General features: G+C 39.4%; 6 protein-coding genes and 1 long non-coding RNA gene across 29 annotated transcripts in view; 2 read left to right on the forward strand and 5 right to left on the reverse strand.

The window, feature by feature from the left end:
- Positions 1-10,762: 10,762 nt before the first annotated feature.
- Positions 10,763-14,638, reverse strand: MRPL44 (mitochondrial ribosomal protein L44). Its single transcript, XM_083849449.1, has 4 exons — positions 14,387-14,638; positions 13,762-14,230; positions 12,597-12,775; positions 10,763-11,444 (listed from the first exon to the last, which is right to left on the reverse strand). Exons 1-4 carry the CDS (start codon positions 14,557-14,559, stop codon positions 11,273-11,275), a joined length of 993 nt encoding a protein of 330 aa, XP_083705575.1. The 5' UTR covers positions 14,560-14,638; the 3' UTR covers positions 10,763-11,272.
- A 1,614-nt stretch (positions 14,639-16,252) lies between these two features.
- On the reverse strand, positions 16,253-39,005 carry MFF (mitochondrial fission factor). Of its 12 annotated transcripts, none has more exons than XM_083849437.1 (10): positions 38,761-38,997; positions 34,961-35,178; positions 33,890-34,062; positions 32,946-33,034; positions 28,886-28,960; positions 25,785-25,943; positions 23,538-23,555; positions 19,834-19,896; positions 17,482-17,566; positions 16,253-17,103 (listed from the first exon to the last, which is right to left on the reverse strand). In XM_083849437.1, the coding sequence occupies exons 2-10, from the start codon at positions 35,175-35,177 to the stop codon at positions 16,972-16,974; spliced, it is 1,011 nt and encodes a 336-aa protein (XP_083705563.1). In that variant the 5' UTR covers position 35,178; positions 38,761-38,997; the 3' UTR covers positions 16,253-16,971. The 12 variants fall into 12 exon arrangements, with proteins under 12 accessions (XP_083705563.1, XP_083705567.1, XP_083705569.1 ...); XM_083849441.1 differs by lacking the exon at positions 38,761-38,997 and adding an exon at positions 38,016-38,452; XM_083849443.1 differs by lacking the exon at positions 28,886-28,960.
- Positions 39,006-40,846: 1,841 nt separating this feature from the next.
- On the reverse strand, positions 40,847-104,372 carry COL4A3 (collagen type IV alpha 3 chain). Of its 3 annotated transcripts, XR_014588433.1 has the most exons (53): positions 104,239-104,372; positions 91,141-91,197; positions 88,159-88,248; positions 86,321-86,365; positions 85,759-85,803; positions 85,400-85,462; positions 84,626-84,679; positions 83,757-83,783; positions 83,053-83,130; positions 82,086-82,148; positions 81,571-81,606; positions 81,426-81,467; positions 80,028-80,105; positions 79,036-79,098; positions 78,756-78,812; positions 76,801-76,845; positions 75,298-75,351; positions 74,854-74,895; positions 73,442-73,529; positions 71,818-71,853; positions 71,284-71,448; positions 70,097-70,189; positions 68,873-68,968; positions 68,435-68,505; positions 67,147-67,335; positions 66,017-66,185; positions 64,779-64,871; positions 64,325-64,429; positions 63,712-63,809; positions 62,325-62,475; positions 62,072-62,185; positions 61,436-61,603; positions 60,253-60,342; positions 59,569-59,703; positions 58,331-58,429; positions 57,318-57,407; positions 56,586-56,725; positions 55,479-55,605; positions 55,103-55,183; positions 54,007-54,105; positions 52,993-53,043; positions 51,797-51,982; positions 51,094-51,224; positions 50,637-50,709; positions 49,623-49,694; positions 49,381-49,500; positions 48,710-48,808; positions 47,911-48,123; positions 47,068-47,245; positions 45,967-46,081; positions 44,306-44,478; positions 43,821-44,043; positions 40,847-42,455 (listed from the first exon to the last, which is right to left on the reverse strand). XR_014588433.1 is itself a non-coding variant. In XM_083849424.1 (52 exons), exons 1-52 carry the CDS (start codon positions 104,347-104,349, stop codon positions 43,959-43,961), a joined length of 5,043 nt encoding a protein of 1,680 aa, XP_083705550.1. In that variant the 5' UTR covers positions 104,350-104,372; the 3' UTR covers positions 40,847-43,958. The 3 variants fall into 3 exon arrangements, 2 of the variants coding, with proteins under 2 accessions (XP_083705550.1, XP_083705551.1); XM_083849424.1 differs by having other exon boundaries at positions 40,847-44,043; XM_083849425.1 differs by lacking the exons at positions 88,159-88,248; positions 91,141-91,197; positions 104,239-104,372 and adding an exon at positions 86,669-86,943 and having other exon boundaries at positions 40,847-44,043.
- Positions 104,373-104,467: 95 nt separating this feature from the next.
- Positions 104,468-171,490, forward strand: COL4A4 (collagen type IV alpha 4 chain). Of its 4 annotated transcripts, none has more exons than XM_083849420.1 (48): positions 104,468-104,603; positions 108,241-108,423; positions 110,893-110,932; positions 112,807-112,884; positions 121,389-121,523; positions 122,399-122,443; positions 124,074-124,190; positions 126,968-127,036; positions 127,268-127,303; positions 128,101-128,163; positions 128,636-128,671; positions 128,853-128,894; positions 129,620-129,700; positions 130,832-130,885; positions 132,100-132,159; positions 132,803-132,847; positions 133,867-133,920; positions 136,044-136,113; positions 138,324-138,428; positions 139,062-139,226; positions 139,810-139,902; positions 140,239-140,402; positions 142,479-142,551; positions 143,826-143,932; positions 144,368-144,551; positions 145,333-145,401; positions 146,546-146,650; positions 147,149-147,367; positions 148,075-148,236; positions 148,882-149,052; positions 150,028-150,171; positions 150,860-150,967; positions 151,232-151,410; positions 152,412-152,475; positions 153,817-153,891; positions 154,295-154,402; positions 154,742-154,849; positions 159,056-159,127; positions 159,904-160,032; positions 161,445-161,552; positions 162,387-162,542; positions 163,213-163,311; positions 163,629-163,637; positions 164,521-164,652; positions 166,046-166,162; positions 167,088-167,276; positions 168,961-169,247; positions 169,974-171,490. In XM_083849420.1, exons 2-48 carry the CDS (start codon positions 108,368-108,370, stop codon positions 170,235-170,237), a joined length of 5,046 nt encoding a protein of 1,681 aa, XP_083705546.1. In that variant the 5' UTR covers positions 104,468-104,603; positions 108,241-108,367; the 3' UTR covers positions 170,238-171,490. The 4 variants fall into 4 exon arrangements, with proteins under 4 accessions (XP_083705546.1, XP_083705548.1, XP_083705547.1 ...); XM_083849422.1 differs by having other exon boundaries at positions 121,389-121,479; XM_083849421.1 differs by lacking the exon at positions 163,629-163,637.
- Positions 156,998-167,196, reverse strand: LOC310904543. The gene is made up of 2 exons (XR_014588434.1): positions 167,066-167,196; positions 156,998-159,145 (listed from the first exon to the last, which is right to left on the reverse strand). It is a non-coding gene; the product is annotated as an uncharacterized lncRNA (long non-coding RNA).
- A 7,906-nt stretch (positions 171,491-179,396) lies between the features above and the next one.
- RHBDD1 (rhomboid domain containing 1) lies at positions 179,397-218,453 on the reverse strand. 7 transcript variants are annotated; one of them, XM_083849451.1, is made up of 8 exons: positions 213,467-213,920; positions 212,785-212,987; positions 211,673-212,190; positions 208,324-208,456; positions 201,125-201,213; positions 199,610-199,669; positions 196,220-196,345; positions 179,397-181,944 (listed from the first exon to the last, which is right to left on the reverse strand). In XM_083849451.1, the coding sequence occupies exons 3-8, from the start codon at positions 212,103-212,105 to the stop codon at positions 181,826-181,828; spliced, it is 960 nt and encodes a 319-aa protein (XP_083705577.1). In that variant the 5' UTR covers positions 212,106-212,190; positions 212,785-212,987; positions 213,467-213,920; the 3' UTR covers positions 179,397-181,825. The 7 variants fall into 7 exon arrangements, with proteins under 7 accessions (XP_083705577.1, XP_083705578.1, XP_083705582.1 ...); XM_083849452.1 differs by having other exon boundaries at positions 213,780-213,916; XM_083849456.1 differs by lacking the exons at positions 212,785-212,987; positions 213,467-213,920 and adding an exon at positions 218,307-218,453.
- A 4,562-nt stretch (positions 218,454-223,015) lies between these two features.
- IRS1 (insulin receptor substrate 1) overlaps positions 223,016-281,316 on the forward strand; it is a 71,581-nt gene continuing 13,280 nt past the window's right edge. Inside the window, 4 exon segments of the mRNA XM_083847815.1 lie at positions 223,016-223,380; positions 243,712-244,133; positions 244,136-244,202; positions 244,204-247,296. Of these exon segments, the coding sequence (XP_083703941.1) occupies positions 223,367-223,380; positions 243,712-244,133; positions 244,136-244,202; positions 244,204-247,273 (3,573 nt within the window). The 5' untranslated portion in view covers positions 223,016-223,366 and the 3' untranslated portion in view covers positions 247,274-247,296.

Consider the following 281,316-nt stretch of genomic DNA (forward strand, 5'->3'; position numbering starts at 1 on the left):
GAAGAACAGATTTATTATTATTTCTTTTTCCAGTGGGGATTTTTTGAGTGCAGGATTGTCCGACCTCATAGTGCAATCCAGTCTGGTTCAGCAGGAGGTTTTCAAAGCCAGGGAGGCCGTTTCAGCTGACTGACCTGTTCCCTTTTCCATGGATTTTTCCATTTTCTTAATTTTAATGAGAAATTTTGTTAGCTCAGGAGTTAGCTCTTCCCGTTTCCTACCTTGGTCAGTGATGTTGAAAGGTTATCAATCAGGCATTCAACCTTGCCCCTTTATTTGACACAGTTCTTGAATTTCCATCATGCCTTAAGAGTACAAGATCATATTCCAGTTTGTAATCACAGACTAGGTAGTGGAAAGAACATGCCTATATACAGTTGCAGTGAAGGCAAAACATCTGTCACAGGGATATCTTGTATGTGAGGTGGTTGTATTTTATTTTTAAATTCATCCTTATAGTAAAGGTTCCTTATTTTTAGGGTGTAGTCAATGCTTCTGTTGCTGATTCTGATTTGTATTTTTTTATCATTATTCTGTAAGTTCCTGTAGTTGATCAATGCTTTATGAACTGCACCATAGGTCACAGGACTGCTTGAAAAAGGCTTTTTTTCATGATATGGCCTTTCAGAGAAAAATCCCAGAGGAGAGTGGAACCCTTTAAACTGAAAGGGGAGTATGTTCACACGTGACAATAGAAAATTCATAAGCAGCAATAGAAAAGTAATGGTGAGCCATACCAGAGCTTCCATTTACTGGGGCTGCCCATGGGAATGTTAGCAGTACATAAGGCAGCCTAGAGCCCGTCGGTAGAAGAGAGGTTGTGAAAATGATATCAATAAAGCTAGAAAGAGGCAAATGAATAAACTAGGAAAGAAAGAGCTGAAAGGCAGGCCTAGGAGATGGAAAAATATTTGGTTCTAAATTAGAAGAGGAAGAGAGATATTTATGTTCTGTCTAAACCACCAACAATTTCTTTATTATTCAGCTACCTAAATTACTAAATCGGGCAATATTCTCCCAGCTCTCTGAACAGGAACAACTTAATTTTCACATTAATCTTCATATAACATAGCTTATTTCTTGAGCTATGAATGATATATTTAAAGCCCAGTGTATTTTCAGACTCAGTTCTTTAGTACCTCCTCTACTTGATGATGAGCATTTCCTGCCTGTTTTCTGTAAAACCCCCACGGGAGTGAAGAGAGGCCTTTGTTCCTCTCCACTAATGAATCTAAATTATTGATTAGTCAGTCTAATTTGTGGAAACTTCTACCAGTTAGTGCTGTCTTAGAACTACCTTAGATTTGGTAAAAAGAATTAGAGGTAGTTTGACAAACATCTTCACAGGAGGACATGCAAAGTTAGAACAGAGACGAGTGACATTTTCAACCGCTTTTCTCTCATTTCCCTGTGCTTTACAAAATGCACATGTTCTGCTGCAGACTTCCCTAGAATTTTAGTTCTATTAATAAATATCACTTGAAGGTTAATTTGTAGAACAGAATTTACTGTTGTGAGCAGACATCCTTTGGTGCTTGTGTTAATCCTGAAACAGTTTCTACAACTGTAATCTACATACAGAAAACAGGACAAAATTCTGTAATTCTCTGAGTCTTGCATTATTGTAGCAATGTAGGCCCGTGATGTTGAGAGAAAGGAGAACACTAAGTCAATCTGAATATATATAGAGAATGAGCTGAGTCTGAAATGCCAAGTCAAGCCATGAAATACTTATCATGCACTGAGAAACACTAAGGAGGTAAATACGTGACTCCAGTGTAGCAGTGTTTTAGTTTTTATAAAAACAGGTGAACAAATGCAGTGAACAAATCAATCAGCATAAATATCAGAAAGACTAAAAGTCCTGGAAATATCAATTTGGATTTGAAGTGAGAAAAAAAGAACAATATCTTAGTGTAAATAATGATGGTGGACATGAAATAGGAAAATTTGGGAAACAGAGCTTTCAGATGCCAGATATTCAAATAGAAGAACAAAAGAAAATAAGCCACATAACATGAATATGGGAAAGCTCAGTTCTTTGATCACCCAGTTTCTGAAAAAAAATATTTAGAAGTGGACTGACAAAGGGAAACCTGATGCTTCAAATTTAGTTTAATTTTTCTCATTACTGTAATTTTTAAGTCTGAGATACTATCAAGATATTTTTTTTTCCATGAATCCCTGAGACTTTGTCATGGGCAAACTGCAGTTCTGTTATTCAAGGAGGACAAGAGAAAAGGGCTTTGTCACTGGCAGCATTAACGTGTTAGAAAAGCACTAACAAGATGCACAACAAACAAAAATCCCCTGGAGAACACAGTAAAGGTTAATGCAGTTGGAGTGAATAGATGTGGATAATCCTTGGTAACTGCAAATATCCTCTTAAGGGAGGTTTTCTGGAGGAGAGACCTAATCTCAACCCATACATGGGAAGAATACTGCTAAGACTAGTAATATTTTAGCACTTTCTATGCTATTTAGTTTGGAAGTAAGGGGCAAACCCTCTAATTGTTGTTTAGAATAATTAACTGAACATGAAAAGTAAATCCCCTCACATGTGGGTCTCCTGTACAGTCTGCTGTATGGCAAGAGCACCTTCAGTTCCTCTCCTTGAGCTGACTTTTCAATACTGCAAGTCATAGCTGCAGGTACAAAGAGATTAAAAAAAAAAAAAAGAAGAAAAAAAAAAAGGTTTCTTTCAAGAATGTAGTCTGATTACATGGCAATGACAAGTATGCCCACTCTTTGTAAAAACGTATGTGAATTTCAATTAAGAAGGCAGATTTTGAAAGTATTTGAAATAGAAAAACTCTTTCCTAACCAAAAGGAAAAAGAGAAATGCTTATCAGTGTCCGGCTTAACTAAAAAGACTTCACATGAAAAAGAAGCTGTCTTGATGACATAAAAATATTTAAAATGTAATGCTTACCTGCTTAAATAAATTAAAAAACAAAACAAAGCAATTAAAGCATGGTGGGCACAATAGTAAATAGTATTCTTTTCCAGTTTGGGACTGGAAAATAATAAGTGTTCAGAACAAAACCTAGTTTTTGTTTGTTTTTTTCTTTTTTTCAGTTTGGTTTGTGGACAAGGTATTTAACTGAAGAGATAGAACAAATACTCTGAAACAGCACACTGAAAATTTGGGGATAATGTCCATTCAGACCAATAGTTATTAAAGAGCAGTGCCTTACTGACACAGACACAGAAATTTTAGAAATACAGCCACCGACATACAAGAGATTTTTAAGCAAAAGAAAAAAAATGTTTCTCCATGGATGAAGAAAATAGGCAGTAAAGAGGAACCTGACAGTTAATAAATCATCACAAATATGGCAACAAAAGTATTTCAGAAGCTATTAGCCAGTATAGTATTTCTTACAGCTTAGGTCTTTTAATCAAGTATCTCAGAACCGTTAGGAGTTGTGACACTGTCTGTATAGCTTCCCCAGAGCGAAGTTCACGTTGACCTTCCTAAGTTATCGAGATCCCATTTCTGAATACACAAGTTTTTTGCATCCTGCTCCTCTATGTGTAGGGTTGTTTCTGACCTCAGTATTTGCTACTTAAGTTCCAGCTGGCCACTTTTTCAGATTCAACGTATTCTTGACCAGTTTATAAATATTGCCGTGATAGCACAGCTACCCTCCAGCTTAAATTTTCCCTCCCTGCATGTACTTGTGTGCAGGCAGATAAAGGCCTAGCTGAAATGTGCACGCATGTGGGCAGAAGATAGAGCAGGCGTGTGCCCAGCGGGGCCGATCAGCTGTGGCTCAGCACCCCGCCGTTAGCTCTACCTGCAGGGCCCAGCCCGCCTCTTTCCCGATTCTGTGGGGATTATGAGCATAACCATGCTAAAAAAAAAAAAAGGAAAAACAAACTGAAAAAACACCACACCAAAGCAATTTAAGCTCACTAATGATTAACAGAGAAAGGTTTCATGGTAGTTATTGAAGTTTCAGGTTTTACAGCTCAAAAAATCAATATGAGCTGACCTAGACGTTAACCAGGGTAAAGTCTTGTTTTACGCTCCTTCTCTTTCCATCACTGACCGCTGCACAAACCCACCCGTCAGAGGGTTTAGTTCTTTCTAGTTCATCCTCATTACAGACCAAGAGTCGATGAATGTTCAGAGCACTGTCCTCAGTCCCAGCTGTGCTCCAGAGCGCCCCATGTTTTCTGCCTTCAGGGAGAGCCCCTCAGCAGTGCAGGCAATGCCCGTAACTGCCCTCGGTCCTCTCTGCAGGGAGTTTTATCCCCTTGTGTAGCGAAATCAAAATAACTCCTTGTCAGCATAAACTCTTTGGAATGACATCTTCGTGTTGAAACGATGTATTGATATGCTTCGAAAAAATCAACATGCTGTTGCAGTGTGAAAAGAGTGCTTTGCAGGCTCCAAAAGCAGCCTGGTAAGAGTCAGCAGAACGCAGCAGTGGATTCTGTCACTAAAACCAAATCCCTTCTGTGATCGGGGGGATTCTTCTTTAAAGGAAAGTTTTGAAGCTTATCCCAAATTTTATCATACTTAAAAAAAAATATTTTTACCTAGTTCCTGACCTAGTTTTGGTTTACTGGAAAGTGATGATTATAGTAATCCAGTCAAGAAAAAAGCTCAAACTTATTTTAAATTGCCTGTTTTTTTCTCTCTTGGAGTAAGGAGATCAACCAAATTCAGTTCGGCCCATGATCATCTCCTAAATACTTGATCTTAAAGCCAACCTTGCAGCAGGGAGTTGAAATACCCAACCAAGAACCGACAAACAGAAAGAATCTTTCAAAGAAATAAACCATAAAATAGTTTACCTACCTCTGAAACCAGGGAACAGCCAATGGTTTTGCTACTGGTCCAGACTTCCATGAAGTTTATCGGCCCGCCTCTATTAACGCTGCACACAGGCTGAGTCGGGAACCTTGTCCGCAGTCACAGGGCACCGCGTCGCTGTGCCGGTTCCCAGCGGCTGGGAGAACAAAACAGGCAGTGCCAAGGGCCTGGATGTGAAACTGTGGGTGGGGGCATCTCACGAGTGTTCTTCCTAAAGCAGTAAAAGCAGCAATAGGAGCAATAATGACTTCTCCTGACCTACGTGTGGATCCACTAGCTGTCGATGGGAATGTCATCGTCCCCCCAAATGCTGTCTCCTTGGCTGGGCAATGCAGGGTGTTGAACATGCCTGCCTGGTTGAAAACATGCTGAAAAAACATCTCACAATATCTGGGGGAGAAATGAAACATTTAACAAATATTTCCATTGCAAAAGAAACATAAAAGCAAAACTGAACTGTACTCTGGTATAATAAATAGAAAATGATGCTTAAATCACTCCATTCAAAAGCCATCAGTCCCCTAGTGAGGAGAGGCTGAGGAAATTATCCCAGTGGCTGTGTTGAGCTCACTGCCACAGCTGTGGCTTGAGGCGGGAGGTCTGCGAAATGGCAGAAGCAGCCGTCAGCTACACAGATTTAGATTAGGCAACAATTTTATTTCTGGTGGGACTATAAATAATGTTATTTTGTAAACATTCTCAGCTCCTATCTCTTGATATTAAAGAGAATAATCATCATTAGCATTCAACTAGCATTCAACAAATGAAGCCATTTTCTCCAGACTTTTCATCCTTAAAAATTTCTGATGTTGGAGTTATTTCTACAAATTTTTCTGTTACTGTCACCCTAAACATTGATCTTTTTGCCCTCTAGTGGTGGGAATGCTTCTCCAGGTCAGTCTTGCCACTAATCCCACACTAATTTTGAAACACCTGTTCAGTTTCATTAGGATTTTCTTAGCTACATAGGTAGTACTGCCTCCATGGGGGAGATGAACCACAAGAAGAGATTGCAGAATTATGTCTTTGAGCCCTAAATCTCTGATATTTCACTGGACGTTTAGGTCTAACGTAGGACAGTGGTGCTCCACTATTGTGCTTCCTTCAGCCTTAAAGAATGCGTAATGATTTTCATGTAGCTAGATTAATTATTTTTTTGATCTGGCAATATCCCCTGCTTTACCTCATAACCACGAATCTGGACATGTTTCCCCAAAATGCCATCTCAGTGTCACAGTGGAGCTGGTGTCAGCTAATGGTACTATGGAAGTGGTGGCATCATTCTCTAGAAGTAGGCAAGTGAGCACAACATTTTTTAAAGCTTCCAAACCTAGAACATTTGCACACTCACCTCCCACACTGGCCAAAAGTGCTTCTTTTCTCTACAACGTGGAAATTTGCCAATGGCACTCTTTTCCCCTCCACCTAAGTATACCAGCCATAGGCTACAGAATGAGACAAGTCCACCACCAACCGAAGATGGGATTCAATGGGTATTTAAATGTGTGTGGATCATGAAACTACAGAATCTGCAGACAGAGCAGGGAATTATAGCCAACTACCATCTCCCTACTGAAACATCTTGTACTAAATAGTGTTAAAAGCTTTTTTGAAGTTGGATATCAAAACATTCTTTCAGGATTTTTTTTTTGGTGACACATGCAAGTTTTTAGGGTTAGAAATGCTACAAAAAATTGGCCAAGTTATTTGAATGACTATCGAGAATACCATTTTTTAAACACACACACCTACCTATTGATGCGATTAATCTTGGTGGCCTACATAGAGTACCAAAATTAAGTACTTTAAATGGAAATCATGCCTTCAGGACAAAGAACAATAAATGTGCGTGTTAGGTAATCATTAATCTCAAACATGTTAGTCAGGTTACCATAAAATAAATGTTGCTCTCATTTACATAAGCATCCCAGTCTAATTAGGGGAAGACATAGGACTGCAGAGCTACTGGGATGCCATGTAAGAGGAAACTTGCAAGCATGTCCAAAACTGTATGAAACTATGATCTCACTGGAATTAAATACAAATTCTGCCAGCACCAATAAAAATCAGGATTTCTTCTGATAAAAAACAGTGGTATCAGAACAAGTGAGCACAACTGGCAATGAACACTTACAGAGGTAAGGCTTCATTTTTAATTTCCATATCAGAACAGTCAGGTTCTGTGATTGTTTCCAGCTGAAGCAGTAGGAGCAAAAGACCTAACGACTTTTAATCTGGAGCACCATCTGTTTAGGAAAAGGATCATTAAACTTAGCTATGATGGCAGTAGGTTGTCTCGATGACTCAGGAGGTCCTTTATAATCGTACAATACCTGCAGATACCATACTTGAACATAAAAATAAAAGTTCAGTGACCAAAAAAAAAGTGTAGTCAAAGCATAAGCACCACAGACTGGCAGAAGCATTATATTTATTACACAAAAGTAGAAAGGATGATAATGTTTTACTTTCTCCCAACAGCTACCTTTTTTCCAGGGAAGCGCAACCCATTTTCAGGTGCACCACAATGAGCTGCAATGCTGCATCCTCCAGGATTTAGGAACAACAGCCAGCCTTCCATGCTCTGATTCCGTCACACAGATTAACTTGTTCCCCCTACACAACTGTGCTCTACAACAGTTGGCTATTTACTGACCAACTGGTGACCATTTTATTTTCCTAATTTATCCACAATTTCTTAGAGAAGCTGAAATGGTAAACACACAGAACCGCTGCCATTGAATCAGTGGAATCAATTTGAAAAGATAAAAACAATCTGTCCTTGGATGCTCCCTCCTCTACAATTAATGCGTCTCTGAATATTAAACTTCAAAGCCCAGAAGTACTTTAGAACAGCAACTGAATAGTTTTGAGCCTGTTTAAAGTTTACCACAGTACTTAGTGACGTTGAGGACAAGAAAATGTAGGGCTTTTCTAACATTTCTGCACTGCAGCATCCGCCCTCCCAAAAAAAGAAAAACACATCTTTTGATGTTTTGAATTCTTTTTGGCTTTTTATAGCACCAGAGTGCCAGAGCAACTTATCCTCATTTCTGATCTCTCATAAAAAGCAAAAGAGTTTGGTGTTAATTTCAATAAAGCTTTAACTTTTCACTGACAATTTCAAACTTCAAATTAAAATACAATCACTTTACAGGTATCTCCCTGTTAATGTCCAGTATTGAAGTCACTGTGACTGTTAAAATACAAGAATTATTTCTGGACATTTTTAGAGAAAATTACAAAAAAAAAACCTGGTTATTGTAACCAGCAGAAGCTGCAGCTGTGAACAAGGAGATGCACAGAGCATTCAGTTGTGCTACTGAACAGCTCAAAACAGCAGCAAAAGCACATACTGAGAACAAGAAGTAACTTAATAAAAGAACATGAATGCACATTAAGAAGTTTTTCTTCTATTTGCTTAGCTGGCACCGATACAGTAGAAATTCTCTTAACTTTCTTTAAAGAAAGACAGTTTTAAAACTCTTTCAAGAAAAAGACAGAATCTTGATGATGGAGGGAGAAGAGTAACCTAAGGCCATTCACACATGTAGTTTGTTCAATATTTGGGTAAAACCAAGTCTAGACCAAACTCAGCAACAAAACTGCCATTGCCTTTGATGGATTAACAACTAGCAGTCCATTTATTATTATTATTTTAAAGTCTACTTATGTGTAAGCATATTTGCATCCTTATGCTAATTATTACAAAGATCAAGAGAGAAATTGAAGAAAAATGAAAAATGGTTAGCATTATAGTACTGCACTTTTGTTAAAATGTAGCTGTTACCACACCCGTGACTTTTAAGTTAGCCCAGAAAGACTGGTATTTGTCTTCTGGTTTACTTTCAGTTAAGAAAAGATCTTCATTAGGAGATATGGTTTGAATGGGTTAAAGCATAAATGCAATTACAGTAACAAATACCTGTATCAGATAAAGTTAGTGTAGCACCCAGAAAGGCATAATCAGGGTTGACTCGAGATCATGTTAACCTATTACAAAATTCCATAAATGCCAGAGAACATGGCCGTTTCTACTGCTAAGTCAGTTTAAGAATATAATTGTAAAAATCATTGGTAAAACAAGTTGTTCAAAGGGTTGCAAGAATAAACTGATTCTTTTTAATTGGTTGATTATCATCATGATGCTTGGTTTATTTTCCCTGAAAGACAAAATGGGATTTGAGGAAGGAAGGATCATTGGGAGATACAAATGCACTTGGGTCAGACCTCAATGCCTGGGTGAGAACCAACACAAGTAGCTTATAAAGTACTTTTCAGACCACAAAACTACCAGGGAATTCCATCAACAAACCTTGTAGCAGAAGAAAAGCTACCACTTTCACTGTCTACTTTTGAAGATACTTAATTCCGTAAATCTAACCGATCTTTTAACATCAGTGAGTTAGTGATACACACTTAGATGCCAGGACCTGAAGCACAGATACCGCATCAAATGCTTTTCTGACCTTTAGAAGATTGAAAACGGGACACGTTTTCTTGTATAAACTCCTTATTTTCCACTCACACCTCTATAACAAAAAAAAAGTCAACCTTTCTTTCCATGTCCCCAAACTGTCTTTCTCTTTGAACTCGAAACATTGAGTTTTGAGTAACCATACATATGTTACACAATAAATTGATTTATCTTACACTAAGCAGTTTCCTTCCAGCAAGGAAGGACTCAGTAATCCACTTCTCCTAGGATTTATTCTCGTATTCCAAACTGTGAAGCAACAGTAAGCAGATGCTAAATATTCTTTTAAGGTAAACTGACAGAATGCTGTTTATTCCTCTCTTAAAATACATAAATATATACATTTAAAATAGTAGGCAGATCAAACTTTGGATAAAAAAAAAAAAACAACACTACTGTCCTTTTAAAATAGGTAAAGGTAAGAGAAATACCTCATCTGAAAAACTAAAAATAGCCTAAGTAATTTCAGATTCAGCTATTATTCCCCTGAAATATAGTGACCTTACTGGCTATGGTTACGTAAGTGATAATAGATCACCCAGGTGTATTTTTTTTCATTTAAACACTAGCAATTTAATGCAAAATTTATGTTAGACTGATCTTTCTGCTCTCCTTTTTACATTTTAACTATCACCCATGGAATTTACCATGCCAGAATCTAAACAACAGATTTCACTGTGATCTAGCCACACTAAGTGTTGTATACGTGCTTCAGATGTATGGCACGACAAATAATAGTGAATGGCAGGCAGGTGTTGGTTGGTTTTTTTTCCCCAGTCAAGTAGAAGAGAGCCAGATCTCATTCTCACTCCAGGGGCAGCAGGGAATGCAGCACCTGCAGTGTGCCAGAGCTGCTCAGCAGCCACAACCGCAGCCTGGGACCTTTCACTGCTAAGCAGCCTTCACGTAAACACAAAATAAAACTGGTGTTTACAACGGGATAAGGCAGGAAACACTTCTTTAACCACTGTCCCACACTCAACTTTTTCCTTTCCCCCTCTGAGGGCTCCGTTGCAATTTGCAATGTCATCTCACTAAATTTTAAAGGAAACAATTCCAAGAGAGCCACACAGTCCTCATGTATCTGTCTCTCTACATGTTGTTTTCTGGTACACGTACTGAGTTCCTATTTAACAAGAACATTATGAAGGTACCCGAGTTGTTCCTCAGCAGGTTTTCAATCACTTGAGTTACACTGGAACAGATGCGGATGGTGCAAACAAACCAAGCACCAATTTCACTGAATCCAATACCTTAGTCCTATGACCACTTAAACTTGGATCATCTAGTAGCCTAATATTACACAACGTTCTCCAATTTCTTTGAGTACAAGCCTTCATGATCCTTATTTTCCTTTCTACAAATTTTAAAATAAAAAATACATCCTCCCAGAGCCTACTTGAACAACAGAAGCCAATGTGTACGGCAAATAAATGTTGCAAGCAGTAAGACCTCAAAAGTGCCATTTCCTTTTTTAATTGGACCACCAGTGTTAATACCACTGACATCACATTTTACATTTTCACAAGGTGAGAGACAAATAAATCCAGATAGAACCCAAAGACCAATGCTGCATATTTAATTCAACTCATCTTATTAACAATACCCTCAATCAAAGCCCCAAGAAAGCTCACATAAAAACCTTTTTCTACGTATTGAAGTTCCTCAAGAGCAAGGACTTCGTCACATTATTAAACTTCCTTAAGAACAGTCTCCCATGTTGTATGGAAAAACTTCTCAGACAGAATGCATACATTCAGAAAAAATGTACTTTTGTTGTTCAGGAAAATGACTGAATATTAAGCTTTACGTAAAAGGGAAAGATTACATTTATTTTAAAACTGTATTTAATTTGAAAATTGCATACACTTAAGATCAAAAAATTAAACCGAATTTTGCTTTCTGAAATGCATCTGTATTTGCATGAAAGCCACTAATTCTTGAGAGAAACTTGAAGCGGCCTGTATTATCTAGTTACTGCTGATAGCCTTTTCAGCTGTCCACCCTTGTTTGGGTTTCGAGTAATCCCAAGGTCTCCTGTTCTCTGTATACCCATACAGCTTCCGCAGCGCCACGCGGGCAGCTTCTTCCTCTGCCGCGAGCAGCGTTTCACCAGGGCCTTCAGCGATAATCTTCTTATCACTTGAAAAAAAACAAACAAAACATTTTCACATTTTCATCAAAATCCTGAGCACTACTGTACATCATGAATAAGAGCTGCTAGATATTTTTTTCTCCACTGTCAGTGACTACTGAAGGTAATTTCTATGTACACACACGAGTGTCAACATTTCCGTTGGCCTTTCCTGCACAGATAAGCGATTGGATATTCAGCAGTGGAAACTCCAATCAAAAGACATCCTCTTCCTGGAAGAACACTACTTTGTTCATTTAGACTCCTAACACATTACTGATTGTTTACAGTGTTCAATTTCTGCTAGCCCTGCTAAAAATATGCAAATTTGTTGTTTTGGTCAGCTTAAACAAACATTCTTTTCTCCTCCCCTGGTAAGAAAGCATTTTAGGAATTCTTCCGAAGGATTCACAGAGAAGTTCTCTGTGTTAGGAGTTACGTATTCAGCTCTGTTTAATCAACATCTATAGGCACTGAATAGGAGCATTTCGTGGAGGGACAAGAGATTCCAGGAAAAAATGCAAAGTTCTTTTTTTTATATATATATATATATATATATTTATTTATATATCTTAGAAAACATATGAACTGAAGCGCGGTAATTCAGAACAGGTTAAGGCAATCTTCCCAAGTGCTCATCTGTAGCTCATGTAGCAAAGCAACACTGTGGGCTAGGAGGCAGGAGGTCCTACCCTGCTCCAGAGGAACGATGTTTCCACCAGGCAACACACCTGGGCAGGCCCTGACCACGCTCACCAGGGATACCTGGCACGTACGTTTTGTCTGGGCAGAGACACTCTTCTTGCTTGGTTTCTAATGCCACGATTTGACCTCTGTGTAAAAAGCTCTAGAATGTAACGTTAGCGTCTGTTCAGCCCCTCCGGCCTTGGTATCTCTTCACCTTGACAGTCTTCTATCTTGACTCTCGGGTGCATCTCGTTTAGACTTCAAGGCCCTTTAGTCCGAGACAGTTTTGTTTTTTACTACAGCAAGGCACTAACAATGTGTAAGTGGTTGATTTTAGATGGAAGTCACTGCATGGTTTCTTTTCTCTAATAACTTGGCCAAAGAACACAAGTAAAAAAGTAAAAAGACCATCTTCCCTCCTTCCCTCTCCCTAAGCTTAACTCCATTTCACTTTGCATTAGTATTGTACTAACCAGTACAGCCCAACGAAGTACAGCGGAAGAACTGTGGTGACTCCCAGCTGCCTGGTAATTCTTGGCTCTGGAGAAGAGATATTCCTCTTGGTCAACTCTTCCACTAGTAAGCCCATAGGATTTACAACTTCCCAGATCTCAAACAGGTCTTTTCCAATCAGATGGGGAATTAAAAAATCCTAAACAAAAAAAAGAATTAGAAGTTACAATCAGTGGGAAACGGAACAAAGGCTTTAGCTTCTACAGTCTGCTAATAAAAATCCAATATGAAGAGGCACTAATGCACTCGACAGTGAAGAGCTGAAAGGAATGATCAAACCCCTCAGCTCCACGCCACAGCCAGGCAGAGCCATCTGCGTTACTGAGCTCAGCAGCACTGGTTCTGCTTCGGCCTTGCACTGCACGCACGCAAAGAGACCCACTCACATGTAAGGAAGGAGCAGCACTGGCCTGGGAGGGGCTGACAACACCCCCGTGCAGCTCTGACCACCAGACGTGCTATTCAGCACGTTTAGTACAGACAAACCCCAAGCTGTACTTCTGGAGGGCTCTGCAAAGAGGCTGGAGGCACCATGCAGCCCCAGAGGATGTGCTCTTGATCTGATCACTGCTCCTACACAGCCCCTGGACTCTTGTGCCAGAAATAAGATTCTCACAAACATTCCTCCATTGCAAAACCAGAAATAAGTGAAAAGGACACCTGAAAGGGCAGCAGCTCCTGAAACTACCTTGTTATGCTGCATTTTCGTTGAACTTTCTTGTATGAAAAGATTTTTAGTGTTTGCAGCAGCAGCTTTATATTAAATATAAATGAAGATTGAAAGCTATAAAATATTCTTTAAAACTGAAGGTGTACGTGACTTGAGGTGGAGTAGTTTCATTATTTGGTAGGGTAGCATAGCGCACGGAGGATAACACTTTCCTCTAGCAAGTGGCAGCAAGTATTATAATACCACCCTTATAAACCATCATAAATACATCATTTTATGCATCCGACCAACCATTTTTTTTTGAAAAAAAAAAAAAAAAAAACCAAACCTCTCTGAATCTCTGCCATCACAGTATAGACCAACATAATTTTTGCCTTTTTTCCTGTCACTTTTGAGGCCCTTAGACGTTACTAGGATTTTTATCAGTGAAAAAATAACCACAGGCGATGACTTACCCTGACGAAGATGCCCGTTTTCTCAGGCCCGCTGCTGTCGAGCAGCGCTCCTACGACAGCGAAGAACGTCCTGTGCAGCACGTCTGGTGGGACGGGGAACTGTGCGCAGAGCGTCAGGTCCTGCACTGACAGGTTCTGAGCCACGTAAGAAACGAGCTCCTGGCCGGTAAGGAAATCAACGAGCGCTCCTATGCCCTGGGCCGGTAACGCCGGATGGGCGCCTCCAAAGCAGCGCGCCAGGTAAGAGCGCGAGAAGGACTGCCCCTGCTCGGAGAGCTGCCTGTTATCGCGGAGGTTAAGGGCAACCGTTTCTTTGGCTACCCCGAGCTCTCGGCGCTTCGCCTCTTCGCTTTCGATGTAACACGAATTTACAAACGCGGTTTTGAGAAGATCCAAAGAAAAATTTTCCTGGAGCCGGTGGCTGAAGGCTTGTACCTCTGCGTGGTAATCCCAGCCGGGCTTCTCGGACCTGCGGGCACAAGAGATCAAATTTAGAAACAGAAAAAGCTACCAAAAGCAAAGGCAAGCCGGGCTTATTTCTGAAGATCGCGACCACCGTTTAAGACCCCCGGGACTCCCGTTCGCGAGCGGGCCCGGCCCCCTCGGAGCGCCCGCCGCCCCTCACCGCCGCTGCGGGGGCGCCTCCAGCCGCTGCTGCTCCAGGTAGGCGCGGAGCCACCGCTTCTTGGCGCGGGGCGGAGCGGGGCCGTGCGCGGCCCGAACGGCCCCGGCCCCGGCCCCGGCCGCAGCCAGCAGCCGCCGCGACGCCCTGCTGCAAGCCCCCAGCCCGGCGGCCATGATGGGGCGGAGGAAGGAGGCGGCCCGGCGGGGAAAGGCGCCCGGCCCTGCCCGCTGCCTGCTGGAACGGGTCCGGGCGCAAACGGGCCGGGCCCGCGGCGGGAAGGCTGAGGGGCCGCTGACAGGGCTGAGGGGGGTGGGGGGAATAGTGCTGTCCCCACCTCCCCCTGTGTTAGGAACTCATTTGCAAGACAAAGTTTTTTTTTTTTTTTTTTTTTAATTCCCGTTATTTATTTATTTTTCCTGTTACCCTACATGTCTTAGTAAAAAGCAGTAGTTCAAATAGCACAGCTCTAGCTTAAAGGCGGTGGTATAAAATTAATGAAAGTACCAAGGAAGTGCAAAGCAGGCCTTTCCCCTTGTCTTTCACAAAGGCGTTCATGCTATGAAAAAGCACAGCAACTACCCTACAGAGCCAAGGGAGGCATGTAGTACAAGATGAATAAAGCTAAAAAAAAATAAATACAGGGAACAGCCAAATTTAGATGACACACAAGGAAGGAGGCACAGCAACCTACACAAAGACAGTGCAAAAGCCACGTAATAGCAGATACCGTGCCCTGCTTTACTTGTGGTAGCACATGAAATGTGTGAGCGCAGCCTTCCTCAGCCAGGCTCTCACAGGCTACATATCAAAGTGCCCAGATCTTCTCGTGCTCAGCAACCTGTCCCAGTGGCCATCTTTCAGCAGAGAAAATCTTCTCAGCAGCTTGTGCCATCCAAACATTTGTATCTTGGGCTCCCAGCTCATACGCGCTCTCAGATAAATACTGTGCAAAACAGCAGTCAGTCATAAGCAAAGTCAGATACCACGCAGCTGCATAAAGGATTTTGATATGCCCATCTTTGGTTTACCATCTTTGCAGTCTTCCAGGATGACATCCCATTCACCACAGCAGAGAAGAGCAGGAATGGGCTCCTCAGTCACTTTATGTCCCAACGTACCGCCACCCTAGTTCTGCGAGCTGCCAGGCAAGTGGAAGGAGAGAGGTGCTGCCCCACCAAACCATACAGCTGGCAGCTGCACAGACTTGCGAGGCACCTTCCCAGCCCATGGGGCAGTGCTCCATGCGGCTGCAGGGTGAGCCAAGGACAGCGCTCAAAGGGGCCCCGTGTCATTCACTTCTGCAGCTGCTGTGCATCATTCTCCCTCACCAGTCTGTGTACTTGTAGAGCCTAGAAATGGTCCTGCAGAGTGGTCCAGCTGTTCCAGGAAAGGTCCCCTTTGAAGCATCTTTTTGATGTCACTGCACTTTCTCCCATGCAGTGGCGCTGTTAGGAGGCTTCACACACACCCAGGAAAGGGGCTGTGACTGCTATAGCATTGCACAGAAGCAGCAGCCCTACATTGCTGGAAACACCAACACACAGGTCCCCCTCAGCAGCACCATGCACCATACTCCCTCGGAGTAGCCTGGCAGGTACCAAAAAGGCAGTGGATCGCGTGACTGAACCAGGGATGTCTGAACTGACTGGTACATGGGGACACCAGGCTAGCTTCTCATACCTATGTACTCACCACACACACACCAAAAACAGTCTCTCAACATGCAGGACCTGGTAGCACTGCAGCAGGCTGTATGGTGCCCTCCTGTTCCTTTTGAATTGTTCAGACCATCACTGCCACTTACTCTAATGCCTGCTAGTTTAGATAATCCCCTAAATAAACTCTTAAAATGACATTAAACAATGCTTTTTGTTTGTTTGTTTTATTAAATACACTACATTGGTATCTTGTACTCAATCTTTTGTTCACTCACAGACTGACTTGCTTAAAAATGTATTTTATAGAAAAACATCTGTAAAATTAAAGCTAAAATAAAAAATACATATTACACACCTCTGGACAGTCTGCATGTTAGCAAAGACCACCTTTTATTATTTGACCTGAACATGTGCTTAAACAAGGAACACTCTCATGAAACAGGACACACTCCTTGAATATGGCACACCTCTGAAACTAGGCAGACTAAAGGAAAACTAGTGCAATAATGTTTAATTGCATCTAACAACAGAACAATAAAAACTACTTTTTATTCCTTTGTTTTGATTTTTTTCCCCCCAAACCCATTCCATTTCTTCTCTTCCCACCACAAGAAAACATCCAGTGATTATTCCTGTAGGTCACTGTCCTTACATTGCATGAAACAAACTTCATCTCAAAATCAGCTGATCCATATTTACATTGAAGCATGCAAAGGAGGATACTGCAAGTATCTGCAATGCAAATCTATTAAATACAGTATAACTGAACAACAAGGTGTCCCTTTAACACTGCAATTCTACAGCCTTTTTCTGTGGTGGTAGTTTCCAGTGTATGAATTATAAAACAGCATACAATTCAGAAACAGAAACAAAGAATTTTGCAAATTTTGTTTGTATTTTCAACTAAGTTTTCTGGGAGAGCTGCGTCTAGCGCCGAAACCAAAGCCAGCTATTGAGTAGCCAGAAAGCTACAGTAATTGAGTACATAATCATTTCCCTCTTAGCACGCTCTTTGTTTTCTTCTTCCAGAAGTTGTAGACGCCGATTAAGTTTGATTATCTAGAAATAAATAAAAGCTTTTAATACTTTAAAGTTGCCAGGCTTTCTAGAAGCTTCTGAATACACATCTAATATTAGTATCATAATTGGATGGATTTTAAACAATTGACAATGTGACTTTATCTTCAACTACTAGTGACCAGACCTTGCTGTCCCTAATAAGTAAGGGGGTCAACAAAATTGGGCTCTCCAGATTGCGAGACCAATACAGATTTGTGAAGGCAGTCCAGCAGGGCTACAGAGAGGATTCCTCATCATACTTGTTACATGGCTACCCTACCTTTGCAGCCATACCATTATATTACAAAAGACAACCTACTTCCCCATTTTACCATTACAGATTTTTCTTAATATTATCAACGACTATGCTTTACATACCTGTCTTCTTAAGGAAGCAGCATCTACAACAGTCATGTCATCTGGTGTTCCCTCAAGCGTTGTATCCACGTTGGAAAGACCATATCTATCAGGTTAAAGAGATTGCTTAGTCCATAATAAGATTATCAAGTACTGTATTTTATGAACATTCTAGTTGATATACTTTTTGCTGGTGATAGGCAGAACTATAAAACTTTTTAGCTTTTACAGAGTTGTATAATTCAATTGGATCCTAAATGAATAAAGCACAAAGACATATGAAATGGGTACTTGACTGAACCTGAGTGTATTGTTCTCCACATTTAAATATTTTTGAAGATTCTCCACATTGAGACAGACTTCTTGCTGTCACTTGGTGTCTCCAAATACTACTTCTAGTTATTCAACTGAGTAGTGAATGCTGAAAATTGCCCAAGCTAAAATACCAAAGTTGCAATGGATTTGAACCAACCAAATGAAGATTTGGCAAGGACAGTGTGTCTTATGCTCAGTACCTCTTCAAATATCCCACAAGAACACCTACAGGGATTAATGATCTCAGTCACTATAACCTTAGCATTTTAGGTGAAAGACAGAGAACCTTGCAAATGAAGAATTAGGTAGTGCTTGCTGAACTCAGCATACATCAGAATGAAGGCTGTTCTCAGAACACCTCTCAATTTTCTTCATGCAGTGATTCAGAGAAAGCATTATTCTAACTCCAGGGGCAAGTTATTTCAATACAGCACATTTATTGGTTGGGAGGGGGCAAAAAATCTACATAAAGTATGTGTTTTGACCATCCAAATTCTACATCTTACCTAGATTTTTTTCCAACAACGAACAGATAAACTCCTGATGCCATACCTACCACTGAGTTTCTCTCTTCCTATCTTAAAGTCCCTGTTTCCAACATTAACTCCCCTTGACTTAACCTGCTTTCTCATCAGGACATATGAACACCTGCTGCAACAGCTGAGGATATTGAACAAAATACATGTCAAAGCTACCAAATTAAAAACAATACACCTAAAAGAACATTTACCATTTAATGACACAGATATTGGTTAACTTTGACTAACATTTGAATACAAGCAGAATTCCTTAAGCTCACAGAACGCACTTAAATTCAGATCCTATTTTTGTACCACATGTTCTTCCATCATTTTAGCAGGTGTCTACAGAATGCCCTTAGCTCATGCATGATCTCTCCCGCCCCCCCCATCTGTCAAAAGTTTTCCTGCCCCATTGTTCAGTAATATATTGCTTCTGAGTAAGAGTCGTTGTTTCTAGATGACAATTGCATTAGTCTGGACTTAAGAAACAACGAGATCCTTGAGCAACACTGCATAGAGGAAATTAGTTTTTAATCTGTGTTTTTTGGGGGTTGAAGGTTAAACAGGTAAAGGGAACACTTCTCTAGGTAAAATCAGGATAAAAACAGGTTTTAGTAAAGAAATATTTCATTAAGCAACAGTCTGTCAAAGTCAAAACTGTTTTAAAAACATGATATGAGACAAAAGTTTTGGTAACTATGTTAGAAAAAAATTCTCATTAAGGCTATTTTTTAAATATTCTAAGGAGACTAAACATTCATTTCAATATAGTTTACTACTTATCATTCTTTCAGTTTAGGCACTATTAAGAAGACTGAAACTTGTTATTTGCTTAGTTCTGTAAAGCTCACATTGCTATTAACAAGTTATTTTAAAATAAACTTAAGTTCTTGATAAAACAATACAAACATTCCTACTCTTAAAAAAAGCGTAAAGCTGTGCACAAAAAAAAAAACAAGTTTCATTTTCTACCATGGGTTTTTCAAATCCAAAGAATTTTCTGAGGATGGTCTTTCATAGCTTTTTTTTTTTTTTAAACTTGTAGAAGGTAAAAAAAAGAAAGAAATTAGAAGATCCCACCCACAGCATAGCTGTCCCCCAGCATCTCTCAGGAAAAAGAGAAGAGGCTCATGATTTCAATAGATGAGCATGTCTCCCTCCCAGGTCACAAAAATTTAATATAAAGTCACAGAACATCACTGCTGCTCTACCAATTTTCAAACAATTCCAAATGAAACTCAACCACTACTAATTAGGAAATACTCAAAGGATACTGCTAATGAAATTTAAAAGCCTCCAATTACACATGCATTTGAGTCTGAAATTCAGCAGCACATTGTATCCACTATTAAGTGAGGTCTTGCAAGTGACTTGGATAGGTAAGGAACAAGGGCCTGAAATACCTCAAGAGCTGAGGGGGAGGATATAAAATGAGCATTATTTATAAAACCATAGGAACACTCAGAAATAGGGGAATGGAAATCTGAATTTTAAAATCTAAACTAGTGGGTCATGACTAACAAAAAATACTCTTTACCTGGTGTTGTCATGATGAGGGTTAGAGGAAGTGGTAGCAGCTGACCCACCACGTAACACTGGCCTACAGCAGGTTTTTGTAGATAGAAAGCACGAGATGGAAACAGGAAACGACGAACAGAGATAAGAGGTAAAACACACAGAACAAAAGAACATCAAAATACTTCCACTTATATCGTATAATACTTCACCACAATGTAATACCTGTATATTTTATTGTGAATTGCACTTCCATATTTCTTTCATTCAGATTTAATTAACACTAGAAGTGTATGCAGCTAGGATCTATAGGTAAGTTTTTGAAGGTACAGTTTCATTTGTGGAAGATTGGAACAGAGGTTTGGGAGGAGGTTATCAACCTTGTAAAAGTAACAGTGGAAGACTTCATATTTAAAAAAGTCTCCCCAAAAATACAAAATCCCAGGAAAAAAGTTATCTACACACTTATAGAACAGAATAGCTCGGTTGGGACCTACAGATTTTGAGTTCAACCGCCTGACCACTTCAGGCTGACCAGAAGTTAAAGCATATTGCTGAGGGCACTATCCAAATGCCTCAAACACTGGCAGGCCTGGGGTATCAGCCTCCTCACTAGGAAGCCTGTTCCGGTGTTAGGCCACGCTCAGCAACCGTCCCTAGTGCCCACCTGGACGTGCCCTGACACAGCTTTGTGCCTTGCCACATGTCCTGTCTGTGGTGACAGGGAGCAGAGACTTGCACGTCCCCCTCCAGTCCCCCTCCTCAGGGGAAGGCAGAGAGCAGTGAGATGGCCTCTCGGCCTTCCTCTCTCAAAACCAGAATAGCCAGGAGTCCTCAGCCTCTCCTCATAGCACATGCCTTCCAGGCTTATAAAAGCTTTTTTAGTCATCCTCTCCTCTCTCTAAGAGAAGTTTGTCTTTTCTTTATTCATCTATGCTAAATATAATTCAGAAAACCTGGGCTAGTAGCCTAAGGACCATTTATAAAGGAGAGGCAGATCGCTCCAGGAAGAAGTGACTAAAAGCTTCAAGTAGATGCTATGTCTTCCCTTTAAGTACCGCTCTTTCAATTTTTCCCTCCTCCTTTTCTCTCTTCAGCAGAGAAGAAAAGGTTAGAGCTTTTTAAGTTGCTACAACTATATAAGCACCAGCTTGTCAGGAAGAAGTTGCCATGTCCCAGTGTACAGAGCACACGAACACCAGCAGTACCTTCCGACAAAGACAACACCGTGCATTTCAGTGCCTCTGGTAAGGAGGCATTAGTGTTCCACAGCTATGCTGGGTAACAAACTGAAAAAAAGATTTCAGGCTGTTGAACAATTTCTCCCATGTTCCCAATGCCAACACAGGTATTTGTGCTGTGCACTGAACCCACATATACTCCAGCCTCTAAAATTAAAGACAACAAAAAGACTCTAGAGATGAAGGCTTTTATGGGTTGGAGGCAGAAGCTTGGTGCTGAGGTGGCTGGGAGAGCACTGTGGCCTGACCTGAAAACAAGCAAGCACTGTGCAAAAATACCACAACCACTTGTTTCACTTAACGATTCAGGGTCTAGGAACCTTAGCAAACTCTGCTACCCAGTGCAAGACATACTGGGACGAGGTCCTGCTTTAAAGAGCAAAGCATTCCAGTTACAGAAGATGTATATACATCTGTGAAGTTAAAAACAAAGTCCCTTTGCATACCATCATGTTTTCCTGTCTAGCACAGAAGCCAGCACGATATATTTCACAAAACAAAAAAACATTCCCAACACACACAATAAAAGAATATTCTTACCCAAACAAATAAGGTCTTTCAAAAAAAATTATCAAAATTGGTATTCTTATTTTCTAATCAGAGAAATAACTCAGCTAGTTTGAAGTCCTGTCTGTCAGAGGTTGTAACTTAATACTTGGAGACAACACAAGGAATTCAGAAAAAAGCATCTATGGAACAGGTCACAGAGTTTCTCTGTGACCAGAGCCGCCTGTAATTGGCAGATAGGCCAACAGCAGCTTGTCAGCATATCCCATGCTATCTAACACAGGACAGCAACATTTGAACTTTGTGTCATGAGAACAACAGATCTTAAATGTTCTCTCAGCTCTTAGCCTCTGTGGTAAACTTTAGGTTTCAGAGATGTTGTAGAACAAATTGATACTAACCAACCTACGCTGTCTTTACCAAAAAAAGCCACAGGTCTGGAGGTGGCTGAGTGCTGCAGCAAAGAACAAAACTAGGGTGCTGCAGGTTCTGTCCAAATCGGAAACTTGATCTAAACTAAATACAAGCCTCTAATTACACTTCCCAACACAGCCAGGCTCAGTTAAGCAGCTGCACATGGCTTCCCCCTTTTCTCTGCAGTTCACATTTTTATTTCTTTACAGGTGCACCCAAAAGGTTCACCAGAATATTCTCCTGCCTCACCCACCCTTTCTACTTGCTCAGTTTCAAATATCAACAAAAAATTTACTATCTAGATAACAGTGACCTCTTAACTGAGATCGCCTTAGCCCAAAATCAGCAGCAAGTTTTTAGGTAAATACAGTATGCACAAATATAGTCAAGCTATTAAACACATGACCTTCTGAAAAGGAATATATTAAAACTTCGTTTTCTGGCTACTTCTGTCCATTCCATCCTAAACATTACACATGATCAGAAGCAGCCTTAACCCATGTATACTCAGCACTTAACTATTTAACTGCAAATATAATTGCAGCCTAAAACATGAACGGAATGAACAGTAATGCACTTTAATAACAGTGGGAGATCAGGCAATAACACAATGACCAAATGAATCTGGTTTATCGTCCTCTGCTTAGAGCAGAGTATGCAGCGGAAATACCTCGGGAACGATGCAATCAGAAACGGGTCTGGGAGGAAAACAAGAGGTGTGGATAATCTAGGTACCTGTGTCCAACTTACATCACTTGCACACGTGAGACTGAGGCCAGCACATTCTTTGTTCAGTAGGGGCAGCAGCTATGTTGACTGCTCACTGTACGTTTCAACTTCTCTGGAAATCTCAGAATGACCGTAAGAACAGGCCCTAGGACTTTATGGATGCGATCCAGATGTGAACTGGGTAAGAAGCTCAGCTTCTGAAGTACAGAATGGATTTGGGCACAGTGCAATCAGTGACTAGGTAAAACTGCTCTCCCTGCTTGCCTCAGCACTACAATTACCTAACAAAGCAATAGCTTTGTGTTTCTCCCAGGCTCCTTCACATCTGCAGATCATTTCATTTGCTTCTGAACTACATTACCCTCATCCAAAGTCACATATAATAACTTCTATGGTCTTAACTCACATCTTATTTTACTTCTGCCACGAAAAACGCCATTAACACCCTCAATGTCAAACATGATCTTGCAACACCTCAGGAAATGATTATGTGGGTGAAGCTTAGCACTTAAGAAGGGTTGTGGCTTTTTAGGAAGGACTATCCTGAAGAAAGGGGACAGCAATGAACTTCCATACTTTTTTCTTCTTAATAAAAAGTTATTGGTCTAAGAGGTAAAAAATAGTTCAGATAAAGTACAGATATTAAGACAACTTTATTCTCATACGAAAATGTCTTTTTACCTGCATTTAAGACATTACAAAAATCCTTAAATACAGTTTTTATTCATTGCTTAAAGCATGTAAGATCAGTCTTTTAAAGACCAGTGTTTGGCCCTACAGTCATTTGATAGAAATTGAAATGGAAAGAGGGTTAGAACTGGGAAGCAAAACTGACCTATTGTCCTTGTCCAAGCTGAAGGAAATGCAAGAGTAAACAGATAGCATAAACAGCGATCATTAGGTTGTTGCCCATTTGATTAGCCTATCATGCCAGCAATGCCAATGAAACCAGGCATAATTCATCATCTGCAGCAGAATAACCAGCACCTACCGTTAGCAGTTTTAGTAGATTTGAAGCTAATTTTGAAAGTTTTTTGAAAAAAGCAAGCCATGAAACAAGTGAAAACTGTGTCTAGTGAATAATACAAGTCAGATCTTGCTCATTTTAATAAAAAGATCTCTTCTAGTAATAACCATAACATTTAAAATAGATAACGTTTTGAGATAGAAAGCACATTATATAGAGCAAAACAACAGAGTGCAGTTTCAAACAATTTAAAATGAACAATATTTTGCAACCATGCAAGTGGATCATCCAAATTTCACATTCCTACGCCAGCTATAGAATAACGGTGGGTATCTAAACACCCCACACAAAGAATACACTTTTACCTTATTGATTAGTTCATTATTTTGGCAACATTAGTTCATAGGTGAATAGCACCAGTTTCCTGTTTCTTCTAGGAAGTTTAGTAAGTATACATCAAAAATGACCCCAAACCCAGAAGAATAATGCAGCTTTTGAAGTATTCAGAACCCTAGAATTTTTCTGGTAACTAAGGTAAGATGAAAGGCTATGTATGAATATGTGTATCCAAGAAAATGTGGGCAAGAACATGCCCAATGGAAGCCAGGAATAAATCCCACTAGCTTCACTGCAGACTGGAGAAAGGGCTAGAATTTCAGTCAATTTTAACAAGGATTTTTGGCACAATATACAGTACTGTTATTCAACAACAGTTGAATCCCTCCTTATCTAGGAGCTTTAATTTTGTAAAAATAAAAATAAAAAACTTATTATTCCATCTGATCTTTTAATATTGATGGTTAAAAAAACAAGATTATCCAACTGTGGACAGTACTACAGCTTGCTTTCATAGAAATATGAGGGGGTTAAGCACCCAAGTCAAGTTCAAGGAGAACTAAGCATTTCTTTTGGGTGGTTTTTTTTTTTTTGGATATATAGATATATTATTTTTAATTTCTTTAAGTCCCAGATTAAGGGTATAAAGGCCAGCAAGGCTGGAGTTCTGCATGATTTGATAACGTCAATATGGGACACTGTCACGTCAGCAGGTGTGGTGAGCTACATGAGGTGCCAGTTTGGAAAGTGACTGCTAAAACTTCTCAATAAGATTGGCTTGATAGTTACACTTTCTTACTAAAAGAACTGGAAAACAAACCCTTTAACTTCACATCACCAAATATTAGGAGTGCTGCTGGTATGTTAGCAACCAGAGGCAGACCAGGAATTAGAAAGAACTTCCTAGCACAGGCCACAATGAAGGACTGCAGGAGGAACGAGCAGCTCCTTCCAACCCTTCTTCATGTCCACCTCTCAGCAAGAACTACAGACTGTGTGCAGTTCTTTCCTGAACCTCTGTGTTAGCATGCTACTGAAACGAAAATTGCTTTTCATAAATTAACCTTATTTTCACTCTTTATAAATGCTTCTGCAGTGATAAAAATGACATTCTCCTAATGCTCACAACAAGGCTTGTTTTGGCTCATTACCTCTCAAAGTATCAGCTTACCCATAAGAACAAAGACAATTAATCAGAGGAGCAAGTATATATTGCCTTTTTTGCTCGCAACATTGGGTGAAGTGGTCACCATCAGTCACATATCAACAAGAGGTACTATTCACTAAACTGACACAGTCTAATGTCTTGACATGTTATTACAAGCAGCACCTACAATGTCTTGCGTAATATTCTATCTAGTTTCTGCACATTTCTTTTAACGATTTATGGCAACATCACCCCAATCTTATTGATTTGCACCATTACTCACCAACAGAAAAGCAGTAGGCAAGGCTAATAAACGTGCAGTTTTAGGATCAAGTATTAATTGCAGCAAATGCTGACAATCTGGGAACAGCAAAATCTCTTGCACTCACAAATTAACATTTCCTATTTTGATTTTTACTTGGAAGGAAATCTTAATGTTTATTTGACTGAAACGGAAGCATTTTGAAATGTGAATTTTGGACAATTAAATTGCTTATGAATAGTGAAAGCAAAGGAAAGCAAAAGCAAATAATTTCATCTCATTGTTTTATGAACAGAAACCACACTCCACTAAAAAGAAGGAAAAAAAAAAGAAGCAGCAGAAGCTGGCAGAATCAGTGACAACCAATCACCTGCGATTTTCATCCAGCACATCCAAGACCTGCTGGTAAGCCCTACGAGTGGAAGACTGGATAAACGACAAAATGCCACGAGCAGAGTAAAGATTAGTTCCATCTTCAGGTAACATATTGGGAGGACAGACACGAGCCTGTTGCAGTGATGGTGTCACACTGTTCATACAAGCATAGTAAATGAAGAGAGAAATACTACAGTCAGATTTTTAATCAAAAAACTTTTCAGATAGTCCCCATTCCAAAACATTTATCGCTTGTTTTTGGTTTACCCTTCTCCCATTATAAGCTGACATCCCCAAATCCAGTAGCACAGGATCATGAGCTATGTTTATATCAGCAGTTTAAAACTGTTATACAGGGTAGTTGTATGAAGTCCTTGCCCAGGTAAGTCTGTACCTGTCGAAGTCCGTACTGAAGTCCTCATTGACATCAATGAGAAAAGTTTTTAAAAGCACAGGCATTTTAAAAAAATCCTACCTATAATCTCTTTTCAAAACACAAGCTTTTTCAATAAGGAGAATCTCACACAGAATTCAACGATTTTTTTTTCTTTGTGCTGTGAGTAAAGATAGAATTTTGATTTACATGTGAACAGTTTAAAGGCAACTGCTGGATATCGATAAAAAAGGGGCATAGAATTCATATCCCAGTGATAACAACTTACATGATCTGAGGTTTTGGCCATGATGAATAACAATACTTAAAAAAAATAAAAATACAAAGGATTGAAATACAAGCATGAGCATTTTGGTTTACAGGATTACACAAACCTAACAGAAATAAATGAATTTTGATAAACTGCATTTGATGTGCTCATTTTCTACCTGACATTATCCACACTGTCCTTCACACATCAAGGTTTTTTTTTTTAAATCCGGAGTTCTTAATTTAAAATGAGATTCTTAAAGAGGAAGTCATTTGTTAGCTTAATCATTAATATTAACATATAAATGCAAGACAAAGCATGAATTCACTGTACCCTTTAAATCTTGGGATAGTTTTTATTCCAAGATTAGCACCCTTAATTCAACATAATCCCTTTAGCCTTGCCACTTGTACTTTGCCCCGACAGTTTATAGAGTTGTAATGCCCATCTTTCCACTCTTGTTTGCATTTTTATGAAATTAAGCATTACCAGCAGAGTACCTGGAAGTAGACTTGATATGTGGATAATTTCTAGATAGGTCATAGCTCTACAGATACTCTGTTTTGAATAGGGCTGCTTTGCAACTGGCTGGCACCACAATCTGAACCGAGTAAGAAAGAAAATTCAATGGAAAAGACAGATTCAAAACGTGTTACACAGATGTCACTTCAACCACAAAGGAGTCAGAGCTATCTTAAGCTTCAAGAGACATACAAAGACAGAAGTGGCTGGTGCTTGACTGATATTGGTCATTATTAGTCAGTTAAAACACAAATATCTTTTCTTGTTGCTGTAGAGTAAGCTTGACCAAAAGAAAAAGAGGAGAATGAGAAATCAATAAGCATCTACTTCACTTCTTTACATATTTCATATTTCCTGTAAGAATTGCGGAATTTATTTTTTTATATTTAAAATGACTTATTTTGCCATCAATAGTAGCGGTCACAGCCACAAGTTTTACTCTTCAATTGCATTGGAAATTCCAATATTCCCTAGAAAAATCTCCTGAAGTATGGAAATTCTGCCACTAAAGTGAATTAATGAGACTTTCTATTCACGTATGGATTTGCTAGCTTGAGGAAAGGAGGAAAGAGCTGAAGGCTTGAGTTCATATTATGTTTTTATATTACAGTATTTTTTCTTGTTCATCATCTCAGATATTAGGCTGAATAACATCTTAAAAATATTGCAAAATAAGATACCGTAGAATTCCTGTTGTCCAGAATGCTATTACTGTGAATAACCACAGCAATGGCATTCATAAAGTTTGTGTAGATATTGAAAAATAAACAAAAAACACCTATTGAACTAGAACTGCACAAAATTCTCTACAAGAAAGTTACATGTGGTAAACATTATTATTATAATCTCATAATTATAAGAATAATTATATGAAGGGCTCAAACCTCAGGATTAGGGAATATGGGGGGAAAAAAAATAAAGAGGCCAAATTCTTCTATGTTTCTTTTTCAGGATTCAAAATTGTTCATCTGTAAGCATATGGTAGTCCTTTGAACTACATCAGAGACCATGGAGAAGCAACGTTATGAAGCAAATACCTGATATACAAGTCAGCCAAGATAACGTAAGAATAATTCTCTAACATTTAACATGACTACTTATCATTAGAGATTGTAGCTATCCCCCTCCTCTCTTTCATTGATAGCCAAATGATCTTAGTCTCCAATAGCATTTTGTTCAAGTTTTCTGAAAATAATTCTTATTTGCAGCTACAGCTGGTTATTGTCTCAACACTTTCTGGCTTAAAAAAATAGAATTTGTAACTAAAACAACTTAGAGTTACAGAACTTACTATGGAGGAGCTCAGTAACATCCTACTACATGCAGAGTTTCTAGCTTCGCAGGAATCTCCCCAAAGCTTTCTCAAAATATTTGAGATATATGCAGGGTTTATTTCAGAATTTCTCAAACTATGAAATCCAACACTCTAGGGAGAAAGAGCTTCCCCTTTCTCTAAGGGAAAGGCAGTAGAAGAGAAAAAATTACCTGTTCTCCCCTTTTTAATGCAGTCTTGGTGGTTTTGACTTCTGATTCAAAGTAGAATCTTTACATCCAACATCGGCTAACAATGTTGTAACAATCGGCTGACCAACTAAAAGCTTAATTTCTCCAGCTAATCATAAACAGCCAAAGAACAAAGAATCAAACAGACTAAAGCTTTTTTTTTTTTTTTAAATAATTCAGTTGTTAATTGAAGCTCTCCCTTTCCTTCTACCACCGTTTACTTTTTCCTATGTTTCTTACACAGGGAAATGATTTGGCAAAGTTTGAGGAAGCCTGCAACAAAATTAGAAACCACACATTCAGTGTAGCAAAGCCTGTTTCAAATTTTATATTCTAAATTAATCTTAGTCAGAAAATTAGTAATGCAGAGAACTACATGATTAAACACACTCTTGATTTTCTTATACCAGGTAACATGTAGGCTTACGTGCAATCCTTAGTCGAAAGAGGTGACTGGAACCGTGGCATTTTATTTCTTGGGACAGTATCTGATCTGTGACACCTTGAATAATAATTGTAATCTCTTAAGTAAGCATCCTTTATAAATAGAGGGAATAAAATTTAGAGAGACATTATTATTGCTACACATGTAGATAGTTATTGTTCAAGCAGGTGCCTACTTGTTAGTCTCATTTTTTTAAAAAAACATTTGAGAATTACTATCTCTAACTCCCAACAAATTCTTGGAAGAGTCTCTGCATGCAAATGGATGACAACAGGCAAAAAAACAAAAACAGAAAAACCTATCTGTACCATGTGGAGAACACAAGGATAAGTAGCCCAGCCAACTTCTTTGCTTCAGTCTGACAAGCTAATATAAAACATTGTCATTTTTAAGGTCGGACACTGGAATTTCACAGAGTACATCTGAACATTTTGTCTGAGAACAGCAACGTCCTAGATTAAAACTGGAGTATTATACTCCTATTCAGATAAAGGTTTTAAGTGATAGTACTCCATATGCCTTTTCAATGGGAACCTCACCACAGCATCTTAATAGCCTATCATGTCTAACAGAAATTTGAATCAAGGAGGTAATAAAAACAAGCAACTTTTTTTTAATAGAAATTAAATATTTGAAGTAATTTGAAATTGGCTGTAAAATGTGAACTGTTCTTCCTATGAAGCTGTGAATCAGACTCAAACATTGGAATAAAGAGATAATCTTTCTCAAATTAGATCACCATAATATTCATTATTGTAGAAATAACCTACCTGGATATGACATGAACTTACAAGTCAAGCTAGTTTTGATGATACAGCATTGTACCACCATGACAACTAGAACAAAGCTAATGCTTTCAGCCAACACCACTCAAAATAAGAACTGCAGGAGCAGCTGGTTTCTTGCACATTTGTAAAACAGTAAAAAAAACATTTCTCGGGGATATGACAAATTTTGAAGTGATATGAATGAGATATAATAGTTGCACACGTAAGTTTTCTGCAGTGCAAACAATACATTTGTAGTATAATTTCTCTATTTCAATGGTCTAATTTATCAACAAGGGAATTCATCTTAGAATAAATGCATCGTATTTACCAGGAACCTCTAGAAAAAATAGCAGTCTACAAACTAAGTGATAATCACTACCATCTGAGGTAGCATTTGTACCAGCCAGGTTGGTTTGCTTGTATTTCTTATTTTGAACCACTCAGTAGCATTTCCACACCGGCAGCTTCTCCAAGCAGCTTCTACAGCTAAAACTGAATGCTACATTATTAGTTTTGTTTCTAGAGTCACCACTACTATTTCATTTCCAATAAGCTTGCCTTTTTTTTTTTTTAAATCTTAGATTTGCAATATATGCCTTCTGGACCTACATTGTGAAGAACCAAGAATCAAGAAATACCTTTCTCACCAAGTACAAAAGACTTGTATGGCTCACACAACTGCAGGAAAACCAAAGTTTCACCTTGAGCATTGTAGTTTCATAATATGCATTCACAGAATATTCTCCTGAGGATTAACCAGGTTAAAAGGTATGTTCTCCACCTGGAGACTGACTCAGCCCAGGTGAGAGAGAAATATCAAACTCAGCATCACTGAGAATGCCACAGCACGTTCAAAGTGATTTCTTTTTCTGGATCACACTGAGTCCAAAGAAGCAATGATGACAGAAAAAGAAGCAATCGCTAGGAATCAGTGATTTCAAAGCAGATGATCTACACAGGAGGCACAGCATAACTTTTGTCTTAAGAAAAGAAGTGCCTGAGAGGATGAGAGACAAATGAAGTTCTACAAATATAAATTATCTGCAGGCTGGCAAGTGTGGAATGCCACAGTAAAGAAATACAGATTCTTCCACATTGCCAGTAGAGAGCACAGATACGGGAGGCTCAATATTAGTTGTTATTCTTCATACAAACAAATAGAAGAGATTCTGGATCAATCTCAAGCTTATATAATTTTCCTAAAAGAATGGAAATGCTTTCAGGACTTGTACTTGACAGATATTATGCAGGCACAAGCATGAGCATTGAGAGAGGGAAAACTCATCTCCAGATGTGTCAGAATTTCCTAGCTTTTGTATAAACTGATATGATTTTTTGATAAACTGAGTAATGCCAAGTAGAAGTTACTTAGTTCACTGATCACATCATTTTTATATTTACAGAATTCCATGTTTGTATTGCATTGCTAAGCCTCTTTGAAGGACTGCTAATAGATTAAGCAATTGTGACAGCAAATAGCATTTAGACAGCTTTAAACCAGCAATTCTACATATAGCAAAGCACACAGGTGAACTTTGCAGGTTTAGAGAACTTTTGGATTTGAGAAACTCAAATGTGAGAAATCTCACAGTGACTGGATACATGCATTCAGAGCTGATCCTGCCAGCTTTTCAGATCACAGCCCGGGACTTTCAGAAGAGTAAACAAACAGAGCAAGAATAAAGTGATTTCAAGAAACTGCAACAATTCATACGCCATCTGTTTGTCCTTCAACAGCAATACATCAAAGACTGAAAAAGCAAAGCTGGTAGCATCAAAGTGGTAAATTTTTTCACACGCAGCTTCCACCACATGAAGACTGTCTATTCCTGCCTGCATTGTGTGCAGACTATCACATAGGCATTCCTGCAGAGTAATTACAAGTACATCCAGCCCAACGTATTTTAACCGGATGACCGATATCAAAGTGAACTTGGGCACTTAGTAGACTTCTGTAACATCTGCAGACTGAGATGATCAAGGAGCTTATGGATGTGAATTTCATTTTGCCAGTTCAGTGAACATATATAATTCAGTAGACTTGAACACCTAGATATGTGCAATAAGCTTGTATCAACTCAAAGACTGATTAAGTAAGAGAAGAAAGATATGCAACAATATTTCCATGAAGATCTGGAGGAAGAAAAAGAAAGTTATAACCTCTGAAATAAGCATTAGAGTACATTTCACCAGTTTTAGACAAACTAACTCACAGGTAGATAGATACATGTACATTTAGTACTTCCTAGTAACCCTGCTGTAAATAGAAGAAAACAGGCATTTCTAGGACATAAGTCACCTGATCTGTTTTACGCTAAAAATAAACAGATCCTAAGTAGGTCTTGCACTTACTTCCCTCAATTTCCTGCAAATTAAATTTCGTGTGATTTAATAATACTGTGTTACACAGTCTACATTTGTCCAGTGTTGATGAATCCCATTGTTTGGTCTTACTTCTCATATCCTTTCAACAAGAGAAAAAGTATTCTTTATGGTAGCTGTATTAGGAATTGTTCTGATCAATATACGAAGTTTAAGTGTTACATTGTGAAAACAATTACTGGCAGGTGGAAGAATGCCATCACTCAGAACATAGTGATTAATCAAGTGACTATCATGTCTAATCAGAATATACAGACACGTATGTCTTCAGAAAGCACTGTAAGAACTGCTACCTCTGATGGTATCAGAAGATGAAGTTTCCGACTTTAAATGCTACTTGCCATTTTGGTCTTAAAAGATTATGATATATATTCACAGATTCCAATGCAGTAAGTATATAGACACCAAAGAAAATTGACTTGTTCTAATATTTATGAGAAAAACTGGAGATACCCATATTCCTTTGCCTATGAATTAAAACCATTATGTAATACCAGTGGGAACAGGGAACATTTTACTGCACAAAGAACTCAACTTTTTTGAGCAGATAACCTGAAAATCCAGGAAAAAAAAACCCTACACCACTTCATAAAGTGAAAAAAAAATAAAACTCCTGAAGTAGCAATTCAGAGTAACTGGTGAAACAATGGCAAGCCCAGAAACACTCTCACCCACACACTCTAGGAATATGCTTCCCAAATACCTTACTGAATGTCACCTTAGTGAACGAAACGCAAAGAAATTAAGAAAAATGCTAGCCTACTACTGTTAAAAATTAAGTGTTTGCTACAACATTTAAAACGTTAGGAAAACAAATGCACAGAGATAAGGCACAAAAGAAATACGTAACAAAGCTGTAGTGCATCCCAGCACCCCATTGCTCTACTCACAGGGAGTCATTTCGGGCCAGCTGGCCATTCTGCCGAGTGGCGTTTTCGCTCATGGAGCGTTCTCTTTTCAGTCTTCCTACTGAGCGAACCTGTGTACGAGGGGAGGAAGATGGAGATAAAAGACAGGGAATTCCAGCAGAGACTTAATAACTTAGCACTGGAGGATTAGCACTGGAGATTTCCATTAGATCTGTCCTCAGATACAAAGCCATATTTTCACGGGGTTCCCAGAGATTACGAGAAAGACATCAGACGAGAGGATCTGATGCAGGTACATGTAAAACCAACTTCCAAACTTGTTGCCACCCTTTGATATGTAGATTTGAATTTGTAAGAAAGCAATCTGTTACACTTAATATTACTTCCTTTCACCAGAGGCAAATACTTTTCTACTTTGTTTTCCAAGTAGACAGAATATGCAACTTCATAAATATTTCTCAGTTCTTCAGATGTCAATTACATGCCATCCACCTGGATGCCAATACCATACAATTCTTTGCAGTACTTTTTCAAAGTTTTGTTAAAACTCACTAATTCTATGTGCTGCAATATCATATATCAATGAATACCAAAGATTAATAATACACGTCAAAACAACCTCAGTGTGTTTCTGATAACCTGCAAATTAAAAAAAACTCACAGCTTTCTCTTTAATCAAAAGGGTTATTTCGTTAAAAGTACTTTGAGCAGTTCTAATTATGACTTCATTTTATAAGTGCTGTGTAAGCTTACTGAGACTGCCAACCCCTAGTCATCTGTCAGTGAAATATGGAACTTAAAAGGCACAGTTTAGAACAAATGCAGTGCTTATAAAAATATTATGTATTTTCCCAGCTTATGTTTGTACCAAATACGTCTGCACTACTATGGAGCAGTCACCGGTTCTTTCACTTTGCTTTAGAAGAAAGTTTCTCAACCAGGGAAAGAGCAAAATAAGTACTAGCCTCTTCGTTCTGAGGTGTCTGCTGTGGAGGTTTTTCTAGGTCCAAAAAATCTAGTGGCCGATCACTAAGAGAAATAACACGGGGAGGAGTTTTCAATGCCAGTGGTTTGAATGGAGTAGACTGAAGAAGGTCAAGGTCTGGTGGTCTGGAAAGTGGAATGTCTTCACTGTTACCTGCAAGAACATCAGTCGTCAATAGAAAGATTTCTGTGGCCTAAGGGCTGATTTTCTCAGACTATGCCAAATAGTGAAGAATATTTCTTTTTAAGAATCTTGCTTGTTAAAAACTACGTTTAAAGCTTTCTTAGCTAGCACGTTAACTGACACTTATTTGAGCAGTATGCCTGAGAACAATGGTCCTGAGTAATCCTGAGCAACATCAACCGTTATTAATGTGAGGGCACTTTTAATCTCTAGACATAGACCTATTAAAGCATATCTGTAGACAAATACAACTAACTGGTGATTTGAACATTTCCTTCTTCCAAAGCATAAAATACACACTTCACACATTTAGCAAATTGTAAGGCCTTCAGCAGTTCCAGGTCTCTCGCTGTAAAGCCCACAGCCATAAATACTAGAGAACTCTTGACAGAGTGCACCCAATAATAAACAGAACCTTAACATGACGGGCATTCCAATTATAATAAAAAAACATTTTGAATAAGAAGTGTCTCATATATAGTACATGCCCCAAACTTCTAACAGGAATTTTTAGCTTAATAATTAAAAAAAATCAGGTATAAATCAATAACCATTAAATCTTCTTGCCCATAATCCAGAGGTGGTTTAGTAAGATGAGATGTCAGCAGTTCAACTTTCTGTTCCTAACTCCTTCATTAACCGTCTCTGCTATGTTACACCAAAATTATTCACGAAGCATTTTCAGAGACTGAGATGCTCATTAACTTTGACTTAAGTAATAACTGTCTGAAAGTTGGAAAAGCATTACACAGCTTTTTCTTTATAATATATATATATATATATATATAATGTGTGTGCGTCCTATAAGAAATTTGAGGAATTAAATTAAATGTTTGCTTATTTTTCTTATATTGAGATGCAGACATACCTGCCACTACAATCCGCTCTGGAACCTGCATCGTTACACTGGCATTTGGGAATCCTTCTGGGATGTCCTTCTCAAGGTCAGCATTTGGAGGAGCTACTTTGAGTTTTTCTGGGACCCTCATGCGCTGGCTGATTCCTTCAGTGTACTCCATTTCGTACTGAAGGCGATTAATCTCTGCCATCTCGGCAGCTGGCGATGGGAACGCAGCCCCACTCATTCTGACAAAAGAAAACCAAAAGCTCTAACAGCAATACATGAAACCAACAGAAAGCAACTAAAGGAATCTCTCTGCTGTGATTCCTGGGCACATGTTAAAAGATCCTGAGTAGACTTTTTTAGAGAAAAACTACACAATAAAATATGTAGAAACTTCAGTCCCAAGGGGCTGAGCACAGCAGGCAATGAGCTGGGAACAAAGCGGTGCTGCATGCAGCACCGAAAGCTGCACGAGGGTCCTCAACTGGAGTTGTACACAGCATGTGGAACTCCTCGTGGGTCGTGCTTGTTTGCTTTTCTAAATCACTATTCCTGCACTGGCTGGCAGAAGAAGAAAAAACATTGGTAAGCTCTTCAGGATTGGTAAGGACACAGTTTCTTATCAACAACCTGTCAAGTTGGCTAGAAGACCAAGCATGTTCATAACCTGCTGCCAATTACATGCAATTAGGTAAACATTTCCCTTCTGAGTTTTCTGTAAATGAACATCTTACAAGGGTTTACCAATACTTTTATTTACGCAAACATTTTCTTAGAAAGCAAAGGGATTTCATAGGAAGCAGCGGAGGAATTCACTAGAAACTGGGCTGTGATGGTTATTGATAGGGCAATTGCTGGAGAGCTGTATTGAAGACACAGACCGAGATAACTTTTTTTTAAAATGCGTGCAGGGTATTCAGTTTAAGATTGGGAGGAAAAGAAATCCTAGAGCTACACTTGAAGAGGGGCTGGAAAGGGACCACTGATGGAAACTAAAGGCTAGAAAGAAGAACCACATGGCTGAGAGAAATTTTTCTTTAAGGCAGTGGTTAGCAGACCTTGTCAATGGCTCATAATCACTCAGATTATGGCGATGGCTTGGGTTAAGACAAAGAAAACCTGGAGCTGCAGTTAGAGCAAGGCTGGGAATTGGCTTCAGCAGAAGCTGAGCTGCAAGGAATACTCAGATGTGAGACACTTGTCATCCAGGCAGCAGCTGGGGGGCCCTGTCCATAGCTCAGCCTGAGGTTACGGTTACTTTTACTGGTAGGGTTAAGAGAATTATATATTTCTACACATATATGCACACATACAAGATGCAAATACAGTTACCATGGGAAATCCACCCAAAGAATACAAAGCTTGCCTTAGCAAGAAATCTTTTGCTGGTACTGCTTGGAGTAGCTCCCTAAATGAAGCAATCGATTCTGGCGAAAGAGCATTTTTTTGCCACTATAATTGCAACTGCATTCTTTTACTATTTTGGGCAGCAAGGCCACGTCTGTTGCTGTGCACACACTCTAACAAGCCAAGCACGCACAACTTGGCCAACAAAACATTGCAGGGCAGATCTTCTGCGTGGCAGGCGAGACAGCACACAAGCCCCGCTGCCCACCACCCAGCCTGCAACCACAAAAAAACACCTCCTGCGTGAGAGCCGCACACCTTCGTCAGCCTGCCGCCACGAGCTAACTCATACAACGTGCCCTTCTTCCTCCCTCAGGCCTTCACCTTGGGACCCACCCAAGGAAAGTCAGCCCCTGTGACCCTGTTTTTTGGTGTCAGTGTTAAGGTTGCAATCATGACGTACAAGGGCAGATTTTGCATGTTTTTCAATATAGGTAGTGCGCTTCCTACGGAAGCGAACCAAGCCAGCTACCCTTAGTCCCATCAGCCTTCCTGGGCACAGAATGAATACAGCATCTCCAATAGTTTATAGTTTCATGAATTATAATGTAATTTCATGTAATTATAATTAGACTAATGCTTGGCCTCGTCACACAGAAACAGTACTTTCCCTATTTATCAATCAAACCCCAAATCAATAGTAATCTGCAGACAACAGAAATAAGCACACAGAAAGATATGGTCGCCGTCAGACTGTATTAAATGCACAAATTCAATATATTAAAAGTGTGATCCACTTGGCAATCCATCCTGGGACCCTCGGTGCTATTCTCAAGACTCCCAATCACCACAGATGAAATGAAATAATCTCTCTCATCTCAAAGCCTCACTCACTCCAGCACACGAAGAGAACTGGGGCTCACAGAGGAGGTCTCCATTCCGCATAAACTTTAAAAAAAGCACTACCACAAAAAGACAAAAAAATACCTGAAATTATGCACTGATTTAATCCATTTGTATTAATTCTTACTGTTTGTATGTAGCAAACGACAGGAATTTGAACAACCCTTTTCACTAGCAATAAACACTCCAAAATACATGTCCTTTGTAGTAGCTCAAGAGGTGCACAAGCAGCTCTGTCACTTTGTAACTCGTAGATTTCACATTTTTTTCTTGTTGTTGCTGCCCTTTGGTCTTGCAAGCTATGTTCACCTCTCTTGTGAGAGGTCAGCCCCGTCAGCCAGCGACATGAAAAAAGACCACAGTCTTCAGCAATTCTGCTTGCCAAAAATATGCCTTTCCTTTCCAAAGAGAGTCTATGATCAATAAAGCATTTCCAGATCAATAGTAGTAAAAAAAAGTATTAAAAATCATAACATTAGTATCAGTAATGAATTTCAAGACCTTAAAGTACCCAGGATGTCTACTGGCAGCAGCATACAAAATAGTTACCACTCACAAGACTTAACTAAAGGTCTTTGACAGCTTGTTTGCTTTCTTACTCTGAAACACCCACACAGCTCTAACGTTTGTTCTCAAGCATCACCACAGTGCTTACTGCACACCACAGCTTCCCTAAAGTTTGGCATCACCTTAGTATATAAGTCAGCATGACAACTGCCTTCCAGCTGTAAGATAAAATACACAAAAACAGACAGCACCATAGAATCATCCCATAAATGACTTATGAATAAAATATTACTGTTCAGGCTCAGCTGTACCCGGTACTTGCCAAGGACTGAGTAACAACTCCATGTCTCCCTACTCCTGCCTCTCTCCTGTACTTCTTGCCATTGAAAATTGTTTTCTTTCTCCACATCGATCTCAACTTCTAACCCTTCTTGCAAGGGAACAGCAAAGCAAACAGCACTGAGATTGCTGCAAGAAAAAACTGATGATAATTGAGTGGGGCTTGTTAATAAAAATTTAATTGTTTAAAGGGAGCATAAACAGAAGTCATGCAGTTTTCTGGGACAGTGTCAGTAATATATTCTGAAAAATAAAAGATCACAGAGAAAGAGAGCTGTAAAGTTGATGTTTATGGAATTAAACAACTCTGAAGAGGAATGAGAACAGAAGAGTCCTAAGAACGAAGAGATAAAAGCACAAGAGCCTGTAAGACCGACAAAATGAAAAATGACGAAATAAAACCACGGTCTGAGAGCAGGACACGGGAAGGGCAGACACAGCTGAGCACAGAGGAGCTCGGGCAGCATCTCACGAAAACGCGAGGAGACAAAGCGGGGCGGGCACGGGAGGCCGCCCAGGCCCTCAGCGGCCGCGCGGGTAGGCTGCGGGTGCCTGGCGGGGGTCCCCCCATCTCCCCCCGTTACCCCCCCGCATCCCCCCGTCCCCCCCGGGGCTGGCAGGAGCCAGAGCCCCTGGCGAGGCCGGGCCGGGCGGGCCGCAGCCGGTCAGGGCTCCCGGCCCCGTCTCCGTGCGGGCTGAGGCCGCAGGGGGAGCCGGGCCGCACTCACCCCCACGCGGCCCGGTCCCGCGGCGGGGCGTCAAGCGGCGCGCGGCGCCCTCAGCCCAGCGGCAGGTAAGAGGCGCAGCCCGGCAGGATTGACCCCATCGGGCTCCCGTAAGGGTTGCCGGGCCGGGCGCCGCGCGTCACGTGGTTAAAAAAAGGGCGGAAGCGTTTCCCGCTGAGGCCTCACGCGCGGGGCGGTCCGACGGCGTCCATTTTGAGTGAGGGCGGCGCGGAGGCGTCAGGGGGAGCCGGTTCTGCGGGGCGCCTGCAGCGTTACTAATAAGGGCTAATTAACGTGCTGCCGTAATGTGGGGGCACGAGGCCCTAATTAGGTGCTCGGTGCTGGAACGTGTGGCTCAGAGCGCGATGCAGCTGGCGCCCTCACACGCGGAGGCGCGAGGCCAGCCGCTTCGGGGCATGGCTGCTGGGGGAGAGGCGGCCGGCCGGCTGGCGGCCACGCGCCACGCGCCTCCCCAGCTCCTGCCCCTGGCCCAGCCTCGCGCGGGCGGCCCTGCCGTTTCATGTAATCAGCAGCACACAGAATTGCTCAGCAACAGCAGCGGGTGCAGTACTTGTGCAGCAAGCACGTGGCCCCGTGCCCAAAACACCTGAACCCTCCTCGCACCCCGCCGGGACCACGGCAGCGCCCTGCCCTCACCACCTCGCCGTACCAGCAGTCCGGGGGCCGCAGTCGGTGCCCCTGCCTGAGACTGGCTCGCACTCAACAGAACCTGCCTAAACACAGCTCTTCTCCTCTTTCCTTAGCAATTTTCCAAATCCATCCAGAAAGATAAAATAAAGAATACTATTATATAAAGCAGAGTTATTTATTTATTTTTAAATGGGATAAAAAAGCTTCTGCTTTTCATTATATTTTGACTAATGGTCACAATTATATTTTAGAGGTCAAAATGAGCCTCAATGCCAGAAGTACTGAAGTGTCTATTGATCCGTGGTCTGCAGCTTGCTAATTCAGTTCTTATAAATGCCAAAAGCACTGTTTCACAGAGGCAAGTGATCTGAAATACGATCCCTTTTTAGATAAAAATAAAAGTGGTATAACATTGAAAGTTACATGCTATATGTCTCCGGATACATGATTTAACATGTATCCTCCTTAAAACACAAATCGTTGGCCTGAGCAGGTGTTAACAGGAAATCTACATTGGTCCTTGCTTTTACCACTTTTCCCAGTCTTTATCCGATTTACAGATTATCAATAAGGATTTTGTCTTATAAAAAAGGAAAAAATAAAAATAAAACCCCTTGAAGCACACTTGAAAAGCAGTCCTTCACCTGTGACCCTACATGTCAACCTACAGGAGGGCTCGGGCAAGGCCCAGGGCCTTGGGCTGGAGTGAGTGGCCCAGTGCCTGAGCACCAAGGGCCCTACCAGTCTTCTTCATTGTCCTGACTTTTCCCTAATGTCCTCACAACCCTTTCTCCTATGCTATTGTCAACATCAACTTGCCACCCATGTTCTGTGCTTCTTGAGTATGAGTCCATTAGAGAATAAGACCGGAACAGGCTCCCCAGGGATGTAGTCATGGCACCAAGCCCGTCGGAGTTTAAGAAGCGTTTGGACTGTGCACTTAGCCATATGATCTGAATTTTGGGGTAGACTTTGAATCTGAATTTTTGGGGTAGGTTGTGTGGAGCCAGGAGTTGGACTTGATGATCCTTATGGGCCCCTTCCGACTTAGGATATTCAATGATTCCAGGATTCTATGAACGTGAGCAGTAGAAGAACATGGCTCAGATGTTCCAGATTAAAACCACTGTGACCAGCCCATCACCATATCCCTTGCAGAAATATGCCTAAGATGAAAGGGTGGGCACGCAGCAATACAGCTGCATATCTACACTAAAATGCTAGACATCTAATATCTAATAGCTAGACGTCTAGGGTAGTCTACACAGGATAGAGAGAGGTGGTCTTCCTGAGGACAAAAGCCATGTCTTTCATTCAGATGACACTAATATATTTAATATTATGCATAGGTAGAGGAAAAGATCATTAGCACTGAGAAACTTTAAAACAAACAAACAAACAAAAAAAACAACACCAAAACAAGTGAAATAGTTCTTTTGCTTAGTCAAAATATTTTTATTTGGTTGTATTTAGCAGAAGGTTTCTTTTCCTCCTTTTTTTTTTTTCTATTGTTTTCTCATTATTTCTGATTTCTTATGCTTCCATTCTTTCAGTACAATATATTAACACTTTGCACCTCTTCAGCACTTTCCAGTTAAGGCTCTCAATTTATTTACAGACAGGAGTTAAGTAATTCTCACAACAATCATTAACAATAGAGAAATAAAATGATCTGCACCTGCAGTGAGAAATAAAGATAAACTTTTTTCAAGTTTTTATTTGATTTTCACTGTCCAGCTTGTATTATGCTGGGCTTGATATATATCCCTGCAGTTCTGAGTGTTTCGTGTTTGGGAAAGAAAACCAAAGTATGAGCACTCGAAATCTAAAGCTATTTACGGAAGTTTTTATTTAGTAACTTGTTGAAGGCCATGCGATATGTGAGCAGCAGAATTCAAAACTGGGAGCAAGACATAACTGCCAGTTATCTGGAGTACTGTGTTCAGTTCTGGGACTCCCACCATAAGAAAGACATGGACCTGTTCAAGTGGGTCCAGAGATGGGCCACAAAAATGCAGAGGGCTGGAGCACCATTCCTACAAATTCATGCAGATAGATTTGGGGTTGTTTAGCCCAACTGAAGAGAAGATAAGGCTCCCAGGAGACCTTGCAGTGGCCTTCCAGTACTTAAAGGGGGCCTAAAGGAAAAATGGGGAGGGAGTCTTTATAAAGGAGTATAGCAAAAAGACAAGGATTAATGGTTTTAAACTAGAAGAAAGCAAATTTTGATTAGGTATTAGGAAGAAATTCATTACTACAAGGGCGGTGAGGCACTGGAACAGGTTGCCCAGAGAAATTATGGATAACCCATCTCTGGAAGTGTTCAAGGCCAGGCTGGATGGGGCTTTGAGCAATCTGCTCTCATGGAAGGTGTCCCTATGCATGTCAGGGGACTTGGAACGAGATGATCTTCAAGGTCCCTTCCAACACAAACCATTCTATGATTCTGTGCTATACTATGAGACATGGTTCTTTGTAACTTACCTTTGACTTTAAGGCCACAATCCATTCCCTTCTCCTCATACATTATCCTCTACTGAACATTTCTAGCAGTCTTCAATGTCAGTTACTTTCTGCATTTTAGTAAGTTTTACATAAGCATCTACACAGCCATTAATTGTATACAGTATACAATGTGTTTGTGTGACTGCAGTGAGCTTTAATGAAAAAAAAATAAAATCTTAACAAGCAACGGATATAGGTTTTATCTTTGAGTACTTAAATAAACTTCAGAGCTCATGGAAAAAATCTATCAAGTGATTGTCGTACAGAAAACACCTCCATCCCCAAATCTTGTTTAAATGGAAGATTGAATATTATCTTGACATTAATACCTTCTTATCAATAGTGCATCTGCATAGAGATTCTTCATAAAAACCTGCGAATTCACAATTATACCTTGCAAACAGAAGTACTGTAACTGTTCAGGCTAACAATACTTTTAAAATATTCATTCAGTTCATGTAGTAAACGGTATCTTCAAGTTACCTCCATCAGAAGATACTGACATGAAACACAGATGAAACCGTTTCATAGTTAGGTTAACACTGAAAATTCAAACAGACAAACATAATGCAAGTATTTTAACAGAAACAATATAAAATATCAGTGGCTTAAAAAAGATCTAAATGAGAAATCTTGGTTATTTCAATGAATTGCTAGACCCTACATTTAAAATTATAGATTTACAGAACTCTTCAGATGAATTAGGCTTCTTCTATAACACTAAATACTGGAATTCTGATAATTTGTGCAAGTATTAAAAATATTAACATCTTAAATGTTAACATTACAATTTTAAATAGCCTTGCAAGTGCAATGTTACAAATATTAAAAACAAATCAGAGCTGCAATTTTACATAATTTATATGAGTAAATGAAAGTGCTTTTCAAGTATTTATGTTCATTTACAGCTGGATTCTCATGTTAAGTCAGTGCTCACTGGTACAATTTAAATATCAGTCTTATTTCCATTTTGGATGCATGAATTTAGCTGGATGGAATAAAAGAAATTTGAGGAAATGTTTGTGATACATATTTAAAAATGAAATACCATTTCTGATAAATATGTAAATGGAATTTTAATGGAATATTAAAAAAATGAATTACAGATTACCTCCTGGAGGTTGTCAGATAACCTGATAATGCCATGGGAGCTCTTTAACCATACAGTAATTGTAAATTACATCAATTTCTTAAATTATGATATGTTAAATAGTTGTTCTTTACTAGAGACAAAAACCACATGATCATAATAAAGGCCCAATACTGTCAACTTCCGAGAACTTTAAAAGATCTCATAATCTGTCAAAAGCATGGATTCTAAAGAACATTTTCCTACACTTACAATTAGAGCTTAGCTGATGTCACCCTGGAGAACACAGCTAGTACACGTCAGCTCTCTACTGTCTATCCAGTGCTCAGTTTAGCTCCCTTTCTGGATAGTCAAAATCCACTATTATTGCAGTTATACAAAAAGACTGCATTCCTGTTTCCCAGCCCAAGGAAGGGTGAGCTAAGTGGGGAAATACTTCTTTATTAGACAAGAAACCCAAACCAAAACAACCCTAAATTAAGCAATATGTATTTAAAAGTGCACTGAAAATATTTCCTATCCCACCCTATCTCTCCTAAGTGCCAGATTTTTATCTTAAATTATACCTACTTTGAACACTGAACATCTGTAAGCTGATACTACAGCATTTTGTTTGTCTTGCGGTTTGAAAAGCACATGACACAAGGCAGCATTAATGTCTTTCATTAAAGATCTGGCAATGCCACAGATTTTGTTGTGAAGATGCAGCATAGAGATGACACAGTTCTGGAGAAGACCATGCAGACTGCCATTACAAGCTTACTTCAACAAAGTGCTTTGTCATTTGCCAAAGACAAAAGTCAAACTGTTGCCCTACCTCACCACAGCGCTGCACTGGCAATTTAAAGTTTTCTTTCCAGATGCAGTTGGACTTCAATAAATTATAGCTCTTCAAAGTTAGGCAATTCTTTGCAATAAAAGCAGAGTTTCACGTTCCATCAAGAGAGGCCATTGTTTACACTGGTCTCTTCATGCAGACCTGACAACGACTGATGATGTTTTCTAGTTCTCCTGCTTTCAGTGTCTGTGGCAGAGGTTTCCTAAAAGAAAACAAACATTACTTTTTTGTTAAAAAACAGGAAGAGGTGATAAAACTTTGGATATGACATTACTGACACCGACATCTAAATTTTTGGCTCGCTTAAGGTCTCTTTGTGCTACAGAATGACCACAAACCTGACAAAGGGGGACATCTAATCTGACAGGAATTAGTAGGGGAGCCCCCGCATTTAGGGACTTCTCAGTCACCTGCAGCATGGATGCTGGAAACAGCGGTGGGACAGCTAAGAAAGTACAATTTACCTGAACATTCTTTGTGGATTTAGTGATGCCAACCAGAAACTGTAGGAGTTTGTGTAGTAGTTGCACGTGCCCCTGCCATGGCACTCTATGAATGGGATGGCTCGAAATTCTTCCAAGCAAGATCCAGGAGATGCCAGCGCTTGACCAGAAGCTTCTGAGCCTGCACTTGTATACTGTAACCACCAATACATTTTTTATGAGAACATGTACATCAGTATTTAGCAATCTGCTGGCAAAAAAAAATAATCTCTAAAACATACCATATTTTCTGTGCTGTTTCTTGAACAAAACAAAAATCAGCATAGATTGGTTTTAATCAGACTTATAATGAAGCACAGAAGCCTCATGAAAATTCAAGCAGTTATGCTATTTCTGAGTTCTTGCAAAGTCCTTTTTGTGCTATATGAGAAGGCATGAAAATGTAACCAGTACAAAGACTAGAAAGTAGCTGGCTTCTGTCCATTTGAGGGCTACAGTAACCAAATTACAAATAAGCCAAATCCCGTATTTTGTGGGTGTGTGCACGTTTGTGTTCATACTTTTTATTGCATTAATTGCTTTTCCAAACACAAACAGCAAAGAATGCATTTTCGATCTCTGATGTTGGTAAATGCTTGTAGAAATAGCTCTAAAATAATTTATGACAGAAGAAATTTCACTAGAAAAATACCATTTTAATTTGCTGATGTTTAAAAAGGCAACGATTTTAGCTCGATGCTGCAAAAAAAAATCTCTCCTTTCCAAGATGTTTATTATTACTTAGGGCCAAATCCCAGGAGAGACAACAAATTTCACATTAGACCTAAAAGAACTTTCCATCAAGCAGAAGAAATGCAGACCTACAAGAGAGGTTTTCGGTTCTTTCATCCTCATTTGCTGGCATTCCTATGGCATGCCACAGGCACGGATAACAAAGCTGAAGGGTTACATCCCCTCGTACAGATACACCCTTATTCCCATACTCAGTTCTCACTTTACAAGCACATTATGAAATTTCTTCAGTCATATTTCATTATGGCATCAAAATTGCTGAGGCAGTCCTCTATAGAGAATGTACTGCACCAGTTTTGATTTTAGCTTTCTATAGGGTTTGGTCCTAAGAGCTGATTTATAAAAGAAGAGCTGGGTATAGCAGTGGGTAGCGTATTATTGCATATCTGTGGTCAGGACTGCTTTAATCACCTAGCTCCCCAAACCTGCGCTTCCTAGAGTTTAGTGTAATGCGTAAGAGTATGCAGTTATTTTTGACACACTAGAATCCTGTGGTTTTCCTTTCATCTCCCCTTTTCCTTCTGCCACCTATTTTTGAGGACAGATCAGAATAGTTGTTCCTATTTTTGAACAGGCTGCCCAGGGAAGTAGTTGAGTCACCATCCCTGGAGGCATTCAAGACATGGAGATGTGTTCTTTAGGGACATGGTTTAGTGGTAGATTGGCATTGTTAGATTAATGGCTGGACTTCATCTTAGAGGTCTTTTCCAATCTAGAAGATTCTCTGCTTCTATGCTTTGACATTAAATAAGAGTTAATAGAATTATTGTCTAATTATAGGCAAAGAAAAAATAATAATCATTAATACACAAATGCACTAAAAGCAGATGAAAATGCTATTGAAAGTGAGAGGAGAGAAGATAAGTATTTCCAATCTTTTTTATCCTTACCATAACAAAAGAAAAACCCTTCCAGAGAGATATCCAGCCTTCTGGACATGCAGGAACTACAGTTGTTTGGCTGTGAACTGCTATTACCATTGCAGGTCCTTCACAGACAATGCATCTGTAAGAAGCGCACATGCATTCAGTGCAGAGTTGAGGGAAAACATGTAAGCAGACAAAGAAAAAAAAAATCTGCTGGGATACTAGTTACCTAACGGCAGGGCTTACTACAGATGTCACCACTTGCACACATTCTCTCTGTTTAATAAGGAGATAAGTAAATTGAAGGTAACCTAAATACCTGCTTTGACGTCTCTACTAAACAAAAACTGGTGAAAGATGGGAATTAATCCCAGAACATTTGACCCTCCTAATACTGCCTTTACCAAAGTAACAAGCTAAATTTTGCCTTCTTCATGTGCTCATTACTTATGTTGCTATGGTTTAGATCAAAGTTCTGTACCTTTATTTGCTAAAATTATTCTTCATTATTTCCAAAATGAAGAAACGATAAAGCTAGATTACAATAAGTGTGTAGAGCAGGCTAGAAGGAAGAGTGCAAAGCTTGCCTTCCCATTTTTGATATTGCTACTCTTGGTCTTTTGTACTTTTAGAGCTTTCCCTCTTAAGAGGCTTTTCATCCTTCTCAACTAACTTAAAGCAACTAGAAAGGCCCACATTTTCACAAGGGTGTTTCATAGCAGAGAACCTTTAGCCCCAATTTACAATATTCTTCATCAGCTACAGTAAATATATTACATGTAATTGGAAGCAGAATTTAATTTGTACTATTTATCTAAATATTGAAGCTGTTATGCCATTTTAGCCTGCCTCTACCATGTATGGCAATAGTTTAAAAAAATCTATTGATCATTGCAATCAGTAATGTGTGCCCTTTTCTCTTGTCAGCTGTGCAGATTAAGCCTGTGGTAGTACCTTAACTTTTCCTAGGGTATCACTGAATATCTGACATACTTGGGTGAGAAAATCAGGCAATTAAAAGCAGTGATTGTACTTACTGAGATGGGCAGGTCTTGGTCTAAGGTTTGCTGTTCAAAACAAATGCATGGTTGCAGGCCAGAAGAACTAAAGTTCTTATACTCTTACCTGCTTATATGGGGCTCTAGTGCTCTGCCAGAAATCGGTGCCATGTCTACTGGCATTGCTGTTGCAGTTGACAGCCAGTATGAATAGTCGTTGCGAGAAGCAAAGCTACAAACATCATTGGTGTTACAGAATAAGAATGGCATGGTGGTAAATCTCTGCAAGCAGCTACCAGCTGTTCCTAAAAGACACAAGAGGAAAATTTGTGACAAATGAGATTATATACAGCACAGTAAAGAGAAGAGACCCATGATGGGATCGTCTACTACAGTAAGAATTAAAAAAAATGATAACTATAAAGAGAGAAGCATCTATACAGTGAAATTATAGGAAAACAAAATACTTATGGCATATATATATATAAATTTTTATTTAAAATATTAGGGCTAAGAATTAAATTTGTTAAAAGTATTATCTTATTGAGTGATATCAGTCCTTGGCACAGTGGCAGGGAGTCAGCTACCTAAACACAAGCTTCTAATGCCATTTTTGACACCCTAGGGCATTCAGTTTGGCCTCTAAAAACAAGATTCTCTCCCAGACCCTGTAACATTACTGTCAACCCTACATAGATATTGTGGACATTTACGTTAGACATCTATCCATAAATAACTGAATTCCTCCTGAAAAATGTGTAGGGAGAGCGAAAAGGAATACAAGAGTGCAGGAAGAAAAGATCTCTTTCAAACCATGATTACTGAATTGTCTCAGAGCAGCAGACTGCTCTGTAGACTGATGGTTGAAACCAATGTTCATCTCAGACACAATGTGAGTTTGTTTTCTTGAAAACAACTTGGATTATTGCACTCTACTGAAGGTGATATGAATGTTTTACTAATACAGTACCAAGGTCTTGTCCATGCGCTCGTTCGTTTCCTTGAACAAAAAGCAGCGAAAAGCCAACATAGATCTGTGATGTCCCTGGCGGACACGAAGGAATCTTTGTCGTTTGACTATGCCGGGTAAAGATAAAACCTCTTCTTGTTGGACCAGTGATGATAGTACCTGGTGATCCAGGTAACCCCTGTAGACCAGGAAAGCCAATCAGTCCAGGTTGCCCTGTGGAGGGGAAGAAAAACATGACTGCAAATATTGTTATTTTGTTTGAGTTCCTACTTTACTTAAATTAGGGGAACAACTTGAAAGTAAACCAAAAATTTGAAACTTCAAAATGGGTAGTGTTTGTTGCTAGATGTATTAATTCCTTCAGACCCAGCTCAGGCAGCTTTACTATTGCTCTAAATGATGCAATGTGAGATATTTCAAAGAATCATAGCCATTTTTACAAAAAAAAGTTATGAAGTAAAATCGTTTTATGGTGATTCGCTAAAAATATTCAGTTCCATTTTGATGCCACGTAAAGACACACTGATACTTAGGGATTTGAATGAATTTTCAAGCGGATATGTAAGTGTGATTAATAACAGAGGAGCACAGTCAAGGCACACTTTTGTAAATTATTATTTCAGTTGTGAAAATGCATCTGTTAAAAACTAAGCAACTGCTTGCATATGTTGATGGCCCTAAACCTGCTGCAAATGTTACAGAATTTCACTATATACAAAAGGAAGGCTTTAAAGAAATTGGGAATACAGCCTATCTATAGATTCAGTGGTAGCAGTCAGTGATGTCTGCTTTCCTGTACCTCTTTCTCCTGGAAATCCCCGGTCTCCTTTTGGACCAGGCAGTCCTGGTTGACCTGGACGACCAAAGCTTCCTGGTAGACCTTTTACTCCTTTAGGTCCTAAAATGGTAATAAAGAAAAAACAGATTAATATAGCAATAGTTATTCTAGATATTAATAACTGCCAATCAGTAAAGTTAAAATCCCTACATGAACATAGCTGTGTTAGAATAAAAACACCAGCACAAATTTTGTAAATTTTGAGACTGTCTGTAGTGTTACTGTCACCATATTTCACATCAGGAAGATGACAAGGAAATACTGAATGTATTGCAGAAGAATATTATTCTTACAAAGAACATTTACATAAGTCAAAGCAAATAGCTTTTTCTTTTAGCCTGTTATATAATAAGAATATTAAAATAATAATAATGGGCCATAATAATCTTTTTCAGTTCATAATTCCATAAATAACATAGCTACTTTATAAAATAAATTTAAGAAAAGTGTAAAAGAAAAGTATTGTTTTCAACAAAGTATTGTTGGCAAGGCACCAATAGCTATTTTTAAATGCTGAGAAGTGTTTTTAAAAACATGTCAATTTTCAATGCAGAAGTATTTTTGCCTACCAAACCAAAGTGTTCCATCAAGCAAGACACACAAACAAGTACAGAGATAAAAATATAAACCACCTTGTAGCCCAGGAATCCCTTGAATTCCTTGATCTCCTGGTGTTCCTGGGACTCCCGGCAGTCCAGGAGGCCCCTTGCTTCCTGGGACAGAGAATATTCTCCCAGGGACTCCAGGTGGACCTAGCAGCAAAAATATAATGAAGAGCCAGATACTTTACATTAAAAAAAATAATAATAAAATAATAACAAAAAATCAAGATAAGTTAGCTGTTATTAGAATGAGAAGAGTTATAACAAGTTACCACGTTGGCCCTTTGGTCCCCTTGGCCCTTCTGCACCTTGTGGTCCAGGGGGTCCTTGATTACCCTTTTCTCCTAAAAAGGGAGATTGAAGACATGTCTTTCTGGTTTGAAATGTCAAAACAATTGTCAGAACTTTAAGTGTCTTGCGGTCAGTAGATTAATTTGAAATATGGGTGTGTACTTCTACATAGCTTTTGTTACTCTATAGTTTATAGGCCAAGTGCAGTCAGTTTACAAGAATTTGTTTTGATGTTTATCTCCCTATAGAGCAGTTCAACTCCCTTCAAACCCCATCAGATATGCTGATGACTGTTAGGAAGGTTGTAAATTTTTTCAAATGTTTGAAATCTAATAAGCAATTATTTTTACAGTGTAAAATATAGTTATTCTCATCCATGTTATTCTCTTGACAGCTCTGATGGAAAAAAATAAATAAATAGAATTTTTATTAAGTCAGGAGATTTGACTATGTGAAGAAATGAGGGCTTTTGCTTAAGAAAATAGAATTACTGTCTGTACAGTGACTTTTCAAACTAGAACCACAAATTTAAAGTACACAATTTGCATGGAACTCAAAGCACTGGGTTAAACCAGTAATGACAATTTTGTATCATTGTAAATTATGTAACTGAAAATGAACATACTGGAGCAATGCAAACCTATATCAGATTTAAATCACTCAAAAAAAGTATCAAAAGGATTTTTAGCCAGCTAAAACTAAAATCCACTAAATCCAACTAACCCTTAGGAATATGAAATTTATAAAGCCAGTAAATTTTACAAATGGTCTACCAATAAGCTGGTGAATGAGATCATAACTGAGTCTATTCTTCTGGCAAGCAGATGACTCAGTGCTTTGTCTTTTAAATGCTCTTGAGTTCTATAACTAAGATGTTGCCAAAAATCACATCTTCTAGTAGTGGTGTGGCACTTCTAATTATCATACCTTTACAATACAACATGTAAGTTACTGTATTTGGCACATAGAAGTGTACGTAGTAAATATATGAATACCTTTTACACCTGGAAATCCAAGAAAACCAGGGTCCCCTCTAGCACCAGGATAACCTGGTCGACCTTCTATTCCCTGCAAATCATATAACATCAATAATAAACAAGAAGCAGCATAGGCACTCTATGAAGTATACTTCCTTTTTGTTCAGAATATTTAAAGCGTTGTGTCCACAGAATATGCTGCAACTAAAATTATTTGCTCCATTATGAGCATGTTAGATATAGTCATATTACTGTTAACATTGTTCTGTAATACAAAATGGCCAAGGAAACAACATATCAGAAATACCCAATAATTTCTTTTTGGTACATTTAAGTCTACAAAAACTATATTTTTGTATCTGTTTTAATATCTTTCCCCTATCATGCATTTATTTGTTTTCCTCTGGGTGTTATTTTCATGGCAAGACTGAAGTTAACAGTTGAGTAAGAAACAAGTAGCATTTCTTTCACTGACTTTTGGACCTGGAGGACCACTGTTGCCAGTTGGACCTGTTGGCCCTGGTATGCCATCTGCCCCTCTAACACCTTTGTTTCCTTTCATGCTGGGAGTGGGAAGACCAGGCAACCCTTGAAAACCAGGAGCACCTGTATAGAAACAGAATACCTAAAGATCACTGCCAACAGCATTTCACATACATTACCTAAAACACAGTACAACATTCAGCAACTCTGTAATGGTACTTCATGTTTACTGTCTCTGCAATTCCGAAGGAAATAGATCAATTATAAAACAGCAACAACAACAAAAAAACCACTAATTTTTCTGTAGACTATTAATTTAGTCTGAGAACAGAGCTGAGTTCTTGCAATCCGTAATAGCACTACATTTTTTAATATCCTTCCATTGCAGTTATGCTTGGAATAACACACAATATTTCACTTCTTTAAGCTGGATTTCAGCTGTCCTACAGATTGCAGCAGAGGGCAGCAAAACTGGGTGAACTGAAAAAACTTAGCATTATTTTAATTTACATCATACTGTACAGCCCATCCTGCTGTTTGCAATGATAACATTGCATCAATTGGTAAAGGAACTACTTGTTCAATTATGAAGATGTCTGGGGAAGAATCCCCTTCAATTTTGAGTTTTAGACAGACTGAATTCAGCTTTCAATTATCAGTATATCTTTTCAGATAAAGGAGTTATAACAACACACCTGGTCTTCCATCTGCACCAGCAAGGCCTCTATTCCCTTTTGGGCCAGTAATTGCCATGCCTGTTGCACCTTGAAATCCAGGTAACCCCATTAAGCCAGGAGGTCCAATGGGTCCTTGATCACCCTGACGACCTTTCACACCTGGTGGCCCAGGAAAACCAGGCAGCCCCATGTCCCCTTTGATTCCTGCAGAGTATAAGTAATATATTTGAGGAGAGCTGTCATGATGGTGAGATGCCATGATAGCTTTTAGAAACAGGACTACAGAGAGTATGTGTGTCTACTCTAACACAAAGGTGGAATGCAGCCTTTGTTTTTAGTACGGCTAAATCCCCAAAGCCACCTTGCTACTCTAAAGCAAAATGGTTGTGAGAAGATGTGACTCACTGCAAGGAAGTGTACACACCACTTCTTTTAAAACTCCACTTCAGAGTTTGCGCATACAATGGAAGAAATTTGAAAGAAGAGTAGAAAGACCAGAGTTGGGGATATTGCTTGATGCTACAGTCAAGAAATGCTAGTTTGAACATCAGAACTGGCAAATCCTATTAAACTAAATTCCAGACAAAATCATCAGTATGAGTACAGGAAAATAAGAGACTATTCCAAACGGATTTTTTAAGGTCAACCTTAAGAGCACAGGGCCTATATATGGAGGGAGAAATATTATTAATTTTTCTTTTTTAAGTAAAGGAGATCAATGGATTTGTATCAGTACTGTAAGCACGATGTGAAACCTAAAATATGGAAAGAGTGCCCCCCTCAAGTCAACCATTCTCCTTGTGACTGCATCAACAAAAAAGAGGAAGTGAAGTAAATTAAAATGCACCATCATAGCTTTCCTACAGACTATGCTTGGTGTTCAGCAACATCATCTGTTTTCATAAAAACATACACTGTTAATCAAATATGTATTTCAAATGTTTCAAAAGCTCTAGAAACTGTATATTGCCTTCTCAAAACCACAGAATTTAGTTCCTTTATTTTCCTTTTACAATAGTCTTAACTTTGCAAGCAAGAATTCTTGATATTTAACATATAATCCAAATAATTGATCATAAGCACAGAATCACTCTTTATTTCCTCTGACACTAAATGCCAATTTAAATAGCCAAAAGCAGGAGGTGTTTTAAAGATGCAATTAATGATTCTGGTATTTAAAAACAATACTTCTGCTTTCCGAAAAGACAACTTACCTCTACGACCAGGAACACCTCGAAGGCCAGGGATACCTCTCCCTGGTGCCCCTACAAAATGTTAGGTCATATTATACTCAATAGTCCTGAATAATTGCTAGAAAACATCATAGTTATCTAATGTTTCATACATTTCTTCAAAAGTCACTGAATCAAAACATAGGTTTTAGTTATATATGTAATATCAGTTATTGGTTATTTTCCATTGGTTCTATCCAGAAATAGAAATGATATTTGTAAGTTTTTCTTTAAACTGGGAACTCTTATTTACCAGTTGTATTTGAGGTACAACCTATAATAATAAGATTTGCCTTTTTTTTTCCAGAGGGAAAAAGCAGGATAAAAATCTGTATTTAAGTTAGTTACTAAGAAAAATAAAAGAAAAAACATACATACCTATAATTTCAACAATGATTACTCAAAACTTAATATGGAAAGACTTGTTAAATACTATAAATGCTTTTCCAATATATTTTTTGTAAATACTAATATACAAAAACATTCTCATTGTAAAACATGAAAACATTTTCTGTCAGAATTCAGCAGAGGACTGTATGTATGGATACTGATGACATCAGGAATGATATTTAAGTGAAAGATTTTACAACTCAAGGGCCATTCACTGTTCGTGTGAGTAAACACTGATTTGTTTCATCCTATTTCCACATAAGAGCTGAGACTTCTTTAAAAAGATTTTGGTTCTCTTAATTATTTTGAGATGGAACACATAAGAACCACACGATACTTATGCTTTCGCAGACATTAATATTTTAAGGGAAATTATGACAAATCATATGCATAATAGAGGAGTGACATACATTTGTGTTGTTAACAGCATGTACGATTACGTAGAAAAACAGTGAATTAAGTGCAATTTAAAAGCCTTCTACTTATTAACACATCTTTGGCTCCACAAAAGCTCCTTATTAATACTTCCCAAAAAATCCTTATCAGTTAAGCTAGGGAAAAAAAAAGTAATTTTAAAACAGAATGAAAATATTTCACTGCTGTTACCTGGTTCTCCCTTTACTCCTGGGGGACCAGGCATACCATCCCGACCCTGACTGCCTCTTTCACCAACAAGTCCATTTTCTCCAGGGTATCCAACAGCACCTGTGAATTATAAAGGACCACAGTATAATTTTCATTTCTATTATTTTACACAAAGAGAGAAGATATGAATCCCCTTTTTAAAGATTTTATTAGTGCAAGTGCAGCTACTTCAAGGATAGAAGCAACTATCTTGGTATATAAGCATTTGTAAAGAGCAGAATATAACTTTTATTGAGTCCACTGAACTTCAAGAAATTTAGCACTCCCACTATTTTCACAGGCATTAACTTCCTGTCTTTCAAAGACATTTTAGGACTCTGCCTTTGATTTAATCCATGCTGGTGGGAATCTATACAGGTAGTATGGTTCCTCTCCATAAAAATTCAACTTTCCTGTAAACAGGGAGTAGATTCTGATCTTTGCTGACTCTCTTGCTATGTCTGTGTAAGTTCACTAATATGAACTACAAAACTGCAATGTAATTTAGACGAGGATCTGCATAACAGAACATTCAATAAGCTTTTTGAAGATAATGACTGTCACCAACATTAATGAAGTCTACACTGCATACCTTTGTTGCTGCATATTTACACACTCCCCCTTACGTTTTCTTAAATGGTTTAATCTTTTCGTTTGTTCTAATAGATGACTGCAACTCTGCCTTTCCCCTCTTTCAACTCTAATTTATTCTTCCTCCTTGTCTAGCTACATCTGAGTTTATTATTCCCTTTAAGGAGGTAAAACAAGCCATTCCTACGATATATGTGGATATTGCATCTTGAGAACTCTAAACTGAGAAAAAGAAGAGCAGTAAGTTCTACAACAGTGAAACAAAATTAAAATCCCTTGCCTCAGCTGAACTGACAACATTGAGAACAGGCTGTTAAAGACCTTAGCTTGAACTGGAGAAGGTAAACAGAGCCTCCTACCAACATAAACAGAGACTGCAACTATATCAGGTAAATTCTAAAAAGCTCAGAAGGATATCTACTGCCTCATCACAGAGAAAATAACAAGCCAGAGGGCAGTGATTTGGGAGAGATGCTATATACCATACCAGGAGGGCCTATAATGCCCTGTTGTCCTGGGTGACCCTGCTGTCCTTTAACACCAACACCTCCAGGAGGTCCAGGTTTCCCTGTAAGAAGAAAGAATTTGGGGGAGGAAAACTGGCATTATCACTTGGAATTCAGTTCAGCACTAGGCCCAGACACAGTCTGCTAACACTGCTATTGTTTCTACTTCAGCCAGCTGGGACAGATCTCTAGCTAAGATAAGCCAGCCTGGCTGTGCTGACTACAAAGGAGCTGTTTACATTTACAACATTTTAATATAAATGTTCCACCCCACAGGCACCCTGCATAGTTTATTGAGAAATTCTCTTCTTCTAGAAGCATGTCAGCATCTCAACACTCCTCCAAAGCAAAACATACCTGGGATTCCTGCAACTCCTGTTTCTCCTCTGATCCCATGTTGCCCTGGTACTCCTTTATGTCCTGGCTGACCTTGGGACCCTTTTTCTCCTTTGCTGCCCAAAAGTCCAGGAGCACCTGAATCTCCCTAAGAAACAGCAGTTGCACACAAACAGGTAAAGAATCACATTGCATTAAATACATTACATGTATATGAACAATAGAAAAATAGATAATTTTAATGTTTAAGTTTAATCATGGTTCATTATGATTTTCAGATAAAAATCAAAGAAGACTAATATGAAGTCTTCTCATAACACCACTGATCCTTTAGACATATCTAACGAGCAATCTCTACCTTTAATCTGTACAAACCAAGTTCAGTCTTAAGATATTTTCATAGACTTTTCTCCAATTTTATTCTAATAGCTCCTCTTTTGAACCAAAAATACATTCCTTACATAATACGCAGCCATACAAAATATCAAAACACACATTTTTCATTGAATTCCTACAAATTTGCACAACAGCAATCCCTTTTTGGATACACAGCTAATAAAGAAACTAACAGATTATTTGGACAAATTACAGGAGTTACTGTACAGTTTACAGCCAGCAACGTATTTTAAATTATCTCATATGTAAAGATTCACAGTTCTTCAACAACCAGGATACGTGGAGTAAAATTTTCTAACTTACTTTTTATATTATATATTCCTAAGAAAAAAATGCTATTAATAGACTTTCAAAAACCAACAAAACAATTTTAGATCACACCACTTTATTACTAAGATAATTTTTCTGAAATTCTTGATGTACAAGTATTTCTACTATTGACTATTTAGGTACAAATCATTGTTCTTAGCAAATTAGTAACTTTTACAGAAACAACGCTATTTCCAAGACACTCCATTTTTACAAATAAGAAATTCTTGCATTGCAAGAAAAATGAAATACAATGAACTCAACATGTTCTCCTAAATACTGATGTAACAGGATTTCCATATGTATCATCACTAAGATATCATCTACCAGTCTCCTGCAAACTCTGCAACTCTTGCTTACATGTTATTCTGTTTCTGTTGTCAAAGGCTCTGCTTATTGCTTAATATGACATGGCCTTTATACCTTTGGACCAGGTTCTCCTGGGGGCCCAGGAGATGGGTGCCCAGGGTCTCCTTTTTCACCTGGAAAGCCACCATAGCCTGTTGGACCAGGGTCACCTGATGGTCCTGGAAAGCCTGGAGATCCTTTCTGCCCTTTTGAACCTGGAGAAACACAGATAGCAATAGCATTCTTAAAAGGATCATCATCAAATATTACATCTCATGCTTTGTTAACTACTGCTTGTATTTTCATACTCACTTTTTCCATCAGAGAGAGAATAATTTTTGTGCACTCAGTGACTTTTACTCTAAACACATTCAAAATAGGTTCTTACATTTAGCAATATATAAATTAATTATATGTAATTTATTATCTGCAATTTCAATGGTCAAAGCTTATAAAAATAAAGACCCATGATCACTGGGCAGACATTTGGTTACAAAGTCAGACAGAACCACTATATGTCACCATATCCTAACTAATTAACGCCCTGAAGTTATTATTCGGAAAGTTACTATAAGCTATACACTAAGATGGCCAGCTGCAATACATTAGTAATGTCATGCTCCAAAACTAGACAGAGGGAGAACTCCATTCTGCAATTCAAGCAAATGCTGGGGTGATGAGAAGTTTACAGGCACTTCAGAGAATAAATCCCAGTCTGAGTTAAGTATTGTGTAGTGTGCTTACAGAAACTGCTCAGATCTGTGTAAAGGCTCTACCAATTTGCAACATGACTTAAGAGAAAATAACCTGGAATTCCCATGTTCCCTTTGTTTCCTGGTGCACCTGGGAATCCTTGCCCTCCAGGAATCCCTGGAAGACCCATAAATCCTTTGGCACCTGCAAGATGAAGAAATGAGTGTCATCTTCACGTGACAAGTTTAGACATTGGCTGGCTGGCAGAGTTGTGATGAATACAGAATCCTCTCTCTCACACACTGCCATGGTACTTTTTGATTTTATAAATCAACAAACAGTGGAGCGTAATTCTTCCTCTTGCTGTAGAAGCACATAGAATTATCATTACTGTTGTCAGGAAATCAAGTTAAAAAACAACTATCTTCTGTATGTATCAAAATATAGTATACAGAGAAGTAAAGATGTTTTCATTAATCTGAAAAAATAGATTCATTTTCTCACTCAAGATCAGCATGTATCATTATGTATGTGGGCATGGTGATGGCAGAGCAAAACCTTGTGAAATGGCTTAGGTAGGTCTATAATTACATTGGTTCTTTTTAAGACTGCTTTTCACTGAAGACCTGTTAACTTCCAAAATATAAGCCAAGTACGAAGGCTTTCAACAGGGAAATAGAATCAATCTTAAATACAAAAAGCTTCTGAAATATTTTTGTGCACAGCTGTGGTAAACTTAGAATTCCTACTACTTCTTGATGATATTAGGAATCAAACTTCTCTTAAATTTTATAAATACCAAGTTTTATTCATTGGCCTCATCAGCTTTTAGATTTTAAGGTTATTATTATTTTATATTATTTAAAGCTAGTATTATTTTCTATGTATCACCTCACATAATCATCCATATTTGGAAGGAAATAAAGAATCATTTAGATGTAGCTAGTATGACTTTGAAATAGCAGCTTTTGAAATTGCTTCATTTCAGAATTCTCAGAGGAGCTTCAGAGTTAATACAGAAAATACAGTGCTGCTTCTAGAGCTAAGTTTATGTGCTAGCATTGAAGTAATACTATCCTTGCTCTCCATTCTGTGATACAGTAATTTTCAATATACATACTCCATACCTGGTATACCAGGTACTCCTTCAGATCCAACAAGACCTGGGGGACCTTGTACACCTGCATCTCCTTTTTCTCCTCTTAGACCCATCCTTCCTTGGACTCCTAAAACAATTTCATTAAACAAACACACACACAACAGCATTTTATAAGATAAGTTTATATATAAGAGCTTAACATTTTATAACTCTTAAAACTAATGAAGCCGAAGTGGAACACAGGACTTTTACTTTGCAATAAACACAAGCAAGACACAAGCTCATGGTTAATGAGTTCTGCATTTCCTATATGGAGACGAAAGGAAATTTCTGAAACCTACCACACAAAATGTCTTCACAAAAAGCCAGATAGCATTAATTAAATATGTACAACGCATATACAGAGAGTCTGTATTAATACTACACACAAAATAATAATTCTGACAGTCAAATAGTTCTAAGCAGACTTCATTTCTTTGAAATCCAGCATCCAGTTGGTAAGCACAACCATTTCTGTGCTCATGGACTACTAAATCATAGAATCATTTAGGTTGGAAAAGGCCTCTAAATTATCAATTTTAACTTAGCACTGCCAAGTCTACCATTAAACCATGCCCCTAAGCACCACATCCACACGTCTTCTGAATACCTCCAGGGATGGTGACTTTACTTCCCTGGGCAACCTGTTCCAATGCCTCACAACTCTTTCAGTGAAGAAAATTTTTCCTAATATCCAACCTAAACCTCTCCTGGCACAACTTGAGGCCATTTCCTCTTGTCCTATTGCTTGGTGCCTGGGAGAAGAGATTGATCCCAACCCCGCTACAGCCTCCTTTGAGGTAGCTGTGGAAAGTGATAAGGTCTCCCCTGAGCCTCCTTTTCTTTAGGCTGAATAACCCCAGTTCCAGTTGGGTACAAAGCTGGCCAGAGCTGTGAGGTGCAGTAGGGAAGGTGGGTGAAGTGTGTAGAAACATGATTATATAGGATGCATATATATAAACTTACTACCAGCGACACTTTACTACTAATTTGACATTAAAATGAGAGGATTTTTAAGGAATATGGACTTGTTAAAATGGAAATAAATATTCAGTGTAACATCCAACTATCCCATAAAAGGCATTTATGGTGTTTGGCAAAAATTATTTCAAAACCAAAGGAATACTTTAAGTAGTTAAGCCAGTTTCTTCCATTTATTAGAGCCCACTGGAACTGCCACACAGACAACTCTACCTGGTTTTGCACGACAGAAAAATGAATATGTACCTTTTGGGCCTTGTTCTCCTTTATTTCCAATGCCAACCAAGGTCCCAGATGGTCCAGGAAAACCTTTATCACCTGGTTCACCTTTTGCTCCAAGAAACCCCTTTCTTCCTTTTAGTCCTGGGAAGCCAAAAGAACCTGCAAGAAAATACGACATTTTCTGAAGTAGCGTGTCTAGGTGATAGCACGTAAGGGAAGCAATTAAACTCCGTCTCTAAGGTCAACAACATATGTAAATACACATGCCAAATCAACAACTTAAACCAGCTTCTTAGTTACTCAAAACATCAATAAACATTTATGACCACAGATTATTATGAGAAATAGTTATTGTATCTTGGCATGAATATAATCTTATCGCTATTAAACAGATATAATATGTTGAACATGAATATCAGGGCAAAAAGCTCTCTTCTTTGTTTAGAAAATCGCCAACCATTTTCACACATACCTGTGAAATGGAAAAGGTGGCAATTCAATACTGCTAAAAGAAAATGTCATTCAGCCTGTAGACTGCACAGGTACAGAAGTCAAATATTTACCAAAGCGCAAAGAAGTTCTGGTCATCAATTGACCAACACATACTCAGGAGTGATAACATACATCAAGATTGATCACAAGTCTTCTTTAGCATGACAGTTCCTATATTCTTAAGGAATAACAAAAACAGATACTATGGTCACTTACCTCTGACACCCGGGTTGCCTGGACTTCCAATCATGCCTGGGGGCCCAGGAATTCCTAATGGCCCCATTATACCTGGCTCTCCCCTAGGGCCTGTGGAAAGGAAACAATAGGAATTTATTTAATCAGTGAAACCTCAGAAAGGCATGCATGTACCTGTCAGATAGTTAATCAATTCTTTTAACATTTTCTGCCCTTCTATAACATATCGTAGAAGCAAGTTTTCCAGCTTTTAACTACATGAACAGCACTTACGTACAGACTAATGTGGGTAGTTTGAGTTACTAACAGCTGCAACAGCTTCAATCAATGAACGAAACAACTGAGAGTGATTAATGTATCTGAGATAGCCACACTAGGCTGGGAGATCCATATCCATCACAAGATGTATGGGAAAGACATTCCTTTCTGGCTCAGGAGCTGGAAGCCAGCTGAGACATGACAGCTCATCCCAAATGGCATTAGAAGCCTAGGTTTGGCCTACACCTTCATCATTAGTTTTACAGGTTGTATTATATAAAAAGGTATCTACCATCTCCTTGCAACAGAATAATGCAGGATTTGAGAATAATTAAAAATCTTTTTTAGAGATAAGCAGCATTACATACCTGATTTTTTGTATTCTACAAATCAAGTTTGAACACATTTAAAAAAAAACAACAAAAAACCCTATGGGGACTACTTACTTTAAGTAAAGTCAGCTCTGGTTAACATGACAGAGTCTGATCTGAGTCACAACTCTCATAGACTGAAGATCTTGTTGTTTTTTTTTTTTTGTTTGTTTGTTTTCCAGAAAAAGAGAAAGCATTAAAAAGCCATCTGCTTCAAAAGGGATGCTGAGTAAGATCTTACACTTTCATTATGCTGAGAAGCAGCTTTGAACTAGTTAGTGTCCTGTTGCAAGAACATTGCAGTACAGAAAACAATGGGAAGTAGTTTTCTATTCTAAGTGGAGTGCTGTATAAAATTCAATACTGTGTCATCACAGCTTCAAGATACGCTAGTCATTCAGGGAATGATGACTGACTTGTTTTCCATATAGATCATATAAATGTATATATGAAAGCTGCTAATGGAAAAATACTTTTGCATCCTCAATTTACAGTCGATGGCATGTTAGCATGACTACTTTTTGTAGAGAATGCCTAATTTCCTATGTCAAAACAGGCATTTGGGGAATCCTTACCTGGCACACCATCAATTCCTGGTCTTCCAGACTGTCCCTTGAGACCAGGTAATCCTGTGTTTCCCTGAAGACCAATTAAGCCAGGTTCCCCCGGTTTTCCATAGATCCCTGGGATACCCAAGCCAGGAGGACCAAGTTTTCCTTTTGAACCTAATGAACCTCTTCCTCCTAAGAAAAATGCATGACAGTACATGTAGGATACTTCTTGCTGGAAACCTTCATCTCTGTCTTGCCATCATGAGTACCAAGCTCTTCTTGAGCCTGTTTGAGGGCTACACAGTAAATTTATACAAGGTAATATACACATTCAGGAGATCTTGAAGAGATTTAAAAGAAAAAAAAAGACAGTAGAGGCAAAAATAAAACAAAACAAACACCCCACCAATTCTGCATTCATCCTCCAAACACTCCAGAGTATGCATTTTCATTCCCCCACACGATGAAAAAATCTTATTCCATTTTAGTTAGTACATGCGTTTTCCTCCAATCCACAGACAATGCATCTTTTAAATGTGATGTTGCACAGTAACCTATAACCAATACCCATAAACAACTTCAGGTCCCTCAGGATGTTTAAAGGCAGAAATATAACCCAGTCACCCAGCCAAACAGCACATTTGATTTGGAAGGTCCTACCTGGTGGGCCTGTAGCTCCCTGGCCACCTGGCAAACCTGGCCGGCCAGTATGACACTCAGCAGGTTTCCCTGGAAAACCTGGATCCCCTGGAATTCCAGGTGAGCCAGGATCTCCTAAAAGAAAGGAGATTGGTTTCATAATGATTTAGATAGTAGTTTGAGGCTTTGTGTGAGCACTGTTTGACTTGGTTTCCCTTTCCTTAACACAGGGAGGTAACTTGCTGTGTATCTCGTGCTTGTTTGACCACAGTACCTCTTAGGCCATCATCACCATCATGTCCAGCACGTCCTGGTAGGCCTGGAAGTCCTGGAAATCCCCTATCACCTTTTGGACCAGGAATGCCACGACCTCCTGGTGAACCAAGTCTGCCTGGCTCTCCATGAATAATCATGCCTGGGTCCCCCTGCAACACAGAGATGTAAACAATACACATGTACTACGTTTTGCAAGTCTGCCAAAACATTCTTTCCACCCTGCAATCAACTAGCTTCTTTAATTAGGATTATCACCTCCATTCCCTGGGGATCTTTCACATTTGTAATGGCTCTAGTTCAGTAGATCACTGGATGTTCCTTATTGACCACATGCAGGTTCCACACCAGAAGATTAATTTGTCTAAATAGCTTTTGAACTGTCTCGTTGCTCTAAGAAATCGTTCCTGAGCATTACGAGACACCTCCCTCTCTTTGGCTGTTACTGCATTATGATGCTTGCTGTAAGTATGTAAGGTGTTGGACCTATATGTAAAAGTTTGTGCAAATACAATTTTTCCTTTATTTTACATGGTAGTTATATTTTCATCATAATATTTATTGAAATAATCAAAGTCAGCACCCAGATATGTCTCAGAATACTTAGTTATTGCATTTTTACCCCTGCCATTCTTCTGAACATTGTTTTCTATGAAGACTGTTTTTATGATAAATATCTGAAGTCTATTCCCTGAAAGGAAAAGTTGAAATGCTTTTTCTTATTGGCTGACCAAACTGCTTGTTGTTTTGGGTACTAGTTTTGAATACGAGCAAATCAATGCGTTCTTAAAACAGGCCAGTAGAGCTGAGATTATACCAGTCGTTGACTATATGGACCACAAAGGTCACTCCAAATCCAGCTGTTCTGTGGTTTCAAGCACAGAGTAAGTAATAATTACACTAAACAAAAATCCCCATACTTTGCCATATCAAAAAACACATACGAGAATGACATATGGGCATAAAAACAAAAAGGAATGCTCCCTTTTCAAAACAGTTAAGTGTTATTATTTTGTTCACCTTTGGATCCTAATTACAGAGTAGTCAAGAGTCCTACCTTTATATATTCCATCAGTAATTTCTGAACAGCCATCTCTTCAGAAACTGGCTTTAATTTTTTTGCTGTAAGCAATGCAATAGTTTTCTTATGCTCTGAAAATTGAAGTATCAAAACATCCCAACAACTTGGGAGTTCTGAAATCCTGTATCTCTAGTTAAAATTTGATTTGACAACCTCTTTCATAAAATATTTCATTTTATAGTTTGTGCATCACTGGTTAGCAAATACAGGAACTCTTATTTTCCATGCACTTATTAATTTATTTGCTCAATGACACAGTTAATGAATGGGACCTATGGAAAAGTCTGTGCTGTATTTCTAGTCAAACCTTTTCTCCTGGTTGTCCCAGATTTCCAGCTTGGCCTGGCTCTCCAATTTTTCCTTCACAACCTGGTAATCCTCTGCCTCCAGTAAGTCCCTTATCTCCTACAAAAAGAATTATATGGCAATACAAATGCTATATTTACCACCTTATTTTACAAAGGGGTATTTGTATGGATGTGGTTATGGACTTCTGCACTATTGTAGGTTAGAAGAGCTGAAAACGAAATCCTGATACACATTTGACACATTGCATCTTCCCTCAACACTCATTGTAACACTGCTCAGTTACTTGCTTCAAAAACATCCTGCATTAAGTAACCAATCTGGGCTGAACCCCTTCTGATGCCAGTTCCTCACTGTTCTCTTCAAAAAACTACATTGTAGTAGTTGTAGTATTCTATTTCTCTGAAATACTTCAAAATATTTCAAAAACAAAGAAAACCACAAAACCCCCTCAAAGGCAGTAAATTACAAGAGTGCTAAAAACCATCTGATTAATGCTCATTCATTATTTTTTTTTTTTTTTAAAGATGATTGTTGTCAATCCATATTTAAAAAAAAAAGTAGAAAAGGTGTTTTTTTTTTTTTTTTAAAGAATATCAAAAAGTGTGTTTTACCTTTTGGACCTGGGTTTCCAGGAAACCCAAGCCCTGGAAAGCCTGTGTCACCTGTTGGCCCTGGATGTCCTGGATCACCTGGCTGACCATTTGTTCCGACCCTACCTGTTCAAAGAAAATAAGTAAATTGCAGTCTATCTTACCACAGAACTTCAACACGTAATGACGGGGTGTTTTCCAGCTTATCATTATTGATTAGGACATCAGTGTAGATGACATCATTAGAACTTAGACACTGTTTTTCCTCCACAGTAGTTAAAATGCTAATTGTGATCCTTGTGTTCTCAGTATCAAAGCATACACGAGTCTGTTAAGTCTTTATGCAATCTGCCCTTGGTATGAAATCCTTCATAGAGTTCTCTCAAAATAACCCAACAGTTTTATCTGGCCAGAATTGGTAGAGAAATCCCAATCAGGTCATCTCTAACTTTGTCCTTAGAGCAAACATACTCACCAGGCACCCCTGGGGGTCCAGGTAAACCATATGGTCCCTGAGGTCCTGGCAATGCAGGCAACGGAGTTATCCTACTGGTCTCTCCTTTCAGACCTTCAGCAAATACATTATCAAAGTCTCATGGTTTGGAAATAGACAATTTTAAAATACATAATTTACAATTTAAAAATATTAATGAGCAAGCTAGTCAGCTAAAAATCTGGTCTGCTATTGTTTCCATCTTTCTGAAGCTCCGACAGATTTTGAAAATCCTTTAAACCCTGACTTCATAAAGCAAAAGAATTTTATTGACACCCAGACCACCTCAAGCCCTTCTCTCAGCCCTCCTACAGTCTAACAGAAACCCAGAGAGCACAAAATGATTTTAGGTAGGGAATATGAGTTATTGTCAACATCAGGTCGAAGACCCTCAGAACAGACTAAACAAAAAACCAAAAACAAAACTCACAATTAGCAAGGCCTCCAACAGAGATTCAGGTGCATTTCCTGATACAATGTGACAACCCCAGAAAGTGACAAAGACTCAGATTGACACACTAAAAATTTCATCCCTTTGGATAACAAATTCACATCTTGTATCAGCCAATAGCACAAGCATGGGTATATTGTGCCCAACATATCACTGCAGTTATAAGCACTAATCCCCAGAATCCCCTGGATTTAAAATTCAAAAATTCTCTTAAAAAGCGACTCGATTATATCTCTCCTGCCCAGCTTCGAGTTCTTCCAGATTATATTTGCCTATAAATAAATACACTGGTATGTTTCCGGCACTCCAAAGTGATCAAGTCCTTCATATTTTCCTCTGATGACTTAGCTCACACTAAGGACTAATGATGAGAAATGGATCTATAGTCAAAGAACCTTTTTTTCATGATGAGGATAGTCAAGCACTGAAACAGGTTGCCCAGAATTTCTGGGCAGTCTTTGTCCTTGAAGGTTTTAAAGTATTATTCAGTCAAGACTTGAAGTAAACTGCTCTAATCTCATAGCTAACCCTGCTCTGAGCAGGAGTTTGGACTGAAGACCTCATAGGGTCCCTTCCAATCTCAATTATCTTATGACCCTAAGACTTTTGCTATTATCTCTAGTGAAACCAAAGATGGAACAACGCTTTGGAAATCTCATCCCAAGAAAAAACTTCCTACATTTCATAATTTATGTCTTTGTCTTCAATCTCTCTCTGCAGTTTAAAACTTTAACATAGGTAAAGAACAGTAAAATAGGAAGTTACAAACCAGCTTCTCCAGGCAATCCAGGAGGACCAGGTACTCCTTTAGAGCCTTTGAAACCTCTTATTCCTTGTGGTCCATATCCTGGTGGTCCAGGAAGCCCCATCTCTCCAGGGAGACCAGGATTACCAGGCAGTCCAGGTAGTCCTCTATCTCCTTTTGTACCAGACAATCCCTATTAACGATATATATGTCTGTATACCAAACATTACTTGCTCTCCATGCCAGCTTTCACAACAAAATGCCTGATTCTCTGTACGACTATGATCTCGTACTATTTTAGCAGCAGAGTAGCTCTGCTGATTGAACAGGACTTTTTCAACCCATTTACTTGTGATGAAAAAAATAAGAATTTTAATATCAATGCTTGTAAACTGTAGGGCATTCATCCAGCCTTTCTATTAAAATTGAAAAAGTACAAAAACAGCTTGATTTTCAATTACCATGGCATTATATTGTATGATTTTTTTAATTTTTCAAAACACATTAGGGAAAAAAACAATTTCAGCACTGATTTGCCTTAAGTACTAGGGGGTCAGGTTTAAAAATAGCAATATCTGAATCACTTTTACAGTTTCTCAGCCAACACAGTGCAACAACAATTGCTAGTTTTTTGTTTCTGCTGATCCAAGAGCTCTGCTCTAAGAAAGCTAGTCTTAAAGTAGTTCTCGCAGTTTTTGTGGTTTCTCTCAGCCCTGACTGGAGATTAATTCCTAAAGACCAAACTGGTATTATTTGTACTATTATTTCACTTTAAGCATTACGACTAGACAGAAAAACAATTTTTATTTGTTTGGTTTTGGTCCGTGTCTTATTCATCACAGCAATCCAAGATAACACTCCAATACAAATGTCCAAACTAACAGCACAATAAACTAATAAACTGCTGAGGCTTTGCAGCAGCATGCATCCATACTAGCCTCATCTCTCCCTGGTATTACATAAGAATATTTATTCTAATTCTTTTGTTTCCACTTACGTGTATTGGTTGCTATAGTTGAGCACAGAACCTCTAAGTCAGGCAGATGATATTCAGTTAAAATACTGGACTAGGTAGAACAGAGTGTCATACAAGATACAACCACTGACTTAGCTTCTCATGAATTCTATGTTAATTGTAAACAGTGCAGACCTACCTCTTCACCTTTAGAACCCTTGTAGCCCTTTGGGCCAGGTCTTCCCAGAAATCCACTTGAACCTTTTCTTCCTTTGTCTCCCCTGGGCCCTGGATCTCCTTGCTCACCTTTTGGCCCTTCTGGATACACGTATCCTGGCTCACCTTTTGATCCTTTATGTCCTTGATCTCCTTTAAAACCTGGAGGTCCCTGGAACAAAGAAAATTTCAGTGCTAAACATGTCAACCATTTTCATGTTTTCTTTTTCAAATTAAATACCTAAGAATGGTTCTCCTTATTTGTATCTTTATTCACTGTAACTGCCCACTCCAACTACTGGCATAAGCAGAAGGACAAGAAAAAAAACTTAAAATCTGATTAGAGAGGATATGGGAGAGGACATTGTTCTCTATGTGGGAAGATCTCCCTAGGGATACTATAGCCACCACAGCTGTCTGTCTGTAGCTAACTTCTGTGCTCTTTTCTTAACCCCTCAGAGTACAATGTGGAACTGAAAGCACACAAGCACACGGGGCTCTAGTGATCTTGGGCTCACAAATTCTTGGGAGTTTTCTGGAAAAACTTGCTAGCAGGGTCTTTCAATTATGCATCTGTATGGCAGCCACCACAATATGTTCTTGTGCATGACAGTTTTGTTTTGGACAGTGTTTTCTGTAATCTCCCAAGAATTGTTACTACTACAGGCACAAGTTAGAAAAAACAAGTAGTATGTCTGTGGCAGGTGCTTGCCTTCCCACTTCAGCAAGTTTCCCAAATGCCTCTTGAACACTTACAGACACGGGGAATCAACCACCTCACTGGGAAGCCTGTCCCAGCATTTGATCACCCTCACAGTAAAGAGCTTCTTCCTAACATTCAGGCAGAACCCCTTCCCTGGCACAGCTCTGTGCTGTTCCCTCATTCCCTCGCATCCTATCACTGGTTACCGGGGTGAAGAGATCAGCACCTCTCTCTCCATTTCCCCTACTCAAGAAGTTGTAGAGAGCAATGAGTTTGCTTCTTAGCCTTCTTTCATCCAAACTAGACAAACCAAGTGTCCTCAGCCTCTCCTCATAGGACATGCCCTCCAGCCTTTTTTATACCAACTTTGTTGTCTTCCTCTGGAAGCTTTCAAGTTTCTTAATATCCTTTCTACATTGTGGAGCCCAGAACTGTACACAATATTCAAGGTGAGGCTGCAACAGAGAACTGACATCACCTAGTACGACACTTCGTTTAACGCTGGCCATGACATTTCTATGAAATTCTTGTGGGATCTGAAAAATAATTTGAAAAATGCAAGTCTTACTTGAGCTCCTGGAAAACCTGGTGCTCCTGGAGAACCTGGAGCTCCTTTGGGACCTTGTGTTCCTTCCCTACCTGCAAAAGAACAAACATATTTTGTAAATAAAATAGAAAATAAGGAAATGGATTTTGACAAGCTCTGATAATCACATGCAGCACTGTATGTTACTCCCATTCACACTCACTGCATGAGCATAGACTGACCTGGCTTCAGGCTGCACCTAAGCCCATTAGCATTTAGCCTTCAACTCTTTTAGGGCTTGTGCTCACATCAGCGGATGGAGCTGCATTATGCTATCACACTCATCACAATCTCAGGGCTATTTCTGGGATCTGGAATATTGCATGATGCAGACATGCTCATACCCGTCCTGATTCTCATGCTAAAAGCAAAAGCAGTGGCATTTCCTACCATCCTGTTAGAAATACTGAGATAATTTACCAGGGATGCCATCCTGGCCATGTGGCCCAGGCGAACCAGGAAGACCAGGTGTTCCCGGAACATAGCTACAATCAGTACACACGTAAGCTTCATCACCTAGAAGGAATATAATTCATTAGTTGTTCCACACAAAATAAGTCCCAAGCTGAACTAATGTGTCAATTTATTTTTTTTATAGAGGGTGGTCAACAGCTCTTGGTCAAACAGCAGTAGGCATGTGACCTGAATTTTGATGGAAGATCACCTCCAACACAATACAAGATCACCTGTGGTCAGACAGTGAATCAGAACTGATTACATTTAATTCAAAACATAGGGACACCCAGTTTAAATCTCTTGTGGTTTTGTTTTTGGTTTTTTTTTTTTTTTTTTTCAAGTCTGGTTTCAGTAAGCTATTTGGATACAGTCACTCTATCGATAGGCCAAATTGTCTCAAAAGAAGAAAGGCACACAGGCTTTGAACTAACATGGCTTCATAACAGCCTGAGTGACTTTAAAGACTGGCAGGTGGCATTTAGCCAAAAAAAATTAGCAGCTCCTGCGGTGATATTTACAGAATGAACCTTCTCTCAAAGAACAATCGTTAGTGCTGACATAACAACACGGGAATACAAAAACCCCACCAACCTGTAATAAGCACTGTCCAGAGAAGACCTACACCCTGGCTGCAGTGCTTTACAACTGGTGCTTGGCACTGGCACAGGCACTGTTCTTAGCCACTGTTTACTTTAAGGGGAGGACATCTTGCTATCCCTAATGAATTTTTTAAAAATCTCTGAACTCATCAAATAGCTTCAGAGGTCAATTAATTTCAAAATTTCATGAGGATCTATGAAGATAAATGGATTGTACCGTCAACTTCTAAGAGGTAGCTTTCAGAAAGGAAGTAGAAATGGAAAAAGTAATTTTTCAGCTCTGCATCTTGGTTTTCAGGTGAAAAGGCCAGTAACTGTCAATAACGATACGTTCCTGACCTCATTCAGAGAAAACACTCCCACACAAAAAATGTGGTACATGAAAGCGAAATGTTCAAAACCCTGTACTGAGAATGAACATGATTTTTTTCCACTGTTTTAATTTCTCCTAATTTATACACACTCTCTTGAACATGGAAGGGCTTGCTCCAAAACTGTAGGATTCCCTGACATTTTTGATATCTTGTTATCCCCTGTTGAGTGAACACTATGTCAATCCTTCAAACAGTCTATAAACACAGTAACTGACCTTTCATGCCAACATCTCCTGGAGGTCCTGGAGGTCCTGCACACCCTGGCTCTCCAGGACGTCCTGGTGGGCCTGTTCTAAATATTACTCTACCTGGAAATGAAATGAGCATGGCACCATTACATTTACAGATTATTCAGACATCCTCTATTTGCTAAGGCAGAAAAAAGGTGCAAGGATGATCTGGAGACAGTATTCATTTGAAAGAGAACTACCTGGACAAAACCGAAACTCCTTTAACTGGAATTACTTGAGGAAAAATATGGTGATTCTAAAGTAAATTTCAGCAGACTGCTGGACTGCTGTCTAGCCAGGGGGCTGCCTTTAAAAAGCACAGTTCCTCCTTTGGGAAATATTTACACTCTAACAGAAACATAGTTCTTTCTTTTCCAGCTTTGGAAGGAAAACTTTTATTTGTAAATTATTAATCCTGCTCAAGTATCTTTATCAGAATTATTCAGCTGTATTTACTATTACTCTGGGAAAAAACAGATGACATATTGAGCTCTTCCTATGGCAATCATTTGGAGGACAGATTTTTTTATTTTAAGAGAGGAAAGATAAGCATTACCTCGGTATTATTTCTGAAAAGAACTTGCTTTGGCCATACCACATATAAAGGAAATATGATGCTGTTTGTACTCCTAGTTAAAGAGGTACTCCTGGTTAATACACTTTCTAAAAGTTGTATGAACTGGAACTACTCAGCTAGTTCAAAGCTGCTACTGCTTTGTTTTCATGATGCCAGTACTTCAAGCCTGCTCTAAGGTCCTAGGAAGGCATGCAAGTGATTTCTCTAACTTTTAGATTAGCCCTTTCTGAGTTTAGTTTTACAGATGAACTGCAATTTTTGGAACGGTTAATCTTAAGAACAGATTTTTTTTCCTCATTAGTCCTTCCTGTTTTTAAGTAGTATATTTTTAGTCACAGTTAAAAAAAAAAGCGAGAAATCTTTATACTGGAAAGTCATTGTACCTTCCCCACAGAATCTCATTAGAAATGGAGCATAGACAATTGCTACACATACTTTTTCGTGAATATTCTAAAGTGAAATTTACAAAAAAAATCTATTCAACCACTTTACTCAAGATATACTCCATAAATCATATATTTATATAATCTCATACATCAGCAATTGAGATAACTGGATTTGTTTCTGTATTATATATACAATAATGAAATGTCACCTGGTTCTCCTGGAGGACCTGGTAATCCAACAGAACCAGGTCTGCCAGTAATCCCAGGTAGTCCTGGAGGGCCTACAATGCACAAGCCCGTTTGTCCTTTTTCTCCTTTTGTTCCTTTTGGGCCAGGAAATCCTGGGGGACCTCTCAGACCAGGTCTTGACACACCTAACCAAAGAGGAGAAAATACAAAAATGAAGTTAAAATAAAAAAAAAAAGGAACTTCAAAGCAAAGTAAGCAAGTACTCAGCAGGATGAGTGAGAGACAAACACAGACTTTCAAAGTTCATACCATGAATCTTTTTTACATTGTGATATATTAAATAATCACAGTGAGAATGTAAAGATATTTTAAAATGTTCTTTAATCTCTCTTTACATGCTTGGCTCATCAAAACTTGTGGCTGACATTTTTTATTTTTATTTTATTGCTATGTAGAGATATGTTCACAGACATCCAAAATTAAGATTTCACAACAGTGATTTGGTATAACTGGCAGGAAGAACAATTTTTGTGGTACTGGTGCATTACACATACCTGGTCTACCAGCACCTCCAGGAGGACCCTGTGGCCCTGCAAAAGCAACATGTTTAGAACTGGAGTTAAACCATTGTATCCTCAGCAAAGTCACTACTCAGTAACACTGACTGCAATCTTTGCGCTTCTGCATTCTATGCTTATTTTATCTTTTAAGAATTTGGTTTTACCTCAGTAGTCGTATACCATTTACGCAACTGTTGCACACTGCCAATTCTCACTGAAATCTGGCAAGATATGGGTGTTTACAAGAGGTAGGAAGAGGACCCACCACATTTATCCTCAGGTGGGGATGCACCAGTTACTTAAGAGGGGCTTACAGGCCTGCGAACTTCCTTCTTTTTTGCCACTATTATTTGCTGTAATAGAGATACCGCTTCTTAAAAATGCATTATCTTTGCAAGGCTCAACTCTGCTCTTGTCATCCCTTGGAAGCACGTAAGTAGATTTATTAAAACAGAGGGTATTCACGGGATGCAATGTGATCACTTGCACACATGAATATTCATAAAAACAGAACACCAAAATACAGTAGGCAAGCATTTGCTGGGTGAGTATGAGGTACAGCTCACAACATGCTGCCTTAGAGTTCAGCCCACAAGTTATTATTACATTGTGATACAGCTCAAATAATAAATCAAGACATTTTAATTTTACAGCATGGCCAAACTAAACAAAAACAACAAAAAATATTATTTGGGGATGATAGGCAATAAAAATGGCATAAGAAACTCTGAAAGCTACAAAAATAGTATGACCTTTAACAGGAGACTTAAAGCTCCGGCGTTTTGTCTATGGCATACATAAGTAACACTGATGCAGGAATCCACTGAGGTCATTATATAGGATGTGAGTGAGCTTAGGTGCTCAACTCAATTATGTGCACAAAGAAGTATGCCAGCTTCATCATTTTAGAGAAATCTTACTACATATCTCAGGACAAATTTGATGGGAGTAATTTGGAAATACTCTTGGAAAGGCAGAAGCAGGTTGCTGTGTGCTCAGAAACCTAGCCTGGAACAAGCCCTTTGAATAAACAGCCCCCGTGTCCTGGCTTCTTCTGAGATAGAGTTAATTTTCTTCATAGAGGCTGGTATGTGCTGTGCTTTGAATTTAGGAGAAATGTAATACTGACAACACACTAATGTTTTAGTTGTTGCAGAGTAGTACTTACACAGAGCCAAGGACTTTTCAGCTTCTCACATCACCCTGCCAGTGAGCAGGCTGGGGGTGCACAAGAAGCTGGGAGGGGACACAACAGGGAGAGCTGACCCAAAAGGGATATTCCATGGCAGCAATAAGAGCTGGGGTGGTTGGCTGGGAGAGGGGCCACTGCTCAGGGACTGGCTGGGCACTGGTTGGCGGGTGGTGAGCAATTGCATTGGGCACCACTTTTTTTGTATATATCATTATTATTATCATTATTCTTTTCCATTCCTTTCTGTCCTATTAAACTGTATTTATCTCAATCCACAAGTTTTACCTTTTCATTTTTTTTTAATTTTATTTTCTCCCCCATCCCACTCGGCAAGGGAGTGAGTGAACAGCTGTGGGGTGCTTAGCTGCCTGTGGGGTTACACCACAACATCATGCTAAAAGATTGTAGTCTTGATATGCTACTCACCAGGCATACCACGTTGACCTTTTGGTCCTGGAGGTCCAGGGGGTCCTTTATCTCCCTTATCACCAACTACATTATCATAATACTCTGTCTTAATAGAAAGATTGTGAGAAAAGCACAGTGCCTCATACTGACCATTTGGTTAGTACAATGTTATGACCTTATTCATCCTTCCAAAGCTGTGACACCATGAGAGCTTCCTAACCACATGCTAATTACTCACAAGGAGTCAGAAATTAAATTACAATTGTTACACACAGATAATGCCAAAAGACCTGTACAAATAGAGGGGGCTGGGATTTTCAGCCCAGTTCCTTACTTCCCAAAGAATTCCTCTGCCTGTGGATGCAATTATACAGGCAGATTGGGATTTAGAGACCCAATCAGGAATATTACAGTAGCATAAGTTAGAAAATATTCTTGACAGAAACCTCTAGGAATTATAAAGTCTATTCTACTGCTTCAAATCAGATTCAGCTATACAGAAACTACTCTTTTAAGTAATCATACATAAAAACAGACAAAAATCAACTAGTTAAATCACAAATGCATACAAAATTAATTCCTATGAAATTAATATTCTCAATTTATTATAGTTTAATATGATGACATTTCGAAATTTATATAAATGACAGGCAGAATCAAAATGCTATTAACTATAGCTCTACTTTTTTCTAACTACAAATTTTTGCTCTTTTCTGGATTATTCTGAATGGGCACCTTTACCTGAAAATAAGATTATGGTAAGAGTTGTGCCTTGACACATAAACATCACACTAAAATTTAAATGGACTACTAAAACACCAATTTTAAAAGGCATAAAAAACTGCTTAAAATATACAATTTCTATTCTTGTTCTATTGATTTTTTGAAAAGCAGTGGTTTTTAGTGCTGTCAATATCACAATTCATTAGTTTATTTAAAGTTATTTCTTTTTGGACAACTTGAGCAGAAAGTTTCCATTAGATGCACACAGGTCCTTTAAGAAGGACATTGGAGAGACAGCATAACTAGACAAAGAAATTGTACTCATAGTATCTGTTAGTTTGATGTTTTTTTATTTTTTATTTTTTTTAATAAAGAACCTTGGGATTTTCAAATTAAAAACACCTGTTCTGGAACTGATTAGTTTGGTTTTAAAAAAATCAGCTCCAGCAATGTTTGTAACCGTTCTGTGATAGTCCAGTCTCCTGCCAAAACTGCTGGAAATGAGTGAAATCTAACCAGGTGTTGATCTTTCATCCAGTTCTACATGAAGGGAGATGCCATGCCTTAGAGATGTCCAGCAATAACAGTACTTTGAGAATGACATACCCCAATTAGAGCATCATGGCATCCATTATTGCTACATACAGTCAGTTTGACTTATTTTAATGGTTTACACAAATGACATGATGAAGATAATTTACACTTACTCGACCACAAGCTCCAGGTGGACCAGTGTTGCCTTTTATCCCCTTAATTAGAGGACAGAAATGGGTTAAATTCGTTTATTAAAAAGAATACATGACATGACATTTGATATCCACTGTCATTTCAGTACATAGCTTACAACATTAAAGGACTTCTACTCCTGACCAGTCCTTCAGCACCCTGTCCTCTGTTCCTGCCACAACTGCTCAGCCACATGCTCCAAAAACTACAGGAGTACACCAGCAAGCAAAGATGGACACCAGTTCATGCACATCATCTATTTCAGCTGACCAATTCCCCATTCCACAATATCATTACTTGTCATCTTGTACACATATTGTCTATGTACAAACATCTTGTACTGACAGTGATAAAAAAGAATATATAATAACCCCCAAACATACCTTATCCTCATCCTCAAAAACAACAAAAGCATTAGACAATACCTTAGCTCCTTGTCTGCCAGCCACTCCTGGTTTGCCCTGTTCACCCTTTTGTCCCTGCAGATGACAGTATACAATTTTATGAGAAAAAATCTTTTAGCACTGTCATCAATCAAATTTAAAATTGAAAGCTTTGATCTTTCAGGGCAATGGCAATGCAAATATGACTTGCTCAGAGGAAGAAATTCCAGGGAGAGACTCAGTATGGGGCAAAGTTCCATGTCTGCAGGCAATACCACAGGTCTCATATCCAAACCTGCCTTTATAATGGCACATTCTACCAATCCCAAGATGAAGCCACTCCAGATAACACAAGTGTAAGCGGCTCTGGTTTGTCCTCCCTCTGTAAACTGCTGTTCCTGAAAGGGGAGAAACTGAACACAATGTGATATTCTCATATTCATCAACTCCATCTTGCAGACCTTGTCCAGCTAGTGTCTACTGAAGGGTGTCAGCAAGACCAGGAGGGAAAATAGCCTTAACAGTGGTCTGCACTACCTGCAAGCGTACATATGTTAAAAAAAAAAAAGGATTCTGCAGAGGTTTATGGAGCTGAATGCACCCCTAGTTGGTAAAAGGCAGAAATGGGAACAGAACAATGACATGTCTTTGTCATGACAGAAGGTTTTTTTTCTGTTAGCTGAGTAATAAGGCAGTAGAGTCTTGCAAACTGTCATTCCATGTTTTTTTTGACAGACTGGAATGTGTTTAGACTGGGTGCTAAGGTTGTTTTGACACAACGAGGGTGGCGTTTTAGTTAGATATTTATGAAATGGGTTATACCAACAATAAGAATTCTGCTAAGATTTTTGTAAGGTCACTGTGACCCTAATTATATCATTAAAGTGGAAGTGAATTAAATAGAGAAGAACTGATATTTAACCAATTGAATAAGCATTCCAAGGACAATTCAACAACTTGAGCTTTTGAACCAGTCTACAAATGAGATCATTTTGGGTATGAAATGATATATTTTACGAACTATATTTTGGTACTTCCTCCAAAATGATTATTTTAATATCTATCAGTCATCTCATTTTAGGCCAAGATAGTTGTGACATTGACTGTAGCTTCTCCTTTTAAAGGATGTCTTTGATTCTAGTGATTTAAATTATTCATTTTGCTTCTTGATTTCTGAAGTGAAGATATAGCTCTTTTGCAAACATTTCAGTGTGACTAACCAGAATGAAAATCGGTAATTTTGCATAATTAAGTGTTCATTTGACCTCCATCTCAAACTCATTTGATAGTCAGAAGCAAACAACAGGTCTTTTTGTTTTACACAGAAGCAACAAGATCTATGTAGCAAACCTCTCTCCCCTGCACACATCTATAGGTACACGGTATGTCCTTAGGCCAGTTTAGTGAAAAGTAATTTTTCACCACGTATGCAAATCAACGTTCCCAGACACATTCCACAATGTGAAGAAGCTGTGACAGAAACATATGACCACCAAAAAAAGATGACTGTTACTTAAAAGAACTTTTGAAGGCTTCCTTCATTACCGGTAAGCCAGGTGGACCTGGGGCACCTTCTTTTCCAGGTTTACCCTACAGAGGAAAATAATAATAAAAATAAAAAGAACTAAAGAAGTGTCATTGCATTCTAAGAGCATACAACTAAATGCTGTGCTTGTAACTGTACTTTAGGTTCTTACTAATTTGGAAAAGCTTTTAGGCTATTTACTAAATGTTCATTATTTCTAATCAGAATTAATGTTTAGAAAAACAGAGAAAGATATTCCCTGGACATTCCTTCTCCTGTGGAGAATTAGCTGAGGCAGACACTTCAACAGCACAAAGTGCCAGGGAAGTACACAAAGACTGGTGCAAAACAAGGTCCCTGCAGGAGCAAGACAAGCTATGACCAAACAATACAGCGGCTAATAGTCCTTCTAGCGATGAGCATGGAAAGATACCAAAGGGAAAAAGATACGAAAGACTTACAGGACTTGGGCTTAAGAGATGGCTTGAACAGAAACTATTTAATGAAGAAGAATCGGGACTGCACTTCAAAAGGTAAAGGAAGTAGGGCAGCAGATGGAAAAGTGAGAACAGGAGAAGGCAGCATGCCAGACATATCTGCTGTTTTCCACAGTGTACAGCACATTGTGGCAGCTTTCTGCTGGCATCCTGGCTTCTAGTGTGGCAACTATGCATGAAGTTAAACAACTTAAAAAACGAAAAAAAAAAAAGAAAATATTTTTGTTAAAAAAAAATAAGTGACAAGGGAAGGCAGAGGAGGGGGAAAAATGGAGAGCAAAACAGAAGTGACAAAATAATTATGGATACCTTAATTTGCCACCCTGAAGGCAGAAATCAGGAAAAGCTGGTTTGTTAAAATAGCAGGAAGGTAGTGACAAGATAAAGGGGGGTGAAAGATTATGAGTTCAGAACAACAGGAAGGGAAGTACATTTCAGAGATTTATTTTGCACAGAATAAGTCCAGGAAAATTAAAATAATTAAAAAAATAATAATAAGACCATGAATTATGATGTAAGCATCAGAAAAACCAGTAATACTGAGGAGATGGCAGAACTTAACCAAAGGTGATACTCTGGAAGAGAAGAGGGGGAGCTGGAAGTAGCAGTGATATCACTAGTGACTCAAACTTATTTGCACAAAATGATCCTTTTTTCTAGAACATGAAATTCACAGTTATTTGGTATATTGTAGTAATAATTTTGTTTTCTTTTTAGAATAGCTGGTCAGTCAATGTCTTAACACAGTTTGTATTTTCTTAGCATTTTTTAAGGTCAACAGGCAGAAAAGCAAGAGTGCTCTACTTCTTTCTCCAAAAAAGAGGACGTGAAAGGTCAATTAAGAAGAGTTCTAGTAAAGTTTTGCATACTGTTACCAGAATACAGAATACAGAAGATAGAAAAATGACAATACATCCTGGATAGCAAGAACCTTTGGTACTTTAAATTTTTGTCTGAGTTACTGCTTCAATTTTTCATAATGCATAGGAATAATAAAAATAAACGTTGGGCTGGTCTACAGCATCATCATTGTTAAAGTACCACACAAGTGAAGAAAGCGCAATCTATAGATAGTACAAGTCTTCCATTGTTACCCTTTCTTGCATAAGAAAATTTATTATAGCCACAATAAGTATGGAAAAGTTTAAAAATGTGTTTATATTAGACACTTCAGATAAGAGATATTTCTTAATATCGCTTTGAAAATTTATTTGAAATTGAGGAATTAGAATGTTTTGTTTAGAAAAATACCACAAAACATTATTATTTGAGTATTCTAGGGTTATCAATTTTATAGAAGGCTATAAATTTTTGATTATAAATTGGTACACTGTTAGAAATTCATACAGGTTTAGTTACTATGAGCAGGAACCTTTTGTTGAGAAGTTTTTATGTGAAAATTTGAAAGTCATTTCAATACCAAGTGGTACCTTCCTATTTAATTCTCTAACATACATATAAGTGCTTTTTCCACATACCTGTGCTCCGGGTTCTCCTCGGTCACCCTTTTCACTTTGAGAATCACCAACTGGCCCCTGTAACAAAAACACCATCAAAATATACATAATTGTGGTCACATTTTCCAAATTAAATATATTTTTTTATCATTTTTTTAATCTTTAAAAAAAGTACAAATATAATGTCATCAATAGGTATTTATATTTAAAAGTCAGAATAAATAGCATAAATATGGGACTCTATTTACTAGGTGATGCTGCCTGAATGTCTGGGTTTAAGGGATTTATTCTGGTCACTTACTGTAAACCCCACTGGTCCTGGAAGTCCTCTTGATCCTTTTTCCCCTTTCTCTCCTTTCAAGTCCTATTACACAGAAAGTCAAAATCTAGCATGGTCTCTGGGATGTTTCTGTGCTTACGAAAACATTTGTGTGTTACAAATAGGAAAGCCAAGCCTTACTAACAAGCTTACTTAAGCATGTATAGTTCTACTTAAATGACTAAAAGAAACAGAAACTTTGCATCAGCAAAGTTCCTCCCCGATATAATTTTGATGACAAAAATCACTTTTTATTTTAGCCCATAACAGAGAAGTTTTGAAAACTCCATGGATTAGATGTAGCTTAAATAAAGAAAACATTCAAAACCAGGTTGAAGAGTTGTTTCAGTTAACATGTGAACATATAAAACCAAGTATCAAGAACTGCTGTCTAAGTACTATAAAAGGCCAAAATGCAAGACTCTTAACGCACAAAACATTATTTAAAATTAAAGTTGATTCAGAGTATTTCCTTTCTCAAATACTCATTGTTTTTCCAACACTTTCTATGATTACTCACATTCCAGTAAAAATATGAGAAAAACTTTGAAATGTGTATGAACAACTTATAAGCTTTTGTGAAAATCAGTAGCTCGGAGTCCTAATATTTTCAGTGACAAGGCCCAGAGGTCATCACAGCTGTGGCTTTGATGGCCAGTCAAAAAACTTGTGTTGATTTGGTGAAGCTATAAGTGATTTACTTTTCATGTACTCGGAGATCCACAGCAGATGGGTTACTAATGAGCATTTAACATTCCACTGGAATCGTTCAGATGTGTGTATGAATATACAGGCCTCAGCTGAGCCGAATACACATGCTCTAAGAAGAGATTTGCATCTACCTAAATAAATCTGAAAAAAGTTAGGATGGATGAAAGGAAATGTAATCAGAACAATGAAGACAAAAATGTCCTGCACAAAGTAAAAAACAGTACTATGGCTTATCTAAATGTCATCTTTGACCATTTTATTACCGTCATGTTGTCTGGTCCACTTAATGTCACAATAACGGTTCCTGGTGGTCCAGGGGGTCCAGTTAATCCAGTGTCACCCTTAAAAGAAAGATAAAAATGAAGCAACTACAAGCTGTGTGTTTTTTGTCTTTATTTCAAATTACTACTGCTACGCTTTTGACATTGTAAAAACTTTTCAAGCCTTCTCCTAGGTAAGAAATCTAAAAATGCATATACTGACTTCTTTTAAAGTATCTAAAATTAGCTTAAAGAGTGTTTTTAATACAATTTTGTCTCTAAATTAATTAAAATTTCTCTGACAGTTAAAACAATTATCAGTTTTCTCCCAATTTGATTAAGTCAGATAACAAAAATATATGAATCATCTTCAGTGACATCCTCAGAATTGCAGTCTGTATACTATAAGTAGATGATTGTCACATGTTGCTGTCAGGTAAAACTAGCTTTCATGTACTCTTAACCTAAAATGGTATTACAGTGCACTTTTTCACTAAGGATCTTTTAGAACAGGGAAAGTCCTAAATATGATCTTTCCTGCAGAGCTCAACAAAACATTAGCCAAAATTTTAAGTGATTTTAAGCCAAGGGAATGTCTCTGCATGTACTAGCAGCATAACAGCAAAGAATGCATCACTTTTTTGTAAAGAAGCAAGATGTTACATGCTCACTTGAGCTAATGCTAATGAATAATAAGTTATGTTTCTAGAGATTTTGCCAGGAAACTTCTAGCATGTTTCTGGTAGTAATCAATTAAAATCAATCCCACTGTCAGATAGTGATGTTTCAGTCCACAACTGAATCTGTGCAGGTCAATTAGCTGAACTGTGAGATGCTCCAAGTTCTTGAACGGGTGCTATAAGGACACTCAGACTGTCTACACCGGCCTTCCAACAGCACCTTGAGGTCCTGAGAGACAATGTATTTATTCATAGCCATTTCTATGAATGTAAATTATGTAGATACAAAGTAAAACCATGAAAGACAAACCATTCAATTTTTCCTCAAAATCTGGGAGGTTTACTAGCATCGTGAGGGCTGACACCGAAGAGATGTTGGCCACAATAAGTCATGAGTCTATATGGTAAGTCATGATGCTATATATTTACCACTGTTTACATGCTTGGATAACTATTTAGGAATACTGTGAAAATTATATATAAATGAATGTAATGCTACGTATTAGTAAGTATTAACTGTTTCTACCCTTCTGTTAGGAAGCTTTTATCTTCAGCTCTTAGGTGAACACAGTTTGTCTTCAGACATTAACTGCCATGTTCCGATCTTCCAGTAAAATACTTCCATATATATATTGAAAATTTTTATTTCACAGTACTTCTCCAAGTGTTTCACCATAGTATATCAGAAATAAAAAATGTTTTAAGCATTTTATACATGCACCTTTCTTCCTTTGGTTCCTATTACTTTTATTCCCATAAGACCCTGAAAAAAGAAAAGAAAAGAAAAAGTGTTATTTTTATTTTAAATAGCATCCATAAAATGAGCTAGTAGCAAGCTTTCATTTTTATTATCAATCTGAGACTACCTTAGGTCCAGGAGGTCCTGGTCTCCCTGGCATTCCCTACAAAAAAATAAAATAATAAAAAAAAAATACTGTAAAAAATTACAATCTTCAGCACCAATATAGGAGTTTTGGTACCCAGTTTTCACCTGAGTTATATTACTTTTTAAAATTTCTTCTTCCACCATTACAACTGCAATTTATCGTCAGTGGAAGTGATAGCAGAATGTCTATATGGTCTGGTTTCAAACATATACCTCTGTTATAGTTATTTACATTAGTATTTAATGTGAATTTATGGGTAATTATTTGAAAATGAAAATTTAGCCCTATGTAGACAAGAACACTTCTGAAAACATGGAAATGATCGCGCATAATAAATAATCAAAAGAAAAAAAAAAGATGGGTGTAGAAAGGTATGGATTTCACATATCCATGTTTCTAAACATCAAGGAAGTCTGGGACAGTCAGGTAATTCTTTTGGTTACTTTGAAAATCAAAAGGTTAAAGTAACAAGTGAGACATAAATTCATACTCACTGAAGTTCCTGGAGGGCCCTGTGGTCCGTTTTCCCCAGGATATCCTTGAACACCCTGGGCACCCTGTATATTAAAAAAAAACAAAAGAAACAAACCACAACAGGAATAAATGTCCTGGCAAGATGATGAGTAAACCACAATGCAAAGTTCAATGAACTGAATAATGGAGGAGCAGCCCTGTCTCTTGATTTCCTCTTCATGTCTCAGGATAACACAGAAGTACAATTCTTCCCTGCTGCATCATCATTTGGTATATGTTTTGAAACACGCGAATACACACCTGTTCTAAAACTAAACTACTCTAAGGTGTAAGTCCTGTTTAACACAACTGACATCTTAATTATCCATTTAGTCCTATTGCTAGCCCTAGTGAGCCTACAGTCTTCAGAATATTCTATGAGATAAATTCTATCCTTTAAAGCTCCACTTTCAAATAAATGGAAAATGAAAAATGTTGACTTTCAGTTTAACTCAATGTCTTCCAATTATTTTAACAGTCAGAAGAAACATCTGTTCTGCCTCCTTCTATTAATCTCATTGAAAAAAATATGGCTCATACTGGTTTTTGTTAATGCTTCTCTAGAAGTAGGACCAATCTTACTTCCTGGGGAACTTTTCTCCATTTCTGAAATATTTTTGCTCATCTGCAACCTGACTTCCTCATCCTGCTTTACTAACTATTAACTTTACTGACTATTGGTTCTGATGACAAAATAATTACTACTGTCTTGGAGTACTTTGTCCTGATAAGTCAGAATAAATACTTTTAATACATTGCATTAATCATATTATAGATGTTTTCTGGTTTAGAAATGAATAATTGTAAGAATACTAAGAATATATAATATATAATTAATATATAATACATAAAATTATGCATTATATGTATATATGTGTATACATACACTTACATATATATATGCATTTATATCTCACATGAGATATAAATGAATTAATTCAGAATTACCTGAAGTCCAGGCATTCCTGGCAACCCAGGATCACCTTTTGCATCATATCCTTGGTTATATCCATCTGCAGGGCACCCCTAGACAATTAGATAAAAAGGAAGATAAAAAGTTATGCTGTAGAACGCTTTAGTGGATCTTAGGCTTCAATTGTTTTAATACAGTATGTAGGGATATAATCAGTATCAAAACTGCATGATGAAGGCAACTGTCTACTACAGGTAGTTCTACCGTCAAAAAAGATTTTATTAAACAGAATACACCATTTTTTGGCATTTTTAGACAGTTTTCTGTGTTAGAAGTAGTCTTAATTTCAGACCTATATACTTCTCTCACACAGTCTTGACCTTTTTCAATTTCTCTACACTTTTTTTTCCCCTTTGAACTACTCTCTAGTGCATTTGCAGATTTCCATATGAATTCATAACCTGTTTGAGGAGAGGCTTAATCCTTTGTGTGTTTGAAAGAGTTAATTCTTAACATGCAGCAACGGTAGTTAAGGGAAAGGAAACAAACAAATACACTTTTGTGACTTGGGGTGAGTTAACTAGTAGAGACCATGCATCAAAGTCAGTTGTTTCTTCTTATGGAAAGTAAATCTTCTGTTTTCCCTGAATGGAGATATCAAGCATTCCTTTCCATCATCAAGTATAAATACATAATATTACCAATACATACTTCACATAATATGATGTAAATAACTGACCTTCTCTCCTTTAATGCCAGTGACACCCTAGGAAGAAGAACAATCATATTATTAAAACAGAAAAGTAAGCAACAATGATGAAAGGACACTTTCTAAATACTCTCTAAGCTCAGTGCTCTTGAAGGGATTTATTTTCATGACCATGGTATATAGCCAGGTACATGTTTGCTGTGCCAGACTTCAATTGAGGAAGAAAGGACATATTGTGAAAAAGTAGTCCAATCTCACTGCTGCAATTCTACAAATGAATGTGGAACATTTTTGAGGCCTGACCTTAAAAAAATAAAAATAAAATAATCAAGAGAGCTGGTGCAATAAAGATCATGTTCAGAAATTATCAGATTTGAAGCCACAGGAACTTGACAGGTAGCATTCCTTTCCCCATTTGTTGTTTATAAGTTTCTTTTAAAATCACATTTCTACAGAGAAAAAAAACAAATCCTAGGGTTAAAGCAATGCAGCCATAATCAGAAGTTCCAGGTTTAATTCCTGGTTCTGTCGTTAACTTAATTAGGCCATGTCCTCAGTGATATTTACGCATGAACTGAAACTGGAATCTATTTAATACATATTGGACACCTTTAAAGATGCAAGTTAAATGTTGACAAGTATGCCTTGAGACACTGAAGAGCTAACATCAGTCAATGAACATGTGTGCATTCACACCTTAAGACGTTGAGGCCTAACACTCAGCAGATTAAGCATCACTTCTTTTTTCTCTTTACTGCACTGTTTTCATACTAATAAAATGGGAATACTTACATATTTCACCTGTTGTCAATATCAGCTAATCTGAGGCTTTACACTCCTTCACTGAGTGGCTCTACGCGGTAGAAATTCATACAATCACAAATTTCACAGACACTTACTGGAATGCCTGGAGCACCTCTTCTACCTGGAGGACCTGGAAAACCTTGATCGCCCTGCAAACAGTAAGAGCAACTGTTAATGCATATTATTGATTATTATTCTGAGTCGAGCAAATGCTACTACAAAAGAAGTTTTTTATATTATCATACTAAAATTATGAGTTGCATTACCACTATATTTACTAAAAGAGGCACAGCTTGACCTTAGGGATCTTTACTTCTATCACAAAGACCAGCCTCTATTAGTTATGTCAAACCAATTTACTGTTTCACTAGAAACGTATGATTTTCTGTAGTAGGCATTCTTCTGACTCCATCTTTCAGATTGTTTGAAGCTATGAGAAAAAAATGATTAAACCTGTAACATAATGTTAAACTTTTTCTATTAATTGCCTTCAGGATTTATGAATTGTCAGCTGCAAGCTATATACTGGTAAAATGAAATTAACTAATTCTCTCAGATGTAAACCATTTCAACAGAAGGACTGGTTAGAAAAAAAACTGATTAGGTCTTCCGGATTTTAAATTAAGAAAAAGGGTTTTCTGTCAAACAGAATACATGTTCAACATGTATTATTTCATTATCAATCTTACACATAAAGGCAGCATTTATCCTTCCTCTGGTGACTGTCATGTTTCAGATTTTTCCTAGTCAATAAAGTCACAAACCAAAACAAATCAAAATGATTGTATATTGGGAGAAAAATGAATGCTTTTTCATCATTCCCACTCACAGCCAAACATAATCCCCATGATATTCAGCTTGGTTTGTACCTTTGTGCCGTTGCATCCTGGAACACCCGAGCGTCCAGGAGGGCCAGCAGCTCCTGGTTCACCCTAAAAGGAAGTGCAAAATTGACACAAGCTTTGTTTTTGCACATTCATATTACCCTACAGCAACACTGAAACAGTTTATGTTGGAGCAGTGTTCCATAAGACTTGACAGATTACAATGTGTTCTGAAATCATTACAATGAGTAAGAAGTGCTGATGCTAAGATTGTTATCTCTAGGTTAACAGACAGAGACAACGCTGATGTTGACACTAGAGTGAGTACACTGGGTTGAGGGTAATTGTGTACTGAAGACTATATTAAGAGAGAAATCAGATAAATCAGTTTCAATTTTACTTACTGGAAGACCTGGGGGACCTGAAAATCCAGGTATTCCTGGGGCTCCCTAATGATATAAAAACAGAGGAAGAGTATTTCAAGTATTAAGAAAGAGCTTATAATGCAGTTTTCCTTTTTATCACATTCACAAGAATAATGAATGAAAGTATAGTTCTGTCAAACAGTCATGGTTTCATTACTTTATCTTCTTTAACCCTTCTGACTGTGCATCAAGTATAATGGTACCTTATGAACTGTTAAAACAGGCAGGTTTCCCCTGCCAAGAAAAACTCAAAATCAACTCTTTGGGGAATTCTAGTCTGACTTCTTCATCGCATATCCTAATACTAAATACATACAGCATTAAACTTGTGCATAAGCTATAGCAAAAAAGGTAAAATTCTAAAATACAGACAGTGCACGTACATACTCCATGTCATGATTTTAAAAATATTTTAAAATCATCTGTAATTTTTTATTTTTCACAAATTACTGATTGAACTATTGAACTACTGATCGAACTATTATTAGCTTTAAACAGAGTATTTAATACATAAAAGCTAGTTTAAAACAAAAATACTTACCCGTATACCTTTGGGTCCAACTAAGCCCGTAAGTCCTGGTGAACCCTAGACCAGAAATGGACAACAGCACATTGCAATATAATTGAGAAAACGCACATATATATCAACAGGACGTGCAATATTTTTAAATACCAGTACAACATATGCACACAAAACTATATGAATAAATACCAGATTTGTCCATTACAGACACTAAAAAAAACAAGCTTTTAATCCAACTTGTATAAATCTTGTCATCTTGCCCTCCCTTTCAGTGTTTACAGGGGATAAATCTCATCAGAGGCTAAAAAACAACATTCAGGGTACGTTAAGAAAGCAGTTGCTATGGGTCTGTTCAAACTGTGAGACCTGAAAGGGTTTCTCCATGAGGAAATAGCTGGAAGCCTCTCATCAGTATTCTGGAGAGTTTTTCAGCTCTCAGGAACGAGTGATGTCAATATAACAATCAGATACATACAGGCACCACTCTACCCTGCACTGTTTTACTTGGAAAGGAAACCCAGGAGCAGGCTGACAGGGAGCTAAGCAGGATGGGAGAGCAAGGCTGAACGGAAGACAGCTGAACACGCCACAGCACCATCTAGACAGAATCTGCTAAAATTACTTCAAGACACTTAGAGCTTTACTGAGAATAAGAAACAACTTTCGTTTCGCTCAGAAATGAAATGGGGAACGTACAGAAATGCACAGCTCCTTAAATCCTGGGTGACAGTTGCTAATAACACATAAGATAATGCATCAGATAATTGGAATAGGGAAAACTAACTGGAATACCCTGCAACATATGATATTCAAGCTAACAGAGATGTCCTTGCTAGGTAAATTATTCTTACTTTTTCCCATTCTTGCAGAAGTCATTATCAGCTATAACAGAGGAAATGCTCTACTGAACACTTTTCAATGAGTTTACATAAACACCTCATCAACATGTATGAGATCCACCATGAGTATCAGTTTAACGAAATATTGTAAAAATGAGACAGGACAAAATAGTACAGCAACACCTAAACAAATTGAAACTGCAAAGAAACATTTATTCAAAGGTGTGGATAAAGGCTGGAGTTACTTTAGTGCAGGTCCCAGATAATAATGTGACTGTGGCAGTACTGTCAGTCCTTCTTCCTGATTTATATTGTGGCTGAGTTTAGACCATACTTACAGATAGTTTGTTCATCAAAGAGTCATTTTATTAATGACAGCAGGAATGCTGTTCCTCAAGACAAATATAATTTATTTTTTTTTAAATGAGCAATACTTATTTTTTTTCCTGCTCATTCAGGAGTTACTGAAAATTCATATTCTGCCTGAGTTTTAGCCATATGGGAAAGAAAGCCCAACTCACCAAAGTCACTCTCCCCATACTGCAGGTAATTATGACATATGGTATTTCCTAGACAGAGCAAGATTTATCTTAAAAACCATCTCTCCTTCAACTTTTCTTAAATCTATTTTTAATTATTTGTCTCAGAAGTAGCTTGTTTCCTCTCTTTCTAGCAACAGAAGTCAGGGTACACTTAAGACAAAATTGTGGTTATGCTACTAAAGTCTATTTAGAGCCGTGTTTCTTGCCTTTGGAGGGGCAGTCCAGGTGCTTCAGAACTGATTCCTCGACAACTGACCACAAAAGCCCATGTTCATATTAACTACTTCCACTTTGTCTAAAATGAACATTGCAGCTATTGACCACACATCCCTTACCAAATGGAAGACTCTGAAACAGAGTTTTGTTGTTGTTGTTGCTTTTTGTTTTAAACAGAATTCTTTATCCAGTCAAAACTCACTTTCACAGTCAAGCACAGATGTAGTGTTGCTACCCCTGTGCCTCCATGGGAACATACCTTTGGCCCCTGTGGCCCTGGAGGCCCTTCTGGACCGGGAAAGCCTCTATGACCAGGTGGACCTGGGACACCAGGGAAACCTTTTTCACCCTGTAAACATTAAGAGAAAGAAGTCCTGAGAAAATCCTTGATTTTCGTTTTGATAACTTACTTTTAAGACATTTATTATTTTCAGTACTTCTTAACTTCTATGTTTGTGTCAACTACTGTGATGGATTATCCTTGCTCATACTGACCTGTTCTCCTGTGTGCTGCCTAGGCCACATCGTACCACTAAAGTAACAAGCTAATTATGAAGACACCAGAAGACATCAGTACTCAAGTTTTCACAGTGTACCGAAGTTAATTGGCAGCATGAAAAGTTTAAGAAATCAGCTGATACATATTTCTTCTTAATATTCTATACCATGCTTAGCCTCTACAAGAAACACAAATCCAAGTCCACTATAGTACTCCTAATTTGTAGCTGGTAAACTTAATAACTGCTGCTGTACAGTAAAGTCAGTTCCAAATCATCAATACCTCTCTCTCTTCATGCAAGCCATGGAAAGAAACAGTGGGAGTCAAATATAGCAAAACTGTTCAGATAGAACAAAAATAAGTTTGCTTTAAGTAACAACATTACAACATTATTCTGAGTCTCAAAGATTAAGCCACCCTATTACTTTTTTATATACTTTTTTTTTTTACAAGGTCGAGTTCAAATGAGCAAACCATGTGAAGGAAACAGAAAAGATTAAAGTTACACAAATGGAATAAAGGAGACTACGTTACAGTAGGAGAGGCATTTTCTTTTCTTTTTTCTTTTTTAATTAAATATAATGAACATGCAAGTTTTATCCTGGTTAAAATAAAGTGCTTCAAGCCTAAGAAACTCACAGAAAAGGTGTCTAACTCTTTAGATAGCAGCAGTTTAGCATGCTCAGTATTACATCAGTGAAGAGCTGTCTACTTAAGACAGTTTACAACACAGCATGAGATAGGAGAGAGAGGATGGGATTATTGATTCTCTTGGAGTCAATTTTCCTATTTATCAGAAGAGAGTTACAGAAAAAAAGCAATTGAAATTCTGCTGTGCACAAGTTATCTTGCTGGTATCTTAGTAGTCAACGTACAAGATAGGATCCAAAAGAAATCTTGAGCAGCTAAAATATTTTGGCTTGTCCCACCACCAATTCTCACCCCCCAAAATCTCCCAGCCTCACCAGATTTTAAATAATTTCTTAATTAAAAATAAAATAGATAAACACAGAAGATAATCCCAGAACATCTGAACACAACTGCAAGATGAGGATTGCATTATGAAGTGTCTATGTGATCTGTATCATAAACTGGCATAGCTTTTTATAACAAATCAGTTTTTTCATCCAGGGCCATGCCAAGAAAGGCAAAAAGAATAATGCCGTACCGAGATGTGCCACTGGAGGGGGTGTGGAACTAACTCACCGAAAAACGACACAAATCCTTGATTCCTGCTGAGCTTGCTAACCCTCACTGCAGCAAGCGGTGGGACGCACTCCAGCTGCAGAGCAGCCCCGTGCTCTTCTGACTGCTTTGCTCATCGCCACACAGCAGAGGCAGTTTTACCCACACTGTCTTCTTGACAGGTCAACAAGATCAGATAATTCTCAGGTTGGAGAATTTCTCAACATCGAACAATTATGAAAACTTACCGACGAATATAATCGTCCTTACTTTCCACAGCTGCATGAAAAACTAGATCAGTGTAAACAATGATTAAGTATTACCTATACATTTCTCAGTTGATTTTACTTGGAACTGAAGATGACAAGTTGCAGGTTTTCACTCACTAATATTTTTCTTTTAGTGGGCATCTTAAGTTATATTTTTCTTATTTTTCAGTTGGTCTCAATCTGTACGGGTTAGGACAAAGGTCAGACCGACTAAGAACATGAAAAACAACCACTGAGATTTTTTTTTAAAGACATGGGTATCCTCCTTTAACACATACAAATATGTTTTAGTAAAGAACATTTACTTTGAGATTATTTTTCTGCACCACTTTAGCTTTCTAAAGGCAAGACTAGTAGTGTTTACTGTGGTGCAATATGACATACTTTCTTGGCAATAAAAGTACAGCAGGGAAGTCAAAAGTAATTCTTTACCAACCAGTTGCATCAAGCTGTGGGACTAATCGTAACCGTCAGTCTATGTAGACACTACGGTGTGTGCGTATCTGAAATCTGTTGAAAAGGTTTAGTACAGCAATCACTGTGTCCACGGTTAGCCTGAACTACAACCATGACTTCTCTAATAATGCCCCTTTCATTTGTGAATCAGTTGTTTTTCCAACTACAAGAAAGAGTTTGAAAGAATTTTTGGCATTCGTGTAATTCAGGTTTGTCTAAAAGCCACACTGAGCCTCTGCCAAGCTACTGCTGGCAACAGGCAGAGCTGCAGCTCTGTTGCTTTCGGTAGACTTGACTGTTCCCCAGCTCCTGGCAAGGTGCTTGTGATTAGGACCCAGAAACTCGTCCTGTGTCTCGATCTGCGGGACATGCATTGTCTGTTGGATACCAATGCTTTTACCTTTCGTCCAAGAACCAGAAAATGCGCAGGGGTCCAGGGGTAGGAGGGAGATGGCAAGGTCCTAACATGGCTCTGCTGATGCCACTACAAAGTTTGTAACAGGAGAGCTGCTGGTAGTGATAACTGACAGCAGTTGTTAGGAGTTTGTAAAAAGTACCTAATGGTTTGGTGGTTTTTCTGTTGGTATCCTAACATCACGAAACACTGTAAACAAACTAATGCATTAAAAAAAAAAATAAAATTTATTAGTTAAACAGTGCGTCCAGAGTTATTTTAAAAGATTTTTTTGTAAGGTAACATATTGCTTTTACAAGTCTCCATAGACTTTGTTGACAGAATACCGTCACACAAAATACTCACTTGCTAGTTCATCTCAACTATTAACAATTTCCCAGTATAAACTAATCTTAGGAAAAATGTATTTGCTCTTACCTTATTACCTTTTGTGCCGTCACAAAAGCAAGGACTTTTACCTTTGCATACACAGCTCTGAAAAACAAAAAGACAAATTCTATAATAAAACAAATTTTCTCATCATGTTGCTTGGTGAAGGGCAAATGAAAGCCCAATGGTTTTAGTAAGGTAATTATTTTATAGATAATACAACTTAAAAAAATGTTTACAAAGCGTGGTAATTCTCAACAGAAGAAAATACCTCATAATTCCTCAGTGCTGTCTTTTGAGACAGGTAAGGTCACTGCTTCCCTTTAAAAGTTGGGGCAAAGGCCAAGAAGCTGTGCTCGACACAATCAGGGTTATAATATCAGTATGATGTGTGAAATTTAAGAGTTTGGGATCACAGCAGTAAACACTGATGATTCATTTAAAAACTTAATATAAACTTAAGTAAAAAAAAACAAACAACAACAAGGATTTTCAGAGTGTAACCGGATAGAAAGCATGACTAAATTATCTAGCTCATGTACTCAACAGTGGTTTTAGCAGTGAGCTCAGGCAGAGCTGCAAAACACATCTGAGATCCTCTGGTGAGCATGAGAAATGTTAACCCCCCATGCCCTGATCCTGCTACAGCTACCATGCACTCCATACCCGAGCCAGTCCAGTTGGGCTGGGTTAACTCTGCAAAGGACTTCTTTCTACGCTTATGTAGATATGTCCTATTTCGGTGGAGTGGAGGAGAAAAAGCATCAATATTAACATAAATATTGTACATACAAAAGTATTATTAAGGCTACTGAAGCAATATATTCCATACAGATATGGAGTAATGTGCATTTATTGTTCTTATTTATTTTTTTTTTCCATTTATTTTTGAAGCTATTGCTGAACGACTTTTTCAACTGTACCGCTATAGAAAGAAGGTTGTTTTTCAGTTTAGCTTCTCATTTCAGTCTATTTGTTTATCACAATTACTTATACTATGGTACAGCTCCAGACAATAGGAAAGGGACAAATATCCTACATTGGCTATGATGGTATTTTCCTGAGTTTCATAAAACTCAGAAAAGAGGGAGGAACTATATTTCCTACACGATCAAAGCCTTTAATATGGTACGACATGAAATTTCTATTCAGATGCTGAAGACAGAATTAATTAACCCCTACAGCTGTTCATAATACAACGGCAGCACTGTTCCAAATTTATAACTTTTCCAGTGGTGTTCTCAAAAAAACAGAAAGCAAAAGATAGAGAAAACGTTCTCCGTGACATTTTAAAAGGATGGTGTCAGATTGTCATTAAATTTGAATCTCTCTGTGGCAGTATGTTCAGGTAAAACATTTTACAGAATTGAAAAGCATCTTTTCTTCCCACAAGCTAGGATCGATTTCATCTATCTTTATCAGCCAAAACCAGGGTATCCGGTATCAGGTATCTGCCTTCCTTTCCTACACAGTTGATGGTGTCCGTCTCTTTCCCTTGACTCCACACAGGAACCTGACAGCTAGTTTGGAACAACTCATTCTGTCTTTTTAGGTGCCTCTTTTCGGATGAAGGAAGGATCCTGCAGGTATCTGCCGTTCTCTGGGGGCTAGACAGTTGCTGGCGGAAGCTGTCTTTTAGGTGGCTGAAGTTAGGTGAGAACTCCATCTAGTAGTTTAAAAACAGATGCAGGAAATATTCCTCAAGTGAACAGCTATTTACAAAATAAAGCATAAATTAGAATCCATCAGCCATGAAAAGCAAATCCCCCAAGAAATGTCTGTAGCAATGTGTTCCGTGGACAGATTAACAGGCAATTATGTGATGGTACAGGTGAGGTTTTTAGTGTTGCAAACTAATTCTTCAGCAGATTTAAGAAGACTTTCTTCCCTAGATCTGACAGCTAGAGTTTAAGTAGCACTGCATCAGAAATTTGGAAATCAATGTTGTCTTGTAAAACAGACGAGACGTGACTATGCTATCTTTGATATTATTTTAATCAGTACAATTTAATAACCAGAGGCACAAGAATAAACAGTATCTCAGAATTAACATCAAATATTATCCTGATTTCTTCTTGGTGAGGTCTGTAAGTTTGCCACTGGGTATTCTAAATTCACCAGTTGAATTATATGACAGGTATCTTAAGCCTTTAAGTATAAGCATAAAATGATAAAGTAATAGACATCTCAAAATAAATTGGGAATGGATTGTTTCCTACTCAATAACATTACCTTCCATCCCAAAGAATTCTCTACAAAATAGTACATTTTACTGACACATTTTTGGTACACGTCTGATAAACAGTATAAAAACAGTACCTGCTCATGTTGATGTGTTCATCACACAATAGGATAAAAGCAGTCTTCACTTGCAGACACCACACTTTTCTGCTGGTGAGTTACTCAAGCTATCACGTTTTTAAGGCTTGCATACGAAAATTGTAAATTAACTACAAGAGCTGGGAGACCCAGTTACTTTGCAAACTCAACTGCTAATACAAAGATTTAACTTACAGATTTAGTAGCCACCTCAGCCCAGGGAAGGTGCCGTTTACTAGGAAAGAATACTTGAAGTGGTCCAAATTCTCTGGATTTATTCAGAGTACCTGGGAGCACATCCTTGCTGAGCAGAGTGAGCTTTCCTCATAAATACTCACAGGCTTCTACATTGCTAGTATTTGCCATTGTAATTCTACAGACCTTAACGGAGTTGCGCCTTATTTCTAACTATAAAAGAAAAAAGCAGATTCTTTAAAGTGTTTGTATGCAAAGCACAATTTTGAGGACACGTAGAGAAATCACCAAGAGACATGACTCTTCCCTAGTAAGTATAATCTGCAGAAGCCCTGGTATGTACGGATACAGACGAAAATATTACTTTTAACTTATAATCACAGATTAATCCAACGTGAAGTTAAATGCATGAACATGTAAAAACTTATGATGCTACATAACTAATGAAGGTTATTAAACCATTTGAAGAAAGAGAGCCTTTGTTCTTCAAGAAGTCACAATGCTTCGAATGTGTTTAATTTGCCATTAGTTAGCTTTCAAATCAATTTAGATCTTTTTGTGAATGCATCTCACTTTAAACTAAACTGAAAAGACCAAAGACGATTCTACATTACACAGACAGTTAGTTGGATAACACTAAATGTTTTGGCATATGATTTTTACATAAGATTAGATTACGCCTTCTGTAAAGGAGCTTTGAACCAAAAAGTCATTGCTCACTTACACTACTGATGCTGCCTGGATGTTTCCACAGCCTTGCAAGATGCCTGCAGCTTCTTTATCAAACGATCATAATAAAGCAATAGTCTACTGCCAAGTTGTAAGATAGGGAAATTTAATATTAGCTATTAACAAATTATTCAAAATACTCACAATAACATCTCTGTAAGTTGCTGCGTGTTTTTCAGCTTTGTGATTTTTCTGATAATCACCTCGTTTTATTTCAAATAATCAGATAGGGAGATGGAACTAGATTTCTGATCCAAAAATCTAGGCTAATGAAGAAAGCCAAGTCCTTGTGTGGATAACAAGTCAAATAAATTAACCAATGAAGCAAAATTAAAAACAACAACCACCAAACAAACAAAAAAACCAACACTTTCTTAGAGTAACCTAGAAGACTTCCTTTCAGAGGAGTTTTGAGTGGTAGTGTAGTAGCACGTGCATTTTAAATAATTCCAGCAGTGTACACTGAAGCACCTATTCTGCAGCAGCACATCTTCTGCAGTTTTATTCACTGGGTGACTCCACTATAGGGCCTCCTGCAATGGTATGTGTAATGATGAGGTGCCCTTCCCACACTATGGGATTGGATTCTGTGAGGCTCTGACGTCTTCCTTCCCCCAATTCAGAGACTAATTTAAGTATCTGTTTAAAAAGTGAGTCCTCTCCCTTTACCGAATCCCTCAAAGAAACAACAATGAAAGAAGGAAGAAGAACCATACTAGGACTGCATTGTCACCTAAGCAAAGCTCGATGTGGGTTCAGGATGGCACCACGACTCCCTGCACTGCAGTCATAGTGGAGCATCAGGGAATGTCACCCAGCTCACGGCACCATGCTGACAGACCTAGCTATACGGAGGATGTCAGAGAATGTACTTAGGGATATTACCAAACCCTAATGACTCAAAAGAGATCACAAAGCATCAATGCAAGGAAAAAAAAGCAAACGATAGGCATTTCTACCAAAGGCACAGGCTTTGAGTTCTGTCACTCACATTTGGAGGGTAGTACAGTCACCTGGGGAGGGGGTTAACGGCAAGAAGATGGGGAACATATAAAATGAGCCAGAGAGGAGGACGTGCCAGTATTTCTCCAAGCATCGTTCCATAAAGACATCTATGATGACAGAGGAGACAGAGCATTTGCTTTTATTTCTAGATCTGGAGAAGAGTACAGTAGGTCAGCCATAATGGTCAGCTACAATTTAAAAATACATTATTTATATACTAAAAGACACAAACAAATAAACCTGTGCAAGGACAGAGATGACAAAGATCAGGTACCGTATTCCTTAAGCACGTTTCAGATGAAGCCTATATCAAAACCACCCAGGATGAGTAACAAAGACATTCAGATGAAAGGTGAGCTGAAATTAAATGTGTGCTGTAGGAACAAAGTAACCTGGGTGAGTCGGGGCTTAAATTCACACTTTTGGCCTGATTGGTCTTCAATTTCATGGGTGAATGCAACTGATTCCAGGGGTAAGTCCTGGTTAACATAAATGAAAGATGACTGCGCAACATGAGGAATTTTAACATGAATTAAGAGCAGCGCAAGTGATATTCATTAATTACAGCGGACAGTAAGAATAACCCAGGTGTCTTCTCTCAAGTGAGTGCTGAAGCTGTCACTTGCCTGCACTGCTGGTTCTGGACGCTGATCTGGCTCATTATTAACAATGCAAGTCTGATTTTTCATTTAAAGTTCATTTTTATTAGCATCTCACCCATCCTGTAATTAGGTCTTTATCTTCTAACTTCAAAGATCACTGAAGTAGAACTCCACTAAAACATGAAATAACTTTTGTTGGACAAGATCTACTTTTCTGTGGTAACACTTCTTTCACCCCACCTTTCTGCTTAATAATGGTATCATGAGCAGCCTAAAATTATGCATGTCATGACAACAGTCCTTTATAAGTAGCAGTAAGTTATCGGCTAATTTCCCATTTTCTGTAATTTCCCTTAAATTCCAATATTTATTAAAAATGATGTATCAGTGAGCCAATTCCTTTAAGAACCTTGACTGTATTTTCAGGGCTGCTGACACACGGAGATTTCTGAATTCTTCCTGAGCTGCCTCAGTGCAAAGCAATCACTTCACACATTCCAGCCACATCTACAAACCACAACTCAGACCAGAATAATATTGCTCAAATAGCTGATGGTCATATACTGTTTAAAACTACAAAACACCCATTTCTCTAATGTTCTCTACTGCGTGTTTTCTATTGCATCTAATAAAAATAGGTGTAAAATATTATCATAGCACCATAGAACGTCCTGAGTTGGAAGGGACCCACAAGGACCATCGAGTCCAACCCCTGACTCCACACAGGACCACCCCAAAACCAGGCCATGTGTCTGAGAGCGCTGCCCAAACGCTCCTTGAGCTCCAGCAGGCTGGGTGCTGTGACCACTGAGGAGCCAGTTCAGTGCCCGACCACCTCTGTGTGCAGAACCTTTCCCTAACACCCAGCCTGACCCTCCCCTGTCCCAGATCCATGCTGTTCCCTCAGGTCCTGTCCCTGTCCCCAGAGAGCAGAGCTCAGTGCCTGCCCCTCTGCTCCCCTCGTGAGGGAGTTGCAAGCCACCATAAAGAAAGTTAATCATAGAATCATAGAATATCCCAAGTTGGGACCCATAAGGATCATCGAGTCCAACTCCTGGCACCACACAGGTCTACCCCAAAATTCAAACCATGTAACTAAGAGCACAGTCTAAACGCTTCTTAAACTCTGACAGGCTTGGTGCTGTGACTACGTCCCAGAGGAGCCTGTCCCAGTGTGCGACCACCCTCTCAGTGAAGAACCATTTCCTGATGTCTAGCCTGAACCTCCCCTGCCACAGCTTGACACCATTCCCTCAGGTCCTATCACTGGTCACTAAAGACAATAGATCGGCGCCTGCCCCTCCACTCCCCCTCAAGGGAAGCTGTAGGCTGCGATGAGGTCTCCCCTCAGCCTCCTCCCTTCCAGGCTGAACAGGCCCAGTGACCTCAGCCGCTCCTCGTACATCATCCCCTCTAGGCCATTCATCATCTTTGTATCCCATGAAAAAAGTTCCTAGTGTGGAAAAAGTTATATAAAGAAAATATTTTTTTCTGAGTCTAAGATGCACTTGCATTAGGATACTTAGCTAGACAAGCACAGTTAGTAATTCTACCTAGACGCAGTTAGTAAATACGTGACCTCGGCAGCATTTTCCTCTTGTTGCACAACCGCAAGTCACTATGCAGCGTACAAGGTACTGGAGAATGAAGCTCCCTCACTCCAAAACATTGCTATCATAACAAAATACCACTCTCACAATCGCAATCTGTATACTAAAAGTTTTTCATGCATTCTAAGCATCAAACATGAATTCATTAAAATTATCAAAGACTATGAAGAACTTTGTGTTTTTTTAGTGATTGCTGGACCAGTACAACAAAACCAAATTATTAAGCCTTCAATAAGTATAGACAACATAGAGCAGAAATAGGAGATGATGAGACAAAGGAAAATATGTCAGTTCCCAAACCCTGAAACATTGTGTAGTCACTTGTGAACTGGAAGGCAGCCAGACATTCCTACCTTAGAAGACTCCTGTTAACAGCAACGAATGCTATCAGAATTCACAGCATTTTGCCTATCAGACGAATACCTTGCACCTGACACAAATTATTTCATTTTTACTTTCCATTACCAAGAAACACACCTGCAATTTTAACTAATAAATAACTCAGTCAATGTCTTATGCAGGGAGAACTGATCTCGGAGGCTGTGGAAGACAACTGTAATGCTCTAGCCACGGCTGTTGTTGAATAAGCTCCATTAAACACGTGTAATGGGAACCTTGCTCAGGGAATAGCTACTGAATCACTACCCCTCCCTGGTAACATGGCCCTTATATTACTGGATATGTGCTGCTTTCAGCATGAGGCATGGAAGAGAAGTTCTAAGCACTTATGATCTCTGGAAAAAATCTTCAGAACCTTTCACAGCAGCAGCATTGTGTGTCTAATTAACAAATCCACAATTTGTGATCAATGTGAACATACAACATATGCCTATCTGTGTTTGATAAGAACTTCCTTGCTTTCTGTCCTTAATTTAAAGCCTAGAGTTATTTTGAAAAGGATTGTTTTTAATGTAATAGGAAGATGTATTTATAATTGCATTTGCAAATCAACCAAAAATCAATGGTAAATGACTGATATGGACAAATGGGAGAAGCTGCTGTAGATGAACAGTTAGACAGCCTTCTACTATGTCACAGGTACATGGGTACAGAAACTGTTTTCACTTCATAAATTTAAACAGTTTTGAAATCCTGATCAGTTTTTAAAGTGAAAAAATATTGCATAAGAACTTCGCTTAATGACAATTTTGTTGTTAGTTAAGTCTCTTCATTAGTAGTATTCACATTTGTTACAAGAAACAAACCAACAACAAAAACCTGACACAGAACAGTGCAAAACAGAAACAAAATTTTTGTAAAACTTCTGGTATCTCTCGCAGCCTCTGTTCAAATGAGGTATATTATGCACTTGAAAAAAAAAAAAAGACTTAAAACACTCTGCAATTCTCCTTCTGTACTACATGTAACTGAACAGCATATCCTCTTTTGCTGTGAACGAACCCAGCTGTGTGCAAGTTCCAAGAAGCTCCCATAGCATCGCTGTTTATACTGTGGTGATGAAAGCATACCGCTCTGCCATCTTCCTCATAAGCTCCACGTCCAACTTCCACAGTGCCAGCCGCATTCTTGTCCAGGCAGATACAGTGCAATTAATTGCATGGCGCTACTCCCTTCTCCTCTCCAGCTCACCGATGGTAAAGAATTAGGGAGTGTGAGAACAGTAGGGCTTAGCAATCTTCATTGTGCCTGCACGTTGTCATCCTTATGTTTGGATAAAACAAGTAAAATGTTGTCATTTAGAAAAAAAACACCCCTGAGTTTTCCCCAACTGAAATTTGTGAGCTCAGTGACAACCGCCTTGGCCTGTGTTGTAGAAGCTGCCTAAAATTACTGTGTCTACGTAACTAAACCTGGCACGTTGTGGGCAGTTTTGGAAAACAATCAGTCGAAATTCAATTGAATCTGTTATTTTTTAAGATACAGAATTATGCCCTCTTTAAGCAGAGAGAATGATGGCTTGCTTTCTTCTGCTGGAACCCTGGAATTTCTGATGCAGTGACCACTGCCCTACTTTACAAGCAATCTCACTGGGGTGGAAGATACTGTGATGAGGGCTATCAGAAACTGGACCTAAATGTTCACAATACATTCAAACTGGTTCAATCTCCAAAGACAGTCCCATAAACACTATCTCTGTGTTTTCTTTTTTCTTTTTTTTTTTTCTCCTGACCTTGAACAGGACATTGGGACAACACAAATAAATATTCTTCCTATCCACGGGGAAAAAAAAGATTAGGCAATTCAGGCCACAGAATTTTTTGTGTAGCAAACTTAAGGGTGTTTAAGCAGCTTATTCATCCGTGCTCTTCCTTCCTAAGAGGAAGGCATCTTAAAAGAGCAACATAATAGCACAGAACACATATAATTTAACTAGTGAATTTTTGCCATCCTACCATAATATGATTAGCATTATATCACACCATTTCTTCCCAACTGTTGAGTGTGGGAATGGTATTCATTATAACTGTTGTCTCCTCAGGCCTGTATATTCGTATATTCATAAAATTCCTGGTGTGTATCTTCTGTTAAGTGGTGCAAATAGAAATGAAAGCAACAGTAGCTTGCTCAGAGAAAGCTTACTGCACATGCTTTGGTTTTTGCTTTTTGGAAAGGCTTTACGATTTTACAGATTTAAAAAAAAAGAAAAGCAAAACAACAACAAAAAAGGTTGCTTTTTCTTGCAGCTTCCTCTACAAATGGGAAAATGCAGCTTCAAGTCCCAATTACAAAGCCTTCACTGAACCAGGCCAAATGGAAAACCTGTAAACCTGTGAGACTTGTACCCTATCACAAAACTTCTACGTTAAAAAACAAGACAAAGAATGAAAATAAAACTAGAAATAGACTGTGTGACAAAACAGAACTTCAGCGTGCAAGAGAGACTGAGACTGTGAACAGTTAAGAAAAAAGCCTTTTTGTATTTCACTGTCCTCCTAAGCTTCTGTAACTCATGCCAGCATACTGAGCCTTCTAGTATTACTGTGTTAGGCAGCGGGGTGAGAATGTGACAGTAAAATAGATGACCGGACATCCCATACTAGTTGCACTTAATAGCAAAGTATTTTGTTTCAAAGACATGTTATGATAAACCAGCTCTAGGTACTGCAGAAGAGAGTGCTTGCACAGATCTCAAAATAAAATGGTGTTATTTCTATATGAAATGCAAGGCGATTAAGAAAGAACCAGTGTCTGCCTGCCTACTTTGATCATTTTAATATTATTCAGTCAGCAATATAACTTGAATTATATAGTTTTGGCTAAAAATATATTTACTTTGCAGATTTGTTAGAAAAAAACAACACATTAAGTGTTAACAGTTCAGTTTTCACAGGCATTTTATGAAGATCGCCTAAGGAGGTTCATCTTGTTTCAGCTGTATGCTGTGGCCTGCAGCTCTAAACAGAGCACTTAACTTTTCTGGGCCACCAGAGCAAGCTTCCATGCAGTGTAAGGGAGCTGAACTCCATCAATCGTGTGATGCACCAACATTAGGGCAATTCTACCAATTCATAGTAACTCTGATCATGGCTCAGTGGGAAAAACATTCTTCTGCAGTGCTCTGACATTGGCCTGTTTATGGAAATGATGGCTGCAACTAATTGCTGAGGCAATCAGGATCAGAACAATCTTGTATAAACTGGGGTCAATTATCAGAGTAACACCCCCACTGACTTCAGACTTGGGATCGTATTAACCAAATCAAAGAGAGCACTTCACAAAGAATTTCTTCTAACACGCTCAGTGAACTCTTTTGCATATTCAGGTGCATGTTGTCCCTTCTCAGTTGCCTCATGGGACAGAGCCTGGGTGTTTCCAAAGGCCGGCAGAGAAGGCCCATCCTCATTGTGCCACTAATTTGTCCCTCCAACATTTTGATTCCTAGTTCCACAAAGCCAGTCAGCCTGCATTCCATTCTTACAAGACCTGGAGGTGCTCATGGCTGAGCTAGAACACTGTGCTGTTCCCTTCCAGAGCCATGTGCTATGATCTATGGAACAGCAATATGGTTTGTATATAATTAGGGAAAAATATCAGTATTGCATAAAGAAGAGACTAGCTTACTTACAAGTATTTGCCTGTGAATTTTAAAATTCATGACAAAAAATAAAAAAATAAAAATTAATTGTGGAAAGTAAACACTTGCATCTAGTCACAGCCAGTAAACATAAGCGAGAAAGAGGATGGAAAAAAAGATCTTATCTAGTTTTGTAGTCACTGTTTTTGTATTTTTTGTATTTTATCTCCCCTCCTTTGCCATGATGAAAAAATGCAGAGTAATGATTGATGCAAATACAGGATACAGAGTATTTGACTTTATCCCGTGAGCTAATACAATATTGTAGTTGTATTACAATGAAAATTCAGCACTAGCAGTAATGTGAGGCAATGGACAACTAACTTGCAATTAAGTAATCTCGCCCAAGTAGAAGCCTTCTTTTATCCTGAACACGTCAACATGATGCTACCGTAAAAGTGATCAATGCTACTAAGGAGCAGTTACCGATAAACTGACCTATGTCTTTTTCTTATTGGTGTTATTTGAAACAACAAATTTCAGGAAGCTTTTTTAGGTTCACGTTTAACTTCAAGACATACATCACTGTAAACCAGAAAAGAAAAGCATGGATGATATTAAAGTCATGACACTCTCAGGAGAATTGGCTTGTATGTGCATATGAAGATAATACCAGCTCCAGATGCTGTTAAAGTAAATGAAAAGGAAAGCAATTTTTTTTTTTCTGAGAGGAAAAAAAATATGAGGAATGAGAAAGACTTCATTCCCTGAGGGGGAAAAAAAAAAAAAATATTTTGTATTATTCTAAGGTATTTAAATGAACAGTGGAAAAATCCAAGGGATTATAACATCAATATTTGGAGTGAAGGAATACATCAAGCAAGCTGAAAAGCCTTTGACATGGGAAGATGCTACTTCTGCTGAGTTTTCAGAAGATGTGATTAGAGCATGCCAGTGGCCAGGAATGCAGATAATAATACTCCCTAGCATGTGCCAGAAAGTTCAGGCTCCTAAGGACAGGGAAGTCACGACGGTGAAGGGCTGTGAGGACCAAAACTTGCTATATCAACAGCAGCAGGCAAAAATTAATAGTTTCATTTCTTGTCTTTTGGAATAAACTACTTATTAAGTGATTAAGAAACAAATCGAAAACTTTTCTATATTGAAACATCTTCTAACTTATTCATATAGCTGGTCAAATATCAATTAATTTTCATATGAAAATGTAGCGTGATTTTAAAACATAAATAATGACTATTTCCTTGCAATGGACAGTCCAGCTAAGATGCACTGACTTATTCAGTCAATTATTATAATAAATCACTTCATGCCAGTTAACATTAACCACTAACTAGGACGTCAAATTAAGCTTTTGGTTTTAAAGTTCCAATTTCCTCCATCATCTAGGAAAACATTCTTAGATTTTTTTCTTTAGAATATACCAGAAGAGCAGAAACTGACATCTGAATCTTAAACTGACCTCAGTTATCTGTTGTAAATCTCGTTTAAACTAATCTCAGACAACATTTGAAATCTGAACTTTCAGAGAACCACTGAATCACTACCTTGTATTCAAGCTTTGTTTAAACAGCAAGATTTCAGTAGAAATCTCGTAGAAGTGCAGACACTTCTCACTGTCCTATATCCTGTCTTTAAGACCTAAGCATAAACAAGGATCTAGTAATGACAACATTTTAGAAAACCGGTACCTTGGAACTTTGTGATTTACCCTTAGCAAAAAGGCTGCTAATGAACTGAGGTACCTGAGTCTGCAAGACCGGCAAATACTCCAGGATCCTACCGAGCACGCTAGAAAGTGCTTTACTGGGACATATGTGGTCTCCTGTCAATACACCTCCTTCTCCCTTCCCTTGTAGTTAAAAAACCAACATGATGAGATCAACGTAGGCAGAACAGAAGCCTAGAGAAAGCGTGTGTGCGCTGGGGAAGGCGTTCCCGGTGCACAGCCCGTGCTTGTGAACAGCCATCCAGAAGCGCACACTGCGATGTCTGCGTCCTAGGAGCAAGGAGGGCGATGAGGATGCCCGCAGAGGAGGAGGAATGGAATTAAGAACAACCTGGCAGAAGAGGGAGACAGGACTTACTACAGGTTATTCGTGTGGCTTTCTACGCAGAGCCTGAAACAACTTTGCAGAAAATTAGTAATTTACTGGAATGGCAAATAGGTCTGGTCCCTCTGTTCTACTTAAGAACCAGGAGGTGCTTTAACTCATTCATAAATAAAGCAGTTAGATTTTTATTAAACGACTAAACGTTACTGCAGGTTAGTCACAGAGTGCCAGGAAAGAACATGATGGGTGAGGTGCTTGGTCTGTTTCTGGACACAGAACTAGCAAACGAAAGAGGTGCAGTATTTTACAAGACACATTATTATTAATTAGTTTGTTTCAGACAATCTGTACAGCAGAAGCAGCATTTGGCTCCGTTTAACAGCGGCAAAGTAGACGGTCAGTTTCCTCATAACGGTGACCGGCGAGGTGTTTTAACAGGCTGCGAAGCAACCGCACACGCGGAGAAATTAACACCTTGCTGCCGCGGGAGGAACACAACCGGGGGGGGGACGGCGCGCACCCGGCCCTGACGGGGCGGCGGCACCTGAGGGCGCGGCGCGGCTGGGGCAGGCGAGGCCTGAGGCGCGGCCCCGCTCCCTCCTCACGGCTCCGAGCGCGCTCCCGTCCCCCGCACTCACCTCAGCCGCCGCGGCGCGGCCCGGCCGGAGCAGGGCGAGCAGTACCAGCAGTACCAGCAGCAGCAGGGGCAGAAGCGGCAGCAGGCGGCCGGGACAGCCCCCGGCGGCCATCCCCGCGCTGCCTGCGGAGCTCGGCTCGGGCCGCTCCGACTGTGCCCCCCGGGGCTGCCGTCTCGCACCCTCCACAGCGCTCCCGGCCCTTCGGGGTGGGGACAGGGGACAGGGCTGGCCGGGGCGGGGCCACCCTTCTTCTCCCACACCCCCACACGCCCCGCGTCCCCTGCCTGGGGCACCGCCGTCTGTCCGTCCGTCCGTCGGGCACGGGGTAGGCGAGGAGCCGGGGGCTCTCCCACCTGGGAGCTGAGGTGAGCGGAGGGGGCAGCCCCGCGCCGTGCTGGGACCGGGATGGGGACCCGGCCGGAGAGGGGTCGGGGGAGCAGCTCTGAGGTGCGCGGGTGTGGCGGGACCGGGACTTGGCGGCTGTGCTCGGCTTTTAGCGGGGGTTCGGTAATGAGGCGGCGGAGACCAGGTGGCTAATTACACACTGCTGGCCGCTGCAGCGCTGTCAACCCCCGGGAAGCGTTTCTGCCCGGGCTTTTCACACAACTTTGAGTAATAGGGAGGTTTTCCGAATGGAAGCGTGATTTGTGAAGTGTTGGCAGTATGTAAAGTTTATCGCATCTGTATTACTGGCAGAAGTAACATCTCACCAAAATGACTGCTGGGCAGACTTTGGAGGTACGTTGGCCAGGCCAGCCCCACTTTATTTGTAGTGTTCTGAAGTGCTGTACGGGACATCCTGTGTTAGGGATTTTGGTGAGCATTACAAGCGATACAGGAAAAGCCTAACTGTACAACAATATAATATATGTACCTGAATTTAGTCAGGATTACTCATGAGATAGAAATCTAAAGTCTTTCATGAGCATAAAGCTAACCACAGAGCTTTGTAAAACAGCCGCTCATACAGGCGTGAGAGTGGAAGAGCTGGGTCTCCATTCAGTACAGTGCGCTGTCAACCCCCTCTGAAATCTGCTGTGAAAGCGAGTTAGTAGAGGCTACTTTTCCCCACAGCAAAAACACGTCTCTGGAAGAGCAGAGTATCATATTCAGTGCCAAAGATCTTGTACATCATTACAGACATGATCGTCTTTACTCTAAAATCCCAAATATCGATTGATGAGAGCAAGCTGGCAGGTACAGAAAGAAAAGGAAAAAAAAATCCCTGTTTTTCAAGCCAGATTGATGGTGACCATGTAGAGAAAATGATACCTCAGGGAGAAAATCACTAAATCCATCCATTTGCGAGATCCCTAAACCAATCGACTGTAGCAGTGCTATGATTCTTATGCACGAATACTGCAATAAGGACAAAAATGTGGCCTACAGTTTATAAGCCATAGGCATCTGTACATTGTAAGCACCTAAATCCATCACTGAAATTTAACATTAGATGAACTGGTGTTAGACAGAAGGTAGCAGAGTGCCACACAAAAGTGAAAACAGAAGGTGTGAGGTTCTCTGGGACAACAGGGTCAGTGGAAGAGAATGGTCAGAAATGGTGAAAGTTCAGACGCAGGACGAATGGTATAACTCTCACTGAGTAAACAAGAAGATACTTAACGGGGGCTTTTGAATACAATGCCAAAGAAATATTGGAAGAAACAGAAGAAATAAGGAAAAACACTATGAGGAGAAAAGAATATATGCAGAGGACCTAGTGAATGAAATACTGCTATAATACAAAGCTATTAAGTCAGTTTTCAAATGATGAAAACCCATGTGGCAATTTCCAAAAAATAAATCAACAAGTCTAAAAGCAAAGATGGGAAAATACTGACAAGGGAGATGTGGTCTTACTTCATCAGAGTCCCCAGGTATGAAATGGTCTTCCTTCACAGTTGTAGTCTAGAGACTAAACACTAGGTTATGTTAAAGCGCGAGCTTTCTCTGCACTTTGAGTATTAGGTAAGTATTCTGTGGCAGTAACTTTTGTGATTACTTCAAAATGTAAAATATGAGATCAGATGGCTATATCTGCCTAAATAACACTTTATAATTCTTATATTCTTGCACTGGCTGCTAAACACTTTGAACTATATGAAGCTTGTTCAGAAAATGATGGGTTTTAGGTGGGCATGATGAAAAAGCAAACAGAGTTAAGTCTTCCACTCATGCTTTAAGTATGATTTCAAACTATGTCAATGGGTTGGATCAAAATGGAATATAATTTGAAAATTAAAGCTTCTGTGCTAATACAAAGCAAGCATACCAAATTGAATTTCTTCATCATTTTCAGAAGTTGTCTGGATAATGAAATAATGACATGGATAGCAGGCAACAAGAACAAATTTCCGTGAAGTCTAGCACTTTATGACTGGCTTGGAATTTCCATTTGAGGCAGTCCCTCCCTGTTGTATTTTAATGCCTCACAGTCTTGCTTATATTAGTAATGTAAAAAAATCAGTGAGGTATCAAAGTATTTGTGCATCCTTCCTTCCTTGCTTCTTTCCATACAGATGAAAAACTGGGGCACAGAAAGAGGCTAAGAATTTGGCAGATGAAGGGAGTACTGTACAGTATATGTAGAGTGTGATCTTGCAGCATGGACTGGTTGCCCGTAGGCTCTTCATTCATTAGTCAGTGTGTGGTAGTTTACAGAGTCTCTTCTTCATACCGTGGGATATGGATATACTGTGCATACACATAGGAGTCAATATTATTCACAAATTAGTTCTAGTTAGCAAGCCGTGACAGTAAATTACAGAAAGCAAGACAGTAACGTTTCCGGAACTGCACATTCATTTGTTTTACAAAGAAAATATAGCTGTTTGTTGAACAGCTGAAAGAGAGCAGCTGGTTTGCTCCAGGTTCGTGTCCTTGCTCCCTTCTCAGTAGCTGATCGCCTTTGCTTACTCAGGGGACTTCTCCAAAGGAAGTGAATGCCTGGCTGTTTACTCTAGGCAGTGTTCAGTCTCCTCAAAATTAACCTCCCCAGATTTGGAAGACTACAGCATGGAAAAATAAAAGGTTATAAAAACTTGTGCTATCCTAGGAAAAGCCAAGCCTCTAAGCCTTCACTTTGAGATAACCTCTGTGAATCCTTTGCCAGAGGTACCTTATTCTAAAGGATTTCAGCTTTTGTCTTATTTGGGGTATGTGGAAGTCTGCACAGGACTTGGCCACTTCTCTAGATCTGTGGAGCTTGAGCTTACAAAAAAGTTGGTGCAGCACATTTTCACATAAATCTGCATGTATTCTGCTGGACCCAAGTCAGAGGTCACAGATGCATGGTATAGTTAATGTATGCATGCAAACTGTTACCTGTCTGGGATTGCAGAGCCCTCTGGTCAGTCCTGCACATAGAGCTTCCAGCTTCCTAAATCCTGGCAAAACTTGTGGAAAAAATGGCCTAAAAATAAAGTTAAAAAATCTAGGTAATGTTTGCTATGAGTGTTGTCTATCCATGCATGTGAATATAACTCTTGACCTGAAACTGTATAATGCTTATGCTGCAGAGTAGTCCTCCTTTGCTCAGACGCACGTACAGATGCCTACACACCAATCCAACTCAGTTTGCAGAAGATACTGCTAACTCTGGTCTTGATATTAATATCTAGACTATATATATATATATAGTAAGTTCATTAGGTCCTTACAGTAGAAAGGTGTCATCTTTTTTTAATGCTCTTAGCAAAAACAGTAGGTATGATAGCTTTTTAAGAAATAATTACGTAAGATGCTCTTTGTTCATTATTTCAAACAGTGGGTGAAGACTAATCTTTTCTAGAGTAAAATCTTGTACTCTTCTCATGTTACCTGTAATTTGATATATAGCCCTCTTGAAATAATTGTATAGATGATAAAAATGCTGCTTAATAGGGGTAATAGTGCCGCTATAAAGCTGTGCAGTGTGATATATTTCAATTGTTGACACATTTTGGTTTTCCAATAATTATTCTTGTAAAATTGTACCTCAGATATATATTTTAATATAAACAGGTTCAGAGGGGAAAAGAACAACAGAATGGAATGGTGTCTGTAAACCATCCACAAACAGAAGGAAACAGAAGACCTGCTGTTTTATTTAAAAAATAAAAAAAAAAGTGCAGATCATCAATCAATGTGAATGGCATTACCAAAGGATTCGTTTGAACGGATTAAGTGGTTTATCAGAGCTGCCTGGTGAGTTTTACAGATAACTAAAATTTTTAACTAGAGTCACTGAGATAGATTCTTAGCTATCAATTAAACAGTAATCACCAGTTAAATGATCTGCAGTCTGTCTTAAATTTTATAAGCATATAAGATAGTTTATATGATTTCTATTTGTCTGTAAGTTCATACCATTGAAACTTAGGGTACTACACCATTTAAACAGTAGCGAACAGGAACTATAATTCTGAGTCTGTTTTAACAGAAAAGATGTTCTTACACCTACATTCTAGTGATGAGCACATTTGTAGAAGTAAAAGTAATGACTAATCCAAACCTGAATGCCTGTCCCAGAATAATTTTGCAGATGAGGGAGAAATATTAAAAGGTATGAAGAAAACTTTTAGAAACTATGAAGGGAATACTTGCTAGTACTAGCTGTGGCAGGAGTTCTTTCTGGAGGAAAATGATCCTAAGGAGAAGATGAGGGTCAATGTGACCAGGAATGTTCAATGAGCAATGTGTGAGATAAACAATTCCATTTCTATAATACCTTCCATAGAAAGTCAATGCAAACCCAAATATTCGCAAATTCATAATAAACCCAAGTAACTGGTATGCCACACTGGTTCTTTTAAACTCATTTGTCACACAAATATCTCATTCTTTCTATTTTGGATGGTATTTCTGTCTTTATTATACCACCTGCACATGTGGTTTAAAAAAAGCCCACCGAACCAGTTCATCTCAAGAGTATTTCCTATATTTCCTATGGTTTCTGCCAGCTAGATTTAATGCTGCCAGTAAGTCTTTTGGATGTAAGGTCATTAGAAATAACGCACATCACCAAGCCCAGGAATTTCTGTCATACCCTCTCTTCCCTTATTGTGTTGTGTGATTTCGTGTACTAGATGAAACACTTAGATATAGGGCATCTTCACTGTCTTTCAAATAAACCCTGCCATACTGAAAGACAGTGCTTTAAGGAGCTTTAATCTTTCTTAGAGCTCAGGTCTTCAGAGGCCCATGTCAGGGGACTAACTAGAGGCAGTGATAGTGAATCTTGTGAGAATGAAGCCTAACAGCAGAGAAAAGTTTTGAACTGCAGAGTTCTTTAGGTACAAAAAAAGGGCTGTGTAATAATGTTGGTATGTATAAATATATTCCAAATCTGATTAAATTCCAGTAGACTTTCTCTCAGCTGTGCGTGGAGAGCAGTGTTATGCAAAACTCTACTGTTTACTTCTGTATAGCTGATCATAGGACAACCTCACCTTGTTTAACCAATCATTTATTTCACTTTTAGCAAGAAATATGAGTTTGTCTTCAGTCACCAGTAATCATTTTCATGAACATTTAATTCCCATAAAATCTGCACACTTGAAAAACAGTAGCAGGCAATTTAAGTTTAAAAAGTGTATAGAGTAAATGTGCATAAATAGCTAAAATACATTATATTTGTCAGCATTCAGTTTGTCAGTATGTATCAGTGCATACAGAGGTTTTATAATTTGCAGTCTGATTCTGTGAACAATTATAGCCTGAAACAATAAGCTTGGGTTTGCCGGCACAGTTGTCAATGCTGCAAAGGGTTGGTCGTATGAATAACATAAAGAAAAAATAAAGTCGGGTTGAACTAAATAGGGCTTTGGGAGATTTACTAAATTTGCAGGGTTGAAGCATTTTGTTACAGGCTTTACTGTAGCCTGTAGACTAATACACAGTATAGCCTGTACATTACAGCTGTATCTAATGTATCTTTCCATGTAAAGAGTGGGCACCTACTTATTTGTCATTAATAGTAATGTTAATATTAATCATTAATAATAATGATTATTTCTTGTATTGCTGCAGAAATTTTGGCCTACCTTATCTTTCTTTCTTTTTTTTTCTTTTAAAAAAATTATTTATTTATTAATTCATTTAGAAGTCAGAAAAGGCATGACTGCGACTTCATAATCCACCACTTGCAGTGGTTGGGATGGAGCTGGGCTTCCCCAGCAGCTGCTCTGGAAACATGCAGCTATTTTGAGTGCACTTCTGCTCCCTGCCTTCTTTCTCTCTTGCTGTGTTTCTGAGAAAAAGAAAACAGTACCAGTTAACTCATTTGGGGGCAGATGGCAAATCACCCCCATCTCTGCTCCATCTTCACCCATGGTGTCTGTGGAAGTGTAGAAGTCTGTCTGGAATGCTTTCTCTCTGGCTGTTCCTAATTGTGGGACTGGAAATAGGTTATCAGGAGGAAAAAGAACTTTTACATATTCTTGTACATCCCTATCTGTTTGTACTCAGGATCACAAATCCAAAAAGATAAAATTATATAGCATATGCTGACCATTTTTTGATGATACATATCTCTTATATCCTTTAAGTAAGTAATCACCTCAAACAGGACTTAATCATGTGTCTACACTTCTTTCTTCTTAGAGGCTACATGTTTGTGAAGGTTGAATATTGGAAGTTTAGTTTTAAATGAGTTTTCTCCTTCTTTTAAATCAGGTGGCTGCTGATTGTTTTTTCAGCACAAGAAATTGATGGGGTAAGTGACAATATTTACTTTTGACAGTTGATAAATAGGATGGTATAGTTCAAACAAAGAATAGGATATACACCAAAATAACCTGTGGGAAAACTGTGACGTTTCTTTTAGTATTTCTTACAGTTCTTACTTTCTTCTATGTTCCTGTTGCTCAGCTTGACTATTTTGTAATTTTCTCCTTTGGATTCTTCTAGATTATAACTTTGGCATCTTTAGACTCTTCTGGAAACCTGCCTTTAAAAAATCACTCTCGTGCACTGTATCTTTCCCCATGAAATCCCTTCAGTGTCTCTCCATTATATATATTATGCTTATTCTAGCTTTCAAGCCCTTTTCTATATGTTGAAACTGGCCTCTCTGTACATTCCCACCTTCTTGAAGTCAAAATTTTCATATAAAATTTTCATGTAGTCTCAATATCTACTTTGCTTTTCTCTCTGTACTGTCCTCTGTATTGATCTCATGTTTGCAGTGCCCTCAGCGAAACATCTTTTGAGTCCATGCTCTTTGTTTCTTTCAAATATATGTGAAAAGCTTTTATGTTTTTTTCCTGTCACCCCTTTTTAGTTGACATATTGAAGTATTTTTTTAAATAAATGTGTTTTATTAGAACAAAAGGAAACAGCTTATGTGTTATTAGAAAGTTGCATTCCATTCACATTCCAGTAGAGTCAAGTTTTTAATAACTAGGTGAGAGTCTAGTGTGAAATAGATTGGGAATTTCATGGGAAGTCCAGTATGGGAAAGAGAAGCAGTCTATGAGAGAGACTATCATACCCTCTATCTAGTTCTAAGGCTTGGGAGCACCAGATATTCTAAAAATATTGTAGATAGAAAGTACAGAAATTTTCTTCCTTATCTCATATTTGTCAGTGCTTTCTCCTTGAAAAACTGAAGTATGAACCTATTGTGTTCTGTTGATTATTAAAATGAATAACAAAACATTTTGACCTTGATATAAATGAAATCTATACTAAGCAAATATTTTCATGTTATCACTGTTTACTTGTTTACCTAAACTGCTTTTAAATCTCCACTCTGATCATTTACACACTTAATTTTAGTGAAAAATTGTGACCTAATGGACGTTCTAACCACATAAGTGAGTTTATAATTGAAGAGTTAGAAACTGTTTATGAAGTGTTAGAAATGATCAGATGTGGATCACATGCTTCTGGTACCAATGTCCCTCAGAGGCCCTGACTTTGCCCAGTGACTTCCAAAATGTAGGAGAAGCTTGGCATGCAAGAACAGCTTTTGAGGCTCTAGCAGTGTTTTGTGGTGCCAGTCCATACCACAAACAGGCAAGTTGTGTCAGTGCTGTGTTTGCTATGGTCCTCAGCTAAGCAGTCCGGACACACCCTGGCTGTGCTGGAAGTGCATTTCTTGAGACCTCACCAGCTTGAAAGTGTGGGCATCATTCCCATAAAATACTGAATCTCCTGCAAAATCAAAACCATCCTTGCTTTTCTGCATCAAGTTGAAAATCTACGCTGTATTCTGACATTTGATGCTATGCCAAGTTCCTTCCTCAGCAGGGAATTGCCCTGTGGGTATGCAACAGTAGCCAAATCTTTTGCCTTAAAAATCATCTAATTCAACAGTATGTGTACAAATCAAAAACTTTAGTGCATATCTTAGTTAAATAGGAATAAATAATATATTATTAATTTTGGTAACATTTTAACAGAGAATTCACATTTGTTGTTCAGTTTTTCAATACTGGATAAGTTTGCTTAAACAGCAATTTCTTCCTATTGTACCCTTTCAGAAAAAAATGAGAATTTAACAATAGTAATAATAGTGCCATGCCATATGATAAACTGTTTGCTGTCTATTGTGTGTTATTAAATTCATAACCTGTCAATTTTTAGGGAGGATACGCATATATTGACCCATGTGGGGGACAGGATTGTTCAGTTTGTCGGTGCTTTCCAGAAAAAGGATCAAGAGTAAGTGATAAGCAGAACTACTGATAATTGCTGTTGCAAATACTGTTCATTTTGTGCACATTGCTGTTCTTTAAAATAAGTATGGCTTGGGAGCATAAACAAGTCTGAATACAGCAAGCTAGCATAATTCTGTCGCTGGTATGAAGTACACCTATCATTGAAGGAAGTTAAGATTGTGAGCAGGTTTGCTTGTAAATTAGGTTTCTAATAATGCTGGTGCCATTTTTTTGGTAAGTATTCTTTGAGATCAATTTGGAAGTTAGACAAAGCCTAATCATATAATATATTAAGTTTAGAAATCTATGCTTGTTTTCTCCTAAGAAGTTATTTAAAAGAGAATGTCTATGCCATTTACTACTTTCGTGGGAGCTTAGGTGTTTCTTGTTCCCTGATGACCAAATAACTGAAAAATTGTCAGTGATTGAAACAATTTTCTTTCAAAGCACTAATGTTAAAGTTTTGGGCTTAAAACATAAAGTTTTAGGCATAGTGGATCAGTTTTTGGAAGAGCTGCATGCCCTGTTTATCTCTGTACAACCTGAGTGGCCACAAAAGCAAGGCACACCGTTCCCTTCCTGTGCTTCTGCAGTCATCGGCATGCTTTGCTGTGTCATGATCACTGCCCTGGTGTCCTTGGATCCTATCCTAATCCTCCAGGATTATGTCTATACAAGATTCCCCCATACTGTAGGATTTTCATAATAGGAGCCTAGGATGTGTCTATCTCTGTAACACTGTTAACAAATTGGCATCCCAGGAAGAGTATTTTGACTAGCAGCATTGCAGTGTCTCACGGTGCTACAGAATAGACTGATTTGGATACCAAAAATGTTATATGAAGTACCATTTAAAAACAACTGAATGTGAAACAAGAGGAAAAAGAAAGGATGATGAAATTTCCCCCTGAATCTGGTTCTCTCTCAGTAGTCTGGAAGTTCTGAATTACATGCCTGTAATCAGTCAGTAATCAATACTCACTGCAGTCAGTAAGGTTCTTTCTTCAGCTGTCATCCGCTCCACAGGTAAACCGAACCATGACTCATGAATTTGCAATTAGTTTTCTAAATACTTACAAGGTCTAGACCTAAGTGCCTAACAGAAGCGTAGTATGAAAATAAACATTTCAAAATAAATTCAATTATCATTATGCTAATGTAAATTGAGAATTTACCCTTCTCTGAAACAGCTCTGAAATACATATGCACGCTGACAAGTACAATCTCTCCAATGCAACAGGAATTTATATGCCATGCAATTATTACTAGTCATCAATACACAAGGAGTTAAAGTTCTTAACAGCCATTGTATTAAATACAGTTTAAATAAACATCATTCAGATAGATTGTTGCAAATGTTTTCTAATGTATGGTGTTGAATTATTCTATATAGTATTACTTAATCTTTTTTAAGCCTGCAATCCTGTTGATTCTCTGCTGTGTTCTGCCTTTACACTCTGACACACTAATTTTGCTTTCCTAGCTTTTGTGGAGACTACTTATTACAAAACAAAACACTTACTTATCTTGTTGTTAGCTTCCTAGAATGCAAAACATCAAGCTTTATCTTCTTTCCAGTCTGAATTCTGCTCCCAGGCTGGTTCATCAGAGGTTTGCATCTTCCTCAATCTGGTCTTCAAAGTGCAAGAAATAGATGAACATTGAAAGACTGGAATTCTACGGTATCAAAGCGTAAAATTTCAGAAGTGTGCAGTTTATTAAATAAAACTCCTTTGTAAAGGAGTGGAGGTATGAGCAACAGTGTACATTTTGTTGCTTAGTGCTTCATTTTTTTCCTTTTCTGCTATTTAGAATAGGCTAGATGTCAAAAATAAGGATGAACTAGCCCCCTCAGCAAACATCTGCTGAAGGCACAAAAAGACTAGAAAATTCATGTACTTTCTGGGCAAAAGGCAATGGGACAGTAATCCCATCCAGACCAGCTGGAAAGCCAGACTTAGAGCAACCAGCTATGTTCAAACAACTGCAATATGGGGCGCTTTTGCAAAGACTGAAAGAGAAAGGCAGCATCTGAGTGAGCTACAACAGTGTATGTAATTGAATTACATTGGTATATGTAGCCCATGCCAACTTTTTTTCCCGTTGTTTATTTTTGCATTCTTTTGCCATGGGGATTCAGATGTATGGCATTCTCTTCATTATCTTCTGTTGAACATGGTAGTCTAAGACTTATCCTTAGAGGAGGAGCACCTCTCCTATGAAGAAAGGCTGAGAGAGCTGGGGATGTTCAGTAAGTGTTCTTCATGATTTTTGGTGCCAGCTCTGATCAACTGAGACTTTCTTTTGCCTCTTCTCTCCCAGTCAAGATGCATAAACTTTAAGGAGGCAGTAGCAGTCCATGTAATTAGAGGCAAACAGCCTCTAATTGGTTTAGTTTATCTTCCTCTTTATTCTTTTTCATTATTCATTTCATTAATCCATATGATATGTCAAAGAGATAGTGAAATCTTTCCTCCATTTTCCCCTCTTTCTCTAAGATGGGAACTTATACCCTTAATAATTTTTGAAGTGTTGAATCAGAGGCCTAAAAAATGCTGGCTGCTCTAACAGTATTTAACAGATAATTAAAAAAATGTTTGCAGTTAGCACTGACCGATTGTAAACCTGTCCTGTGCCGACCCCGGAGTTTGATCCCATTCAATTCCTTTGGCTTTGTTTATAGAGTTAAGTAGATTTAGAAAGCAAGCGTCTATTCATGACCCAACCTGATCAAGCTTCTATGAGATCATGTGAAATGCCTGGAGCAAAGTGAATAACAAGTATAACTCAGCAAGACCAATGTTCGTTCTTTTGCAAATGAAGCGAGTGGCCTATATTCATACTAGTGAGGAGATAACAGCAAAGAGGTATCTAAGAGGGACGTCTTGCATATGAGGTGTAAGGAGTAAGCATTTGTGAGGGATACTAAATGAGTTGGACAGTGGGACACTAATGGTGAAATTTAACGCTGTGGTAGGTCTGTCTTCTGGTATTGCTGTTCTCATCACATCTTTCCAATAAATCCTGTGGGTTATCATGTCTCCCTAGTGGGTTCTGTGGGTTAACCGAGTCCAATTTACAGCACAGTGTAAAGATTTACTAACTGAGAAACATGAAATTGTCATTTTTTGTGCCTAAGAAACATTATTAAACCACACTTTTTTGCCTGCCAGTATGGTGTTGAAATACTGAACATAAATAACACAAACGAATTGCAGTCTGTCATTCACATGGAATATCCAGCACTTGTAAAATATGCAAAATCCATATATTTGATCTCAAAATGCATGTGCTTAGCTGAATCCTTTATCAGAGATACATACTAGCATTTGCAAAAACCCAGATCTGTTCCACTTTTTGCCTTGTACTTGTTGATCATTTTTCTCAGTATGTTAGCTAAAATACAATTTAATTTCTTTAAAATATAAGACTCCTGACATAAGTTACACATTTCTGTAGCATTTCTGTTGTATTTCACTTAAATTAGCTGGGAACCATAGAACAACAGACCTAGAGAAAGGAGGTCCCCAGACCTATATCTGAAGCAGACTTTTTTTTTTTTTTTTTAATAGCTGAGCAGAGCAGAAAGCGGTTCTCTGGTTTCAGAAATCAGGATTTGAACTGACAGAGAATGGAATCTACTTACCAGAATGTGGAATAAGAACAGGAGCACTCTGTTCTCCTCACTGTAAGGTCTCTTTGAGACTGTTCTTCATACACAGTGTCCAACAACAGCGTCTGTAAATTAGCAATTTTCGTATTAGATATGTTTCCAAATTTTTCAAGAGTTTTGAATTTAATAAGTTATCTCTTCTTTTGTCCTTGAATATTTTCTTTCCTTAGTAATTTTGGTTCTCCTGTCCCACCATACTATTAATAGTGTTTTTCTTAGTTGCTTCAGATTGGTAACCTTTTCCACATTGGGCAACAGAATTTGAGGGATTACAAAACTCTACAAAATCATTCTTCTTCATAGATTTGAATCAACCAACTATCACCAATCAGTGACTTGTTTCAATAAAATGGATCATAAAATCAAAGAATTATTTGAGTAAAAAGGGACTTAAGGACCATCTAGTTCCAACTCCCCTGCCATGGACAGAGATATCTTCCAGTAGATCAGATTGCTCAAAGCCCCAGGCAACCTGGACTTGAACACTTCAAGAGATGGAATCAGAGCAAAAGTTTATTTTATTTTATTAGCTCATCTGATGTTAGTCATTTGTGGTCCAAGACACTCTATTTGCAGCTCTCTGCTTTCAACCATTGTCTTTCTTAGAGTGTCTGTGCTAAGATCGTTCTGGTTCAGTCTTTGTGTCTTTGACACAATAGTGACACCCGCTGGCTTATTGGATGCCTCTTCTTTTCATGGTTGTTCAGTGTTAAAAACAAAACAAAACAAATTGTGAAAAATGTTTTCAGCTCTTCACTGTGATTTGTTGTGATTCACTAAAATACCGTGGTTAAGCTGCATCATCAGGTACTATGTTCTCTAGCATATTGTATCATTACAAAATATGCTAAAAGAGCACAGAATTTCCTAGTAGGTTGTAGCACAATCTAGATGCTGAGACAAGTCAAACATTAAGGGTTACTATTGCATTTAATCAGCTCAAAATCTGACTATAAAAAGAAGTTACCTAATACTTAAAAGGCGCTATGTGATCTGTTGTTTCAGAACAAATTGACAATAAAGTACATCCCATATATTTGTTTGACCCCCAAAGAAAAAATTGCTCTAATAATGAAAAGAGGGAGGATTTAAAGTCACTTAGTCATGTATTTTCCCATCTGTATCTCATCTCGATAATGTTAATATTTAGAAGGTTGATTCTGAAGCCTTGACTTCGAGTGGAAAAGGGTTTGGTCCCAGTCCTACACAGTTACAGTGGAGGAGTGGAAACCTCCCAGAATGGACACACCTACAAGTCCTGGAAGCTGTGGCTTGGCTGTGTAAAAGACCTGTTCTTCCAAAAGGGGAGAGGACAAGAGTGGAGCTTAGAGTAGCAGCAGATACTTCCACCTCACAAAGCAAATTACAAAAGAAAACATATGTCTGCAAATGCCTTTGTGCGCACTCTCTGTCGCCTCCAGACTACTCTTACTTCCCTCCCTTTCTCCATCCTGCCACTGGTAAAATGAAAAAGACTGGTTACATGCCAGAGTCTAGTGTAGAATGAAAAGGAGCACTATAGTATTAGCCTACAGTCTGATTCTGTGCAGTTGCTGAGAAGTTTTGCTTTTGTTTATGAGAATAGAAGGTAAATCCATTTCCCGTATCATTGATTCATCCACATAGCATGTAACATAGGTACTATTCTAATTGAAGGCAATAACTGGACTTCTTTTAACTTTATTGATAAAGAGAAGTGAAACATAGAATTCACTCTGATAGCTTGAACTGTTGTTTGTTTGCTTTTCCAGTGAAGACTCCTTTAAAATGTCTGATTTTCATGCAGATAGTGCTCAGGGCAATCTAAAAATCAGGTGCTCTTCAGTGTCTCAGGCTACCAAAAAAAAGTAATTCCAAATAATCCTGGCCATTGTTTTTTCTACACAGTATTAAATGCTTTGCTGCATGATTGTGAAATATTTTGAGTCTTAGTCACAGGAAGCATACTTAATTTTAAAAGATACGGTCTTGTTTTGTCAAAAGTCAGTTTCTTACTGCAGGTCAAGTCCAGGACATGCTAAAATGACAGACCATAGTCTTGAGATGGGCAGTTCCTGAGCTAGACAATTAACAAGGCAGTGAGGATCTAAATGAATTTATTGGCATCAGATGGCAGAGAAGACATAATATTCTGTCCATTTTAACTGAGCTAATTTGTCATTTCCACATGAGCATGACTACCTTCATCCTCTTTATTTGTACAGCTGTCCTGAGACTGTAATGCTGTGGTAGTCACATTGGATGGGCACAGATAATAGATGTGATAATAGATGTTATGACATGGTATCAGTTTGGTCTTAACAAAGCTCCCAGTCATTATCAGTCTTTGAGTTGAAAGAAAGAGAGACAATCCACCAGCTTCACATGGCATGCTAAAGTTGTATCAGCTGTCAAACCTATTGTGGATTCTGGATTCAGTGGCTGTGTTTTATGACTTCACTACCTCCTGCTGAAGACATAAACCATGGAGTCAATTAAATTCATAGCTTAGCAACTAGAGAAGGCATTTTTGTCAGCCTAAAGGACCATACATCCTGGAAGTGTTTATTGCTTATGATGGCTAATTACCATCATAAGGTTTCTCACCTTTTTTCTGAGTACTCTGAAAATCATGTTTCTTCAGCTGTCCAAAGGATATATGATTATCTTGATTATCTGAAAAATTTCTCAACTATTGGCTGCAGAGTGTACACATTAATTAAAAATATTAAAGTTGCTGCAGAAATACGTTGTCAACAAAATTCATTGTTAGCACCAAGGCATTGGAACATTAATGAGAAATACCTTGTCCTTTTTTTTTTTTCCTGATGATGAACGTTATATCTTGCATGGTAAAAGCTAGTTCAGTATACTAAGAAAAAGTCTTGATTCCAGTAGAGTGAATGGTTCAAATAACTGTATTTACTATTTTATTAGTCTCATTCATTTTATTTTTCTAATACTCAGAATTGTGCTATAATTAAAATGGTTGTCCAGTCTTTTTTATCAGTATTAAGAGTCTGTCATAGCTGCTTTAAAAGGTACTTCAATGAATAAATTCAGTTTTAGAACAGAGGATGTGCAAGGCACTGCTAACAGACTGTCTGCAATTGCCCATACAAGCAAATATTCAGATAATACCCAGAGTCCTTACTGTCCATTCATTGTTAACAAAAATGTAGAATCAGCAGATTTTAATACTTGTAGCTCTTAAATTCCATAATATTTTATACTTCAGATTATGCTATCAAAAATTATAACAACTGTTGCTGAGGACGAAATGCTGATTCTGCCCTGGAATTTTTGCAAGTGACTTCATTGGAAACAAAATCACGGTTTAAGTGAGGGGTGCCAGTAATGACAAACGGAACACAAGGTATACAAGGATACTTTTTCAGGTAGTCCTCCACTATCCTTGTTGGACTTCTTTTCCTAGCCTCTGGACTAAATTCTTGTTCATAGTTTTAGTGCCCAGAGGTTTAGAGAAAAAAAATGGTTTAAGGCCCTGCTTGCAATTTGCGAGAAAAGATTTTGTTCAGACAGATTCAGTCTACACTCAGCAGAATGGAATTTGGTTCTATCACTTCAACATAATTTGATGCCTGGAGCTAACATACATGTCTACAGCCACCTTTGATCTCTGTCCTTTTGTTTTTCCTGAATCCATTCACAGAAATGAACGTATGGCTTGTTGTTTCTGTGAATGGAGATTGTACTGAAATATCCTTTACTGCCCTCAAGTGGTCTTAGAGCCATAGCCTTTTTTTTTTTTTTCTGGAAAGCATGGGGATCCATTTTGCTCTCTTTTTAAATAATGTGGTATAATTGATAGACTAACTCTTAAAATAAAGCAAAACACTCTTAAAACAACTTATAGCAAGACCATTACGATGATATATAATGAAAAATATGAATAATGTTATGATAAAAATATGAATAACGAAGAGCGTTATGTAAGCTTTGTAGGGTGAAAGTGCAGACAGCTCATATGTGAAATGTTTGACTAGAAAGCTTATTTTACTTAGCACTGAGTCTGTGATTTAATAGTTGTTTAGCAGCACAGATCTAAAACCAAAACAACTCCATACCAACGCTGTAGACTAAGAAACCAAGTTGTTTTGTTATGGGGAGTGTTTTTACTTGAAAATATGGATTACCTTGGAAAACTTCATAGAAACCCATAGAGGTGATCTGTATGATACTGCAGGTACAGATATTGAATTTAGAGCTGTGTATAAATAAGTGACATTCTGCAGCCTCCTAAACATTTTTAACTCAATCTGTTCAAATTTATATTTTCTGTAAATACATTTGCTAATAACTATCATTTTGTCCTACAGGAAACTTCACACCTATTATATAAGGCGTTAAAATCTGAGAGTGATGATGGAAGATATGTGAGCTAGAAAAACTTAAGATAATGAGTATATAACATGGCTTGAAAGAGAGAGGGAACTCTCTTGATTTGTTCTAATGTCTACAAAGCCCTTTTGTCTAAAATGAGCCAACACTTCTCTGGTGGCAAAAATATGATGCTCAGTAGAGTCTTATTCTTGCAGAAGGAGTTACTTACATTGGTAGACCCAGGAGGACTTGCAATTTATCCCAGATATCTTGGAGAGGTGGTGCTGGAGACCTGATGAAGATGAAAAGAAATTATCACCTTGACCAAATTGTTAAATTTGAAACTTCTGTTCCTATAGCATCTAATGCATGTAACAGATCTGCTACCTGTACTGTAAGCTGTTTTGAATCATAACATTGTAAGCCTTGTTTTATCCATACAGTCATGTCCAAAATGCTGCATATTGTGAGGTTTACAGTATTACTCACTGGCTTAATTGGACTCTTTTCAGGGTCAGCCTGGTGAGTTGGGAGCTCAAGGTCCAATTGGATCCTTGGGATCTACAGGACCAGCCGGTCTGCCGGGGGAAAAAGGACAGAGAGGTGAGAATGGGCAGCCTGGGCCAGCTGGAGAAAAAGGTGATAAGGTAGGAAACACCATAGACAGCTCTTTTGGATGTATACAGTATATATTGTTAAATGCTAGCAAGTAAAACAGAACCTGAATGATTAGAAAGCATTTGCCAAACTATCCTCTTGCTCACCCAAAATTCTCACTGAAATCAATTACAGCTTTCTTTGGAAAAAGTATTTCAGGGATTATTTTTCCCTTTGGATTGAGAATTTAGAATTCTCAGAAGAAAAAAATAAATGAAAAAGATTGAGTTTCTGATTAGTATATATCATGTCATCCTCCTTAACCTCAGAGGACTGGGGGAGGAATGTGGAGCTGGAGGGAGGAGCAAGGTGGTTTTAAAAGCACTGTACACTAAATATAATTTTACTGCCATTTACGGAGTATAAACTGCAGTTCAGGTCGTCTATATCGTTCATAGCTGTGCAATCCCTGTACTTAGCTCTTGGTACTTTATATTAATTTTAATGGTCTAATTTCACATCTCAGTGGATGACTAAAATCACTAAGGCAAGTGTCTAACAGGTGAGATATAAGCCCTGTAAATAGAAATTGTGCTACAGGTATTATCAAAACAGGATCAGGTCATGAAATTATGTACAGAATAATGTTGTAAGTGATAGTCAACTTTCACTTCTTTGTACATTTATAGTTGTTGGAGAAAGAACGAATATGAGAAATTGACATTTGTCCTGTTACATGAGTACCTATTGGCTAGTCTGATACTAAGCCTTTTGTCGGATATTTATTTCTGATAATAATTAAGGCTTTGATTCATATTTCAAACAAGCATTTCTTGTTTCTCACTATATAATATTTATTTATTTAGATCTTCTAAAGAGTTAATGACCTCAGCAACTTTGTTTTTTTCATGTCACCTGTTTTTAGGGCCCAACTGGAGTTCCAGGATTTCCTGGTCTAGATGGTGTTCCTGTACGTATTGAATGGATATTGCTTTATAAAATCACGGTTTCTATAAAGTCAAAGCAAGTCTTCTGATAGAATAATACACTTAATAAATTGTTTGGTTTTATATCCATACATTCTTATTGTACTACCTCAGAATTACATATGTTGCAAAAATGTTAAGTAGCCAGGATAACGTCAACTGTGTTTACTACTTATATCAAATTCCACAAAATCTCAGTGAGGTAAGTAAATCATTTTCATGGGGGAGAGGGGCAGTGAAGATAGAGACTAACCCAAGTCCACCCAGCATGTGTTAGGATTAAAAACAGTGAGTTTATTTTCTTAGGCTCTGTAATACGCTATAGCCTGCGTGCTGCATTATTTACATCTCTCTCTGAAAGTTATCTCAAATTGTGTATTGTTTTCTGTTCAAACTTTTTTTTTTCCCATAGTCCTTTGGCAGGGAAATAAATAAATAAATAAATCAAAAAATCAATCACTGAATTTTACCTGAATAGAGACTGAAGAAGTAAAGTGAGTCCTAAATATATAAGCGTTTGATGATACATTTTTCTGAATGTGGTTTTCAGTGTGGAAATGGTCTGGTAAAAGACAAATAGTATTTCTTAGATGTAGTATTTTGAAAAATGTTTATTATAACTAAATTCTTATTCTGTTATTGGTTTCATATGGATCAAACAAAGTTAAAATGTTGAATTTTGAAAGTGAAAACAAAACTAGAAACTGAGTGGGTGTCTTAGCATCTGCTTGTCAGCTGTCCAAACTTGACAATGGGACTATTACCAGAATGTCTGTATAATGTAGCGTTCATGGGGCCAAAATCTCCCAAGAAATGTGTAACTTTTTGATGAAAAATGTTAATCAGAAAAAGTGTCCACAAATTGGGTTGAAGTGCCTTAAAGGTAAGAAGGAAGTAAAATTGGCAGGAACGTTTCAGGCAACTGGCCAGGATACTTTCCTGATTATTTTTCAGAACCAAAAAATACTCACTGCTTTTATTGCCTACCATCTAACTTGAAGTAGAACTAAACTTTATCTTTACATTGGTTAAGTCTTGCTATGCTGGAAAATTACTTCCTCAATTCTGGAATATACAGTCATTCTCTGTGATTACTTTATGCTTGAGTTAAGCTGTGTCTTCTTTTTCATCATTTTATCCTATCAATTAAAAAATATGAGGCTGTTTCAGATGACCTTTGTGTATGCCCTTCAGAAATAGTAAAATTACATCATGTGTTCCTAGACAAGATGGCTTTTCTTTACAGCCATAAGAAAGATTATAGTTAAGAGAGCTGGAGTCTGCTTTCCCTGAGAAAATAGCACATTAGTTATTGATTCAAATGAGAGCTCAGTCTGGTCCTCTACCCAGTGCTGTCCCTGTCATATTTGTGATGCATCAAAGAACATGTTAAAAAGGTGGGGATTCTTCACTTCTTATCACACAAAAAACTATATATATGAGAGAGATCACAATAGAAATCATTTCTAGTGTAAAGAGGATGAAGCTGGGACCACTGTGAGATGTCCTATGTTTCAGTTCTGTGATATTTGTTCCTGAATTGTTTTGTTAATTTAAAAACTAATTTTCTGTGTATCGTGGCATGCCTCTAATAAAAATTAAACTGTCTTTCAGGGATTACCAGGAAGTGAAGGACCCAGGGGCAAACGTGGTGTAGATGGCTGCAATGGCTCAAGAGGAGACCCAGGATTTCCAGGCGAAAATGGATATATTGGACCTAGAGGTCCTTATGTATGTTAAAGGCATTCCTATTGGCTGTTATTCATGTATGTCTACATTTCCTTTGCAAGCTAATAGCTCTTTAAATGAAAGGATTTTACACTATGACACTAGCTTTCCACTTGACAGTGAAGTTCCAGGCACCTTCTATTCTTGCTAAGGTTAAAAGGAATGAAGAACACTTGATGCCTTGGTGGATTAAGTTTGAGCTTGAATGTGAAATAAGTTCCTATAGCCTTTAAGTATATACGTCTAGCTTGAGAGTTAAATTCTACTTTGTTTCCCTGGTACATAACCACACCAAAGCTAGTACCATTTTATGGAAGTAAAACTGAGGAGGAGTACCTTGAAAACATACTATTTATCACTGCTTGAAATTTCATAAAAGCCTTAATAGTAGGAACACACCTGAGATGAGTTAGCAATCAGTCAGTGGAAGTTTCAACAAGTTCTGTAATACTTTAAGATTTTTTAATGATAGATCACAAAAATATACTAGTAGGTCTCTTCCAAAATCATGCTCTTACAGTTTCACGTCTCTTTTTAGATATCTACTCATGATCACTCTGTGCACACCTAATCTTGCCTCAGTGTTTATCTGCATACATGGAGATAATTTCAGTTGAAATTGCCACTTTCATATTGTTCACTTTTCCTGTTAAAATGGAAAGCATTTTAAAATTGTTTAAATAGTCAGATTAGCAGTGCTTTTCTAATGAAGGTAAAACACAGATTCATATCAGTAAGGGATATAAGTTATTGTAGCTCCAGAGAAGTTTTGCTGAACAGATCTAGTCACCAGTTTTTGACTTTTTGTGGAAACAATTTTTACTTGTCAGTGATTAATATGTCCTTAGTTGGTCTAAGTGCTTCCCTTTCTAAATAAAACAGTAAAAAACAGTACAATTTACATGAAAAGTTGAATGTCTTTAGTAGGAGTTAAATAAGATGCTGATTCAGACATATGCAATCAATGAGAGGGGGTGAGAAGACATTACCAAAATTTATCAATTAGAAAAAACATACAGTTCAAGTGTTGGACCTGTAGTAAATACTGTCAAACACACAACCTGATAAAAAGCCTGCTAATAACCTCATCTGTTATACCTCTCAAGGTAACCCATTATACTCCAAGTGGTAAAATGGTTTCAGCTCTATTACATTTACCTGTGTTTTCCTACTTACAGCTTTCAAAATGGAGTTTTGCCTTTAATAATTAGACAAATGACATAAAAGAAAAATGAGACATGGGACAAACTGCAGCATAAACCCTCCCAGTTCCAGGAGCCTGCTCTTTGTTAGGCCTAGAAAAGTATTTGCAACCTACAAAGAAAAGGAAACACAACAGGCATGTAGCCTTGGATATCCACACTAAAATCCAGTGCAAATTAATTTGGCTATCCAGAAAAACAAGACATAGTACCCATATTTGCTTGTGTGCAAGAATGCTACTCCGACCTCAATGTGGATTGCCTGTTCTTAAATCAATTTTCTTGCACCAAGTACCAACTTGACTATATATTACAGCTAATATTTTTGTTACTTGTTATTTATAACATCATCTTGTATAATTTTATATAACACTGTGTACATATTCCTCAGCTTTACTTCATTTACCTCATGAATAAATTTAAAAAATAGATTCATTTCTACTTGCAAGTTCTTACTTAAGTCAGTTAATAAACTGAATCTAATAGAGATTTTTTGATCACACAAGAGATGACATGTAAAATAAGAACAGACAAACATAACTTTTGAGATGTTTAATGTGTTCCCTAGCAGCTGTTGTTCGACTTGTAAATGTCATCCCGTCTACTGTAGGTATATCCAGCTGCAGGCAGCTGTAACTCTTCTTATTGTACCATTCTAGGCATAACTGCTTTCCCTGTTTCATTCTGACTTCAGGATTTGAACAGGAAGTGTATAATATCAGGAAACCAGTAAAGTTTTAAAGTGGTTAAACTCCATGGAAAACAGTAACCCAGTTTATTGAAATCAATAGTTAAGTGGTTATGGGCTTCAGTTAAATTGTACCTGGTATGTCAGGATTTCAAAGGAGAAAATATCAGAAATAATGTCTTAATATATTTGTTCTTCAGATATATACGTATCATGCTGTTAACAGTCAATTGAATATTACAGTTAAATTTTGAAAAAGTGGTCATTTGCTCTTGCTAACTCATACTGAGGTTTTGAGGGTGGTATGATAGGCCAAATTATACAAATGACTTCACAGCAAGAACCACAAGAACTTAATTTTTAAAAATAAATATGGCCTGTAGGTGTGTGTATATATATATATACTTTTTTTTGTAGACTGTGAAACATTTGCTAATAGGTGGAAATGTTGAATATTGTGTATGTAACACAGTCCATACTCCCAGCTTTTTAACTGTATGCAGAATCACACTAGATCCTTCTAAATCACAGCATGGACTTTTGGAGAAGGCAGTGTATGTAATGCTTAAAGCCACTGACTCACTGAAAGAAAAGATAATGTTGATATACTTCATACTAAAGGCAAAATCTGTGAAAATTGTAGAATATTGAAATAGCCAAGAGCTAAGGAGATAGATACTCAGAGCAGGAGTCAGAATCTATGAGGAGCTGTTTTGCTCAGTTTTCCAGAACAAAACTTCACATTTAAGGGTCTTGTAAGACAAAAGAGCTGCAAAATGCTAAAACAGTTATGGTGGTTCTAGTGGATTACCTTGTGACATATGGACACCAGGAAAGTACAGCCTAACATAAAAGATGTGTTGATTTGTTTTTTTTTTTCTTCTTTATAGGGAAATCCAGGGCAGAAAGGAGAAAAAGGAAATTCAGTGTTTGTTTCACATTTTGGAAAAGGACCCCCAGTAAGTATCTGATTGTGAAAAAAATCATATCTCATAGGAAAAATGTATGGCAAATTTAATTGTTCTATCTCCTCATTGTTTATGAAGCTTAGTGCAAACACAAATCAAAAGCAAATATACAACGGGAACAGATAGATTGAAATCTTAAAAGCTATAAAATTTAGAGAACTCCGATAACAATTTGAAGTCAACACTTGTGATACTTCCTTTGCTAAATGATTGTCATTACAGGGAGAGAGGGGTGATCCTGGACCCCCTGGCATTCCTGTAAGTACAGTTGTTGGATTCTGTACATGCTTTTTGTCTTGAAGATCTTTCAAATTTTCCTTCTTAATAAAATAAAGCAATAGTGGGGTTTCTCCTTGCCTGCCTTAAATAGCAAAATTCCAGAATAAAGTTTAACAAACATTGATCCCCTGTTATCAGCCTCCATGACCAGTTTATGGTGGCTGCGTTGTACCCACCTGCATTGTGGTTTGCATGCAGGCAATCGCTGTGCATCGAGCAGTTGTCGCTCCTTATGTATTCAGTTTGCAGAATATTTTTTCCTTGAAATTCAAGACTTCACATGAGAAATGTAGAAATGTGACACCTTCTTCAATGGTACCTGGTGGGTCTTCCAGGAATATGTAGCACATGACCACATTTTTTTGCCATAAAAGCATGTAAGAAGAAGAGTTTAACTTCATTGTTGAGCTCTTACAGACTTTCACTCATATGACTTTGGTTCCTCTTCTTATGCTTGTCAACAAAGTATTCACTGATGAGTTGTTTCAAGTCCCCATACTATATGTAGCACAGTTACTGACAAAGTATTCTTTTAACCATTAATAATATATCACTGTATTGACATGTGCCTGTACAGTATTATCCAGAAACTGGTGCTGAGCTGCCGTAGTGACAGTGAGGTTTCAGGTATGGTATACCTTCAGGCAAGGAATACATGGGTGGAACGCCACTAGACTGAGTCCAAGCGATGCAGGCGTTCTGGAGAAACTAGTTTTGTGAAGAAAATGGTAAGCTCTCGGTATTTTCACCAACAGGCCTTTTGCCATCTTTTTCAGGGTTCTAGAGGGTCAAGAGGTCCAACAGGCCCACCTGGATACCCAGGCCAACCAGGCTTGCCCGTAAGATCACCGTGGTTTTACAGCCTTGCATTTTCAGGATTTGTGTAAATTCTTGTTTACCTGTTTTAGAACTGCCTTAGAAAGAATCAAAGCCTAGAGGTAATTTTTGAGGCAGCTGATAAAAAGAGAGATGTTTGCTGTACCTTACCAGTTTTGAAGTACAGCATATGTTGTTTCATTCCATGCCTGTGTTAACCTGAAGCATCCTGGCAGTCTGTGGTCATGGGGGAATGCTGCTAGTGTTCCCTCCTTATTTCCCATATCCAAGGCTACCTTGTGAAACAGAAAGGTGGGGAGCCAGAGTTCAGCCCTCCTGAAAGCAGTGACCATGATAAGTAAATTACACGTTGGGATAGGAACATCCCAAGAGGAAATTCTGCCTCTAGGTGATACTGGCAAGTAGAGGTAATTTTCAAAGCAAAGTTCTTTCTCTAAATCAGACATATTAACTTGTCTTCACTCTCTTTTAAAGGGTATTCCAGGTTACCCTGGTTTGCCAGGTGAACAGGTAGGCAATGACTTTTCCTGAAGTTGTTAGTGAAACAATAGATTAATTTATACAGATATTTGAAATGTCCTTCATGGCTATTTGTTACCAAATTTTTCAAAAGAGTTACTTGATTAAATTATCATGTCAACGTTTTCTAATTACTTTCAAACTATGCACTTTTTTTTTCTTTGTCATCTAGGGAAATCCAGGTATTGGGGTAGATGGACAAAAGGGGGAGCCGGTAAGAAAAAAAATATTATTAAATATGTTATTACTACTGTAGAATTAGAAGTATACCCTAAGGATCACAGTAATACCTTTCCAGTAACAGTGTCTGTACTGGGTCAGTACCTGGATGTAATCTCTTGCTGTGTTCAGCAGCAGATGCCAAGGAATGGGTGTGAGAAAAGAACAAGCACAATGTTTCCTCTCCCAGTCTCCCCCTGGTAGCATACTCAGGACTTACAGAATCAAAGTGGAATATTTGATTTTTCTTCTGTGAATGTTTCCAGTCACTTTTTAGAATTGGTGTAAGTTTCTAACATACACAACTTTCCATAGCAAATCAGTAATTTTGTCTTTACATTCACAAAGCCTTGTGTTCAAAGGCGTTGGTCTGGAGCATGACAGACTGTATGTGCACACAAGATTAAACAATCCTGTAACCATCTCCACAGCAGACTCAGAGCAGGAGCCATGAGTACAGGGTTCTCATTTGTTTCCTTACCTGTAACATTATCTTTAATGAGTGATGAGAACAGAATGATTATTAAGATTGTGAGCCATACTTATCAGCGAAGACCGTGGAGAGGCTTACTGATCTCAGTACAAACCCTTCTTTATCTATAGGCGTTAGTACAAGTATGTGCTCCATAAGTACAAAAATATATAGTGCAACAGAAAAACTAAGTCTCTGAAAAGCTGCATGGAACAGAACATCTTTCTGTGTACCTTTCGCTTCCACAGGGTGATGTTGGACTTCCTGGACCACCTGGGTCGCCATTGTTAGTTGGACCTCCTGGAGCTCAGCTGTTTAAAGGAGAAAAGGTGTTAATTGTCTTCACATTTAACCGTACTCAACTTGGCAAGTACAATCCTGAAATGTAATTTTTGTAAGGATGGCATAAACAGCCTGTCTTGATGAAAAAAGGAGATACTGCCCTTGCTTTGGTTTTCATTACTTTGCATCATTAGTAAATCATACTTCAGGCATTTCAAGCAAAGATTATTACTCTAGTATTGAATCTCTTTTGTGGCTCTTCAGTAAGGCTTTTATTTTTCAGATCTTTGGCATTTATTCTCTTCGAGATTTATCCAGTGTAATGTTTTGAGCTGTCAACCTTAATCCTTCTAGGGTGCTCTGTTGATACGAAAAATAAGGGTGATTTTGTTGTCTATTTTTAATGCAAAATCCTATTGTTTATTGTATTTCTTCAGTGATACACCTACTGTAGCTACAACTGTATACCTTAAAGCATTAGAATGTATGTTAAAAAAGGAATTACAAATCTTGCATTATGGAGTACCCTGTGTTGTCGTCTCTGTGTTTCTCAAGTCTGATTTGCAGGAATACAGAAATGAAAATGTGAATTTCAGCATTGCCATCCCCACAGCTTCAACTCAGGGAGGTGATAGATTTCATGTACTGGATCTTAGGCTTTCATTATGGAAAGGGTTGCTATGTAGAGCTGTATAAGAAAGAAGGAAAGAACCACAAGAATCTGTATAAACTCCACGTTACTGCTGAGTGTGACTTATGACATTGTGCAACAAGACATGATTGTGACCATGTAATCCACCACGTATCCCGTTCAGACTGGAGATGTGTGCAAAGGCATAGATTTATATATGTGAAAACTTGCATCAAACTAGTAGAGCCACAGACAAAAAAGAACTACTCATACATGTTTGTAGGAACAAAGTCCCAATTAGCAAGTCTCTGCAAGTGAAAAGACACATCTATCTCAGTCCACAGTCATTGTGCTGGTTTGACAATATGTTAACAAATAAAAATCAGTACCTATTATTTTTCTTGTTTCCTTCTGCCTAGTACACCTAGGGGAACAGGCCCAGTAGCATTTTAATAGTTGTAATTCAGAACAGGACTTTAAAATGTTAAATGACACATAAGTATATCCTCTGTAGTAACATATACAAAAACTTCTCCTGCATACGCAGGGCCAAAAAGGACTACCCGGAATAACAGGATACAGAGGACCACGTGGACCCAAAGTAAGTAATGCGATTTTTTTTTTTCAATGATGCTGGCGAAGTCCTGTTATTTTTAAGTTAATATTTTAACGCAGAAGATCGTAGAAGACATAACAGCACTTAATCACCACCTATATCAGTGTGAAAGCAAAAATATTTCAGAACCCTTTGGAACACCTTTCTAAGTCTGTTTTATACCTACCTATCAAATGTTGCCTGGCCGTGAAAGGTCAGTGTTGTTTCCAGTTGGACTATTGACACAAGTGACTGGGACTGTGAAGAAAACAGAAGCACATTTTTTCTCAAGGAGAGAAATTGAAAGATATGTTTGTGTTCTTTATGGGGCATATGTCTGTTTCCCTAAGTTTGTTAGGGAAAGACTTTACCTTCAGATTCTGGGTGTCCTTGAGAGTAGACAAGGCAGAGACACCTGTCTGAAGAGAGAGTTGCTGTTTGCTGTCTCTTCTAGCTTTGCTTTTCTTTCTGTCAGTATAATTCATTTAAACGTTGATATGCCAGTAAGGAGTTATGCTGAGCAGAAGCAGTCACAAAAAAGATTCTAGATTCTTTATTGCTGATAGATTTGGAGGGGAGAAATCCACAGACAGGAAACTACCAGATCTCAGAAAAAAAAAGAAGATAACAGAAGATAACAAAATAATGAAGCTAGTTTATGTTACACACTTATTTAACTTCGTAGGCAGAAGAGAAGAAGCAAGAAGTCTGAACATCACATTTCTGAGTTCAAAGTCTAGCACTTTTTCAGGAAGTCATTTTCCATCATAACCAGACTACTGTTACTTAGCACTGGAAAAGGAGACAAAACTCATCCTTTTATATAAGATCTACTTTGAAAAATGTGGGATTTATATTGTTGTTCTACTACTGTACAACATATAGAGATGTATATGTTGGTAACTGTACACTTGTTATAAGCAGGAACTGAGGAATTGTGTGATGGTGCCCAAAAGGTGCCCACAGCCCCAAAAAAATCAAACTGCTGAAAACACTTCAAGGTTGGAGAAGAGTTCATGCAGGGTTCTTGAATAACTGAAGCTATGAAGACACTACTGTGGTAGTGCTGTATGAACTAAGTCCCAATGATTGACCCTAGCAAGTGAAACAAGATCCATTAATCTAATATATACATAACCAAATAAACATGCACTTAAAATAAATTTTATGCCTAACTTAACCAAGCAGTTTGTTTAAACTGAGTGTTTTGAATGCTCCAGGGTATACTTGGGAGAGGAGAAAAGGGTGAAAAAGGCATTGCTGGATTCCCTGGATTGCGGGTAAGGAAGTTCCGGAATAAATTATTTTACAAATTCACTATAATTAGATTCATAAAATATTTGTTGGTTTAAGTATGTATTTCCAAACAAGATTTCCTTTTTCTTTTTTTTTTTTTTTTTTTGGAACTAATTTGTCATACTTGCTGTATAGAATATTTAGGAGTCCTGGGAGTCACCCTGTGACACACTTAAACATAAGCTCATAGAGACTTTCCTTTCTTGGAAAGAAAGCAAATCTCTATGGTTTTCCTTTAAATATTCAATGCTGTATAAAGCTTCTCTAGAATAGCACAATACTAACACACCGATTTTAATGTATTCCATACCTGCCAATGGCAGTTTTTTTACAGCTGCTTGTTCTTGATTTGCCTAACAGTACTCACATGGAGCAACATACCTATTACTATAGTTACTGTGATAAGATAAAAATAAATGAAGACCTGTCCGGTTTACTCTGACCTATAGTTCAAATTCATGGCCATCTCTCAAACTATTTGTAAAAACTTTGCAAGTGCTAGCTACTGGGAAATATTAACCCAAGTAATAATTGTCTGAGGAATATTAACTGCTTAGCAATTCTGCACAAGTGTAATTTTGAATAAGTTTTTACCATTTTATCTTGGATTCTATTTACTTTTATCAGGGTAGTCCTGGTTCTTATGGACCTGCAGGCTTTCCTGGAATAAAGGTAAGAAGACAAAGCACAAGCAGCTCTCTGAACAGTAGCATCAGTGAGGTTTGATTTTCTGTTGGTTTGTGCAGATACAGAATTTCCTCATACTTGATAGCTTGATAGCCTTATGTCCTTGTGTTACCTGTTGCCACAAAAGTTGTATGAACTGTGTCTTAGAATTTCTGCCACTCTCTGAAATTTGTCTGAAATTGGCTAATGGGATATGAAGTTGTAAGCAGAAGGGAAAGCAGTGGGGCATGCAGATTACACAATAGAAAAGGTACACAGCATGGTACACTTGCCATGGTCACATTCTTTTTGTGATTTTGTGTTATACGCATTTTTTTTGTACTTCTAGCTCAAAAAAATCCAGTAATAGTTATGAACTTAGAACATGGATTAAAGAATAACAGATGTACATACATAGATCTATGTCTCACCCTTTTTCCTCTCCTCTGTTCATTTCTAAATCTAATGAAGGTAATGATCATGCTATTCACAAATCACATTAATGTACAGCTATTCGTGCGTAGAGTTATGTTCCAGGTGACTTCTATCTGCAGAATTACTTTTTACTCTGTTTTTTCTTTTTTTAAACCACTGCCTACCTAAGGGGATGGATAAGTATATCATAAAAGATCATAAAAGGCCAGGAGGAACTGATAAGCAGCTGTGCAATAATATTTTAAGAGGGTCATTCACCAGTCAGCAAGCCAGTTTCAGCTGCGTTAAACAGTCTGTTAAAGTCTTCTGTTATGTATTCCAAGTAGTTCTGTGCCCCAGCTACACTGAATCCACTGACAACTATCTAAATAACCTGGAGAAATATTTTTTTTATTACTAATTTTTATGGAAGAGATTCTATGAAACGTCATCTCTCATACAAACCCAGTGAATTTCTCTGAAAAAAACAACTGTGGATGCAATTATAAGGTGACAGTCTCATTGTATGACTGTCTCATTGTCTTTTGTACAATTAATCATATCAATGTTGTAACAGATTTACCAAATGGTATTTATGTGATCCTTTACAGGGAGAAACAGGAGCTGCTGGTTTTCCTGGACAACCCGGCTATCCAGGCATAAAGGTTAAAAAAAAAAAAAAAAAAGAAGCATATGCACACAGACAGACACACACTCCCTTATATTATCAATGCTAACGATTCTTTCCAAATGTACCTGTTTATCAGATCCTTGCCTTTTTTACAGTCATAATTGCTTTTAAGATTTACTGTTTTCATGACAGTCATGCTTACTCAGTACAGCGGTAGTAACCAGCAGTGTAAGTAAACATTCCTGCTTGGCGTGTGGGAGGGTGGAAATTCCACTTTGTATACCATAAGGATTAGTAAATTCCATTTGCCAATAGTTACCCTTACCTGTACCAGTATAGCAATCTAATCCATGAGTTGTACTCTGCAAGTTATTCATGGCTGAGTTGCATTCCCAAGAGTGGTATGGATACTTCCTTTATCATAGGTAAAGGACCTGCTGTTTTAGGTAACCTGCTACTGTAGGTAATTTGGCCTGTGAACTAGTATAATAATTGTCATCAAAGGAGGTGGCAAAATTTGGGTCAGATGGGCTTGTTTGCATGACTTACCAAAGTCTCTTTGCATGCATTCATCCTGTCCTCATAAATAGCTTTTTCAAGATGGTTACCAGAGTGGAAACTGCACTCCTTCACACTGGCTTCATTTAAACATTTCTTACTTTTGCTCACATAGATGACTCTGGCATTTTATAATGGATGCTGCTTTCTATTAGGGGCTAGAAGTGTCAGTGTCATGTCTGGGGAGCTAAGGAGTAAAAGAGGATAACATTCTTCTGAAAAGCATGGAAGAGATGCTTAATCCAATTCCAGAAGATCCAGATGCCAGTCTAGTGATATTTCACGTTAAAAATTCATGGAATTCTTTTCTGACGGCTGCAGAAGGGAGATGATCAGTCATATTCTGTTTTTCAAAGACCACCAAGACCTGACCCTGTTGACTTTGGCTTGAAAATTCTTCAATTCTTTCTCATCTTACGCTAGTGTTAAGCATACAAATCATAAAAGACTTGGGCCATATCCATCTATTGCACAAATCTTTTTTAGTTTTATCATCATTACATTAATTTTTAAAATCTCAAAATATTTAAGTTTATCAGAGGAGGAAAAATGTTAGGTTTATTATTTTATTTCCTGCTACACAGAAGACTCTCCTATAATCATAAGGGAAGACAAGTTTACATTATTGATTAAAACAGAGAGTACACAATTATGTTATTTCATTCAGCAAGATACAGTCAAAGGGAAAAGGCCAGTCAAAAGCTAAAGATTAAGGGGCCAGCAATCAGTGGCAGCTCCAGTACTGTTTAAATATCATAGAAATATCAATTTTAAAAAGGGAAACCCCATAAAGAGGCATGAACTGCTTGTTTTTACTTGTATAAGGATAGGCATCCAGTTTTGCAGTCTCAGTTCTCCTTGTCTGTGTCCTAAAAGGCCCTGAACTCCAACCTGAGGAATGCTACATAACTATGCAGTTCCCAGATTCACATTCTTGTTTCCTCTGTTCCCATTTGCTGCAGAGAGCAGGGCTGATTCCTAATCTACACCAAAGCAAAAAGTCTAATACAGTTTGCCACATGAAAGACTTCCCTGAAGTCCACTTCACTTGCAATTCTAAATATCAGAATCCAAGCTAATTTAGAAATCCTCCAAGCAAAAGTGATTTTCCTTGCTATTAGTAGGCACTTTTATGTTTCCCTAACGCAGATGTTTTCAATTTCTTACAAGAATTTTGAGTATCTCTTGTCATTGATAATATCTGTCAAACTGAAATTTGTTTTCTTAATCCTCATCTGTTATCACAGAAGTAATTTCCAAATTCTCATATAGAATTCTAAGGCAAATAATTACAACTTGGTTGCTAATTTGAAACATCTCATTTAAATATGGTACTGATTTTATTGTAATTGACTCAACTTTAAAATACATGAAAGAAATCAGATGCAACAGTTGCAGGTTCTGAAAAGCCAAACAGATATATGTGATAGTTATATTATTAAGTCACAGTTATTCTGAAAGATCATTATTTTAAGTCTTGCCCAGGTGATATGAATAGGTCACGTCCCCGCATACCCCATCATTTTGGAATTTTTAGTTGCATGCCAGGGCATTGCATATTTGTATCTATCAGTAAAATCTACTGTTGGATTCTTACAGGGGGATCCTGGAGAAAAAGGGCCCCCAGGTCCTCCTGGAGCTGTTGGAACTCCATTGCTTCCCGTGAAAGGTTAAAGCTAGTTTTAACTACTCTTTCTGCTGTGTGAAGTGTATACGACCTATTTTGCTAAGGTGTTTTTAGAAAGTGATCATTAGGAACAAGATACTAAAACATTATCCTCCTAGTGGCAACGTTCTGAGTTTGTTTGTGTCTTACTGATCTTACTGGAACTACATTAAACATACATGTTTCAGATTAAATGTTCACTTGAAAGATATTTATGCACACAGTCACAGCTAGATCTGCTAGACTATCCCTTGTTATTGGACCTAGGCGTATTTAGGAAACAGCTCTGAAAAATAAGCCTGTGCTGGGTAATGGATGGTAAATAAAACAATCAGACTTCATATTGTAGTTTATAAATCCTGTTTTCAGAATTGCCACAACACACAGATTTTAGATTGCAATTAAACCTCTCATTGCACAGCGGGAATGAAAGCCTGGTTCTTAAGTTTGTAGTAAGCTAATTCAGACAGGATTTCACCACTGAGGTCCACTGCTTTTAATAACTGTGTTAATTCAAGTTCCAGGCTATTATCATTCTATGTCAGTGTTTCACTGAGTACTGCAAACATAAAAAATGAAAGATTTCAGAATTTCATAAGCCATTATTTCCCCCTCTATTCCCTGAACATGCTGTTTTGTTTTGTTTTCCCCTGAAGAAATCTAATCTGGGCAGATGGAGGTAAATCACTTTTTATCTAAAATTTCTTGAGCTAAATAGTACATTTGTGGTAGTGTGAGATGATCTGCTCATACTTACCTCTAGATTTTATGGACAGACAAAGCATGTGTTCTGTGGTTGTACATCCAGAACCACCAAAGTATTTGGAAAGTGCTGATCTTGCTGTGCACGTTACCTAATCTGCACATGTACTGAGGTCCTAGAAGTATTCAGTTTACATCCCTTGTATAAAAAAGGCACAGGTAAATCATGGTTGCCTGCAAAAAAAGATTGGTCATCATACATTAATTCTACCTTAGTATTGCATTATCACTCATTAATTCAGTCCATAACTTTGATGCTTTAGAATAGGCATTTCCAAGCACTGTTTGCCTGGCTGTGCCTGAGAGCTGCAACTGTGTCTGTTGGTACCATCAATAAACACCTCTTGGTGTTTATTTCATATACATTTACAAGAGGGAACATGTTGTACCCTCTCTTCCTTCCTCCCTCAACTTTCTGTCATCTTTTCCCTATCTATCTGGAACTTGTACTCCTAACAGAATACCTGTCAATCTCACTGCCTTCCTACCAAAACCTCAGGCACTTGTTTTATATCCTATCTCCCTTATCCGTGTCTTTATTATCTAATTGGTGATAATGTGTGGAAGTTCTTACACAGCAGGAGGCAGTGGGGAGCAGCCAAGCATGCTGCCTTTAAGGGATTTGTTTTGGCATCTCACAGTTAGGGAACCTGTATTGTAGGAACACTTTAACAAAGAATTTCCCATAAATTGCATTTCTAGTGCAGCAAATGCTGATAGTAGCCTCATCAAAAATCAATTAAAATTGTTTCCCATTGGCTTCTGAGGGTTTCCAGCTCATGTGGCAAAAGATTTAAACCCATGTTTAATTTTAATATCTCAAGTAACATTTAAAGTTAATCATGTGCATGCTGTGTGAGTAGATACTGAAATACTCTTACATTCTTAAGAGAAAATGACCTTTTGCAGAGCTGTTTGACAACAGAATTAGTACCAATATTTCACTTTTCCAGTTTAATGAAGCCCTTTATATCTGATTTAAATTTTCTTTATCACTCAATAATAACAAAAATCTATTTATTATAGAAATTTTGAAGATATACTTTTAAAAATTTGGATAATTTCAGGTAGGATGATCCTGAAATGACCTTCTCGTGAACATTGTCAGATAAATATCAAATGTGCATTTATTTTAATTCCTACATGTATTTATTTTGGGCAAACACTTCTCTCAGTATTCTGAAATATATACCACAAAGATACTACTGCTGAGTGACAAAGTTTTAAAACTGTGTCTGTGAAATGGGCAGGAATCCATAGAAAAGCAACCAAATCCTCCTACCTTAAAATTTGTCACACATTTAAAACTGTTCCACAAAGACAAAAAAAGGGAGGTCACTGTATTTTACTTTTGTGTAGTTCCTGAATTATAATTTCAGTTGCAGTCTAATTTAGATATAAACTGTCAATTGCATACATTGTTCAATTCACATTTTTAAAATTCTGTGTAGGTCCACAAGGAGATCCTGGATTTCCAGGTCCTGCTGGCGATGTGGGGTCAGTTGGGCCATCTGGTCCTGCAGGCCCACTGGGGAGACCAGGAGATGATGGAGCAAGTAAGAGATTTGGGGGATAAAACATGAACTATATACCAGTAGGAGATAAGACAGCTAAAAGAAAATTCTTTGTTCTTTTTTCATGTAAGTCACCAACAATAAGGATTAGGGCTCTGCAAACAGTGCACTAAAAATACTAGCTCAGCACTTGCTAGTAGCCAAAAAGGAACTAAAATATTCCAAATAAACATTAGGAATTACTACAAAAGGAACAGAAAAAAAAGCAGAATGCTGCTATGCACTGTAAGTCTACGGTATGCCTGTATCTGGAGTTCTGTGCTCAAAATTCTGTTCTCCATCTAAAAAGTGATGAAAAAAAAGTGATGAAAAAAAAAAATTCCCCACACTAAGAGGAGTGACGTGGCTGACTTTGCTCTGTATAAGAAACAGCTACATTAATTGGGATGTCTGGAAAGGAGATAATGGGGAGGAAAAGAGGCATTTGTATATACAAAGCAGAAAGCACTTTTTTCCTTGGAATCCTGAAATATCTGAAGACTTAGATTTAAGTCTTTATTATACAGAAGCTCTTCTGCATGGCAGTTCTGAATGGTCTGTAGTTTTGTTCTTGACACCTGGTATTAATCCTTACTGTGAGGTTGTTTTGGCCCTATATCATTACTTTCTTTACAGGTCTGCCTGGCCTGCCAGGACTAAGTGGGGCACCAGGACCTCAAGGTTTTCATGGTGATCCTGGTTTGCCAGGAACAGGTGAACCACTTCCAGGAAGACCTGGATATCCTGGACCGCCAGGACTACCGGGACAGCCAGGAAGGCAAGGGTTACCTGGACTACCTAGTATGTGCAACAGCAATTTATTCCGTGAAAATATCATTCTACATATTAAGGTTAGGGTTAAGGTTAGGTTAGCAAACTGATTGCTTTTGTTGGTTCTACAAACAAAAAGGTGAGAATTGCCTTTTGAAAGATGTGTCAAATTTTATACGTGATGTAGAAAACATGTGTTTCCCATTCACTGTCAATCACCAAGATACCAAGATTCTCATTTTTTTCTGGCTGATTTAAACCCACAAAATAACATAGGTGAAAAAAGTCCTTAAATACGTATCACCTGAAGTTAAAAATGTAGTACACTGGGGAGGAAACCCAAATCAGCATCCTTTAGAAAACAAACGAGCTGTAAAATTCTGTAGCAGAAAAATGAAGAAATAGTAGCAATGAAAAAACACTTGTGTCAACATCAATTCTAGCCAGACTGACTCTTGTAGTATGATCTGTAAGCAACAACTTGTAAAGCATTTCTTAAGATCTCTAGATTTTCACATGAGAATAACAAGGTAAGGGAGAGGAGAACGCATGACCTAAGCTTTGGAAAAAGTCAACCTGATTTATAGTAGCTGTACAATTTGTTTTTTCAAAGGTGTAATTTGTACTGACAGAGGGATCCCTGGGGAACCTGGAGCAAAAGGTCAGATAGGCCTTCCAGGAAGAAAAGGTGAAAAAGGAAAAAAAGGTAGGTATGTATGCCTGGATAGCAACAATTTGAATATGAGACCTTTGCCAGATCAGCACCTCAGGCCTATATTTGCAAGCAGAAGTTTATGGTAGCTTTTAGGATCAGGACCATCAAAATGTAGTTAAATATCTGTTCACATTGCAGCAGCTTCTAAATCAGCAGTCATATCGGTACACTTACTCAGCACTGTGAAAAAGTACTGATATGCTTCACTCCTTTGAAGGCCATAATGAGATAAAATAGTTTGTGCACTACACATACAGAAAAGAAAAAGGGCAGTATTTTTTATGTATTGTGCAGCTGTTTCAATGTGATTTTAATACATTTACATAGGAAACCAAGGCCTCTGCTCATGTAGTGCTGGTCCTCCTGGTCCCCGTGGTATACAAGGACCTCCGGGTACTCAAGGAAAGAAAGGACAAATGGGTTACCCTGGAAGACACGGAGAAAAGGGTGATCCAGGCTTATCTGGTGCAATGGGATCACCAGGGCTCCCTGTGAGTAGTTCGTATGAGCTTCAGTAAATAAGTAACATCAACTGGTCACTCACACAGGAGGCATTTAAGATGAGCGGTGGAGGAACTGACCTGGAAAATTATGTAAAAGTTTTATCTACTTTTGCTTATTACAGTCTTGTGGGAGGATGCACTTACTAGCTTTTGTCAGATTGCGGCAGTGGGAAGAGTTTTATGCTGGGGGACAGAATCCTGTTCTGTGTAGATGGGGTTGTCAGGAGGCTTAGGAAAGATTGTGTTTGGTAATCCTGTTTTGTTTTCGATTTGTTTTTACTTTTAGTTTCAAATACCCATTGTTTTTTTCTTGAAAACAATGCACAAATTGCTGCACTGAAGATGATTTTTCAGTTAGTTCTAATGAAAGTGTTTCCAACAAAATGTTTTCGAGGCAAAGAATTGCATGGTGTCTTCAGATCAAGATTTATTTTATGTCAACAACTATCTCTCTCTGTTGTGTGTGTGCGTGTAGAAACCTTAGATTTTATTCTGGCATTTCAAGTCATTTTCCTTACTCCTATTCTCTCTCTCTTTTTTTCTTTCTTTTTTTTTTTTTAGCAATTTAATTGAAATGCTTAATTTATATGATGAGGTGGTCTGAACAAAATAGTCTTCACTCCCACAGAGCCTAAAAGTCAGTGCTACTTTTTTAGTTTTGTTTATCCTTTCACTGTTCTGTATTACTTTAGAATCTCCCATTTTTAGTCACTACTCAAAGTTTGTTCTTCATAGGGATGAAGCTCCTATAGGCAATGCTTTGTCTCTTTATAACACATGTATTAGCAATGAAGCTGAAGCGGAATCAAGATTTTGCCCTTCATTTAATAATCCTTAGAAGGAAAAGTTACCATGAAAATAAAGACTTTTCACTTGCTTGAATAGCTTCCTAGCAATATAATAATTTCATTTCAAGTTCCTCAAGAAAAGAAACTGAACTAACTTTTTGGTGGTAAAGATTTTGTGTACTAAATCATTTGACATCAGCATATAATGTTCATTTTTTCATTCTAGTGTTAACAAATCTGACATGCAGTTTTTCATGAAAAAACATACAAAGTTTTTAAAAATGTCCATCTAGGATGCTGCATAGCAAAGTGATGCCAAGTAGAGATTTTTTTTTAATAGTTTCTTGTGTGTGTGAGATCACTTTCTTTGAAAATATATTTGTATATGCTTAGCTTTATAGCAACTCCTTATTTTTGGGGAGGGGGGGTAGGGGGGGAAGGGGGAGGGAGTTGTTTGGGTTTTTTAGATAGCAGAACTCTTTTTCATACATATAGAGGAATGGCTAAATAATAACCCAATTTTACAACCTTAGTGGCCTTTTACTTGTGTGAACTTCACAAGGTAAAATGTATTTCCCCGCATATCCTGTTGCACAGACTCTCACAGCAAGGTGATATGCAATCCAGACTGTTTGGAGAGCTGAGAGCACAAATCAGCATAAAAATGAAGAAAAGCATTTTTTCCACTCTCTAAACCTGGCAAGTAATAGACTCTTCTGACAACACCAAGTACTAAACTAGATGCAGATGATATTTTATACTGGCAGCATTGCAGGCTTTCACTCAGGAAAAAAGCAGCACTTACCAACTGCCATGTTCAGTAGCAGGAGGGCAGCCTCATCCAGCAGTCACAACACTCGAGAGAGATTTCCTTCTTCTGTTGCCTTGGTGAATCATGGGTCAAAATCTGCAATGGGAAGTTTATGAATTGTTAATTGTTTGCATCTTAATATTCTTGCATTTGCAGTCACAGCTGAATGAGACTATGGACCCAACTCTTCCAGCATTACTTGGTTTCACACAGTTGCATCTGTTTGCATTTGGTGGCAGTCAGACTGAAAATCTCAGGTGCCGTTCACACAACTGTTTATAGATATCAAAAGAGATAAAATTGAGTTTTTTGCTTTGTTGGCTTGTTACCTTAATTAGCCTGGTTTGGGAAACAATGCAAGAGCAAGAGACAGATAACTAATTTTCCCCTCAATTCCCATATTGCTTCTTTTCTGGAGATTAATTTACTTTTTTTTTTTTTGGTGTTGATGTTGTTGATGATAAGGGGACACCTGGTTCTGCTGGACAACATGGTGAAAAAGGAGAAAAGGGTGACCTAGGACGAGTTAGAATAAAAGGTAAATACATGTTTTATCCTTTATCCTTTTTGTTTCCTACACAGAGCCTCATATAGTGTGAGACAGACACATTCATCTGCTCTTTAAGTCATTAATTTAGCAAGTTACTGAAACCTAGAGGTCACATATAACCAAGACTGCTTGCTTGATACAATCTCTCATTTTCTTCTTGCTCAACACAAGGTCAACACAATTTTTTGTGCTTTTTACTTAATAGTCGAGCCATAAACTGGTTTTAACAGATTGATATTAATGCTAACAAATGACTTTGTATCATTTGATGGATAATCAGGGTTTTACAGAGGTCTGTGTAGCAAAGACTAATCAGAATACAATTACTATGAAAGTATGAAGAAATATTATCATACAAAAGGCACCTCCTGAAGTGTCATATGTCAGTATCACAGCTGTTATTTCCACTTAACCAAAATTCTTGGGAAAAACTCACAAATCTCAGTGGCCTTTTGAATTCCTACTTCTCTTTCTGAAAAATTACTTTTGACCAGGCATTGAAAAGAAACAATAGGCCACCAGTTGCACAACTGAAATTCTTGTAACTAAATAGATCAAAAACTCTCCACAGTTATGGTTATAATTTGCAAAACCAAAAGAGAAAGAGCACAACAAATTACAGTAATCTGATGGGAAAGCTTAGTTACAAATGCTACATTAATTATTCAGACAAAAAAGAGTCCATCTTATTGTTTGTGAAAAGTTAGTTTAGCTTTGGATGCCTGTGTTTATTTACAGACATTGGAGAAGGGCAAAACATTTGCTGTTTATTTATAAAGAATTTCTTGACACAGCAAAATGAATTTTTGGGTTAGAATAGTACTATTGTCCTTTATGCAAAAAATACATTTTAATAAATATCAGTCCAAGAAAAATCTGGAGGGAAAAGTAAGAAGAAAAAAGAAAACAATTAAAACCTTTGGGGAATATTTGTGCATACTGATTTCACCGAAATTAAGGATCAAACTCTGACTGATTTCAATAGCACAATGTTTTCACTCTGTGTATAACATGAACAGAAGCCACATTCTTCCAGTGCCTGTAAACACATCTTTTACAGAGACCAAGTTGTTCCATGAGGTGTCCAACTACATACATACTGCCTTCCTAAGCCTAAATTACCTCATTAAGGAAACCAGAATTCAAGAACTGAAAATTGCCATACAGGTCCAGATATGATGAATGGTTACCCTGTGTTTATCTAAGCAGAAAATAAATAAGAAAACATGGTGTAAATATTATACCTTTTTAATTGTTTTAAGGAATAAAAGGTGAAAGAGGTCCTACTGGGGTTCCAGGATTTCCAGGCCAAAGAGGTAATGATGGCAGAGATGGGGATTTAGGATTGCCTGGGGAGAAAGGAGCTGAGGTATGTTTTACTTTCTCAAGATTTTTTTTTTTATATCAGTTAATATAGTGTCTTAAGAAAGGCTAGCTCTTAATGAAAACTGTCATTGTATTCCAAATTTGTAGCAGATTTATCAGTTTTAACATTTTCTGTTAGCCTAGATCAAAAATCATAGTATCCATTGAAAAAAAGATTTTATTGGAAATACTACTGCTTATTTTGTTATTTCTAGACATAACTTCTGCGTATATTGTGTCAATATTATGGGATCAGGAAGAAACAAAATCTGCCCTCTATTCCTATTGCCTTTGAATATTTAAAACTAGTAACGTCACCCATATAGTTACATGAAGAACAGTGGTTTCTCCAGATAATTTTCTAATGTGGCTTTTGATAATCAAAGAGAGGAAAGGAACCAGGTCATGCTATTTCTTATTAACAGTTTATTTCTTTTAGGGTGATTCTGGAATACCAGTGCCAGGTGATAAAGGACTCCCTGGAATCCCAGGACTCCCTGGAGTAAAAGGACCAATGGGACTGCCAGGTTTGGGGATTCCTGGCCCTCCTGGAGTCAGAGGTACCCCTGGAGACTTTGGTGATACTGGTAGCATTGGGCCGCCTGGTCTAAAGGGTCAGAAAGGTAATTTTGAATATTTACTTTAAAAGCCAAACAATGAAAAACACGTCTGATAGCATCAATTACAGCTTCATATGTATTCTATACAGTGTTATCCATTTATAGTAAAAATCAGTTTTGGCAAGCTCAGTGGTCACATGAAGCATGGCTACTGAAAGGTACAAAACTGTCAGCATTTAGTAGTGCACACTGGTGACTATATGAATCTCATGGGGCCTTGAACCTGCAGTGTGTTACTTGCACACTACGAGGGGAATTAATTGCTGGAGTGAAGACTACTCCTGTATATAAGGATTTGCAGGGCAATGCTTTTTTGCTGAAGGAGCAGGAAAAGACAATTAATACTTAAGACATGGTCTTTTTGTTTGTTTGTTTACAAAAATTCCCTACCAAAGAAAAAAAATTTCACTGATTGTCAATATGTATAAATCAGAAACGTACATAGAACTGAGATGAAAATATCATTTCTCTTTCTTTCAACAGACTCTATTGTAAAGACAAATTTCTACCAACACAGACACAAAAAATCTTTGTCTTTACAGAATACAACTGTATTACATCAAATTGAGTCATTACCAATATTCTGTACAAAATAAGTGGCAAGAGAAATACATTTTAAGATTCTCATCAAACCTTAAATAATGTGGAAATAACTATAGACGTAAACAGACCTTTCTCTTTACGCATCTGGCTGGTTATTTCCACAGAGATTTTATTATAGTAAATGTTCAGACTATTTATTCTAAAATCAAATAGACCTATTTCTTTGTCCCTCTTGCTTCAGGTGAGACTGTCAGTATTGTATCACCATCCCCTGGAAACCCAGGTCCCCCAGGTTTTAAAGGTGTTCAAGGTATGTTTACAAATGAGGGAATTTTTGTTTTTAATCAAAACGGAGTTTTTAATTGCTAATTAAAAGACAAAGAAGCTATCCTAAAAAGATACACTAAACATTCTAGTTTTTCAACAGATAGATGTCTCAAAATGTAAAACTGCAAGTGGGCAGGAATTTAATCATCTTTTACAACCAAGAGCTAGACAGCTGCAATTTGCGTGATCAAAAGGTGTGCAGGCTGCTTCTGTAGAAGTGGCTAAATGCAGGTAGCTTCATTTCTGAAATTCTGTCCTGCTTCAGTTAAAAAATATGAGAGGCTGTTAAATGGGCAGTTGGCTGGACTCAGATAGGACCTTGAACATCCACATCTGGATAAGGAGGAAAAAAGGTGTGCCTGGCAAAAGATATGCTGCTAGTCTGTAATTTCTAAGATAATATTGTTCATGGCAAGTTGCAAGTGAGCCCTAAAATCTCAATACTTACTACTTCCCTTGTTCAACTTAACTTAAATTCAAAGAACTCATCCAGAAACTGTCCAGATATTGCTTTGATCACCTCCAAAACATGTGAAATACCACAGAAAATCATGATCAGAACAAATGGATTTTCAAGTTGTCCCTTTTAATGTGGTATTACACAGCTCCCCGATATCAGTATTGTGAGTGGTAGCTAAATTCTATACAGACATGAGAGAACAGAGATTAGTGTATTGAGTTCAACCGCATGATTCCAGGAGAAGCAGGTAGCACAGAAGAATGTGATTTGACAACTGTAATTTTGTCAATTTACTAGGTTACTAATTTTGCAAGTTTGTAAATTTACAAATCACTAGGTTACTAATATTTGACAAATTACTAGTAATTTGTCAATAACTAGGTTGCTGTCCTCTAACATTAAAATGTTACAGATTTTTGTTTTCCTAATTTACTCTGATGATTTGCAGTCTGCTGTTTATGCATTATGCAACTCCATTTAGAAAAAACAGCAGCCATAGATTTGGTTGTGACTTGGGTGTTGGATCTTGCCTAAAATGTTAGAAGTTTATGAGTCTAGTTGTCTTCAAAGTACATGAATCTGCATGGAAAAAAGATGAAATACCATTTCCTTAGGTCACAAATTTTAGAGCTCTGTCGGGTTTGACTTCTTTTCTTTCTGTTTCCAGGACCAAAGGGTTTAAAAGGACTCCCTGGTCGTCCTGGACCAAATGGCTTTGATGGGCAAAAAGGCCAGCGAGGCAGACCAGGAGCAGGAATCCCTGGGCCAGAAGGTGAATTTGCTTTTCTCAGTCCAGGGGATATGCTGGTCAAGCTGTAATGCATATATACAGGGTAAAGTAGCTACTGTGGTGGAATAGAATTACATTTCAACCAAACCTAATAGAAGAGGAATCTTTACCAGCGTCTGTCCTTTCTTCTAGCAGGTACTGCAATGACCTGAAGTTCATTGTACAGGGAGGAAATAAATTTGGTGTTATAAATTTTCACAGAAAACTGAGAATAACTAGTATAATTTCAGTAAAGGAATTGAACTTAACAAGAATGACAACACACAAGATAAATGCTGCTCTAGAGAAAATCACTGTCCCTTCCCACAGGAATAATTTTTCTCTTTTTTCTTCACATATCATTATCTGTAAATGAAAAGTCTGAAATTTTCTGTGTAATACTTTTCTTTGCAAACTGGTAACGTAATTCTGGAATATTATAAATTTGAATTATAATATTCCACAGTTTTGGAAAAAAAACTTTTGATATCATACCAACAGGCTTCCGAGGCAAAGCTGGTGATCCTGGTGAGGAAGGTGAAAGAGGATCCACCATTAATGGTAAAAATGGCGCTCCAGGTCCACCTGGCATAGATGGTCAGAAAGGTTTTCCAGGTGATACTACATATGGTCCTCCAGGAATCCCAGGCAATAGGGGACTGCCAGGACCACCTGGTGCACAAGGAGCAAGGGGTGATCCAGGCATTCCTGGGCTTCAAGGTACGAAAGTTTTTATGAAGCATTTTTACATAGTCAAAGGAGAAAGTCTGAGTGAGGTCAGTGCTGATAGCAATAAAACCTACTCTTGTCTGCATCTTGTCTGCATAATGGTGACTATGTAGGGTACTCCATATTTTTACGTTTACATTGTCACAGTTAAGGTTGATCAGCCACTGAGGAGATCTGAACTGCAGGAGGAGGAAGATGCCTTTCCCCAGTCCATGCAGTGCAGCTTCCTATTGTTACTGCTGTTACTTTCTGCCTACAGGCCATCTGTGCTTAGGGTCTCTTGCTCTGTTCTACAGACGCAAAGATAGTCCCTGCCTCAAATTGCTTACTCAAATCTGAAAAGACAGGCTAAAGGTGGGAGAACAGTCAGGGAAAGAGAGGTGAATTTCTTTGCCCAGAATTATACAATATAATCCTGAACAATATATGTATATATATATTATATTATACAGTATAAGCCCTCCTCACCTATAGGTGAGAGCTGAATAATTGTTCTTTAAAGAATGAAGCTCTCCACAACAGCCAATTCTAAATTGCAGAAAAGATCAGTTTTCACAAAGTATGTAAAAGTTGTAGGATAAGTGAGATACTCCAATTACTGAACATATAATTTCAGAATTGAAGTTAGGAATTCTGAGTGATAGTGAAAAGTTTAAGGGGAAGATTTTACAATGTTTTTTTTTTTTGTTTGTTTCCAGGGCAGCCTGGTACCCCAGGATTTCCAGGTGCTAAAGGTTTTAGAGGCCCAGAAGGTGATATAGGAGCACCAGGCTGTCCAGGCTTCCCTGGTCCACCATGTGACACGGGATTACCAGGGCCACCAGGACTCAGAGGTGTCATAGGCCTGCCAGGCCCTCAAGGTACGTAGCATTCATGAGGTTTCTTCACAGGTCTAAGATTTGCACGTCTTCTCTAGCAGATTTAACCATGTGGTTTTTGTGGCTAATATGACAAATACTTCCATGGGGGCTGCTCGTTAGTGGAGGCGTATTTTGTACATTTCCTATAACTTGGGGAATGTATAATATGTTCAACTCAGATTTATCCCAACTCTCCATCCCTTCCCATAAATACTGATCCTTAACTGACCAAATCATAATGTGTTTACTGTAAAGTAATAAAGAGAAGAATTAATTACCTTATACTTTGTTGTCCTGTGTAACTTAATTGAACTCCTGGCATTGCTGTGATAATTTTATCTTCCTTATTCTTAAGCTGAAGTGTTACTTAAGGAGAGCTAGTAGACGTATATTAAAAGTACTTAGCAATGAAAAGTTGGGATTTTTCACAGGGAACTTCTACTGATATGTCTCCGACTAAAGAAATATAAGAAAACAAAATATTCCAAATGAAAATCTAGATAGAGGCAGGACTTCAGCATGGTGGCAAAGTTTCCAAGTCATTTTGCTATGTTTGATGATATTTATCACCTTCTACCTTTTAGATACAATTGCTGAATCCTTTCCCTACATTTACATACATAGAGTAAAAACTGGTTTTTTCAGGCTTACCAGGCTTTAAAGGTCAGAAGGGAGATAGGGGCCTAGCTGGGCCACCTGGAATCAAAGGTCTCAAAGGCTCTCCTGGCTCACAGGGCCCCCCAGGTCCTCCAGGCTCCCGAGGACTTCCAGGACTTCCAGGTAATAACGGACCACCTGGCTTCCCAGGACAAACAGGTATGTTAAACATCCCTCAAAACATCTCGTCTATAACATCTCTTGTACAGGGAGCTATTTTTACTGATTTTAAAGCTAGGAAATACTTTGCACCCTCCTCCCTTTCCAGCTTCTAGAATAAGATCCTGCAGCAAGGCAGAGTCAGGAACAATAGAATCCTTTGTTCTTTCTCTTATAATAAAAACAAAGGGATTGAAAGAGTTTGATACACCTTGACGCACGCTGGTGCACTGGTTGTTTTACAACACTGACATTTTTCAGTGTATTATTTCCTAACTACTTGTAATAGTTTGTTGTTATAAGAACAAGATACTTTTTATTACCTGCAGGCTATCTCCTTTACTGATGCAGTCTGTGATTGTATTCTGTATCTAGAATGTATGCTGATGAGTAAGTGGAGAAATAGATTCACATCATGTCTAGTACTTCTGAAAACGTGAGAAATTGTGCCACAAAACTTAAAAAAGTACTTAGGTATGAAAATAACATTGGAAGTGGGCATTTACACTCATTTTAGATCATATGTCCTTTACCATTCTTAGGAAAATGGCTGGTCCAAAAGTTGAGGTGCACTAAGGCTGGAGTAACCTAGTTAGCTGGGTGTAGATTACAGGGTCTGCTTAGATTTAAACTAAGGCTAAATGTCAGTGAAAACTAACAGAAAGGGAAAAAAACATGAAACTTCCAATTTGCAGCTTCAATTATCTTGAGAGTTAGCTTCTTTAGTAATAAGAATAGCATTAATCTCTGGGGGGGTGGTACAGGAGGAGGAGATGTTTGCTTCAAGGCAATCTGGATTTCAAGACAAGTTTGATCTTGGCATGAAGCCATGCTCCAAGTATTGGCTCTCTAGCTGTGATGATTTCCTTATGAGTCCTTGTAAACCTCCTACCTTTTGCTTTATACTCTTCTTTAGAATATGACAGCAACAGCATAGCAGACTGAGTGTGTCAATAAAGCATTTAATATTATCAGGAAGCAAAGGGATTCAAGGACCCCAAGGATTCCTAGGACTCCCAGGAACACAAGGCCCAATGGGAATCTCTGGTGTTAAAGGTGAAGAAGGAACAATGGGTCCACCTGGGCCTAGTGGAGAATGTGGGGATATGGGAATGAAAGGTTTGTAAAAATCTGCTTCACTCTGTACTTTTATTTATTTCTATGATCAGTTTTGTTAAGACTATGTTTGGTATAGATTTACATTTTCTGCTTGGTATAAGCGTATATTCACTTGTTTTCAGAGATACTAAATCCATCTCTTGTCCTTTATGAATGCATAACGAAAACTAAAGAAAAATGAATGGCATAGCGATCAATGGATACATTTACCACTGTAAATCAAAACATACATAAGAATCACTCATTCAAACAAACCCTTAATTTTGTCCTGTACATATGAGAAACCAGATTTTTAAAGTTTTCTGTCATATTGTCTGTGTTGAATCTATCTAAAACATACAAGAAATCATCTTTATGAACATTAATATGGGAAAGAGAATAACCATTTCCAAAGTGTATTCAGTCACAGACAATACAGTATAGAGTGGAAAGTACAATTGCTATCTTCCTTATTCCAGACAAACAGGAAATAATTCTGATTTAATATCAGCTGGGTTACTCCTGAATTAACTAAAAAGCAAGCAAAAGAAAATGAATTTTGCTAGCAGCGAGTTTTCTCAAACAACTGGGATCTGCATTAGTTTAGTATTTGAAGGCTTCCTCTGGTAGAGGAGTCCTCAGTAAATATTAATTTTCAGGATGTGTCATTTATAAGGATTTACTTACATTCCATATGTTTGGCTCAAAGGTGAAAGAGGACCTCCAGGAGACAGGGGCTCCATTAACATTCGGCTTGAGAAAGGACAAAAGGGAGAGCCAGGCTTCCCTGGTGAGAATGGATTTAGAGGTGAAAGAGGTAAGCTCATAAAATAAAGCTGTGCATACACACATTTATCTGATATCATAATAAATGGTGTGTGTTTTTCATAGGTTTGGATTGATAGTTGCAGTAATTTCCAGCTACCTTATTGTGTTTATAGATTCTTAAGGTAGCAAACTAGTTTCTTTGAGCAATTACTAAGGCAATACACAAAGTGTGAAAGCATAGCCATATTCAAGATAAGCGTCAAATAATTGTTTGACCATATTGGTCATTATCTTGTTCTGCAATTAACTTCAGGTGAAAAAGGCAATATTGGTTTCAGAGGTGCCCCAGGATTTCCAGGGAAGAACGGTGTCCCAGGACTGCCAGGTGACCATGGTGACACTGGACTGATGGGGTTTCCAGGATCACGGGGTTTCCCAGGACCAAAGGGCTTTAAAGGAATTACAGGTTTCCAAGGACAACCAGGTGACCAGGTAAATTGAAAGTGACAGTGCCCCAAAATTTACAGTTACATCTTTACCAACTCCAAGAAATAAGATGGATGCCTATATTGTACTTACCCAATAGATGCTCCTCCTGAGAGGAGACTGTCAATACTGTGATTACATTTTGGCAGAAGCTATAGTTAGGGTCAACAAGAGGCCTCTCTCCCAGCAGCATGTTGGGATTTTGTTATACTGCCACTTGGTAGAAGTTCAGGCTATGCTTCACTAATTAGAACAGCACAAGGCTGAAGTTAATATGGCTGCTTCTTCGTATCTTGCTATGAGGAGCTGCCAAACCAACAGACAAGAAAAAAAAACAGACCTGTGCCCATACAGACAGCTTGCACCAAACAGAACCCAGAGAAGCCATATTGCTCAAGAATAAATATACAAAAACACGTCCCATATGGATATGAGGTTACATTCTTCACTAGCTTGTGCGTTAGGTAGATAGGCAATGAGATTACATGAAACAAATCACAGTTCATTTTTTGGTGCAGGGACATATCTTTGCTTAGCTTGTTCTGTGTTATATTTCTTTGAAGACAGAATCTGTTTTGCTGATCATAGGTCATTATTTAAAAGAAAAATAGAGAAATCTTTACATTTTTACTGTAATGTCACAACATATTTCTCATTAATGTTTATAGTAAAATCGGGGTAAAACTCAGTAATATTTGGTACGTTGTTGTGGTACCTTTTAAATCAAATAACTCAAGCCATCTGTGAGGAATTCAAGATGTTCAAGCCAAGTGTTAGCATAAACACATTCAAAATTATTAGCAATTCTAATCTAGAGTTTCTTGGAAGTATTAATGGTCAGTGTTTGATGTAGCAAAGACAAAATGCTTTTCTGTTGAGCTAAAGATACAGTTTTGCTATTCATATTGATTTCTGGTCTGTTTACTAGCATATGAGAACCAAATATTCTTACAGATCATTCTTATTATGAATATCATAAATCAATTTTTTTTTTTGCTGTTTGTCAGGGTGATGTTGGCTTACCAGGAATGCCTGGAAACCCAGGATTGACTGGCCCAAAAGGATCTAAAGGTAATGAGTTCATATAAACATGCTTTTGTAAAGAGCCATAGTGTTATGTTATATATGCTTTCATATATGGAGAGTACTCACTAGTCATTAGAAAACAGGACAGAAGTGAACGTAATTCAAACATGAATAGCATTACAAACAAGTCTGACATACCTGAAGGCAAAATTTGCATTTTAATACATTTCTTCTTTAACAGTTTGTTCCTTATAACATAGTTTTTATTAATTTAGAAGATAAATCTCTGTCAGATTTCATGGAGTTTCAAAACACCAAAAAAACAAGTACAAACTTATGTATCTGTAAAACTAGTTAAACAAAATGAGAGAAAATACAATTATTTATGGTATTATGCAGATAGGTAGTTTTTAAAATAGTACAGCAGGATTTATAGTTACTTTTACATCACTTCTTTTCCAGCAATTTAGGCTATGATTGTTAGTTCCTGTAACTTCTGAAATTAACAAAAATCAGGCATAGGTTGTAGCCATGTAAGCAAAGTTATTCTGCTCACAAGATGAAGTTTTGTATTTTTTGCATAGGTAGAGATTACTCTGACAAATTTATAATACTTAGATTTTTTTAAAATATTTCAGCAAAATGCAAAATGGTGTCGTCCATGATATTCCAAATTTCCTTGGAGCATGGTTTCATTAATAATAAATAACATAATAAAATCATTGCCAGGGAAAAAAAAAATGTCACGGGGACAAGATAAGCTCTTTTTCTCAGCTACAGTTTCCATTTCTTCAAATATTCAACACCTTCTCAGCCAGGGAATATATTCCCCCCCACACACACAAAAAAGCAAAGAACAAGTCTGTACAGAGAATGTAAGACAAAATCACTTGAAATTATTGACTCTCTGATAAACAGGAATTTCAGGGCAAACAGAAGTTGTGCTGGCTTAAAGTCCCCAGCTAGTCCCTAAAAGGTCTTTACTGAGTAAATGGACTCAAGCTGTACTGATTGTGCAAATCCTAACAAACCTATGTAAGGAGCTCTTTGTGTTTAATAAAGTATCATAAGGAATTTATGCAATATCTTTCATATTCAGTATATGCTGTCAGTATTGGAAAAATTCCCCCCCTTTTTTTTCCTCCATAGTGAGTAATTTACATGAATATTGACTGGAATCATATTAAATACAAGCTGAGTTAGTACTTCATGATAGGATGAGCTGTCTGCTAATTTCCATGTGCCAAAGTATTTTTGTGTTCTCTCATTCCCTTTTATAGTTGTTATATCTATGACTAAATTATAAGATCTTACAAAACTGTCCAGCTTTGTATTCATGGATGAAAATAATACTTGTATCAAATGAAAGTCACTGTACCTTAACAGGCAAGAGAGGTGACCCAACTCTTCTGCTTGGTATACGTGGTCAAAAAGGGCCTCCCGGAGACCCAGGATTAACAGGTAATTCAGTCTGATTAAAGAAAAAATCGAACTTAAGGCATTTTCTGTAAGCTTTGTTAGTGGAGAGGGAGCTCTATTTTCTGTATGCATTGAGTTGTATTTTGCAAAGTTAAAGGCCCTGGGATAGGAGCGGCATCACAATGTGCAATATGGCTAGCGCAAACATAAGAGATAGAGACTGGTATTGTCTAGTACAGCACTGGAGAACACCCCAAGACCTCCCAGAATACCTGTCTTGTCTATCTCTTGCTAGCCATTTCTGCTCTTTCAGATATCATCAGAGATATCACTGTAATTCATTGCTAATAAATAGATGCAAGGATCTGCAGTATTTGAAAAAAAAAAAACTTTTCTATTACAGAAAAATCTTACTGAACTTTTATATTTTATATATTTTTTAAAGGATTCTGTGGGTTACCCGGAGAGAAGGGTTCATCAGGTATCCAAGGACAACCTGGAAGACCAGGATCCAAGGGCGAGTCTGGATACCCAGGAATACCTGGATTTCCAGGTAATGCCAAAGTTTTAAAATTAGTGTGATCTAAGAGCTCAGAAGGGGTAGGCATCAGGAACATGTAGCTGAGGAGGCACCTCTGTTGAGAAGGCTATAGAAAGGAGAGGTTGTAAGAAGGCTTGTACTGAAAGCTGTTTCAGTATCTGTAGACAGCAGCAGTAGAGCTAGCTCAGAGCCTGACAGCAAGATACATCAGTTCTTCAGACAGTCCCATATGCTTTCAGGTACCTCTGAATATCTGAATAATGTAGTGTGCTAAATTGTGTAGGGAAAAAAAAAAATCAACTATTCAATAGATGTGCATAGTCAAGGATTTTTTTTTCCCTCCATTCTCAGGAGCTCCAGGTCCTCCAGGATTGCCAGGAGAACCTGGAGAAAAAGGGAAACAAGGAATTTTGGGACCTCCAGGATTGCAAGGATTAGCTGGATCACAGGGCAGGAAAGGTAAACAGCATACAGTGCAGTTCTACTGGTAATATGACATCACCATATATTAATACCCATTTAGCACTGAAAATGGAAAAGGCCTAAAAAGCAAGCATGATTTTGATTCTGTATTCACTTAATCTACTAAAAGAGTTAAGCCAGTTATCAGCACCTTTGAAAAATAACAAATGCTACCTCACAAAATTGGACTACGATCTAAAATGAGTCAAGAAGAAGAAAGAAACAGATTCTGGCTCTCTTAATGTAACTGATAACAGAAGTTAAGGAAAGGAGAAGGAATTTGCATTAATTCAGACGTTTCACTTTGACTTCAATTACACTGTGTTCTACCTTTTCACCATGGAGTGCCACTGTTCCTCTACAAAAACAGCAGAATGCTGTGGACAGTTTCGTCCACGACAAATTGTGATCATAAGATAACTTGTTTTGATTTTCTAAAAAAAAAAATAAAAAAAAATTTGGAGGATTTAATGTAGAAATATTTCCCCAAAATCCTAAATTACACTTTTCATAATGACTGTTACATTTGGATTGAACAGCAGCTCATCTGTACAGTTGTTTTTGGTGGAAGCCAGTATGTCATTCTAAGTATAGTAAAAGTTAATATTGAAATCATAAGTTACAATAATGTTTTATAAAGAAAGATAATCAACTACGAAATTTGTATGCCCTCTCTGCAATAGTGAGCTTCATAACCAGTTCCTGGGCAAGAAGAATATTAATGATGGATATACAGATACCATAGTAAAGTAATAAATGTGACAATGAAAAATGGCTAGGGAGGACAACAGATTCACTTCGAATTCAGACTGAGGATAAATTGAGAAGGTTTCTTAAAAACTACCGAAAATTTAAATGAAAAATAGAAGTTTCAGATTACTTGCAGAAAGTAAAGGGTGCTGCTTTAAACTGTTGTGACAGACTTCTTGCTGGTGCATAATTTGCAAGAGAACATTTCATTGTTCCAAACAGTATTTTCTGTAACAAAGGCAGAAATCTGCAATGACAGGGATGTCTAAATTGAGAGAGAAAAATTTGTTCTGTTGAAAACTTCTTAGTAAAAAGATGGACTCATTCCATCTTGCCATGAGTGGTCAGACACTTCTCTATTACACAGAAGTTATCCCAAGTCCCGCGAAGGAAACATAACAAATTAACACATGTGCTGCAGAGGGAAAAGTTCTGTTCCAAATAGAAATTCATTAGAGACCAAGTGGCTTGCCTGCCTTAGGATCCTATATATTACCAGCCAAGTTGAAAAGAAGGTTAACAACCTTGAAATTGTACTCAGTAATGAAAACTGAATAGAATTAGTATTCCAGTTCTACTGGAGAATATATCATATGCTGCTTTTAATAAATAATGTAGCTACCATCAGATGTGAAATTGTTAATTGGCTGTTCCTTGTTAAGGACACAGCCTTGTTAGTCTAATTGCTTCTCATTTACATTAAATGTCTCGTGCCTGAAGAACTTTTAGATTAAAAAATGTAGTTAAAGGGCTTTTAACCAAAGCGTAATCACATTTTCTGTGTTACAGAGATAGTTTTACTAGTTAAGGACTCAGTCTGGCAAGTCTTACTTGCGTGAGTAATCCCTCATGAAGCAAGTAATAGTAAGAACATCAGCATAATTACTTGTGTGAGTAAAAGCTGAATTGGGCTGTAAAAATGCAGAATAGTAGTTCATATGTAGGTCAGCCAATTCAGCTGTACCTAGAAGTATGGGACTAGAGCAATCCAAAAATCTAGAAATACAAGTGCTGATATTATAATGGATTGTTGGCAAAGGTGTCAGAAATTCCCTGGAAAGCAAGTAAACCAAGCCATCAATCTTGACTGAATAAGCTAAAGATCAAAAAAGCTTTAAATGGTGGACAGGATGCCAAATGTCATTAGTATTTCATAATCATTTTAAAATACCACTGTTAAATTCCCCAGATTGGCATGCAGCTCTCAAATAAATTTGAAAATGGGAACATCCCCAAGACACAAGCTGGCTACAGAAAGCAGGACTGAAACTTAAGAAACTTAAGAGCAGTGAATTAAGGGCGCAGAAGATACTACAGGTTGGGTTAGTAGTATCCCATACTATAAAAGGGTATTACAGAGTATATTATCGATGTGTTACAGGTTTTCAAACAACCTTTTGGATTTAAATTTTTCTAGACCAGTGTTTGTTGTTGGCTGTTTTTGTTTGTTTAGTTGTGGTTTGTTTTTTTTTTTGGTTGGCTGGTTTGGTTTCCATTCTTTTGTTATATTTTAACAAAAATAACTCTGCAATTTTTCTGAGAATAAAGCTCCAAGATTTATATTTATTATTTATTAAAGAACCTTAGTGACCTTTTATTTTTCCTTTCTCAGAAGACCCCATCTTTGAACTAAGGATGTTTAAATTCAGCAGGTGAACCATTTGATAAAGGGCATTCCTGTTACTGTTCCTATGGCAGTTCGTCCCTGCCAAATTTGACCGGCTTAGAAACAAATGAAAAAAATAATTCCATTCATATGTGCACAGTACAGCAATAAATTCTCCTATGATTCATGCTCTGGATAAACAGCAGATTTTGGTGCTGCAGGACATGCTGGGATCGAGCACAGGAACTGAAACAGAGAACCTACATCTATTCTAGGAAATGGCTAGACAGGGAAAAAGAGAAATAATTCATAACTGTGGAGAGAAACGCTGGAACTGGACTGGGAAACCCACATCATAGGGAGAGGAACTGGCAGAAGAAGGAAATTAGAGATAAGCAGCAAAGGTGGAAAAAGAACAGGAGCAAGCATTGTCAGTACTGTTCCATTTCTTGCAGATCACTATCTGCTCTAGTCTGTCCCACTCTGGCAGGAGAAATGTCACAACGACACAACTCTATTCCTCTGTCTGAAATCTTTCAAACCTGTTGCCAAGTGACCCGTCGGTTTTGTCAGATCTGGTCCTATCACCAGGTGCAGCCTTAGCATGAGTAACAGATCCAAATATTGCATTCTCATTTCCCGGGCAAACATCCAACTGATAGGGCCCCCATCTTGCCTCCCCAGTTTTAAACAAAAAGCAAAGTATGAGAAAACACTAAAAAAGATTGCAGTATTCAGCACTTTTAAGATAGAAACCATAAAAATACAATTGATTTCACCCTGCATTTTGTAATTTGTGATTGTTCCAGTTTTAAATTGTAGCTGAATGCTAAATTCTGGTTTTGCCTGGACAGGAGCACCATAACATAATTTATTTATTTCTCAAGAAACAAAACCATAATAAATAATCAGGCTGAGAGAGGATTTTTAATTGGACTTTTTGCCTCAATTCTAGAATATTTGTAACAAACCATGCAAATAACTACTGCAAAAAAAAAATCTCAGATTAGTTCCAAAAGATAAGGAAAAACGGAGGTAGATTTTTTTTTTTTTTTAGCAAATTTCAAAAAAGCTCAGATGATAAAGCAAAAAATTATTTTCAACTAGCACACTCAGTTTATGATCTGGTCATCTAAGTGAACATTGCTAGCAACAAAGCTGCTGTATGCTATCACATGTCAAGATCAACCTTAAAGATGTATTTTCAAAGACTTTCTGCTGTTGAGCTGAAGAATTTTTGTAGCAGTATGATGCAAAGCAGCACAGTTTCCTTCATGAAATCTGCAGGACCAGGAAAAATAAGAAGACAGGTGAAAATTTTGCTTCTTTCTAGTGCAGCTAGATTAAATTGCATTTGCATTTATCTTCATGTAAAGAAACTGTAAAGAAGTTCCATTTTCCCAATAATTTTACGTAGATCTTCATTCTAGTCTCCAGGTTATTACAGGGTTATGCAGTGATAAAATGACTAACATTGGACTAGGTAATCACAGGCAGCAAGTAGTACTCTAGCCACAACCATGAGGTTCAGCATAGAGTAAATCAGCCCACAGTGAGCTTCCTGCTGCTAGCTGCAGTGTAGAAATACCTAAAGGTTTAAAGTGTATGCTTTCTGGTTACTTTGAAACAAAACTGTATTATGGTTGCTATTTTCAGGTTTTCCAGGCTTACCTTTTCAAGATGGCAGCACCCAGGTGCAATGTGATCTCTTCAGTTACAAATAGGAATCAAACTCAGCAAGTGTCCTGCCTTGATCCACAGTGCATCGTCAACAAAAAATGCGTAATTTTTAATTGCAGCTTTAAAGAAGTATTTTGGCACTCATTCATGCCTGCAATATGTCTTAGGTCTTCCTGGACTGCCTGGACTGGATGGCTTGGATGGACTAAAAGGTCAAAAAGGTTCTGCAGGAGCTCCAGGTAAAGAGTGGAAACTACCTTGAGGAACAGAAAATACATTCTTGAATGAGTAAATGCACAAGAAATAATGCATATTACTTTTATATTTGCCATGCCCAGAAGAGATCATTAAGGCTCAAACTAACTTTTCAAACAGAATCTAAAGTGTGCCTAATGACAAACCTGTAGTTATTTGTGAAGAAAACCTTAAAACTTCCATTACTCACATAGTTTTGTTGGAACCTTTCAAAGCTATTTATACAATGAAAATGTTCAGTGCAGGTCTTTTTTTTTTTTCTTACATGTATAAGGTAAACTAACAAATTGAAAGGAGACATGAAATCCCAGCCCCATTAAAGTCAATGGGATTTGTAGTGCAAACTTCAGAGGAACCAGTTTTTCACTCATGCTGATCTATTTGCAGCTTTCAAAAGGTGCTTTTGAAGCAGTATTTAAAAAACAGAGTGCTCACCATCTATCAAGAGATTACAAATTTATACTGATAGAAAAGTAAATTTAGGACCCTGCAATCAGTTTACATTTCAAATTATAGGCGATAATGACACTATATAAAATAAACCCTGAAGAAGAGCCCTAAAGCAGAGATTACTTTCTTCAAAAGAGATGACTAAGGGCTGTACTCAACAAAACTCTATCCAGCTTCCAAGGGAAATCCAAAAGAAAACAGTACTGGGCAACCTTTGCAAGGAGGAACACCTACAGCTGGTATTTCTATCCTGTAGATCTGTATTCGTACTCACTGTAGACATTATGTACATAATTGTTTTCCTATAAAGGTCAAAGTGAAACAGGGCGCCCAGGATACTCAGGAGAACTTGGACCGAAAGGTGACAGAGGTGAACCTGGATGGCCTGGTGTTTCCATTCCAGGCGCCCCTGGAGAAAGGGGATTCCCAGGATTCCCAGGTAAGAAAGGGTTTTCTCCTCGGTGATGCTCTGCAGAACTGAAGTAAAGTTCATAAAGGCTCTTCCCCAGGTTAGTATCAACATGAATATATACACAGGAGATTCACTCACTGAAATCATTCCTATTGCAAACATTTATGTTACCAGAGAGGAAAGAATGGGAATAGAAGATGACTTGGACAGACTCTGGGAACTGCTAGGTGGAGTTGCCTCTTGGGAAAAAAGTACATAAAGAGTACAATAGAGCTGGTAATCACAGATATACAGTAAATCAACTATTCCAATGTAAATGCAAGATGGAATTATATCACAAGACTGCTAAGATTATTCAAGAGCCTTGGTGATGTAGGAATTGCACAGAAATAGGAAAAAATTGTGAGACACATATTCAAAACCCAGCTGGATGCAGTCTCTGCAAGCTGTTCTAACTGACCCTGCTCTGAAGAGGGAGTTGGACTAGAAAGTTTCCAGAGGCCTATTCCAGCCACAGCAATTCTGTGATTAGAAACAACATTAGTTTTACTCTATCAAACCTTGCTACAGAGTCACGTAACAGGGAAAAAAATCTAGCTGAGATGAACTCTGGTGAAGTGAATTATTTTAAGATGAACACAGTTTTCTGAATTCAATTAGCTACTAGTTTGTGAACTGAATGATGTGGTTGAGAAAAAAGAAGTTTTATTCCAAGATGTACTAACATTGCTTGAGATGGGATGGTCAAGACCTCCCATGGCATACTGTTTGTCCAGCTGTGACAATTTAGGGAGAACTCACTAGAGAATAAATGGATGGGTGGAGTTGGAACAAGCCTAAAGAAACTAGATTTGTTTTCTTTAGAAAAGAGAAGGCAGCAGACTGCAACACATGCTAAACACCTTCCAGTATTCAGAAACATTACCCAGAGTATGGTAACCGATAACTTTTCTTGCCTGTCACACGTAAGGACACTAACATCTTAATTTGCAAAAATCCAGATTACACATCAAAAAAAATACATTTAAGGCTATAAAGTTCATCTTGTTCACTAAGGATTTTAGGAAATGACTGAACTCACTTTTCTTAGGAAGTCTGTGACTACTTACCCAGTCTCAGGTTGAATAATTTTCTAGACCTCTATTGCCTTACATTTTTACCATTTCTTTGATTGCTAGAACTCAAGAGTTTATTTGTGGCAATATGTCCATGTGTAATGATGCATTCTTTAGTTTAAGTAGATTTAATAGAAACAAAGTTTTGAGAAGATAAATATTTTCACTTATTGTCTTCCCAATCACTGGTACATTCAGTATGCAAGTGAGAGCATACATTACCCTCCATCCATGATATGTCACCATTCTTTTGGTTAGTAACTTATCTTTAAGAAAAACAATTTTACTGTTTTTGTTTATGTTTATTTTAATGTGATCCCTTAGGTATAAGAGGGCCTGTTGGACCTGCTGGACCTAGGGGAAGATCTCCCAGTAGTGCCCCTCCCGGTCTTCCAGGTGATCAGGGACCACCTGGTTTAGATGGCATCAGAGGTATGTAAAAAGAAAAAAATCAATTTTGTTCATGTAAAAAATCCCTAAGGCTGTTAGAAGTCAGGTAGGTTTGCTGCCTGTGGAACAACATTTAAAGGCACATGGGAAACAAACCAATCAATCCTGCAGTAAATAAACAGAAGTGAACACTGGATAGATAGATCACCAGAACAAGAATAAATTCATGTACATCCAGATGCACTTTTCTGGCCTCTATGGTAATTTTGTACAAGTCCTGTTACTACAGCAGGTCTTTGATTTCCACAGAAACAAACAGAAAAAAGATTACTGACCTTTCTTGATAGCAAAAAGCATAAAACACATTGTCCATAGGCCTACCATTGTTTGTAAACCCACAAAAAGCTTTCCAATCAAAATATAGCCCTGAGAAAGCTAAAACTGGCAACCCTTTTGTAAGGATTTATATACACCTTACTTCCTCTTTCTGTAGACACTGGTCCTCAAATGGAGCTTTTTTAGTTTTTCTGACTCATTCCTTACCCAGACCAAAAACTTCCTGTTGGATAATAAGGGTGGAGATTGGAAGGGTAAGCAACACTATAATAAACAGAGAAACAGTGTCTCAGTGCAGGTAACAGCTTGCCACCTTTTGTTTGCACAGAATCTACACGTTTTGGGAGCTATTCATATTACGCTTTCTTTACAGTGCCTTAGAGAAAGACTAATGTTAATATGTCCAAAAACATGCAAGGGTTGTCCTATGTCCCAGTGGAAAAAAACTGACAGACAGTAATGGAACATGACTATTTTTAGATGTTTATTATTTGTGCATTGATTAAGAACTTTTTTTTTAAGTATTATTTTTTACTGTAGGTCAGCCTGGGAATCCTGGTCCTCCTGGAGAAACCATCTTTGTGCAAGGAGATCCAGGCGACATTGGTATTCAAGGGGCACCAGGTATTTCTGGGCAGCGAGGGCAACAAGGAGCCAAAGGTCCTCCAGGGAACCAAGGAAGAGAAGGCCCAAAGGGTAGGATCAGAGATGTTTTTAACTAGTACATGCACTTAGGCCCAGCCTTGTGCAACTGAGCCTCGTGCACAGGGGATTGCAGTTGGACAGTCTGCTGTAGCCTGACGGAAAGGGTACACTAGACATTTCTTAGCTCTGTCCTTTTACCTACAGATACAACAGGGCTGCAGAAGAAGGTCAGAGTAGCCAGGTTTGTATGTACTGCTTCCAACAAATATTGGAAGAGTACCAGACCAACCTGAGATTTTGAAGTAAAACTATGATGTGATTATTCTAGATAAAGTAAACCTTGTCCTGTCTACAGTGGTCTTGAGGAACCGGGGAAGCTACAGCTGTATTTGAAGTAGGTGTCTCATATCTGCCCCATATCAGTAGTTTGCAGCTTTCAACAGATTCCTTAGTTTGAAAGAAGGGATCTGAATTCTGCTTCCTCCACACTGTACAGTAGCCCTACCTACACAAATCCCTTCTAATCTCAGCAAAAAGTCAAATTTTAATTCAGTTCAAGACTAAGAGATGTGAAAAAGGTGCATTTCTTTTTGCAAGACAACAGAGTTTAGCTGTCTCAAGCATTATTTTTTGTTACTCAAGCAGTCAGACTTCATCTTATTTATGTGTTCACCCCTTCTTGGAATGCAACTGCACAATTGTATAATTGTTTTCTTTCCAGGTCCTATGGGAATCCATGGCCCACAGGGTCCACCTGGTGCTGTAGGACACCCAGGAGACCAAGGTTTTCAAGGGAAACCTGGTCCTAAAGGTCCCACAGGTACTTATGAGTTTGTTGCTCATTATCATTCAATTGTAATGATGATATTTGTATATAAAACAATCTTACTAATGTTTATTTGCATACAAAAAAATCAAGCAAACTTGGAAAAAATCTAAATTGATTTCTCATTTGAGCTGTGTAAGGATTTCTGAACTATGTATTTATATACTCACATACGTAGTTTATACATTTATCACCTCATATAATTGGTTTTAGTTCTCATTTGATTTTTTACTCTAATTTCTATGTCTGAAACTTGTTTCCTCTTACACCACAATGGCTGCAATCTACTGTCCATTTTTCACATCCTTCAGGTTTCATTGGTAAGTTGATGACTATTGATTATTGTTCATCTGGTCTTCCTTATGTATAGATGTATTGTGCTCTTATTAGAAGGTGGTCTTGGCTGTTAGGAATAGTAGATAATGCCACGACAACATAGTGCTAAGAGATTTTTCACATAAATAGCTAGTGCTTCCAAGCAGACCAATATCATAATAATGCCACATTGAGAAGAAGTCTTGTGCTAAGATATCAATTAGACGTGCAGAATATCTTTATCTCAATTTATCACTTCTGTTGTTGTCGTCACACCAGATAATTTCTGACCAAAAAGTTGATAAAAGCTTGAATCCAACCCTGGGTTAGTACAGACGCTGAGCTCTTAATCTGACTGACATGATTCTGATTTTGCTCAAAAAATATAAATAGGCAATAGCTCCTGGTAACTTTCAACACAAGAGTGGCAATTTTTCATGATCATTTTAAATGGGCACTGTGGGTTAGAAGAGTTAGCTCATTTCCTTTGGCCTGCTTGTTGAGGTTTTACAGCCACAGCAGAAGCAAAGTACTGTAAATCTTCACATCTGCTAGAGTGTTGGAGCTAAAGTTGGGTAGACTTTATGCTTGAACTCAAATCAATTTGGGGCACATTAAGACAGAAACTGTACACCAAATATTTGAAACATGCCAGGTAGCATATGCTTGCTAACACATGCTTGCCATGCTGTTAAATGCTGTTCTTAAAGACCAAGAGTAAAATTTAAAGCAGTGAAACTCAATAACTCGAGGTTTTAAAATATTAAAGTATACGCTTGAATACCAGAAACAACTAACATGTATGTTTAGTTTTCACATGGGAGCTATTACCCATTTTTGTTGTTATTACTATTTTAATCTAATTTACTTTCCTATTACATACAACAGGTGACCCTGGTGAACCAGGAAGAATAGATGACTCATGCCCTACAATTCCAGGACCTCCTGGGGAAGTGGGACAAAGAGGAGATGATGGCTCTATAGGATTATCAGGTCCAATAGGTCACCCTGGACCCCAAGGTAAGCTTGTTTTTGAAGTCTTGGAAGTCTATTTCAGCCATTTAGACAAGGAATTGCAAAGGGTCGGTGTCTGTTCCTTCTCTGTCTTTTACCCTGTCATCTCTTCCCCTTAAATTAATGGTCCCCAGAAATACACAGTGTGCTGATTAATGCTGAGGGTGATAGACCAATATGGCTAAACCAGGCTACCTGAGCCTACCAGCACTCTCTTTTCCTAGGCCAGGGAGGGCAAAAGCATCATGCACCGTTCAGAAAAAGAAATTCTCCAGATGGTGTTTTTCCTTTTGCCAACAAATGAAAAGTAACGCTTCAAACGCTCTCCATGGTTTAGTATTAACTGGTAGTTTGGCCCAGACAGGTTATATTTGGGAGATTGATTAACATAGCTTTATGAAAGCCCTAAAAAGATACGGAAGTCAGAAGCTGCTATGTCTCTGTTAGAATATGAGAAATTGTAGCAAAAGAAAACTGTCCAAAGATCTCAGAAAGAAGTAATGAAAGACTGACAACTGAAAAATTCTTCTGATAGATGAAAACGAGGGTGATACAGGTACTGATGAATCCAAAAGAGTTGCCATCTTCAGAAAAACAGCGTAGCATATCATCATAGTGTCTTCAGTTCAGACAGTGAAATCCTTCTATGGTTTTAGACATTTCTTACTCAGTGAAGTTTGCTGTGGTGACTATACTAAGTATAACAGTTTCTGGCAAGTGTAATTCAGATTGTGTTTAACGTAGCCAGTGAGCAGAACCATCCCTGTCTGTGCACCGTGTATGAGATACTTATTACCGTCATGACGACACTTCATTAGCATTACCAGCTAATGTATATAAGTGTTCGGATATGTGAGGAATATAAAAAGGTGAGGCTATAAAGAACCTAAAATGCCTTTATCCTTTCCCACTGGATATAGTCAAAATCACCTGTCCCTCTCTGTTTTGTAAATACTTTAATACATGCAGTGCTTCACAGTAAGTTCAGTACATTTACAGACTTAGTTGAATTGAGTCCTAAAAGATGAAGGCCTGCCATAGGATGAGTTGTAGCACATTACATGGTACAGATACTGCAGTTCTGCAAGAGGCTTGTCATTATGTTTGTAAATGGCTTGATTTCAACTGTAAATCACACAAATTCCATAGAGAGAACAAAAAATCTTATCAGCAGTTGCTGTTTTTGAACACCCACCTCCAAGCTACTGCTGCATTCACCAGGAGAGTCAGTTGTAAAGAGAATTTCAGCAAAAGACAGTTCTGCTCCTCTCTGTTCCTTGAGTGTTGTTTCTTGGTGGTGTCGGTTCTGTTGACGGGCCCTTTGTGTGCCCGTGTGTGTTTAGACAATATGTAAGCATTAAATACAGGCATATGAAGTGCATGTTTTACATTTATCTAGGAAGAAAAGGTGAAGAAGGGTCCTGTGGCCTGCCAGGTCAAGATGGTTTACCTGGGGCACCCGGACCACCAGGTGACCAAGGGCATGTAGGAGAGCAAGGATACACTGGACCGCAAGGTAAGAATGGTTGCTTTTTCTTTACTGTTTACCACCCTTGGATGGGATAAGCAGAAACTTCTTCATTTTGAAAGTAACTTCACTGATGTTTTTGGGTAGTGGTGGCTCCAATTCAGAAAGCCTTCAAAGAACTCAGCAAGAGGGGCAATTCAGCAGGAGTTTGATTTCCTGTCAGTGCTATTCCTACAGCTACCTACCTAATCACAGGACTTTCCTGAGGGGAGATGTGCAAGGTGCATAGACTAAGTTCTCCCTGCTCTCTCAATTGGATGTATTCACCTCTAGCCTAAGGTATCATGACACTTCCTTGCCCTCTCAGTTCAAGCACTGATTGTGACATTTGTGACTGATACCATGACACAAAAATGCCCCTGAAAGAAAATTTCTCTCTGCAGCCATGATCAATCAGAAAAGCAATTAATCACACATCAACTTAAATGCCATATATCAACAGGTATGCAATTCTGAGTCAAGACTAATGGTGCAATTGTCCAAGTAATTAAAATTGTATTTCAGCTGTGGCTGCCGTTTAATAATCTATTGATTTAACATGTGAAAAAAAGCATTGACTGTTACTGCAGGGATTCAAATTCAGTCCAAAGTCATCCCTGTGAGTAAGTCTGGGAAATCATTGCCCACCTCAGATCATTTCTTAATGGGTCAATATCCATGCAGCATAGGACAGAGCCACAATAGAAAAGCCAGCTGTGAAGCGTTCCGTGGCAATTTAATTAATTTCTCTGCAATAAGAAAGATAACATGAGTCTACCAGTGTCTTTATTGCCAATGACAACCTCCAAAGTTGTATTAGATTCAGTCAGGACCCCCTTGTTGAACGCTGAAATACTATAAAAGATAAATGTTCCCACCAGCTACGTGTTCATACAAGCAAATTTATTTTACCTTTTCTCCTATGTACTCTAAGGTCCACCTGGCCAGACTGGTATCCCAGGACCACCAGGCCCCCAGGTTAGATCTTCAAGTGGATTCTTGCTTGTCCTTCACAGTCAGTCAGACAGAGAACCACTCTGTCCACAGGGAATGCCAAAGTTATGGACAGGCTATAGTCTGCTGTACCTGGAAGGACAAGAAAAAGCTCACAATCAAGATCTTGGTATGTATGGCAGTATAATTGTAATTGCCCTCTGGTCAAGGTCTAATGTGGTGTGATCTACACAATTAAAGACAAGTGAAATGTAGCACAGTAAGTAGTCATCAATCACTTATTTGCTATAGACTCAAAACTAATTTCCAAAATCAGCGTTGGTTTGCCTCACACACCATGGCTAGTCATTTGGGGCTGTCTTTGAACTCATTGGAGAGATTCTCTTAGATCAGGAATCTCATTTGGCACTTCAAAATAACTCCCTGGAGGATCTTGCTCCCCTTTACTGTATAGGCATCTTGGAAAAAATAGCTACTTAGGTTAGATGGCTGGATGGCAGAAATAAGCTTTACAAATAAAATTTTGCATCATATACAGCAGAATGATGTGCTTTTGAGTGTAAAAATCTTTTTTTTTTTTTTTTGGAAAAAGAATTTCTCCCAAAGATAACTCCTCCTGGTGTCTTGGATTATTTCTTCTACATATACAATTCTGACTACAGTTAACAATCTATAATAAGTTGCCTGGCTTGCAGCCTGAAAAACTGATTGGCTGCAGTTTGCATAGAAGTAATTTCCTAAATTGTCATCTTGTTATGCAAGAGGCAGAGAAATCTACTAGGAGGAAAGAACAATGACCTAATTAGCTTGACAAAAAAACTTTTCAAAAGAATAAGAAAAAACATTTTTAGTACAGCAGTGTTATTCTGAAATATTTTCACTAGTATGTGTTTGGCATTCCCCAGGATAACCACACTTGGTAACGGAATGCCTTATAACAATAGTGAAAATAAGAGCCAAATAAAATAAAAATCCACGGTCCCTGTGACCAGTGTATTGTTGTTGCAGGCATTTTCCTTATTCAGGTTACTCCAGATCCCATATTATTATTGGTATGGAATATTATCAGTGATAAACAAAATTAACTTCTCTATGTCACTTGTCCTTAAAGATCACTTGAGGATTTGGGAGCATTGCAGAAATAATGCATTGTGCCTAAAGTTCAGGGCAGATCATATATGAAATGATTATTATTGTTAACTAAATAGGTCATTATGAAACTTTTCTTAATTCAATTCTGGAAGAAGAACTTCACTTCTGAAGTACACACGAATCACTTGTCAATTCCCACAGATGTCTGTCTGATGAGGATTTTGCAGGAGTGGCTCTAAAGTCTCTCAGTCCATTTATTTCACTCAGTCTGTGAAACCTTTCTGGAATGCAGCAGGAACAGCTGCTGAGATTTCAGCTTAATGCACTGGTAGCAAGGGTTTGTCATACTTCACAAAAAAATTCTATTTATTGGAGTTGGCATGTGGTTTTTCACTGCTTCTAACGAGTTTGTAAATAGATAATCTTTTAAACCAGCCACCACCTCCTGCCTAATTTATTTTTCAGCATTGGCACAGCTAGGATATTCGTTATGATAACTGTTTCCCGTAGTGACAAGCTGCATCATGCTTAAATACTAGATTGTGACACCACTAAACGTTATTGGTCAAATTAAGGCACTGATTGGTTAAAAAAAATGCTAACAATATAGCTAGCCATTTTTGTAAGGAACCTGGGAGGTTTAAGATAAATGAATTAGATAACTCTTGCCAAGGCCTGTAGTTCTGCAGCAACATGGGCCACAAGATTATTTTCAACTTACCTGGAAAGAAGTGAAGTAATTTTGTTATTATTATTTTCAGGTTTAGCAGGATCTTGTCTTCCTGTATTTAATACTATGCCCTTCGCTTACTGTAATATCAACCAAGTTTGTTACTATGCCAGCCGAAATGATAAGTCTTACTGGTTGTCAAGTGCTGCTCCTTTACCAATGACGCCACTCTCTGAAGAAGAAATACAACCCTACATAAGCAGATGTGCTGTATGTGAGGCCCCAGCCCAAGCAGTAGCAGTTCACAGCCAAGATCAGTCAATTCCTCCCTGCCCCATGAACTGGAGAAGTCTTTGGATAGGATATTCTTTTTTGATGGTAAGTCTGGGCACACGAGCATATATACACTGAAGTCATAGTCTTAAGCTACGTGTTTCTTAACATTGCAAAGATTTTTGCATGCTTGTCATTAATGAACAATGGAATTATCATGGACAAGGACACTTTTCAGATAGCGTCAGTAGTGTAGCAATAGGACAAGGGGTAATAGTTTTAAACTAAAAGAAGGCAGATTTAGATTAGGCATTAGGAAGAAATCCTTTACCATGAGGGCGGTGAGGCCCTGGCCCAGGCTGCCCAGAGCAGCTGTGGATGCCCCATCCCTGGCAGTGCCCAAGGCCAGGCTGGATGGGATTTGGGCAGCCTTGGTTGGTGGGAGGCATCCCTGCTCGTGGCAGGGGGGTTGGGACAGGGTGGGCTTTAAGGTCCCTTCTAACCCAAACCATTCTGTGGTTCTATGAATTAGAGGTCCAGGCCTTTTCAGCGCTGTCCTCTAGTCATATTAGAAGCAGTTCAGATTGAACCACACCATTTGGAATCCACCTGGAATTACTGTTTTCTTCAGCTTGATAAATACCAGGAAAGTAAGAGAGCTGGTTCCAGACTTTTTGAGATTAAGATTTTCTCTGGCAAAGGAAGTTTACTCCAACCTAAGATCACCAAAGATAGTGTAATTAAAAGCAATTAAAGAAAAAAAAAGCCAATTTAACATCATTTACCTATTTTTCATGCACAGTTATCAAGTTCTTTCGTTGTTCTTTCCAGCACACTGGATCTGGTGATCAGGGTGGTGGACAGTCCCTTATGTCACCTGGAAGCTGCTTAGAAGACTTCAGATCAGCACCATTCATTGAATGCCAGGGTCAGCGGGGAACTTGTCAGTTTTTTGCTAATGAGTATAGTTTTTGGCTAACAACAGTGACGCCTGAACTGCAGTTTGCATCAGCGCCCTTGTCAGGAACTCTTAAAGAGGGACAAGAGCAGAGGAAAAAAATCAGTAGATGTCAAGTATGCCTGAAGCATGGTTAACAAGTGAAACAAATTAACAGCTACAGCAAGACTGCATAAGGAAAAGCATGCTAAAGAGTTAAGCAGTATTTAATATGTGAATATATTTTTAAGCTGCAGATCTGTTCTTTTTGCTTGAATGGATATCTAAGATGGAAAGATGCATCTGTTGAGTCTCATCCACCCTGTGCACACATCAACAGATAGTAAAATCCAGTGTAAAGAACTTAATTTAAAAAAAAAGGAAAAAAGCTCTATTACTCTGGAGTCCAGTACCATAATATTCAGGTAACAAGGTGAACTCGGAAGGCTGAATTAAGTCTGGAATACCGATGAGATGTACATGATTATGCAAAACAATGGATTCTGTTAGAATTGGCATTTAGAACAGAAGGAGTATAGGTATTTATATGGCATAGTATATATAATTATCCCTTAAAAGATGTATAAATACAGATGTGCAAACACATAAATGTCTTAAAGCCCTATAGCTGAATCTCCCAAGCTAAAGAAGCTTGCACAAGCTTTTTCTGAGGGAAGGGGAAAAAGTAATTGTTAAAATACATTCTTAACGCATAATAAAAACAATGAAGATCAAAGTCTCATGTTGCAGTATTGAACAAAAAACTGTGAAAGAACTGTTAATTGAGCTTTCATAAGCAACAAAGTTGCAAATCCATTTGACAGCAGATTATGTAAGAAAATAAAATTAGCTGAGATAATGAAGCCTTAAAAAAGCAATATTTATATTTGCGATTAATTTCTAAGAGCAGTCACATTAAATTAAGCTCCAATCCAAGAAGCTGAAGAAAACAAAGCAGTTTCTAATACTAATTGAAAGGAAATTTCAGTGTGATGATAAAATGAGTGAACTCGTGTGATGAATATAAGTTTTTGGACAGTTGTCTAAACCCAAAGATAATCAATTTTTTTTTGCTTTTTTTGGTAAATATACCACTGAAAAAAACTTGTCACCTTTCAGAGTCTTATGGAATCATAGCTCTAAATGTTCTTTATTATTGAAAGCAGTGACTGTTAGAAATTTTATAAGTTAAAGCACTGATCACCTTTTGAGATAAATTCCTCTATACCTCCTTGATTCAGCTATAAAACCAGAAAAATGCACATTTAAATTACAGTGAAACTACTGAAAACTCACTGATTAAAGACTGAAAATTCACTTAGTGCAGAAGGGCCACAAATGCTCCTGTTATCATTTAAACAAACCTTTTTAAACAAAAAAATCTAGGATGGAATAAAATGCTTTTCCAGTACTTTTCATTTCACTGTGTTTATTAAGAGAACACAAGCAGAAGGATTTTCAAACAGATTAAGATGCACATCCAAAAGTCCTTATTCCAGGAAAACTCCCTCTGAAGCCATCACAATCAGCTGATCAGCCAGCTTCAACTTTGGATACACAAACTCAAGAAGTGGGAAAAACAGATATTCCTGTCTCAGCCAGACGAAAATAAGCCAGAGTAATTCAATTCAAGTGTAAACACATCAGGCTGCAATTCCTTTCCAACAAATCCACCCAAACCTTGTTGATCTGCTGTGCTGCTGTGGTGGTCAACTCTCCTGCTCTTTCACCTGGGAAAGGGTGAAGAGCCTTCTTGGGACACATTCCGTATCCACCTGGCTAGGGAAACACTGCCCTTTTTTGGGGTCCTGGCTGCCCACTGGCATAGGGCACACCTCTCAGTTCACAGCTCAGTGATCATAGCTGCATGCTCTTCCTTTCAAATCTGGCATGTCACTTTTATTTTTTGAGGGACCAATCTGCAAAAGAATTTGATCCCCTCCTCCTTCAGACAGCATCCCACAGACACAAGACCAGCTTTCTGGTTTAGAAGTGAAAACCAAGGCTGCGACTCTCCAAGGTGCTGAGAAACTTCAGAGCTTATTCCTGAGAAGAAAGCAGCATGTGAAGGGTAGCTCTGTGTCCTAGTCACCTACCCCATAAGGCGCGCAAACTGGATTTCCAAAAAGGTCACCTCTAAAACCACACTGAGCTAGTGGCTTCAGCATACGTTTGGTAGCAGCTGAATATAATAAAGGTGATATCCTTTTTTTTCCATGGATAAAGAGAATTCCACATTTATATCTCAGGAGATTTTCCTGGCAGTACTCACCAGCTTCTCTGTTACTCATTTGCAGCCCCTTTTCAGGTCAGAGGCACTGGAAAAGGGCACTCGTTTTGCTAGAAGTATTTACAGTGTGGTTTATGGCACTAACTGCATTTAGGTAAATAACGAAGAAATTCTTACATGCTACATTATTGGAAGTTTTGTGTTAATAAGACAAAGGCATAAAAGGGAAAGAAATTGGATTGGCTGGAGTTGGATGTAGTTCCAACTTGAAGCAGTACAAAGAAAAGTCTTAAAAACATCTGCAAGAATCAAAGACCCAATAATCTTGAACCATAGCATCATTTCGGTTGGGAAAGACCCTGAAGATAATCAAATCCAGCCATCAACCTACCACAGCCAAGTCCACCACTAACCCATGGCTGCGAGCACAATATCCACGTCTCTTAAATACCTCTGGGGATGGCAACTCCACCACATTGTTGGGCAGCCTGTTCCAATGCCTAACCACCCTTTCCATTAACAAATTCTTCCCAATATCAAATCTCAACTTCCCCTTGCTGCTTCCTCGTGTTCTATCACCTGTCACCCAAGAAGAGAGACCAACACGCCTTCTTGCTGCAACTTATTGTAGGTGTAGAGTGATGATGTCTCCCCTCAGCCTCCTCTTCTCCCATGAAAACAAGACAATTCCCTCACAGGTCCTCTCTGAATGCACTGCAGCAACTCAGCACCCTACCCGTACTCAGGGCCCACAGCCGAACGCAGGACTCGAGGTGCAGCCTCACCAGTGCCGAGCCCAGAGGGACTCCACCTCCCTCAGTCCGCTGCCACACAGCTTCTGGTACCAGCCAGGATGCCACTGGCCTTCTTGGCCACCCGGGCACGCCGCTGGCTCGCGTTCACCTGGCTGTCAGCCAGAACCCCAGACCCTTTTCTTCCAGGTAACTTTCCAGCCCCTCTTTGCCAAGCCTACACCACTGCAAGGGGTTGTTACGGCCCAAGCATGGTGCCTGGCACCTAAATAAGACATCTCTCTGCCATCTTGTTCTTGTTAGATTTTAAACACGATGTAAAACAACCATGTTTTTCTATGATTTTGATGCAGTTTTTGCACATGGTAGCTACATGTTACTATTTTCTACAGAAGCCCACTATATCAGAGATGTATTTCAAGCTACTACCGACACCTTAGAATATCCAATAGCTGCCTGAGCTCCTGTGTTGTGCTTAGCTAAGGCATTTGTCAAATGTGATACTAATTCAAAATGAAGTTGCAAATAAATTGCTTAATATTATAAAGCAAATAAGACAGACCAAATTATAAAGCAGCATGTACTCTTGCAATCATTTGTCCAGTGAATGTACACAGAAAATAATTAGGTAAATTACTCGTGGGATCTAATTATAAAATTATATGTAAAAGTGTATAGCTGAAACTATTCTTTAGAGTGAAAACACTTCTAAGGGAACACCCTTGTTCTAGTCCTTATAATCCAAATAATCCTCACTGTTGCATTCAAGTGCTTTGGATCTTGTGTAGGCCCCATAGAGAAGCAAATATTTTCCTACAGAGCACACCGATCATTAATAGCACCACAGAAAATGATGCTGGCAATGCTCTGAGCTCTGGCATTACAGCCATTCAGGATGACCCACCCTGGAATTAAGCCATTCACAACCCTTGAGAGACACGGAGAGTTTTCCTTCCTGTTGCCCTAGCAAACCACCACACCCATTTGCCCATGCAAGAAGAACTTGTTAACGTGGCCATTTTTGCTTCATTTGCTGTTTTTCACTAGAAAGGGAAAGAAATGCACAGGCCTAGTACTGAAGATGCCTTTTCAAGTGAATTTCTTCTTTTGGTGTACAGAAAGCATGCAGGCATGGGGAAACTAAAGCAAAACCCGAAATCAGCTATCGCTCGTTTTATCGCAATTGTGTTATATCGTAAAAATTACATTCTTTAAATTCATTCCATAAAGTAAAGTCTCTGTAGTGAAAGTCCAGAATTGACATGCCAAAACCAGGTATCAGAATGAGATAACAAAAGACACTTGAACTCCACACAGAGCCTACCTGAGGCCCTTACCTCCATGAGCAGACCCCAACTTGCAGCTTCCTGCTAAGTGCAGCTCCAAGGGGCCTGACCAAGCTCCCCGATCGTCAGGTGCCCTAGTGTCAGGAGCACTTTGATACCTGTGGGAGCTGATCACAGACACACACAGACACACTGCCCACATGGGACAGGGGAGAAAGAGAGTTAGAAGAGAGAAAAGGAGTTAGAAAACTCATGGATCCCAGTAAAGACAGGGAAATCACTTGGTGAGTACTGTTGCAGGGTAAACAGACTCAGGTTGGGCAGTGTAAATAATTTATCACCAATCAGCTTAAAAATTTAATTACTGATTTGTGTATCGGGAAACAAGATGGCAAAGTTTGGAACACCTTTCCTCCCATTTTCCCAGGCCTAACATAATTCCAGACTCCTCTCCTGCATCCCTGTTAGTGCTGCAGGTGGCATTCGGGCCTGTCAGTGAGGCAACGGGTGGCACAAAGTGCGCGGGCTCCTGGCACACAGGCGGCAGTTCCTCTCCACCACTTCTCCTCGCTCTTCTCCTGTGCTCTGACACTGCATCTCCATGGGCTGTGGTCCTCTGGCATTGTACCTGCTCTGGCATGGGTTCCTCTGCAGACCACAGTCTCTCCTGGGGCGCCTGTGCTCAGTGTGGGTGCTCTGCAGGCTGCAGAGCCTGCTTTTCAGGGCTGTGCCCCATGGAGTGCCGCCTCCTCTTCCTCTGACCTTGGCGTTCTCTCTGCTGGTTTTCACTTCTACTCCCTCCTCCTCAAGTTAACAGGTATCTATAGACAGATATCTGACAAGTTACAGATATCTATATTGCTAGAAAGCTTTTTGAGCCCTTTGATTTTATTCCTTTGACCAGGCAAAATTACAATGCTGAAATCTTCAGAAAAATAAGGGATGTGGAAAACAAAAAGTCAGATGAAAGATGGCACAAGGAATAGGGAACAGGCTTCCTGTACCTGATTTTATTTTTAAAAATGCCTGCAAGTGCTTTTTCCATTTGGAACAGGATTTCATTTGGACTGTGCTGTCCCCCAGTGCTGGGAAGATAAAAACTAGATGCATGTTTATGTGAAGTCCCATTGAATTCAGTAGTTTAACTATGGATTTGTGGAAGTGCCAATGAGGTTATCTTTACAGAACCTGCTCTTGGGGACAAGGCTGATGTGGGCCTGGGTCAGCAGGGCCAGCAGCGCAGCTGTTCTCTCTCCTGAAAAGCTCACTGAGAGTTTACTGGCACATGGCCGTGGCAGCAGATAAAGCTTTGTCAGGCTACCAGTTGAGAGGGAATAGGAGCAACAGCAGTCTGTCTATTCCTAGATCAGAAAAATGTTTAAAGACTCATTCCCAGAACTGCGCTATCATATGCAACAAATTTAGGCAAAACTGTTCCAGGAATTCTTCCAGAGTAAACTCTTAACCAAAACAACTTTCCTAAATTGGCTCATTCGTAAGCACCAGTGCAATAGTCAAAAAAAAAAAATGTAAGTCTTGTAGTCTACGTGGGTTTTGCCTGTGTTTGGGGTAAATTTAAAAAACATGAGTGGTGCAAGTTGATGGGTATGTCTCTTACCTGTCAACCCAAGTCTTGTTTCCTTTGTTAAAAGGATGTCCCTAAAGCTTCAAAGTACACTATTAATTGAGGACAAACTGATTCTGATCTGATTTCATGCCAATTCTTCCCAACATACAGCTGAAGATAGCCAGTTTACAATGACCACACGAGTCCGCTAGCACGGCACGAGACCACATTCACCCTCACCAATTCTTTAAGCATTGCCAAGATCCAAACTCAGGAAACAAACCACATCCATCTGGGGAACTCTCTGGTGTTCCAGACAGACTGCTGAAAATGACATCACTTTACAGACTGAAGCCTGGCCTTGTACGGTCTAACGCAAACAATCCCTAAATAACCTTTAATTGAATTCAGTCTGCCATACTTAGAGAAGGGCTGCAAATGAGGACTTATGTTCCAATGCCCTACATGCCCTCTGGAATCAACTGTCTGGGCAAGAAAGAAAAAAGCATTCAAGACCACAGGGAAGATTAGTCAATTAAAAAGAGTAATGGGGAGCAGCTGTTTGCAAGAAAAAGGATTACTCAAAAACCAGTTGTGAAGACGAGCAGTCAGACAAGGACAGAGCTGATTTGCCTCAACTCTGAAATGATAAAAGCTTTCTGATAATGGCTGTGGTAAAAACTTTTTGGCAAGTGAAGCAATTGTTTCATCAAAATGGGAATCTGTTCCACGACTGGATACTATTTCAGAAATCAGCATTTAAAAAAGTTAACCTTTGAAGTTTTGTCCAACTTAACCAGCTGGAAAACTACCAGGTGGGGGAAAAATCATCATAGTTCAAATAAATACTGCACTGTGTTCATACTTAAACTTTCCCCTTTTCTAGTCACTTCATCTAGATGTTCCAGAAGATATTGGAAGTTCAATTAGAGATGATACAAGTGTAAAGTGGAAGAACAGCTCCATGGTTCCTCAGTATAACTTAGGTGGCCTTCAGCATCTAAAACCACGTCATAGCAAAACTCACCTTTTCAACCACTACGGAGTGCTTCTTAGCTGCTTCTCAAAAGACAGGTTTGAGCTCACAGTATTTAACTTACACATTTTAGTAGTTTATAGAAAGATTTGGAATAAAGGATTTGAGCCCCAAAGCTACATCACGTTCAGCTTGGTAAAACAAAGTATCACTACACAGAAAAGCAAGATCTTTTGCAGAATTTACAGAATCACAGAATCATCTAGGTTGGAAGAGACCTCCAAGATCACCTAGTCCAACCTCTGACCTAACACTAACAAGTCCTCCACTAAACCATATCACTAAGGGCTACATCTAAACCTCCAGAGATGGCGACTCAACCACCTCCCTGGGCAGCCCATTCCAATGCCTAACAACCCTTTCAGTAAAGAAGTTCTTCCTAATATCCAGCCTAAACCTCCCCTGGTGCAACTATAGCTCATTCCCCCTCGTCCTGTCTTTCATGCAGTGATTACAAATATCACTGGTTTAGATGCTCATTCTCAGGCATTTTTTCCATGAAGGCAGCTCTGACGTAAGCTCGTTTTTTTTTTTTTCCCCCCCCCAAAAAAACACTGGTCAGAATGAAGGCGGGAAGCTTGACCCTTGCACACCAGCTATTTCAAAGATTTTATCAATTGTTGCTGAATTACACTTGGTACTAATGCAAATGAAAAAAATGTTACCAAAACCAGTTGAGTTACATCATTAACAGTATAGCTGAATTTAGCTAATTAGGAACAATACAATCCATCCATTAATTAGGCAAAAGAATACACAATACGCACTTCAGCATCTGAGAAGTCTGTGCATACATTTGAACTGATTTTAAGGAGTCAGCAAAAAAGTCATTCCACGCTCAACACTGTACAGATTTTGGGACCATTCTTTACCTTGCTACATGGGGAAGCAAAGTACTACCCAACGTGCTGGATTCACAGAAGCGACCTTCGCACCAATAGCTTTTAAATGATCCCTGTAATGAATAATTTGGTGAAGGACCTAACAAAATCCATTGCTCTCCTACTGTTTACTTCCTCTTGCCTTAGTGATGTTTAACACTCCTGAAGAGATATTTGTCTAACCTGCTCCAAAAAGACTGAAGAAGGAAACTGCAGAGTATCCCTAGCTTATCACAAAGCTTCACTGTCAATGTGGTTAGAAATCCTTTGCTTACATTTTGCTGCAAATTAGGAAGTTTCTAGTAGCCAGTGAATAACAGAGATGAACTTCTCTCTGTTCTCATGGAGCAGAAGACTGCTGCCACATGTATGCTCACTCTTGTCTTTCACTAACCCAGTTGCTTTACCTTGAGCACATTTGTGAATATAAACAAAATACCTAAACCACATGAAATTTTATGGAAAAATTTCCTTCTCTAATTGTCTCAGCTTGCAGTTAATGGATATGAGTATCACTAAATTTAGACTTTCAGAAAGAGTAGTTTTCCTTTAGAAAGGGTTCTAGAATTGAAAGCTGAAGATTGTCAATATTTACTTACCCTGATTTTCAGCGATGACAATTTAAGGGAAGTAGGGCAGATTTTGATCTCACAGCCTGTATTGAGAACAATGTTACCACTGACACTCGTCAAGCACAAGCTCCCCTGCTGTGATGTGGGACATGTACGAATACCATTTTGTTAGTATTTTTTAGGGCACTTTACCCCTTAGGAGAAGTAGTACTGCCAGGAAAAAAATTACACACATGAATACGTTATTTGCTTTTGCTTCAAGATAAAACAGAAGTGGGAAAAGAACTTTAAAAGTTAAACACATTTAACCACATCTTAATTCTTGACTCCAATAAAAACATTTATAAGCAGTAAGATGTTCGGTCATTTAATCATTAAGTTTCAGGAATGGGCCTGTTAACAAGTCTGCTGATTAGGATTAATTAAGGGGGTGGAATTTCTTACATGGTACTTGATCACAGAGTTTAGATGAAGCACAAAATACTCACAAGAAATCACAGCTCCTGAAACAAAGGAACCAAACTTCAGGTGTTAGTGGTTTTTTTGTTTGTTTGTTTTTTATTTATTTTTTTAATTTTTAAACCAAACTACTCTTTCTTTAAAAATCCATATTTTATATATAGTTAGTCAGCTGCTTAACAGTCAGAAAATATCCAAGGTGGAGGACCCATTTATGTACACTGCCCTGAATTTTTGCCAGCATGTGTTAGGGATTCATCTGTGACTTGCATCTACCATCATCAGGGCTCCCAACCTAACAGATGGTAAGGCCCAACCGAAGAATCATTCTGTAACAATTTCCAAAACACCATGTATATTGGAATTGCCCAATAATCCAATCCTAAAACTTCCACCAAATTCAAAACAAGAAAAATTAGTCCTGATGTAAATCATCTGCCCCGCTCTGTATCACCAGCCTTCATTTCTAACAATATTGCGGCAGCTCTGCTATTTTAAAATATATGCCTAATTATTATAAAGAAAAACAGACAATTTGAAATGTACAAAAATTTATTTCAATTTTTTATATGAAAAAGTGAAAACAACTATTAGTACTGACAGTTTTTTATAGGCATTTAATTGCAAGTGCTTGACAAAACAAGAACAATAGGGGGACCGAAACAGATCCTTCGTATGAGACATACTAACAAGAGCTCTCATTTTTATTAACGTAAGTACGAGGAACTTCCTGCATTACTCCTCATGTGGTTGGTATTTATCCTTCCTTAACAAAAGCATGCAAGTGCTTTTAAATTTGTAATCACGTTCTTGATTCCCCCCCCCCCCAACTGATTAGTGAAATCCAGTGTTTTAAAATAATTTCTTGTCTGCTAAACTGTTATTTTAGTTACACAAGCTTTTGACCAGAGCATTAAGTTCAGTTTGGGGAAACAACGCTACATCCTTCTTCACACACAATTATCGCACCCTGAGCAAAACATACAAACACTATGCATTTTTTTGATACTTAATTTTAGAAGGCATAGAAAAGTTAGTCTGCAATAAGGTACAAGTACCTGCTGTTTTTTTCAGGACATTCAGTAGCCACAGAATATCAAACAAGACACGCATATATTGAAGAACAACCAAAACCGAGAATACAGAAATTTACCATCACTTACCTACTAACTTAGGATCTGCAAGAGAACACTATGCATAACATCAGTGTTTTAGTATTACCTCAACAAGGACATCCAAAGTCGCATTGCAGCCATATCTGTTGTCTCTCAGAGCCTTGAACATACCCAGCCTAACAATATTTTTGCGCTGCTGCTTCTTGGCATACAATCAGCAACAGGTATAAATAAGATAGACAGTGAAAGTGAGAATGGCACAGGTGGAGAACAGTTTTTGCATTTTTCTACTAAAAAAAGCTTCCCCTACATACGTTAATTAAAACCAGAAGGTGTACTCTACTTAAACAACATAATCACAAATTTAGTTTCAGGGTTTTTCTTTTCTGTATGAAAAATACAACACTGCTTTGCACTCTAACTCCATAGAGAGGTAGACTTCATAAAGCACATACTGCTGATCACAGATACCTGAAAAGAAACTATTAAATTGCTCATCCTAACACTTTAGTAAAGGAGCGTTGATTAGATTCAAAGAATTATGTGCCTAAAGACAATAATGGAATCATTCCTGTGCAAGCACATCTCTTCAGGACTGAAAAGAGTTACAGGAGTGTTCCCAGATTCCGACAAATTTCTTCCATCACAAGGTAAAAAAAACATCTAGGCAATGAGTATTTTTTCTCAATGTTAGATACTCAAAAAACCTTCAGGTTTGCTAATTTACATCATCGAACAGGCAGATGTGCCACAAGCAGGACAGGCACTGTGCGCCAAGCAGCGAACAGAGGTCCCGTCCAAAGTGACAACCTAGCTCTTTGGTCTGCTGCCAGCTACTCTGGAGTTGGGTCAAGAAATGCTCTCTAGAAAATGAAGAACTCAAGGTAAACTATATTAAGGTATGATCTCCACAAGTCTGCAAACATCATGGGGACTGGACCTCAGATGAGATACCTACAGAGAAATAGTAGAATTTCTACAGGTCTGTAAACAGCATACACGATATAATTTCTAAGCCTTCTTCAAAAGGAAAAATAGTTATTTCCAAAACAGTAAGTTAACAAATAAATATATTTTCATGGCATATCGACCTCCACCTTCCTTTCCGTAAAGCTCCTAACAATAAGTTATTCCAACTCTGTAAAAGCACATTTTTTATAGTTTTTTTTTTTAATTAAAAATGTAAACATTAGGATTGGTTCTAGGGAATAAGTAGTTAGAACTCAGTTTTATCACACTTAAGCTCTACGCTAAATGGCACATTTTAAGGAAGACTGCAACACTAAAAGGTTCTATTATGTAACCCCTTAGGATAACAATAGCTCCAACTATTTTTTCACACGGTTTGCAAAACTGCAGAAAAGCTTAAGCCCAACTCTTATGATCTAACTGTTGTCATCAAAGCAGTCTTTTCAAGTGACAATTCACATGCCAATCCCAAGAGTTACTCATCATAGAAAAATGGGAAATATGTAGGAAAGAACTGCATAGTTTTAAAATTACATTTCAAAAGTATTATTCTTTTCTGTGATGGATGAAGAAAACCTGTTGTCTGAGAATACCAGCAGCCAAAAAGCCAATGAAGTCTTGAAGCTACAAAGAAGAACTTCGAAGGGAAAAAGTTTGGTGAAACCATCAGTCTTCTTCCAGATTTAATATACATCGAAATGGAGACTGGCAAAGATCACGTTTTGATTCCCAACTCATTTTTTATGCAAGTTCAAATTTGGAGCCTGAACTCACAAAATCTTCTGCGGTTTTGCAACAAATAGTAAAAATAAAAGAATAAATCTGCAAATATTTTAACTCTGAATAGCACTTTACAATTTACATCAACACCTGCCAACTTCATCTTCTGTCAAACCTACGAAGTCTTTGCCTTCTTATTTCCTCTTCTGAGTTCTGCTCGGGTGGAAACCAAAAACCATAGGGTCGCCGCTCATTATTGTATGTTGCTCCACCAAAATCTACAAGACAACGAAACACAACTGTTATTTTGTTCTGTAATTTGAAAAAATGCACGTATATCCTGTAATCCAAAGCATCGCAACACAAAGAAAATTGGGAATTATTTCCAGTTCAAATGGTTCAAGGACTGTCATTTTCCAACAACTGCTCTTAGAACACCGAAATGAAGAACACCACTAAAAGAACTCCCGAACCCCAAAGTCTAGTGTGTATTAACCTGGGAGCAAATGTTTTTCTCAGTCCCTACTTTATACAGGGAACTCCAGATTGTTAGAATATTTAGACATCCTCAGTAGCTACTTCTGGCAAAATAAGCTTTTGTATTTGCTTTTAGTGTAGCAGAACATGTGCTGACCCATACCAGATGCACATACAACTCCCATCCTGTTGGCAGCAAGCAATTTCATAAATAAACTCCACGTGGCAGCTCAGCTAGAGAGAATTATAAGTTAATGTGAGCAGAAATATCACACCAAGACTGAAGGAAGGTTCTCTGCCCTGGCACTGCAAGAGAAAACAAAGTAAAGCAAACGCTCACAATTCGCATTAAGTTATGGAGTAAAGAGAAGATTGAAAGGTTGTGGTTACACACAACTGAGGAGCCTTAGGAAACAAGAATGAGAAACTGTTCTCTGAGCTCACTTACAGAGGTAAGGATAAACAAAGTAGCTTTAAAGCTAACACAACAGTCTTTGTAATACTTGGTATTTCTTAGACATCCACCTCAGAACCTCATTTATTTTAGCAATATTGAAAACCAGAGGCAAATGCTGTATTAAGCTAATTTTCAAAATGGATTTTAACTGCAGCTGTATCCTGTATCAGAAATTGTTTGTAGTGAACACATGAGGCCTGGTGTTTCTATTGCATAATATCAGGAAGTCCAATTTACAAAGGGGTTCTGTTAGTTTCTTATTCACTTAGAAGAGCATTTTAATTTGTAGAGTGCTAACCAAATGTAGGATTTTGAAAACACGTTCAGGATTTCTTCCGTGCTTGCCAAGCAGTCAAGCTCTTGGAAAGGACTTTCAGAGATAACTATAGCTGCTCAAACAGTGCTAAGCAGCAACAACATAAATGTTTATAAAATGAGAAGCAATGTTCAGAAGTATTTTTCAAATTAATTAATGTACAGACAACTTAATTCATATTTTTGTATTTTATCTTCAGTTTGTCCCTCTGTTTCAATTTACCAGAGACAATCCTCAAAATAATTTAAGCTGTTACTCTGCTTCTGAAAAATGCTATGTCACTGACAACTGTTACATGAACTCCTTGGGACCTACCATCACTTTACCCCATCTAGATGCATAGTTCTCCATTGCAAAAGAGCATGCCATGCTAGCAAGTTCATCAAGTTTAAGTGATGAAATGATGCCACCTCTTTTATAATGTGCTCCAACAGTTTATCTTAATACCGTGAAAATTATAAATATACATGCATGGCAACAACAGCAAATGGACATTTGAAAAATTGTTGAGAATGCTACAAAAAACTAATGTGTATTGGAAATCCTAGACCTTAACACAGGGCAAATTGCTTCTCAATTTTTTTTTTTAATTCAAAATCCAAGAACAATCTCATTGTCTGAAAAAAAAAAAAACACACCAGTTCATATGCAGCATGGACAGAATGGTTTTCATTAACAAAAAGATTCAGCTGAGCTAAGTGTTCATTTACTACATTTATTTTCCCTCATTTTACTTTCTTATACAAGGCGTGTTCAAAAAGAAAAAAACAAGCAGTTGTTTTGCTGAGACACACATGGGCTTACAATATTTCAAAACCCAATGAAAATCCTTTCTAAAGAAAAAATAACTTCAAACTGGAAGGCACAAAGCAAGGTGGCCAGTAAAGATCTGCAGAAGGGAAGCCTACGAACTGTCTGTGTGCTGTGCTGTGGAAGGGCTGACAACTGAAAGATCAAACTAGTAGGAAGGCAGGTGTTGGCTAGTGAACTTAGGAAGAAAAGTAGCATATAATGAAACCAGATTCAGCTGGACTGTTAGAAGAGCTGGTCAGGTCAATACTGAACACACGGTTTCTTCTGCTTCTAAGACAGATGATAGCCATAAGAAACATGTAAAACATTCCCTCCAGGAGGACAGAGGGCCTGTTTTGGGTAACACAAATACCTTAATGCCTTCATACATGAACTTGATTATTTATTTGAATCATGCCTCAGAGTCTAATCTTTGCTGTATTCATATTTTTCATATCATTCCTAGTCAGTCGAGGGAGGTGATTGTCCTGCTCTACTCTGCACTGGTGCAGCCTCACCTCAAGTACTGTGTGCAGTTCTGGGCACCACAGTACAAAAAGGATGTAAAACTGTTGGAGAGTGTCCAGAGGAGGGCGACGAAGATGGTGAAGGGCCTAGAGGGGAAGACATATGAGGAGCGGCTGAGGTCACTGGGCTTGTTCAGCCTGGAGAAGTGGAGGCTGAGGGGGGACCTCATCGCAGTCTACAACTTCCTCGCGAGGGGGAGTGGAGAGGCAGGGGACCTATTCACTATAAACACCAGTGATAGGACCCGCGGGAACGGTGTTAAGCTGCGGCAGGGGAAGTTCAGGCTAGACATCAGGAAGAGGTTCTTCACTGAGAGGGTGGTGGCACACTGGAACAGGCTCCCCAGTGAAGCAGGCACTGCACCAAACCTGTCTGAATTTAAGAAGCGATTGGACTGTGCACTTAGCCACATGGTCTAAACTTTGGGCAGACCTGTGTGGTGACAAGAGTTGGACTAGATGATCCTTATGGGTCCCTTCCAACTCGGGATATTCTATGATTCTATGATATCATCCAGACAGACTTGTTAAAGTAACAAAAGTTGTTAGAAGCACATACTTAGAGACCAGACTATCAGTCAGTGCCTTGGGTTAGCTTCCTCTAGCTACTGCGCATTCAAGATAATACAGGAGAGTTGATATAAAATAATCTCACTGCATTCTCCAGTGATCTAATAAGTCTCAAGATGTTTAGTCTACTTAACAAGGAGACATGCATTAAGCAAAATAGTCGATACACAAATTCAAACGTATCTTTCATTCCCAAATATTGAAAAGGATTTGCTAACCAACTCGAGAGGAACCTTGACCTATTCTAGATATGCTACTTAACCTACCTTAGGTTAAGACAGAAAGATATCTATTTCTCTTTAGAGCAAGAAGGAAAACATAGATTAACTTCAGCTACAAGGAGAATTTCAGGCAGACTGCATATTCAGCATAATCAAATAGAAGTCTTCAGCTGCAAATAGCAAGCTTTATTCATTTCTTTAGTTTATATTCATCTATTTCACGCATCCACAGTACATCCTCCAAAAAAAGTTGAAGACCTTATGTTATTCCACGCTCTTCTCTATGCAGATTCTTCCCTTCTGGTTCATTAGTGCATATTCACTAGTGTTTATGTGTATTTTCTAATTCCTTCCATTGAATGATACTAAGACATTCATTACTTTATAAAATTACTTAAGTGACTTATTTTGCTATTCACATGACCTGTATTTTATTCTCCTGGACTGTTTTTCCAGTAAGTTGCACAAATCAAGTAATGAACAATGTCAAAAAACAAAAGGAAGTAAAGCCCTAAAAATGAGGTCTAAGACAGGAGTACAGCATGAACAAAATAAATCGTACGAAGAGTTTGACAAAAATCAAACTCAAAGGTCTGAAAATTTCTTCTGGCAAAAAGGAATAAACACAAGTAAAATTTCATCACCCTTACACATTTGCTTAGAATTAGGAAGTTACCCAAGTTCTGTCCTCAGCAGTATAAAACAACAGGCCTGTTCTTGGAAAGTATTTCTGTGATGCTATGAAACTTGGTTCAATGCTTCTGAATTGTAAAGCTCACGGGGCGTTTCTGGTCATTTCTGTACCAAACCCATAATTTAAATTTACTTTTGTCTTAACAGAGCCGATGTGAAACTATTAATCCTTATTACAATCTGTATTTTTTATCCATTAAAAAACAAAAATAGCAACAGTTAGGAAATGTACATACTGCCACAGGTAAGCCAGAGAGGTATGGATATCCTAAAAGCAGAAGACATTGCCAGACTCTGATCTAACATATTAATTTTTTTCTGTTGAGCTCATGCTGTGTAAAAGATTCTGCATTTCTGTTTGTTCCGCTAAGGAAATAAAAGTAGACATTGAAAAGGCAATCTTCATATCCACCTCCAAATAACTGAAAATGGAGACAGTGCTACATAGTAAAACTCTCATTATCTCAAAAATCCTGAATACCAACAGGATCAGAAATAATTCTGGCAAATTCTTTAATTACATGCAGAAACTCCTTTCTTTAATAAGGCAAATGGGCTTGTTTTTCCATTTAAAAAACTGTAAAAAGTATCCAGAAATCTAACTGGATACATTTTTTCAACTAGACTGCGTTTTTCATCCAAACATTGCTTCACATAAGGTTGATTTTAAAAAGTACTAAATAAATGCATTATTCTTGCTTTACATATGTCATAGTAACATATCAAAAACTGCCTAGCTGAACACTTAAGCTGTGTAATCAATTGGATAAATGCAGGCAAAAAGTCTCAAGTAATGCTTATCTGAATCACCATTTCTCCCTCTTGAAAAACACACAAAGATTAAAATTTTTTAGGTTCATCAAACATAGATGCTAGCCACACCTCCTCATGGACAACATGATATAAATGGTGCTACACAGACTCTGATGGGTTACCAAAGAACTGAACAAGTGCAGACTTCACACTCACTGCCACCTTACAATGCTTTGCCTGGGAACCACATCTGAAATATGTAACTGAGGCAATGTCTAATTAATCCTTTCCAGAATGGATCATTTCTCTCTGTACTTAAGCTCGCTAAACATAACCAAATTCATTAGCACAAAAAACTGCTTGAGCTAATGACAGTAAGACTTTCTGATCACATCCAGCCAGCTTTCAGGGCCAGCTGAGCTTGCTCATCGATGTTTACATGACTGCACGTACTACATTAAAGATGAAAGACAAAAGTGTCCCATATATTCCTTTTGAGCATAATTGTAAAACCTACCTGCACACTGACAATAGCAGGGAATGTGTGTAATTATTATGTGTGTATAAAATAATTATATATTTTTTAAATGCAAGCTACAGACTATCAATAGAAAAAAATTATAGAAGGGACACAACACGGTTGGCCTTAAGACCATAAGGATGTAGACATGACTTTGGCCAACAAGACACAGCATAGAGATTTCTAATTTTCTTGAAATTACTAGAATATGGTAGTTTATTTAGTCAGACATCAGGAAAAGGTCCAGAACATTATTTTTAAGATAGTCTCAGTAAATAAATTGCAAGTTATACCCAGTCTATAAAATTAATCCAGTGATAAAACAACAAGAGAAAAAATAGTAAATCAGTGGGTAAATCCAAGATTAGGATTATTCACTGACCTTAGTCTGGAGCTGCTTTTAACTGTAAATTAAATTTGTTAGTGTTCTTAAGAATTTTAATATATTTAAAATCACATTTAAAAAAAAAAAAGCTTTGTCTTTCTTTTAGGGCATTTCTGCATGCCTAACAAAGACACAACAAAGAAATTCTAAACAATATCCATTTCCCCATGCCAAGACCAAGAAACCCAGATGAATGGAAAAACCAATGCAGACTGAAGCCACTCCAAAGCAACTACCACTTTCTCCAGAGTGGAAGAGTGTTTTTATGTAGCCCACACACAGCTTCTTCTAATTATGCCCACAGCTGTTAAGCAGAACTGCTTGTTCTCCAGCAAGGTGACCCTGCCAAACCCACTGTGAAAGTAACAACATTTGTTCCTTTACAAAAACATCCAAGTTACTAAGGAAAAAAAAATAAACGTCCAGAGACCACTGAAGTTGATATAAAAACTCCCACTTGTATCACTGCGTCTTGGGTCAAAACTCCAAGAATAGAGTTACTCCATATGCAGACCATGCATTTATAAATAGATGTAGCATGAATGTAAGCAAAACACTGCTAACTACAATTGAAGATTTAATTATTTCTTCATTGATTTCTTGCTATTTTCACTTTTCTTTGGCAGTTGACATTTTTGCATGAAGAAAAGCATCCAAAAGAAAGCTGTATTGACGATACCTTCCAAAATGTTCTTGCATACTTAGGAAGTCAGAAAAAAGCAGCATTCTGTATACCTTTTAGCATGAAGATCTAAATGTATCAGTATCATATGCTTTTTTTTTTTAATGCAAACAAAATTAATGGTTAATGAGACATAGAATAAAATCTTTAGTATCAATAATCAGAACCTAGGAACTACTGTGTCACTGTGACTTGTTGTTTAAAGACCAAAGGAAGTTAACCCTTCAAGGCAATGTTTCCAAAAACACAGGATATAGTACCAAGCATTTGATGGAAGGAATGAAAGATGTGCTGCACTGCAAAATGAGTGCCATCATCTCCAGGTATTAAATACTGAGTATAGTAAACTCACCACAGTGCTACATCCATGACAAACTAGAGAAAAGCAAATACCAGGACAAAACTTGGAGCAGAACAGCCTTGAAAGACATACTGTATTAGGGTATTAAACAGAATCTAAAGTTATGTTCTAAACTATTGAAGTGTACTAGCATCACAATGCTTCAATAATTTATTTTTTCCCACTTTCATAAGTGCAAACACTTCATCATTCAAGTAGAATAAGTCCTACTTTTAAATTACTGGCATCTTTTTAATCCCTTTAATACACAACTCAAGAGTACTGCACCCAAGCAAGCCCCAAACCTGAGGCAATCCTGTATGTAACAATTGGGCAGAACTTTTTCAGGAAAGACAGAATAGAAATTGTTCCCAATCACATTCATCTGCATCAACAACTTTATAATTGGACTTTGCATCAAAAAGTTTCTGGTAATGATCATTTAGCAGAACACAGCTCAGCTCTTCCAGTTCACTAAGCTGTTGAACTAGCCTTCTTTTGGATGTAGGACTGTGTCAAAGGCAAGAGGCAAAGGAGGCGTACAGTGCTCTTGAATAATGGGCAGGAAGGGAAGTAGAAAAGGCTGAGAACCAACTACTGAATACCACATGAGCATTCAAGTGCAGAGGAGGGCCGCAAAGATGATCAGAGGGCTGGAGCACCTCTCATATGAAGAAAGGCTGAGAGAAGCTGTGGATGCCCCATTCCTGGAGGTGTTCAAGGCCAGGCAGGATGGGGCCTTGGCCAACCTCATCTAGCGGGTGGCGTCCCTGCCGATGACAGGGGGGTTGGAGTTAGATGACCTTTAAGGCCCCTTCCAGCCTGAGCCATTCTATAATTGTATGATTCTCTTAGTACATTTTCCTCCAGACACCTGAAGGAATGCCCTTTACACACTACACTTGAAAGGACTTTTCGCCTCATCTAGATGAACACCAATCGGAGTATATGCATTCGTGTATACTAATAATCCTAAAGACAGGAGAACAAGAAAGATGTGCAGCACTGAGAACATGAACAGACAGCAGAAAAATAATTTTCCCTGATTATGTTAATTCTGTATTAGTCTTTACATAATTTAAAATCTTGAACACTGTCACCATTGAATGAAACTGTACCAATACCTCAGTGTCTCCTCTCAAACCAAGCACAATTGGTCCTGAACTGCTTATTACCTGTGTTTTAGTGTCTGAAAAAAGTGGGCACAGCCATAAAAAAAGCTAAAAATAAAACAAATCGAACAAGATGCACAAGATTTAAGACAGGATTATAAGGGATTCAAGTCCAAACCCAGTATTTTCAAAATACCTACACCTATTTGAATATACCTAGCATTATCTTTAGAGGTCAAGTGTATACAAAGTTTAAAGCAACTACTATTACATCCATTCTAACATTTCTGAGGGAATTAATTAGACCATGCTTTTGATTTAAGATCTCTAAACCAGATAAAGAATACAGCTTGTCAACATACAAAAACGAGAGCCCTAGATCTGAAGGAGCTGTGAATTCTGGTTGTCCATCCCATCTAACTTCCACTGCTGCACAGCTACTGGAACAGAAATAGTTTAACAGTGCACAAGGAGGCTTCCAAATGGTCAATTTTCAGTCCAACACCTTTCAGGCAAAGTTAAATGAACACCAGTTTAGAATGCAAAGGGCAGCAACTATTTCAGTTTTCTGAAGCTAACGAGTTCATGTGTGTAAATTGAGATTTCAGAATATAACCATTTCTCTGCTTTACAGAATGATTTGTCACAGAATGGTAACTCATAGGTGCCAAAAGGTCATGGGTCTATGGTTCACACCAAGCCTGTTGTGAAAGACTTAGTGGCGCTTCTTCTTACATATCTGGTGAGCATTTGTCACCACTACAAAGAGAATCAGAACTTTTATTCCCAAAAATAGTTTTTTGTTTTGTTTTGTTTTAATACTACGCATCACTAATCTTCTTTCAGAAATTGAGTTCTGTTGCTGGAAAACTCTAGCTATGATTCTTGCTACAATTCTATTGCTAGAAAAAAGAGCGACAGTATTAGCTTTTCACTGGGAGATCCTGCTCGAGAACTCCCTAATTTATTAGTTTCCAGTGCAATTTCATCACTTTACTAAGAGATTCTAATTTGTTTAAAATACCAGTGCAGCACATGAAATGGAAAATTAAATGGGACAAGGGTCCCTTCAAGGAATGAGATATTCCTGAGATAAACCGAATACTTCACTTCTGACAGACTTACATCTGAAACTTGGTATCTATCTACTTAACTATGGAGTCCGGGAAGCAGAAGTAATATTGCAAATGAAACTGGAATGCTGTCTGAATACAACTACCCAAGACAAAAATCAAGCACAGTCTGCAGTTTTGAAACAAAATGACAGGATTTTGCTTATCTGTGTCTCATAAATAGTGAAAAAGAACTGCTTGATGAAATTAGGAAGATATTTTATACAATAAAGAAAAATCGACGGCTATCAATAACAAACATTTCTACTCCTAGGCATGTTGGTTTGGATTTTTATTTATTTTTAACTTACAAGATATTTATCTTTTAGATAAATAGTAACAAGAAGAAAGCTCCAATGGTAAACTTGCTTATTAGCCTCAGGAAAATTTTTAAGTTCAAAAGCATTAGGAAACCAGGAATCAATAAGTATTTATAACAGAATTCTGGCTACTATGGTCTGCTACTAACACCAAGCATACACCAGAACTTCACGTGAAAATGCTAAATATTTACCAATTAAATTTCCTGGAAATTTGCCTAAACAAAGTGCTAGCAATCAGTATCATAGACCACATATGCAATGCTAGAAAGTTATTTCTGAAGATATTTAGAGCAAGAACTTCACTTGAAGGAGAGAGCTTTTCTCCCAGAACATGTTTCTGGGTACCCAAGACCAACTAAAAGAAAAGTTGGCCTTTCAGAATCAGATGCCAATCACAGCACGTGACTTTATGAAATGTACTTTAATCTGACATCATGCACTGCTTATCGAAGCATATAATTTATTTTAAGACATTTCTACAAAAAAACATTTAAATGCAATGACTGGCATTCCTACCATAGCAAAAGGGGAAAGACAACCCTGCCCGGAGAAAAATGGAATTATACAGCATTTCTGTTTCATACTACTCAATCTTCAATGGATTTAGCAAGTTTCATAGCCTAAATAGAAAAAAAAAGCCCAATCTCAATAAAAGAAAGCAGAAATGGGAACTAAATTTAAATTCAGAGAACTGCTAAGCCAGATGACTAAATATTTCATAACCACATTGCAGATGTACCTATGATTGGTACATACTGGGCCATCTAAACATTTTGATTTTTTTTTCCTTTAATTTAAATCAGATTAGAATCAAAGAAATGCATATTTGCACTGAAACTTATGAGGACTATCTATATATGTATATTTCATTTTAACCACAAAATACAAAAACTACATGTTTAAAAACTTTCTTCTTAAGAGAAAAATTCTTTTGTGCAGAGACATGAGCACGCAGGGGATTCTTAACATTATTGAGACTGAAAGACATAAACTTAGAAGTCCAGCTCACAAAAATACCCACCACCCACCACCACAAAAATCCCCATCCCACACTAATCCAGATATTTCTTCTGAGCAAAATAGCAAGGAAACAACAGATAAGAACACGAGAGACGGTATACCGGGGTTACCGTATACAGCTGCTAATATGAGGATTAAACCAAAATAGAAAGCCATATATTTTTAATTTCATAGTAAAACCATATAATTTAAATATCGTAAATAAATTTTAATTCAAACAGTAATTGTCCTTGTCTGACTTAACTAAAGGAGAAGTTATTGTAATTTGTGAGTAATATAAAATTACTTTATGAGAATCAGAATGAAAATAAAAAGTAACGAAAACTAATGCTGTTTACATTGGTTGTTGTTTGACAATATCTAAAACTAGTGATGGAAAGAATATAAAGTTCTTTTTAGTAAATGAGCTTAGGTCATTATGACAATTTGACAGACTGCCAAAACCAGTGCCTACATAAATCTCACAAACAACCCTAGCAATTACTTTTTCTTGCATTAGATACCTATTATTATTATTAAAGAATTTTTCAGGATATGGCACAAAAATAAAATTGCAGTTCTGGAATGTCTGAATGTAGATTAAGTAGAAAGACAGTACCTTTATGCTGGGTTTAGATAAACTCATGTATGGGATTATATAAAAATAATTACTTAGATTAAACTTGTTGCCTGTCTTAATACAAATTAGTTTTCAGTTGTGGACAACGACTGATACCAGGAAATTCTGGACTATGCCACTGACTCTTTTAAAAGCTCAGCAGGATACTAACACAGCAGTTTGTAAGAATGGATCAACATTCCGAATCTAATAGTACATTCTGTGGCCTAAAAACCCTAATAAATACATTTGTCTAAGAAAAAAATTATGTCTATTTTCAGCCAAGCCACAGAGCAAATGTGATAGTATAAATTCCACAGTTGGAATGGAAACAAAAAGATATGGAAATACTGCCTTGAATTTTGCTTCTGGTACCTGTTTTTACATCCATTTAGCTGCCTGTTTCAAATTATGTTAGGCAATTTTTAGTCATGTTAAGTACCTGTTTCATCATCCATATAATTGCAAGCTACAGCAAATGCCATGCTTCAAGGAAAAACGTGTCCTGTTCAAAGGACAATACTCACTCAAGCTTTATTTTTCAGACTGACAAAGAAGAATACTCTATTTGCTCATTACCACAATACATTTCATTTCACACTTTTGTCACTCTGAAGCAGGTATGATCAGTTACAAACTCTATACTACTTTCTTTTGGAAATAAGATGTGCCCATAGGTAACTTCAACCTTTAAGTAGCTTGTTTTATTAAATATTTTTCAAAGTTGAGCTCTGAAGTCTTACTTTTCCAAACTAAAGTACTGTGACAAACAGAGAAAGCTGCAAAATTAAAGCACCGCTGTGAAACCACTAAAAATACCACCTATATAAATTTAATTGTACCAAACTACATTGGAAACAACATACAATATATTTTCCCACTTCACTTATCTGTGAGGTTTAAAAACTTGACCTAACACTGAAAACAGACACGAGCATAGACATAAGAAATGCTGTCGTCTCAAACTGAAGTTAAAAATGTGACTTGGTATGCCAGTTATCTGCTAGCGAGACATACTTAGCTAGAGATGCTATTTAAATTCTTTCTCGGGTTTCAAAGGGCATTCTCCAAGTAAGAATACATTTCCTCTTACAGTTGAAAATCTATCTTTGTCCAAATACAGCACAGTACTTCAAAAAGCAAACAGAAAAAAGCACTTACCTATAGTGATGTAGATTATTTATGGCTACAAATGGAAAGCTGCAGGTGTTCCATACTGATGCATGAAAGACTAAAATGTATGCTGTCCAGTTTTGTATATTATCATAATCTTGTCATTGTTATTACAAACTGACTTCATTTTATGGCAGTGAAAATAAAAGCATTTTCTTTTATTGTAATACCAACTCCTACGTGCATATATTTTCTACAGTGAGCTCAGAATTTGACATCTTTGGACACTTTGGATTTGAGTAATAATTTATGTTTTTGCCTTCTGCAGTGTGACTTAAGGCCTCAAAAGAACATCAAAATGGCTTTAAAACTACATCTAAAGTCATCATTCATCCAAAGGCGTGAGGCATCCATTAAATGCCTAGGCTCCAATGACTCAAAAGCCATTAGCACTCAGCTGTTATAGACAAAGCTCACAGGAGCAGGAGTCTTATATAGGGTGTTTTGAAAAACAAGTAAACAAAAATTCACAGTTTTACTGTGCTGACAGTATAAAAACACAAAAAAATACAAACAAGGTTCATGCTCTTGCAAGACAACACATTCCAAAACACTTAAAAGCTTTGAAAGATTTTTCTCAAAATCAATCTGTAAAAAATGATGTAAAACATCAAGTAAAAATGTCAGTAAAGTAAAAAAAATATCCCTTCCATTAAAGCTCACTTTAGACCCATTCCTTCTCAAAACCTTATTTAGGACAAATTTATATAGGACAAAATATGGATATTACCTGTTTGTTGTGGTGGTTTTGCTGGTTTTTGCTTTGTTTTAAAATGTCTAAAACAGCATGAACAATATCTAATTTGCCAACTTTTGCTGGCAGACCAGATGGACTAGATGTTGTATTATTAATTTGCTTGAAAGCTAAGACCCTCACCAGCTTCTGAGTTTTTCTGAAAAGTTTGATTTAAAAGGAACTGCTCAGATTATTATCATTTCTAAAACTTATTACACTATTAATTTTCCTGCAGGAAACAGTGGGTTTTTTTTGTTTTGATTTTAAGTTTATAGTCTCACAATATTTATGGACAGTTAGAAGCCTAAATATGTAAAACTACAAAAACCGCTTTTTTAAAACTAGTTTTCCTAAAAGACTGCACTTCAGCCTCAAAAGTGACTTCTCACAATAGATGGAAAGCAAAAGGCTATATTTACGTTAAAAAACATGTTAATCAATTTTTCAAACTGAAGAAACCTTTTTATACACAACATTGCCTCATCTGCTGCCTTTTTAAAATTATCTTCCAGATAACACATCCTTCGTAATATATATGATCACAGACCGTGCGAAAGAAAGTGATGACGACTTGTCAAGATATTTACTTTCATATTTTGCCTGATATTTCTAACAGCCATAAATCAGTGATGTAAATTAATTTTCTGAGCAATGATTAATGAATAGTGCATCGTGTTTTAAGAGTTGCAGTGACAAATATGAGTTTCTGTATCTTTTTCCTAATGAATGCTTCCTTGCACCCAGGAAGTTAGAATACCAAGACTATGAACAAAAGAAGAAAAATTACATTGATAAGTGGCAGTCAGGTTATTTTTATTAAGATTTAATGTTAGAGCTTCATCAAATTTAAAAGAAACCTTTCAGCTTTGACAACTTAAGGAGAACGTAAAGCCTTTGGTTGAAGTCACATATTGACATACAACAGATTAAAGAGCAGCTTTTGACATTAAAAATCTCAATACCAGACAACACATGCAGTAATTTTTGTCCTTTGTTTCATCACTTAAATATAAAAATGTTGCACAACTGATGTAAACATTACACCTGATGCTTTAGTAATGTACTGTTAGCCTAGTATATTTTCGCTCTAATCGCAGTTTTCAGAATGAGAAATATATTGTACTAAGAATTTTTTCTGTTGACTTTACTTGCATTATAGAAAAATAAAGTATATCCTAGTTAATATATTTTATACCAATTCAACTAATAATTTGCAATTAAAAACAAATACTGTATTTATTCCTAAACTGCTTTTATTTTTTCTTTTGGTCTTTCCACTAGCTAGCACAAACTTTCTTTAGGGTCAAAGAGGAAAATGTGAAGAGTAAGACATCCATACGTTGCTCCTCAAATACATATAAAAAGCAAAAAATACACAAAAAGTTTAAATATTGGCAGCATCAATTCCTCTGTTATACTGCTCCCTACTACTCTTTAGAATGTGAGGGGTTTACTTGGCACAGCAACTTAGTTTACTTCAGTTTTGTTTGTTATAAGAGCAATTCTATTACTATAGAAGTAGCAGGTAAATCAAACAGTAAGCAATTACTAATAAATGCAGTTACACAAAGAATGGTACTCCGTCCCCACATGTCATTCTCTGAAAATTCTACCAGTAAACTTTTGTCCATTTCTGAATGGATGTCAAAAGACTGGAAATAAATCATGAACAATACATCTTCCCCGTGTTCCTCCCACCTCAATATGAATCATAATTTGATATATGAAATGCAATAGAAACCTTACCTCTTTCATTAAGACTGTTTAGCACTGCCCTTTCAAGCTGTTCTTCCTCTGTAAGCCCACCTGTATAATCGTAGTAGTTCCTTGGTGTTGTGTTTTGATAATCTGGATATCTATAATAATAATAATCTGTAAAATTAAAAGGAAAATAAACTGATGATATTCAGTGGGAGGGGAGGAAGCCAGACATTATCTTTGTTATCTTTCTTCCACAAATTTGTTTCATTTGGGAGAGAAAAAAACTATTAGGATTTTTATGATATGCCACGAATCAAAATACATTTTTGTAATTTGCAAAGCCAGACTACAGTAACAGGAGAGAGAACAATAATGACAAGAAAGATGCATCAAACATCTCCATCTGTTATCAGTTATAAATAAGTGACATAGAATTACCATTATTTAAAGTTTCAATCAAATTGAAAGATGGTTTTCATCATCTCCTTTTAACATTTAAACATCATTACTAGGACACCTTATCTACGTCACTGAAACAGCAACCACAAAACAGGTATGCTTCAGGCTTTTTTCCACCCGTCTCTCATTTCACCCTAGTGGCCATAAACAGTATATACGACTGTCATCCTAAATTCAAGTAATGTTTGAAATTAGAATACACACGGATGAAGACTTCTGCATTTTTTGTAGGAAAATATGCAACTAATTTGTGCTATGTATGCTCTGAACAAACTAACAAAACCCAAAACACACTGCAGATCTCATCTAATGCCACAGCCACTGTATGTTGCCTCTGATAATGACCACCAAGCATTTCTGACCACTTACAAAATCTGTCAAAACAAGCATGAACAAACCATCATCCATCCAAATCCTTTTGGGATTTAAAAGAAAAGAAAACAACCTGGCAAGAGACTTGAATGAGAATCTCTTCCTTTAACACAATCTAAACCTGAACACAGAAAACCTCTGCTGAGTAAAACTAAGGAGCGAAGTGCCATTTTTCTATTCCTCTTTTGTATTGTCAGTATATAGAACTTTGGATATTTAACTTCTCTTCTAGACACCCGGACAGTAGATTTTGAAGAATCACACAGCCAGTTTCTCCAAGTGATAGAAAACTTATACAAGATTTTCCAAATGAAAAAAATAATGAAAATATTTGTGTGACAAGTACAGCATGCCATTCTTTTCATCTTCAAATTAACACAGGATTATTATTGATGTTGATATCTCAATAGTTACATAGATTTAATGTATAACTTTCCTGTGGAGTTTCTGTGATTAATACCAAGCACAAACTACAAAGTGAGGATATATATAATTTTATATCCATGTTTGTGCATGGATGCAAATGCACGTTATACATGGACACACAAGAAAGTAATTTTGCCCATTTGTAAATTCTTCCTTTTTGGAACATACAACAACTAACACTGGCAGAAATTTTCATACAACTGCAGTGAAGACTTGGTATTATCCTCCCGTAACTTGAACTTCTGCCATTTCTCAAGTTATTTGCTATTCCTCTGGCTAGAAAGAGATAAATACATAATTTCAAATCTGTATAAATTAGGCATATTGTTAACAAGCTTTAAAAGCCTTTCAGTCATACTGGCTATATTTAAGAGACAGTTCTGCAGAAAAAAATAAAATCAACTGCAGGATACCTTTGAGCTGATATATATAAAGATCGCATCTGAAATATATATCTATTCCTCTCATTCCCCTCTGCATTATGCTAATCTGAATGAACGTTGTTTTCGCTACAAATCTATTTTCTGGAGGCTTCAAAACGGTGTGCATGAAGACTATAAAAATCATGGTGTTATCTGATGAAAAAGGATGTCATTTTAAGTTTGCTCTATTGTAATTTTTTTGTGTGATGTTTTACACTGTCATCAAGATGTAAGTGCTGGCAAAGCTGCAATCTTTTATTTTACAAAGAGAAACAATTCAGTAATATTGACATGTTCAAGGTGTTCCTACTAATCAAAATAAATGTCCCTATACTTTATTCATGAACTGCATTTTGAGAAAACCTAATTCAGTCACCAAACGCTAAATGTGTTAAAATCACACTTGAAATCTTCATTTTCCTTCTAAAGCTGTTTCTCTGTACTGGTTCATAAAATCTGTTCTTATCATCTATTTATTTTGTATTTAATTGGTATTTGAAGTCAGAAAGTAATAAAGCACCAATACCAGCAAATGAAAAATTAATCAAGGTAAGAATGTACTGCACATGCATCATTAGCATACAATACTAGAAAGTTTTCTTAATTCACAGATAGTGAAATCCATTACTATAACACACAAAAAGCAAAAGGTTAACTCTTCCATGAAGACTCCTATGAATAGGTGAAAGAAAATTATGATGTATATATACACAGGGAATGAACATATTAAATATATATCTTTTATAATTACAATTATTAATCAATTCAGAGTATTGAATTTACTACAGAAAAAGTATTTACATCTAAAGCCAAGCATGCAAGATAGGATAATTTGTGTTAACCTTGTTCCTTTATCTCCCTTTCATACACACTAGCTCAAAGCAACACCATGGTTACTTCGGGGACTGCCCAAGACACACAACACAAAACAAATTTATTTTCCATCAGTGTACCAAATCTTTTTCTCTGGTGCTATGTCATTATTCATCATTCTAAATATACTACATGAAATATCTTCCCTTCTCCCTGATTAGGGAGACCTGGAAAAAGAAGTAAAGGGCAGTTTGGAATCTGCTCCTATTCCTCAAGAGTTGTCTTTTACACCCACCCACACTCTGAGCAGCTGGTGTTTATAGAGCGGATGCAACAGATTACTGAGTTTAAATGTCAAGTGCAAATTCTTATCCTCATTAGCAAATCAAATTCCTTTTTCTGATATAAATTCTTAGTTTCCACATGCTACTGTATTGGCATACTGAAGGAAGATTTGGTCATTACCAAGGTGGAACACAGAGCAATGCAACAGAACAGTAACTGTAGCTCAGCAAACATCTGTAACTGGCCTGAGACTGCCAGTTGGAAACAGGTAGCTCACACTCCCTTTGTAGTCTAGATCCTAGAAAGGAATGGGTAAGTTTGCCAAATCAGGGCAGATTTACCAATGTTTAAAAGGCTGCTTCTGGTAGACAATTTCCTCCTTGCTGCAGACTCTGCAAAAGGGATAGTATTGCCCCAGGGTAGCATTTTATAAAGTCATAACCTTAATGTAAGGTTTAAAGACTCTTGTACAAAACACATCCAACACGGTTCCCCAAGTAGGAAAAGACAAGGCCAGACAAACTGATTTTGATTAGCAAGTGCACATATAGGCAGAATATTTGGTAGGTTCTCTCTCATTAGCAAAAATTATATCCATATTTGTAACGCTGAAAGTGAGCTGAAATAAGTTTTTAGGTAAGTGGGTGACAGCATTTACCTGAATAACCTGAGTAGTAGTCCCTTGGCCTGTCAGGATCAGTGAATGAAGTAAAACCACCTAAATATAAGAATAATGCATGCACTATTAGAATAAAACAATCATAGTCTCTCTTTAAAACACAGAATCAAATTTAAGCAACATACCCAAGTAGACTAGAAAGATGCAAACCAACCTATGATCTCCAGAACTTATAATGAATAATTTCTGCACTGAGATTGTACATTGGTAAAAATGGGTTAATGCATAGAGACCTTAGGATTGGAATAACACTGCATTGTTTGTGCTCTGCTGACAAAAATCACCTGTTTAATGGAAAATCCCTTCTTCCAGTCTTTAGTCACACAGCAACCTTCACAGCAGCAGGATCTCTACATTATGTCTCACTAACAGTACCATGGCTCTTATCCCAGAATCACAGAACAATTCTGTTTGGAAGGGACCTCAGGAGGTCCCTAGCCCAAAACCCGCTCAAAGCAGGGTCAGCTATGATATCAGACCAGTTTATTTAGTCAGGGTTTTATTCTGCCAGGTCTTGAAAACATCCAAGGATGGAGACTGCAGAATTTCCCTATGCAACCTAATCCAATGCTCAACAGTCCTAACAGTCATCATGCCCCAGAAAAAGAAAATATTAACTTTTAAATAAATAGTGAGTTTACTCAAGTAGGGTAGGAACTCTGATGCTTCGGTCTTTATTTTTCCACTTAAAACTGCTTTCCACTTAAGCATATATGACAGACTAACACCAAACTGCGATAAAACCTCCCATGAGAATGCACACATCTGAACAAGCAATTTTTCACTGTACAAACACCACATCCATGATCAACTTAATGGCACAGTCATAAATAAGGTGCCCAACTTATTAAGTAATCGGACAAAAATTCTGACAACCAAGTCCAGCACAACTGTTGTTAAAGGGCTCAGGTTTCTAATTAAAACACTGGAGTTTAAGGGCATATTCATATGAAAGTTTGTATGGCTATATTTAAAATTGTTTGTCTGAAGATGTCTAAAGATTCTACCTTTAAAAAATTACTTCTACAATACGAAAAACCGTATCAACTCACTATTGGAAAGCTTGGGGAATCTTGCAACAATTTCTCAAGCATCCCACAATCTTTTTTGAAATTTAGCAGCTTCCACATGAATGGATACAAGCAACAGAAACCCATCATAGAAACACACTGTGTTCTGACATATGTCTACAGCTTCACCACTCTATTTAAAATGACATTTTCATTGGCATCTTACATGAAATATTTTACTTTAAATATGTAATTTAAAAACAAAGGTAAAAACATGATACCTGAAAGGCACCTTTAACACAGATAAGAACAAGTAAAGAAAAAAAGTGAGCTTTTCTTCTGCATTCAGTTTATCAGTCAGTGTATCTTTAATCCCCTAAAAACTGCTGGAATTGCCTCAATGTCTGCAAGTATATAAGGTTTACTGAATTTTAAGACTAAAAGTGGCTCATGCAGATTTTACAAATCAAACCAAATTATATACCTGCACAGGCTTTCATGATCTTTTTCAGAGGTCCCATGGTGTACATCAGTCCAACAAGAATCCCTGCCAGATGCCCAGCGAAAGAAGTCCTTAAAAAAACGATAATAATAATCTTGTGAGTGACGGAAAGATTTTTTCTTTTTGGTAGGAATCCTTTAGGGGAAGTGCAAAGTTTGCTGTAACCCAGAAAGTCCCTGAGTAACTAAGCATAGAAAAGTGACTTGCCTGCAAAGACACAGGGCAATGCAAACATTTATTAATTTCTGCTCTGACCTACTCAATCTGATTTCTAACATTAGTGTTAATTACTGATTAAACCCACATGTGCAGTTTGCAGAAAAACAAACTTTTTTTTTTAAAACCTTATTCATTTTGAGGAAAAGCTCCAAGCAAACCTCACTCCCAGCTGTGACTGAGAAGTATGGCCACAACAAATTAAAGACTGAGCTATAAAGTTAATCACGTAGTTTAATACAGTGCTCCTTGCAAGAGTTATTTACTTCCCTCATTTCATGATTTATAGAAGTATCCTACACGGTTTGACCTAAGCAACTTATCAATGTGAACGGAAGTGCCAAGTTTTCTTTCTTCATAAATACCCTAAAAGTGGTGGGTATATACAGTTAAAGAAAAGCATGTAACAAATATCCTGAAAAAGCCAGAAGCTAATTGGAAAGATCCCTTGAATTGCTTGTTTAGCAGATAGAATACTGTTTCCCTAAAAGCTTTTAAACTGAAGTCTTATTGAGGTAGTAAACTAGTTTTAATTCAGAGAACTTAAATCCACAGAATTGCACTGAAATGTCCTGGTAGGATCTGCCAAAATTATTTCAAGTGAAAGCATGAATACAGTACTATCAATACAACCCCACCATGAGTTTATCTTAACCATAAATGCATACCTGTTGCAACATGTTTGTAAAACAGTGCTTTCAAAATTAAAAGAACAATGAGTGAAATGCTGAAATCCAAATTTTTTTCTAAATACATCACCAATTTCTTTTTAAAAACTTATCACTGCCCACTTTTATATGGAATGAAAAGACTTAAAAGTCTTGAGAAATCACCAACATGGAAGCATAAATGTAGTATAAATAAGGAAATTTGCTCCAAGTATCACCATGAATATTGTGATTTGATAAGTTCATAAACTAATTTTCAGCACTCAAATTAAGAGTTTAGTGAAAAAAATTAATCAGGTTCTTCATCTTTATTATGAATTTGCCAAAGCCACTTTTTTTTTTAAAGAGAAAACATTTCCTGAACTATGCAATTATAAATAAATCAGCCCGCTATATTTATAGTGGCTGTCCAAACAACAAATACCATTATCTTTTTTTTCCCCCCTTCCCTCTATAAAGCAGAAAAGGAACTTCTGTCTGAAGTAAAAATAGATTTAAACATACATTTTACATTCTGGTCAAAAATCCAAAACAGATATAGTAATGATACCATATGCACTCGTGATGGTAAAACTTCCAGACACCACTTGTAAAAGTATGTGAGAAAAAACATGTGTCACTAGAGGGAGATAAAGATCAGATTTAAATTCACTCCTTTGCCACCTACTGAACCACAAACTTGAATTCTGCTACGCAGAGTTGCAGCTCTCCCACAAGTAAGCAATAGCATAAATGTTGCTGTGAAAATGCACAGGTAAGAGGTAGTTAGGGATTAGGGATAAATTAGGGATTTATAAACGAACTAGTTTTCCAAACAGATTTTTCTGGAACAGATTTTCCAAATTAGGAAAAATACATCCCTGACGTGGAGAATGCCTGTACACAAAAAACATCAAATACTTAAAGATGCATTACACTAGAAATTACCAACATGAGATTGATTCACCTATATTACTGGCAGTGTTTTAAACAAATTTTATGCTCATCTAAGCACAACGCTGTTCCACAAAACCCAAAATCAAAGCCTTTGCTTGCAACACAGTGAAGCTGTATATTTATACAATATGAGCAATCAGAAACCTTCAACTTTAATAAGTCTTTTGGGGGATAAATTCCACTTCATGTCTACTGAACAGTGTTTAGGCACCTAGTACACTAACCTAATACTTGTTTTATTATATTCAAGGAGAACGCACTAATAATGAAGATGTTTAAACAGCTTTTCCTAAACCAAAAACAATACCAGGTACACTGTCACACATATGTGCTACCACTGACATGCACAAAATAATTATATTTGATAAACCAAATCTTCATATATCTCGTCATACAATTTGTGTGACAAACACAAATACGCTACTTGTAATTACTTAGGAAAAGCAATTACATAGCATACAGATAGAAGCCCTTATATTAGCAAAATGCTTAATGTTTCATCCAAGTTAAACAAACATCACTTCTTGCAACGTTATCTTAGAACGTGTTACATTCTAATTTACTCTAATGGTGACTTAATACTTTTTTTTTTGCTAACGTGTAATCTATATTATGGAAAAGATCTGTATAGGCATTTCCTAAATGGAACAACTAAAAGACATAGATACTATGCAATTTTACAAAGAAAAAATAGTTATTCTATTAAAAACTTCAAACCTCAAAATAAAAAGTGATAGGACAATGGGGAATGGTTTTAAACTAAAAGAGAGGAGATTTAGATTAGATGTTAGGAGGAAGTTCTTCACTCAGAGGGTGGTGAGGCACTGGCACAGGTTGCCCAGAGGAGCTGTGGGTGCCCCATCCCTGGAGGTGCCCAAGGCCAGGCTGGATGGGCCCTGGGCAGCCTCGGTTGGTGGGCCATGGGCATGGGGGTTGGAACTAGGTGATCTTTAAGGTCCCTTCACAACCCAAGTCACCCTGTGCAAACAAATGAAAAAACAAGTTAACCATACAGCTGAATTCTAAAGTAGTCAGACTGTCTTTTGCAGCTGTTTTGAAGATAGGTTAGTTTTGGAAGACTGGAAGGGTATTTCTATACTCAAGTAAGTAACATCAAAAGCAGAAAACGGCTATGTCATGAACAAATCAGTCAAATCCCCCAGGTTCCCTCCTTTGACAGGGCTCCAAGCCTCCCAAGAAAGGGAGAAATTGCAGACGACAGGGTGTGAGAATGAAGCACTGTCTCATGGCATTTCTCATGAAGAGGGTTTCTCATAAATTTTAAGCAGTAAAACTACACTAAGCAGATATGTATCTGGCCAAAAAGCCTGGCTTAATGCTCATCAGTGATTCATTATCAAACTAAGGATATGAACCAAATGGATTTCCACAAGAGTCTATACCAAGTATTGTTTGCAAATGACAACAAGCTGAGAGAAGCTACACGAGTGACAGGAGATGGCATTATAATTTAAAGCAACCTTGACACAGTGACAAAGCATTAGGATATAATTCAAAGACAAGTATGAAGTTCTGAACACGTCACAGAAACCAGCTATACAAACAGGCTGGAAGGGACTAGCTAGTGCGAAAGTTTCAGGAGAGAAGCTGGCACACGCAGCGAGACATACAACGAAGCACGGGTCAGTGGGCCACACCACTACAGGAAACAAGGGTTTCACTGCGAACACATAGACAGGAGCGCTGCCTGAAAGTAAAATGAAGTAAAACTTTCCACTCTGTTCAACAGTGATAGGTCTCAGCTGGAAAACTAAGCCAAAGACAACAACACCAAGAAGCCTACAACTTCTGGGAAAAGACTGAAGGAACCACTATCACTTAGCCCATTGACTAAACCTCTCATGGATACAACATATTTAAAAAACGCACAAGAGCCAGAAATAGGAATGAACAAACTCTGCACCTTCACAACCCATAGAGTAAGTGGTAACAAACAACTTGCAGCAAGAGACTTGAGGACACCAGAGCGGCAGAGCCGGCTGCCTGGAGGGACTGGGCCTCCCACCCAGAGGGGCAGAGGCCTCCCAAACCCTGATGGGTTCGGGCCCACTTGCCCTTGCTTAGCAAGGTAAAATGTGAGGCTGCTAAGCCCCTGCAAAGATCCGTTTGATATAGTGGTGATCTTGGGAAGCACATTATACTAAATACTGATGAGTATAAACATTTATGGTTATACAAGTATGTATGTGTATAGAGATATATCATTGTCCTTTTGAATGCTCTGAGTAATAACTGCATTCTGATATCACATTCATTCAGATCCCCTATAATGTTTCTTATTTAATGAAAATATGTAGACTGGAATTATTCAATATAAGTAAACTGGATAAAATAACTTTCACACATGCAATTAATGTTCTTCTAACCACATGCCTTAGCCCAAAGTGGATATTCCTGTTTCCAATGAACTCAAATATAATTGAACCATTAATTCCTGATAATACTTCAGTGTCGATGTCAACCTTCTTGACATTTTACTACATTTTACAGTGAATTTTAATTTTCAGTAGACTGGCTTTTCAAAAAAATTTGCATAATGGATTTCTGGCCTACAAGGCTGTATGAGTTTTATCTGCTGACATTAAAGCTAATGGCAAAACTACAACTGTTTTCACAAGGCAGGACAACATACAAGTTTTGGAATTAAATGTCATTTTAGCTGAAACGAATGAATATAATTTATAGAAAAGCACAAAAGTTGTGTGAAACTCTTGTCCAAACACATTACCAAGGCTCCTTTCATTTGTATTATAAACTCCACTCCTCTCAAATCTAATCCAGAAAATTGAGGTTACTCCTATTTTCTGCTTTTTAGATATTGTGAAATAATTATATATATAGTTAAAAACCCTATCAACCATAAAGCAACTTCCATTATCAAATTCCAAAATAGTATTTTTACATTATTTGCAATAATAGCAATATCTTGACTTGCATGTATATTTTTCTAAGTTGACTGTTATTAAATTGTTAGACTAATAAATATCCTTCTGATTGCAACAACAAGATAAACTACTGCCTTTTCTCCTGCTGGTTAAGAAAAACTGACAGAATTATTGCTTGTGGTATAACTTATAGTTTGCATAATGCAAACTGAACTTTGAGTGGGAATAGAAACAGGATTCTTGACTTTTTAAATTGCATGCTTTTTTCCTAAATGTCAATGAGCTTTATCAATATTAAATAATGTTCTCTCTGGTATAAAGAAATTCAAATGATGTCTCATTTAATTTTTGTTTGAAAATGTAGATCTCCCCAGAGATCTTATTTCAACCATTCACTTCATACCAATGATAATTATGCAATATGTCTAAATACCGTTTCCTGAAGAAACTTGCCATCAAGCTGATGCGCACATTACTTGAGCAAAATCTTCTAAACAGAATTAACTAGACTTTTCATTTGACTGTGTAGTTTCCATGAAAATTGCTATCATTACAGGAAAGCCATTTGAACAAGATTTATGCTTCATCTATCCGATTCTGATCCCATGCTTACAAGCATCTCCCAGTATTATTTTTATATGAATAATGTTCCAGTATTCTTACACTGAATTCAAATCAATTCCTTGCTGCTACTGCATTTATCCTGACTTGTTTCAATTCTGTGGTGTCAGTTACCCAGCAGCACACATGAAAGCAGAGAAAGAAAACCTACACCTGTATTACTACATTTCTCCAATTTCCGCCTAACAGCAAACCCAAAAGGCTAGTAGGAATCATCATTTAAGCATCCTAGTCTATCACAAGACGAAGCCACTTATTTAGCAACAAAAGTTTGCCTTTAGTTTAGCCACTGTCACTGTCTTCCATGACAACTTAAAAATCTCCTCTGATGCTCTGCTGGAAGGCATATATTCACTAAACAAACAAACAAGTAAGGTAAGTGACATACTACAAGAATCTAGGCTGGCTTTATCTTTGAAAAATAATGAATTTCTTGAAACAATAGGATGAAATCCATGTGTTTATACACACAGTTCATTTCCATATTAACTCAAACCACATAGTCACATGCATATTACAATTTATTGCCTCTGCTTCTAAATTTAATCTCGCTTAGAAAGAAGGGCATGTAGTCAATTTACCAGTGCTAAGCAACCTATCTGAATGCAAATTACACCAAATTAAACGATTGCATAAGTATAAGACAACTTGTTTTACACAACTGTGTACAGGAAAACACTGCTGCTTCTTTAACTGGAAGTTGGGAATTTGTTACTAATTTTGTAATAAATTGGAAACATAATATAGAAAAGTAAAAGCTGTTTGACAAAACAAAACAATAGAAAATGTTTTTCACCATATAATGCCATTCCCAGCAAACCTGTTGTTTTTTTTAAGCCCTCTTGTTCCAGAGGAACAGTTCTCATCAATAAAAAAGTTCAACAGCAAATCTGACTGATAACCGGTGAAGACTCAGTGATATCCTTAAGCATTAAACAAGCAATGAAAAAAGGCAGACTAAATAGGAAAATAAACACATTAAAAAGATTTCATGAGGTTAAGAATGTTAGAGCAATGCAAGATATTTATACTGACAAGAGAGGTCACACCAGGGGTAAAGCTGAGAGGTATACAAGTGAAAGGAAAAAAATCAGAATTTAAAGCCAGATTTTTCAGAATGTTCCTCTATTTTCAAACATACATAGATGTTTTGTTTTTTTAATGAAAAGCTCATTATTCCTATTATATTTACCTGTTTTGACTGTGATTTGCTTTGAGACTGAACTCTTTTGGATCCTTGAACCCATCCAAAATTAAGCAACTAATATTCATTGCTGATTCATAATGCGTTACAACTCTGATTTCAATTGTCAGCCATGAATGTGTATGACAGCGATCTGCATCTCTGTCGCAGGATGAAGACTTGCCCCTGTGCTATTGGTCTTTAATTGGGGTAGTTGGGTAGTTCTCAGTTTGTGAGGTCATCTAGTTTTTTTTTAGATTAAAAACTCTAATAAGCATCTTAAGTTGCCAAAAATAATCTATAAAACTGACTCAGATCAACACTGTCAATATAGGTTATTTAGAAATAGTCATGTATCCCAGGGTTAGGTTATTTTACCGAAAGTGCATGTGCCTTTTCCTTGACCATCAGCTTTTCACATCTTCCCTCCAATAGTTCACAATACCTTCCAAAGACAGTACTCCAGTTTCTCATTTTGAAGCGTGATCACAAGGTGTTACAAGAAAAAGCATACTATAGCCCCAGCACTTAATTGTAGCCCCAGCTCACAATTTGGGTATCAGATAACTACTCTTACTTCATAAAACATTTCAAACTACTTCAGATAACCCAAATCTCTTCTGCTAACTTCAAAGAATTAAATGTACTCACCCTGGGGAAATTAAATGAATAGCCACCAGCTCCACCCAACAGGCGTATTTGCTGGATATCTGCAATCCAAGGACACTGCTGACTCTTCCTGGATTGTAATGGTTGTTAAGAACCTTCAAAGCAAACAAGACTCCTGCAAACAAGTACAAGTCACATCAAGAGAGAAGTACACGTGCCCAAAAAATAAATAGTGACTTAACTACCAAAATGAATTAACTACTGAAACTGGAATACCATGCAGGTTCACAGCACCAGGAAGCAATACTGTTGCATGCCAGAACAGCTCTAAGCTGTTTTGTCAGTGATAATTTTCAGTCACTTAAGAAAAAAACATTAAAAATGTACGTATAACAGCCAATTTAAAGTTGTTGTTTTTTTAAAAATTACACCTACTTACTGTAGTTATTCAAGTAATCAAAACAATAGAAACAAAACGTTCTAGTTGTAATAATGGACAAAATTATTGAACTCAAACTGTTCAGTGAGATGAGAAAAGCCATGACTGAAAACAAGAGAAATGCATTTGTGAAGCTCAACAGTAAGCTCAAAAATTCTGAATTAATGGAAAAAAATCTTACATATGCTCCAGAGCACTTGTTTCTGAAAAGAAAAATTAGATAAATCACCTTTAAACACAATAATTTCTAAACTGACTCCAACTGTTCCATCATGCAAGTAAGAGCTGATGTGATCGACTGAATTCACGCAATTTATCAGAACATCCAACATGTTTTTGAAAAAGTTACTCTGAAGAGAAATCTCACACAATTGCCTGAAAAATCCACAAAATTGAAAAGTAGAATATTTTAATACGGAAAAGATAGCCGAGTTGGACATGAATTCAGATATACTAAATAAAGAAAACATGAAAAAGGTTCTCCCCCTTCTAAAACCACAGAAAACATGAAACGGCAAAACTCCTCTATCCAGTGATGTAAATATTCTTATTTTAGGAACAAATTTAAAAAGAAATGTTTTTATGCACGCACAGACACACTATTTGCTGCTGATAAAACTGGACTTGGTTCAGACACTATAAATTTACTCGAGGGGAGAAATATTCAACAGCAGTACACAGTTCAGGAGTTGTCTCTATCCAATCCACCCTTGACTCACCAGAATCCTCTATGTACAGCTTCAATTCATTTTATTTTATTTAAGGTTTAAGTGCCTATTGGAAGGGCCTACGCCTGCTGTATTGTCATGTTCCTGTTAGGGGGACAAGGGCCTGGCCTATTTTATCCAGTTGCAAAATAGGTAAATAAATAATCCAGTCATGTTAAAACTCTTAAGAGCTGATAAAATGAACGTGTCATAAACACGCATACAAACTGGCTCTTAAAGAAACAGTTATTGTCAGGAAAGTACACATTTCTTCTTCAACGCCTGTTCCCTAATACTTGAGCTGACTGAAGAGAAATTACATATGCTGAAGGTCACGTTGAAAATGCTGAAGGTTTTGAAAGATGAACTATGGATACTAGTTCTGCCAGAGCTTCTTTAACGTACTGCCCGAGAAGCAGTCAAAGGCACGTGCACGCAGGCTGCAGTCCCACGTTCGCAGGCCCGGAACACCCACAGCTGCTGCAGACGGCAAGTCACATCAGCGCTGGCTGCAATACTCAGTGCAAGGTCTGAACTAGGTACCTCGCAGAACGCGCAAATTAAAATCCAATGTGGTAATCCCTCAACTGACAACGCTCTGTACAGGTTTAGTCCCTTTTTTGTTCACTAGAAGTCCAAAATACACACTCCAGCCAATACTGAAGCATGGCTGACTTGGGTCTCCTGTAAGGAATGAAATAAGGACCCATCTGGCCCGTCACCTGCGCTCGCCCTGCCTGCCAGCACCACTGCTGGTCAGCAGTTGGGTCCCTTTTGCCAAAGAGGGCAGGAAGCCATAAAGCTGCACCTTGTGAATAATCTTATCACTGAACCTAACTTTCTTTTCATGTTGGCTCCAGCAGAGGGACACGTAGGTTGCTATCTGGCTGAGTGAGAAGGTGGAGACTGATCTGGTAAAAAAAAAAAAAAAGTACAGAAAAATCTCAACACTACAGTTAGCAGTTCCCAATGATACAGTATAAAGAAGTTTCAAACCCTCGAAATTCACTCTTCTCAGCAAGGAAAGGGACACAAAGGGATCAGGGAGGCAGGCAGCAGCAGCAACCTCCCCAGGAGGAGTCCAGTCCCATAGTCCCTGAACAAAGTGCACTGGTGAACGGCCAAGAGCCCAGGTTGCCAGGCTGACCCTTTTGACAAAGCAGGGCCAAAGGAAGTCAGGACACCCAGCTGGAGGTCCAGATCAGCGAGGCACAGGGCCAGACACACGCATGGATGCAGCATAGCTATGGCAGGGACAAGGCAGAGGGTTTAAGCTTAAAAGCAGCTGCTAGGCAAAAGCTTCTCAGCTCTTTTCCCACCAGCTCGAGATGGATCACAGCGTCCCATATCAAAGCTGTCCTTGAGCAAGGCAGCCAGATCCCCTAGACAGGGGAAGAGGTTGTGCTCAGGGCCCCTACAGCCACGACTGAGGCCAGTACTAGAACCGGGCATGCCTTGTTACCAAAAGGTGGGTGACCAGGGAGTACTGAAGCTCCAAATGAGCAACTGCCGGGATGTCCCAGCCTAGTACCACCCTGAATACCACAGGGAAACCTAAAAAGTGTTGACATCTTTCTCAGAGATAGAAAAGGGGTTTTGCCATTTAATTCTAAGTCCCAATGGCATCAAGGAAAAAGCTCTATGTACCTAGGAGAGCAGTACTACTACTCCCCTTAACTTCAGACTTTTTCAAGTTGATGAATTCCTTTAAGACTCTGACTTCCTAAATAAGACGACATGACCATCACTGGAAGATAACTACAAGCAGCTGCTTGATTGTTTCTAGCAGAAAAATGAAGGCAAGTCTCTAAAGACAGGCATGAACTGTTTCCAATTTGAAGCTAAAGGCCTGATTTATAGTGCACAGCTCATACCAGAAAAGATGCTCAGAAATAATAGTCAAGTGATGGGCTTTTCTAGAGTCTACTAACAAGCATCATGAACATCAGCAAACGACAAGTTCCAGACTTTGGGTAGTCAGTGACACTGAACACCGGCTGGAACCATGATTCTACTTCAGTAATCGTATTTTTCATGTTCTCAGGTAAAGACTGTGCTGGTCATACAAGCATGTACTCAAACACACCATGTACATTCCCAGAGTACGTGCCTTAAATAAAAAAGGATTACTTCAGGGACATAACATACATGCATACAGCTGTACAGGTGTCCATCTGCTACATTCAAAAATATTGCTTGTATCTATAAATGTTCATTTTTACACACTGAAATTGGACCAACTTACCTGAAAAACCTACGGCACAATTCATTTCATATGAAGGATCATTCAGAATTTTCACAAGCATGAATTCCAGCGCCATATAAACAACTCCAATCAGCACTGAAAACACTGCAATTATATAAGCGAACCACACACTCTTAAGCTTTCTTTCCAACATTATCCCCTTCCAGAGCATGGAAATCATGTTATAATACAAATGCCAATCGTCTGCATGGTGGACAGGAGAAAGCAGTAAACGCTGCCAGTTCTGTCTGTAGAAGCCTTCGTTTACACTGATACATACTTCATGCAGTGGTCTCACGGGATTCAGAAAGAAAAAAATATTCAGTACAAGCACTGCAAGGGTAACAGAAGGAATGTTCTGAAGTCCAACTTGAGAAATTTGATAAAGCAGCAAAAGCAGTCCAGCATTTACTCTTCCCTGTCTTCGTTGCATTATCACTTCTTACTCAAATGCAAAGTTTATTCTGATTTCTACACTTTTTTTGTTCAAATCCAAGACAACACACGTTTTGGAAATTCTGAAAGAAAAAAACAACTGCATTATAATACAGAAACAGGGCAGTTTTCAAGCTTAATGCACTTAAGAAAACATAACAAATTCTTCAACTTCATCATCTGAGACACCTCTTAATCGGAAAAAGAAAAAAATCAAGTGAGAAAAAAAGTCACAATTTTTAAACTGGTATAAGACAAATAAAATGGATTTATACAGTTAACGCAGACAAGCATTACGACAAAAAGGAACCTGCAACCTCCCTCCAGTGGCCCTGGACAGACTATTCCGTCTATAAAATTCCTGGCTGTGCTAGACATCTTTTCACTACTACCCTGATTCACTTACAATCTCTAAACTTTCAGGCAGGAAACTGGTAAAAAAAAAAAAAAAAAAGATCTTCTCTATAGAGTCTCAATTTTCAGGCCTCCCATCTTTGCTACATGTGTAATTTTTTTCATGACCTTATCCCAACTTTTATAAATATTCAGCACAAGCTATGAATGAAAATTAAAAGTTACTGTTTCAAAGAGGAACACAGACACAGCTACATACTCCTAACAGTAAGCTTTGAAAATTGTTCTTGTTTTTATAGTCTAGAATTCCAACTAGGAGGTACCTGCACTGGGAGAACACAGCACAAAGGGGCACGGAGACTGCACCGTGGCCCTGCCTACAGATGAAAGGAATGACAAGGAATTTCGAGTAGGTTCTCAGGGCTGTCCAAACTTGGCCAGCGCTATTTTCACTTTTCAAAACTCTCCAGAAGGGCAACAGTGTGGCCACACGTCTCCACCTCCAGGATGGCAGTTCTTTGCTGAACTGTTAAAGATTCACAATACACTATTCAAAACTAAGCAGAACCAGCAAAATACAGTTATGCTTCCAAACTTCCCCATTAGGTTTCAAATGAAACTTCCTGAATATCCTGATAGACACAAAATTTTCATCTTAGCATCTCATTCACTTCCCTTTCCATTACATTCTAAAATAGTTCAAATAAACTATCAATATACTTATTTATTTTGGTTAATTTCCTTTCCAACTCATCAAATCAAACGCTTCCTCTGTAAGGATTTTTATTTTAGATAAACAACCACCTCATTCTTCTGGAGAACAGCAGAAAAAAATAACACCTGTATAAAGAGGAAAGGCCAACAGCTCCTGATGCAAAGTTTAACATTCCACATTATTCCTAGTGGGATGTTCTAAATTTGGCTTTTTTACAGGCAGCTGCTATGTCTGCAAACATTTTTCTTTAGGCATTCAGAGCATCATTAATAAACTGAGAGGGAAATCACCTCTGATTTATGTCATCCTATAACAGCAAAAGGAATATGAAGCCTGCACAGGGTTGAACATCTGAAAAGACTGTCTCCAGCCCAGCCTATCTCCTCTACTTAAATGTAAGCAAAAGCAGTATGTACTTCCACAGCAGCTCACACAGTACAGTAACATCAAATCATTGATCAAATTAAGTTTAAGTTACTCTAGCCTCTAGATTTCTCTTCAAATTGCATTTATGCTTAGTATAGCACTTTAAGAGAAGAAAAAAATGCTGGCATTCTCAAAGCAAATGCAGTAGAACAGAACGCAAATAAACTTATTTGTTACAATGAGAGGAAATTCACTGCATTTTTTCCCATGGTCTAATCTCCGAGACGCTCCATAATGTCTAAGCCCTGTCCAAAGCAGGGTGGAAACAGCAGAAACACGCTTCAGGCCAGGCTTCTTGAGCACATAACCAAACTGTGCTGGTACCTTTACAAACTGCTTTCAAATCCTCCTCATTTAACTACAGAGACCACAGCTGCAGTCCCTACAAAGTTCAAATGAGCTAAGGCCTCTTAAAATGTAAATCAGTTGTTGCAGAGGATAATCAACATTGTCAGCTGTTGTTTTTTAATGTCGATGTTATAAGAAAAGTCCTTAGCTAATCAGAAGTTTTAATTAATGTCATCCTCTCTTTCCATATGACATGCCAGGTGTACCAACGCTCCAAAATCTTCTTGCACTCATTTGCCCAAACCTCTGACTTCTCTTTTACCACTGACACAGCGACATTTTTTCCCACCACAGAACAGCCGACAAAAACTGTTAGAATTTAAAAGTCAACATCGCTTCTGCACAAGTTATGTGGAAACCCCGAAACGCTGCCATACCGCGTTGTTCAAACCGCCAAATAATACACAGTCTCACTTTTTAAAGGTTTTCCCCCCTTTTGATGGTCTTCAATTCCCAGCATTCATACTTTTAACACACATGCACCTAGGAAGAGAAGCCTGCACACAGCACAGCTCTGTGACCACGTAACATGACAGGGAACGGTTTGCTCCACGATTACAGCTATGCTATGTATTATAAATCGCTCCTATTACTGGGGGCACAAACATAAGCCAAAACACACCATGCATTTGATTATAAAGGACAAATATATAAAGAAAGAAAAACTAGTTATTTAAGAGCCTTCTGGAATGCAATTCACTTAAAATCTATAGAGCTTTCAACTGCTTGAACATTCTTCCTCAGCCTCTACTTCGTTTATTAAAAGCCTAACAAGACTCAAAACAATGAAGCATTTATTCCTTTTTTTTGAAAACATGCCACCCACTTCAAAATGTACAAATTTCCAGAACAGACTTGAAATGGACATTTGTCTTGCATCTAGACTGCCACGTGTCTGCATTTTTGTCACCTACTCAAGATAAATGTCTGAACTAAACATTCTTGGAATTTATTTGTTTGTTTTGTACTAACCAAGTGCAATGCATTTCAACTTTTATTTTTACTGTGACAAACCCCCTTGCTTGCTTGGCACCCCTACAATATTGCAACGTCATATTACTGAAAAATCACGTAATAAAGTAAATATTTTAGTAAATACCAGTTAAAATGAAATGTTACACGGTCTCTTCCTCCAGCTATAGTTTGAAGTTAAAGGAAAAGAATCTCCTTATACCCTTGTTCCCCCCCAAATGGACAGAACTGTAGATGTTCTAGCCTGAAGTTTTCATCTGGGTTTATGTGAAACAAAACCCAGCCCACTGTGCTTCTCCTCAAAAATCACAATGCAATATAAGCCTAGATTTTATGAATTGACAAAAAAGTGCAACCTATCTTTTCATATAGAGGGTGGATACAGCTGTGACCTACAGATTTTGCTTTTACCTGCATGGCACACCCTGATCTTAAGAAGCCCTGCCAGCTTCTCTCTAGAACTACTGGGCTCTTCTCCTTGCCCTGCAAAACTGATTTGTAAAGAGGAACCTTAGCACTGTATAACCTCCACTGACAGAAAAAATCCCAGTGTTAATGCTTTCGTTTGGCTTGGGAGTCTGATTTTGAAGTGAACCTCTCCATTGCTCCCACTGGTTTCACTGTTGTTCTCTGGAGTGGGCACGAACTGTTTGGTCTCTTTTCAGGTCAAGCCAAACCAGGAGACATGCTCCAGGAAAGAACCCAGTGCATTCCAGAAAAATTGGGCCTTCTGCTGCCAGGTGCAGACTGCAGCTTGTCCAAAGTAAAAAAACAAAAAAAAAAAACACCACCAACAACAAAAACTTACAAACACACACACACATCATGGTGAAAGGGGCAAAGGTCAGATCCTGAGCATAACCTGCTCCTCACTACCTATAAGCCCAACAGACCCGTAGTACTTGCCTATGAAGATGCAGTCTCGGGGTACAAAATCTTACCCAAGCAAAGAACAAAACAGAAAAAGAAGCAGTGGTTTTAAGGCAAAAGGGAAGTCCTACAATGGAAGCACAAGCAAACTGCAAACACTTACTATTGTCCTCAAATTTTGACAGGGACAGAAGAAGGCAGAATAAACAGAAAAACAGATCAGTGCAAGCAAAACCTCAACAATTTGAAACACAAAGAACCAGCCCGTTTATATTTAATATGTATGCAAGGAGAAGGACAACCATGGTCGGTCAGTTACAATAAGCTTTCAAATATATAGTCAATTACATAGTTCAGAGCAAAAGACAAGCTTCTGATGTAATTATAGAGGTAATTAATTTATAGAGAATAACTTCTAGATTAATCAAATGCGCCTTTAAAGGCCATAAGGTGCTTTCATTCACAAAATACTGAACTTTAAACTGAAAACCAGACAACGTGACATATCAGAAAATGTCAAAATAATTCAGTAACTACCTTGCTGATAGGAAACAACACAAAGTGAAATATTAACATACAATGACTGCATTAAAGGCTATGTCTACCACTAAACTCATTCCTTCCTGATCTTTCGGTCTCTCCATTACCTTTCATAGGCAGCCACTGCGGAAACAGATACTTTGCTCATGTGCCTCAAAACTAAGGCGTTATCTATGGTGAAAAGGATTTACTGGTAATACATATACTGGTCATATTCACTGCCTCTTCCTCTGGAGACAAAGGTCACATCACTTTTCATAGTGCAATATAAATAATCTCCCGAAACGGAACAACCTAATACTGTATTAGGTCTATCCCCTTCATGAGTCTATCTACGTGGATATATATACATACACACATGCACACACCCTTTTCATGGATATAGCTTAGTTTAGTCAGAAAGTGTAGTTTTAGTTTACCATCAAAAAGAGTAGTTTGGGCTTATATAAGTTTATATAACAGAAATTCTGCTGCCATTTCAGTGTAAAGCAGACAAAAAAGCAGGATCCTTTATAGATTTTTGTATTTTACATTTTGCAAGTCTACATTTTAGTAACTCCCCTTAGAAATTAGAAATTACTGTTTGCCTTTATTGGAAGAAGTCTGTTCAAGATTCAAACAGAGGCCACACAACAGCCATGAGCCACCACTGGTTTCATTGCTTTGGAATCCTAAAACGGAGGCAGTCCTGTACCTCTAAATTTATATGACACATATAATCAAACAGATAAAAAAGAAAAAAAAAGTCAATAGAGCGTTTCTTTCTTTGAAAGGTCAGCTCTTTTTGAACCTCTGTGGTCAGTTAGTCAGAATTACTTGCTATTATAATACCATTTTGCGGGGGAGACAATGGACATATTAAGATCCTTCCCAGTTTTGTGGGAACAAAGTGACACAAAAAGATTTGACAAACGTTCTTACTACCCCCATCTCATAACAGATAATGAATAACTACTTCTCAAAATGCTAGGATACACCTAAACATATATAAATTAACTGAGAGAAGTAAAATCATAGTTAATATTTATAGCTGTATCACTCTACTTGTGAAGGTGAGGGGGTGTCAGTTGTGAATAGATACACACACACTTATCAGAACAAAACGGGATTTCAGATTAGGGCACAGTTAGATATTTAACTTCATGGATTTTTAATTACTTTAAATAGGGTCAGGATTTTTTTGGATTTGACTGCGATCCTTACACTGGTATAATCAAAAAACGGCGTAATTAGAGCAGAAGAGCATCCTCCCCTGTTCAGCTCAAGAATTTGGCGATGTAATTGAAGTGAAACAATCCATGCTTCCCTGACGACTTCAGAAGCGCGAAGGCCCTCACAAGCTTCGTGCTTCTTTGTTTTTATTGCTTCAGGAGAAATTTGCCTGCAGTCTGGAGTGCGAAAGGATGAAGTTAGCCTTTTAATGAACCGTACCAGCTGAACACCCAGAAGTATACCCTGTCTGGCAGTAGTGCTAACTCCCGGCAAGCCCTCAGACCTCCCTGCAGTAACGCAGTGCGGCTGCAAGGCCCTCACCACGCAGCCTGGTACCACTAACCCCGTCTCACTACCAGCTGAGTCACGCCAAGTGCTCTTACAGCCGCTTCAGGAAGCCTCCAACATACAGCCAGGCCGCTTGTTTACCCCTTCTCCTTTCGATACACGCGCAAATCATTTGCGGGCTCTTTATTGTTGTTTTTAAGCACTTTAAGAAAAGAGGAACATAGATCTGGTTAAAAAAAAAAAAAAAAAAGAAAAATGACAACAAATCCCCTGGCTATTTTCACATAGCCTGTAAAAGCACTGCTCAAGGGGGCGAGCCGAGAGCCTTCGCTCCATGAAGCTCCTTTCCCGACCCCCAGAGCCGGCGCTGAAGAAGACGAGGACGAAAAGGAGCAGGAGGAAAACGAGACGCACCCCCCCCCCCCCCCAACCCCGGCCCGGCCCCGCCCCTCCCGTCCCCTCCCCTCCACTCACGTTCCCCGCGCAGCCCCGGCCCCGGCCCCGCCGCCGGCCCCGCCGCCGCCCCACGTGACCCGGCCGCCACTCCGCGCAGAGGGATCCGGGTTCGAAACCCTCCCTCGACGCTCGCCTCAGCCGCGCGTGCGCATTGAGGCGGAGCGGGGCGCGGCCCCTCATAGGACCGGGGGCGGGAAGATGGCGGCTGTGTGGTGCTGTGGGCGTTCGGTTTAACGTGGAGCAGCCCGGCCCGGCGGGCACAGTGGCCTCAGGGCGGCGGCTGGCTGAGGCGAGGGGACGTAGGGCCCGTAGGCCCCCCATTTCGCCTCGTAGGGAGGCTTTTGTGTCTATTCAATAAATTGTGCGAAAATAGTGCCTACTGGTGCTGCATCCAATTAAAACGTGTAATTAGGTTCTTTTTCAAAACCTTACTATATGCTCAAGCACTAGTTCAATAAGTTTAATACTTTAACTGCTTTGTTCCAGTACTAAAGATGCTTGGATGAACACATTAGTTTAATTTGTGTAGATTACCGGTCACCGGTATTAAGTGACTCCCAAAATTTGATGCAGATATCTAGACTGTGAGCTTTGTTACTCACATTCAGCAGGGAATCCACTGAGCAAATGATAAATGTCTAAAATAATAGGTTATCGCAGAAATGTTGGCAAGCTGGTGGTGCAAATATGTGACTAGAAATGAATCATACAAAATCCATAGCCAAAGCTACTTGTAAATGGCCCTATTTTGCTGACATTTATGTGGCACTTAGGTTTCAGAGAATATTTTGGCAATTCATACAAGTATGTCATAGAATTTATATGAAAATTGTATTCTGCCCTTCCAAAAACAGCACACAGCTCAGCAGACTGGCAGGCATGAAAGAGGCTGAATTCCTAGAAATAGGGTGGAGATCAAGTTAAAGGAGCAGACCGTGCCAAAACAAGCAACTTCAGCATAGTCTTCTCTTCCAAGAATGAACAGAAGCCAAAAGAGGAGGGCAGATTCTGTGTGCCACCATTTAGACACGTTATCTTAAACTCTTTAGTTTTGGCACATTTAGATCTGTTACCACGATTAATGCTAATCATAAAAATTCATAGAAATCACAGGGTGTGGGAGTTACAAATGCCTAGACTGATAGATTTTCTAACATACACCAGGTTTTCTGTAATTGGCACCATTCTCTGTAATAGTGTACTCCATTTTCATGCACTCATAATTCTAGTCTATAATTCTTAACGATGCAGTATTTATTGCATGTGTGCAGGTCCAGATCTTATTACTGGATGTACAAGTCTTGAGGTTGTGGTTCTCTTCTGGGACCTAGAAGATCCTGACTTCATTCCTAATTCACATCCTGTGTTATCCCAAGCAATCTTACATTTTCTATCTTTTTGGGCCCTTATTGATAAGTCAGGAAGAATAGAAGTCACAGGAACAATGGTAGGTGAAGTAAATGAATGATGCTGTGATCAATTGGCCCCATATGTAGAAAGCCACCATTCTTGTACTTTTTACCCAAGTGTGAGGTCTGAAATTTTGATTTGCCTCCTGTTCTACAAAAACTGTTTGCTAAACAAGACAAACAATCAAACAAAACCAAACATCTTCTGGATTATTTTATACTTATATAAATATCTTTAAGTATAATTATTTTTTCTGTAAGAAAAATTATTTCAGAAAATTAAGAAAATTAATTAAATTATTTAAGAAAATTATTTTTTCTGTAAGAAAAAATAAACCTGCTGCTTTCTATCCTTAATCTCATGCCACCGTTCACCTCATGGATTTCTTTTACTGTTTTGTCTGAAGGTTTATTTTTCTTATCAATAAAATGGAATAAAATGTAAAATGCTGTTTTACAAACTACAACTTTTTAATGGAGAATTTCAATAAATGATGAAATATATTTCTTTAGCCATGCTTATATATTTCATGTACATGAGATTACCCAGATGCCCTTAACATGGAAGATGTTTTTGAGTAAGAATAGCAGTTTGGTTAGGCTGAAGAGTTGGCACCTAGAAAGTTACCTGAGTACCTGTAAGACAATGTCCCTTTCCATTTAAGCAGCTTTTAACAGTATAGCTTCTGTTTCCTATTTTTGTCTGAGCTGATTGAAAGAAAATTCAGTACTTTGAAAGAAAATAAGGGAGAAATAAACAAAAACATCATTTTCATAAGCCACGTACAGTTAGCACAGCAGTGACGCATATGGTTAGCACTGCTTACGCCTTACTGCTAACTATATAATCCATGAAAATATTTATATTACAGCTATTATCACTGTAAACTTTCAACTTAGTCATATGTTGAACAATAATGAAAAAGTGACATTGAGATTTTTCCGTTGCTTAATAGCACAAGGTTTAAACGTGTTTTAGGAGCAGTAGAGTACCTCAGAATACTAATTTTTCTGATATTTACTGAGTTTTTCTTATCATGAAATAATTGGGAAGGAACAGCTTGCTATGGAATGCGTGGATGCAGATTAAATGCATATCCGAAGGATATTTTTTTAATTAACGCTTTAAATCCAATAGCAGCATATTTGAAACACTGTTTATGTTAATCTCAAAGAACTGGTTAGGACTAGCCTACAAACGTCAGAAGAATGTCTAAGCACGGTTAGAATAAAGGAACTGTGTGACTTTCTTATGACAGTATTTACAAACAGTAGAAGCAGAAGTAGTAGCCCAAAATTTGATACACAGGATATTATGCATCTGTCAGAAAATTAACAAAATACAGATGATTAAAGGACTGGTTTAAATACGTAATTAGTTTATATACAGCTATTTTACCTCTGCTACCATTCTGGTTCTGAAAACAAAATAATGCTTTGGAAACTGTGGAGCCAAGCCCTTCTGAGAGATACATACGGAAATATGATCTGATAACAAATGTTTTGTGTGAATTCAGGGCTTAATCTTTTGGAGTCTTTGATCTGCTAATAACTTTGTCTTTGTCACGTAGCCCACCCATACTAGCTTTTCCTTAGCTGGTAGCGTACTTTCTCCAGTTCAGCTGTCACCATCACTAACACTACCACTTTATAATACAGCGTGGACAAATGGTGTGAAAAATGTAGATGCTTTGTCTCCAGCCTGTAGAGATAAAAAGGAATATATCCTGGAGGTTCTTGATCTGCACATATAGTCTGCCGGAAGGAAAAGAAGAAACATCTGTTGAAAAATAAAAGAGTCTATTGGTCTGAATATGGGCCGGAAGAAATGGACTAACATCAAAAAGGTTTCATAATGCTTACATCCAAAGGGCCTTTGATCATCTAGTCACCTCCTGCTTATCCAGATACTTCTACATTACATTGAGAGACTTCAGTTAAACCAAAGCGTTTTCATCCTTAAAATCCTAAGCTGTTGTATGTCACCAGTGGAGAACATAATAGACCAAAAGACAATGTTAAGGAAATGAATGTGTGCAATATGCCAAGAAGATGGTACCAGACAATCTCTCTACTCAACTAAAGAGCTTTATAAAAATAAAATAAAATAAAATAACTCAAGGTCACTGGTGAAAACAAGCTATAATACAAAAGTTTATTTACTGTGGGACAATAAGACAGTAACCTGCCATCACCTAAAATTGATTTAAAAACGTAATGAATATGCAAACATACTTGCTTGACCACAGGAATCTTAATAATCATTACTGAAACAGTCTGAAAAGTTGTTAACTGTAATAATACTATAGGCAGAAAGTATTCTGTTGAATACAGTTCTTTTTTCAGTGGCAACATAATTTACATCTCATCATTCACAGTTTATACAAAATGCAAAGTTAAATTATATTCTGCTGCTGGCAGAGTTTTTGTTAATACTGTAGCTGTGAAAATTTTGTGATTATTTCCCATTTCTATAAAGCATTCACATAATGTTTTCTTTTGTGGAAACATGGGTTTTGATCCAATTTTTTACAAAATTTTAACTGCTTTGTAGCAAGGCTGTATCAGTAATCTGGTGACATTCTTGTGCACGCCGTTGGCCTGCACGGTGCCAGGACAATTGAAGCAATGTGCTTGCCTGGGGTGATGAAATATCAATTTTTAGTACTCTCGGGTTCCCAGCTCTCAAAGTTGGGCTAATCCAGAGGCAATAGTGAAGGGCTTTATCTGGCACTCCTTGCAAATAAGGATTTGTCAAAGATAGTAAAGGAATTTCTCCAGAAATTACAGTAAGCCTCTTTTTGGAAGTCTTTTCTTGTTCTGTATTTGTTACAGATGTAGGAGTAGAATTTGTGTTCTTCACGTTTTTGTCTTTTTAATCTAACCTTGGATGTACGACACATACACTCATCAACTCAATCCATATAGCATGTCCTTTGCAGAGAGGTTGAGAGGCCGGAGCATGGGGAAGCATTTGGAAGAGGGGCTGCTGCCTTTTGTCTATGAAAGACTGGTCCTAAAATTTGACTTCATGATTCAGTCTCTTTTTATTTCTGATTTTATACAATGAAAGAAGCTGAATTTCCCTTGGAAGCTTGAATCCCAAAAGTATTACGTTCATAATTGAAATGGGAATTACTAATTTGTTTGTTTGTTTTCCTGTTTAGAGCCGTCTTTAAGTTACGTTCAACAAAATTAAGCCTAACCAAGGCATCTGTCCTGGGGAGTGCACTGATAGGCCTTAATTCCCCTGACTGGCCTCACCTGGGTTTGCCCACCCACATGCACTGCCCATGGGCCCAGGAGCCCCATTTCAGGACAGCCCCAGGCCTTTGATTCCTTCCAACGTCTTCAGTTCTACTACACCTCTGCTTGGGGGCCTTGTTGGCTTAGGCTGGGCCTGGCCTAGGCTGAGCCTGGCTTGTGGGCACGTAGCTCAGCCTGGCCATCCTGGGGCTGTGCCTGTCCTGTGTGCCCTCAGCAGGACTGATCCTGGCCATATCCTGCAGATTGATTTTGTGGCTTGGCTTCTGGCCTGCCTCGTCACTGTGGGCATCCTCTGTGATCTGGGCTCTTGGCTGAACCTGGCTGCCACCTCTGGGCCTTCCCTGCTCCTTCCAGCATGACCAAGGGGTGAATGTGATACTCGAGGCAGTGGATCTGAAAGTGATGATTCAGAATTGGTAAGCTCTTTTCAAAGCATCTATTTAATTTCCTTTGTTAGTGCTTCTGCTTTTAAAACATTCAGTAGAAATGATAAAGCTTCCTCAGAAAGGAGAAAAGTAAATTAGATGAAGATCAAACTGGCTTTATGGCACATCTAAGTACTTTTAACATAAGCAATACTGCAAGAATTATAATGAAACAGTGTAACACTATTGACTTTTACCAAACCTGGGAGTTGCATTGTATTCACAGGTTGCAGCTAGGTCTTAACGAGGTTCTGACCAAAAGAAATTTCACTTCTACCGGGGGGGGGATGTGTAAGGAATCTTCTGGCAAGTGTAATATATTCTGTTTAATTAGCTAATATAGATAGGAGAAATAGAGATGCTTTCAGGCACACAAGGCCTTATTTAGCTCTGAAATAGAAGCAGCAGACTTCAAAATTAAATACAAATTGGGGGCAATTCTTGATTCTCTTCAGAGCATACGGGAAGTTGAACATAGCAGCTGAGTGGCAATAGCTTTCTCTTGCGTCTCCATATGAAACGGGCATCAGTGTTTAGGCTGGTTTCAAACAGTAAATTTCACACCTGTTTTTGTGGTAGTGCTGTTGGTGTCCTAAGGACGAAGACAGGGCATGTAGTACCTCTTGTTGTTGGAACCAGCAAGTACGGATGGAAGTTTTACTTCAGACTTGAAACAGCAGCGGGAGATGCCTCAGTGTTGCATTTCTGTGCCTGCCTCTTGTGAAGCCCAGCTGAGGCTGAGAAGTGATGTGCTATGATGCAGTCACTGTGCAAACAACTGCAACACCCAAAGAGGCTGCTGTCTTCCTTCTGTAGCTTATTTTCCCCTTTGCTGGAGGTGATTGCCTGTCACTCATCTACTGATAGAGCTTTCTAGTCTTCCTTAAACAAAAATCACAAGGGGAAAAGCTTGGGACCTGGCTGGGGCTGTCTCCAGGGCCTGGGTGGGGCTGGCGGTGGCAGGACTCCATCATCCTGATCAGAGGAGGCAATACAGCTCTGAGCAAGAACAGGTAGTGCAGCCTGGAGCTGTATTACCTGTCCCACAGACCATCCTGAGAGCAGAAATCTCACACTTCAAAGGCCATCTCTGGAACAAAGCGAAGTCCGGGGCAGGGAGCATGCAATTGGCATGGAATGAGCTCCAACAAAGGCATAAAGATAGTGCTCAGCCTTCTGCGTGGTTACTGATGTGAACTTTCTAGGACTTGCTGAGGTTTCTGGGGATCTTCCAGCTTTCTAGGTAGAAGGGCAGGTTTTTCAGTGGTTCCAAGGAGGCAAACCCTCCTACTTCCCAAAGAGCCAAAGAACTTCCTTGGGGATTTCCCTGGGGACTTCTTCCTCCTCTACCAAAATACATGTGAGAGCATATTTACAGCTTTTTCTTTCAGCAGCTGTATAATGTGTATTTTTCTGCTACCTGTCACATTTACTTCAGCTATTTATTGCTTTTTAATTTTGATTTCTGTCCAGTAAGCTTGAGAAACAAAATTTTAATTACTTTTCTTATTCTCTTTACTGGCTTTCCATCTGTAAAATAATGGTCTCTGGCAGCTTGTTGGCTTTTGGCATTGCAGAGTACCTAGATCAGTTGCAACAAGGTGACTCAGCGTTCTGCACAGCCGCTTGTGAAGATTTCAGCCAGGCCTTTGCTTGATTAATGAGCATTGGCCTGTTCTTGAGATAAATTCGTGCTGGATTTTGCCCAAGGCCTACAGAGTGGGCACTCTGGGGAATGTAGTGGAAGAAATCTGTACTTGAAATGACTTTTCTTTTAGATCTATTTACTTAATGATTGCTTGAAGGTAATACCCATGATAAGGGGGAAAGGTCAGTCAAAAATGTAAAGAGAAGTGTGTTCATTAGAATTTTCCACCATTCATGTATTAAAGCCAGTCTTCTCTGAGGGAAAATTTTGGTATACTCCCTACCGGGCCAAGCCCCTGAACTAGGTGGGAGCTCAAAAGGCATCAGCTTGTACAGGCATGGTGCCTGTCTGAGGTGGCATTTGTGACACTGGGGACCTGGCAGCAAGCAGGAGTACCCCTCCTGCCCCTGCCAGAGTTGCTCTCCTCAGGGATGACTGACATAGCCATGTTTATGTTGATCACCAGCCACTTATTAACATGCATTTAATTTGATTTCCTGAAAAAAAATGAAGTTTAGCAGTTTTTACCTAGATGTTAGCCTCTGCCATGAACGTGTGAATCAATTAACCTGATTCAGTCGCATCTGCCAGAAGCGTGCGTTGCTCATGGGCTGCAGCTCCAGCACCTCCTGCAGCTCACTGAGGCTCCCACTTGTGGTGGTCCCTTTTTGGTGAGGGAAGCTGCTCTATACCTCTATGTAACGAGAATGGGGCCAAGGGTATGCATGCAGATCCAGGAGCTGAGCTCAAGTACGAGAGACCTAGCTAGAGAGGCTGGTTAGACAAAGGTGGGCTGTCCAGCACTGATCACTTTTTGCCCTCTTGGTTGCTGAGGGGCAATGCATCAGTGGCTTTGTGAGTAAGGACACACGGCTTTACATGCCCACACCGTGTGGTGGTTCTTCTCCAGATAGCAGGTTGACATAGCTGCACAGGAGACATCAGAGACTTGAAGGCTTTAGGTTAGAAATGAGAAGCAGAGAGGAAGAGGGGTAGCTAAGCAGCGTGTTGGGAATGTGTTGGGTGAGCTGAATACTGTGATGAACTGGATATGTGGAACAGGAGATCAGGGTTAATTTTTCTGCTATTCACAACTTCTACTTTTTTATAAGAAGTTGAGCACCTATCTGTTTTGATGCAGCATTAGGTTGGGGGAGGTGAAATAGTGTGCCAAAAATCCTGCCTTACAAAGTACATAATTTATGCAGTATTTGAGAGCATGTATTGGCATATGAGAGAGAAGTTTCTCTGAAGGAATCATATGATTCTGCATATCCCAGGTTCATTTGCAGAAGAAATCAGTGGATGTGCACACACAAAAGTCAGTATACTGAAATGAAGCAAGCACCAGAATACAACACAGTATGTGTGTTTTTAGAGTATCTGTCAATCTAATGTAATAATAAATAAGTAAACAGAACCTTTTTAATTTGTGCAAGTTACTCTATTTCAGGGATGAATTAACTAAAACATATCCCTATGAAATAACCTTCATTATATAAATCAGTGTGCTGATGGATTCCTGAGTTTGCAGCCAAAAAACTGCTCCACCATAGGTGTGAAGTTTCCTGATCATCTAATAAATTGATAACTTTGAAGCCTAGTTGTGACAATTTAAATGTCATCACTATTAAACAAGTTGCCAAAATGCAAACAACCATCCTAAGTCATTAAAATGTAATTATAAAGGACAGCTGGGTCTACTATCAATCTGGGCTATGGGGACTCATAATGGGGAAAAATATGAAAGTTCCACACAAGCAAAATGAGACTGCTGTACGTGCCAAAGAGAAGCTGCATGGGAATCAAGTGAAATGTCTTTGTGCATACCCAGTTACTAATGCTAATAGAAGGCTTGCATTACGGATATGGACATAGGAGATGGTGATGGCATGACATCCAATAAATGTCTTTACCTTCTCTTTGCATATATGAAAAGTCCTTTTGCTTATAAATAGGGTAGGTTTTGCAAACAAGAGGTGGATAGACTGGATAGTAGTGGCAATTTAGCAGAAATGACTGTGAAGTGGGACGAAATTTGCTCTGTTGTAGAATGCCAGAACAGGTGTTAAGCCCTGTTTTGAGAACCAGGTGGACTTTAAATTTGCCTTTTTGGCTGAGAATATTAATAAAGAGAAAAGGGGCTGTCAGGCTTTGCAGAACTGTACCAGGTATGTTTGACACCTGCTTGTCTCTTTGCTGGACAAAAAAAAGATGAGCAAGAATTGATGGGAGAAATGGGTGAGAGTCAGGCTGGAGCATCGTGGGGCTCTCTGTGAGGAAAAGGGGTGCTTGGGCAAGGACTGCAGGCACCCCAGGGACTGGGGTGTGCTCAGCCTGGGGCCGCTGGTAAGTCCCATTTGTCACCTCTGGCTGCAAGCCGTGCCAGTCCCTAGGATGCCTGCCCTGTTCTGCCTTAGCAGCTTGTCACTGTCCTCACTGTCCCTTGCTGGAAGCTACTCCTTGCACCTGCGGGGTCTTTCCCCAGCCTGTTACAATCTGGATGGAGGCATGATAGAGAAGATTGGTAATTCTACCTGCATATGCCAGCAGGGTTTACAGAGCAATTGCACAGAGCTGGTAGATCTGAGCTGTCCTCCAGTGGTGCTGGGGAGCAGTGCGTTCCTCAGGGGGCCCAAGTGTGGCTGGAAGAGCACTTATGAATGGCCTCCAAACAAAGCATTCAAACTCCAGGAAATGAATAAAACCTCTTTGAAACGTTCACGATGTGAACAACAAACCCAGTCCTTGCTCAGAACTCGCAGCTCCTGCTGAATATGGCGTAGCTCTGAATTCATCCTGGTTTCAGCTGTGTCCCAGTAGGTTTTGTTTATTATTCAGTGATGCAGCATGTAGCTGATTTGAGATTTACTACTGATATGGACAGTGCAAATGGTGGAACATGCTGTAACTGCTGTACTGCTTCCTTGAAATAGGAACACGAAATGGGTCCACAGTCTCTTGGTGGTGTATGTATTATGGGGCTACAACAGTTGCCAACTTCCACAATTAAGCCCCATTTTCCCTCTGTGTGGCAGGAGAGGTGGAATAAGTGGGAGGTGATGATAATTGTTAATATTCTAGAAGAAACATATTAAGTGCATTGATGCACAACATAAAATAAGTAATTCAAGCATTGCATAGGTTCTTTTTGAGGCTTTTACAATTCTAAATACAGAAAAAACTCTATATACGAATGCTACTATGCTATTTGAAATAGGCTGATTTACAGGGAAAAAAATCATACTATAGCACATCATTCTCAAGACAAAAGAACCAAGTATTATGCAAACGATCCCAATGTGTATTGTAACTGATCAGTATTCCTAAAATATAAAGGTGCTGAATTCTTCATATATCTTTTTCTAATATGAAGTAAAACCTTGTGGTGCCTTGGGGTGTTCATTGTGCTGAAAAACTTCTTCATTTATCTGAAGAAAAGTGTGCTATTGCATGTGGCTGTTTGAACCATTCATTTACTTCATTTTGTGTTCTTGGAAAGGATATAATAATGCGGTGTGCTAGTGTAATTACCTACCTTTCACCTTTGTAAATTGTAATTTTTTGTTTGTTTTGTAAAGAGAATCAGTTGGTATGGAGCTTAGAGAACCATGTAAGTTTAGGAACTGTTTCTAATGAGCAGTGTTTTCTGATGCAAATGAAAAGCCAAGTTGGGAGATATTTTTTTTATGCAGAAATGATGCAGCTCAAAGTCTCAACAGACGTTGTCCTTTTTTGGCAGGTTTGGACTGCCCTACTCAAGGGCATAAAGAAGCTTCAGCCTATCAAAAACAGAAACGGGACGCAAACCTGCCAAATGTAGGGAAATGAATAAGTGGGAGAACAATAAAAGCCAGTAAAGCAGGAAATCTCATGCAGTGTGAATGATTTCCTATATAGCATAAGCAAGATTTTCTGCTGTTTGTTTCACACAGCTACACTAAGGGAGAATAAATTTTAGTCACCAGTGCTTGTATGAAAAGCATGCAAATTCCACCAATCACGCTGGCTAATGGATGGGTTAGTTATTTTGGAAAAGGAAAATTAAGCTTTCCTCTAATTTCCATTCATGTCCTCCCAATGTGAGCTGACAATTTACTGCTGTTTTAGGAAATTAAAATGAAATGTTAGTTTTCCAGGTACACCGAAGAGGTTTTAAAATTAACTTAGTAAAGGTGAAGCTACTTGGTATTTCTCACTGCATAGAGAGAGTCAGCAGGATGACATTGGAAAATATCCATGGTAATAGTTAGAAAGTCTGCAGGGGATAAGGTCAAAGAAAGGTTAGCAGCTGACATCAAATCAGAAGCCAGATGTGCTGACCCTTAATCATAGGCTTTGTGGACTGCAATTCAGCATAACATTATTGAATTCACCTTTAGATTAAGCTGGCCTGCATTGACATGTGCAAACCCATATGCAAGTTAATGGCTGTGGCATCCACTTAATTATGCAAGCTTTGATAACAGATCAGTGAGGTGACCTCTGCAACCACCATTTTCAAGGTCCTTAACTATTTGCATTTTCAACGAATGGAAAGTGGCATTCCTCGTTTAGGTCATGTCGGATCATTAGCTTTGTGTATACAAATTACTACCTGGGAATAGTAATCTGCAGAGAAGTTTGGTTTTTTTTTGCATGATTATAATAGAGCTGTCAAACTCTGCATTCTTATGTTTAGTCATCTATTCATGTACTGATGCAAAATATTCCAAAACCTTTGGGATTGTGGAGGACCCATTCATAGAGACAGTAATTCCAGTACAGCCATCGGTGTTGCTCAGTAAACTGAAGTTAAGCATGGCTGGAAATTTTTGGAAGATTGAAACCTCTTGGAAAAAAAAAGTTTCAGAAATGTCAGGAGATAACAAAAATTTAGATTATGTATGCAAACCCTAACTGTTCCTTGTTGCTTGTATGATTTTGAAGTCTTCAATCATGAGATCACACTGTAGAGATGCTTTGTATTAAAGCTGAAGTGAGAGGGCTTCGCATGGTGCAAAGTGAGATTCCTTCTAGTTTAGCAAATGTTTTTGGATTAATGTAAGCTTAACATAATGATATATTGATGTGGTGTTATCTTTATTCAGTGGATATGCTTCTGACTTGCTCGCTTACACAGTGCTTACTCAACAAACTGCATAGTAATCAGTAGTATTAAGGTCACCGGCAACAGATCTGCCTGTCATACTCTGCACTAAAAACCTGTAGTGAATATTGCAGTGGTACTGAATCAAACTAATTGCTGATTCCACTGAGATCACTCCCTTTTCCTGCAGGTGAAGGGATTTAGCCAGGAGCTGTACAGGGGTACTATGCTCTTTGCAGTGTTTGTGTGTAGCTGGACTCTCAGACAGCATAAGGTATGTGTGCTAAAGAGATGGCATATCTCTTAGATTGTACATCTGACCCTCCTCTCAATGAGGCCACTGCAGTGGGAGTTGTGTATTCCTGCAGTGAAACACCTTGATAGCATCCATAATGACCTGGAAACCCACATCAAATGTTATAATCACAGCTATTAGCATAGTACCCCCGTTCTCAGATGCAGAAACCACAGAACTCAATGATCTTATCTCATCTCTCCACAAGGCAAGGGGAGGTGTATCTATGGGCCAAGCTTTTTCCCTGCCTGACTTTAGAGTGTTTTCTGTATTTCTCAGTTCCTAGTTTACTCTTTTGCATTCTATCCTTTGTTCCTATCGACTGTTGCTGTGGGAAAGCACAGTTGAAGAAAAGTTATTTTAACACTTAAACCTGAATTTATGGTCATTGTGATTTCATTTGGATGAGGAGTTTCAAGCCAACAGGCTTTGGTGGTGGTCTCTGCTCACAGGAGCTTCATCCAGGAGATTAGTTGCTGCAGTTCTGAGGAATGAAGCTGTCAAGGAAGACTGTCATCACAGATTTAAGAAAATTATCTTGGCTATATAAGTCTGCTTCCATAGAGCCAACTGCAGCCCTCCAGTTCTCCTAATAAGCATCTACTCCTGGGGAAGGCTTTGTACTTCTGAACAGGTAACCTCACTTGCAAGTCTTAAGGCTTCACAGTGTGCACCTTTTTCTTACATGCACACTTCCTTTTGGATGCCTGATGTGCGCAAGTCACAGCTGTGAAGTGCAAGACTCCCAAAGCATGGGGTATTTATCCATGTTGTATTGCCACTCTGGATGCAAGCAGCACGGTGGGAATCTCCAGCGGGCTGGCAGAGGTGGACATTGTAATTCAGTGCCTCAGCTGCAGCCCTGAGAGCACCCGTAGAACACCTGGTGGGCTAATTCTTATTCTCAGCTGACTGATGCCAGTTGTTGTCACCAGGTGCAGCTGAGAGAGAGTGGCACAACAAGTATTGCTTCATCCCTAGTACTTTTAGAGTTCTCCCCAGCAGTACCAGCAAGGTAGAGAGGCTCATTGCTACCAGAAGCAGGCTGTGGCTGATGGGCGAAGCTGTACTTCTGTAGCATGTATTCGCGGGACCCTGATGCGCACGTACCTAGGATGCTATATGTTGTCTAGCAAGTTGGGCCTGTGTTTTATAACAAGTTTGCTACAGCACTTCAGCATAACAGAAGAAACTGGATATTCTACAGTAGCTTAATTGAAGTTAAAAAGAAGACATTCGAAGTTGGTTAAATATGAAAGTGTTTCATAATAAGAATGAATTCCTCTGGGATAATATTTTTATTAATTTCTCCACCACATGGACGGCTTCGGACTGGAGGTTAAGAACAAAAGCTGGATGCTTCTGCTGAAATTATTCATATAGGAATAATTACTGAGGGCAACATTTAAACTTATCTTCCAGTTCCAGACTTGACAGCCCTTTGAGACGATTAGGGTGAAGCAGACTGCTCCATTAACTTTTTTTCAGGTTGTTCTGCAGACTCAGGAAGGCATTATTTATACTCTGCTCATGTATTTAAGTTGATCTTTGTCATTGTGTGGCCAGAAACATCTGTTTGAAACAAGAGAAGCTGAGATTGTTAATCAGCATTCTGTTGGAGGGAATTAATTCTGTAACAAACTCCGTAGCTATAGAATCATGCAATAACTGGAACCTTGCTGATAGCATGGGTAAATTGAGGATTTCATTGTATTGAGATGTCAGCCTCGCATCTGTCTCTGCTACTAAATAATTTTTAAAGGATTAAAAAGCCCAAGAGGTATCCTGTCCCTGTATAAATTAACGATTCCTTTGCTATCTCCTGCGTGCTATTTTTAGAAATAGCAGAAGAAACAGACAAATCAGTTGAGCAACTGTATTCATGCTTGTAGCATAATCCTATGAAGGAGGGAACAAATAAGGCAATTGTACTCATCTGCATAAATCAGAAAATCCTTAGTAACATGTTCAGGTCTTATTTTTGGTAAAAATATTCAAATTGGAAACTCGTGTGATCCCTAAAGATTTTGGCCTGAGAAAGCAAGCAGAGGAACTACAAATGGACACAGAAGGGGTGTCTGAAGGAAGCCTCTATGAATGCTGGCAGTAACAGCCAGGAAATGTTAGGGTGCAAAACATACAAATATTATTCACAGTATTTACACTAGCTTTGTGATTGTGACATGAGGCAATAAATACAGAAGAGATCGAAACAGCCAGATAAATCCTAGTGGTGCAGACTTGGGGAGATACTGGGTGAGGAAGTTGGTGAAACTGACCTATGTTTATTTGAGGTCTGGTCCTTGAAGTAAGAGCCCTCAAGGAAAAGAACAAAGGTGGGATTCCTGGGAATAGCCTCATATATAAAAACTGTATAGACCGTAGGAAGCCTCATCTGTGTTCTACAGCTCAATCAAATGTAAACAGCCTATTTTTCAGTCCCGAACTATTTCATAATGGTCTTGATTTCCCAGATTTTACAGCTGGACTCTATTTCCTTTCAGTCTGCTGAAACCAATCAATTGACAAATACTTTCTTGCCCACATCCAGAGACAAAAATGCAGATAATATCCCTTTTGAGACCCTTCCATCCTTAGCTGGTCTTGTGTTAGGTGACAAACAGTTGCTCCCTGTCCCTTCAGTGTAAACAAAAGCATGTAAATCTGTGTAAGTAGGGAGACCATAGAAAGAGGGTGCTCATAGACTCTCTTTTCTGGTTTCTATGGACAGACGATATGTTCTGTGTGTATATATATATCTCCTACATATCTGTTGGCTACTAATAATCGCCAGAAATGCTTTGTAGAAAAAAAAAATAATCTAGTGAATGTAACAGCATAATAGGAGGGCAGGATATATTTATGTAAATGAACTCAAACATCCCCAAGAATTAATTTATTAAAGTGGTTAGAAAAGCTAGCAGAGGATAATAGGCATGGAGACCTTCTGCTTGTCAGCAGAGGCTGTTAATTGGTGGGACTTGCTGGAGTGCTGTGCATGCCAAAGCGGTGCAAAATCGTTTTCAGCACTAGAGAATAACCTAATAGCAGTAACTAGAGTAACGTGTTCATGTATTTATATTGTTATATGTATTAAATGCTGTTATTTATACTTGTGTGTGTGTTGTGTGTGAATGCACAGTGAAATAATCAAGTTAGAAAAGTCCAAGATACTTATCAGTGTTTTTATGGGCACTTTATTGCAAAAAACCTTCTCTCAATTCAGTCATCTGAATTTCTTAAGATGTGTCTTTTGGTTCCCAAAGTTAGCTAAGTTATTTTACAAAAAATGGAATTGTTAGATTTTTTTTTAATTTCTAGGAGCAATTAGTGAAAGAGGTGGAAATTCTGCTCCATTTGTATTAGCTATGTCATACTGAATACAGTATTAGTGCAACAAGTATTTTTCTCTAATTTTGGTAGACGTGCTAAGGAGACCAAAGTGTATTTAATACCATTTCATTTAGATAACTTAGCTTAATTTTTGATAAAACTGGTGTTGACCGCAGTAGTGCCTCATCAGAATTTTTCATTTATAATTATGTTAGTGTTTGTTGAGCTGTAGGTCCTGGGGTGAGTACAGACCATGGCTGCAAAACAGGAAAGAATGCAAGAACCAGAGAACTCCTGTACAGTAATAGTAGAACCCGTTTATTCTAATTCTGTAACTTCAGAGGGACTCTGTAAACTGCACATGATGTGGTTTAGGTCTTCTAAAACGACTGTCAGAATTGAAAAAAAATTAAACTCAGGTCAATGTTTGATTTATAATGTTTGGCTTTTGGTTAATTGTCTTTATCTTTGTGTCTCATTCTACTCCTAAGAGAGCTTAATTCAGCTAATAAAAATGTTTATCTGGAAAAGATGTGCATAAATTACTATTTCCTTTTCTTTCTATATATACTACATTTTCTTTTCTGCTGGAATATTTTCACTGTAAACAAACTGAGTTTACCTTGGCCCTGGAGTTAACAGTAACTTGGATCTCCTCAGTTTACTAATGAAATGGTTAGGACTGATATACAAGAAATATTTTTTTAATATAAAATGAGCTCAGTAATTGTTTTATGGCTGGATCAACACTTCACTTGGATGACAGGCTATTTCCTATTTTTGTGTTTCTGGTAATCAGAAAGAAGAGCCTATTTCTCTATTATTAAGCTCCCAGAAATCTCAAAAGACATTTTTTTGGAAGAAAGTTACACTATCTGTTACATAGCAATTCTTCAAAGTACTTGCTAGAAACAAATGATGTAACAGCACTGTTGGACAGATCTATTTAGGGCTAAACATACACACTGTGGTGTGGTAAATAACTTTCTGTTGCATATATTCAGGTTGCCTTCTTTGATCATGAGATGAAAATTGGACCTTTTTATGACTTACGCGTAGTCATCTTTATGCTTAGTCATCTCTAATACGAACCATCTCAGATGGAGAATTAAAGATGAAAACCAAACCCCATTATTTTATCACAATCCTTTCCAAACCTGCCTGGTTCTTTAGATCTCAGACAAATAATAAACCAATACTAAGACTTTCAGTAATGTAATATATGTACAGTTCTTCAATAATTTAAAAAATATCTTAAAAATTTTAGCCTACAAGGCAAAACTGGCTTTCACAGACTAGCGTCTGATTTTCTTGCTTAGTTCTAAAGCGTTAGACATAGGAAAATATAAATAAAGAGAAATAACATTATAAGAAGGCAGATAAACTTAAGTTTTCTTCTCATTTGATTTCCTTGCTCATTTGCATTTTTAAAAAAGTTGTTCTTCCTGTTACTAAATATCCCATCAATGTGGTTTCCATTGATTGGAGTCCCACTCATGTGCCTGTATCCATATTGTTTGGCATTCCTGAACTTCAGAGGCTCCAAGCTCATTTGTTTACAACCAAGTAGCAGTTCTATCCATTTGAACTAGATCGGTGTTCTTAATCTGAGCCCCATCTTTTTGGGGTGATCAAGGCAATTAAATACTTGGAGTCAGGTGCCTGGTCCCGAGTGAGCCGTGCCATTCCAGGCACTCAGCATATCCCAGGTCTCTCCCAGGACTGGCAGATGTGGGCCGAGGTCCACGCAGGACCTCAGCCCTTCCAGAGGAGAATCTGCAGTGGTTCTTCTCTGTGCCTTCAGCTGAGTCTGAAATATTTGCAGGAACCAGGATTAGCAGGTGTTTTTGAGAATACCCTTGCTTCAGACCTGTTAATTACATTTGACCTTATTGAAGCAATGATGGTAACGATGTCCGAGTAGCAGCTACTCAACTTCCATTAGTCTGAAATCAGTTTTTTCAGAGATGTCCCCCAAAATGACTGTTCTAATTTGGCATGTATTGTTTAAGTAGCAATTACTGAGGTAGCATTTTAAAGGCATTTAGTGCCTTTCATTCTATACAGTAAACCTGTGCCTGGAAGTAGGAGCTGAGAGAATCTAATGGATTTTGACTAGACTGTTCAGAACAGGCTGAAAGGAAACATTTGAATAGTGGTAATAAAGAACAAATGCAGTTTGGGTTTCTTCATGCAGGCAGAAGTCAAAACTATTGATTGGATTTTATCTAAGAGATTTTTGTCTGAGATCAGTCAAAATCTTGAGTTCTGAAAGCATGTGAAAATGGAATGAAATTCTTCCAATGCCATCCTTTGCGTAATAAAATGTATGAACTTGCAGGTATACTTGCTTGTCATGGGGCACATATGAAAATATTTTTCAGTGCTTGATACACCCCCATTCACCCTGCAAATTCCACCAAATGCGAATAAAAGCTTTTGGAAACCAGGTCAGAGTAATACATAAAGCGTATTAATTAACATGCTTAAGTGTGGTTAAACTGTAGTTTTATGCTTAAAGCTTAAAAAGAGATCTTTGAAAAACTGCAACGAATGCACTTGAATCAGCTGTAGGCGCATCTTTGCACCTCTGGGTGATAACTTCTGCCTGAGCATTTTCCCATACAACTTTTGCTCGCTGATGTAATGCTGTGGTGGGAATGGTTAGGAATGTTTAGCAGAAGTCAGCAAGTGGGAAGAGGTAATAGATGATGACCGATAACTACATGCAGCTGAGGTGATTCCATGCTGAGTTCAGTTCAGGTCTGCCTAGAAAGGCCATTTGCTATGGAAGGCAGCATGGTTAAAGTGTCTGGGGTATTATTCACAAGCACAAAGTCTTTTTGCATGACAGGTGTAACAAAAAAGCGTATAAATAGCAAAATTAGTATATTACTGTTGCTTGCATCATACACAAACACGTGGATATTTTCTGGGTTTCATCCCAGAAACTGCTCAGATAGTATGGTTTAGGAGAGGTATGGGATTCTCAGCAACTCATTTAATTTCTACTTTGAATCATTCTCTGTCCAATACATCTTTTAAAAAGCCATTGGATTCCCCACTGCAGTAACTTAAAAGAATATTTGGCAGTTTCATAAATGTTCCTGTTTAAATAATGTAGAATTACTACCACTGTTTACAAATGTATGTTTCCTGAAATGTAGAGAACTTTATTTTACAAATAGGCGTACGAATTTCTCTAGAAGTGGGAAACTTTTTGCCTTTGTACTTTGTTACATTAAGAGCAATGTGCAGTAACTGTTGAAAGATGGAAGGGGATACCTACATCTGCACTGCTTCATCATTTGTTGCACTCTCACTCAAGAGGCTACTCAAGTGGCTAGCCTTGACGCTACCCCTCCTATGCTGTGCCATACTGTGTCTGGAGGGTTGTTGAAATGCATCCTGCTAAGCTTGTGCTTAGTAATCTAAACTTTCCTTTAGTTTGACAAAACGTTCTCAAAGTTGGGCTCCACTGACCATCTTTCATAATTGAAAATAAATAAAAAAAAAATTAAGTAATATATACAAGACAAATGATGCTTTGTCCAATGAAAGGTGCTATATCACCAGTGTGATCTTGAAAGACAGTACATGCAGTCTAATACTGTAATTTCTAAATCACACTTGTGGATGGGATGGACTTATTTTTGCCTTCACTGTCTAGAAAGTGAAGGTTAGATTGTGCTTCCTGATCAGAAAGATCTAAAGCATTGGAATAAAAATTTTAAAATTGCAACACACTTAGATTATTAATCCCCACTCTGTGGGTCATGCATATGAATTTTCATTAAATTATCTATTTGAATCCAAGGCCTGGTTCTGTGTCCCCCTCAACTAAGGGTGTAATTTTTAGATGCAAATTAAGACAAACAATGGCTCACAAATAATGGACTAGTTCTTACAGTATTTTGTCATACAATAGCCTATGCTATAGACTCAAACATGGAAAATGTGAACAGTTTTAACTCTGTATAGGATCAACAGAACAACTGTGAAGTGCATCTTAAAAGCGTAAGCATGTCTGCTGAGTAATACCAAGGCTCATCTAGGCTGATATTTGACAGTAACCAACAGAGGATATGTAGAGGCATGTGCAAGTGGCACCCATAAATGGTGATGCTTATCCAAAGCATTTATCTGCCGATTTTTCAAGTCACAGCATCTTTTGGCAATGATTTCACAGGTTCACTGATGTTGTCTGAAGAAGTGGCTTCATACTCGTTTTGAACCTTCTGCGTCCTTTATCTTTTGCACTGGAACAATCACTCCTCTTTCACTTTCTCCATGCCGGTAATGATATTTGCGGATGTCACATCCCATCTCAGGCACTCTTTTTCCAGCCTGAAAAATCCTAGTCTGTTAGCTCAGTTTGGGCTATCTTTGATCACACATCCTTATCTTTTCCAATTCCTTAATAGTGTTTTCAAGACCAGAAGGATTTTCCCACAGTAGGCCAAGGCAAAGTGCACCATAGATTTATAAATTTACAAAATTGTTCTCTATTTTGTTTTCTATCCTTTACATGATAATTCCTAATCTTCTTTTTTTTTGATTTTACAAGAGCACTTTTTTTGATTTTTACAAGAGCAGTGAGCTGATATTTTCATAGTGCTACCTCTTACAGTTCCCAGAGCTTGTTCACATGTATCTGTAATTAGCTGTCTCTCACTGAATATGAGAAGTCAGTTGCTTTTTCCTGTGTGTATTTACATGTATCAAAAAGCCAGCATACCATAGTGTCATGAGATTTTTTTCAGCAGCTCTTTGAACCTGTAGTAATTCTTTGAAAGACCAGAAACTAAGAAAGCATGTTCCATTTATGATCAGCATGCCACAATTAAGTTTGATCCTATCGCACAAGTGAAAGCTCAAGGAAGCCAGAATCAGAGCTGGAGTCTGTGAAATAAGTCCATACCTTCCTAGATCAATAAAAATCAATAAACTTTGTCAAGTATCACTGGACATAAGCTGGGTCTTTAGATAAGCTCTATTGCTAAACTCTTTGAAAAACACAGTAGTGCTCCTTTTTCTCTAGAAACCATTCCTGGTTAATATAACTGAGAAATCAGTAATGATCAAAGACCAGCAGCACTTCCCGCTAGGAAGTAATTGGCACCGAGACTAGACTGCAGTGCAAGGACTAGCAGAAAGACAATTGGTCACAGGCAGCTTCTTTATGGCCAAAAAGAGGTCTCCAACTTCACGCTGACATGTTTTCCATGCACCTGCTGACACAGTGCACCCCGAAGTATAGTTAGGCCACCTCTATTTGCTCCTTTCCCGCAGAGCAAGCAGGCAGACAGCTTATTCTCTTATCTCACCCATGGGATCCTGTAGGGATCGACATTTCCTCCTTTTCTTCTGTGTTTGCTAGAAAAAACACTGCTGGCAGCAAGAGGCACATTACCTTCTGCTTTATCTATGATTCATGGTTAAGCAGTGTGATAACTAAAAGATGAAATAAAGCTGACTGAGCAAGACCAAGATGCTGCTATTGTCAAGCAACCGTGGGCAAAACTTTGTATTTGGCTTTCATTTTCATACCTCTGTGGACTTTGCTACAGGGGTTAAAAAAAAAAGGCGGACTTATGCAACTCCCTTCCTCAGTCAAAAGTTGCTTGAGACCATTGCTTTAAGACATGCACAGACAAAAATTATTATAAATTGGATAAAAGATCCTGTAACTTCACTTTTGAAATTCATGCTCCAGGCAATTTTGTCTGTGGAGAAGGAAACAGAATTGAAGCAAAGAAAAAAGCCTGTGAAGCAGTGACACCTTTTCTGAACATATTACAAGATGGAAATCTAAAGATAATAGATGCAGAGCTGAAGGTTGATCAATGTAGTCTGGGAATTATCCAAAAGTATTGCTTAGTTTCCTGTTAGTTTAGTGATAGTTCAGTGGGATAGCCACTTACACTTCAATGGAAAGTATAGGAATGATATTTTAGCTTTCCTTGCTTCTTTAAACAGAGACATACAAAGTTACTTAAATCTATATGAATTATTTTTTTAAAGATAAGACCTGGTTAATCAATGCATAAAATGTAATTTAAATATTTGATGTAATTAGTGTATGTACTCTGTCTATACGTTGGTATCAGTAAAACTGTTTTACATGTGTACTGGCCGATCCACTGAGAATACACTGTAGAAACAATCCTAATAAGTGACAGATGGAAAAGATGACTTAGACATTTTTAGTTCTCATTACCGTGATACGCTTAAGTACAACTGCTATCAGATAAGCTTACTGTTTGTAATGTAATACATTTGAAGATTGTCGTTAGCCATTCCATTAGCGCGCTTGATTTGCCTCAAAGAGATGACAGTAGAAGCTGGGGATGTAAGATCTGTTTCCACTGTAGTCATGGTATTACTACCATTCCTTTAACAGAAATTAAACAGCTTGTTTACTTAAGTAATGATTTAACTAGCTTACAGTCAACTATGCTATTTTTGAAGGAGTTATGCAAGTTTCATCCTTACTGTTGAATGCAGAGAAAAGTAAATAATACAAATGTGCTTAAACAAATAAAATATGCAATCAAGTCAACCTTGGAACAAGGGCCAGAACATAACCATGTCAATGTGTAAAAACGCCTGGTGGGAGGAACACAGAGCCAGACTCCTCTCAGTGATGCCCAGTGGCAGGACAAAAGGCAACAGGCACAGGCTGAAATACAGGGAATTCTGTTCAAATGTAAGCCTTTCTTACAGTGAGGGTGGTCAAACACTGGAGCAGGTCGCCAGAGAGGCTCTGAGATCTCCATCCTTGGAGATATTCAAAACCCAGCTGGACAAAGACCTGAGTAACTTGCTGTGTTTTATCCTGTATTGGTTTACTGCTGGGATATTCTAGAATGTGAGAGCCTTTGCAATTAATTATGAAGCCTGAATTCTCAATGGTCCCCTGTCAAAGCAGGGGGAATATTTAATAGAAAAAGCCAGGGCATGTTCTTCTCTTTGGTCTGCTGCTGTGTGTGCTTATGTACCTTACAGAAAAGTGTTGTGTTTCAGAAGTGTGTGCTTATGTACCTTACAGAAAAGTGTTGTGTTTCAGAACTTTGGAACACAAGGAGAGAAAAAACAAAACCAGAAAAAACAATTCCAAGATGTCCTGTGGTATGATGTAAGATATCTTCGAAAAATAGGCTTGAAAATATGCTAGAAGTATTAGTTATTGCCTGTTAGTTCTGCTGGACAAAGGACATGAATCTTCATGAAGTTTGAAAACACTTCTGGGACACTCAGTGAATCCCACTGAAAACCAGATAACAACCAAAAGTCATTGCATCTGTCAAATCGGTTTTGTTATTAAAGGGAATGTTTCCATGATAAATGGAACAATTTAAATATACTGTCTACCCACATATTGTGGACAGGACCATCTCTTGCTTTTACCCTCAGATCTATGTTCCCTTGTGCAACACAGTGCACATCAGGTGGTTTTTGTCCTCCATCAGGAGCTCATTCCTCTTGCATGCTGTATCACTTGGCAAGGACATCAGGATCCTTTGGAAGGGAAAGAACAGGGCAGAGTAAATGCAAGCTATTACTTAATATTAATGACCTTACCTACTATGTGTAAAATATTTGATTAAAGAATAGTCTATATTCTGTGCACAAACGTGCATTCCCACATCTGTGGAGGGACAGGGAGAGGAAGCTCAGGAGCTATTCTCTTGCCACAGGAACCACTGCCTTTTTAGTGTGTGCAGCTCAACGCGTGTATGGTGGTGGTGCCCTCTGCCAACAAAACATACCCGGTGTTAGTGACAGCCGCGATAGCTGATCGCAATACTGCCCCACGGCTGGAATTCTGTCCCACAGCTCCATGACATGGGCTGGGGAAGCAATTTGCTGACATCCTATTTCAAGATGTAGCAAGCTTCATCTCAAGGTACATACAATGGATTTATTTTCAATACAAACATACGTTTCTGTCATGGCGAACTGCAGCATGAAGGGGAGGAAAGAACGAGATGATAGTACAGGTTGTTATGGTATAGGCTATTCTCTGCTCAGTCCTTATGTCTTACCAAGTAGATTCTGCTCTTACATTGCAAGTTGTTACCATGTGTTTGGTAAATGCCGTTAAACAGAGCTATGGTTTGTGTTATCTGTAAGAGAGCAAGAGACAGGGGTCCGCAGTGCTGCCTGTTGTCCTCTCTGAGTTTTCCACGTGTCTGCAAATATTTCAGGGGAATTTTTCCCATTTTGAGCAGCAAAGCTATGGCCTCAAATAGTTGCAAAGCCACAATCTCCAGACAACAGTTTGTAATGCACTGGAAAAGCCTTTAGCTTATTCGTTCCGTGTTTGGGCCTACGTGACTCCCCAGAAGGGGAAGGTTTCAACCTGACGGGCGGGCACGAGCCTTGTTGGGGCGCTGAGGAGCAGCAGGGCCCGGGCGCGCGGGGAAATGGCGGCGGGGCACGGGGACCGGGCTGGGCGCAGGGCCCCTGCCTCTCTCCAGGGACGGAGCTGAGCCAGGAGCGCCCCGAGCCGCCCTGGAGATGGCAGCATTGAGCAATTTATTTTCCGGAGTAGGCTTGCAGCACTTGTTCCCTCCTCGGAGGTGGAAGTTGTGCATGCAGCACGTTTCGGCCCTGCTAACTGCAGAGCGCGTTGAATATTCAGTTTAACTCAGCCCACAACGATGCGGGAAAACACACTCGGCTACTTGACGCTACGCAGAGTCAAATAATTTTATTCGGGGAACCTTCCCCCGGCATTTCTGCCGAGAGGGACTCGCTTGGCGGGCGGGGACACACTTCACCGGGGGGCTCGGGGGCTGCCCCGCCAGCGGCTTCCACAACCACCACGCCGCCAAATGGCGTCGCCGCCTCCTCCTCGCTCCCCGCCTCGCCTCAGCGCGGCCCGGGCGCCGCCTCCCTGACTGACGGGCGGCGGCACCAATGCGGGCCGCGGCCCCCGGCGGGCGGAGCTGGGGCTGGAGCCGGGGCCGGGCCCGGCGGCGGCGGCGGCCCCCGCGGCCGCGCTGAATGAGGGCAGGGAGGGAGGGAGCGGAGGGCTGGCCGGGAGCCTGGCGGCGGCAGCGGCGGCGGCTCCGGGGATGGTCCACGCAGCGGCGCCGTCCCGCGTCGTTCTCCTCGGAGCGAGCCTGAGCTGCGGCGGCGGGCGGAGGGGGTCCCCGCCACCGGTCTGGGTGCGGGGCGCCGGGAAAGTCCGCGGAGAAGCCGGCCCGCAGGGAGCCGCCGCCGGCCTGGGGCGCGGGAGGGGGCTGCGCCGCCGGGCGCCGAGGCGCTGCCGCCTGGAATGAGGAGGAGGAGGAAGAGGGGATGTGCCTGCCTGCCTGCCTGCCTGCCTGCCGCCGCCGCGCCTGGAGATGGCACTTTGTGCGCCTAACGAGATGGGACTGAATGGGGTCGCCAGCCTCCTCCGCACGGCCGAGCGGGAGAAGCAGCAGCAGCAGCAACCTCAGCGCTGATACTTGGAGGGCGGCTGCCTTGTGGTTGTTTGTTATTTTTGGTTTTTTTTTATTTTTTGGGGGGACGAAGAGTGCTTTTTTTTTTTTTTTTTTTCGGGTGCAAAGCCCGGACTTTGCAAAACAATCTCCGCCCCCAAGAGGATATTTAATCTGCAGCAGAAATCGCTACTCGCGGAGGCAAACTTGCGAAGGGAAGCGGGGTGCTGGGCCAGGCGGGCACCCCCGGCCCGCAGGATGCGTGTCCCCACCCCGGCCGCTGCTCCTGGGACGAGGCTTTCGGCTGCACCGAGCGGGACTGGACTTTTTATGGACACGCTCACCCATCTGAGGGCGATTCGGGCATAAACAGCGACACAAACTCTGATTTGGTGCTGGAAGCTGCCTCTGCCGCTGAACAGCTGCTCGCCCCCTCCTTCTGCCCTGTTTTCAAAAGGGGATCCTGAGCTCTTTTGCCTTTTTTTTATTATTATTAATTGTTGTTGCATGAATTTTGTTTTAGGTGGTTGTCTTTTCCGGCTGGCTTGGCTGTTTTGGGGTCTTGTGTACTACTGACTGCTGTAACAGCACCGCCACCTCTCACCATGGCCAGCCCCACAGATAATAACGAGGGCTTCTTCTCAGATGTCAGAAAGGTGGGTTACTTGCGCAAACCCAAGAGCATGCATAAACGCTTTTTCGTGCTGAGGGCAGCCAGCGAGTCTGGACCCGCCCGGCTGGAGTATTACGAGAATGAGAAGAAATGGAGACACAAGTCAGGGGCCCCCAAGCGCTCCATCCCACTGGAAAGCTGCTTCAACATCAACAAACGGGCTGACTCCAAGAACAAGCACCTGGTGGCCCTCTACACCAAGGACGAGCACTTTGCCATTGCAGCTGACAGCGAGCCTGAGCAGGAGAGCTGGTACCAAGCGCTGCTGCAGTTGCACAACCGGGCCAAGGGCCACCACCACCTCCACCACCATCACCACCACCACCACAGCGATGTCACCTTTGGAGGCAGCAGCGTGGGGCTGGGGGAAGCGGGAGAGGACAGCTACGGCGAGGTAGCCCCTGGCCCGGCTTTTAAGGAGGTTTGGCAAGTAATCCTGAAGCCTAAGGGGCTAGGCCAGACAAAGAACCTGATTGGCATCTACCGCCTGTGCCTGACTAACAAGACCATCAGCTTTGTGAAGCTGAACTCTGATGCGGCTGCTGTGGTGCTGCAGCTGCTCAATATCCGCCGCTGTGGTCACTCCGAGAACTTCTTCTTCATTGAGGTGGGGCGTTCGGCTGTGACCGGGCCCGGTGAGTTCTGGATGCAAGTGGATGACTCGGTGGTGGCACAGAACATGCACGAAACCATCCTGGAGGCCATGCGAGCCATGAGTGAGGAATTCCGGCCCCGCAGCAAGAGCCAGTCCTCCTCCAACTGTTCCAACCCCATTTCAGTGCCCCTCCGTAGTAGGCACCACATCAACAACCCTCCGCCCAGCCAAGTGGGGCTCAGTCGCCGCTCCAGAACTGAGAGTGTCACAGCCACCTCTCCTGCCGGCGGAGGGGGTGGAGGCACAGGTGGCAAACCCAGCTCTTTCCGGGTTCGCGCATCAAGCGATGGGGAAGGCACGATGTCAAGGCCTGCCTCAGTGGATGGTAGCCCAGTTAGTCCCAGCGCCAACCGGACACACTCACATAGACATCGTGGTAACTCCAGGCTCCATCCTCCGCTCAACCACAGCCGTTCTATCCCGATGCCTTCCTCACGCTGCTCTCCTTCAGCCACCAGCCCAGTCAGCCTGTCATCCAGTAGCACCAGTGGCCATGGCTCCACGTCGGACTGCCTGTTTCCACGAAGGTCTAGTGCTTCTGTTTCTGGCTCCCCTAGCGATGGCGGATTTATTTCTTCTGATGAGTATGGTTCTAGCCCGTGTGACTTTCGCAGCTCTTTTCGCAGTGTCACCCCAGATTCGTTGGGGCACACCCCGCCAGCTAGGGGCGATGAAGAGCTCAACTACATCTGCATGGGGGGGAAGGCCACCTCATCCTGCTGCAGCCTGGCAGCTCCCAATGGCCACTTCATCCCACGCACCTGCCACCCGCAGCAGCAGCCCCGCTACCCTAGTACGCCGTGCTGTCCCCGAGGTGGCAGCGAGGATGTTGCCGACTTGGAGAAGGCCTTCAGAAAGCGGACTCACTCTGCAGGTACTTCACCCACCATCTCCCACCAGAAGACCCCCTCACAGTCTTCAGTGGCCTCCATTGAGGAGTACACAGAGATGTTGCCTTCTTACCCCTGTGGCGGTGGCCGGCTGCCCTCCTACCGGCACTCTGCCTTTGTGCCCACTCACTCCTACCCAGAGGAGTGTCTGGAGATGCACCACCTGGATGGCGGCCACCATCGGACCAACTCTGCCCCTCACACTGATGATGGCTACATGCCAATGTCACCTGGCGTGGCCCCTGTCCCCAGCGGCGGGGCGCCCCCCAAGGGCGGTGACTACATGCCCATGAGTCCTAAGAGTGTGTCGGCCCCACAGCAGATCATCAACCCTGGCAGGGGGGGCCGCCACCCTCCAGCCACGGTGGACTCCAACGGCTACATGATGATGTCCCCTAGCGGCAGCTACTCCCCGGACAGTGGCTCCGCAGGCTACGGCAAGATCTGGACAAATGGTGCTGGCCACCACCCGAAGCTCTCGGTGGAGAGCAATGAGGGGAAGCTCCCTTGTGGCGGCAGCGACTACATCAACATGTCCCCGGCCAGTGGCTCCACCACCAGCACACCACCCGACTGCTACTTTGGGGGCGCGGGGCAGCCGGCCATCGAGGAGGCTGCTGCCGCGGCCCACCACAAGCCCATCTACTCCTACTTCTCGCTGCCACGCTCCTTCAAGCACGTGCACCGGCGTGGTGGTGGGACAGCGGGTGAGGAGGGCAGCCCCCAGCCACGCGTTGCCCTTGGTTCCAACCGCCTCCTCTATGCTGCCGAGGACTCGTCCTCCTCTACCAGCAGCGACAGCCTGGGTGGCGGTGGTGGTGGCCCCGACGGTGTCCCCCCGTCCCACCCGCAGCCGCCACGCAAGGTGGACACGGCCGTGCAGACCAAGGGCCGCCTGGCGCGACCCACACGCCTGTCGCTCGGCGGCCCCAAGGCCAGCACGCTGCCGCGGGCCCGGGAGCAGCCCCCGCTGCTGCTGCCCCCGGAGCCCAAGAGCCCGGGCGAGTACGTCAACATCGAGTTCATCGCCGGCGACAAGCCACCCTTCCCTGCGGCTGCCCTGGGCCTGCCACGGCTGCCAGGGAGCGAGGCTGCTGAGGAGTACATGAACATGGAGCTGGGCCCGCGGGCGGCCCCTGCGGCTCCCTCCGGCCGGGACTACGTGACCATGCGGCTGGGGGGCTCCTGCTCCGACAGCCCCTCGCCCTCCTCGCCAGCCCTCCTGCTGGGTTATGCCGATAAACCCCCGGCAGTGGCTTCCCCGGAGTTGGCGGCGGCGGCGCCTCCGCGCTCCTCGTCCTCCTCCCTGCTTGGGGGGCCTGGTGCGGGCAGCGCCTTCACCCGCGTCAGCCTCAGCCCCGGCCGCACGCCCAGCGCCAAAGTGATCCGTGCCGACCCGCAGGGCGGCCGCCGGCGGCACAGCTCGGAGACCTTCTCGTCCACACCAACTGCTGCCCGTGGAGCGCCAGGGGGCTGCCCTGGGGCACCGTTCCCCAGTGGGGGTGCAGGGGGAGCCGAGGAGGTGAAGCGCCACAGCTCGGCCTCCTTTGACAACGTGTGGCTGCGGCCCGCCGCCGGGGAGGTGGCCGGAGCTGCCGCTGCCCGCAGGGAGCCCGGGGCTGCCCCTGCATTGGAGAACGGGCTCAATTATATTGACCTGGACCTGGTGAAGGATTTTGGGCACTGTCGCCATCACCACCACCACCATCACATGCACCCTGCAGCCGAGGGCCCCTCCCTGTCGGGGGGGAAGCCCCCGCCACCGCCGCAGCCCAAGTCCCCGAGCCAGCCTCGTGGGAGCGGCCACCCCAGCGATGACTCGAGCGCGTACGCCAGCATCAGCTTCCAGAAGCGGGAGGAGATGTAGGAGCCAGGCGCCAGCCAGGGAAGGTGAGCCCCGCCGCCGGCACCGGGCTCCACGGGGGTGCCGGGACCCTCATGGTGGGCATCAGGGAAGTGTGGGTGGCTCTGAGTCCCTTTGGGGTGGCTCTGAGTCCCTTGGGGTGGCTCTGCCGCTGGTCTGCACCCGGGTACCTGCTGCCTGGCCTTGTTGCAGGCTGCCCGAGGGTGCAGCACCCTGGAGGTGGGGGCCAGGGTCCCCTCTGGTGAGGGTGCTTCCAGAACAGGCTGGGGTGCTCCTGCTGAGACGGAGATGGGACTTGGTTGTGGCACTGCCTCATCTCCTCAGCATTTAGGATTGGGTGTATTTCAGAAGTGGGTGTAGGAAATTAACAAGTGAAGTAGCTGAGGGTGTAGGGCTGGAAATGGGAAGCTACCATTTTAATCCCTGTTTGGTCAGTAATCGCTCTTGTGGTCGGGGTAAGGCAGCGACCCACACCAACTCTTGTTATCCCACACATGAAGCACGGCTAATGGCACCTACCTCATAGGGCTGTGATGAGTGTTAATTCAGCTTTGCTTGGAAAGGACTGTGAATTTGAGAAAGATTTGAGAGTCTTCAAAGCCCTGTATCCATCCCTCGTGCTTCAGCTGATAGGAAGCGTGGCTGTCAGGGGCTTGCAGCAGTATTACAGACTGCATGAGAAACGGGCCCTGAAAACTGTGCCTTTGCCATTGGCTGCATTGGTGTGCTTTATTTTCCCTTACAACTTTCCTCTTTTAATTTGGGAAAATCTTCTGCCAGGCTGTCACATCTTGATTACAGGCGTAAGGTCAGCGGGGCATCATCGCAAGCATTGTGATGTTCCTGCATCATAGCAACGTAACGCAGCACGGAGCAAATGCGTCCCGCTGGGAGCCCGGGAAGCGCGTTACCGTGCGTGTGGATGGGTCCTGGTGAAAGGTGAGCAGCAGTGCTGCGGGCGAGCACTGGCAGCTAGCTGCCTGGTTTGTTGTGCTGTGACGCTTGCCGTTAGTGGTTTTCTGTGTATTGGAGCAGCAGCGATCCCAGCAGTGTGACCAGATATTACTATGAACGTATACAAGGAGATACGAGGGGCTGGATCTCATACCGCTGTTTATTATTTTATTGGAAGCATAATAATGTTTGTATTGTCTGTTCACTCGGTGTGAAGGAATGCTGGGAGCTGGTGTTGGAAAGGTGCCTGGGATCATCGCTTCCATGTTACTCTGGGACACGTTTATATACCTGAACAAAGGCGAAATAAGCTCTCCGTATTTGCCACTTAGCACTTCCACTGTTGCCTGTTAGAGCAATGCGGTGCTAAGTACTGGTCTTAGGTGACCTACGAACGGCAGATTCATTGCAGTGTTCGAGGTGAGGTTTCACATGAGCACAGGTACTGCAGGTCTGCTTTGAATGGTGCCTGTAGGAAACAATCGTTTCCGTGGCTGTGTGACAGGAGCGTGCTGGCTGTCACAATACTTGGTGAGCAGCAGTACCCGCCACACCTTGCTTCTGGAAACGCTTTCAGGCGGCTGTCTGGGCTGGCTGTGTCGTGCCGCCCTGACCTGTGAGTCCCTGGCTGCTTAGGGCAGCGCTGAGCTCCTGGCGCGGGGATGTTTGCCGGAGCGTGCAGCGTGTTGTGCTCACGTCGGTGGGTGTATTGCTATTTTTTCCTGTTCTGTGCTAAGATTGGGGGAGCAAGCGTGAGAGAAAATCCACTGCTGAGATATGGATGAATGATAAATGTGTGAGAGGAAGAGAGTGCAGGTCTGAGGAGGAGCAGTGCCGCAGCTGTTTACTTGCACAGATTTTTGCACCTGTGCTGCTTACATTGCTGCAGACACCTTGCCTTAATTGATCTGGTGTGTCACCGCTAATGTAAAAGCTGCAGCAGATTTTCCATCCTGGAGGTAGTGAGATCCCCGCTGTGCTTGCGCTGTGCAGCGGGATCAGGACAGGAGAGACCCGGCACCAGGAGATGCTGGAAAGCATCACGCAGCTGTTCGCAGAGAAGCGTGGTGAAAGGTAGTGTCTAGTGGAGTAATTGCTATTTGAAGTTGGTTCTTATTTCCCCGAATTAGGATTGGACTAAGCGAGTACGGCTTCTGGGAGGCCGGGAAGAGTCGGTTTGTAATTATGCAGGGAGTCAGCAGCCGTGCCTGTTCCGTGCCCTCCCCTTTATCCAGCTCGGTTGCTTGCAGCTTGCTCAGATGTTAACTCGTTGGACTCCTGTTTCCCACGCTGCATTCCTGACCATCAGCTGCAACTTTCCTCAGAATTCAGCCCGACTAGCTCATCTTCTTGAGTGTGTCAAGGAAAAAAATTGTGTTACACCACGTTGACATCTGTTTTTAGACCAGTCCTCAGACCTTTTCTGCTTTGCGGGTAGAACTGGGGTTAGGCAGGGGAATCGGCCCATGTAGGGCACACCTTGTGCCATCCTTAAGAAAATCTGCCCGGAGGTGAGTGATTTATAGGCCTGCAAACAGTCTGCTTGCACATGCCTGCAGAAGCTGTTGAGCACCTTAAGCTAAACCGTTCTCCTGTGAGCGGGGAGCGCTCCAGGTCCCGGAGCTCTGCGCGCCCTCCCCAAGGAGCCGCTGAGCATCGCCCCGCGCTGCTCCTGCAGGCACGGCTGGTGGGGCACTGGCTGCGAGAGCAGGGGGGCTGCTCCTGCTGCTTCTCCTGCTGCTGCTTCTCGTCATGCTGCCTGAGCAGCGTGGAGTAGCAAGGGGAAGCCACTTGGGTCGTTTGCAGGTACAGCAGAGAAGGGAGAACCATCAGGACCTGGGGAGGGAGAGGCAAAGCTGCAGGTGTTGGAATAAGGGATGGGAAAGGCTGCTTTAAGTGCCCTTGCTTTGCTCTCTATGTCTTTTGTAGCTGTGGGTTGTTACTTAATGCTTTTAATCTCAGAAGTGGCAGAAGGACTGCACGTGCTATTTCTTTACTTTCTTTTTTCTCCCTTTCCATAAAGCAGTCTTCCTTCCCTCCTCTCCAGCAAAGGCCAAAACTATCTGGACAACTCTTGTTTTACCCATTCTGGAATTTTCTGTTGCTCCAGACTACAAGGCAAGGACCTCACATGTTTGCCATTCAGCTCCCAGTGGGTAAAATTATTGCTGTTGCTTTGCTGCAAGCCAGCTTGCTCCTCTTTTCCTTGCTGCCCTGTCCTTTCCCCCATCCCTGCCACCTCCAGGTTGCTGAGGCTTTACATTCTGCAGGGGTTTTATCCTCATTCAAGTGGTACTTATTTCTCCTAACATTAAAGATAGCAGGTGAAATAATCATTGATTTGCAAATTTTTTAAAAAAATATAAAAATCTCTCCCATCCATAGCGTTTCTCTGCACTCCCCCTCAAATCCCATTGCTTTCCCTGTCATATGTTCCTGGCTGCATTGTAACGCGTGGCCCTGCCCTAGCCTTTCTTCTCTCATCCTTTTAAAAGTTCAGTGGTTTACAAGCTGCCCTGCAAGCTCCTCTGCCCACACATTTCCCTCTCCTTGTGAGAAGTGGATATTGCTGCGTGTGCCTAGCTCAGCCGGTGGCTCCTTGGTGCTTGGATCCCATGACAGGTGGACTTTCATGCATTAGGGGCTAAATCCTGCTGGAAAACACCGGCCTGTGACACGAGGAAGCTGAGGCTGTAGCCGGGGAGTGGGGGGAGCAGTGTTGCTGTAAGGCGTTTTCCTCCTGCTCAGGATTTTGCATGCACAGATGAGCAGATATCGCGGATGTGCTTCTTACCTGCTTTTGGAGTTGCTGTGAGAAGAGAAACCTCCTAGAATTAGCAGGGGTATGAAGATGAGCAGCTGATAGCTTGTGTTCAGAGAATACAGTCAAAAAATATTCCAAAAAGGAAACCATTAGCCGTTGGCTCTTGAGAAACAGGAAAGGCTGAAGCAGGATGGCAGAATGAATCCAGGTACGTGGCTTTGATCTCCAGAGCTTCAAAGCAAAGACATTATTCCCCCGCCTCATTTCCATTTCGTTGATGAGTCTGAGAACTTGTGAAAGTGAGCACTAATAACACTGAGTGGAATATGTGCAGCCTGAGCAAGTGGTAACTTGGCTCCCTCGCAGCTTTAATGATGCCTCTCTGCCCGGCGCGTGGTGGGTGTTTGGGTGCTGGAGGAAACCAGCACGCAGGGCAAGGACGTCTGTAAGGTGCCCCTGCCTTGTGTCCGTGTCCAGTTAAAGCAAAGCACTACTGAGGCGAAAAGCTCGAATGTATATTTTGCTTCTGAAAATACACATAATGGTAAACAGAAAATAACTCGGGTGGTTCGTGTCTGAGATATCTGGAATGGTTTGTTGGCACGTTGCTTGTTTTTTTTTACTTTATTTATTTTTTAATAGTTTTCAATAGTTAGTTTTGCTTCCTCGAGTTAGAAGCTTAAGGTGGAACAACTTAAACACAGCAATTGCCAAAACAAGACGTGTACCGTTAAAATAAGTTTTGGGGGGAGGTTGTTTCCAGAACTGAAAGAACAGAAGTTTCCCTCGTTTTGGGTCAGCACCAACACAAATACCAGTACATTATGAAAGTTTTCCATGCTCTATGGGTATTCTGTAGACAAAACAGTCGATTTCTTACTGTATGCACACACCAGTTTTCCCCATACCTAATTATTTGCCAAAATTGAGCCTCTGTCTCCGCATACTTGCATATTTGCAGTTCTCCTGCTTAACAAGACCACAAGCTTATTATTAATGTGTTTCTTTTTTTTTTTTCTTTTCGTTCTTTCATAATTGAGACGGTAGATCAGTTCCTTTAATATAGCTACGTTGCATTTTCGTATTGATTTATTCCCTCCCTCCCTTGATTTTAATGACAGGCTTCTTAAGAGTTTTCTTTTTTGTTTTCCTGGCTTAAAAATTGCAGCTGTATGATTTATAAACCAACGCAGTAGATAATGAAGTACTATCTGGACTTCTCTAGCCCATAGGTTTCATATTTAGTCAATGTTTTCAAATTTAAACCACATTCAGAAACCAGTTCAAACGAAACAGGACATTGCAGGGCCAGGAGGATGCTCGTTTTTAACTAGCAGCTGTGGCGAGTCATGTGTTTCCTTAGATAACACTCATAAATGGGGAATTACAACCCCTAAACAAAGCGCAGCAAGCAGCTCTGCAGGAGGAATGCCGACTGACTGACACCCCTGGTATGTTGCGTTGTTTCAGGGATGCTTTGTGTTAGCTGGAATTTTGCTATTCGTTAGGACTGTACAGTTCTTCATGACTCTTTATAGATACATACCTGCAAGTACCTTAACTAAAGGGTGCTTGAATATTCTTTTGGACAAGTTGCAGTAAGTTTACAATAGCTTGTTTGTGAAGAATTTTTTTTTTTTGTTTACATACAAAAATCACTTGTACAATAATCAGAACAGAACATGTCCACTTTCAGAGATTCAGTAAAGTCACTAGTGAAAGTAAACTTAAAAAAACATGGTTTAGTGTCCAGTGATATGGGAGAAACACAGATAGACTTTTCCAAAACTAATGAGACACTGGATTTAATCTCTGTTCCAAGTAGCACTGGAAAATAGTTACTGCATTTGATTGACAGTTTTGAAATATATTAGGTAAAAGGTAGGAGGGAAAATGGGGGAGATGCTGTTGCTGGGCCCCCTACTTTGGCTGGGAGAGAAATTATGGGATGCTGACATGAGATAATGGGAACTGGGGGCACTGACCGGGGACCAGTTGTCGGAACTGGTAGGGTAGGGAGCTGGGAGTGGGGCATAGAAAGGATTTGGGGGACACAGAGAAGCTGTGGCATGATGATGTGGGTGGAGAGAGCTACAGGGTGCTCGTGGTCCGATGGGAATTGGGGTGGAGGTGTGTGAAAGTTTGAGGAATAGTAGAGAGAAAGGCGGAAAGCCTGTATATATACAAAGAGGTTATTCCCGAGGTGCTCATTTAGCATGGTGCTGCAGTTTCTTGAAGGTGTTTTTACTTCTATATTTTTCTTTTCACCTTTATAACTGGTAGACGTTATTTAGAAAGCATATGTACCCCTTACTTGTGATGAGATTTTATTTTTATATATTATTTGGTCAGTTTGCTGGCCTTAACAGGATGATGTGCATTGGTAAGGTAAGCCGAATTTGCCTCAGGCTCTTCTTTCCTGAGTTCTTTGTCTTCTAGCATCCCTGTCACAACCACAACAGTAAACCACAGCTAGGGATACGAGTTAAGTACAAAGCAAGTAAGAACGAGTGACTTTTAACATGTGAAAGAATCTTGTTATTATAAAACGTGTAGTGAAAGGAGAACTATATTCACACAGACTTTCTTTCACGGCAGTGTTTTCTTCTTTACACTGTACTGCTCGGACAGTTATGATAAATTGATTTAAAATGAGGTTCACTAGTGTTTTGTGATTTGTCTTCCAGATTAGTAAGTATAGATTCCCTTAAAACTCTTCAGTGTAAAGAATATCTTGTAAAAGAAGATTTAAAATGGCAAAAATATTATGGCTTGTTACAGCAGATCTTGAGGTTTTCATTTTGTGGTGAAAACAGCAATGCAAATATATTAATATTAACAAATGTATCTAAATTCCCAATTTGTCAGAATGCTAAGAGCTGGCTTTTGGCCTTCCATATGTAATAAGACATATTAGAGTACCTATGCATAGAAGCGAGTAGCGGCATTCTGTTTTTACATCATTCTGTGTTTTAGATAAATGGGGATCATGATGGTTGTTATTCTGACTTCATGAGATAAAGGTAATGAAGGAGAGATGTCAGTAACTTAAAAAAGATTCTGAAGCTTAACAGCTTTATTCTCCACTTACAGAAATATTGAGAAATATAACAAAGCCAAGGTGTGAACAGATAAAGGAGATTTAAATAAGTCTGGCGCTCTTAACTAACTAAAAGATGTCTTGATATATATCTCTCTGATCATGTTTGACACATCTAGGTCATGTTCTCTGAAGACTATTATTAGAGATTTAACCTTGGGTAATTGCAAACTGTATTTTCTTCAGAGGAGTTTTTGATCAGGTAGGTGGGAGAGTGAAAGTTTGTTTGTGTTCAACTGTTTGTAATAATTCGGGAGCCTAGTTAAAAGACCTGCTGTCAGCCGCCTGAACCGTGTGATGAGGTGCACCATTCCTGTGCTGTAGCACGGAAGATTTGCCTGTGTATGTTTTGACAACTGTTGTAAAATTCCATTTATTTGGGAGCTGTGCAAAAAATAGCCTATTAAATTTTCAAGTAAGATGCACTTCTGGGGGAAAGGAATTAGGTTGTAAGAGTGTTTCACTCGTTACGGCTAGTAGAACTATTGAAGTGTGTTTGTGCATTTGAACTGTCTGATGATACATGTTGTAAATGCAGGAAGGCAGTAGTGTGGGAGCATCTACAGCTTCCTTTTAATTTACTGTGTATTTTTTGTTTGTTTGTTTTCCAGTCTGTGTAGGTTGGATATTTGTAAGTTGCTAGGGCATCTAAGCATTGGACAAGTTTTCTTTGAAATAAGGAATCTGAAGAAAAATGTGAAATATCCATCAGCCTTGATTCTTGTCACCTTTCAGTGATCTGGCTTTTGGTGTGGTGCACGGTGTTTGCTAAAACATACCTATGGGGCAGCGACTCCTTAAACTGGCTTTGCCACTCAGTAAACTGCATAACTAGGCTCTGCAGGGGGGCTGCCCTTCAGCGGAGCAGTTCCCTGAAGAGGGGGAAAAAAAAAAGCTGGAGTGAAGGAGATTAAGGCAAACCAAAAAAATCTTCAACAAACAACAACCAAACCAACCCCAAGCCCCCTTCATCCTCCTCACGAGCTAATGGACACGCAGTAACATCACAGTCGAGCAGTGTCTAGACACTTGTCTTTGTCAAGAGAATGAAAGAACCTCCTGGAGCGTAGATTGAGGTAGAAGATTGGCTGAGTTCGTTGCTGCTCTTGCAGCATATCTTGGTTTGACTCCCGTTGCTTATCAGTTTGTAAGTGACTGCAGAGGAGTGGGGCGGGGAGCTGGAGCTGTGACTTCCTTGCTTCAGTTCGGACCCCAGCTTCCCGTTCCCTGCGCTGCATGTGAGATGCAGAAAGACGTCCTGGTGACAGCAGATTGTGTCAGTGAGGATATCTAGATTAAAGCACTGGATGGTAATTCATCTTCAGCATAGCTGGCCTGCTTTTGAAGAACAGGTTACATGTTAGAAAAGGTATTTTTTACCCCTAGAGAATAGGAACAAGCAACCTGCTACTTTGGATTATATCCTTGAGGATATTTCCTTCCATAGTATTGTTGCATTTCATGGAGGAGACCAGTGCAGGTAGCACAGCTGCATGGTTGTAGAAAGAGGTGGGGTCTCTGCTCTCTGGGGACAGCGACAGGACCCGAGGGAACGGCATGGCGCTGGGACAGGGGAGGGTCAGGCTGGGGGTTAGGGAAAGGTTCTGCACCCAGAGGTGGTCGGGCACTGAACAGGCTCCTCAGTGGTCACAGCACTGAGCTGCTGGAGCTCAAGGAGCGTTTGGGCAGCGCTCTCAGACACATGGCCTGGTTTTGGGGTGGTCCTGTGTGGAGTCAGGGGTTGACTCGATGGTCCTTGTGGGTCCCTTCCAACTCAGGACATTCTGTGATTCTGTGGCACCTAGGCTTGCTCGGAGGGTTCAGAATGACTCAGATGTCCGCAGGGTGATGTATTGCTCCTTGTGGTGGGGATGAAGATCTCTGCAATGGCTACGTGAGGAGTGAGCAATGCTCATCTTCCTGCAGTGATAGTCAATTCAAGCTACGCAATTTTCATCTGCTGAAAATGAGTGACAATTGAAATCCTTAGGATCGTCACAATATGGTTTGGGCAGGTATGAACTGCTTTGGTAAAGGTGAAAAAAATGCCTCCCTTAACCTGCTACACTTAATCTACTTCTCTTTTTTGACTTCTCTGCTTGCAAAGCACAGGCACAGTGCACCAGCCTTTCTTGCTTTGCTGTGTTATGGTGTTTGTAGCACTTTGTCCATTTTTGATTTTCTGCATTGCAGAACAAAGCTGAGTATTTATTTCTTTAAGTAACGGCAACTAAACTTCAGAATAATAAATATTTATTGTCCTTAAAAGCAATGGAAAGTGCACGAGTGCTAGATAGCTGATGGCTTGATCACATACGTAAAATGAACCAGAGGTAAGGAAACACTAGCATTTTACAGCTTAGGTGTGCCGAAACACCCAGAACCAGAGGAAACTCTCCCTCTGCCTTGGTTGAGGAATCTCAACAAGCAGGCTGGCTGCTGCAGCTTGGGTGTGGGCCTGCAAGATGTTGGGGCAGATTTAAGCAGCATGCTGTGCTGAGAAGGGTGGGCTCACCTTGCCCTTTGCTCCTGCTGCTCCTTTTGTTCTGCCTTCGGGGGAGGCAGGCGGCGTGCAGGGATGCCCGTGTCGTTCTGCCTTATTTTTCAGCTGGCGTGGGGAGCAGAGCGAGCCTGTGACAGGTCAGGGAGCTGCACCAGCCATGGAGATGTGGCCAGGACCAGGGACATCTGCAGCAGTTGTGCCTTGACTCATTCTATACAAGTAACAGTGACTGTAGTTAGGTCGGCTTATTATTTAGTGACTTGTTTATATTTTCCCGTTTTGCACATAACAGCATGCAGTTTTCTGAGAAACGGCAAAATAAAAAGTATAAAGAGGAATTCAGTTTGTTTAGGAAGCTGTAGGTTGAAAGCTGTAAATATTTTTCTTATTGAAAGTTAATATTTGTCCTAGCATCAGTATTTTGGAAATAATCTTGTATTTTGTTGACGTTATATATAATCATCTGGTGAACATGAGCTGAGTGTGCTGGAAGTCCTTGGACATCCTGATCGGGGTGTGTAGCCCTGTGACATTTCCATCTATCTTAGTTTGAGGTGCCAGAGGCAGACGATGCTGAGTGGGAAGGAGCGGTGGTGGAAGCGGGACGGGGCCCGGTCAGCTCCCTTCCCCTCCCAGCGCTGCGCTCGGAGCAGGCACTGGGAACCGCTGTAGGTCGAGCATGTAAATGGTGAAACTTCATTCTTAAATGGGCCAACGTAGCTGAGGAACCTGTACGCAGCTCAGCCTCGAATGCTTTAAACAATGTTAGGGAGCAAAACTTTCATATGTGTTTCATTCTTCTTGGTGTGAAACTTCTTTTCCTCGCAAGCTGTGGTGCAAGGGAAAAGCCCTTCTGGAGGTGTGCAGGCATGTAGCTAGGGCATGTTTTTTCAGGCCTTTGAACTAGGTTAGGAATGTGTCTCAAGATGGAAGAATGAATAGTTATTTGGTGCTTTTAGCCTCTGGGCTCAAAGCCAGCGAGAGGAATGTTATTGTGTCTTCAGAGCCTGGTGCACGCCAGCCCGTGTTGAGCAGGGGCTGGCACGGCTCGGTGTCACCCGCGCCCGGCCACCCGGGGGTGTTTCTTCAGGTGGGAGGCTCTGGAAAATGGGGTGCATCTTTTCAGTTAGGGACTACCCCTTAGAGCAGAGGGATTGCCTGCACGGAAAGATACCGGCTTAGCAAAGCTCTCGGGTTACCCCGATGCGATTCCCTGGGCGCGCATCCCCTTTTTTCCCTCCGCTCTGTGGAGTGCTTTTCCGGGAAGAGAATAAATATTTACATTTCTCTCAGATTCTGTTTTGACCCTGAGGTGGTGGTAGCACGTCCCTGGAGAGAAAGGCAAGCTGAGGCTGAGAAAGTAGGGTGGTTCGGGTTGGAATAACTTTTGGAATGTTTTCTGAAAAATAAACCTGGGTTTGGAACTAAATGTGCTTTAATATACTAATGTTAGCTAGACTAAGACAGACCTGTTCAGTCAGTGTAACTATCGAATATTTAGGGAAACCAAAGCTATTGCTGTAGCGAGCATGATTGAAGAAGTATCCAGAATCGGGGTTTCAAATGCTAAATACTCATTTTTGAGAACAGCAGCTGCTACGGTAGATACTCAGAGAACTTTGTTTTCATTTTAATATACAGCTAGTGTGATTAAATGAGTAGTTTATTCAGAGATGAGTGAGATCAGCTGAAATTGAAAAGATGGGAAAAAAGATTTCCTTTCTGCAGTTGTTTAGTTTAAAACAACCAAAAAAAACATTTACTAAATTTGAAATTTGGGAGTCCATAGTAACCTAGCCCATTCAGTTTCATCTGCTAAATTTGGAAGAGGCTTTAAAAACATAAATTGTAATTAAATACAAAGTTTATTTTGTTAAGCAACTTCTTTATGTATTCAGGGTGTTTTGTTAGTTTTTACTTGAGTGATAACTAAGTACAGAACATGCTATTAACGTGTCATCCCCATTTTCATTCAAATACAGCTTGACGAGTCATAAATACGAAATTTAGGCAACTAGCAAATGGTGACTTGCATTGGCCGTTAATTTTTATTGATCAAGAATCTGCATAAATATACACTAATGGTATTGTCTAACTAGAGACTACACCAAATGCTAAATTAAAAGGTTGTATTGCAAATCAGCATGATTTACTGGTTATCGCTCTTTGAGAATGACCATTAAGAACATAAAAAAGATAAGTTTCCTCATTTGCTAATCTAAATTTGATTATTTTAATCACTTTAATTTGAATTAATCCACCGTGAAGTCAAGTGTCAGTACATACATGATAATTAAATATATTTGAACTGATACGATCAAGCAGAAATAGAGCGTAGCCACAGAAGAGACCTGGTTACAGGACCTTGTGTGATCTGGAGGAGGAGAGCAGACAACACATGGCATGGTAAGAGGTTGTGACGGTGCGAGGAGAGGACAAACCACAAGGACAAAGAAATGGAGCTTCAGTGTGATGAAGGATAAGAGTGTAGAGGCATTTCATGAAGTTATAGAAGGCAAAGTTGTGTAGGCAGGGGTACAGGGAAAGAGTGAGCAGAAGCAGAAATTGGAATAGGGCTGGGAGCTCACATTTCAGTCAGTGTAATTGGGCTTTAATGGCTTGGATGAATCATAATCTCTTAGCTTGATAGGCTGTTATAAAATTTTAAACATAGGTATGAATGAAGTTACTTACGCTGATTTCATTGTGTGCTTGCAGTAGTAGGAAGCGTTGACGTGCCAAGGATTGTTAGAGGGGAAAAAAATGGTGTAAGATATTGGTAACATTTGTGTAAACATATTTTGGAGGAATGTTTGCATGATGATCCTTTTGCATGAGTGCTATGAAATATTTCTCATCTTGGTGGGAAAGGGGAGGAATCTGCAGCTGATGTAAATTGCTGTAGCCTGCTTGAAGCTGAGGGGGCTGAGGCATCATATACCTCCTTTTAGGATGTGTCCCTTTAAACTTTTTTTCTTCTGTAAGCTGTTACTACACTGTTCTTGTTTGAATTTATAGCAAGTCTCCATTAATTTTAATTAGCTCTACTAATGAGTTAGTTCTAAAGTGCTACAAAATGATCTGTAATTCACTGTCTAATTTATCTCCTACCTTGGGTATTTCATCTTTTCCAAAAATTCTTCTGCATATTGGTGAAGACATTTGATCTGTCTCGATTCAAGCTTGTTTACTTCTATGTTTGTTAGAGTAGCTCATCAGTTTTTATTCCTTTAGCAAATGTCTCTTGTGATGTCTTGTGCCGCATGGATCTGGGCCACATTTTAGTATTTGCATGTAGGCTGAGGAAACAGGTAAAGGCGAAAGACTTGTACAAAATACAGGAGTGCTGTATGGTGAGTGTTCAGAATAAACGAGACTGCAGAACACTTAATTGTAGCCTTTGATTTACAGGACTTGAACGTGGTATATCTGTATTTATGCTATGGAGAAAACCCTTTTCCATTACGGCCTGTTTTGGTCCAGGTAAAAAGATAGTAAGCTGTATATAAGAAAAGGCATCTTTCACCAGCAGAACTGCTGCTTTTAGCATCCATACTGGTAGAGCTGTCTGTGCTTGTCATCAGTTCAAACAAACCTTTCCTCCAAAACCAAAAGCCTCGCTGACAAATCAGGTTTTCTAGTTTAGATAAGGCCATGTGTACGTGGAAATCATTTTCAGGTGAAAGTGCTAAGTACGTGTAATGGCTTTAGGCAGCGGTCGTTCAGACCTGCTGGGTTACTCCAGATGACGCATGAGAAACAGGCAGGGACCCTCTTCTGCCCCCAGACCCCAGTTCATTATAGGAGGTTTGGTAAGTCACTGACAGACACGAGGAAGCGTCAGTCTCCCTGAAACATTCCCTGCTGATCTAGTGGCAGCTCAGATGAGCCTGGAGAAGAAAATTGTTGTTCATTCATTAAAAGTCTTTTGCGTGTTGTCCCCTGTGGTGTGATATAAAAGCTGAATGCATGTTGTCCAGCAGATATATGATTGCAAGAACAAAACTGGCTTTTAACTATGTGATGAGCGTCCAGCGCTACGATCCGTGTTAGGAAGTAAGCTCTGAAAGATAGCTCTGCCTTCCTGCCGCTCCACGGAGCGGTTCCAGATGTAGTTTGAGTACAGCTGGAGGATTAACATGCTTCAAGAACTACCAGAATCGTCTTTAGCGTGACTTTTTTTTTTCATTCACCTCCGTTCTCTGTAGCTTTCTGTTTTAAGCCTTATTTATTAAGAAGTGTTATTGCATTCTGTTTGTTTTTTCAAACTACTGTGTCATTTATTTGGCAGGAGAGGGGGAAGGTTAAAGTTCCTCCTTACCTCCTCCCCCCCTCTCCAGTGAAATTTTTGATTGTTCTCTTTAATGAGTCATTTTCTCTACAGCTGAAGTTAATTTAGTGGCTTATCCAAACAATGAATGTTTTCTGAGCAAGGAAGTGAGGGAACTTTAGTTCTTTCCCCTTTTCTTTATATAAAGGTGTGTCTTGGGTGTTTCCAAAACACACGCAAAGGCACACAGGCACAGGTTTCCTACAACTTTGCAAATAGAAATTCTAATTTTGCTTTCATGATCTTGCCTAATTGTGTTTAAGTTATGTTCCTCCTCTTCACAGCCTCACAGAAATCCAGCAGTCCAGATAGATGAGTAGTTTTCCTCCACCTTAAGAGGCTCTGGCAGTGCAAGTATTTTGGCACCTCCTAGGCGATGTGCTTGCCTGTCAGTGACAGGATTCCCCCAAGTTCATTCTGCTTCAGCAACTGAAGGTCACACAGCACACTCTTTTCATTTGCCATCTGGCAGCTCGTTATTAGCAATGGTATGGAAACCAGAAATAAGAAAAGCTGAACCAAAATGCTGAGCGTATTGTTTCAGAGATGCAGTGCAAGCTGGGTTCGCGTGTGCTGTGCAGTGGCATCTCCCTTCAGAGGGGCATCCCGCCCCGCTGGCTGGAGGGGAGGCACTTTGCTCTCTGCTGGAGAGGCTGATCTCCATGGGGCTTCTTCCTCACCTCCACAGCTGCCTTCTGGATCCTTTTGCTGTTGGAATTGCACTGCCTTAGAAAAATAGGGCTCGTTTTGGTTTCTCTGTACCACTAGCATGTTTTAATGTCAGGTTGTGCTTTGTACCGTTACACCGAGGGTTGCAGGAGGAGATGGCTTTGCTCATGTGTGTGCACACTATGAAGGAATTTTGTCCTTCAAGGGTTTGGGAGCAAAACTTCCATCTACTTCAGTGGAGTGGCACGTCCTCACTACTACAGGGAGAACAGATAGGGCTTGCTATGCCGCAGTGCTGCTGCATGTCCACAAATGTTCTTTTCCATGGATTCCTTATCAGCGTTTAAAAGTTGATAGCGGATGTTATTGAACTCTTAATTTTCTCTGGTTCTTACTTCCCTACTGACGTGTATGTGCGCGTTAGAGTGAGGGTTGTATGCTCAGTGCTGCTTAAGCCAATCTGCTCAAGAGCATTGTTTTCTGGAGAAAAAAGGGTCACCAAAGATTGGAAATGAAAATCACTTGTGAAATATTTCTGACATGTATGTCATGGATTTGTAAAATCTGTTTCATACGTCTGTTTGTTGAACATGGGGTGTTCTGATTTGGCTGAATAGTACCAAGTTATTGTGTGTCAGTGTCCTCACACAAGGCTTTGATTAAGCAAGAAGAAATGCTGTGATTTGAAAGGCTGGCCTATGTACATGCTTGCACAGAGAAACAAGAAGTGTGAACTAGAAGAAGTTAACGTTTTTATGTAAGTATTTCAATACCATGCATAATAGTGACTGGTCTGGACAAAAAGAAAGCCGTAGAATAAAGCAAAATATTCATTTTGACCTTTGGGGAAGACACAAAGACATTCCATAGCAGATGGGATTTTTTTTTTTTTTTTTTTTTTTACAGCAGGGTATAATTTTAACCAGGGTAGGTTCAGTGACTTTGTTTACTTATGTGGGCTGCAGGTATGAGCAGCTATTCAAGGTTCAGTCATCAGCTCAAGTTCCATGTGGCTAAACCAGACACCCCCAGCCCCCCATAAGTCCTTTGTGTTTTTGATCAGAGCATATGACATTATATTCCTGTGTTGAATCAGGCCGCTGATGTGAACATGCTGTCTTTGATTTGGACCTCCTTCTCCAGCTGTGTATCTAAATTCTGCGGACTGTAAAATTTTAGAGCTGGCTTTTTCTTGCTAGTTTCCCAGTTCAGCTTTTGTCCAGAGTTCTATCATTGGAAGTCAGTACTTTCTGCTTTCCTTTCTCAGCTCTGGCTTGTTTAGTTTTTCCCTATCTAATCCACACATCTACTGTGTGTGGCTGGAAATATAATTTTCCTAGGCTGTTAGGTCAACTATATTTGTTCTCCTTTTACAACCTTATGATAGCTTTTGCTTTCTCCACTCTGCCAAAAATAAATGCCTTGTATGCTCATGGAGCCTTGATAAAACCCCTCCTTTGTCCAGATGGCAGACAAGAGGTCACATTCCCTACTCTGTTCCAAACTTGATTGTTTTCCACTTAATTTCTACCTTTTTCCCCCAGTGCTTCTGATCTCCATTGTTTGGAGGAGCCGCCTCCTCTTGAGTGCTGCTTCCTTTTTGATTTTTTTTTTTTTTTGTTAGATACCATGTCAGGAGGAAGAAGGGGTTATTGGAGCTTCAGCACAGGCTTCAAGTGGGGATGAAACCATGACCGTCATCTCCTTGCAACCATCATCTACTTGCACCATTTTCATTTGGTTTTCAGAGTGCTTATTTCATCTGGGCAGGATGATAGCAGGGTCCTGAGGCGTTATACTGGTGGTGTGAAGCAGAAGGGATGAGGTCTCCTCCTGCTTTAGGGTGAGGGAAACTTTTGCAGTCTAATATGTGGAAGTGAGCCTTATGCACAAAGTTGATGGGGTTTTGTTGTTTTTTGTTTTCTTTTTCTGGTTTTCGTAGTGTATTTTTTTTCCTGTTGATTTGTTTTGTTTTGCTTTGTTTTGTTTTCTCTTGAGTTAGCTATCCTGAAAGGCTCTCTCTCTCTTTTCTCTGGGCTTGTGGGAAGTGTACAATCTCTTGCTGCTTGGGAAATGTGTCGCACAAAACTTTCTCTAACACTTAGCTAGTAGAAAGATACAATGAGGTTTGTTCTATAAACATGTCATTATCAACAACATGCGAGCTGGTTGTTTATGTTGCCCAATGCATGACTTTGACATACAGAGAAGGGATGAGTAATTCACTTTGCCATGAAGCCCTAAAAGGTGACTCTTCTTTATGCCACGAGGCATATTCTAGATTTTGTTTCTAAGATCTACATGCAAATATTTTAGTTTAGGCTTTTTACCATTTTATCACTTGTTTGAAAGTTAAGAACATGTGTGTGTTTCCTTGTTTTTGTAACATGGATGAAATACTAATAACTCAAGGCATTCTTTCAAACGGGGGAATAAAGATTTTTCCTCGTGTTTGAGGCCTAGGAAGCTAGACAGAGGAGGGGAGAAAAATAATGAACTTCAAAGCAAAACCTTAGGGATCTTTTCAGGAAATGCCAAGTAAGGAGTAAGTCCCTAAGACCAAAAGTGAGTTAATGAAATTTTTACTTCAAAAGAAGAAGCCTTGAGATTTGTGGGTGGCATAACTGATGGGTGGTACGGTGACCTCTGCAGCAGGCCGCGTTTGGAAGCAGTAACCACATCATCCAAGGCCTCTGGCCATGAAGGAGTTAATGGAGGCTCTGCCTTTGTAACCCATCGCTTATCTTTTGACCATCCAAATGTTACCTGGTGTTTGGTAATAGTGAAGAGGTGTTTCTAAAGCTTTACTCTGTGCAGGACGATAGTCACCTGAGGCAGGAGAATGAAAATGCCCAAGCCCAGCCCCTGGCGCTCAGCCTTTTGGAGTGGTGTGTGCTGTGCTAGTGTGCTAAGCACAGTTAAAGATAAGAGTCCTCACCGTTTGGATGGAAGTCCTCTGATGTGGACACAGGCAGGAGGTTGGGTGGTTGCACCGCTGCAGGTGTACGTTCATTAATAGATGAGAAATAGCCCAGCTGCGTCCCTTGGCAAGTTGCACATGCAGCTCGCGACACGTTGACAAATATTACGCTGTTATTTCCCCGTGCTCCGATGTATCTGCTTGTCTGTTTTCTCTCTCCCTATAGGTCTGCTGAGGCAGGGCCTGTCATTTTATTCTGTTTGCTCAGCAGCCAGCAAAGCGAGGCCTTCACCTGCGGCTGAGGCTGCCGCGCGCTCTTGCAGTGCAAGCAATACAAATAGCCGCTATCACGGGTTATTGCACCCGTTCCGGTGCCATGCTGGGCCTGGTCCAAACCCACAACTTGCTGCCGAGATTCAAAGTCTTCATAAGGCTTAGATCAGTGAGCCTCACCGTGCTTATAAACCTCGAGTGAAGCCGTCAGGTCTTCTCCCTCTCCTCCATCCCAGTAGCTGTTTCTGCCGAAACATGCCCAGAAGTGCTGGCTGTAAGATTTTTTCAAGCCTGCATCATAAAGGTTATAACCAGGAATACGGTGTATGTACCAGCTTCCTTTCCTCTGTGTTTAACTTTGAATCACACGTGTAATTTCTGTCATTACCTTGTAATCTGTCTTGCTGTCTCTACTTGCTGATTGGAATTTAAGAAAAACAGAGAGCTTTTTAAGAAGCCCATCTTTCATTATTCTGTAAGAACTGGATCTTTTTTAACATCAAGTGATACTTGCTTAAAAAGCAAATGACAGATGATGCCTTTTTTTTTTTTCTTTTTTATCCTCTCTGCAATGGTTGCAGGGGTGTGCAACATGCTTTGTGTGCCGTGTGAGCTGCGAACCTGGCTTCTCGGTGCAGTGGAGCAGACAGACGCGGTCACTGCCCTGAAAACTGCCTGAAACTTCAGCATTTTGAAGAGGGAGGAAGAGCTCCCAACTCTTTCTGACCCGGGTCATTTAACTTTGAATCCTCAGTGATTTCAGCAATGATGAAACTGGATAGTCTGGGAGGTTCTTTTTGAGGGCACCTGAGAGAACACCAGGCCAGGCAACTGACGCAGACAAGCAAAAGGTATCAAAATGCACAGCATGATCACTTGAGCAGTGCAAGAGGGAGAGCTGAATTTAACAAATAGACCTGCTAATAACAAGACTTCAAAGAGAGCACGCCCTTCCCTTCCACAGCTGTGCTTTGCCACGGAGAAGAGGCAGGGAGTTTTCCAGTGGAAGTTTGCTTCGTATCTTTGCCTTGGGGAAGAAGTTCAGAAAGCTCTGAAGTTAACTTAGAATTTTAGAGAGGTGAAAGGAAGGGAGAAGATAATTATGAATTTTGATGCCAAACCCATCATTCTGTAACAAGTTTTTTTTTTTTTTTTTATTTCATCTTGCACTTCAGGGGATAAAAAGGTGTGGGTTCCTCTCTCCCCTTCCTCCCCCCCCATGTTTTCCTTTACTTTATTCTTTCTCAGTGTGAGTTTGTACTTGCTTTTTTACCTGCTGCCATCTAAAGATCTCCCCCTGTGTTTATTGCTGGAAGCTGTTTGCTTAGCTTTATCAAAGCACAGATAGACGGTTGGGATATCTTTTTGGACGAAACATTCACAGTCCTTCCATAACTGAAGCCCTTTCCATAACGTAGGGTATAGCATTTGATTCTGTTTATTTTTGAGTTTTTTTCCACTCACATATGAAGCTGTAAACTGTAAAGGGAACTTGATATACTTGTACTGTATTTGCAATTTAGATTGCAGAGTGTTTTGGAGTGCACATGTTTGGCTGCCAGTGAAACCACTGGCTGTGAGTCAGAAGGCATCGAACGCTGTTTTCTAAAGTGTCCTTAAGGGTGAGGTCACGTAAAGGATGGAAAAATGTTTCAGAGTGTTCTGGGAAGCAGGAGAAGGGTATTTTGGATCTTGTGAGCAGGTGACCTGGGGGGGCTGCAGGGCTAAAAAGCCATTTCAGGTGAACTAACAGGGAACCTGCATGGGGGGGGGGAGGCGGGGGGTGACAATTTGAGGGTGGGAATTAGCAGAGACTTAGCAAGGCATAAATGGAACTGCAGCTGAAGTGAAAGAAAAAGGAAAGCTGCACAGAAACTAAGTTCTTGGAAAAACAGAATAACCTTTCAACTTCTTTTGTGATTTAGAAATAGTCAGATATTTACTTCGGGATGTGTGGATTTTTCTGTAGTGGCTTTAGACGCGGTGTCCAGCGCCCCAAGTCACGAAGTGCAGTGTCACAGGCGCCGCGGGGCGCAGGGGAGCTGCTGATGGCGTGGGTTGTTCGCAGCTCGGCCTCCCTTTCCATTCCCAGCTCTGCTGGTGGCAGGCTGAGGTAGCTTGGTCGAGAGGCAGGACACAAACCCTCTCTTCGGAAGGTGCTGCTACCTACTCAGCTGCTTCGGGTCCGGAGCTGGCAGCGTGTTGCTGACAAACCTGAAGAAAACAGCCCTGTCGACTGCGAGCGCTGGGGCTGCTGCTCGCAGGCAGGAGCTGCAGGACGGGAATTCGGGAAATGGGGCAAAGTTCAGCGCTCGCCTCCAGCTCGCGGGTGCGCGCTCGGCCACGCCAGCTGCCGGCCAGCTGCTCGCTCGCCGCTTCCCAGAGCCGCATCACCATTTTTCCTCTTCAGCTTCTCTTATTAAAGTGCGTGCTGCTAACATGTTAAGTTGTTATTATTTTTAAAACATCAGGGCATGCTAAACCTGGCAGCCAGGACAACTTCTCTTCTGCCGGAGAGGTCAGAGAGAGTTTCAACCAAGCAGGAGGGATCGGCAGCGCAAGGAAAACCTGTTCTATGGACACACAGGGGATTGCACGCCCTAGAGTCAGCACAGACAGGAGCGAGCATGGTGCTTGCAAGCACTGAATTAACTTTTCTTCTTGGAAAAGTGCATGTGCAATATTTTCTTTAATTATCACTGGCAATATGCATACTGTTTCTTTTGCAATTTGACATTGTGTTTTGTACTTTAATTCTGTGTTCATCAGGCCTTTTAATTATTGCTGAAATTCTTATCCCTTGCTACAAAATGCCACTTCCTTAGACCATCAAACCTGTATTAGTTTTGTGTGAATCATTCAGATTATTTCAGTAGAGCAAGTGACAGGGTTATCTGTAGTAGGAACCTATAGTGCTCCACCTCTGTGAGCATAATTCATGACAGGATCGCTGCCACTCTCATGTGCAGGCCAAGTTATACGTGACTGACGGAATGCTATAATTTGATCTTGCTGAAAAAATCTTGGATTAAATTGTTTTTAAGTTTACTCTTCTTTACTGTGTCCATTATCGTTGTGATCAAGCATGACCAATTCATAAAAGACATAGGATAATAGATAATCATCTTAGATTCACTAACCTGTCATCATCATGTGCCTCATCTCCCTTAATAACTTAATGCCTTAACAGATGAAAGTCCTAGTAGAGGGAACCTCAAATTAATAATTCATTCAAATGGAACAAGACAGATATAAATGAACACAGGTAAACAGTGCTAGTCAACTGAGGGTGGCTGCATCTTCCCTTCGGTGCTTCAGTCTGGGATGTGAGACGAGGCTGAGCACTAAGAAGTGACCCCAGAAGACACAGACAGTGTTCAGCTCAGACATTCCCGGGGCAGTCCTTCAGCACCTTGGAAATGAAGGTGAATGTTTCTTCACTGCTGTGGATAGACGTTTAAAAAGACAAATATCAATGTTGTAAGTGCATCTTTCAGGCATTATCTTCATTTCATGTGTCAGCTCTTCCGTTTCCTTTTAGAAAGTACCACGTGTTTTACAGGGAGCCTTTTTAAATCTAATGTGTTTTTAAATGGCAAATGCATATTAAAGAAACCAGAAGATTTGATCTAGGACATAGAGCAGAGAAGTTGGAAGAGGAGAGGGATGAGCTGCAGTGTTTGAGACATGGTCATTGCCTGTCCTAAGGAGATTATAAATGATGTTATTTATTGCCTCTGACTTATGTGGGACCAAGTGCTTTTTTGTGAAGGATTGAGTATATGTGCCAAGGTAAATGTGATAGTAGTAGTCCTTTTCTGTTTCACTAAGTTAAACAAACTTGGAATGCCCGAGTAAGGTACTTACAACTCAAAACCTGATTTAGCACATGCTAATATCTCAAGTGTGTGTATTCTGGCAGCTTACTCGCTAACAACTTGTTGCACACGCAGGTTTCAAAATGTTTTGAAAACAGATTCTGTGTACAAAGGTTGTAAGGAAAGTAAAACGGAGATAGAGGCTATGGTACGGTTTCAAAGCAGCAGACTTGTTACTTAGGACACTGTTCACAAGGAAAAGAGAGCAGATGTAATGTTGAGTGGAAAGTCGTCTTCAGTTTATGAAATTGTATCTAAGGCTTTCTGATGTCTTGTGGGATCGAAATAGGCAGGACATCTGGAGCTGGCCAAGGAAGGAAATAATTTTTAGGATGAAAGGAAGAACATTTGAGAATGGCTTCATTTTAATGAACTATTTGCATCTTTTTTTAAAAGTAAACAGACTGTCCTGAGTGAAAAAAAAATATTTAAATCATAAGGAAAGGGGAAGATAAAAATCTATATAAGTAAGAAAGGTGTTTTCTTTTTTTCCGTCAAGAGAAATTTATCCTTTTAATAATGTGAAAATCTGTTTTTAGTTGAATGTTGAGGCAAACACCATTCCCTGTGTAGAATCAGAAAGTCAGAGCACGTTACGTGAGGGAATGGTGATGCATGATAATTAGGAGCCAAATTGCTCTTTCCTGATAGTCCCCAGAGGAATTTGGAGCTGCTGGTTGTGTGGTCAAGACTGAGAGGCCGCAACACGTAGCACCGTGCAGCTTAATGCTTCCAGCTATTTTCCCTTCAGTAGGCACTGCAAGAACATTAATGTCTACTTTGTAAAATTTCTTACTACACAAATCCTTCCTTTTATTTATTTATTTTTTCTTTCCTGAATTTCTTGATGCTTCCCACGTTTGCTAGCGTTTAATTTGCTGTCTGGTCTGAAATCTCTTGCTCCGTCCATGGGCTGGTTTGCCATTTTCACCTGCTTGGGAGCCTGGGGGCCAGCTCCTGCTCCTTCAGAGAAACCCTCTGGCAGAGGAGGAGATGAAACGTACCTCCTGCTTCAGCTTCCAGCAGGGTAGCACTGCAAAGAGATCTCTTTCTTGTTCGGAGGCAGTAGGTTACTAATAGCAAAGTCACTTGATTTTCTTTCCATTTAGGAATGGAAGTGCTTTTTGTTTTGTTTTTAGCATCCAGATATTCGGAGACAGATGTGCGGAGGGGATGCCAGTGGTTTGTCCAGCAGAGCAGCAGGTGCCTGGCTGAGAAAAGCAGGGAAGGAAGAGCGACCTCCACCTCTCCATGCCCAGCCTCGGGGTGCCCACAGCCCCACGTTCTGCCCTGGGGGCTAGGAGAGGGCGTGCTGTCTGTCCTGTTTGCTGATAGGGTTCAAAAAGTTCTCTGCGTTTAGCATGGCTTTGCCACTATGATACCATAGCACAGCGTACTTCTGACTGGCTGGCTTGTAGGGAAACAGAAAGAAGCGAAAAAAAAAAAGACTTCTATTTAAGAGACAGCACGCAAAATCGTGAAGTTAGTGGAGTTCTTGGGGGGGGACGGGACACCGTTTTCCATTAAATAGGATAGATCCTAGTTGTTACGTGCAATGGATACACTTTTAAGATGAAAAACACAAAAAGAATGCGTTACTTATATTTGGTTGGAAGCAGACACCCAGCAAGTTACTGCTTCTTTGCTCGCATTGAGAGTGCACGCTTAGCTGCCAGGTTACCTAAATCTACTACTAGCTATGGCTAAGAACAGTAGCTTTCTCTTGTAAAGTCTGATCAACAGAGCCTGATGAAACTCTCAGTTTCAAAATTAGTGTTTTTTTTTTTCTGTCTTAATTTTATTTATCTTATTTTTTTTTAATTTCCAGTGTTGTACTTATGCGACGTGATGTTTGTGTGCTGTCTTTTAGGGGACGGCTCCTGGCAGTGCTGCGCGTGATAGATGACAATTCCTATGGTGGTACAACAGCTAGTGCTCAGGAGGCAGCCAAGCCAAAATACTTGTTTTCTTAAGGTCTTGCATTAATCACAGATGTTCTTAAGGCTTTTGTTTACCATTGTTGGTCAATTATTTTTGTGTGATAAGCTGTCGCAACCCTCTAATTTGAGTAAGTTTTTGGTTCATTTCTGTCAGTATTGTGGTGATTCGGCTTTGTTCTAATACAGAATTCTTTAGCAGAAAAATCCTGCTTCGAGCTTCACTATGATAGTAAATTTTTTTTTCCTCTAATGTTATTTGGATTTTTCTTCAAATTTTAAAAGGTAGTTTTGAAGACTGTCTTCACAGTCACTTTTCATTGCAAAGTAGAAGTGAGGACTGATGGTTGATGGATCTGAAAGTGCCTTAGGGACCTTGCTTTCTGGTCATTGTGCCAGACTGTTACCGGAGTTAGTGTTGCAGGAGATCTGATTTCCTCCATAGTAATGATCAAGTACCTGCCTCCATGAACTGTCTGAAATGCTATGAACAATCCATCACAGTCTGGTATGTTATTTATATGTAAATGCAGGGAATTGTCTGTTGGTGTTATGGATACATGTAACAGCTAAACTTCAGAAAGATAAGAAGTGAATTGGACTTGAGAAGTCAAATCCAGGAAAAAAGTTAAGTAGGAAATAAAAGACAAAAAAGATAGATTAACCCCTCTCCACTGAGTTACAAATACTGACGTTCCAATTAATTTATTCAATACATTTAAAAATATTTGGTGCACTTTGTTCCAAATACTGCTGCCTCACATAATGCAGTAAGACCCGAAGTGTGTCATGTCCAAAGACAGTGCCACCTGTTGAGTGATCAGCAGTGCCTCCTGGCACATCCCAGTCCACGCAAGGCATGCTGATCTCCTGGGGATTGCTCAGTCTGTTTTCCATGCTCAGTTGAAGGTATTGGAATTGGGCAAGTAGTTTGTGAAACTCGGGCAGAATCAGTCCTCTGATTTTGAGGACTGTGGGTGAATGTTTGCCTGTTAAGGAACAAATGAATGGAAGTGCACTGAAAAACATGTTACCCCACACTTCTATTTTTTTCTTCAAGCACCACCACTTTCATAGGTGGGAGAGCTAGCTGTAGACTAAACAAGGGCTGGTATTAATGCCAATAAACAGAGCTGCAGAGAATGTCCAAAAAATCCCTTCAAGATCAAAATTCAGGTCTTTAATTAATCTCAAAAGCCCTTTGGGTACTCTTCCCAAATCTGATCATGTGATAGGAAAAAAGACTGTTTGCTATCCTCATCCATCAGTCATGGAGGTGTGGTTATTCTTTTTTATTTTCTTTATTTTTAGAACATTCTAAAATTTTGCCTATGATTTCTGCCCTGCTTAATAACTCTTCTGTCTTTAGTAATCTTCCCACAATGATAGAAGTAGCTGTAGTGGTCTTGATTGATCTCAGTTGCCTTCCCTCTGGCTTCCAGACATTACTCAACTCAGCAGCCCGATTTGTTAACTTGCAACAGCCTCAAAATAATTCCAGTTCTGATGAAAACCAACATTACCGTTCCTGATGGGTAGTCAGATGCTTCGTCAGTGCTGAGGAATTCCAGAAGACCATCGTTGTAACTGAGTGGGCAGGAACGTGGTACAGGAACATCAGCATAGGTAAACATAAGTCTTCAAGCAGAAGTCTTTTTCCAGTAAGCAAAAAATGTGTCTAAACCACGCCTGTGTGATGCTGACCTCGGACCTGAGGGTCGTAACTTGTAAGAGGCCTTGTCGTTGTCACTCACAGCTCCCCTCTATCCTTGTTGCGAACGTGGAGCAGCAGCAGCCAGAAAACCACAGGCAGTGCTTTTTGGCATCATAAGAGAAAGGTACTGAGAATCAGAAAAAGGCGTCATTTTGCCAATGTTTAAAACATCGGTGTGCCCGCATGCTGAGCACTGGGCGCAGTTTTGGTGTCTGCAACTTAAGAAAGATGTAGTTCAGGGAAGGTAGAGAGAAAGGCAACTCAAGGTCAAAGGGATGGTATCGCTGCCCTGCGTGGAGCAGCAGTTTTTGTCATTTACAAGGCTCCAGTTAGGAGAGGAGAAGCTGACAGGGGCAAGGTGATAAAGATTTACAAAATCCTGAAGGTGGTGGGTAAGGTGAATGCAGAACTTGACAGAAATCCTGCAGTACCAGAATTACAGGACACTTGATGAAACTGGTTGAGAATCAGTTTAAAACAGATTAAAGAAAGTATTTGTTAACACAGCAGCTAGTGAATTTATGCAACTTGCAGCCAGAGGATGTTTTGAAAACAGGCAGTCAGAGCAGGTTCAAGACAGGGTCAGGAGAAGTCCTGGTCAGCAGGTAGTGGTTGCACAGACCATGGTTTGTAGGTTCTCTCGAAACAGCACCTTGTGCTGCCCTGCTGGAGATGCCTTCTGGGCAAGGGGAGCTGTGGGCCTGACCCAGCTGGGCACTTCTTACGCTGAGCTCTGCAGCTCTGTGGTATCTTTCTGTCATTCGCTCAAAATTATGTTCTCATTTGTAGCAGGGTTAGGTGGAGGCATGAAGGCTCCTCTCTTTTTTTTTTTCGTGTTCAGTGAGCTGTACCTCCCAGGGAGACTTTTGATCTACTTATTTAAATTTATCAGTATTGCAAGCTGACATGATTATTGCTTCATAGGAAACTGGAAAAAATTTCCTTCTTTCTAGCCAGGAAAAAAAGACTGGGAAGTCCATCTGGGAATGTGATTCATCTGGGTCACACTCATCATTTTCCTTTCGGATTGCAACGAGAGGTTCAGGACAGTGCCCAGCTAGAAGTGATAAGATTTTATTTAGATTTAGCTTCCTTTAGTGTTTGTGGTGGGGAGCAGGTACGCTGTTGTTTATGCAACAAGACTCCAAACACCTTTTATCACTTGATCAGCACGACATGCTCCGCGGTGTTTGGTTATGTCCTGCTGCACTTTGAGAAATGTGAGTTCTTCAGCCTCTGCCTAAGTTGCCAGTGCTGCGTATTGATGCAAGTAGTTGGGTGGACCTTGCTCCTGAGGGGGAGTAAAACCTCAGTTAAAAGACATTGAATCTTAATCTGAAGAATGTGAGTAGCTCTTTTGTTAGAGTCTAAGAGAGTGTATTACACCATTTTCAAGTAAATGTGGTTTTGTAAAAATCTCTTAAAGTTAACTTCAGTGTGGCAGTGGCTTGTAGGGTGGTAACCACTAGTAACTGGAAGACAGTATGCCTAGTGCTGTTAGTGGTTTTCTTTGCTATATTTTTAGCATGAATCTGGGTGGAAATCTTCTAAAAGTCATATTAATGAGGAGAACTTGGAGTCTATGCATAATTTTAAGACTGGAGAGGTTGCAAGGCTAAAAACATCCAATTTGAACAAATGCTTATAGTGGCATAATAGGAAAAAGAGAAAAAATGGTGAGGACATTCCTTTCAAAGATATTTGTTTTAAACTTGACCTATTTTTAATCTGTTGTTCTGCAATGTATTTATTCTGCAGGAAAACTTTCTTAATAAAAGAGCTAGGTTATGTCCAAATCTGAACATAGTCGGGCTTCACCTTAGTCTAGTGTCAAACTGCTCTAGCATTTGTCACTAAGAAGGCCGTGCTAGCAATAGTTGGTTATTCACGTGGATATATCCATCTGAATTTTTCTTGCTGGGGCATAGTTGTCTTGGAAGAACGCCGAGCATGAGCCCTGTGAGAGATTCTCTCGCTCTCTTCCTGCCCTCCCTGTCCCTTCTTCCTCTTTACACAACTCAGAAGTAAAATTTGATAGCTCAGAATGTAAATTAATCCTAAGTTATATGAAAGTCTTTCCTTGAAAGAGACCATAAATCTCATCTGTAGACGTTGACTTCTTAGAATACAGAAAAAGAGCCTCTGATTTATTTATTTATTTTTAATGCTGAGTGCAAGTGTGGAAAGTAAAGCCTGCTCAGTAACTTCAGAACTGAAGAACACCAAAAAAGGCTGCTTCTTCAGACCAGAGAATAATTTCTTAAATTATGAAATATGTACATGCAAATGTCGATATTTACTGCTCTGTGAACTGTTTTTAATATTTGCTGTTTGAAGCTGCTCTGTACCTTTTTTGGTTTGGTTTGGAGTATCTACTGTTTCCATCCAGTCCAATGAAAATGCTGTTAAATGTCGATGCTGTATTCACTGATGAAAATAGTGTTTTAATTTGCATTAAATGAGTATGATGAGCCTATCTAAAAGCCACTCTTGGTGGGTGGGGAGGAAGGCACTAAAAGAGTACGACCAGAGTGGTTGGTAACATGATGAGCACTGACATTGGAGACATGACCTTAGGAGGCTTAGGATTTCAGTTGGTTTGGTGCCAGCCATGGCATGCAACAGTGAAAAACAAGTGGATGGAGAAAGCCTCCTCTGCTTTTTGTCACCTTCTAGGATGCGCCTGCCTGAAAAACTCAGGAGAAATTCACTGTCCTGCTGCCTTACAGCGTTACTGCTCTGGTGGCTGGGGAGAATGGCAGTGAGGTAGATGGCTTTGTGCCTTCTTCCTGCTTCCTAGAAATAACCAGCTGTAAGGATGAAGGAAGTGTGGGGGGAAATTAAGTCCTTCTCAAACCTGGCCTTTTAAGGAAGGCCAAAGTATAACATAAAACACTGCTGGGATGCTTTTCTCATCCATTGGCAGCCCTACCACTCCTCCAAACGGTACACGGCTCCAGTTGGACCTAGGCGGGGACAGGGCCCACGTGAGCGCTGAGCACTGGCCCGACTCTGCTAGGTTTGGGGGCGACGTGGAGCCCCCCTTGCAGCACGGAGGTGTGCAGAGGGCCATCAGACCCTGTGTGTTGCATACCAGTGCTCAGGGATGAGTTTCAACACCTTTTCATCCAGGGGAGGAATAAAAAAAATGGCAGCTGAAAGCACATGTCTGAGTGCGCTTTTGAGGGAGAGAGGGTTTGACAAACGCAGCACAAAGAGAAGTGTAAGATGCTGAGATTCTCTCTTTGGCTAAGTAAAGCTGTAAACTGCATACCGAGAGTGATGAATTCAGAGCACTCGATATCCATTCAAGTGGCCTTGCTACTTAAAGCGTGGGCATTATTCTTCTGCAGATGGATGCTTACAGATAACGTTACAGCCTGCTCGCTGCTGAAGGGAGAGAGCTCTCAGCCTGTACAACTGGAGCAATTCTGTTTCTCTGTTTCTATGGAAGCTGTTTGTTGTGGTCTTCGTGGTGTGTTTTTTTTTTTTTCAACTATATTTGTAGAGCAGAAACTGAAATCCAATCCAACTTCCTAATATATGTGTATTCCTATTGGCAGTTGGATTTGAAGCTTTGCTTGGTTATTTAGCTGTGAGAGGTTGGCAGAAGCAGTCCAAAATACTCTTCTCTAATAATGAAGTAATTGACCATAACATAGCATGTCAGGGAGGGCTTCTTGGGCAGCTGCATCCTCCCAGCAGCTCGAGGCATAGGAGAGGCGGTGGAAGACATGCAGCTCCAAGCCGGCTGGGAAGTGGGGACAATCAGAGCTACTGTCCCCAGCTGCTGCTGCAGGCTGCAGGACATTACCACAGATAGAAAAGATGCAGCTTGGCTGGATCAAATACAAAAGGAGCTTGTTAGAAAGAGGAAAAAACATCTGATAAGTTGTCGAATAAGCTGTATCCAGAGTTCTGTTTGTACCTCTGGCTAGCTTGGGACTGGCAGCCTGTCTGTCACATTTGCCATTAGAATGGAAGAATTATTTTAACAAGAAGATTAAATACTGAAGGCTGCAAACCTCTGCCTGGACTCCTGTCCTCTCCCTGTCTCAGGTTCCTGGTGCTGCAGAACATCAGACCTTGCAGGATTCGATTCCCATGGCAGCCCTGTGAATCCCGCTGCCCCAGGCAGGAGTGACCCAGCCTGGCCGCAGGCAGAGGTGGCCGAAGCTATGAGCTGAGTGAGGTTTTGCCTTTGGTGTTTTGTACCCTTGAGTTTCTTGTGGAGCAGTACATAAAGTATCCATATAATCTCTTCAGCCTTTCTGCTCCCACAAATCACAGAGCGCTGCATGGTTGCCCTTTCCTGGCTGTTCTAAAACAACCTATTTATTATGAGAAGGGTGAAGTCGTGTTGTATGGTTTGAAAGGTAATTTCAGCACCTCCGTGGAGGTTATCTCAATATGTGAGATTTGTGACTTTTTATATTTAGCCCAAACTGTCTGCTGTAAATGGCATTTAGACTGGTTATAAAAAGGTAGCTAGCTCACCATGACGTGCACTTGTATTTCATCGTACTTAAAAATACACATCTTTTTGTCCTCTCAAAATCTCTGCTCAGGGTAACATTTGTTGGCAGAACACGAATTTACTTCCTTCAGTTCCTTACTTGAGTAAGGATGAGATCAGGCTCCCTGTGCATCAGCTTTCTTGGCTGCACACTTGTCTTGATTCCCCCGATGGTGCTCAGCTTGTCTTCTAACTTTAGTTTCATGTAAACAGCCAGAAGTGAAACCCAGAGGTATTGGTTTTCATTGAAGCAGATAGGAAAGCTCCAGCAAATGTTGAAGCTCTTGAGACGCACACAACTGTGCTGCAGAGCACGCTGTTATGCTGGGCTGTGGCAGTGCGGTGACTTGGTGTAATCTTTTCCCCAGCTTATCTTATCGTCTAATTGTAGAAGAAAGCAGTGCAGTTACGTAGTTGCTTGATTTTGGCTTTTTAGGAATAACGATGTATGACCATGATGTTCCGTATTGATAGTTGTTCTCGATGCCTTCTTGCACCCTTGGGGTGATACTGCAAGAGAAATTAAGTTGATGAATTCCTTCAAAACATTTGGTGAACGGTGTGAAAACAAAATACAGGGGAGGTCTGACATTTCAATGCTGTTGTTTTTTTTATCTGCAATAAATATTTTTTCATTGACTTACAGCTCAGTTGCACTATCTAAAGGTTGGTTGTACTCCGTTTTGTAGCTGTGGAAAGACTGCCCCTAGAGCGGTGGTTCCCAGCCGATGTGCAGGGGCATGCAGGAGAGCTAGCAGGCTGTTAGATGCGCTTTGAAATGTGAGGCAATTATAACTGCCTCTCCGAACTGTTGTGTTTGGTTTATCAGCATGTTGATGGGCAGGGTATCGGCAGGCAGGTGGAGGTGTGTGGTGCAGCAGGGAAGGAGCAGGCGATGGGTGGGTGGAGCGGAGCGCCGGGAACCTGGGGGAGGGTTTGGCTGCGGGGGAGTCGGGACACATCGAGTACGAACCTAATGTTAGAGGAGTGTTTCTGTGAGCTCACCTTGTTTCTTCTTTGTGTACACGCTGGAGCTCTCACCTGCTGCCCGCAGATGTTCCTGCGTTTGTGGTAACTAGCAAGATTGCGACCTCAGGGTTGTGTTAGTGACACCTCCGACACTCTTGCTTGTTTTGTTTGTTCTGTGTGGTTACTATAAACATCTTGCTACACGTGAAACAGAGCTAACCCCGTCTTTTCACTTGTTTCAAAAAATTTCCCTCACTTGGTGACCATTCAGTGATCAGAAAAACTGGTGCAGCAAGGACTTTGATTTGCTGCAGCTGCCGTGCAGAGGTTGGTATCCAGGGATGCTCAGCGGCTGCTGCGGCGTGCGCAGGCCTGGGGCTCGGTGCTTGCCCTGCGACTCGAACCAGTCAGGCACTTCTTCCAAAAAGAGGTAGGAATGGGATGACGGAAGAAAAACATAAAGCAGACCACTCGTTTTGCACTGTGTTTAGTTAATGGTCTTTCAAATTTGTAAACAGCATTTCTCGCAAACGATAATGTAACCAGCGATTTAGTAATCAGGCTGGGTGTTTGTGACTTCCCACCGCCCAGCCGATCGGTCTACAAGTGAAGTCAGCTGCAGGAGGAGCTGCGGGGTTTGGGGCAGGAGCACGGGCAGCTTCCGCGGCTGGAAAGGGGCCAGATGCAGCAACGTGCGGAGGGGCGGCTGGGCCCCGCCGAAACTCAATCCAGGGACAGATAAATTCTTCTCAAAGTCAAAGCAAGCAGTGCCTTCCTGCAGGTCTCCTGTCTTCTTCACAGCCCACGAGGTGGAAGGGTGAGCTGGTCTGTGTGTCAGCACATACTGCTGCTACCACAATATTTGGCCTTCACCGAAACAATGGCCACCAATGCAGAAAATATTTTATAGCTGTAGGAAGGCTGGGTGTTGTTTGGGAACCCAGCTTGGGTCATTTTGGTATTGTAGGTACCAGGGGCTCTTAAAAGCTTTTTTTTTTTTTTCCTTTTTTTGTTTTTTTTCTGATAAGGGTTAAAATGACAGAAAGTGAACATCAGGTTATTTTCTCACACGAGCCTCTCTAGAAGCTTTTTGTTGAGCTAAAATAAAAGCAATACTGACTAATTAAAATCAGCAAAACCACTAAAAACTTTGTTTGCAAGGGAGTTGCCAGCTGAACTGGTTACTGACAGTGCCTCATTTGTGACATGGTAGCCAAGCTATCGCTTGGCATCTGCTGCAGGTCTTTTGGGGATGCGCAGGAAAGGAGATGGTCGTCTTGTGATCACTTCAGGTAGCTCTGTAAACAGCAAACTGATGTTCCTTGTGAAGTGGCTGAAAACTGGGTTGCGAGTTCTGTGCAGATGTGCGTGTGAGACTCTGCAGATACCTGCAGGTTTGCAACCATCTCTTATTCCCAAAAGCCTGAACCGGCTTCTTTTGGGTACTGCTGTAGTGCAGGTAACAGGGTTCTATTTGAATGCTGCTTCGCTGGAAATGAAGGCAAAAAGTAAGGTAGCCTGACGTTCATCACACATTTTGAAGCAATGTTGATGATCACACAATGTGCCACAGCTGCTAAGTTTAAAAGTGCTTTCAGTGTTTCTGTTTTCTCCCTCAGTTAGCCTGTAAGCCGCTTCAAACATGCATCACAAGAGCTTTGAAAGCTTCTGGATCGTTTGTTTTGGGTTGGTTATTTTCTAGTGATGGATAAATCCGTGCACGTGGTTTTTACCTATAGCTAATACCAATGGCAAACACGGCACATACTGTAGACATTTGAAGGAAATCGTAAGAAAAATCTTCCTTTCTGCTAACCCATATCAGCAAAGTATGAGTGTCTGTATATTTTCAGTTACATATATCAATATATATTGATATATATATTCTATGTAATCAATCTCTCTGTACAGATGTATATTGAGAGAGACATAATAGCACAGTTTTGTGGCAAAGGAAGGCAAAGAGTAGGCACCCTCACATAAAAACACATGTGTGTACCTAACAGCGGTCTCAGGGTTGCTGGGGAGGTGCTGAGGGTGACCTGTGCAGCAGAGCCAGGCGTGCCTTTTGTCCCTCCCCACCTCTCTGGCTGCTTCCCCCTTTGAAGCAGGCGAGCTCTCAGGCTGCAGCCTGGAGTTGGATTTGCGTAATATTGCAGGAAGTGCAGTGTTTTAAAACTACTGTTGTTGTTGTTTTGTCCTTCGTTTAGGCACAGCATGTTTTGATTTGCATGGACAATATTTTAAAGAGCGGATGCTTTAGAAATATAAACAATCAGGAAGGAGAAGGCAGCTGTTTTCTGTTACTATTTAATATTATGGACATCTATGGCCTCTAAGTAATGGGTACTTGTTTACATATTACAGAATATGGATTATAATGTTATAAACATATTGTTCATGGTTGCATGTTGGTTTCCTAAGTCAGAAGAAAGAAAAGCGACGCTGGCTTTCCCAAATCCTCGTGATGAGGCAGTGAGTGCGGACGGAGGCAGCAGCTGGGCTGTTTGGGGCCGTCGCTCCGTGGCGCAGGTACCGGCCCCGCTGCATTGAAATCTGCTCATTGCTAGTAAGGAATTTGGTTTTCTTAGGGGTTGTTATAAATGAAGATTGTAGCACAGGTTTTTTTTGTAACCAGATCTGATTTGTAAACCGTTAAGTGAAGGGGAAGGTCGTCTTCAAATCTTCTAAAGTAAAATGTCAGCAGACATCTGTGTTCTTATCTGGCTTAATCATTTTCTTCAATGGGAACTGTGGGGTGTTTCCAAAATCCTGTTCTCTTTTCTTGCATTTCCATTAATTTTGTGATCTGACTTTCAATGAAGCATAACTCTGCTTAGTGAAGTAATATTTTATATGTTTGAAGTGGCCAGTTCAACAGTGGAAATATACAGCTTTGAAATCCTGCACGTGTCTGAATACGTTACTATTTTTTGCTAAGATTGCTCTGACTGAAAGAACAGCGCAAAAAAAAAAGTGTTGTTTACTTCATTCTTGAAAACTTAAGATGAGAAATAATGTAGCAGCAAGTAATTGTCTGCACATGGAAAAGGACTTAAGAGGATGGAAGCATGTGTGGGCATACTCTTAAGCACACCTGGAAGATAGATGCCAAATAAAAACAGTAGCAAAGGAGTATTTATTTAATAAAAAGTTACATTTACAGTTATGCAAAGACTGTGCTAGCAATAATCTTGATTGTGTAAATTATCATAGAATCACAGAATGGGTTGGGTTGGAAGGGACCCTAAAGCCCACCCAGGGCCAGCCCCCTGCCCTGGGCAGGCACACCACCTGTCATGAGCTGTGAACATCTAATTTGCTAATATTTTTGACAACTTTCAGAGTTTAAGGATGAATTTTACCATGCTTTGTACCAGTGTCCCTCAGTCTAAATTTATTGGAAAGCTTTGTCTGGTCATCCTCAGGAGCATGGTTGGTAAGAACATTGTACCTTCCAGCCCTTCCAGCAGTACTCTGAGAAGCTCTGATGTATTGCTGGTGTCGAACAGTGACCTT

Source organism: Anser anser, assembly GCF_964211835.1.
Source record: "Anser anser genome assembly, chromosome: 9".
NCBI classification, from domain to species: Eukaryota; Metazoa; Chordata; class Aves; order Anseriformes; family Anatidae; genus Anser; species Anser anser.

Coding starts and splice junctions, on each gene's coding strand:
- COL4A3 (XM_083849424.1), bottom strand. CDS start 104,349: ATGGCCGCCGGGGGCTGTCCCGGCCGCCTGCTGCCGCTTCTGCCCCTG. Junction 70,190..71,283: donor AGGTCCTCCAGGAGAACCAG/GTGACATTTCAT, acceptor TTTCATTTCCAG/GTAGAGTAATATTTAGAACA. Junction 60,343..61,435: donor AGGAATTGATGGTGTGCCAG/GTAAGGATTCCC, acceptor TCCTTTCCACAG/GCCCTAGGGGAGAGCCAGGT.
- MRPL44 (XM_083849449.1), bottom strand. CDS start 14,559: ATGGCCGCCGGGCTGGGGGCTTGCAGCAGGGCGTCGCGGCGGCTGCTG. Junction 14,231..14,386: donor GAGGCGCCCCCGCAGCGGCG/GTGAGGGGCGGC, acceptor TTGTGCCCGCAG/GTCCGAGAAGCCCGGCTGGG. Junction 11,445..12,596: donor TACTTCGTTGGGCTGTACTG/GTTAGTACAATA, acceptor TTTTTTTTCAAG/TGATAAGAAGATTATCGCTG.
- RHBDD1 (XM_083849456.1), bottom strand. CDS start 212,105: ATGCAACGAAGACAGGGAAGAGTAAATGCTGGACTGCTTTTGCTGCTT. Junction 208,457..211,672: donor TTGTGCCGTAGGTTTTTCAG/GTAAGTTGGTCC, acceptor ACTTGTTTGCAG/GAGTCTTGTTTGCTTTGAAG. Junction 199,670..201,124: donor GATCATGAAAGCCTGTGCAG/GTATATAATTTG, acceptor TCTTATATTTAG/GTGGTTTTACTTCATTCACT.
- COL4A4 (XM_083849420.1), top strand. CDS start 108,368: ATGGCATTACCAAAGGATTCGTTTGAACGGATTAAGTGGTTTATCAGA. Junction 143,933..144,367: donor CTGGGGAGAAAGGAGCTGAG/GTATGTTTTACT, acceptor TATTTCTTTTAG/GGTGATTCTGGAATACCAGT. Junction 144,552..145,332: donor TGGTCTAAAGGGTCAGAAAG/GTAATTTTGAAT, acceptor CTCTTGCTTCAG/GTGAGACTGTCAGTATTGTA.
- MFF (XM_083849437.1), bottom strand. CDS start 35,177: ATGAGTGGGGCTGCGTTCCCATCGCCAGCTGCCGAGATGGCAGAGATT. Junction 34,063..34,960: donor AGAGCGGATTGTAGTGGCAG/GTATGTCTGCAT, acceptor ATGTTCTTGCAG/GTAACAGTGAAGACATTCCA. Junction 28,961..32,945: donor CTGGCCCGAAATGACTCCCT/GTGAGTAGAGCA, acceptor TTATTATTCAAG/GTGTCACAGATCAGATACTG.